The sequence below is a fragment of the Triturus cristatus genome, chromosome 1_1 (genome assembly GCF_964204655.1).
Source record: "Triturus cristatus chromosome 1_1, aTriCri1.1, whole genome shotgun sequence".
In the NCBI taxonomy this organism is placed as follows: Eukaryota; Metazoa; Chordata; class Amphibia; order Caudata; family Salamandridae; genus Triturus; species Triturus cristatus.
The window spans coordinates 127,353,298-127,641,655 of NC_140579.1; the positions used below are offsets into that span (position 1 = coordinate 127,353,298).

The window sequence follows — 288,358 nt, forward strand, 5'->3', positions numbered from 1 at the left end:
TTTTACTCCCCCTGACTTGTGTGAAACCCCAATCCTCCCAACATGGAGGGAAGAGGTGGATGTAAAGGGTGCAGAACCAGTGAAAAAGGTGAGGCTAGTTGGAAAGATAAAAGGTGAAAGGTAGTGCATGGATGGTAGAGGTAACTATAGGAGAGGCAGAATCATCAGGAGAACTTACATTGCAGGAAAAGAGAATGGTGAGAGGTGGATGTAAGAGGTTATACGGCCACTAAGAGAAGGTAGGAGGCGGGGGAGAGAGGCAGCGGAGAAGTAGTTGTTGAAGGGACAGAACCAGTGAGAGAAGATTTGAGGCTGGGCAGATATGAGAGGTAAAGTATGCAGCAGCGAAGAGAAAGATAGATTTTAGAAGAGCAGAATCAGTGAGGAAGACCAAGGGTAGGAATGGATTGAAATGTAGAGCATGGAAGGGAGAAGTGGGTTTAAGAGAAGCAGAAACAGTGAGAAGATAGGAGGCTGGGGTTGAAAGGGGAGAGGTGGATGTAAAGGGGACAGACCAGCAAAAAGTGTTACAAGGAGGAGGGAGATATGAGAGGTAAAGGGTAGCACTTGAATGGGAGCTGGTAAGAGAAACAGAACCAGCAGGGGAACTTAAATGGAGGGGAGAGAGATGGATTTGTGAGAGGTGGGTGTAAATGAAGCAGAATCAATGAAAATTGTAGGAGTTGGTTTGGGAGATGAAGTGAAGGGTAGAGCATGGAGTAGAAAGGTTTATATAAGAGGGTCAGAACCAGTAAAAGAACGGACAAACCTGAAGGTGAGGGGAGAGATGGATGTAAGAGGGCAGAACACACAAGATAGCGTAAGAGTAGAACATGGAGGAGGAGGGAGGCGTAAGAGGGCAGAATCAACAAGACAAGATCAGGTGTTTCAGGAGGATGAAAGAGGGGAGGTAGGTGTAAATGGAGTAGAACCAAGAAAGAAGTTGAGTCTGGGGGAGAGATGAAAGGTGAAGGGTTGCATATGAATTAGAGGCACGGATATGAGAGACAGAGCCAACAAAAGAACTTACGCAGAGTGGGGAGACAATCAATTGTGAGAGGTGGATGGAAGCGAGCAGGAACACCAACAGGTGATTAGAGGCTGGGGGAGGGGGACGGGAGGGGAGAGGTGGAACTTAGATGGGCAGAACCAAGAAGAGAGAGTTAAAGGCTTAGTAAGAGTTGAATAGATCAGAGAGGCAGAGGTCAATGTAAGAGGGGTAGGACCAGCAAGAAAGGTGCGAGGTTGGGTGCAAAGAACAGAAGTTAAGAGTAGAACAAGAAGTAGAAAGATGAATGTAACATTGGCAGAAACAGATAGAGAAGGTAAGAGGTTGCAATTTTACCAAACGTCCTGGGGAAAAGGTGGCGAGGAAGCCCAAACACCTTGTAAACTGATTTAGAAAGTCTAGTAGATGGAGGCCAATGCACCTGTCCCAGTGTAGCAGTGAATTGTCACTAACTGTCCTAGAAACTAGAACTATACATGCCACACTACTAGAGACACTGTCCTAAATCATGCTCTATTCTCGAAACATTTTGTGAACATCAAAATAATTAGATCCGTTTTGGAGAGATGTAGGCCTAGTTTTACCACCTAGTTTGATTTATTTAAAGTATTTGCACTTAACTGTGATTTTCAATATATCTACTTATTTTATGGCGTAGAAGCTCAGTGCGAGTCATCGGTTGTTAGGCAGACTCTACTCGCCAACCTTCGCTTCCTTCTTCCATGATTGTGCTCATGCACCAATCGCGTCGAAGTTCTGATGGCGTCATCAGTTACCAGGGAGCTGTATCTCTCTGAAGGCTCGCACTGAGACAGCCAGGGTCTTGAGAGGGAACCAATGGCGTGAGAGGACGCATTTCGCGTCACAAGTTGCCAGTCAGGCATGCTGCTGTACCTCGCCGTCTGGAGCTTTTCGTGCAGGGAAGTCAGCCAATGGCGTTTGAGTGCGTCTGACGCGTCACCAGTCCCTCGGCAGACGAACGTTCAGGCGGTGCGGTTCCGAAAAGGGAAATTACAAGCCCTAACAATACATGCATAGAGGGTGGAGGCAGATGAGAGCAGCAGATGGTATAAACACACCTCCGGCGCCCTCTGCCGGCTGCCGCTAGTACTGCACCATGACCTGTAATGCATTCGGCTCCGATAGTTTCACTTTCACTTTCGCAGCCGAGCTTCGGCAGGAGCTCATTAGGAAGTACAAGGTACGAGGAAGGAGAGACGCAGGGAGAGGAGAGCGCAGACATGGAGGGCACAGCTGACCCCTGGAGTACGTCCTGCGAGATCAAGACTGGGGTAAGAGGTCGGGGGTCCTTGTCGGTGGTCCACTTATAAAGTAACTCAAACTGTTCTCCAGTGGTAGGCGGCGAGGGCGGCACCTCTTCCAGTCCGAGACATCAGCTGCACTGCGAGCACCCATGACTTGCAAGTCTTTCAAATAAAAAACAAGCATTTGCAATGCAATAGGTCTCGCATTTACGCATGTTTGAGCTATTGGCATTGTAAATGACAATGCCTTTTTGGTTTTGGTTTTTAAAACATAAATAAAAGGCAGTGTCATTTACAATGCCAATAGCATAAATGTGCGTAAATGCGAGACCTATTGCATTGCAAATGCTTGTTTCACAGTGTCATAATTACAGAACTGTAGCATTTTCAATGTTTTATACATCGAAGCCATAGTTGTTGCCTATTTATCTTATGCAACTAAACAACCATTCACAAAGCCAATAGCCCTGGCTTGTTGTAGGTGTAATGTTACTGGTCGTATTTTATATGTGGAGGCAATGACAGAAGTAGCAAAATACCAGTCGGGCGGCACACTATGCTAAGCACAGATTTTTAGCTTATGTGTTTTTGAGCCACGCCCTAATTACATTAGCCAGCCCCTTTAGAGAGACACCCCCCTCCCCCCCGGTTTTCTCATCACACTTAAAGCCCCACCATATGTAAATATTGTTTGTGCACCTACTTCCAACTCATGCAGTGTAGATCAAATTAAATGTTTTCTCCCAGTCAAGCAACCAGGCAGAGTGCCACGGATGGCAGAGGCAAAATGCATGATGACAACATGTTAATATGCGTGTGCTAGAAGCTGTCGGGCACTGGGGTTAAAATCAACAATGACATACCTCAGTGTGCCCCTTGGGAATTCTTTGCAGTGTTCTAGATACAGTGTGAAAAGCCACGCCACACATTCTGGCAGACCCTCTCTAGTGTATACTCCGGGCGGCCCGGCCATATTGAATAGCAAGAGTGTGCGCGCCGCGGGCTCGGGGCTGGCCACGCGCTGCAGCCGGCTTCATATCTGGCATTGCAGGTCACAGCACAGGGAGCCGAGCACCAGGTGAAGGCCACGCTATTTGTCATCAGTGAAAACGGACATTAACCACAATAACAGCCATCAACTTCTTGAACGTTAATGAATCAGGCACTTGCATTGCAGTGGGGTATACGAAAGGGAGGTACAGTTAGCATGTATAATCAATGAAACACATACAGACCTGGGTCCATTTTGCTGTATTTAAAAGAACACCGGCAAAACAATGCACACGTGTATCTGCAATTTAGCATATCGTGTGCATGCAAAGACACGCAAATGTGCATGAAATCATCACAGACTGTGACCTTTCACCTACGATTTCGGCTCCGACTGTTTATAAGAGGCTGGGACCGGACTATACGGACCGATTCACGCAGTGTGGAATTGTGCGCACAGTTAGTTAGGTGCACTGAAAGGGGGCTCCTTTCTCAATAAATGTAGGTGTGTAAACAGAGCAGGATGTGTGTTGCCCAATGGAAGAGCACGCAGTGTATATAAAGCACCAATTTTTGTGAGGAAAGCAATATCTACGCTAGCAAGAACGTAAAACAGATCGAAACATACGTGTTACAAAGTATAACAGTTTGCTTTTGAAGAATTTACTACGAACAGTAAATGGTACAATAGGTTAGATACAGCAAGTTCCCCACCAGTCTAAAGAAAGTGGCATAAGCCATATGTTTACTACAGCGGAGACGATATGATATGGAAAGGAACAGAGCGCCGTAGGCTGTAAAAACAAAAGCGAAAGTGAACGCCAAGAATGCTCCCTGCAACAATGCTCCCTGAAAAGCTTGTGCGCCGAGAATGCTGTACAGCAAACTGAACACCATCAAACGCCGAGAATGCCTCATGAAAAGCCAGAGCAAGGCGAGCAAAATATGCAGTCAGGGTGGGCAGGGCCAAATGCCGACAGGGCGGACTCCAACCCCGCTTCCACAGAACACGGACACAAAAGCAATTAACAACAAGCGAAGAACCACACCTGCACGCGTCCTCTAGAGCCGGGATAAGTAAAGCGCCTATGGCTGGGCACCTGTAGCACACGATCTTTCTCTCATTAGAAGCTTTGCGCCACCAATAAGCTAGCCCCGGTCACCAACCGTCTACCAGCCCGTCGATGCTGTTGCTCTACGCGGGCATTAGTTGGGCTACCTCCTCCCTGTGTCAGCAAACTGTGCAGTTGGTTTGGCTGTGACGCAGTAGACCCCCTCTGCTTTCCCGCGGATCCGGCACTGCGGGCAGGGATTTCAACCGCTCGGGCCGGGGGTGAGTGTACAGCGGTTCCGCCCCCATCCCAGCAAGTGGCGGATTGTAGGGAGGGTGCGCGTTGTCTACCGTTCCAGCCGCTTGGACCCCAACCGCCACATCACAAGAATCGCGTGAGTCCCGGCGCGTGGCCGCTCCTCCCCGCCTCAAGCCCCGCCCACGGAATCCCTGCTGCCGGGGCGTGTGAGCGCCTGCACCCGTGGGAGCAGCTATGGAGGAAGAAGAGTTGATGGAAGAGATGATGCTGGCCATGGCAGAGATCCCTGTGAGTACCGCGGCATCTTGGGGAGGGAGGGTTGGGTGCGCCTGGTATGGGTAGGAACTCAAACGTTTTTCGTGCCATATTGTCCCTCAGCCTTCTTACAACCATTTGTCCCTCCCCCATAACTGCCTGTGATCTGCGGCATTGTGGACTGTGCCCTCAGGGAGCAGGGTCAGCCCTGCCTCCCCCCCAGTATTCCGCAGGATATTGTTTTCTTTGTGCCCCTGGGGGATGATTTTAAGCAGCGATAAGCGGTGGTAGATAAGCCTGTCAACTGTTTAGTTATCGGGTTGAAAACTGTAACGCGATGTGCATAAAATAGTTTATTTTGACGCATAGTTATTGCGCTTTGGCAAAACTTGGTATCTTCGAAATCACGGGAAATTAACTATTGGTCCCCCTTGCTGCCGGAAGTTCTTCTATCAGTCGTGGTCTCTCTGCACGTGTCCGCCTATTTAAAAAAAAAAAAAAAGTGCAAACACAGCCTTCGTGCTTTAAAAAACCAAAGGTCATTATCACAGCATGCCGACAGGCGTCCCACGCTGCAGACCTATAATTAACTCAGCAGGCACTCAACGCGCAAGCGCGTTCACAGCGAGAGCGAGACCTAAAAAATTACATGAGGCTGGTGAGGACGAAAGTGAAACTGCTTGCTGGCTTGCGAGGGAAGGGGGACAGGAGATGTGCACGCCGCGTGGCTGTAAGCGCGTACACCAACTCAAATCCGCAGAGAGCCTGCGCGTGCCCATCTCCTGTCCCCCTTCCGAGGCAAGTCAGCAACAATAGATCTCGCTGGCGACAGCGCTTCGCGCTGCGTTCGCCAGGCGAGACCTAAAAACACCCTAGACCTGCCACTCCTGTAAAGAGCCCCCCTACCTTTAGAATGAGGATCCAACTTCACCTTTTCATGAAAATGCATTGTTCTGCATGAACGGATGCCAGCGGGAAACTGATATTTTTAAACACGTCAGATAAATGGTACACATTATGTATTTGTAACTTTGTTTCTGTTCCATCTCGTTCTGTTTTATTTTCCATCTATATATTGTTATTGATCCAGCGGTAATTACCTGGTAATTTCCCTATTCAAAACCTCATTACCTATGGTTTACCGCTGTAAAGGGTGAAAATGATGGACCTTTTGATGACCGTGTTTCACCAAACAGGAGACTTTACATAAATATGAAAATTAAATGCAAACAATATTAGAGTCAATAATGAGAGTGGTGAGTTATTTTAAAGGGTTTTATTTTTAAGTCAAAAGTTAAGGTTCTCTGACTCTTTATTCATTAGTCAAATATCAATCAGGTTACAGAATTGAAAAATAGGAAAAATAGCATTAATACAGAACATATTACTGTCTGCATATAAGCATCACATATAGGAAGGGAAATGTGGCGCAAAATGTCAGTCAAAACTCTTAAAGAGTTTCTAAGAAAAAGAGTAAGTCTTACAAGGTTAATCAATAATGGCAAAAATCTCCCATAAAGATAAATAAAAGCAGTTTAGCACCTAAAATCTAAATCTGTTCTGATCCTTTCAGCTCTCTCTGCCTCGCTGTGCTAGTCTGTGTCTCAAGCTGCACCATAGCCCCCACAGAATACAGCCCCTCCTTCTCTCTCCTCCCCGTCTCTGTGTCCAGCACAGAAACTGGGCCTGGCCCTCAGAAAAAATGAAAAAAGAAAAGAGGCACTCCTCCCACTTGTAAGCCATATTTCAAGCAAAAGTTCACGTGCTCGGTCCTCATAGCTGATCCAATCAGAACTTCAAGACACATCATCTCCCCATGGGGTGACTGGATAAGTCATTAATCAGGCGTGTTTTTGTTCAAATTTCAGTCTTGTGATTTATGAAAAAAAAGTGTGCTCTTCTTTCCACGTTTAAACAGGCTACTAAAATATACAACATAGTGAAGGTCGAACGGAAACCGGAAGCAGGATTTATTAACAAAGCCCTTTCATTGAAAGTTGGTAGGGAAGAGGAGCACATTCCATTCTAATGTTCAAGGGCAAAAACTGCAGTTAGCTGAGTCCACTAAAGCAAACTGAAATCACGTGGTTTTCTACACTGTGAAACACAATTCAGCACATTTCTACTCTTGCAAAAATACATGATGCCATTTTAAAAGTACAAATACATTTTCTAAATTAATGTGCATTCTATAGTGAGATTACATATTGATTAATCACATACAAGCATGGCTGTTCAACTAATTGAGCATGTTTTCACATAAAAGTACCTCCAAACTGAAGCATTCTGATCAGGCCCATGTTTTCATCTTGCTTGCGCCACAATCTGCGTGCCATTTTAGAACTCATGTCTGCAACCTTTTGTCATACAATAATGCATACATTTTATAGGTGAAATCTAAGCTCCATCAATATCAATGAGTTCTAATCCCTCCCTCCAGCCAGTACGTAATTTGTATTAAAAAAAAAAGTGCTGGGGCCCTCGCCAGATGGCCACCGCAGTTTGCACAACACATTGCCACGGTACTTACACAACTACTAAGCCTCACACTGCTACACGCAGGGCCGGTCCTAGGATACGTGGGGCGCCGGGCAGAATAGGAACATGTGAGGCCCCTAAGCAGTGGGATCAGATCGGGCCCGCAAGGAAAGTTTTTTTAATTTTTTATATTTCAAATTAAACCAACCACCCCCGACTCATGCGGGCCGCGACTGGGTTTGGTCAATGGTTGTTAGCTGTTTAAGCTAAATGAGTAACCACAATACATTATTTTCCTTTCCCCTCGTTGTTTAGACCAGTAAGTTGCTCCTTCACACACATTTGCATAGGATCACAACTGGAATGTAGGACCATTGCTCTTTGTGCTCTGCAGAGAGGCCATATTTTGAATGATCATGTAATCTGAAGACCTTTCTGACCCACAGACAGGCACAGTGTGAAAGTTGTACTGCCTGCATCCTCAACTCCAAAGTGCTCAACTGTAGCCTGTTATAAACACCTGGAGGTGACTCAGTACAAAGGGTGCATCATCCAAGAGTAATATGCTGTGAAATGAAATACAGAAACACACATGCTGGAAATGGTAAGCACACTTGGGGAATGCAAGATTAAGTAAAGCATGTGAAATATAAACAGGAACAATATCACTACCATGGATTAACCTAACATCAGGACAACTGGGGGGGGCGTGGCTTGGCTGCCGAGCGGAATGGCTGCCTGAAACCGCAGCTCCGCCGATCGAGCACAGAAATCCTTCAATTATTAGCTGAACTGGGGTGCGAGCTCGGTCCTCCCCGCCCGAGACGGTAGTCCTGGGTGTCCGCCCTGTGCTCTGGCTTTTCTGACCCCGTCGGCGGCTTGTGGACGGAGAGCGGCCCGCGGGCGGCACGGAGTCGTGGCGGCCTACACCATTCGCTAGAGCCGGGGGCCTTGCGTGTGGAGTGCCCGAAACCTATCCGAGGGGTGAGGCAGAGGCTGTTCGCTCGCCCAAAGAAAAGCGCACCCCGGCGAAGGTCTCACCCCCTACGGCTGTCGGAGTGAAGCTGAGGAAGCGGCGGCTGGTGTGGAAGACCACCGAACGTCCGCCCCTGGATTGCACGACGGCGCACGGCGACGGGCCCGGGCGGCTGATCGCAGTGGCGGCCATTTTGCCTGAAGCAGAAGTCCCATGGTCGAAGGTTCCAGGGAGACGATCGGAGAGACGAGGCCGGCTGCCGTACATGCCCCGACAATACTGTGGTGAGGTTGGAGCGTTGACCTGTGATGTGGAAAGTGCACGGCTGTACTAGGGTTGTCCTGCTCCGGCGGCCTGCGCTGTGACTCTCCCCGCCTGCTCTGCCTAGGGTGCGCGCCCCGCTATTGGAGGCCCAGCCATTCAGCCTACCTACTGGGACTAACCGACCTGCTGCCCTCGGTGAGACGCTGAGGGTCGGCGACTGGCGGCGACTGGTCGCGACCGCCAAGGCATACTCGCGGCGCCGGGTGGCGGCTGGTGAGTGGCCATGGGCAAACCGGACACGCGGCAGCCGAAAATCACTTTCGACAAGTCCAAGCAGAAGCCGCCGGACCCAGACCCAGACCTCCGTGAGGCCGAATCTTCTCGAGCGGACCAGAGTGGTGCTCAGGAGGCGGACATTAAGGCCATGTTTCAGGAACTGAAAACAAGCTTACATGGCATCGATGGCAAAATGGATGCGCTGGCTGCCCGCATGGACGGTATCACGTCCCGCATGGACAAACAAGAGGGGAGAGTGGAATCGCTCGAAACACGTGTGGCCGACACGGAGGAAAATCAGACCGGCCTTGCCGGCCAACTTCGGGGCATGGAGAAGATTCTAACACTCATTCAGCAGAAAAATGAGGATTTGGAGGCGCGCTCGCGGCGCAACAACGTCCGCATCACGGGTGTGGCGGAAACGACGGACATAACCAGCATGGAGCTCTTTGTTGAACAAATGTGTAAGGATCTGTTTGGGTCGGGTTTGTCTCCGATGTTCCTGGTCGAGAGGGCTCACAGATCACTGGGGCCCAGGCCTAAACCCGGTGCACCGCCCCGGCCTATTATTGCACGAATCTTGAATTATAGGGACCGGGACGTGATCTTACGAATGGCAAGGGACATATCGGACTTGCAATACAGGGGCAACCGCATTGCACTATACCCGGACTATACGATGCAGGTGCAGGCCGCTCGAAGGGAATTTTTGCCGGCGAAGAAACTTTTTCAACAGGCGGGCACCAAATACTCCCTCATCTACCCTGCTAAACTCCGGGTCCAAGGTCCCGGTAAGCCATCCTTTTTTGTTGACGCTAAGGCGGCTATGAAATATGCCAAACAACTGTTAAAGGACCAAAAGGCTCAGACACCGGCAGTTGACCCGGACCAGCGGGACAGGCTAAGTGACGTTGAATGACTACTCCTGTTTGCTTCTTGTTAAATCGCTGGGTGTCGCCTGTCTACGCTGTGCTGGGCCATATTGAGAATGTTTAATTCCCTGGAGTTCCAATTTGAGATGCTATGAGGGAGCTGAGCAGGGCTGCGGGATTGGGGGGGGATGGTCCTTGAGCTGGTACACTAGTCTCGCGCTCGATCGCCCTGTCACAAGTACAGGGCCTGTAGGTGGCCAACCTGCGTACCTCAAGGGATGATTCCCATTCACTGTTCACATTTAGAGACTGTAGTTACAGTTGTTGTAGTTGGGAGGGGGTCCAGGGAGTTCATTGCACAACCTGATTGGGGGGTTGGAGCGGGAGGGTTAGGGGTTTGGCTGGGGCTGGGGGTTTTTGTTGTGTTTTATTTCAGTTTCAGAGCCGGGTCGGAGGTGGCGAAAACTGCTATTGAATCGCGCGTTGTGCGCAGCGCGCTGTCATGTCGACAGTCACCTAGCAAGAGGTGTACTGGCATTTACCGGGCAGGCTGCCCAGCTGGCCGGGTGGGATGTGTGTTGTCTGACAGGGACGGGCTGCAGGAATCGATGCAGCGAGGAACGGGTCCGTGGCCTGCTCGAGTTCTATTTCCCTGCTTGGTGCCTGGTGGAGGTTCCTTGCCCTGTTGGCGGGCGTACGGATTGCTGTGGCATTGCCGCCCTCATCTATTGGGACCCGCTGGATTGGAAATGCGTGCTTCGAGAGTTGGTGTGTCTTGGCCGGGTGACTGGGGGGTAGGTGTATGCTTGAGGCTTGCCCGAACTCTGTTGACACGTATGGTGCGGTGAATAGCATAAAGTGTATTACCTGGAATGTACGGGGCATGAATGATAGGCGGAAAGTGAGAATGATACAGGCCTTTCTGATTAGGAAGGGTGCGGACATTTGCCTTCTGCAGGAGACGCACCTGACGGACAATGCTGCGCAGCTGCTCAGACACAACCGATGGGGTGAGGTAGTTCACACTCACTACTCTAACTACTCTAGAGGGGTGGCGATACTTATCAGAAAAGGGCTTCACTGGAGGACGCATGAGGAAATCAGGGACGTGGGGGGCAGGTTTGTTCTGTTGGTAGGTTCGCTGTGCGGCGCGAGAGTGATTCTGGTGAATGTTTATGGCCCGAATGACGATAATCCAGATTTCTACGAGGGATTGTGGCATAAGGTGCGAAACTGTGGACCTGCTGCGATACTGTGGGGAGGAGACTATAATGTGGTACTGTCAGATACTGCAGATAGGCAGGGCACCACTCGGGAACATCACCCTAGGGCGTCGGAGGCGCTTGGCCATATTATGCAAGAGGCAGGGCTGGTGGACTCCTGGAGGACACTACACCCTGAGACCCGCGCCGGTACGTGTATCACAGCTCATCGTGCGGCCTGGTCCAGATTGGATTTCTGGCTGCTGTCCAGAGATCTGCACTCATCGGTGTTAGAGGTGACTCACTTGCCGCGGTCACTTTCTGACCATGCCCCGGTTTGCTTAACGATATCCACCCCGCCGCAGTACATTCAGCCGTTTAGTTGGAGATTCCCGTCCCGGGCTCTGCGCGACCAGGTCTTCCAGCACTCTTTGCGGGAAAAACTGGAGGAATACTTCGCACTAAACGAGGGCTCAGTAGATTCACCTGGCGTGCTCTGGGAGGCCTGTAAAGCTGTGACAAGAGGCCACTGCATGGCGCTAAAAACTGGGGTTTTACGCTCCATTAGAGCTACTCTCGGCAGGTTGGAATCTGAACTGGCTCGGCTTGAGGCTGCGATGATGGCAACCCCGTCTGGTGGTGCGAGTGCAGACTTCAGGACGAAACTGACCGAGTATCAAGAGGAGGCTGAGAGGGAGGTCAGGTTCTTGTCCAAAGATTCTCAGGCCAGGCGTTACGGAGAGGGTGATAGAGCTGGCCGAACACTAGCAAATCTGCTGCGCCCGCCACGCGGGTCGGAGCATATTCTTGAGATACAGGAGTCGGGGGGTGCAGTAATTCGAGATCCTCCGGCTATACTGGCGGTGATGACAGACTACTACAAGGACTTGTACACCTCTAAGGTGTCCCCTGACGACACTATTATTAGTGATTACCTGGACACCATAGCTCTTGCGTGGTTCAGTAATAGTGCCCGACAATATATGGACCTCCCCTTCACGCAGGAGGACATTCGAGCGGTTATAGCCGCTATGCCGCTCAGCAAGGCACCAGGCCCAGACGGGCTGACGGCAGCCTTCTACAAGGAATACGCAGACCTACTGGTCCCTCGCTTGCATAATGTTTTTGAGGAAGCGATGGAGGTTGGCATCCTCCCTGCCTCGATGCGTGAGGCCCTCATCATTACGCTGCTTAAACCTGGCAAGAATCCTGTTACCCCGGACTCATATCGCCCACTCTCGCTAATTAATCTTGACGCCAAAATCTACGCGAAACTACTCGCTGACCGCCTGAAACTTATGCTGCCTCAGATAGCGTTGTCCGATCAGTCGGGCTTTGTGATGGGGCGGTCCACTTCCCACAATCTTAGAGTGCTGTTTGGGCTCCTGCATTATTTGGACCCCAAGGTACAAGCCGCGGCCGCATTGCTTGACGCCACTAAGGCGTTCGACTCACTAGAGTGGAAATTCTTACGGGCGTTATTCACTCGCATGGGTTTCAGCCCCTCCTTTGCCAGGCGTATTGGAATAATCTATAATCACCCGACGGCTAGGGTACGGGTTAATGGTCAGACGTCTTCCCCGATCCCCATAACAAGAGGCACTCGGCAGGGCTGCCCCTTGTCGCCACTGCTGTTCGCTATTGCGACGGAGCCGCTGGCGGCTCGTTTGCGCCAACACCACACTCATCGCAGTATCGGCTTCACGTCGCGTGGCCTGCTGGTCTCTATGTACGCCGACGACATAACCATATATATGATGAATCCATCGGAAAACTTCGACCCACTGATGCGTGAGGTGACAAGGTACAGCGGCCTCACGGGTATCGATGTCAACTGGTCAAGGTCGGCGATGTTCCCGCTGACGGACGGTACGAGTCAATGCCACACGGAATTCCCGGTTGACTGGGTCACTGATGAGATTAAATACCTGGGCATACGGTTTAGCCGATCGATACAGGACATATGGCTGGCCAATTTTGGGGTGGCCGTGGAATGGCTGGAGTGCAAAGTGAAGCGCTGGAAAGCGCTGCCACTATCTCTGATGGGCCGCATAGCAATTGCTAAAATGGTGGTCGTTCCTAAGTTTCTTTACTTATTCGTAAACATCCCCGTGCCACTCACTAAGTCGTTCTTTCGCCGGCTCCGCTCCGCCTTGATCGAACTGGTCTGGGCGGGTAAGCAGCCCAGAGTGGCCTGGAACCTCCTCACACTTCCCTTCCGTCAGGGGGGACTCGCGGCCCCGGACATGGAGCTATATGCGTACAGTGCTCAGGCCCAATATCTGCACTACTGGCAGCACCCGATCCCTTACCAGCCGCACGTGGCCATCGAGATGGATGTTGCGGCCCCCTGCCCCCTTCGTGCAGCGGCGTACCAGAGATACAGACGCTCCAGGGACGACATTGACACTGTTGAGATGGTGCACTGGGCCTGGTCAAGCGTTGCCAAACGTGCTGGCGTAGATGACTTATATGCGCCGAGTATGCCCCTCGCGGATAATCCACTATTGGGGCCATTGACGGACGCGGCGGTGGCGCGGCGGGCGCAGGCCTGCGGACTGAAGGTGGCGGGAGACTTGTACCCGGACGATACCTTCCTCACAGTGCGGGACATGGCGGCAGCGCCGGAACCGACGGCCTCGGAGCTTCTTCTCTACTATCAACTGCGGTCCGCCTGCAAGGGCAGGTACCCTATGTTTCCAGAGGCTCCGCCGACGATTGCGGCCTTGGAGGACGTACTCTCGAACTCCTCCGCGCGCAAACTGATCACACGGATCTATAGAGCTACTCAAAGCACGGCTCCGGTTGCGCACACTGACTCCAGATCCGCGTGGGAACTTGAAGCGGGTATATCTATTACCGAGAAGCAGTGGGAGTACTGTTGCTCCCAACTTGAAAACCTATCCCCTAATTATAGGCTGCGGTTGGTACACTTCAACTATCTGCACCGGACCTACCGGACGCCCATTCAATTGTGCAGGATGGGTCTGCGGTCTGATGCGTGCTGTTGGAGATGCGGTGCGCAGGATGCCGCGTTCTATCACCTTGTCTGGGTGTGTGGCCCCATACGCGACTTCTGGATTGCAGTCTTCGATGCCGTGGGGCAGATCGTGGGGATGGTACTGGGGCCGGACCCACTTGTGGCCCTATTGGGATTCGTTAGAAATGTGCCCAAGACCTCACGTAGGCTTGTGGCCATTTTATTATTACTCGCTAAGCGTCAGGTAGCGCTACACTGGAAGAAGACAATGCCGCCAAACGTGAAGGCCTGGATAAGATCGGCGGTGTACTGTAGGGAGCAGCTGACCTCTTACTGGGACCAGCTGCCGCAGCGCTCGCGGCCTGTAGATATCTGGCAGCCACTGGTAGACTGGTTGGCTAGTACGACAGCGTTGGAAGATGACCAAGCGGGCTGATCGTGGCTTAAATGACGTGGAGAGGTTGGAGTCCGACTGTGGGGTGCTGTAAGTGGTGAACCGCCTGGCATAAGTGATCTGGGATATGGGGTTCGTTCGCTGAGAGGGGTTGTCTGTCGCTTGCTCTGTTTTGGCGGGCTGTGGGCGCAGCGTGAAGATGATTATGTCATTTCGATCATTTACTGTTTGCTTTCCTTCGACTCGGGCTCTTTATTAGTTCTGTTTTGTTTGTTCCATTGTAAAATGCTGTATTGCCGTTTGAAAGTACGATCTCAAATGCTTGGGCGGAGTTCCGCCTCGTATACTAGCTGCCTGCCTCCGGGTTGTTGGCTGAATAGCGGTGTACTCTTCGATGGAACAATAAAGGTTTTTGGAAAAAAAAAAAAAAAACAAAAAAAAAAAACATCAGGACAACTGGAATTATGCGGCAGGAGAGGGCTAAATCATGTGGCCGGGTGAGTAAATTATGTGGCAAGAAAAGGCAAATTATGCGGCATAATCCGGCACATTTTGAAATAGTATTACTTCTTTTTTTTGCCATTTTTAGGTCTCGCCTACGCAGCGCGCATGCGCTGCATAGGAGGATCTTTAGCCGTCGTTCTGCTGTTTTCGAAGCACAGACTCATGCTTGTGGCGGCATCTACCTTGCGGGAGCGCACAGGGGCGTGCCACAAGCACGTGTATGTGCTTCAAAAAAGAGCAGACTGCGCGCGCACCACTTCCGGGCTCACCTCCTGCGCCCCCTCTCTCATGCGCATTCCTGAGATAATAGGGGAATTTTAGCACAATGGTGGCCACACCTGCAGTAATTCAGTCTTTTCCGCAATGTTGCTTATTCTCGGTGTATTTTAAGCACAATAGTGCACACCTATGATGTAATGCTCGCATTGTGTTTGCCTAATTCTCGCACTGGCATTGTGTTAATTCTAAATATATTGTGAACATTCTTGAAATAATGGTGCCCAGCCTTAGTGTAATGTTTACATTGACATAATATTGATAATTATTGACATTTTAATAACATTATCACGCCTACAGCCTGAGGCCACAGTCTTTAAGGTTAATGCAACCTGTCTGCGTTTATACATGCACTCACGCTTTCATTTATCATCACATACATTCACTTCTTTATTCAGACATTCACCCATTTCACTCCCCCATTCATATCCATAGAAGGGCTCACTCAGCCATTAGGTATCTCTCGTTTATTAATCTATCCTTGCACTCACTAATGCATCCAATGGCTGACCTTTTCTCACATTCAGCTATTCAACCGGAGAGAGAGAGAGAGAGAGACAGACAGACAGACACACACACACGCACACACATGCACACAAACATACACTCACCAATGAAGAAGCAGGGTCGCTTATAAAAACAGTCCGTCCTATTGGCTTTGTCAATTGTAATTAAAATGGGAGTTCAAGCCAGAGCACGCAGCCATTGAATTGCTAGAAAGATAAAAAATGCCTTCGGAATTTGATCTGAGTCCCAGTTCTGTTTAGTCACAGAAAAAACGTGCTTCTTTTTTACAGTTTATGTTGTTGTTTCATGTGTCCCCAAACTATTTTAAACGATTCTTCAGTTTAGTTTGTTCTTCTCCCCATAGCTTATACTGTTTTTATTTAGCAAGTGCATAAAGCTGCTGTCAGAGTGCTTTTCTTAACACAGCGTTTTTGGGGCCAGTTGTGCTGCTTTTCACACCCCCTGAAATGCCTCTGCCCATGCCCACCCTTCCCTCTGGGGTGTAGCTATGGTAAGTGCAGCAGGTACAGCACCCAGGTGCGTGAGGAGCTCACTTCACCCCTATAATGGTTTGCCCTCCTTCTCCGCAGCACCATCGGCTGTCTGCCTCCTTCTACGATTGGTTTTAAAATCTGCTTTTTTAAAACTACGTAGGAAAACCTCCATCCCAAGAAAGAAGATAGCACCTTCACCAGTCCAATCATCTCTCCCTCACATCCCAATACCCCTCTCATCTCTTCCTACCAATCCCCCATCTCTCCCTCCCACTACCCCTCTTATCTAAAAAAAAAAAGTGCAAACACAGCCTTCGTGCTTTAAAAAACCAAAGGTCATTATCACAGCATGCCGACAGGCGTCCCACGCTGCAGACCTATAATTAACTCAGCAGGCACTCAACGCGCAAGCGCGTTCACAGCGAGAGCGAGACCTAAAAAATTACATGAGGCTGGTGAGGACGAAAGTGAAACTGCTTGCTGGCTTGCGAGGGAAGGGGGACAGGAGATGTGCACGCCGCGTGGCTGTAAGCGCGTACACCAACTCAAATCCGCAGAGAGCCTGCGCGTGCCCATCTCCTGTCCCCCTTCCGAGGCAAGTCAGCAACAATAGATCTCGCTGGCGACAGCGCTTCGCGCTGCGTTCGCCAGGCGAGACCTAAAAACACCCTAGACCTGCCACTCCTGTAAAGAGCCCCCCTACCTTTAGAATGAGGATCCAACTTCACCTTTTCATGAAAATGCATTGTTCTGCATGAACGGATGCCAGCGGGAAACTGATATTTTTAAACACGTCAGATAAATGGTACACATTATGTATTTGTAACTTTGTTTCTGTTCCATCTCGTTCTGTTTTATTTTCCATCTATATATTGTTATTGATCCAGCGGTAATTACCTGGTAATTTCCCTATTCAAAACCTCATTACCTATGGTTTACCGCTGTAAAGGGTGAAAATGATGGACCTTTTGATGACCGTGTTTCACCAAACAGGAGACTTTACATAAATATGAAAATTAAATGCAAACAATATTAGAGTCAATAATGAGAGTGGTGAGTTATTTTAAAGGGTTTTATTTTTAAGTCAAAAGTTAAGGTTCTCTGACTCTTTATTCATTAGTCAAATATCAATCAGGTTACAGAATTGAAAAATAGGAAAAATAGCATTAATACAGAACATATTACTGTCTGCATATAAGCATCACATATAGGAAGGGAAATGTGGCGCAAAATGTCAGTCAAAACTCTTAAAGAGTTTCTAAGAAAAAGAGTAAGTCTTACAAGGTTAATCAATAATGGCAAAAATCTCCCATAAAGATAAATAAAAGCAGTTTAGCACCTAAAATCTAAATCTGTTCTGATCCTTTCAGCTCTCTCTGCCTCGCTGTGCTAGTCTGTGTCTCAAGCTGCACCATAGCCCCCACAGAATACAGCCCCTCCTTCTCTCTCCTCCCCGTCTCTGTGTCCAGCACAGAAACTGGGCCTGGCCCTCAGAAAAAATGAAAAAAGAAAAGAGGCACTCCTCCCACTTGTAAGCCATATTTCAAGCAAAAGTTCACGTGCTCGGTCCTCATAGCTGATCCAATCAGAACTTCAAGACACATCATCTCCCCATGGGGTGACTGGATAAGTCATTAATCAGGCGTGTTTTTGTTCAAATTTCAGTCTTGTGATTTATGAAAAAAAAGTGTGCTCTTCTTTCCACGTTTAAACAGGCTACTAAAATATACAACATAGTGAAGGTCGAACGGAAACCGGAAGCAGGATTTATTAACAAAGCCCTTTCATTGAAAGTTGGTAGGGAAGAGGAGCACATTCCATTCTAATGTTCAAGGGCAAAAACTGCAGTTAGCTGAGTCCACTAAAGCAAACTGAAATCACGTGGTTTTCTACACTGTGAAACACAATTCAGCACATTTCTACTCTTGCAAAAATACATGATGCCATTTTAAAAGTACAAATACATTTTCTAAATTAATGTGCATTCTATAGTGAGATTACATATTGATTAATCACATACAAGCATGGCTGTTCAACTAATTGAGCATGTTTTCACATAAAAGTACCTCCAAACTGAAGCATTCTGATCAGGCCCATGTTTTCATCTTGCTTGCGCCACAATCTGCGTGCCATTTTAGAACTCATGTCTGCAACCTTTTGTCATACAATAATGCATACATTTTATAGGTGAAATCTAAGCTCCATCAATATCAATGAGTTCTAATCCCTCCCTCCAGCCAGTACGTAATTTGTATTAAAAAAAAAAGTGCTGGGGCCCTCGCCAGATGGCCACCGCAGTTTGCACAACACATTGCCACGGTACTTACACAACTACTAAGCCTCACACTGCTACACGCAGGGCCGGTCCTAGGATACGTGGGGCGCCGGGCAGAATAGGAACATGTGAGGCCCCTAAGCAGTGGGATCAGATCGGGCCCGCAAGGAAAGTTTTTTTAATTTTTTATATTTCAAATTAAACCAACCACCCCCGACTCATGCGGGCCGCGACTGGGTTTGGTCAATGGTTGTTAGCTGTTTAAGCTAAATGAGTAACCACAATACATTATTTTCCTTTCCCCTCGTTGTTTAGACCAGTAAGTTGCTCCTTCACACACATTTGCATAGGATCACAACTGGAATGTAGGACCATTGCTCTTTGTGCTCTGCAGAGAGGCCATATTTTGAATGATCATGTAATCTGAAGACCTTTCTGACCCACAGACAGGCACAGTGTGAAAGTTGTACTGCCTGCATCCTCAACTCCAAAGTGCTCAACTGTAGCCTGTTATAAACACCTGGAGGTGACTCAGTACAAAGGGTGCATCATCCAAGAGTAATATGCTGTGAAATGAAATACAGAAACACACATGCTGGAAATGGTAAGCACACTTGGGGAATGCAAGATTAAGTAAAGCATGTGAAATATAAACAGGAACAATATCACTACCATGGATTAACCTAACATCAGGACAACTGGGGGGGGCGTGGCTTGGCTGCCGAGCGGAATGGCTGCCTGAAACCGCAGCTCCGCCGATCGAGCACAGAAATCCTTCAATTATTAGCTGAACTGGGGTGCGAGCTCGGTCCTCCCCGCCCGAGACGGTAGTCCTGGGTGTCCGCCCTGTGCTCTGGCTTTTCTGACCCCGTCGGCGGCTTGTGGACGGAGAGCGGCCCGCGGGCGGCACGGAGTCGTGGCGGCCTACACCATTCGCTAGAGCCGGGGGCCTTGCGTGTGGAGTGCCCGAAACCTATCCGAGGGGTGAGGCAGAGGCTGTTCGCTCGCCCAAAGAAAAGCGCACCCCGGTGAAGGTCTCACCCCCTACGGCTGTCGGAGTGAAGCTGAGGAAGCGGCGGCTGGTGTGGAAGACCACCGAACGTCCGCCCCTGGATTGCACGACGGCGCACGGCGACGGGCCCGGGCGGCTGATCGCAGTGGCGGCCATTTTGCCTGAAGCAGAAGTCCCATGGTCGAAGGTTCCAGGGAGACGATCGGAGAGACGAGGCCGGCTGCCGTACATGCCCCGACAATACTGTGGTGAGGTTGGAGCGTTGACCTGTGATGTGGAAAGTGCACGGCTGTACTAGGGTTGTCCTGCTCCGGCGGCCTGCGCTGTGACTCTCCCCGCCTGCTCTGCCTAGGGTGCGCGCCCCGCTATTGGAGGCCCAGCCATTCAGCCTACCTACTGGGACTAACCGACCTGCTGCCCTCGGTGAGACGCTGAGGGTCGGCGACTGGCGGCGACTGGTCGCGACCGCCAAGGCATACTCGCGGCGCCGGGTGGCGGCTGGTGAGTGGCCATGGGCAAACCGGACACGCGGCAGCCGAAAATCACTTTCGACAAGTCCAAGCAGAAGCCGCCGGACCCAGACCCAGACCTCCGTGAGGCCGAATCTTCTCGAGCGGACCAGAGTGGTGCTCAGGAGGCGGACATTAAGGCCATGTTTCAGGAACTGAAAACAAGCTTACATGGCATCGATGGCAAAATGGATGCGCTGGCTGCCCGCATGGACGGTATCACGTCCCGCATGGACAAACAAGAGGGGAGAGTGGAATCGCTCGAAACACGTGTGGCCGACACGGAGGAAAATCAGACCGGCCTTGCCGGCCAACTTCGGGGCATGGAGAAGATTCTAACACTCATTCAGCAGAAAAATGAGGATTTGGAGGCGCGCTCGCGGCGCAACAACGTCCGCATCACGGGTGTGGCGGAAACGACGGACATAACCAGCATGGAGCTCTTTGTTGAACAAATGTGTAAGGATCTGTTTGGGTCGGGTTTGTCTCCGATGTTCCTGGTCGAGAGGGCTCACAGATCACTGGGGCCCAGGCCTAAACCCGGTGCACCGCCCCGGCCTATTATTGCACGAATCTTGAATTATAGGGACCGGGACGTGATCTTACGAATGGCAAGGGACATATCGGACTTGCAATACAGGGGCAACCGCATTGCACTATACCCGGACTATACGATGCAGGTGCAGGCCGCTCGAAGGGAATTTTTGCCGGCGAAGAAACTTTTTCAACAGGCGGGCACCAAATACTCCCTCATCTACCCTGCTAAACTCCGGGTCCAAGGTCCCGGTAAGCCATCCTTTTTTGTTGACGCTAAGGCGGCTATGAAATATGCCAAACAACTGTTAAAGGACCAAAAGGCTCAGACACCGGCAGTTGACCCGGACCAGCGGGACAGGCTAAGTGACGTTGAATGACTACTCCTGTTTGCTTCTTGTTAAATCGCTGGGTGTCGCCTGTCTACGCTGTGCTGGGCCATATTGAGAATGTTTAATTCCCTGGAGTTCCAATTTCAGATGCTATGAGGGAGCTGAGCAGGGCTGCGGGATTGGGGGGGGATGGTCCTTGAGCTGGTACACTAGTCTCGCGCTCGATCGCCCTGTCACAAGTACAGGGCCTGTAGGTGGCCAACCTGCGTACCTCAAGGGATGATTCCCATTCACTGTTCACATTTAGAGACTGTAGTTACAGTTGTTGTAGTTGGGAGGGGGTCCAGGGAGTTCATTGCACAACCTGATTGGGGGGTTGGAGCGGGAGGGTTAGGGGTTTGGCTGGGGCTGGGGGTTTTTGTTGTGTTTTATTTCAGTTTCAGAGCCGGGTCGGAGGTGGCGAAAACTGCTATTGAATCGCGCGTTGTGCGCAGCGCGCTGTCATGTCGACAGTCACCTAGCAAGAGGTGTACTGGCATTTACCGGGCAGGCTGCCCAGCTGGCCGGGTGGGATGTGTGTTGTCTGACAGGGACGGGCTGCAGGAATCGATGCAGCGAGGAACGGGTCCGTGGCCTGCTCGAGTTCTATTTCCCTGCTTGGTGCCTGGTGGAGGTTCCTTGCCCTGTTGGCGGGCGTACGGATTGCTGTGGCATTGCCGCCCTCATCTATTGGGACCCGCTGGATTGGAAATGCGTGCTTCGAGAGTTGGTGTGTCTTGGCCGGGTGACTGGGGGGTAGGTGTATGCTTGAGGCTTGCCCGAACTCTGTTGACACGTATGGTGCGGTGAATAGCATAAAGTGTATTACCTGGAATGTACGGGGCATGAATGATAGGCGGAAAGTGAGAATGATACAGGCCTTTCTGATTAGGAAGGGTGCGGACATTTGCCTTCTGCAGGAGACGCACCTGACGGACAATGCTGCGCAGCTGCTCAGACACAACCGATGGGGTGAGGTAGTTCACACTCACTACTCTAACTACTCTAGAGGGGTGGCGATACTTATCAGAAAAGGGCTTCACTGGAGGACGCATGAGGAAATCAGGGACGTGGGGGGCAGGTTTGTTCTGTTGGTAGGTTCGCTGTGCGGCGCGAGAGTGATTCTGGTGAATGTTTATGGCCCGAATGACGATAATCCAGATTTCTACGAGGGATTGTGGCATAAGGTGCGAAACTGTGGACCTGCTGCGATACTGTGGGGAGGAGACTATAATGTGGTACTGTCAGATACTGCAGATAGGCAGGGCACCACTCGGGAACATCACCCTAGGGCGTCGGAGGCGCTTGGCCATATTATGCAAGAGGCAGGGCTGGTGGACTCCTGGAGGACACTACACCCTGAGACCCGCGCCGGTACGTGTATCACAGCTCATCGTGCGGCCTGGTCCAGATTGGATTTCTGGCTGCTGTCCAGAGATCTGCACTCATCGGTGTTAGAGGTGACTCACTTGCCGCGGTCACTTTCTGACCATGCCCCGGTTTGCTTAACGATATCCACCCCGCCGCAGTACATTCAGCCGTTTAGTTGGAGATTCCCGTCCCGGGCTCTGCGCGACCAGGTCTTCCAGCACTCTTTGCGGGAAAAACTGGAGGAATACTTCGCACTAAACGAGGGCTCAGTAGATTCACCTGGCGTGCTCTGGGAGGCCTGTAAAGCTGTGACAAGAGGCCACTGCATGGCGCTAAAAACTGGGGTTTTACGCTCCATTAGAGCTACTCTCGGCAGGTTGGAATCTGAACTGGCTCGGCTTGAGGCTGCGATGATGGCAACCCCGTCTGGTGGTGCGAGTGCAGACTTCAGGACGAAACTGACCGAGTATCAAGAGGAGGCTGAGAGGGAGGTCAGGTTCTTGTCCAAAGATTCTCAGGCCAGGCGTTACGGAGAGGGTGATAGAGCTGGCCGAACACTAGCAAATCTGCTGCGCCCGCCAAGCGGGTCGGAGCATATTCTTGAGATACAGGAGTCGGGGGGTGCAGTAATTCGAGATCCTCCGGCTATACTGGCGGTGATGACAGACTACTACAAGGACTTGTACACCTCTAAGGTGTCCCCTGACGACACTATTATTAGTGATTACCTGGACACCATAGCTCTTGCGTGGTTCAGTAATAGTGCCCGACAATATATGGACCTCCCCTTCACGCAGGAGGACATTCGAGCGGTTATAGCCGCTATGCCGCTCAGCAAGGCACCAGGCCCAGACGGGCTGACGGCAGCCTTCTACAAGGAATACGCAGACCTACTGGTCCCTCGCTTGCATAATGTTTTTGAGGAAGCGATGGAGGTTGGCATCCTCCCTGCCTCGATGCGTGAGGCCCTCATCATTACGCTGCTTAAACCTGGCAAGAATCCTGTTACCCCGGACTCATATCGCCCACTCTCGCTAATTAATCTTGACGCCAAAATCTACGCGAAACTACTCGCTGACCGCCTGAAACTTATGCTGCCTCAGATAGCGTTGTCCGATCAGTCGGGCTTTGTGATGGGGCGGTCCACTTCCCACAATCTTAGAGTGCTGTTTGGGCTCCTGCATTATTTGGACCCCAAGGTACAAGCCGCGGCCGCATTGCTTGACGCCACTAAGGCGTTCGACTCACTAGAGTGGAAATTCTTACGGGCGTTATTCACTCGCATGGGTTTCAGCCCCTCCTTTGCCAGGCGTATTGGAATAATCTATAATCACCCGACGGCTAGGGTACGGGTTAATGGTCAGACGTCTTCCCCGATCCCCATAACAAGAGGCACTCGGCAGGGCTGCCCCTTGTCGCCACTGCTGTTCGCTATTGCGACGGAGCCGCTGGCGGCTCGTTTGCGCCAACACCACACTCATCGCAGTATCGGCTTCACGTCGCGTGGCCTGCTGGTCTCTATGTACGCCGACGACATAACCATATATATGATGAATCCATCGGAAAACTTCGACCCACTGATGCGTGAGGTGACAAGGTACAGCGGCCTCACGGGTATCGATGTCAACTGGTCAAGGTCGGCGATGTTCCCGCTGACGGACGGTACGAGTCAATGCCACACGGAATTCCCGGTTGACTGGGTCACTGATGAGATTAAATACCTGGGCATACGGTTTAGCCGATCGATACAGGACATATGGCTGGCCAATTTTGGGGTGGCCGTGGAATGGCTGGAGTGCAAAGTGAAGCGCTGGAAAGCGCTGCCACTATCTCTGATGGGCCGCATAGCAATTGCTAAAATGGTGGTCGTTCCTAAGTTTCTTTACTTATTCGTAAACATCCCCGTGCCACTCACTAAGTCGTTCTTTCGCCGGCTCCGCTCCGCCTTGATCGAACTGGTCTGGGCGGGTAAGCAGCCCAGAGTGGCCTGGAACCTCCTCACACTTCCCTTCCGTCAGGGGGGACTCGCGGCCCCGGACATGGAGCTATATGCGTACAGTGCTCAGGCCCAATATCTGCACTACTGGCAGCACCCGATCCCTTACCAGCCGCACGTGGCCATCGAGATGGATGTTGCGGCCCCCTGCCCCCTTCGTGCAGCGGCGTACCAGAGATACAGACGCTCCAGGGACGACATTGACACTGTTGAGATGGTGCGCTGGGCCTGGTCAAGCGTTGCCAAACGTGCTGGCGTAGATGACTTATATGCGCCGAGTATGCCCCTCGCGGATAATCCACTATTGGGGCCATTGACGGACGCGGCGGTGGCGCGGCGGGCGCAGGCCTGCGGACTGAAGGTGGCGGGAGACTTGTACCCGGACGATACCTTCCTCACAGTGCGGGACATGGCGGCAGCGCCGGAACCGACGGCCTCGGAGCTTCTTCTCTACTATCAACTGCGGTCCGCCTGCAAGGGCAGGTACCCTATGTTTCCAGAGGCTCCGCCGACGATTGCGGCCTTGGAGGACGTACTCTCGAACTCCTCCGCGCGCAAACTGATCACACGGATCTATAGAGCTACTCAAAGCACGGCTCCGGTTGCGCACACTGACTCCAGATCCGCGTGGGAACTTGAAGCGGGTATATCTATTACCGAGAAGCAGTGGGAGTACTGTTGCTCCCAACTTGAAAACCTATCCCCTAATTATAGGCTGCGGTTGGTACACTTCAACTATCTGCACCGGACCTACCGGACGCCCATTCAATTGTGCAGGATGGGTCTGCGGTCTGATGCGTGCTGTTGGAGATGCGGTGCGCAGGATGCCGCGTTCTATCACCTTGTCTGGGTGTGTGGCCCCATACGCGACTTCTGGATTGCAGTCTTCGATGCCGTGGGGCAGATCGTGGGGATGGTACTGGGGCCGGACCCACTTGTGGCCCTATTGGGATTCGTTAGAAATGTGCCCAAGACCTCACGTAGGCTTGTGGCCATTTTATTATTACTCGCTAAGCGTCAGGTAGCGCTACACTGGAAGAAGACAATGCCGCCAAACGTGAAGGCCTGGATAAGATCGGCGGTGTACTGTAGGGAGCAGCTGACCTCTTACTGGGACCAGCTGCCGCAGCGCTCGCGGCCTGTAGATATCTGGCAGCCACTGGTAGACTGGTTGGCTAGTACGACAGCGTTGGAAGATGACCAAGCGGGCTGATCGTGGCTTAAATGACGTGGAGAGGTTGGAGTCCGACTGTGGGGTGCTGTAAGTGGTGAACCGCCTGGCATAAGTGATCTGGGATATGGGGTTCGTTCGCTGAGAGGGGTTGTCTGTCGCTTGCTCTGTTTTGGCGGGCTGTGGGCGCAGCGTGAAGATGATTATGTCATTTCGATCATTTACTGTTTGCTTTCCTTCGACTCGGGCTCTTTATTAGTTCTGTTTTGTTTGTTCCATTGTAAAATGCTGTATTGCCGTTTGAAAGTACGATCTCAAATGCTTGGGCGGAGTTCCGCCTCGTATACTAGCTGCCTGCCTCCGGGTTGTTGGCTGAATAGCGGTGTACTCTTCGATGGAACAATAAAGGTTTTTGGAAAAAAAAAAAAAAAAAAAAAAAAAAAACATCAGGACAACTGGAATTATGCGGCAGGAGAGGGCTAAATCATGTGGCCGGGTGAGTAAATTATGTGGCAAGAAAAGGCAAATTATGCGGCATAATCCGGCACATTTTGAAATAGTATTACTTCTTTTTTTTGCCATTTTTAGGTCTCGCCTACGCAGCGCGCATGCGCTGCATAGGAGGATCTTTAGCCGTCGTTCTGCTGTTTTCGAAGCACAGACTCATGCTTGTGGCGGCATCTACCTTGCGGGAGCGCACAGGGGCGTGCCACAAGCACGTGTATGTGCTTCAAAAAAGAGCAGACTGCGCGCGCACCACTTCCGGGCTCACCTCCTGCGCCCCCTCTCTCATGCGCATTCCTGAGATAATAGGGGAATTTTAGCACAATGGTGGCCACACCTGCAGTAATTCAGTCTTTTCCGCAATGTTGCTTATTCTCGGTGTATTTTAAGCACAATAGTGCACACCTATGATGTAATGCTCGCATTGTGTTTGCCTAATTCTCGCACTGGCATTGTGTTAATTCTAAATATATTGTGAACATTCTTGAAATAATGGTGCCCAGCCTTAGTGTAATGTTTACATTGACATAATATTGATAATTATTGACATTTTAATAACATTATCACGCCTACAGCCTGAGGCCACAGTCTTTAAGGTTAATGCAACCTGTCTGCGTTTATACATGCACTCACGCTTTCATTTATCATCACATACATTCACTTCTTTATTCAGACATTCACCCATTTCACTCCCCCATTCATATCCATAGAAGGGCTCACTCAGCCATTAGGTATCTCTCGTTTATTAATCTATCCTTGCACTCACTAATGCATCCAATGGCTGACCTTTTCTCACATTCAGCTATTCAACCGGAGAGAGAGAGAGAGAGAGACAGACAGACAGACACACACACACGCACACACATGCACACAAACATACACTCACCAATGAAGAAGCAGGGTCGCTTATAAAAACAGTCCGTCCTATTGGCTTTGTCAATTGTAATTAAAATGGGAGTTCAAGCCAGAGCACGCAGCCATTGAATTGCTAGAAAGATAAAAAATGCCTTCGGAATTTGATCTGAGTCCCAGTTCTGTTTAGTCACAGAAAAAACGTGCTTCTTTTTTACAGTTTATGTTGTTGTTTCATGTGTCCCCAAACTATTTTAAACGATTCTTCAGTTTAGTTTGTTCTTCTCCCCATAGCTTATACTGTTTTTATTTAGCAAGTGCATAAAGCTGCTGTCAGAGTGCTTTTCTTAACACAGCGTTTTTGGGGCCAGTTGTGCTGCTTTTCACACCCCCTGAAATGCCTCTGCCCATGCCCACCCTTCCCTCTGGGGTGTAGCTATGGTAAGTGCAGCAGGTACAGCACCCAGGTGCGTGAGGAGCTCACTTCACCCCTATAATGGTTTGCCCTCCTTCTCCGCAGCACCATCGGCTGTCTGCCTCCTTCTACGATTGGTTTTAAAATCTGCTTTTTTAAAACTACGTAGGAAAACCTCCATCCCAAGAAAGAAGATAGCACCTTCACCAGTCCAATCATCTCTCCCTCACATCCCAATACCCCTCTCATCTCTTCCTACCAATCCCCCATCTCTCCCTCCCACTACCCCTCTTATCTCTGCCTCACACTCACACTACCCCTCTCCCTCCCACTTCCCTATCTCTCCCTCCCCCCTCATCTCTCCCTCCCACTACCCCTCGTATCGCTCCCTCACACTCAACACTACCCCTCTCATCTCTCCCTGCCACTCCCCCCTCATCTCTCCCTCCCACTCCCACTACCCCTCTCATCTCTCCCTCCCACTCCCCCTCATCTCTCCTTCCACTACCTGTCTTATCTCTGCCTCACACTCACACTATCCCTCTCCCTCCCACTTCCCCATCTCTCCCTCCCACTCCCCCCTCATCTCTCCCTCCCACTACCCCTCTCATCTCTCCCCCACACTCCCACTACGCCTCTCCCTCCCACTCCTCCATCTCTCCCTCCCACTCCCCCCTCATCTCTCCCTCTCACTACCCCTCTTATCTCTCCCTCTCCCTCACACTCCCACTACCCCTCTCATCTCACAACCCCACTGCCCCCTCTCATCCCTCCCTCACACTCTGTCTATACTATCTGCTTACACATACTACCTTCCTTTACCTCCTCATGCTGTGCACAGGTACAGCTCTCGACTCCCCCCTCCTTTGGGTGCCCCTCCCACTTGTCCCTCTATCTCTATCTCTATCTCTCGCTCTCATACTCTCTCACACCCCTCTCTAACTCTCTCATGCACGGTTCCCACCTCTCTCATATAATTAACTTCAGGTTTTCGAACAAATTTTCTTTCCCGTACCTTTTCAGCATTTCTGTCTCCTCCTCTTTTTGGGGTGTCTCTTGCGTACACAAGCGCATCCTCTTTATACGTCTGTCACCTGCTCTCCCCTTCTTTCTCTCTTTCTCACTCACTTCTTATGCTCCTCTGTCCAGAGTTCATTCACCACTTCCTGCACAAACTACTTATCCCTCTCTATCTTCATTTCTATCTATTCTGTGAAGCTCTCACCCCTATCTGTTCACCATGCCACATAATTCCACTACACAAATACACTGTCAAACACACAATTCCACATCACACAATTCCACAACTAACAATTCAACAACTAACAATTCCAATACTACCCACATAATTCCACTCCACACCACATGCGTCCACTCCACTCTAAACCAAAAAACATGGGTAAAGGCATTGTCATTTACAATGCCAATAGCTCTAACTCTTGCAAATGCGAGACCTATTGGGACCTTATAAGTGTTTAGTTATCCAGCACAGTATCCGTGGTGCAACAACATCATGTTGCATGGCTAAACACTTATAAGGTCCCAAAGGCGAGACCTATTGGCTATGCCAATGCTTGTTAAACTTGGTAACAGTGTTTGGGCACTGGTTGCACCCCATTAGCACCAATTTAACACCCAAATTTAGCAGTGGGAAAAAGAAAGTTGACTATTCCAGCTTTTCAAAGGGCCTTCCCACATGCAGCAAGACGTGTCGCTGCGTTTTTAGTAATTTTTGAACCATTTGAGATAGAAAGCAATTTTGTTGTTAAAATCTGTAGATTATGCAGCAGATGATGGATTATGTGTCAAATCTGTCACATGCATAATTCTGCAGAAGTCGCCGCTGCTGCACAATCGCATAATTCCAGTGGCCCTGCCAAACATGCAGCATCAGACTGGGGAAAAAAATAGGCCCAGTACCAAAATAAAAGGGACCCCCATTAGTGAGTTAGTTAGCTAGAAAAGTGTCCCATGTTTGTAACCTAGGGCAGTTTTAAACTTTTAAAGACTGTAAGTTTTTTGTGAGGTATGGAAGACTGCACTGATGTGAGTTTGGTGCAGGCAAAGTTTGCTTTAATATCATAAAAATCAATAGTAAAAACCGGATCACCTGACCATAAAGCAGCACAACAACTAGCCCAAAAGAACGGCCTACATACTGACCTGACAGCAGGGCTTTAAGTGGGATGAAAAAAACTGGGGGTGTCTTTCAAAGTGGCATTGCTGATGTAATTAAGGGTGTGGCTTAAAAACATGTAAGCTATATAAATCTGTGCTTAGCATAGTGTGCCGCCCGACTGGTATTTTGCTGCCTCTGTCATTGCCTCCAGATAAATATTGCAACAAGTAAAATTACACCTACAACAAGCCAGTACTATTGGCTTTGTCAGTGGTTATTAGTTGCATAAGATGAATAAACCACATCTACAGCTTCCTTGTATATAATATTGAAAATGCTCCAGTTCTGACATGATGAGACTGTGAAATAACTATAACGAGTCTCTTTGAAGTTTCATTGTAGGTAGCGGAGGGTGGCACTGCTGCAGAGTTAAGATTTGTTTATTCACTCTGAGGGTGAGGGCAAAAATGGAGAGCGGGCCCGTCTCTTCACCTGCTTTTCAGAACTTTCATTCATTGTGCAGACAGTGGATCAATGTTTATGCAGGCAAACTTAAGGACATGAATATCGGGCCCCTTTTCAATGTCCATTTATTATTTTTATTTTTTTGCAGTTTTATATAGCACAAACTCGACCCGAAGGTATTGGAGCGCTTTACATGAACACCAGTCACGTTACACAAGGACACATTCATTTTTGTGGGCACGGGAGATTAAGTGATTTGCCCAGAACCACAGGATATTGAACGAGGCTGAGGCTCGAACCTCTTTCCCCAGCTTCAAGGCCGTCAGCTTTGGCCCTTATGCTGTTGTTGATGTATGTTGAATTAACAAACAACTATGTTTCTGCTCATCTTTAAACTACACAAACAGCTCCACCACGTGGCAGCTGTCATAAGTGCCGGTTCAAGCAGTTAAGTGCCGGTTCTGACCACCAGCTCAAATAAAGCACTGCCTCAAGCTGAAAGCTACTGTTTCAGAATGCCATAAATTAGCTTATGTTTATTATTGTGTGACTAGCTGGTGCGTCAAATTTTTTACAGGACTCTGGGTCAAAAACTTCAAGTACGGAACTTCTATCTACAAAGGGGCACATAGGTTAAGTCCATGTTTCTAAGTTAAACAAGCAGTGGTAGAATCAATAGGTCTGGCCCTATACATACCTATTTTACTTCAGGTTATTACTAGATGTTACTCTTGAGTCAGATGCAAAGCCTAAAGTCTTTAATAAGGTTCCACTCCTTCAATAAATTAATCAGGGTTTTGTAACATGCTGTACTCACCCATGAGGGTCTCAAGGCGCTGGGGGGTGGGTGTCCGTTGGGGTCATACGAAGAGCCAGGTCTTGAGGTCCTTCCTGAATTGGTGCAGTGTCGGGCTCCATTGGAGGTGAAGGGGGAGTCCGTTCCAGGGCTTGGCTGTGAGGTGGGAGAAGGATCTTCCACCAGCCCCGGGTACTGTAGAAGCGTGGGACGGTGGCTTCAAGACTTTACTAGCTTTTCGTCTGGAGACAGAAGCAACTGCTTAACAAATCTGTCACAAAGCTACAATACCTGAAGTTGCTACTAGAAAAGGTCTCAAGTCAGCGTCAGATGGCCATGCACTGGAAAACACAGCATCCTCCTACAATTGCAGAATGGTTGAGGGCGGCAGTGTTTTGCAAAGATCAGCTTACGTGCTACTGGGAATTAATGCCCAGTAGATCGAGGCCCAAAGATATATGGGCTCCATTGGTGAACTGGTTGGCGGCCGGAGGGGCAGATCTTATGGGTAATATTGCTGTCTGAGAGTTGTTGGGGCTCCTGCGGCTGTCAATCCACAACATTCTATTGGGCGGGGTGTTGAGTCTAATACTATTGGTAACTATCCCGCATGACGAATCACAGGGGTCGTGCAGCGGAGGAACACTCTCTATTGCTAAGGGAGTCGGCGGGTGGGCAGAATGCAATGTTGATCAACTGTGGAGCAGACAGGTGGGGAGGGGGGAGCAGGGGTTCTTTTTGGTTTTTCTTTGATTTTTTTTTTTCTTTGTTAAAATGTATTTGTATAGATCGTATAGTTGTGTAGGTATTATATGACCTAAACCATTTTGTCACGTGAAGTCTAAATCGCTGCCGGACCTCTGGGTTGTCAGGGTAACAGCTGTGTCAAGATGCTTCTACTACGAACATAATTTTGGCATGCCGGCCTCAGGGATGTAGGCACAAGACCATGTATGCATAATGGTTCAGCAATAATAATACTAATAATAAAAAAAAAAAAGCTCTCAAGTCAGATCCATCTGCTTGAAATCTTCACAAAGCTGTAGTACCTTAAGTCATTACCACATATCCCTATACATTTTTGCTATGATTTCTTTCTTCATGCAGGCAAGATGGACTTGAAAAACCTCAAGTTGTTCATAGTTGCCGCTCTCAAGTCAGATGCAAAAGCCTGAAAACTCTTTCACAAATCTGTAGTTCTTCATGTGGTTACTAGACACCCCTCTCGAGTCCACTCCAACTGCTTGAAGTTTACAAGTTGCAGTATCTCAGGTCGTTACTTGATGTCCCTATCAAATCAAATGCAATTGTTTTAAGTGGCTTTCACTAAGCTGCATCATCATATGTTATGTTATCAGTGTTGTAATAGCACGCTTATCACCCCATGAGGGTATCCAGGCGCTTTGTAGCTGGTGTGTGAGGCCATCCCTGGAGAGCTTACTGTAAGAACCAGATATGTAGCTTCTTGCAGAAGTCAATAAGAGAGGAGGAGGCTCTGATGTGTTGTGGGAACTCTTTCCAGGTTTTACGAGCCAGATATAAGTAGGAACCACCTCCTCCTCCTCTGCTTTTGTGTATGTGTGCGATGTGTGCTAGTGAGAGTCTGAAAGAGAGGATGTTTCTGAAAGATTGGTGGAAATGAATGCGGCTATTCAGGTAGGCTGGGTCTGTGTTGTGGAGTGCTTTGCTGGTGTGGGTGAGGAGTTTGAAGTGTGCACGCTTGTGTACGGAAGCCAGTGAACTTCCTTAAGGTGTGATGTGAGCTCGACGCAGGAGGTTGAGAACTAGTCTGGCTGTTGCACTTTGAATGGTCTGCAGTTTATCCCTGCACACAGGGTGTTCCTGTAGTCTAGTCTGCTGGAGGAGAGGGTTTGGGTGATCATTTTCCTGGTATTGTTCAGTAGCCACTTGAAGATTTTTTTCAGTATCCTTAGGGTTTTGAAGCCGGGCGAGGCTACTGTGTTGACTTGGGCAGCCTTGTCAAGTTTGTTGTCTATCATGATTTTGAGGTATCTTGCTTGTGAGCTATGCGTTGGGGTGGGACTGAGGTCTGTGGGCAACCAGGTGGAGTCCCATGGTGAGGTGTCTTTCCCAAAGACTACCTCTTCGGTTTTCACAAGTGTTTTGACTGAGAGGGACAGTATCCTTTGCGTGTCATCGGCGTACGTGGCATGTTTATCTTGTGAGTCCGTTTGATATCAACCAGTGCAGTCACGTGTTTGTTGATGTGTTTCAGGCTGAGCGAGGAGCCCTTCGGGACTCCACAGATGATTCCCCGTGCTTCGGAAGAATGTGGGGCATGTTGACAGTCTATGTTCTTCCGGTGAGGAAGGAGCAGATCCATTTCAGAGGGAGTCCCTGGATGCCTGCTCATGAAGTCATAGTTTCAGAATGGGATTGAAGGTGGTATTGAAGGCTGCTGATAGGTATAGAAGGATGAGGACTGCAGTTGCCCCCCCCCCATCGAGGATCATCCGTATGTCGTCCTTTGCTGCTGTGAGGGCCGTTTCCATGCTGTGGTTAGGTCTAAATCTTGATCGTTTGGCATCCAGAAGCTTGTGATCGGCGACGTGGTTGGGGAGGCGTTTGTTGATGGCTTTTTCCAAGACCTTGGCTGGCTAATAGAGGAGGGATATTGGTCTGTAGTTGGCAAGTTTGGTCGGGTCTGCCGAGGGTTTGTTTAGGAGGGCGTTGACGGCAGCATGTTTCCATGGTTCCGGGAAGATGGCTGTACTGATGGAGGTGGAAAGGATGGGAGTGAGGGCATCGCTCCTTTGTTGAAGGTGTGATGGCGGCAGGATCTACAACGGCACAAGTGCTGTTCCCCAGGTGCAAAATTCTTAGGTGCGCAAAATTTTAAAAGAAAAAAACATTTGCCCGCAAGTCTTTATAAATTGAGCACACCGGCGCGAGTTCGGGGGCACAATACTTGCCTTGCGCTGGCAATCTACGCTACGCCGCTGAGTGTAGGATCTTCATGATTGCTATGGTTTTCTCTGTGCTGATTGTGTCCCAAGTGGTGATTGTGTTGTCTTTGTTCGGCACTGGGAGACTTCTGGTGAGAGTAAGGGGCTCTGGTGGTAGGCAACTTGCTGTATAGGGTTGTGATCTTGCTGCAAAAGAAATTTGAAAGGTCTTGGTTTCGGTTGATGTTGCTGCTGGCAGCTGTGGGTGTGATGAAATCCTTGTCGATTGTGAAGATTTCTTTGTTGCTGTTGGAGCTTGCACTTATTCGTTTGACTAGGGCCTTCCTCTTAGTTTCTTGGATGAACTGGTAGTACCTTTTCTGGGCGGCTTCGAAAGCATCTTTCTCTACTTTCCTTGGCTGGTTCTCCATTTCCGTTCAAGATGTTTGCAGTGTCACTTGGGCATTCTGAAGTCTTCGATGTTCCAGCTGTCTTATGTTCAAGTTTTTACTACGTGGCTTCTCTTGGGGGCCAGAGTGCTGGCGCAGTTTGTGAGACACTTGTTGACGTTTTTGATGTCTTGTGCTAGGAGTCGTGAGTTCCGGTTCGTCTCGTGGAGGGCGGATGTCCAATCTGCCTTTGGTTGTTCCAGTGTCAGTGTGCTGAGTACACTGTGGGGGTTCTTCTGCATTGATGGATGTTGAAGGTGACTGTCTGGGTGTGTTGATCGTGATGTTGAAGAATATGCCTACAGGATCAAGGATAAATCACGCGCTTTCCACCACGTGAAAGACAAGTCCTCCACACGAGTGGGTAAAGGTACGTTTTTAATTACAGCAGGTAACCCAACAGCATAGCATGACGTGTTGCGACCAAGCTGGGTCTTAATCATATGCAAAATCAAACAGTGAAGATAGAGTGCAGACATATCCTTTATACACTGTCATTCAGTAGTTAAGCCTCACAGTTCCTTACTGTTTAGGGGCACAGATGACACTCTTAATAGGCAGTACTCTATGTCAATATATTGCTAATGCACCCACTTTAGCAACATTCGAGTTGGTAGGTAGGTGATCGTAATGTCCCAGTATTGACAGGACTCCAATGTCCATAATGCCTTGCAACTGTAAATAGACCTCATTGCATCCTTACTTTTAACACACAGTCATTGAATGCCTTGTTTTATAATTATGAACAAACAATGCCCTTTTCTTGCTTCAAATGGCATAAATTCTGAACAGTGGTACCAACTCAGCCAAATCCTCTGTTGCAAATCAAATGCAGCAGGCGGGCATCCTAAATTACACTTCCCAAACGAACCTTGATGAGAAAGGACGCCCAGCCTGAGAGGTTGAGGCTCGGTATATATATTTATATGTATATGGATGTATATAGATATATTTTTTTTAAATTATTTTTTGGGGGGAGAATTTGTTTGGGAGAAATTTTTCTTAAGGGTGGCAAGACACTCACAAACCTGCAGTGCCTCAAGTCATTACTAGAGGTCCTTTTCAAATCAGATGCAAAGTCAACCAATCGGGATTTATAAAGCGCGGCAAATCACCAGTGAGTGTGTCAAGGCGCTGGAGTTGCTAGCTGCTTCACCGAGAAAGCAGTGAAAAGCGAGGTAAAAGCAGGAAGAAGCACTCAGAAAAACAGGGGGAAAGGAAGGAGAAGGAAGTAAAAAAAACGAGGCAAAAGCAGGAGGAAGCACTCCGACAAACAGGGGGAAAGGAAGGAGAAGGAAGTAAAAAAAACGAGGCAAAAGCAGGAGGAAGCACTCCGAAAAACAGGGGGAAAGGAAGGAGAAGGAAGTAAAAAAAACGAGGCAAAAGCAGAAGGAAGCACTCAGAAAAACAAGGGGAAAGGAAGGAGAAGGAAGTAAAAAAAACGAGGCAAAAGCAGGAGGAAGCACTCAGAAAAACAGGGGGAAAGGAAGGAGAAGGAAGTAAAACAAGCATTGGCATAGCCAATAGGTCTCGCTTTTGGGACCTTGTAAGTATTTAGTTTTGCAGCGCAATATCCTTGGCGCAGCAACATCACCTGTTGCATGGCTAAACCTTGTACCTTATAAGTGTTTAGCCACGCAACAGTTGATGTTGTTGCACCAAGGATATTGTGCTGAAGTTATCCAGCACAATATCCTTGGTGCAACAACATCAAGTGTTGCATGGCTAAACACTTATAAGGTCCCAAAGGCGAGACCTATTGGCTATGCCAATGCTTGTTGGAATAGAAATATGTCAGAAAAATATGGCATTTGCAGTTAAAGTGTTTCTTTCTTTTTTGGATCCATTTCACAGGGGAACAAATAAAGGAAAGAGGATAAGAGCTGTTTGTTGAAGCCATGGTTTTTAGCACGTGAGGAGGTGCGAGACAGAAAGAGAGAGAGAGAGAGAGAGAGAGAGCGCGAGCGCATGGCTGGGAGCGGCCGAGCAGAAGTGAACACTGTAGGGAGGTGGGAGATGTGTATGGTGAGGGGTTGAGTTTATCATATTTAGAAGGGGGACCCTACACTGTGGTGAGAAAGATAAATCCATGCGATCGGTTGGTTTTATTGCGATTGGACCAAAGACGAGCCACCGTAAACGTTTTCCACTGTACACATCAACAAGGTACGATGGTACTTCCCGAAATAGTGTACTTTCCCACCGGGGAAATTAATGTTGTTGAAAGAAAGACGAGAAAACCAAAGTAGCACTTCACTAGAAAAACTCTTATAAGTGGCACTAGTTTGAGTTTGTGAATAAGACCAACCTGCCCTCTTTACCACCACTCTGTCTTGCTTTATTTAGTGTTTATTTTTCGTATTTTGAACCTTTTTTTTTCTCTCCGTGCTGAGGCTGCACTTTCAAATAGAGAAATATCTGACAAAGACGACATTTGCAGCCCAAGTGTTGTTTTTTGGATACATTTCACATCGCAACAAATAAAGGAGAGGAAAGAGAGGGTAGGCGTCATTTGTTGAAGTCATAGTTTTCAACTAGTGAAGAGGAGCGAGACAGAAAGAGAGGGATAACAGAAAGAGAGAGGGGTGGAGGGGCAGCAGCAGAGCAGGAGAAGTGAACACTGTTCAAAGAAAGAAGAGAAAACGAAAGTAGCTCTTTACTGGCAAACTTTGCAAAGTAGTGCTAATGTGTTTGGTTGTGAATAAAACCAATCTGGACAATTTTCGTGCTTTGAACCATATTTTTTTCTCCTCTCTATTCTGAGGCTCCACTTTGGAATAGAAAACATCTCAGGAAAAGACAACATTTACAGCCAAAGTGTGTGTTTTCTTTTTTGGATCCATTTCACAGGGGTACAAATCGAGGAAAGAGAGGGTAAGAGCCGTTTGTTGAATTCATGTGTTCAGCAAGTGAGCCAGAGAGCAAACCTAATGCCGTCAGATGTCCTCGTTGTAAAATGTAAGCACAGCGAGTTGCCACTTCGGAACAGGAGCTCATGTAAAGAGCTCTAATACCTTCCGTTCGGGTTTGTGCTATGACTGCAAAATAAATAACAGGAAATCGGTGCCTCCGTTAGCATGCGTAGATACTGAAACGCTCCCAACTGTGCACCCCTAATTGCAAAGTAAAATTAAACACTCCTTGATATTAGTGCACAGAGCAGTCGCCCTGAATATAAAACAAATATCCTTGTTGTAAAATTTTAGCACAGTGAGCTGACATTTTTGGAACTGGTGCTTACGTAAAGTGCTCCGTTACCTTCCGGTTGCAAAGGGAGTGCCATATGAGGCAACCGGCAGGGTAAAGGGTAAAAATTAAAGGATAAATAATAAAGGACTGGAAGCCAGGTAAAATGTATTTGTTACTCAGTATAGTGCCAACAATTGAATACTGCGTTATTTCCAAGTGTTTAACAGAGGAGTGAGTAAACAAGCGGCCATGCGGCCGCGAAAGTGATCGCGCTTGCGATCAAACATCAAAGCGGCCGCAAAAGTGAAAGTAATCTCGCTCAAACTCGGCGCGCGCGCCCGCGGACATGCACTGTAGCTCTAGGCTGGCCTGGTAACACTTTTTGGAGCCCTCTCAAAAAGTCTCGCCAGTCCAGCGCATGCGCTGGGTCAGGCGAGACCTAAAAACGAGGCAAAAGCAGGAGGAAGCACTCAGAAAAACAGGGGGAAAGGAAGTAAAAAAAACAAGGCAAAAGCAGGAGGAAGCACTCAGAAAAACAGGGGTAAAGGAAGGAGAAGGAGTTAAAAATAACGAGGCAAAAGCAGGAGGAAGCACTCAGAAAAACAGGGGGAAAGGAAGGAGAAGGAAGTAAAAAAAACGAGGCAAAAGCAGGAGGAAGCACTCAGAAAAACAGGGGTAAAGGAAGGAGAAGGAAGTAAAAAAAACGAGGCAAAAGCAGGATGAAGCACTCAGAAAAACGGGGAGGAAGGCAGACGGTGCTGCATCATGGGAGAGCTAGGCGTGAAGCTTGCTCAATGGGGTCCATAGTAGTTGTGTTAAATCACCAGGACCCTCTTATGAATTGCTGGGAGACTCCTGCCCCTCAAGACTCCACCTTCCATAAGTCCTGCTGTATAGTGGGAGTCCATCTAGATGTTGGGTTTGGAATTCCTGGCAGTGATGCCCTACTTCCAGTCCTTTGGTTGTCTGTGGAGCTGCAGCCTCCAAGCAGCTTCGAACGAGGTGACTCTTCAGTGCCCCAGAGACGATGGTCCATCGCCACCTTCACTGAATCAGTCTTGCATCTTCTGTCTTGACTCTCGTCAATCACGTCTGATGATGCTGTCTGCACCGAAACCTTCTCAGACCTCAGGCACAGCAGCATCCACAAAATCACAATGGCCTTATTTAGGGCTGCTAGTGTCCAGTGAGACTGGAGCTTTCCGATCCACACTATTTACCACCCATTGTGACACTGTCATCCAAATTCAAGAGGTAATTAGACTCCAGTTGTGACAGTAATTTACTACTGGTAACCTCAGCACTGTGCTATCAGACCCCAAAATGTATTACCAGGCACTCCCCTTAAAATCTTGACTCTTGGGCCCATCGGAGGAGGCCATGAAGCTTGGAGACTCAGACTGCTGTGTAATATAGAACTGCTTAATCACAAAACAACTGAATATCCGTCCATTGTTTTACTTTTATAAACACATAAACCAAGTAGCAGTCACAATATAAGAATACACGAAGAAAGTGAGAGCTACAGCTTCTTTCTAGCCAGAATTTCGACTGCAAGCGCAGGCGCTATATTAAGCTTTGAAACACAGGAATGTCCCTCAATGATGGTGTTGTGCCTCGTCCCCGCGTTCAAGCGCATAGAACCAAGGTTGACTTTGCTAACATGAGAGTGGGCTACCAGATTGTTGACCATTTGCTTCGATGACGCGGTTTCTAGCCCGTCCTCTCAAGCACAGTGCACAATCTCATTGTCTCTCCCTCAATACAGTTCTGTCACCAGGTAGGATTACTACACTCCAAAGGTGAACTGTATCCCTTCGTTTGCTGAGATTGTTGCTGCTTCTCAGAGTTGCAATGTTTATTTGTTCCCTCTCTCTACAGACGACCATCCTTGCCGTGGAGTTTGACGGTGGTGTTGTGGTGGCCTCAGATTCCCGGGTGTCTGGGGGGTAAGTCACATTTACAACTCATATCGAAATCATCGATTTAAGCAATAGCTGCTTAGAATGTAAAGCATGGTGTGAAATGTTATAAAACAAACCTTCAGAAGCTGTCTGGAAGAAATCTTCTACTACTGCAAGTCACAGAAAGCGACACCCCTTCAAGGCTGACAGCAGAAGACACATCAAAATCAGAATGGGGTGAGATATTTTATTATACCATAATGGAACCCTACATGACACAGATGTCTAGGGAGAACTCTGGTGGTTCTAATAAGTTGGTGACATTTCAAACACCATCCCCAAAAGCCCAGTGGATGAAGTACCGCTCTGACCTCTGACAGACACCTGCTCACCAGCCCTATGTAAACGACACTGAGCTGTGACACCTTCCCCACTGATCGTTTCCCACTGTGAGCTATGACAGACTCCTTCCTTACCACTCTGTAAGGCACAGCTGAAGATCCAGTGATCTAGTCTCCATCTGAGCTGTGGCAGTCACCTACCTCGCCAGGTCTCTGTAAACCACTCTCTGAGCTGCGACAGACACCCTCCTCTCCAGCTGTCTGAAACCACTCTCTGAGGTGTGATAGACACCCTCCCCTCCAGCCGTCTGAAGCCACTCTCTGAGCTGTAATAGGCACCCTCCTCTCCAGTCCTCTGAAGCCACTCTCTGAGTTGTGATAGACACCCTCCCCTGCAGCCGTCTGAAGCCACTCTCTGAGCTGTGATAGACACCCTCCCCTCCAGCCGTCTGAAGCCACTCTCTGAGCTGTGATAGGCACCCTCCTCTCCAGCCCTCTGAAGCCACTCTCTGAGCTGTTATAAACACCCTCCCCTGCAGCCGTCTGAATCTACTCTCTGAGCTGTGATAGACACCCTCCTCTCCAGCCCTCTGACACCGCTCTCTGAGCTGTGATAAACACCCTTCCCTGCAGCCGTCTAAAGCCACTCTCTGAGCTGTAATAGACACCCTCCCCTGCAGCCGTCTGAAGCCACTCTGAGCTGTGATAGACACCCTCCCCTGCAGCCGTCTAAAGCCACTCTCTGAGCTGTGATAGACACCCTCCCCTGCAGCCGTCTGAAGCCACTCTCTGAGCTGTGATAGACACCCTCCTCTCCAGCCATCTGAATCTACTCTCTGAGCTGTGATAGACACCCTCCCCTGCAGCCGTCTAAAGCCACTCTCTGAGCTGCGATAGACACCCTCCTCTCCAACCATCTGAATCTACTCTCTGAGCTGTGATAGACACCCTCCTCTCCAGCCCTCTGACACCACTCTCTGAGCTGTGATAGACACCCTCCCCTGCAGCTGTCTGAAGCCAGTCTCTGAGCTGTGATAGACACCCTCCCCTGCAGCCCTCTGAAGACACTCTCTAAGCTGCGATAGACACACTCCTCTCCAGGCTTCTGAAGCCGCTCTCTGATCTGTGACAGTCACCCTCCTCTCCAGCCCTCTGAAGCCACTCTCTGAGCTGTGATAGACACCCTCCTCTCCAGCCGTGTGATGCCACTCTCTGAGCTGTGATAGACACCCTCCTCTCCAGCCCTCTGAACCCAATCTCTCAGCTGTGATAGACACCCTGCCCATAAGCACTATGAAGCCACTCTCTGAGCAGTGATGAGCACCCTCCTCTCCAGCCCTCTGAAGCCACTCTCTCAGCTGTGATAGACACCCTCCTCTCCAGCCCTCTGAAGCCAATCTCTCAGCTGTGATAGACACCCTGCCCATGAGCACTATGAAGCCACTCTCTGAGCAGTGATGAGCACCCTCGTCTCCAGCCCTCTAAAGCCACTCTCTGAGCTGTGATAGTCACCCTCCTCTCCAGCCCCCTGAGGCAACTTTCTGATCTGTGGTAGACACCCTGCTCTCCACCCCCCTGAAGCCACTCTCTGAGCTGTGATAGACACCCTCCCCTCCAGCCGTCTGAAGCCACTCTCTGAGCTGTGATAGACACCCTCCTCTCTAGCCGTCTGAATCCACTCTCTGAGCTGTGCTAGACACCCTCCTCTGCAGCCGTCTGAAGCCACTCTCTGAGCTGTGATAGACACTCTCCTCTCCAGCCCTTTCAAGCCACTCTCTGAGCTGCGATAGACACCCTCCTCTCCAAGCGTCTGAAGCCGTTCTCTGAGCTGTTTTAGACACCCTGCTTTCCACCCCCCTGAAGCCACTCTCTGAGCAGCTGTGATAGACACGCTTCTCTCCAGCCGTCTGAAGCCACTCTCTGAGCGGTGATGAGCACCCTCGTCTCCAGCCCTCTAAAGCCACTCTCTGAGCTGTGATAGGCACCCTCCTCTCCAGCCCTCTGAAGCCACTCTCTGAGCTGTGATAGACACCCTCCCCTCCAGCCGTCTGAAGCCACTCTCTGAGCTGTGATAGACACCCTCCTCTCTAGCCCTCTGACACCACTCTCTGAGCTGTGATAGACACCCTCCCCTGCAGCTGTCTGAAGCCAGTCTCTGAGCTGTGATAGACACCCTCCCCTGCAGCCCTCTGAAGACACTCTCTGAGCTGCGATAGACACACTCCTCTGCAGGCTTCTGAAGCCGCTCTCTGATCTGTGACAGTCACCCTCCCCTGCAGCCGTCTGAAGCCACTCTCTGAGCTGTGATAGACACTCTCCTCTCCAGCCCTTTCAAGCCACTCTCTGAGCTGCGATAGACACCCTCCTCTCCAAGCGTCTGAAGCCGCTCTCTGAGCTGTTTTAGACACCCTGCTTTCCACCCCCCTGAAGCCACTCTCTGAGCAGCTGTGATAGACACGCTCCTCTCCAGCCGTCTGAAGCCACTCTCTGAGCGGTGATGAGCACCCTCGTCTCCAGCCCTCTAAAGCCACTCTCTGTGATAGGCACCCTCCTCTCCAGCCCTCTGAAGCCACTCTCTGAGCTGTGATAGACACTCTCCTCTCCAGCTGTCTAAAGCCACTCTCTAAGCTGTGATAGACACCCTCCTCTCCAGCTGTCTGAAGCCACTCTCTGAGCTTTGATAGACACCCTCCTCTCCAGCCCTCTGAAGCCACTCTCTGAGCTGTGATAGACACCCTCCTCTCCAGCCCTCTGAAGCCACTCTCTGAGCTGCGATAGACACCCTCCTCTCCAGGCGTCTGAAGCCGCTCTCTGAGCTGTTTTAGACATTCTCCTCTCCAGCCCTCTGAAGCCACTCTCTGAGCTGTGATAGACACCCTCCTCTCCAGCCCTCTGAAGCCAATCTCTCAGCTGTGATAGACACCCTGCCCATCTTCACTATAAAGCCATTCTCTGAGCAGTGATGAGCACCCTCGTCTCCAGCCCTCTAAAGCCACTCTCTGAGCTGTGATAGTCACCCTCCTCTCCAGCCCCCTGAGGCCACTTTCTGATCTGTGGTAGACACCCTCCTCTCCAGCCCTCTGAAGCCACTCTCTGAGCTGTGATAGACACCCTCCCCTGCAGCCGTCTGAATCTACTCTCTGAGCTGTGATAGACACCCTCCTCTCCAGCCCTCTGACACCACTCTCTGAGCTGTGATAGACACCCTCCCCTGCAGCCCTCTCAAGCCACTCTCTGAGCTGTGATAGACACCCTCCTCTCCAGCCGTCTGAAGCCACTCTCTGAGCGGTGATGAGCACCCTCGTCTCCAGCCCTCTAAAGCCACTGTCTGAGCTATGATAGACACCCTCCTCTCCAGCCCCCTGAGGCCACTTTCTGATATGTGGTAGATACCCTGCTCTCCAGCCCCCTGAAACCACTCTCTGAGCTATGATAGACACGCTCCTCTCCAGCTGTCTGAAGCCACTCTCTGAGCGGTGATAGACACCCTCCTCTGCAGCCTCTGAGGCCACTTTCTGATATGTGGTAAACACCCTACTCTCCAGCCCCCTGAAACCACTCTCTTAGCTGTGATAGACACCCTCCTGTCCAGCCCTCTGAAGCCATTCTCTGAGCTGTGATAGACACCCTCCTCTCCAGCTGTGTAAAGCCACTGTCTAAAGCCACTGTCTGAGCTGTGATAGACACCCTACTCACGAGGCCCTTGGATGCCACTCTCTGAGCTGTGATGGACACCCTCCTCACCAGCCCTCTGAAGACACTCCCTGAGCTGTGAAAGACACCGTCCTCTCTAGCCCTCTGAAACCACTCTCTGAGCTGTGATAGACACCCTCCTCTCTAGCCCTCTGAAGCCGCTTCCTGAGCTGTGAGAGACACCCTCCTCTCCAGCCATCTGAAGTAACTCTCTGAGCTGTGATAGACACCCTCCTCTCCAGCCCTCTGAAGCCACTCTCTGACCTTTGAAAGACACCCTCCTCGCCAGCCCTCTGAAGCCACTCTCTGAGCTGTGATAGACACCCTAATCACGAGGCCCTTGCAAGCCACTCTCTGAGCTGTGATAGACACCCTACTCACGAGGCCCTTGGAAGCCACTCTCTGAGCTGTGATAGACACCCTCCTCTCCAGCCCAGCCCTCTGAAGACACTCTCTGAGCTGTGATAGACACCCTCCTCTCCAGCTCTCTGAAGCCACTCTCTGAGCTGTGACAGACACCCTCCTCTCCAGCCCAGCCCTCTGAAGACACTCTCTGAGCTGTGATAGACACCCTCCTCTCTAGCCCTCTGAAGCCGCTCTCTGAGCTGTGATAGACACCCTCCTCTCTAGCCCTCTGAAGCTGCTCTCTGATCTGAGATAGACACCCTCCTCTACAGTCCTCTGAAGCCGCTCTCTGAGCTGTGAGAGATACTGTTAGACCTGTCAGCCCTAGGGTGGTCTTACCCCGCATATTTTTCCCCCTTTCTGCCTCAGTTTTTACCACCATTTATTTTGTTGGACATAGGACTCTGGGTGCCTTACGGCTGCTGAGCAGTGCTGAGGTGCAGGTGCTCTCTCCTAGCAATATGGTTGCCATAGGCCCCTGCTACTGCGGAGTGGCCACTGCCCTATCTGCGCGCTAGTAGTTGGGATCAGTCTGGGACATAATGCTACTGTAACCCTGAGCGTCCCGCCTCTTGTCACCAGCGAAGCCACCACAGAGTCCCCAGAGCCTTCTAGAATCTTCCCACCCCCCAGGCTGGCGCCAGAACTTGCCGCCTTTTTGTAGGGTCACCTGACCTACGAGTATAAAGGTAAGAGAGGGAAAACCTGACAGTCAGTTGGTGCACTACTGGACCTGGGGACCCTCCGCCGGAGTATAGGCTGCTGAGCCAGGGGGAAGCTATACTACTGAGGCTGACTGAGCTTAGGCCCTGCTGTCCCCAAGATAGCTGAGTGATCCTGCCAGCCTGCTGACCTTGCCCAGTGTGAGGGTAACCCGGGGTGCCAACTCCAGTGTGCCTGCCTGAGACTACCTTCCTTCTTCCCACTACTACCAACTCCTGCAAACAAGGCCTGCCATCTACTGCCAGCGCTGAGGGAAGAAGCGCTGTGCCCCTAATACCTGAATCTGGCCCACTAGCGCAGTGACCCCTGAGTGCTGAGGAACCTACGAGCGCTGCTGCTGCTGGAGAACCACAAGGTAAAGCGCTGTGACACCCGAGTGCTATATTTCCAGAATCTGCCACTTCCTGCAAGCGCTGTGCCCACTAAACGCTGTCCTTCAAGAACTTGCCATTTTCCGTGAGCGCCGTGCTGGGGTGCTGCTGTGTTCCTAGAACCTGATTGTGCTGCCTTAACGACTAGAGCCACCCCTAGCGCGCTAACGCTGTTCCCCCATCCACGCTAGGTCAAGGAGCGCTGTCTGCCCAGGATCACCGCCGCTGCCCGGGTACCTGTTGTGAGCGCTTCGCCCTTAAGGAGCTCTGTATGCCGGAATCGTCGCTGCAGCCGAGGCGCCGTGGTGTGTGAGGACGCTGAGGCTGAAATCACCGCCGCAGCCCAGGCGCCGCTCAGTAGGAAGACCGCGTGTCCTGAACCCCGCTGCGGCCCCCGAAGCGAGGGGAGGACTGCCATGGTTGTTGCAGAGGCCGCGCTAGGCCAGAAGCGCGAAGGGAGGCATTGCCCGGCAACCGGGGCGCCGGCCGCGTCATCAGGAAGCCGCGACCGGATTCGTTGCTGAACCAGAAACTCGCTCGGAGGCCCTGGCTCACGGATCCGCGTGTGGGGTTCTGAGGAAAGGAAGGGAGCCCAGGAATTCCCCCGAAGTCACCAGCGTGCCGATCCGCCTCCCCTGGTCGAAGCCCCCACGTGAAGTTAGGAGCGGGCTGACCAGAACTCTGCAGAAGACCTATTGCCTGCATCGACCAACCGTAGAGGAGTAGTCGCCGTATTGTACCCCTACTATGACTGCTCCCTTATGTGAATAAGTACAGGAGGCTTGGGTCCTAAATTGAATATAGAGCTGCCTTTGTTACTGATTTTCCCTACCTAAATGAGCCGAAATGCCCACATTGAGTAGGAGTCTGAGGAATGTTCACCCATATCACCCAGTGGTTTAGGAGGGATTACCTGTTATGTAAACACTGCATAGAAAATGTTGCCTTTACTGAACAGGGGCGTAGGAAATATTGCCTGTTTTGACCATGTGCATGAGAAATGTTACCTTTAGTGAACCTGTGCATGAGAAGTGTTACCTGTAGCGATTAGATGTTATAGAAACCGTTTATTCTGCACCCTGTGTGAGCTTTGCCTTTCTAATCCTGACAAGAAATAGATAAAGGTACTTGTTTTTGTCAGTGAACTTGAAGTGGTGTCTATTTATTGCTTGTGCTTTACTGGGTCAGTGTGAGTGTGTGCTGCACAACTACTTCACACATAGCTTCCGGAGTGCCTTCCCACCTCGCGCCAAGCTACCGTGTCGGAGTCGGTGGTCCCTGGGACCTTCCGGGTCTAACACTGGTGTTTAGCGGTGGGATTAGGACTTGTGCAGCACCCTACAGTGACTCAGTGTGCGCCGCAATCTGATACCTGTTTTAATGCAAGCTTGAAATTCTCCCTGATTGCCTGATTGTGAATGCTCTTGTGTTAAGCCTGTTACCTACGTCCTAGTGGTTTTCCCTGAAATTGTCCGAGGCCCTACCTAGCAGGATGGAGTTTGAGCTGGCCAACGTAGAAACGTACACGGTGGCGCAGCTTAGGGAGTTCTGCCAGGGGAATGGGGTGTTCTTCAAGGGAGGCGCCAAGACAGAGGAGCTTCAGAAGAGCTTGAGAGCATGGGCATTGGCTCACCCGGGAGGGAGAGGGGACGAGGGGCAGGGAGAGTAGGATGCTCCAGGAGAGCTGGACCTACTGCACATAGATACTAGTGAGAATGTATTGCCAGGAAGACGTTCCAGGGCAGGCAGTAGTGTTTCAGTAAGGAGCTTGTCGGCGGAGGAGTTCGAGGACAGGAGGGAGGAGAGACAACTTAAGCTAGAGCTTGCTAGGCTAGAGAAGGAGCGGGAAGAGAAGAGGCTGGCTATGGAGAAAAGAAAGCTTCTCCATGAGCTTAGCCTAAAAGAGCTGGAAATTAAAGCCCTACAGATGGGGACTAACAGCAACGCAAATGGTGGCAGCGTACCTACTGAAGCTCCACAGGAGTCTAGGTTCTACATGCCCAAGGATGTGATGGCCAGTTTCAGTGTGGAGGACGACATCGATAAGTGGCTAGCGGCCTATGAGGTGTCCTTAGTAGCCCATGGGATTCCCGAGAGTTATTGGGGGGGTGGCCTGTATAGCTACATGCCTCCGGTGGGGAGGGACACGCTCTTGACCTTAGACAAGGCAGACCAGACTAACTACTCGGCTATGAAGGAAGCGCTACTTAAGAAGTTTGGCCTGACCCCTGAGAAATACCGACAGAAGTTCAGAAATAGCCACAAGCTTCCCACCCAGAACTGGGTAGATTTTCTAGACTATGCCCGCAAAGCATTGGAGGGTTGGGTGCGGGGAAGCGAGGTGACAGACTATGAAGGGCTGTACGATATGTTTTTAAGAGAGCACTGTAGGAGAGTAGGGTCTGCTTTCTATGTTCACCCCCACTTTTTGCTTTTGCTTCACTGGTTTTCGACTTAGATGTGGCTGTGGGCCTACTAATCAGACCCACAGCCCAGCTGTTCTCTCTCTAAATTCCTACTATGTACTTTAGGTGCATAACCCAATTGGTAGGGGTCACCTTATTGGCCCCTGTACAGTGTACCTTAGGTACCCAGGGCATAGGTGTACCCTAGGCCTACCAGGGACTGCAGCATGTATTATGCCACCCCTGGCCTGGCCTTCCATTATGACACAGCTGGCTGATCACTCAGCTGGGGCAAGGTCGTGTAATCACCCCTTGCTTAGGTGTAGTATTCCTATACCTACCTTATATATGGACACATGTGTACCTATCAGCCACTCCTATGGCAGGCCTTAACAATCCTGGAGGCAGAGTGCTTGGTAACATGTGAGATGGTGCTCTAGCATGAGCTGAGCCTGTCTGCAGCTTTCGGAACCATGTCCTTAAAGCTGTTCTATGATATAGCCTACCATATACCCTTAAAGTACCTTATAATCTTAAACGGTTATGGTAACTATGGTTTGGCTTTATCGAAACATGTCGTGTAAGGTGTCTAACACTGTGGGATAATACCCCCATACCATTTCTTGCAATGAGGATATTATTCCTCCCTTCTAGAGGGAGAAGACATGTTGAAACCTACTTACCCGGTTAAAGTTAACCAGAGCCCCAGCATCACAAAATGGATGCTGCTGCCAGAGACACAAGTCTGACCTCCTGCTGCTGGGAGTCCTCCCAGCGAGGGAGGCTTGGACAATAGGTTTCCTGCCTTGGGAGGTGCTAGCACCACCCCAGACAGGCCTTAGTGTATTGGGGCAGGGAGGGATGAAAGAAACTAGACACTGCCTGGGGCACACAAGGTGTCCCATGCATAGTCCAGTTCAAACCGGCGCTGGGGCACTCCAGCCCCAGCTCTGGCGCGAAACTGGACAAAGGAAAGGGGGTGTAACCACTTCCCTTCCTGGTCCTACCCATAGGAGGGACCTTGCAGGTAGCCCTGCCCACTAGCCCAGTATATCAGTAGGTAGCTGAGCCCTGCTAAATTAGATTAACCTGAATCTGCAACTTGAACAGAACCTCTGGACCTTCGACATTCGACCTCAGGAAGAAGACTGAAGAAATCTCCCTTGTGGCCAAGGAGTGACCACCCTGGGCAACCAGGCACCATCCAACGACCGCTGCTTGCTTTGCGACTGAATCCTACGAGGGACGACTGCAGAGACTGACCAGCGCCATGACTTCCAGACACCTCTGAACCAGATCCACATCTACAGCAAAGCTGAGACCCGTGGAGGCGACGAGGGACGTGGGACCGGCGACTTGGGAAAAGTGGCTAGTAACTTACTAGCGCGACTTCTGAGGCTTCCTCGAGGCTGTGCTTGGGGAATTGAGAAGCCCCAATCCCGAGCACCATCTGCAAAGAAGATCAGCTCCCCACACTTCACGTGTTCTGCGTGGGGCCCTTCTGCACCTGAGTTGCTCGACGTGTTGTCTGGTTGCTGGCCCGTTGGCTAGTAGCCTCTGCGACGACGAACCTCTGTTTTCATCTTGCTGGTCCGGCTCCTCCAGACTGGCATCCGCTCCTCTGTGAAAGAGAAGCACCCCAGACCTTCCTGGTCTGCACCAGAAGCAAGTTCTCCATTCTGCGTGGGTTCCGCTTGCCAAGGCTTGTTGGGTCCTAGCTCGACATCGACGCCGCCGACAGCAAGAGCCTTCGTGGGACAGCTCACCTCCTGGTCCTGGTCATCCTCGACGCCGCCTGGTACCCGTGGCTGCTGCAACAAGCTTCACCTCTTCACCTGCATCTTCACGACATCGCCTGGTTCCTTCCTGGTTCCTTCCTGGCTCCTGGCTGGTGACCTAGACTCTGTCCCTTCTGCTTGCAGGTATCCTTCCTTCTTGATTCCATCCATGGGATCCACCGGACACTCTTCACTGACTGCCTGTCAGCAACTTTCCTTCAGGCATCCATAGAAGTCAACGACGAAACCCGACGCAAGTTCACACCTATGCACCCGCAGCCCGTGGGCTAGGTAACTCGAGTACTCCGGTGCTCACAGGGGTATTGACTATCCTAGGGTCTAGTTTCCAAGTCTCGACTTCCTAGTTACTCCAGAAGTGCCCTAAAACTGTTAAATTCTAATAACTACTATTTCTATCGACTTTTACGCATTACGCATGAGTGTTTCCACTCTGCACCTGAATCCCGTGGGCCTCCCACTTCCTAACCTTTGGTAGTATAGTGTAGCCCCAGCGATTCCCTAGGCCTAGGCCTATCCTGTGTTAGTGACAGTGGTTCTTATACCACTTATTTAGTATATGGTTTGCGTGGCCCCTAGGGCCTAACTGTATTACTTACCTGTGTGACTTAATGTATGCTTAAATAAGACTGTGTTGTACTTACCTCGAATCTCATAAAGAGTGCTGAGGGCTTGACTAGAATAAATACATTCTATTTTTATATATATCTGTTGTGGTGTCCTTTCATTTGGTATTCAAGGGATTACAAATGGTATAACAGCTGGCTTCACATGCCATACAGAGTTTAGCCTAAGACTGCTCTTGTCCATGCTACCACTAGGATAGCTGGTCTATAAGGTTGACTTTACAACCAATCACCATAAGGGTTGTTTGGACTGATACAAGGTGTACACTAGAATTAGTGACATCATATATCAGGCCAACTTCTCACAAGCACCTTCTCGCTAAATGTTTTCCAGAGCTGCCCCAACACCTGGTGGACCGCAAGTTGACCGACCCAAGGGAGCTTGCGGAGGAGGCGGATACCTGGGTCAGTACCCGGGTGTCCAACAAGGGATCTGGGGGGAACTCCCAGAAGGGTGGACAGGGTTTTCCCCAGAAGAGAGAGGGGGGAGATTAAAAGAATGAGTTCTCTAAAGGCGCCCAAAATAGACCACAAGGGAGAGGGGTAGGTTCCCAGCCCCAATCTGGTTCTCCAAAGCCTGCTTATCCTTAACGAAGTCAGCAGCCGAAAACTGTCCGGTGCTACGAGTGCAGGGAGGTGGGACACTATAAGGGGGATCCCTGTGAGAAGGTGGCCTGATATATGCTGTCCACTAGTTCTCCAAACAAACCCTTATGGTGATATAAGTACCATGACTGAACTAGACACAAGGCCTAGAGCCTGTAGAATCACTGGGACCCCAAGGAACCACCCAAGGTAGTGACACAGGGGACGCACGGGGACTGTATGCATTGTGTAAACCCAACCACGGGTTCCCGTTATCTTCTATGGGCAATGTCGCGGTTGGAAATTTAAAGATTAGGGACACTTCTAATTGAGTCAGGACCAAAACCTTTTGGACTTAAGAAGTTATAGGGCTAGCACCCACGAGAGCACCGGAGTTCTCGAGTTACCTCACCCAGGGAAGCCGGGTGCATATGTGTCTTTTGGTGTCGGGTCGCGTCGTCGATTTCAATGGGAGCCTGCAAAGAACTGCTGCTGCCGTGAAGAGGAGAAGTGTCCGAGGAGATCCAAGCCTGGATCTAGGATGGAAGGAACCTGAAAGCAGAGGGGACAGAGTCTGGGTCACTAGCCAGTGACCGAGGGCAGGATGGACCAATGCCCACAGATGTCGGGTGCTTCAGGTGAGTTGACGGGTGTCTTGACTCTTCAGCCACGAGGTCCAGGAGGCGTCGACAAAGTCCACGAGCCGGATTCGAGCTGTCCAACGAAGTCTGTCGAGTGCTGCAGTGTTTGCGACCAGATTGGACCCAACAAGCCTTGGCAACGGCAAGTCACTGGAATTTAGAGAAAGCACTGCGGTGCAGACCAGCAAGGTCTGAGGGACTCACCCAGCGAGGATAAGTCAGGGCACGTCTGGAGCAACCAGAAAAGCCCAAGCAGAAAAGGAGTTGCCTTCGTGGGGACCTGCTAGCCAACGGGCTAGTGATCGCGAAGGAGCCTCGAGCAGTCGCACTTGAAGTTGGCCCACGGGTCACTTGTCGAGTGGAGGCCAACAATCTTCGGTGCAGGAGGTGCTCAAGGCTGGGGCTACTCGAAGCCCAAAGCACAACTTCGAGGAGGACCAGGAAGATAGTGTTGCTGCAAAAGTTCACGGTGTCCAGGGGTCACAGTCCCATGATTGCCACAGGCCTCAGCCTTTCTGTGGACTCAGGGTAGCCTCTGGGAAGTCTGGAAATCCACCTCTGGGGATGCAGAGACTTCGGCGTCCGGCGGGAGCTTCAGAATTGCAAACCGGTCAGTTTCTTCTTTGGTGCCTGCCAAGCAGAGGAGTCACTCCTTGACCCCCAAGGGAGATTTCTTCAGTCTTCTAGTCAGGATAGAAAGTAGAAGGTCCAGGATATATGTTGCAGAGTTTCGTCCACGGTAATCTAAAGTCCTAGGGACTGGATTCCTATAATTATAGTAAGTTTAGGGGATGGACTAACTCTTAGGCCCCACCTATGGGTGGGCTTGGAAAGAGGGGTGGTTACACCCATTTCCTTTGTCCAGTTTTGCGCCAGAGCAGGGGCAGGTAGCCCCTGCAACTGGTTTGAACTGGACTATGCACAGGGACACCATGTATGCCCCCAGTGCAGGACTTCAAAGCACCAGAGAGTGCTCCCGCCCAGCCCCAATACACATCTGCCTGTCACATCTGCCCCTCGACAGGAAACCTATTGTCCAGGCCTCCCCTGCCGGAGTTTCGGTCAGCAGCAAGAGGCCAGACCCGTGTCTGTGGCAGAGGCATCCATTTTGTGTTGCCAGGGCTCAGGAAAGTCCTACCGGGTTTAGTCAGTGTGAACATGTCTCTCCCTCTAGAAGGGTGGAATACTACCCCCGCCGCCAGAACTGGCGGGAGGGGTGGGGTAGTATTCCAAAGTGCTTGACACCAAACACGACATGTTTTGATGCAGTCATTCCAAAGTTTGCATTTACCGCGAGGTTATAATGCACTTAAGAGTATATGGTATGGCTGTATCACAGAACAGCCATAAGGAAGTATTTCCGAAAGCTGCAGAGGAGCTCAGCTCATGCTTGGGCACCCTCTCACATAAAACCAAGCACTCTGCCTTCAGGATTGTCAAGGCCTGCCATAGGAGTGACTTATAGGTTTATATGTGTCTGTATAAGGGTAGTGATACAGGTAGCCTATACCACTGTAAGGGGTGCAAGCACACCCTTACCCAGGCTGCAGTAGCAGACCTGTGGTGCCATTTTAGAGTGCTTCCCAGGGGTGGCATAAAACATGCAGCAGCCTCTGATAGGCCTCTGAGGTACCTATGCCCTAGGTACATATTATACCATATATTAGGGGCTTATAAGGCACTCCATAATCCAATTAGATATGTACCTAATAAACATGCAAACCATTTTAGAGAGGAAGCAGCTAGGCTGTGGTCCTGATTAGCAGGGCCACAGCCAGACTAAGGCCGAACAACTGTGAAACACCAGCAAAAAGTGGGGGTACCCATGTGAAGCAGATCCTACTCTTCTACACAACCCCCCCCCCCCCAAATGCAGGGACATTAAACTAACCTTGACCAGTTGAGTCTTCATGTTCTAAGTGGAAATACCTAGAGAGTCCATCTGCATTGGCATGGTTACTCCTAGGTCTATGTTCCACTGTAAAGTCCATCCCCTGTAGGGAAATGGAGCACCTAAGCAGTTTGGGGTTTTCACACTTCATTTGTTTTAGCCATAAGAGGGGCTTATGGTCTGTCTGAACAAGGAAGTGAGTACCAAACTAGTATGGCCTCAACTTCTTCAGAGCCCAAACCACAGCAAAGGCCTCCCTCTCAATGGCTGACCAACGTTTCTCTCTAGGGGTCAGCCTTCTGCTTATGAAAGCTACTGGCTGATCCTGACCTTCTTCATTCAATTGTGACAGTACAACCCCTACCCCCAATTCAGATGCATCTGTTTGAACAATGAACTTCTTGGAGTAGTCAGGACTCTGCAGAATGTGAGCAGTGCACATGGCCTGCTTCAGGTCATCAAATGCCTTTTGACAGCTAGCTGTCCACTGAACCTTTTTGGGCATTTTCTTAGAAGTTAAGTCATTCAAGGATGTCACTATTGATCCATACCCTTTGACAAATCTCCTATAGTACCCAGTCAGGCCTAAGAAGGCTCTCACCTGAGTCCGGGTAGTTGGGGCAACCCAGTCCATTATGGTCTGGATTTTGCTCTGTAATGGTTGAACCTGGCCTCCACCTACAAGGTGACCCAGGTACACAACCCGACTCTGCCCTATCTGGCACTTAGTAGCCTTGATAGTTAGGCCTGCTTTTTGCAGGGCCTCCAAAACATTCCTTAGGTGGACCAGGTGATCCTCCCAGGTGGAGCTAAAGACAGCAATATCATCTAGATATGCTGCACTAAAGGCTTCCAGACCTGTGAGAACTGTATTCACCAACCTTTGGAAAGTGGCAGGTGCATCTTTCAAACCAAAGGGCATTACTACAAATTGGTAGTGCCCACTAGGGGTAGAAAATGCTGTCTTTCGCTTGGCATCATCAGCTAGCCTGATTTGCCAGTAGCCAGCTGTCAAGTCAAATGTGCTAAGGTACTTGGCTGAGGCCAAAGTATCTATAAGTTCATCTGCCCTTGGTATTGGATGGGCATCAGTCCTAGTGACTGCATTGCGACCCCTGTAGTCCACACAAAACCTCATCTCTCTTTTTCCACCACTGGTGTGAGGTTTTGGCACAAGGACCACTGGACTAGCCCAAGGGCCATCTGAGGGTTCAATAAGACCTAAATCCAACATTTTCTGGACTTCTGTCCTGATACAGTCCCTGACATGGTCAGGTTGCCTATAAATCTTATTTGTAATAGGCAGGCTGCCCTCAGTGTCCACTTCATGAGTGCACCAGGTAGTCTGACTTGGAGTCAGTGGGAACATGTGTCTGAACTGATTGAGAATCTGTCTGCAATCAGCTTGTTGCTGGGCAGTGAGGCTGCCTGCCAAGGATACACCATCAACTGACCCATCATCTGGGTTCTGTGAGAGGAGGTCAGGGAGTGGGTCACTCTCTTCCTCCTGTCCCTCGTCAGTTGCCATGAGCAAGCCCATGTCAGCCCTGTCCACATATGGCTTTAGCCTGTTGACATGAAGTACCCTATGGGGACTCCTAGGGGTTCCAAGGTCTACCAAGTAGGTTACCTCCCCTTTCTGCTCACCAATAGTGTGGGGTCCACTCTACTTGTGCTGGGGAGCATCTGGGGCCACAGGCTCCAACACCCACACTTTCTGTCCTGGCTGGTAAACAGTACAGCCTTTTGGTCATGCCTGGCTTTTTGCAGGTCATGGCTAGCCTCAAGGTTTTTGTTTGCCTTTTTCATGTACTCAGCCATCCTGGAGCGGAGACCAAGTACATAGTCCACTATGTCTTGCTTTGGGGGCTTGAGAGGTAACTCCCATCCTTCCTTCACCAAACACAATGGACCCCTGACAGGGTGTCCAAACAAAAGTTCAAATGGGCTGTAACCAACCCCCTTTTGAGGCACTTCCCTGTATGCAAATAAAAGGCAGGGCAAGAGCAGGTACCATTTTCGCCTAAGCTTCTCTGGGAATCCTTTAATCATGCCCTTTAAGGTTTTGTTGAATCTCTCAACTAAACCATTGCATTGTGGGTGATAGGGTGTGGTGAATTTGTAGTTCACTCCACACTTCTTCCACATAGCAGTTAAGTAACTTGTCATAAAGTTTGTCTATCTCTGTCAGATACTACTTCCTTAGGAAAGCCTACTCTTGAGAACACACCCAAGAGAGCTCTTGCCACTACAGGTGCTGTAGTGGTCCTGAGGGGAATTGTTTCTGGATACCTGGTGGCATGATCCACTACCACCAGTATATATCTGTGCCCAGATGCTGTTTGGGGATCCATGGGACCAACAATGTCAATCCCTACCCTTTCAAAGGGCACCCCCACCACAGGTAGTGGTATCAGGGGGGCCTTTGTAGTGCCACCTGCTTTGCCACTGGCTTGGCAGGTTACACAGGAGCGACAAAACTCCTTTGTGTCTTCAGACATGTGAGGCCAGTGAGGAACAATTCTGTCCCAAGTCTTGTTCTGGCCTAGGTGTCCTGCTAGGGGAATATCATGGGCCAGGGTCAATAGGAAGCCCCTAAACTTCAGAGGTATTACCAACCTCCTGGATGCACCAGGCTTAGGGTCTCTACTCTCTGAGTATAGGAGTCCATCATCCCAATAAACTTTATGGGTGCCACTAGCATTTCCAGCAGCCTCATCAGCAGCTTGCTGTCTGAGGGTTTCAAGAGAGGGGCAGGTTTTCTGCTCCTGGCTCAGATCAGACCTGAAAGGGCCCCCTGTCCCCAAGAACTCAACCTGGTCAGGTTCAAGCTCCTCTGGGACAGTTCCTTCTTCAAGCTCAAGATCATCTCCCTGAGAAGACTGATCAGTATCCTGAGACAGGTGGGATGGCTCTGCCTTAACCCTACTGCTCCTCCTCTTGTGTGGCACCTGGTCCATTCTTCCAGAATCCAGGGCCTGTCCAGTTTTAGAGATTTTAGCCTGTGACCTGGTCACAGCAAAGACATTAGCAGGGAGATCCCTAACATTTCTGCATGTGTCCTGAGCTCCACTTCAGCCCAAGCTGAAGTTTCTAGATCATTGCCAAGCAAGCACTGTACTGGTAGGTCTGCACTTACCACAACCTTCTTAAGGCCAGTTACCCCTCCCCAGGAGAAGTTAACAACTGCCAGAGAATGGTCTGTTCTGACATTGCTAGCATTTGCCACTTGGTACAGTTCACCAGGTATAATCTGCCCAGGATCCACAAGATCTTTTGTCACCATTGTGACACTTGCTCCTGTGTCCCTGAATGCCCAAGCTTCTACTCCATTAATTAAAGGCTGCTGTCTGTATTTGCCCAAGTTACTGGGATTCACAAAGGGGGACATATCCATGCCCCCATCACAGACAAGCACAGCCTGAGTTGGTACTCTGACTAGGCCAGAGTCCATCTCAGAACCCAGGGTCAACCCTACTACACCCTTATTCTGTGTATTCCCACCACCAATTGTAACGACACTAGGGGGAGCAGGTGCCTTAGGGGCATTGGTGGGGGCTGGAGTATTTTCTTTGGCCTTGGTGCAGTCACTAGTCCAGTGAGTTTTCTGTTTATAGATTTTGCACCAAGGTTTCTTTTGGCCTTTCCCTTTTTTAGCCTGCGAATCCCCACCTGAAGAAGATTTTGGGGGCCCTTGTGAAGACTTCTGGTCTTTACCCTTGTCCCCACCCTTGTCAGAGGTTTTGGAATCTTGCTTCTTTGGGTCACCACCTTGGATCTATACCTTCTGCCTCACCCTGCCTTCTTTCCCAATTCTTGGGGAGAGGTCAGATCAGAGTCTACCAGGTACTGGTGCAACAGCTGATTTTGACAGTTATTAAGAATCTGCTCCCTCATTATCAGATTGTACAATCCTTTGAAGTCACACACTTTACTGCCCAATAACCAACCTTCCAGAGCCTTAGCAGCACAGTCAACAAAGTCAACCCAGTCTTGATTTTGTGCTTTTTGGGTATCTCTGAACTTTAACCTGTATTGTTCAGGGGTTAGGCCAAACCCATCTATCAGTGCACTTTTCAAGACCTGGTAATCATCAGCATCCTCTTCTCTTACAGTGAGGAGCTTGTCTCTACCTTTGTCTGCAAAGGAGAGCCATAAGATTGCTGCCCACTGACCTTGAGGGACCTTCTGTAATTTACAGGCCCTCTCCAAGGCAGTTATCCATTTGTGGATGTCATCCCCACTCTGGTAGGGAGGGACAATCTTACTTAGGTTTCTATGGTCATAAAACCTCTCCCTATCTCTAGGGAAATTGCTGCCACCAAGGGACTCTAGTCCCTCCTTTTTACTAGCTCTGTAGAGCTCTAGGGCTTCCCTATCTAAGGCCATCTGCTGCTTTCTGAGGTTGAACGTGTCTTGCTCATACTTCAGCAGTCTCTCTCTCCTCTCCTGGGAGGTTTCCCTCCCTCTGTGAGAAGGGACAGAGGTCCCTATAGAGGAGTTAGACTGGACAGATCCCCTTGACAGAGATCTATCCCTTCTAGCCCAATTGTCAGGCCTACCTGGGGGGATAAAGGAAGGAGCATCATTGTCATCTTCCTCATCCTCATCCAGGAGATCTGGGTTCACCAGAGTCTGGTCATTGTCACCAGTCTGGTCAGCATTAGAGGTAGGGTCAGGGGAGTTTCCACCTCTGGACCCACCCTCAGGTGCTGCCCCACCCACACGGTCTACCCCATCAGGCCCACTAGGCCCTGTGATATCATCCAGCTTAAGTATCTTTATGAGATGCTGGGTGAATGGACTTTTGCCTGTCTTCAGCTTCCTAATGGAACATAAGGCCCTAAGCTGAGCAAAGGAGAGATCCTCATATTTATAAGGAAGGAGCTCACTGGTCCTGGTAGGGACCCACTGGTTCCTAGCTGGTTAGACATTACTAATGTGGTGTGGTGTATTGCACTACCTACACTAGTCTGGCTTCCTAAACTCTCTTGAGTTGTAGAAAGGGTGTGCTATCTCTTAACACACAACTCTAAGTTCAGTAGAACTTACTGTAGCTAAATTTATTATATGTACCTCAGGTACCTTTAGTGGTTTTCAGTTGATCAATTCAATTGAGATTATCTGGTAAAACAATAGCAAGCTGGAATCCCACACGCTGCACACCAGAAGGTGGCCTGATATATGCTGTCCACTAGTTCTAGTGGGCACCTTGTATCAGTCCAAACAACCCCTTATGGTGATAGGATAAAGACAATCTTTATTGAAAGCTATCTTAGTGGTAGCTATGGAGAGCAGCCTTCAGGCTAAGTATTGAAGGAATGTAAAGCAACTTGTTTTACCAGTCTATAATCTCTTGAATGATCAAATGAAAAGGCAACCACACCAGGTATATATTTAAAATATATGTATTTAAGATAAAAAACACACCCCTATAGTCTCTTTATGAGACTGGAGTTCAATGTACTTAGGTTACAAGATAGCAATCACCAGTAATAGCACAAATACACGTTTGGGCCCTAGGGGCGTACCAAACCATATACTAAAAAAAGTGGTATAAGTACCACGACTGAACTAGACACAAGGCTTAGAGCCTGTAGAATCGCTGGGACCCCAAGGAACCACCCAAGGTAGTGACACAGGGCACCCACGGGGACTGTATGCAGTGTGTAAACACAACCGCGGGTTCCCGTTATCTTCTATGGGCAATGTCGCGGTTGGAAATTTAAAGATTAGGGACACTTCTAATAGAGTCAGGACTAAACCCTTTTGGACTTAAGAAGTTCTAGGGCTAGCACCCACGAGAGCACCGGAGTACTCGAGTTACCTCACCCAGGGAAGCCGGGTGCATAGGTGTCTTTTGGTGTCGGGTCGCGTCGTCGATTTCAATGGGAGCCTGCAAAGAACTGTTGCTGCCGTGAAGAGGAGAAGTGTCCGAGGAGATCCAAGCCTGGATCTAGGATGGAAGGAACCTGAAAGCAGAGGGGACAGAGTCTGGGTCACTAGCCAGTGACCGAGGGCAGGATGGACCAATGCCCACAGATGTCGGGTGCTTCAGGTGAGTTGACGGGTGTCTTGACTCTTCAGCCACGAGGTCCAGGAAGGGTCGACGAATTCCATGAGCCGGATTCGAGCTGTCCCACGAAGTCTGTCGAGTACTGCGGTGTCGGCGACCAGAATGGACCCAACAAGCCTTGGCAATGGCAAGTCACTGGAATTTAGAGAAAGGACTGCGGTGCAGACCAGCAAGGTCTGAGGGACTCACCCAGTGAGGGTAAGTCAGGGCACGTCTGGAGCAACCAGGAAAGCCCAAGCAGAAAAGGAGTTGCCTTCGTGGGGATCTGCTAGCCAACGGGCTAGTGATCGCGAAGGAGCCTCGAGCGGTCGCACTTGAAGCTGGCCCACGGGTCACTCGTGGAGTGGAGGCCAACAATCTTCGGTGCAGGAGTTGCTCAAGGCTGGGGCTACTCGGAGCCCAAAGCACAACTTCGAGGAGGACCAGGAAGATAGTGTTGCTGTAAAAGTTCTCGGTGTCCAGGGGTCACGGTTCCACATCACCCACGATAGCCACGGGCCTCAGCTGTGCTGTGGACTCAGAGTAGCCTCGGGGAAGTCTGGAAATCCACCTCTGGGGATGCAGAGACTTTGTCGTCCGGCGGTAGCTTCAGAATTGCAGACCGGTCAGTTACTTCTTTCGTGCCTGCCAAGCAGGGGAGTCACTCCTTGACCCCAAGGGAGATTTCTTCAGTCTTCTAGTCAGGATAGAAAGTCGAAGGTCCAGGATAAATGTTGCAGAGTTTCGTCCAGGGTAATCTAAAGTCCTAGGGACTGGATTCCTATACTTATAGTAAGTTTAGGGGATGGACTAACTCTTAGGCCCCACCTCTCGGTGGGCTTGGAAAGAGGGGTGGTTACACCCATTTCCCTTGTCCAGTTTCACACCAGAGCAGGGGCAGGTAGCCCCTGCTGCAACCGGTTTGAACTGGACTATACACAGGGACACCAAGTGTGCCCCCAGTGCAGGACTTCAAAGCACCAGAGAGGGCTCCTGCCCAGCCCCAATACACATCTGCCTGTCTGGGGAGGTGGTTACACCTCCCCTCAACAGGAAACCTATTGTCCAGGCCTCCCCTGCCAGAGTTTCGGTCAGCAGCAGGAGGCCAGACCCGTGTCTGTGGCAGAGGCATCCATTTTGTGATGCCAGGGCTCAGGAAAGTCCTACCGGGTTTAGTCAGTGTGAACATGTCTCTCCCTCTAGAAGGGTGGAATGCTACCCCCGCCGCCAGAACTGGCGGGGGGGGGGGGGGGGGGGTAGTATTCCAAAGCGTTTGACACCAAACACAACATGTTTTGATGCAACCATTCCAAAGTTAGCATTTACCGCGAGGTTATAATTAAGGCTCCCGGTTTTCCGTTTAAACGGATTTTTACATATAAATGCAGATGGAAATCTTTTTTTCTTTCGTCTGTATTTATACATTTAAACGGAAAAATACTGACAAACCAGACTAGGTGCTTCAGCTCAGGGTTGACTTTTCTGATGCATAGAGGACTGCAGCCTGCTCTCTGCACATGAAAGGCACCCTGCTAAGAGGGCGGACTCTTAGAGCAGCATTTGGCACTCTCCCTTCACAGGTCATTCATCACTCATCAGGCCCCATGGGGGGCGTGGGGTAGTCATCACCATCCGGCATGCTCTCCCCGTATCACTTCTGGGTGTGAAGCGTTTCATTGTCTGTGAGTGCTTCGCTTTATTAAGGTGAGCTCGGGCAGTGTTGAAGACTGTTGCTTCTGCCTCCGGGCGCCTTCCCCTTTTGAAATGTGCATTCCTTTACTTGGGTCCGTGCTTTCAGCGGCATCTTGTCTACAGGAACTACTCCCCTCCCAGTTCGTAAACTTGGACTACTGGGAAGCTGAAATAGGTGGCCTTAAATATGAGAGCAACAAAGAAACAACTCAATTGCTTATCGTAATCTTCATTACAACATGGTAATCTTCATTAGAGCACTGCTGAAAACGCTGCCACTGAACAGAATCAGGAGAGTGGCGAGCAGTGGTGTGGCATGCTGCATTGACCTTATGGAAAAAAGGAAAATGCCCCTGCCCCAAAAAAACATGTTTGGTACTAACTGGGGTTCAACAGGTTGTTACATCTTTATGCAAAGCCACCCCCTTTTCGTCATTCGCAATGTCCGGGAAGAATCCCCTACCCTTATTACCTGCCTCCTCCCATCTTCTTAAGGGAGAGTGCCCCTCAGCTCCAGGAATGCAGTGGCCATGCATATTGAAGATCTCACTGTACCCTGCACTGGCTGCTTCTGGGGATGAATAGACGGAAGGGGCTCTCGGGTTACATGGCACCAAAGGCTGCCCAGGAAGAAGAAGCCAATGAATATGAACAGATAAAATGTAACTGATGCTCGGGTAAAGCTCTCCAATACCTCCGGGCCCAGTTCCATTGTACTTTGTGCTCGGGTGAAGAATGCTTCCGATGTTGAAACAAAGCATTTCACACTCTCCTCCCCTCAAAAATATGTACACTCACCTTGCGTTTTAGCAAGTTATAATAGTATACTTTGGAAAATGATCTCCTCCGTTTAAAAAAAGTGGAATCAAAATCTGTCAAAATAATTCCTATGTTGGTCTAAATAATCCCAGGGAAGTTGTTCAGCAATGAGAAAAAAGAATGGGTTGCTCCCTCAAAGATACAGCTTGACATTTGACATCTGTATTTGAATGCACATCAAATGTGACAAGATAAGAACAGGATTTAAAGATCCCTAGGGTGTACAGCCCCACAGTAAAGGTTTCCTCATGCAAGTTACTCAAGGTCTGTTTAGGCTCATGTTCTCTTTAAATTATTTTGGCAATGTTTTCAGATGAATGTATTGTGTTTACTTAATTTGATGTGTATATAAATATATCTAAACCTATTGCATCTGAGTACACGTGTGCAGTGCCTATTCAAATAAATGTGGAAAAATACTAGCTGCAGCGTCTTCTTTTGCTTGCGACAAAAATAAATGTGGATAAATACAGAAAAAATTACCAAAAAATAAATATGGATAAATACAGACGGAAATGTTAAAAGAATAAATACCATAAAACCGGGAGCCCTCGTTATAATGCACTTAAGAGTATATAGTATGGCTGTATCCCAGAACAGCCATAAGGAAGTATTTCCAAAAGCTGCAAAGGGGCTCAGCTCATGCTTGGGCACCCTCTCACATAAAACCAAGCACTCAGCCTTCAGGATTGTCAAGACCTGCCATAGGAGTGGCTTATAGGTTTATATGTGTCTGTATCAATCAATCAATCAATCAATCAATCAGTTAATTTGTAAAGCGCACTACTTATCCGCAAGGGTTTCAAGGCGCTGAGGGAGGGGGTGGGGTGCAACTGCTACTGGTCAAAAAGCCAGGTCTTGAGTCGTCTCCTGAAGGTCAGCAGGTCTTCGGTTTGTCGTAGGTTGAGGGGGAGGGTGTTCGAGGTCTTGGCGGCGCGGTGGAAGAAGGACCTGCCTCCAGATGTGGTTCTACGGATGCGCGGGACCGTGGCCAGGGCGTGGTCGGCGGAGCGGAGTTTCCTGTTGGGTACGTAGAAGGAGAGTCGACTGTTGAGCTAGGCTGGGCTGGTTTTGTGGAGTGCCTTGTGTGCGTGGATCAGGAGCTTGAAGGAGATTCTTCTGTCAACGGGGAGCCAGTGCAGGTTCCTCAGGTGGGGGGTGATGTGGTCACGGCGCGGGACGTCGAGGATCAAGCGTGCAGAGGTGTTCTGGATTCTTTGCAGTCTGTTGATGAGCTTGGTCGGGGCTCTGGCGTAGAGGGCGTTTCCGTAGTCGAGTCTGCTGCTGACTAGGGCCTGGGTGACTGTTTTCCTCGTGTCTGTCGGGATCCATCTGTAGATCTTGCAGAGCATGCGGAGGGTGTTGAAGCAGGTAGAGGAGACTGCGTTGCCTTGTTTGGTCATGAGTTTCGAGTCGAGGATGACTCCCAGGTTGCGTGCGTGGTTGGTAGGAGCCGGGGGTGTCGCTAGTGATGCGGGCCACCAGGAATCATCCCATGCTGAGGGGTTGGGCCCGAAGATGAGGATCTCCGTCTTGTCTGTGTTCAGCTTAAGTCGGCTTTCCTCCATCCAGTCGGTGACAGCCTTCGTTCCCTGGTGGAGGTTGGATTTGGCGGTGAGGGGGTCCTTGGTGAGGGAGAGGATCAGCTGCGTGTCGTTGGCGTAGGAGATTATGTTGAGGTCGTGCTGTCGGGCGATCGGTGCGAGTGGTGCCTTGTAGACGTTGAACAGCGTCGGGCTGAGGGAGGATCCCTGCGGGACGCCGCAGATGATCTCGGAGGCTTCGGACCGGAACGGGGGGAGGCGGACTCTCTGGGTTCTGCCGGAGAGGAAGGAGGTGGTCCAGTCCAGGGCCTTGTCTCGGATCCCTGCGTCGTGGAGGCGCGTGCGTAGTGTGCGGTGGCAGACGGTGTCGAAGGCGGCGGAGAGGTCCAGGAGGATGAGGGCCGCCGTCTCGCCGTTGTCTAGCAGGATCCTGATGTCGTCTGTGGCGGCGATGAGGGCGGTCACGGTGCTGTGGTTGTTGCGGAATCCTCATTGGGACGGGTCCAGGATGCTGTTGTCTTCGAGGTGACTGTTGAGCTGGATGTTAACTATCTTCTCGATGACCTTTGCCGGGAACGGAAGCAGGGAGATGGGGCGGAAGTTCTTGAGGTCGCTCGGATCCACCTTGGGTTTCTTCAGTAGGGCGTTGATCTCGGCGTGCTTCCAGCTCTCAGGGAAGGTAGCGGTCTCGAAGGAGAGGTTGATGACGTTGCGCAGGTGGGGTGCGATGGAGCTGCCGGCTTTGTTGAAGATGTGGTGTGGAAGAGGGTCAGACGGGCAGCCAGAGTGGATTGTGCTCATGGTCTTGATTGTGTCCTTGATGCTCACGTTTACCCAGGTTGTCAAGGAGTCATGGTCGATGGGGTGCGGTGGATCCGGCGTGTCGAGGCCTGTAGGGGTCGTCCGGGGGTTGAAGCTGTCATGGATGTCGGTGATTTTGCGGTGAAAGAAGGCGGCAAGGGAGTCGCACAGGGCTTGCGATGGCGGAATGTCGGTGGCGCTGGAGCTGGGGTTGGAGAGTTCCTTCACGATGTTGAAGAGCTCCTTGCTGTTGTGTGCGTTCTTGTCGAGGCGGTCTTTGATGGAGGTCCTTTTGGTGGTCCTGATGAGGTGGTGGTGGTTGCGGATAGTGTCTTTGTGGACAGCACGGCTGTCCAGCGTCTTCTCGCTGTGCCATTTGTTCTCCAATTTCCGGCAGGTGCGCTTTGATGCTAGGAGTTCCGGGGTGAACCAGCAGGCTCTCTTGCTGGTGTCTCTGTTGGTTGGCTTTTTCAGCGGGGCTAAGGTGTTGGCGCAGTCGTCCATCCAGCGTCTGAGGATGCGTGTGCCATCGTCGGGGTTGGTGGGGTTGGTCGGTGGGTTGAGTGCGAGGTTTGTCTGTAGTTGTTCTTCAGTGACTTTGCCCCAGCAGTGGCAGGGGATCTGTAGGGTGCGGTGGTGTGTGAGGGGTTTTCGGAAGGTGAAGTGGATGCAGTGGTGGTCTGTCCATGTGAGTTCGGAGGCGTGGCTGAAGGCGACGTGGGGGCTTGAGGAGAAGATGGCATCGAGCGTGTGACCGGCGATGTGGGTCGGCGTCGTGACGAGCTGTTTTAGTCTGAGGTTGGCGAGGTTGTCGATCAGGGTGGAGGAGTTGCTGTCGTTGTTGTTCTCCAGATGATAGTTCAGGTCTCCGAGGAGGATGTAGTCGGTGGAGGTCAGCGCGTGCGTGCTGATGAAGTCGGGGATGGAGTCGCAGAATTTTGGTCGGGGTCCGGGCGGTCTGTGGACGAGGGTGCCTTTTAGGGTGGTCTTCGGGTCCGTGTGGATCTGGAAGTGCATGAGTTCGGCGGTGCTGAGAGTGTCGTTGGTGTTTGTTGAGACCCTGATGGTGTTCTTGTGGATGATGGCGATTCCTCCTCCGGCTCCGTTGGTGCGGTCTCTGCGGGTGATCTTGTATCCGTCGGGGATGGCTATGGTTCATCCAGGTCTCGGTCAGGAAGGCGACGTCCGGAGATGCGGTGTCGAGTAGGTCCCAGAGCTCGACGGCGTGTTTGCATGCGGAGCGGGTGTTAATCAGGATGCATCTGAGCTGGTGGGGTTCCGTCGTCGCGGGTGTCTCGGTGCCTTCGAGGCAGGAGAAGCTGCAGTTCCGGCAGGCGAAGTGACCGTGGGTGCGCTTCGGGGCAGCCTTGCAGCAGGTGTGGGTTCTTCCTGAATTGAGAGCGACGAGGGTGCTGGCGTCGTAACGGAGGCGGTCTTCATGGCTGGTGTGGGGGCCAGGGGTTCAGGCGCTGGGCGCGGTCTGGGCACGGACGGGCTTGCCTTAGGCACACCTTCGGCGCGCCAGTAGCGCGCCCACTGCGCGCGGCCGCCATATATGGGGAGGTGGGGAGGGAGGAGCAGCTGGGAGGTGGGAGGCGGGTGGCAGGGGCAGCGGATGGGCACGGAGGGGGCGGGGCCGCGGGGGATGCAACGGCGGGGACGGGAGCAGGGAAGCGAAGCGGTCGCAAGGTAGGAAAACAAGGCAAAAGGGGTACAGAAGCAGAAAAGGGGGCACAGCAGCAGCCGGACAGATGGGCAGGGGGCACAGAGCAGAAAGGTCGCAGCAGGGGCGGGAGGCAGATGAGGGACAGAGGGAGAAAACCGGGCAGTGGGGGCACAGAAGTAAAAGAGGTCACAGCGGCGAGCGGGCGGTAGAGGGGTACAGAAGAGGAACGGGTGTACAGAAGGAGGGCAGAGGAGTACAGAAGAGAGACAGGCAGACAGAATACAGGCACAACAGAGAGCAGATACAAACCTAAGGCCACCACTGGCCACCAGGGATGAGGCGCAGGTGGTAGCCTGCGGGTGGTGGAGGGCCTCGACTTTAGCGGCGGCAGCAGGCGTCGGCAGGAACGCAAGCAGAGCTGCAGCCGGGGGGGAGCAACCTACCAGGCAAGGTCAAGGGTCGCCCTCCTCACCGCGCAGCGGCCACCATATATGGGGAGGTAGGAGCAGCTGGGAGGCGGGAGGCGGGTGGCAGGGGCAGCGAATGGGCACGGAGGGGGCGGGGCCGCCGGGGATGCAGCGGCGGGGACGGGAGCAGGGAAGCGAAGCGGTTGCAAGGTAGGAAAACAAGGCAAAAAGGGGTACAGAAGCAGAAAAGGGGGCACAGCAGCAGCCGGACAGATGGGCAGGGGGCACAGAGCAGAAAGGTCGCAGCAGGGGCGGGAGGCAGACGAGGGATAGAGGGAGAAAACCGGGCAGTGGGGGCACAGAAGTAAAAGAGGTCACAGCGGCGAGCGGGGGGCAGGGGGTACAGAAGGAGGGCAGAGGAGTACAGAAGAGAGACGGGCAGACAGAATACAGGCACAGCAGAGAGCAGATACAAACCTAAGGCCACCACTGGCCACCAGGGATGAGGCGCAGGTGGTAGCCTGCAGGTGGTGAAGGGCCTCTACTTCAGCGGCGGCAGCAGGCGTCGGCAGGAACGCAGGCGGAGCTGCAGCGGGGGGTGGTGCGACCTACCAGGCAAGGGTAGTGATATAGGTAGCCTATACCACTGTAAGGGGTGCAAGCACACCCTTACCCAGGCTGCAGTAGCAGACCTGTGGTGCCATTTTGGAGTGCTTCCCAGGAGTGGCATAATACATGCTGCAGCCCCTGGTAGGCCTCTGAGGTACCTATGCCCTAGGTACATAGTATATCATATACTAGGGGCTTATAAGGCACTCCAGAATCCAATTAGATATGTACCTAATGTACATGCAAACCATTTTAGAGAGGAAGCAGCTAGGCTGTGGTCCTGATTAGCAGGGCCACAGCCAGACTAAGGTAAAAAAAACAGTGAAACACCAGCAAAAAGTGGGGGTACCCATGTGAAGCAGATCCTACTCTCCTACAATCCCCAGTGTCGAAAAAGGACCCCAGCCCCTACTGGAGGTAAGAGCCCCGGGGTGGCTAGTGTAGCGCTGGGGGAGGAGTTGTCCCTAGATAAGGGGGGGAGTGGGCAGGCTTGACCCTAGTATCCCTGGGGGACAGGGAGATGGTCCCACAAACTCAGGTACCCTCAAATACTGCCAAGTACTGGCAGAGGGTCCTTGTTAACGGGCAGGGGGTGGAGGCTCTGAGGGACACAGGTTCCAGCATGACGATGGTAAGGAGACAGCTGGTGTCCCCGGAGCAAGTGATCCCTGACGTATTCCACCCGGTTGTGATGGCTGACAACAGTATGGGTCACTACCCGGTGGCCCATGTTCCCTTTGAGTGGGGAGGGGTTTCAGGCCTATTGAGAGTCGTGGTGAGCCCTGCCATGCCAGTTGACTGTTTGTTGGGAAACGACTTGGAGCATACCGCCTGGAAGGAGGTGGAGTTCAACGCACACGCCGAGATGGTGGGACTACCAGGATGAACCTGTGCGGTCACACGGTCCATGGCTGCCCGGCAAGGGAATCAACCAGGGCTGGAGCCTGGAACAATGGCCCAGCCCACCGCTGATCAGGAAGATGCCTTGGAAGATGCACCCCGTGAGATGGATGGGGCACCCGCTGCGGTGGCCCCGGAGTCCACGGAAGATGACGTTGGTCCCGTGAGGAACTTGCCAACCCGTGCAGAGTGGCAGGTGGAGGGTGGGCCTACCTGGGAGTAATTCTGTCGGGCGCAGAGGGAGTGCCCCACCCTTGAGGGCATGCGTCGACAGGCCGAAGCCCAAGCATCCGGAAATGCTGCTGGAAACTACCATATCTACTGGGAGGATGGCCTTCTTTACAGTGAGCGTAAGGGACCAGTGCATGTGTCCTCAAGGGCCTTAGTGGTTCCCCAATGCTACTGAGCCTTCCTACTGGAGTTAGCGTACAAGATCCCCCTGGCGGGACACCTGGGCCAAGATAAAATGTTTGCTCGTTTGGTCCCACACTTTTGTTGGCCCAGGATGAGGATCGCCTCTGACACCTTCTGCAAGTCTTGCCCGGCGATTGGGAAGACCGGGACCAAGTTGAAGGTCCCCCTGGAACCACTACCGGTCATCGGAACCCCTTTTGAGCGGGTAGGCATCAACATTGTCGGGCCTCTGGATCCGCCGACCACCTCTGGACACCGGTTCATCCTAGTCCTGGTGGACTACGCCACCCGGTACCCAGAGGCCATCCCTCTGAGGACCATTACTGCACCTGCGGTGGCGCGGGCCATGATGGGGATTTTTACCTGGGTGGGTTTCCCCAAGGTCGTGGTGTCAGACAGGGGCACCAACTTCATGTCTGCCTACATGCAGGCCATGTGGAAGGAGTGTGGGGTGACTTATAAATTCTCCACTCCTTACCACCCCCAGACCAATGGGCTCGTGGAGCATTTCAATAAGACACTGAAAGGAATGATCCGGAGTTTACCTGAGGACTTAAGGAGGTAGTGGGACGTCCTCTTGCCCTGTCTGTTGTTCTCCTACAGGGAGGTGCCGCAGAAGAGGGTAGGCTTTAGCCCCTTCGAGCTTCTGTACGGACACCCTGTTAGGGGACCCCTCAGTCTCATGAAGGAGGGGTGGGAGAAGTCTCCTAGGAGGCTTCCTCAGGATGTGGTGAGCTATATGCTGGCATTCCGCAGCCAGATGGCCAAGTTGTGGAAGGAGGCATCCGAAAACCTGGAGGCCAGTCAAGCAGTCATAAAGGAGTGGTACGACCGGAGTGCCCATCCGGTGGAACTGGAAGCTGAACAGAAGGTGTGGGTCATGGAGCCAGTGGACTGGCCCGTACGAGATACTGGAGAAGGGCCCAGCCACGTACATGGTGGATCTTAAGAGCCCACGGCAACCCCACCAGGTGTTACATGTTAACCGCCTCAAGCCGCACCACGAGAGATCGGAACTTACCCTCCTGATGGTGACTGACGGGAGTGAGGAGGAAGAGAGCGAGCCTCTTCCGGACCTTATGGCGTCTCAAGAGAAAGATGGATCGGTGGAGGGGGTGGTCCTCTCCCGTCCCTGACGCCGGAGCAACAAAGGGACTGCCGCCAGGTATTGGAGCAGCTCGCCTCCTTGTTTTCCCTCACTCCTGGGATCACCCACCTGTGTACCCATGACGTGGACCCAGGAGACAGCCCCCCTGTCAAGACCAAGTCGTATCAGCTGTCAGACAAGGTGAAGACCAGCATCCAGCGCGAAGTCACTAAGATGCTGGAGCTGGGAGTGATCGAGCCACCCAGCAGCCCCTGGTCCAGTCCGGTGGTTCTGGTACTGAAAGTGGCCCCACCGGGCACCACATCTGAACTTCGGTTCTTTGTGGACTATCGAGGACTCAACTCCGTGACCAAGACGGATGCTCATCCGATCCCTAGGGCGGATGAGCTCATTGACCGGCTAGGGGCAGCCCGATACTTGAGCACTTTTGATCTTACGTCAGGATAGTGGCAGATCGCCATGGCGGACGGAGCCAAGGAGAAGACTGCGTTCTCCACCCTAGAGGGCCACTTCCAATTTCGAGTGATGCCCTTTGGGTTGAAAAATGCTCCTGCCACCGTCCAGCGGTTGGTAAACCAGGTACTTTCTGGCTTGGAGGCCTCCTCGGCTGCCTACCTGGATGACATAGATGTCTTCAGCAGCAGCTGGGAGGACCATCTGGAGCATCTCCAGGAGGTGCTGCAGGCCCTGCAGTGGGCTGGCCTAGCCATCAAGGCCAGCAAATGCCAGATTGGACAGGGATCTGTCATCTACCTGGGGCACCTGGTGGGCGGGGGTAAGGTGCAGCCCCTCCAGGCCAAAATCGAGACCATCCTGGCCTGGGAGCCCCCCAAAACCCAGATGGAGGTCAGGGCTTTCCTGGGCCTCACGGGTTATTACCGCTGTTTTGTCAAGGGCTATGGCACCATCGTGGCCCCCCTGACCGAACTCACATCTAAGAAGCAACCCCGGAAAGTAATTTGGACAGACGCTTGCCAAAAAGCCTTCGACACCCTCAAACAGGCTGTGTGCACTGCTCCGGTGCTTAGGGCTCCAGACTTCAGCAAAGAATTTATCTTTCAAACGGACGCCTCTGAGCATGGCATTGGGGCAGTGCTCTCACAACTTAACGAGGAGGGCCTAGACCAACCTGTGGCCTTCATATCTAGGAGGCTACTCCCCCGGGAACAGCGGGGGAGTACGATCTAACGGGAAGCGTTTGCTGTGGTTTGGGCCGTGAAGAAGCTGAGGCCATATCTCTTTGGCTCTCACTTCCTGATTCAGATCGACCACCGACCCCTTCGCTGGCTCATGCAGATGAGGGGCGAAAACCCTAAATTGCTAAGGTGGTCCATTTCCCTCCAGAGTATGGACTTTCGGGTGGAACACCGACCCGGAGTAGACCACGCCAATGCTGACGGTCTCTCTCGGTTCTTCCGCCTTAGTGATGAGAACTCCCTAGAGGTTCGTAGCGTTCTAGACCGGTCAGCCCTAGGGTGGTCTTACCCCGCATTTATTTTCCCTTTCTGCCTCAGTTTTTACCACCATTTTTTGTTGGACATAGGACTCTGGGCGCCTTACCGCTGCTGAGCAGTGCTGAGGCGCAGGTGCTCTCTCCTAACAATATGGTTACCATAGGCCCCTGCTACTGCGAAGTGGCCACTGTCCTATCTGCGCGCTAGTAGTTGGGATCAGACTGGGACATAATGCTACTGTAACCCTGAGCGTCCCGCCTCTTGTCACCAGCGAAGCCACCACAGAGTCCCCAGAGCCTTCTAGAATCTTCCCACCCCCCAGGCTGGCGCCAGAACTTGCCGCCTTTTTGTAGGGTCACCTGACCTACGAGTATAAAGGTAAGGGAGGGAAAACCTGACAGTCAGTTGGTGCACTACTGGACCTGGGGACCCTCCGCCGGAGTATAGGCTGCTGAGCCAGGGGGAAGCTACACTACTGAGGCTGACTGAGCTTAGGCCCTGCTGTCCCCAAGATAGCTGATTGATCCTGCCAGCCTGCTGACCTTGCCCAGTGTGAGGGGAACCCGGGGTGCCAACTCCAGTGTGCCTGCCTGAGACTAGCTTCCTTCTTCCCACTACTACCAACTCTTGCAACCAAGGCCTGCCATTTACTGCCAGCGATGAGGGAAGAAGCACTGTGCCCCTAACACCTGAATCTGGCCTACTAGCGCAGTGACCCCTGAGTGCTGAGGAACCTACGAGCACTGCTGCTGCTGGAGAACCACAAGGTAAAGCGCTGTGACACCCGAGCGCTATATTGCCAGAATCTGCCACTTCCTGCAAGCGCTGTGCCCACTAAGCGCTGTCCTTCAAGAACTTGCCATTTTCTGTAAGCGCCGTGCTGGGGCGCTGCTGTATGCCCTGAACCTGATTGTGCTGCCTTAACAACTAGAGTCATCCCTGGCGCGCTAACGCTGTGCCCCCCTCCGCGCTGGGTCAAGGAGTGCTGTATGCCCAAGATCACCGCCGCTGCCCGGGTACCTGTATGTGAGCGTTTCACCCTGAAGGAGCGCTGTATGCCGAAATCGTCGCTGCAGCCCAAGCGCCGTGGTGTGTGAGGACGCTGGGGCTGAAATCACCGCCGCAGCCCAGGCGCCGCTCAGGAAGAAGACCGCGTGTCCTGAACCCCGCCGCGGCCCCCGAAGGGAGGGGAGGGCCGCCGCGGTTGTTGCAGAGGCCGCGCTAGGCCAGAAGTGCGAATGGAGGTGTTGCCCGGCAACCGGGGCGCCGGCCGCGTCATCGGCCGCACCCCAGGAAGCCGCGACCGGATTGGTTGCTGAACCAGGAACTTGCTCGGAGGCCCCAGCTCACTCCAGGCTCCATGTGTGGGGTTCTGATGAAAGGAAGGGAGCCCCGGAATTCCCCTGAAGTCACCAGCGTGCCGATCCGCCTCCCCTGGTCAAAGCCCCTACGTGAAGTAAGGAGTGGGCTGACTGGGGAGGAGGCGTCCGGCACCTGCCAGAACAGATGCAGCTTTGGGCCTCAAACTTCCCCCGCCGAGACAGAGTGGTGAGTGAGGGGGGGAACGGGGGACTACGCACCTGGCAAGCATAGTCTACCGGCATAATCACCGCCTGGGCAACTCCCCCACCCCCTCCGCGAAAGTGGTGCTATAGAACTCTGCGGAAGACCTATTGCCTGCATCGACCAATCTAAGAGGAGTAGTCGCCGTATTGTACCCCTACTATGACTGCTCCCTTATGTGAAAGAAATAGATAAAGATACTTGTTTTTGTCAATGAGCTTGAAATAGTGTCTATTTATTGCGTGTGCTTTACTGGGTCAGTGTGAGTGTGTGCTGCACAACTACTTCACACATAGCTTCCGGAGTGCCTTCCCGCCTCGCGCCAAGCTTCCGCGTCGGAGTCGGTGGTCCCTGGGACCTTCCGGGTCTAACAGACACCCTCCTCTCCAGCCATCTGAAGCCACTCTCTGAGCTGTGATAGACACCCTCCTCTCTAGCCCTCATAAGCCGCTCTCTGAGCTGTGAGAGACACCCTGCTCCCCAGCCCTCTGAAACCGCTCTCTGAGCTGTGATAGACACCCTCCTCTCTAGCCCTCATAAGCCGCTCTCTGAGCTGTGAGAGACACCCTGCTCCCCAGCCCTCTGAAGCCACTCTCTGAGCTGTGATAGACACCCTCCTCTCTAGCCCTCATAAGCCGCTCTCTGATCTGTGATAGACACCCTCCTCTCCAGCCCTCTGAAGCCGCTCTCTGAGCTGTACGAGACACCATGCTCCCCTGCCCTCTGAAGCCGCTCTCTGAGCTGTGAGACGCCCTTCTCTCCAGCCCTCTGAAGCCGCTCTCTGATCTGTGATAGACACTCTACTCACGAGGCCCTTGGAAGCCACTCTCTGAGCTGTGATAGACACTCTCATTTCCAGCTCTCCGAAGCCACTCTCTGAGCTGGGATAGACACCCTGCCCACCAGCTCTTGGCAGCCACCCACTGAGATGTGATAAACACCCCGCTCACTGGCCGTTTGAATTCACTCTCTCTGCTGTGATAGACACCCTCCTCTCCAGCTCCCTGAAGCCACGTCTGGGCTGTGACAGACACCCTCCTCTCCAGCCCCCTGAAGAAACTCTCTGAGCTGTGATAGACACCCTGTTCTCCAGCTCTCTGAAGTCACTCTCTGAGCAGTGATGGACTCCCTCCTCTCCGGCCGTCTGAAGCCACTCTCTGAGCTGTGATAGACACCCTCCTCTCCAGCCCTCTGAAGCCTCTCTCTGAGCTGGGATAGACACCCTCCTCTCCAGCTCTCTGAAGCCACTCTCTGAGCTGGGATAGCCACCCTCCTCTCCAGCTCTCTGAAGCCACTCTCTGAGCTGGGATAGACACCCTCCTCTCCAGCTCTCTGAAGCCACTCTCTGAGCTGGGATAGAAACCCTCCTCTCCAGCTCTCTGAAGCCACTCTCTGAGCTGGGATAGACACCCTCCTCTCCAGCCCTCTGAAGCCGCTCTCTGAGCTGTGATAGACACCCTGCTCTCCAGCCCCCTTAAGCCACTCTCTGAGCTGTGATAGACACCCTCCTCTCCAGCTCTCTGAAGCCACTCTCTGAGCTGTGATAGACACCCTCCTCTCCAGCCCTCTGAAGCCACTCTCTGAGCTGCGATAGACACCCTCCTCTCCAGCTCTTGGCAGCCACTCACTGAAAGGTGATAAACACCCCGCTCACTGGCCCTTTGAATCCACTCTCTCTGCTGTGATAGACACCCTCCTCTCCAGCTCCCTGAAGCCACTCTCTGAGCTGTGATGGACTCCCTCCTCTCCAGCTCTCTGAAGCTGGTGCAGATCGGAGCTTCCGAATCCCCTCTACTTCCACGGACGGAGTGATCTCACAGTCACACGCGCACACACACATCACACGCTGGTGGGGCCCATAACACCAACATTCATCCTACCACTCTATCCGTGCCATGTATAAGGGGAAACTCTTTCCTGTACCTAACCAATCTGCATGTACCCTGAGGTCAATGGCATCAACTAGTTGCTATAGATTTGGTGAAACAACTTAACACTCTAAATATTCAATAACATGACAATAAAATAACCACCCGACACAGTAATTCAAACAGAATATTGTTTATCTAAAAATCAAATTGTAAGAAAAGCCAATTAAATGCAAGATCATATTTTCCATATTTACCTATTCTGGCTAAAAGTCGTTTTCTAAGTCAGAACTGGTCCTCAGCAAATAGTTAAAGTTTTCTAGGCGTCATGTAGAGTCACCGTCCTCACCGTCAGCATCGGGACCTCTGATCATTGGTTCGGGAAGAAGTGGCGCTAGACCTCTCTAGTCTACTAATATTTATACCAAAATTTACATTCCAAATGTTGCAAATATAACTTTCAAAATAGTCGAATGGCGGAAATTATTTCGTCTTGGTACATTAAGCTACACCGTTAGATTTTCTCATGTATTGATAGTTTCAAATTCTGAATAGAAATTAGAAGTCCATGGCTAATTCGTTACTTCTACGGATGTCTCTTTAGGATAAAATGTATCTCATCCATGGGACCATTATAAGTTCATCAGGTCGGATTAAACAGTTGTAACAAATCTTCACGTTCAGGGGCATCTGGCAACACTCCCAGATTTGTCGTCATGTTCATGGCTTTTCAGTTCAATCAGAGGACAGGGTCGCAGTCAGCGCAAGGCCTCTTTTTCATAATTTTCATCTACTCGAATGCAGGCTGCGGGTGGTGGCCATTTTACAGCAGGCCACAATGGTCAACTTAAGCGAAGAAAACACAAAATCATAATTACTACATGGAAATGATTATACAGTGTTATTCCCCTGCTAATACCCTTATGTTTATGTATTTATCTAGCCATTTGCGACATCAAAAGCCATTAGTGCATATTTATTATAAGCGCAAAACACAACAACATCACATAAGCAACATCTATACTGTCAATTTGCTCACCAACTTAGTTCACTTATTATTTTAGCCATGCAATTGCCTTCCCACGTGTAATTCTTCTGTTAATAAGGTTGGTTAGACATGACTCGACAAATCTTTAGTAATTACTAATTAATCAGTAGTACTTTTAATAATGACTAGGGCTCCCAGTTTTCCGTTTTTACTGATTTTTACAGATAAATACAGACAGAAAACTATTTTTTTCCTGTCTGTATTTATTTTTAAATACAGAAAAATACGGAAAAAATGTCTTCTTTGGATGTTTTTTTCTATTGTCAATCATGAGTGCCAGGTCAGTAAGTGTACAGATTGAGAGGTAGGGCAGATGAAAAAAAGACAATAGATTTCCTAATTAAGCTTAATTAAGTGCAGATTTATAGTTATTTATGCTATTTTGCAATGCAAGTGTTTTCAGATAATGCTATTGCACTGTATACTGCTGAAACCTTTTGGACATTCAAATGCAAATGTTCATTTATCAGTCAAATAAATGTGGAAAAATACCCATTGCAGCTTCATTTATACAGAAAACACAAAATAGAAATGGATAAATACAGACAAAATCAGCAAAAAATAAATATGGATAAATACAGACGGAAATGTAGAAAAAATAAATACCATAAAACCGGGAGCCCTAATAATGACATACGAAAATGAAACAGGTATTTGGTTTAAAAGTAAAAACCCTGCTCCAGCAATCCCCCCTTTGGTGATATATTATCACCACAAAAATCAAAACCCAAAAATCAATTTAATTTCCCCTTTTAGAAGAAATTCAAAATGTCTTCTTGTTCATTTTTAAACTCTTGTTTCTTTTTCATCTTCTCTTTTAGTTTCTATATACATACTTTCTCTCAATTCTTCTAATTCAATTTCTTGTGGATCTCTTTCGGGTTTCTTTTGTCTCTTTTTAACATTTTCTCGTGTTATTTTCTTTTTATTTCTTCTGTATCTTCAACACATACACCCTAATCTAAGAATTAATAATGCAACAACTACACACGTTAATGGAAATAATACTTTACCAAAAATGGTACTACCTATTTTAGCTATAAAATTCTTAATAGCAATCATCTTATTAGCCATTTTAGTCCAGATACTTTCAGCTTCCAGTGGTACTAATTCTTCATGCAAATCAGTAATATTTTTGATATAGACCTTCAGATCTTTGCTTTCGTCAGGAATGTAAGTGCAACAATGTTGAACTTTCAGCATTCCACAGACTCCACCCTCTTTTGCCAATAGAATATCAAGGGCAAGTCGATTTTGCATCGCCATAGCGCGTAAAGCAACCATTTTAGTATTAACCAAAAGAAAGCCTCCAGCGGTGCTTGTTGACAAGCGATCTACCACTGTTGACAGCTTCCGAATGCCATATGCATTCAATGAAATTCCCACTGCTGGTATTAAAGCTCCAAAAATATCTCCTACAATTTCTGTCCATGTTTCTCTTCTATAGCGTGTTAATGGATTAGTTTGTTCAGCATTTTCTACTCTATCCATATGGAAAATCTTTGGAAAGACCAGGCCAACATAACATGTGCCATACCAATGGTCAGGCAACCTGTAATAAGCCTTGTTCCCACAAATATAATACACTCCCGGAAAGACTGGATCTTCTCCACCTCTAAATCCCCATCCGGTTGCAATAAAGTATGTATCATGGCACTCACTAGTCCCTATGCAATAATAATCATACTGGGATTTTCTTCTGGTAATGCATAATTTGCCTTTCTGTGGTGCATCTATAGCCATAGTTGGACTGGCTCCATTTTTCAACTCTTTTTCTTTTTCAATATCCCACACTGTTTCACTCATCTTATGTCCTTCTGCTTTCTTATGCATGTTCAACCTTCTTCTCTCAACCATGTCTAGGAAAGTTTTCTCCTCTTCCTTCAAACTGCATGTTAAATTGTTTCTAAAAACATATTCTAATGTTAATTCTCTAGTTTCTATAAAAATCTCACCTAAAGTGTTAGCTTCTTTAGCAGGATTCAGTTCTTTATTCATAGGCAGTTGCCCAAGAATATTATCTACATTAGACATGTTATAATCTAATTTCCCTAATTGATAAAATATACTAATCAACACACTACATGAAATTCCATACGTAGCCGGAAGGTGATGATAAGTCACCCCTCCTGAAACAGAGGCAGGTAATTGCATACAGACGTAGCAATCCCTTACATCCATTGTCCTTACATATTCGTACAATAATTTTGAAAACACATTGCTAGAAAAATCATTAATAGACCTCTCCTTATGTACATATACATTGCTAGTTCTAGTTGGAACTATTTTCTGTGAACTCTTCCCTATGTTAGTCATGTTCTCAGTATGTCCTCCTAAAGTGTCTATTGTTACTCTAAAAGAGATCAGTAGAGCAAGCACGCTCCAAAGCAGCATTAATAATCCTGTACAGCAGCAGCACATTTTGCACCATCTTTTCATGAAGGTACATCTACTTTGATTATTCTCAGTGTTAGCCATCTTGTTAATTTGACCGTGTCTTTTGACTTATCCTCTTCTACTCCACTACCGAACTGTTTAGGGCAGCAAGTACCCACCAGATTATCACAATCTATTAGTTCTTAATTTACTTCTTCACTTTCTTCTTCAGGTGACTTCTTTGGATTTACTCAATTTGGATTTTCATCATTCTTCACTCTTTCCTCATCATCATCAAACTGTATTAGGTCCTGAACATCCGTTTCTTCTCCAATGTCGGACAAGATAACTCTCAGGATTCCAACTGCTTCTTCTTCTTCAACCACTTTCAGTAAAGCCTCCTCTGGACTTCCTTGACTGTCTGCCTCTTCACCTTGTTCAGGCAGTGCCACATACGTCCATTCTGGTGACTTATACTTCTGGTTTGGTTTTCTGATTCTTTTAATTCCTTCAGATATCTTTGTTTCCTCTCCTTTCGTTTGGTTTTGACTTGACACTTCGTTCACCTGTTCAGCTTTCGAAGAGTTAACTTGTGTCAATCGATATCTCAGTCTCTTTATCTTGTTGGGCCAAAGATCTCCTTTAGCATTTATTTTTTGTTTTCCCTCTTTACTGTTTCTCTCTCCAATCCAAGTTCTCTTTCTCAGAACTCGTCCTTCATGTATCTCATTTCCACTTTCATCAGATTCTGTCTCAGTTGCCTCTTGTTCCTCAACAATTTTCCCTTCTCCAACAACTTCCTTTTCCCCAACAGTCTCTTTTTCCACCAATTGAGATTTCCCTACTTCTGTCCCTCGTTGGGTCTCCGACACGCAATCTTCTTGCTGTCTACTTGTCCCTTCACCTAGCTTGTTGTCGATGTTCCCTACACCTCCTCGGGGCGGTGTTCCTACCTGGTTTGGAGGCAAGGGGAGATTCTGCCGGATTGTCTTCCGGACTGCTGCTGTCTGTTTCCCTCCTGCTCCCGCCATTACCAACGCGGACGCTGCACGGAGGGGGACTACCATCCCCAGCATCCTTAGCGGCGCCACGGGAAGCGGAACCCGAACACGCCCACTGCTCTTTCGCGCCGGGAGGCGCTTGAAAAACACTGCGACCCATCGACAGAGCGGGCGGTGTTCCTACCTGGTTTGGAGGCAAGGGGAGATTCTGCCGGATTGTCTTCCGGACTGCTGCTGTCTGTTTCCCTCCTGCTCCCGCCATTACCAACGCGGACGCTGCACGGAGGGGGACTACCATCCCCAGGATCCTTAGCGGCGCCACGGGAAGCGGAACCCGAACACGCCCACTGCTCTTTCGCGCCGGGAGGCGCTTGAAAAACACTGCGACCCATCGACAGAGCGGGCGGTGTTCCTACCTGGTTTGGAGGCAAGGGGAGATTCTGCCGGATTGTCTTCCGGACTGCTGCTGTCTGTTTCCCTCCTGCTCCCGCCATTACCAACGCGGACGCTGCACGGAGGGGGACTACCATCCCCAGGATCCTTAGCGGCGCCACGGGAAGCGGAACCCGAACACGCCCACTGCTCTTTCGCGCCGGGAGGCGCTTGAAAAACACTGCGACCCATCGACAGAGCGGGCGGTGTTCCTACCTGGTTTGGAGGCAAGGGGAGATTCTGCCGGATTGTCTTCCGGACTGCTGCTGTCTGTTTCCCTCCTGCTCCCGCCATTACCAACGCGGACGCTGCACGGAGGGGGACTACCATCCCCAGGATCCTTAGCGGCGCCACGGGAAGCGGAACCCGAACACGCCCACTGCTCTTTCGCGCCGGGAGGCGCTTGAAAAACACTGCGACCCATCGACAGAGCGGGCGGTGTTCCTACCTGGTTTGGAGGCAAGGGGAGATTCTGCCGGATTGTCTTCCGGACTGCTGCTGTCTGTTTCCCTCCTGCTCCCGCCATTACCAACGCGGACGCTGCACGGAGGGGGACTACCATCCCCAGGATCCTTAGCGGCGCCACGGGAAGCGGAACCCGAACACGCCCACTGCTCTTTCGCGCCGGGAGGCGCTTGAAAAACACTGCGAACCACCGCGTCGCGGGACCGCGCGCGGGCGGCGCCGGGAGAAGCCCGGGACAAGGGCGGGACCGTCTGTGGCCGTCCGGGGCCGGAGGAGGCCGGGCCGGGCCGCCCCTCTAAGCTTTCCTCCCCGGATCAGTAGTGTTTGAACTCTTTTGGCTATTTCCATTTTACTTATTATAGTCAGTCATTCTTTTTGGATTAGAGTGTCTTCCTTTTTACTGTTGGATTTTACTGATTTGTGCCATAAGTTTTTCATTGCTTAGTGTAGTGGGCACACTAGAATTATGGGGAAGCACTCCAAACCTACAGCTAGTCGTCCGATGACTAGACAGCTAGCGAACTCTACTTCTCAGATTCCTAGTCTTACAGCGATAGACAAGATGCTGCAAAAGACAATCGGGGTGGTGGCTACAGCCATTGAAAACACAGAAAAACGGCTGTCGATTACACCGGCATTCAATATGGCCCCCCCTCTAGATGGATTGTCTGATTTTTCCTCATATCAGGTGGATCCTGATGCTATGTCTTCTATGCTGCCCTCATTCACACAACTACCGTGCGCTCAGGCCCAAATAGATGAGCCAGCTCTAGTGGAAGAAGGGTTGTCAACATCCTCCTTTGTTTCTATTGTGGCCCCTATAAAGCAGGTTAAGCCAAGGAAAAAACAAAAAAAACAGAAATTGAGAAAAAGGAGACTCTTATCAGCCCCTGCTCCAGATAGCTCTCCCCTTTCGGCCCTGATCCACCATCACCCCCCTACTTCTATCCCTCCGACCTGGGCGACTACCCTATTAATTGAGCTCCAGTCACATATAGACCATTCTCTAAACCTTCTGGCTAAATCCCTGTCATCCAGAATTGACAGGTTGGTTTCCTTAGTTAACTCCAAAGGATTTGGGAAGAAGCAGTCAATCCAGGACCCTAAGGCCAACTCGGGCAGTTCGGAGGGTGCTAGTTCCCAAGTAAATCTAACTAATTCTACCCCCCAATTTCAGTCACCTTTACCCCCGATCCAGGTGCCCACGGATCTGGGCCAGCCCTCTATGGTGCATCCAACTGCCCCCTCCCTCAACGCTGGTCCTCATTTGTCCCCGACTGTGCCCCGAGTCCCTACCGTCGTTCCTACATATGAGCAGCCAACCCTCTGCAGGGACTTAGTTTCTCGGAATACAGACGGGGTCGGATCCCGCCTACCTGAGGGGGGGGACCGACCCCTCCGGAGCTTGGAGGATCCTCATCTTCTGGTCCAGCTTCCCCCGGAGGCAGCTCCTTATGTGATCGTCCTTACAGGAGTTCCTTCGGTTATGAATGGAAGGGGGGAATCCTATCTTGAACTAAAAAATAAAGTCATCCACTGGCTGTCTAAAAATAGACCTTTAAAGGGAGTAGGGAGAGGGGAGATCCTTCACGTTCGGAGGGTTAACTGGCTAGGGACCCGCTCAAAAGACATAGGGGGGGACTGCGTCCTGATTAATTTTAGGGACCCTAGAGTAGTAGATCACATTCTGATGCAGGGAGGGCACTACAGAAGGGGTGCTATTGAGGCATTGCATTTGGGGTACTTTTATTCCATCTCTAACACTCTGGTCTCAGCTGATTTACCTTACTTCCACCAGGCCCCACACAATTTGCACTTTAACATCCCGGTTGAAAACCGCTTTGGTGCACTAAATGCGGTGGATTGACCACTACATCCGAGTCCTTGTAAGGGAGAGTTTATGCCCGTGGGGGGGAGCCAGGATGAGGATGTTTATGATACATTGACGATGGTGCCCCCGGTTGCCCCGGGATCGGTGAGTGGCCCCGGGCCCCCTTATCCATCGTCTCTGCCCCCCAGCGCTCCAGTGGGCTTTCTAGGGCCGAACCCCCTTGTGCATTCAGTTTCCCTCAGCCCCCCCTCTCCCATCCCTCCGGTTGACAGCTCACCCTGTATACCTCACCGGAAACCATTAGTTGGGTCCTGGAATGTGGCCGGTTTAGAGTCCAAACTCTCTGATCCCGAGTGGGGAGAGTTAATGGACAAATACGACATCTGTATATTTCAAGAAACCTGGCTACGGTCTATACCACGGAGGGTGGGTTATGCATCTTTTGCAGCCCCAGCAGTTCAGGGGTTGCGAGGGAGACCTTCAGGGGGGCTAGTCGTTTGGGTTGCAACACACCTGGGGTGTTCAGTAAAGCCATTGGATTCAAAGTCCCCCGATATTCTATGCCTCCTACTAACCTTTCCTGCTAGCTACTCACTAGTAGTTATAAATGTGTACTTGCGCCCCCAGCCGGTCCAGTTAGGTTTGTCGATTCTGGGCGCCCTGGAAAATGTTCTACACTCTCTTCCACAGGCGTCCCATAAACTAATTGGAGCAGATCTTAATTGCCACTTCGAACCCCTTCCAGGGATCCCTTCCCCCTCCTGTGAGGAGGACGAAATCTATCTAATCCCTGATCTTATTTCCCACCTGGCCAAACGTCTCTCCCCCCTTGCCCTCGAGATTAATAGGCTTACCATTGCACACTCCTTGCGGGCCTGCAATGGTAGACTCTGCCCGGACGTCCCGGGGTCTTTCACCTTTAACAGAGCTGGGAGCTGTTCGTCCATCGATTATGTTTTGGTGAACGTAGAATTCTGGGGCCATTTGGCCTCTTTTTCTATTATCCCACGGGCCGACAGCGATCACAACCTACTGTCTCTGGAATTGATTAACAATCTAGGTGGCAGTGAATCTTCTAGGCCCCAATCTCCATTACATAGTGAGAATTTGGTCCTAGTGGCAGGTGGCAGACGGGTCAGGTGGGAAAGGGTGGCGTCTGATGATCTAAAGCTGGCTGATGTATATAGTGCCGTGACCTGCTCCTTGGAAGCAGTCTTCCATCTTTTGAGTCCTGCTGGGGATATTCCGCAGTCCCTTTTTTTCGAACTCCAGACTATCCACATGGATTTCATTGGTAGTTTGGCTAGTTTCTTCTATAACCCCACGGCCTCAAAACCAAGGCCTCCTAGGCCCGAGCGCTGGTTCAATGGTACCTGTAGGCGGGCTAAGTCTGCCCTGCTAGTAGAAGTAAAAGAGGGTACCCTGTCCAGTATCCGGGCAGCCAGGGCCACCTATAAAGACCTGATCAAGGAAGCAAAAGCCGAGTGGGAGGATCTAAGGTGGCAAAATTTACTCCAAGCACTAGCAGACCGTGACTCGAGGGCGTTCTGGAACATTGTTCGTTCGGGCTCGGTAGCCAGTACCCCAGCATTACTTCCTAATCTTAGTGAGGAGGTTTGGCTCGCCCATTTCCAACCCCTCTTCTCGGCCAGTAACCCTCCGGTTAGTAACGATACAGGCCTCACACAGATTGATACTGCAATGGACTTGCTGAGCCAGGCAGAAATTGAGTCTAGCCTCTTTTCCCTCCCAGAGATTGAATTGGCTCTCAATTCCCTCTCGGTAGGGAAAGCTCCGGGGCTCGACAAGATCCCCGGTGATCTCTACCGAAGTGATGTAAAAATTTGGGCACCTTATATATGTGTATATTTTAATGCTATTTTGCAGGGCCTTAGAATCCCGGACACCTGGTTGGGTGCAGAAATCATTCCCATCCACAAAAAATCTTCCCCATTGGACCCAGCCAACTACCGCCCCATAAGCCTGATTGATGTTCTTCAGAAGCTGTTTGCTCGAGTCCTATTATCCAGACTGCAGTTCTGGATGGAGGATCAACATGTTCTAACCTCCCTACAGGCGGGATTCCGAGCTAAGGTTTCTACTATTGATCAACTATTTAGATTACTTTTGATCTATTGGAAAACAGTCAGCATGGGTGCTGGTAATTTGTATTTGATCTTTGTGGACCTTCGGTCCGCTTTTGATATGGTGCAAAGGGAAAAACTCTGGGCCATTTTGCTGGAGATGGGTGCCCCCCCCTATCTTTGCCACCTATTCAAACGACTCCACCTAGGCACCTATGCAAGGGTGAGATATGGGAGAGGCGGGGAACTTTCTAGGCCATTTCCGGTAGAGAAGGGTGTGAGGCAGGGCTGTGTCCTGGCCCCCACCCTTTTCTCCCTCTTCATCAATGGGCTGATAGAGTATCTTCTGCGCTCCGCTAACCTGGACTCCCCTGTTTTGGCGGGTCGTAAGGTCCCGGCCCTGATGTTCGCTGATGATACGCTCTTGTTATCTCAATCTTACATGGGCATACAGCGTACATTAGAGGCCTTTTGTTCTTTTTGTAAAATCAGGGATCTGGAACTGAACCTTTCTAAGACCAAATTTATGGTGTTTGGTTCTAATTCGCATAATTGCCCCCACCCTAAATTGGGAGAGGTTGAGTTGGATAGGGTCGCCACGTTTGACTATTTGGGGGTGACCCTTAATGATAAAATGAATTGGGGTTCCCATTTGGCAAAGGCAAATCTGAGACTAGCCCAATCAGTGGGGGGTATCCTGAAGGTGTTTAATAACTCTTCGTGCAAACCTCTGGGCCCCCCGTTGGAAATCTACAAATCACAAGCCAGAGGAGGAGCACTTTATGGTGCTGAATTATGGGGATATTCCACCCCCGCCTCCCTCTCATCTATTGAGAATTCCTTCATCAGGAGATTGCTGAAACTACCTGTCAGCACCCCACTAATCCCTCTGAGATGGGATCTAGGTTTGATTCCCATAGAAGAGATTGCCCTGAATCGTCCTCTTCAGTTCTGGAGGCGTCTTTGGTCAACGCCCGAGTTGGAAAGCTATAGGCTCGATCTCGGTGACATTATGGCAAGGGGTAATTCGGATAAGATCCCCTGGCTTGCCCACATAAAGAACCTTTGCAACCTAATTGGGATGGGGAATTTATGGTCCGCCCCGGAAGTGACCTGCCGCACATTTTCTAAGAACTCACTGAGGGAGGTGCTGAAATCCTTTAGGAAGGGTATCCTACTCCATTCCTCCCTGGGTAGGCTCACTGATACCTATCTGGATATTAAGTGTAGTCCCCAATTTGAAGTCTTCTTAGACGTGATCCAACCTCCTCTGGCTAAGAAACTTTACATACAGCTTAGACACGGTTCCCTTCCACTGAGAGATTTCACCCATAGATGGTCTAATGTTGCAAACCCCGCTAGCTCTTGCCCCCTATGCTCTGATATTCGCGAAACAGAGTTGCATGTTGTTCTCTTTTGCCCCTTATACACTATTGCACGGAAAAAATGGATCATCCAGCTATGCAAGTCTAGGGGCCTTAGGGACTACAAGGAGGTGTTCAGAATCCTGAAATATGACACCACCCCTTTGGTAGTGTTTGCAATGGCCAAATTCCTCCTCTCAATGTGGTTTGCTAGGTCCAAATTTTTGTCTTCTGCTACTCAGCCCCCTGATTCAGTACTACCTATATCATCATCATAGTACTTTGAGGTATATGTGTATATCACTGGCCCTGGATCAATTTTAACTTTTTTTCCGTCTCGTGGAATAGATCTTTGTTTTTACTGTGTTTGTTCTATAGAACTGTATTAATGTTTTAATGGATTTCACTCTATACATTGTTATTTAATCATGTTTTTTAAAGTATTTATGTATTTATGTCTTTTTATGGTATTCTACCGAAATAAAAGCTTTGACTGACTGCCATCTTGTTAATTTGACCGTGTCTTTTGATTTATCCTCTTCTACTCCACTACCGAACTGTTTAGGGCAGCAAGTACCCACCAGATTATCACAATCTATTAGTTCTTAATTTACTTCTTCACTTTCTTCTTCAGGTGACTTCTTTGGATTTACTCAATTTGGATTTTCATCATTCTTCACTCTTTCCTCATCATCATCAAACTGTATTAGGTCCTGAACATCCGTTTCTTCTCCAATGTCGGACAAGATAACTCTCAGGATTCCAACTGCTTCTTCTTCTTCAACCACTTTCAGTAAAGCCTCCTCTGGACTTCCTTGACTGTCTGCCTCTTCACCTTGTTCAGGCAGTGCCACATACGTCCATTCTGGTGACTTATACTTCTGGTTTGGTTTTCTGATTCTTTTAATTCCTTCAGATATCTTTGTTTCCTCTCCTTTCGTTTGGTTTTGACTTGACACTTCGTTCACCTGTTCAGCTTTCGAAGAGTTAACTTGTGTCAATCGATATCTCAGTCTCTTTATCTTGTTGGGCCAAAGATCTCCTTTAGCATTTATTTTTTGTTTTCCCTCTTTACTGTTTCTCTCTCCAATCCAAGTTCTCTTTCTCAGAACTCGTCCTTCATGTATCTCATTTCCACTTTCATCAGATTCTGTCTCAGTTGCCTCTTGTTCCTCAACAATTTTCCCTTCTCCAACAACTTCCTTTTCCCCAACAGTCTCTTTTTCCACCAATTGAGATTTCCCTACTTCTGTCCCTCGTCGGGTCTCCGACACGCAATCTTCTTGCTGTCTACTTGTCCCTTCACCTAGCTTGTTGTCGATGTTCCCTACACCTCCTCGGGGTTTTTCCGCAATCTGTCCCTCTCTTTCTTTTTCTGTCCCTTCTTCTTCAAGAATTATCTCAGGTGGAACTTGTCCAATTTTCTCATTTGATTCAGGTGTCACCTCTGTTGGAATGTTCTTTTCTTTTCTTTCTTTCTTTCTTTCTTTTTGTGTTTGTCACTGTTAGTTGGGACTTCAGGCACTTCTTCAGAATCTGGACTCGTCTCTGAAGTTTGCAATGTTCTTTTCAGAATCTCTTCTGGTGGGACAAAAGTTGTTCTTGACTCACTTTCCCCCCTTTCAGGATTCTTTTTTCTTTTCACTACCTCACTGTCTGCATCATCACTGGAATCTGATTCTTCAAAGTATTCTTTTCCAGTGCCGTCACTTGGATTTGGAACTCTCAGAGTGTGACTTGCATGTATCCAATTTTTCACTCCAGCACACTTCACAGCAGTCGTTGTGGTCAGAACGACTTGTCTTGGCCTTCCCCACCTTGGAACCAGGCAATTTCTTCTTCTGTGGACCTTTATTCTTACCCAGTCCCTTGGGCTCAGATCATGGGCTGGTTTCTTTTCAAGTGTGGTGGCGTCTTCTCCAACCTGGTGAAACACAGAATGAACTGCGTCAGCCAGGCCTTTACAGTAATCCAAAATCATGTCATCAGTTATAGTCATCAGCTTGTTGACTGGTACAAACGCATGTCTCATAGCACGTCCCATGATGATTTCATGTGGACTCAAACCTGTTGTTCTGTCTGGAGTAGACCTAATTGTCATCAGGACTAGAGGCAAGACATCAGGCCATTTCATTCCTGTGGCTAGGCACATTTTGCCAATTCTGTTTTTTATGGTTCCATTCATTTGCTCAACCACACCAGAAGCCTCTGGTCGGTAAGCACAATGTAGCTTCTGCTGTACACTTAATGCTTCACAGATCAAACCCATGATTTCATTATAAAAGTGTCCTCCTCTGTCTGATTCAATGGTCACTGGTAACCCATACCTTGGGATGAATTCTCTTAACAGTAGCTTGGCCACTGTTATCCCATCATTTCTTCTTGTTGGAAATGCCTCCACCCACCTGGAGAACAAACAGACTACCACCAGGACATACCTTAATCTATTGACTTGGGGCATTTCGATGAAGTCTATCTGCATTCTTGTGAAGGGTCCTCCTTCCCTGCCTATTGTACCTAGGCTCACCACTGTTCTCTTTCCAGGATTGAATTGCTGACATATCAGGCATCTCTGACAGAGACTCTCTGCTATCAGCCTGAATTTTGCATTGTACCAGGTCTGCTTAAAGGCCCTTTTCATAGCATCCCTCCCCAGGTGTCCCTGGCCATGATACATCCGTGCCATTGTTGACAACATGCTATTGGGCATGACTGGTCTTCCATCCCTATAGACCCACACGTGGTCTTTTTCCCTTGATGCACAACCTGCTTTCACCCAATCTTTCATTTCCTCATCTCCTGCCTCATCCTGCAATTGCTTCACTTCCTCCCATGTTCCCACCACATTAGTAAACATTAAGGAACAAGAAGACATTTCTCTTTCCTTACTCCGGTTTATGGAGTCATTATTCCTTGCACAATACTGTGCTATGTCATTGGCAAATTTGTTCCCAAGGGTGACGAAATCATCACCTTGACCATGAGCAGCACATTTTACAACTGCTAGTTCTTTAGGCAGCTGTATCGCCTCAAGCAATTTTCCAACCACTTCAGCATTCTTTATGGGAGTTCCACTCGAGGTCAGGAAACCTCTTTGTAGCCATAACTGGCCAAAATCATGGACAACTCCGAAGCCATACTGGCTGTCAGTCATTACAGTCACTCTCACATTCCTTCCAATCTTGCAAGCCTTCGTTAGTGCCACCAATTCTGCCACTTGAGCGGATTTAACTCCTTTCAAAGGTGATGCTTCCACAACTCCTGAAACTGTACACACAGCATATGCGGCACTCAGCGTTCCTTCATCCGTTCTCAGACAAGATCCATCCACGAACAACACATGATCACTCTCAGGCAGTGGCAGATCTCTTTTGTCTGGTCTTGGTTTCGTACAGTGATCAAGCACATCCAGGCAATCATGATCAACATCATCTCTTACTCCCACACTTTCAGCATCTGCCAACAGCGTTGCTGGATTCACATTCACACATCTCTCAAGACTCACATTTGATGCACCAAGAATGACTTTTTCATATTTAGTCAGCCGACTATGAGACATGAACTGTGTCCGGCTCCTTGTTAAAAGGATTGCCACATCATGAGGTACAAATACCCGTACAGGATATCCCATTATAATCCCCTCACTTTGTTCCAGACTTCTGCATGTAGCAGCTACTGCTTTCAGGCAACCTGGTAAACCCACAGCTACTGGGTCAAGTGTTGATGAGAAGTACGCAATTGGCCTCCTCAGACGTCCATGTTTCTGGATTAACACTGAAAGTGCACATCCATTCCTCTCACTACAGTACAGCTCAAATTCTTTTTCGTAATCTGGCATTCCTAGGGCAGGAGCTTCACATAGCCTGTTTTTTAATTCTTTGAATGCTGCCATTTCTTCTGAGTTTAATTCCAATGGGTCTTTCACCTCACTTTTAGTCAATTTAATCAGTGGCTTGGCAATTAAGGAAAAGTTACTTATCCACTGACGACAATAACCAACCATTCCCATAAACATTCTCACTTCTCTTTGTGTCATTGGGGCTCTCATTCCTCTGATAATTTTGATCCTGTCAATGGTCACTTTCCTCAGGCCTTTCTCAATATTATGTCCCAGATACTGGACTTCTCTCTTGCAGAATTGCAATTTGGCTGGAGATACTTTTAATCCTCCATCTGCCAAGTGATTCAGTAAAGCAATGGTGTCTACTTCACAAGCTTCACGTGTTTTTGATGCCACAAGCAGGTCATCAATGTACTGGACCAAAACTGAATTTTCAGGCATTGTTAAACTCTCCAGAGATTTCTTTAGCAATTGATTAAATATCGAAGGGCTCTCTGTATACCCCTGTGGAATTCGGCACCATGCCAAAATTCGCTCTCCAAATCTAAATGCAAAAATTGGCTGGCTGTCATGATGCAACGGAATTGAAAAGAAAGCATGGCACAAATCAATTACTGTGTACCATTCTGCATCATGGGGAATCTGATACAAAATTACTGATGGATTTGGCACAATGGGACAGCAGGACACAACAATCTTGTTGATTTTTCTCAAATCCTGTACTATTCTGAACTTCCCATTAGGTTTCTTCAGTCCCATTATAGGTGAATTACATGGGCTGCTCAATATTTCTCTTAACACCCCCTGCTGGATCATTTTCTCAATTATAGGTGTTATTCCTTCAATTATTTCAGGTGTCAGTCTGTATTGTGGGATGTTTGGATAAACTATTCCATCTTTTACAGTAATTTTTACTGGATCTACATTTCTCATCAGGCCCACATCTTCTCCAGTAAAATCCCAAACTGCTGCTTTTACTGTCTGTTTTAATTCTGGGGGTAATTCGTCCGGATTAAATACAGCATATGTTCCAATAGCCTCACTTTCCCTGTTATCTAGGGTCATTCTGTATAGGACATCCTCATCTGGTGTCTCAAAGGCTATTCCATCTGGGGTACAGAAAATAGTGCAATTCATCTTGCACAACAAATCCCTGCCTAACAAGTTCACAGGACTGGTGTCACACACCACGAACCGGTGCATGTCTGAGAATTTCCCTATTCTAACCCTTACTGGTTCAGTAAGATGAGTTTTGATCTGTGTGTTGGACACACCAACTACTTGGATTGCTTCATCCGAGAGAGGAAGATTCTTTATATCAGCTGACCTGACAGTCGATCTCGTAGCTCCTGTGTCAACTAGGAAAGTTACACTTTCACCATTGATTTTTCCATCTACAAAAGGTCCTGCCTGGTCTATTTCTAGAGTTGCGTCAAGTACGCACTCTTCCTCCTCTCTTTGGCACCGTCAGAAGCCTCCCTCAGAATCACTTCCCTCATTCCTTAGCCAATATTGTGACACAGTGCTTGCGCGTTTTGGTTTGTTTACCTGCTCTTCATTGTAGAACCCCGAAACCTGGCTGTACTTCTGGGATCCTCTGTTTTGTGGCAAAGGCGGTTTTGGCACCTGATTCTGCTGCTTAACAGCCTTCTGCAGTTGCTGCTGCTGCTGACCACACCCCTCACTCTGCACCTGTGAATTCAATGATGGATTGTCATCGTTAGTAGATGGTGGATTCTTACACTGGGATTTCCAGTGCCTTAATATTCCACAGTTGTGGCTGGGAAACCTTTTCTTTGCTTCCTCAATATTGCCTTTCCCTTTTCCTGGGCCAAATCTGGGTTTATTTCCTGGGTTATTTGCTTGTTCAACCAACTGAGCTTCCTGTCTTTCTGCAACTTTCACCTGTGCCCACATTGCTTTCTCTTTCAGTTTTCTTTGCTTTGCCTCAATCTCATCACTGAAGTATTTTGCATGTCTCAAGATCTCATCAATCTTTTTGCTCTGCCAGTCTACTGTATGCTGCCTTATCATTTCACTGATTTCAGGTCGCAAGCCATACACAAATCTATATACAAAATGGCTCAGATCCTTGTCACCCAGATGTTCATCTCCACTGAACTGTTTGAAAGCCAGTATTAGTCTTTCATAGTAAGCATGGACTGATTCTTTCACTTCTTGATGTGTTCGATCTATTTTAACCCAGTCTGTTTCTTTGGGGGGTACCTTATTTTTCAGGAAAGCCATAACCTGCTCATACTTTTTCATGACCTCCGGGTCTGGAGCTCCTGTCTTGGGATCTCTTGGGTATTCTTTAGTGGGCCAGTCTATGACTATTTTACATTCTGCCCACAGGTCTGCTGGTACAATTATATCAAACAGACTATTCAGGTCGATCCACAGCACTTTTGACAACTTCACAAATCTGTCAACCTGTCTATACCACTCGACGGGCTTCTCTCTCAGTCGAGGGAAATCATTCGTAAATGACAAAATATCTTGTCTGGTCCATGGGACATGTACATACCCTCCTCCTGGAATCTCCCTCATGGGATAAGCTGTCACTGTTTTCTCTTTTTCTTTCATAGGGAATGTTGAGTAAGTTCTGTCTGCTGCATCTTCTCGTTTTTTATACCATCTATCTTTCCATCTCTCCACATCTCCCCATTTTCGCAGCAAAGCAATCATCTCCTTAATCTGCCCTGTTCGGCCTGCATTATCCAGATTCTCGATGTCCTTATCTGTAAAATCCACTCGGTAAGGCTTCTGTAAAGCTTTTACCTTGTCCATGTCAATTCCCATTTCACTGGCTATTCCTTTCAACCTGTCATGTATGTTCTTTGCTCTCCATGTGATGCTCTTGCACAAAAATAGTATTTCCCCATCCTGATAGTTTTTCAGCGTTTCTGTAGGAATTGTTCCTACTATTAGCTCCTCCAATTCCATACGTAGTCTAGCTACATCAATTGCCTGGGATTCTTTTTCTTTTCCCTGCAAAACTTTCAGCCAATCATTCAAATCTTCAGCAGTTATCCCCGTAGATTTCTCTGCACCCACTGGTTCTGTCACTCCATGTGGTTCTAAGATCGATCCTCCAGTCATTCTGTTCCCTTCCACACAACCGGAATTCAGAATCGAGTTAGTCTGCACATTCAACTCTCCTCCACATATGGTATGTCTCCACTGATTTTCCCCTGATCTCCACTGATTTTCTCCCGATCTCATTTCTGTCTGTTCTGGAGGAACAACCAATCTGTTGCCTACATATGGAACTGTTAAACCACCTTCACCAGTCCTCTGCTTCTCAAAAATAGGCATAACCGGACCTATTGTCACAGGCACCGTAACTGCTTCAAGATTTTTAGTCAATTCTCTGATTTTCTCTGTCAATTCAAATGTGGTTCTTGCTAGTTCTCTGGTCTTTTCATCCTCAATTTCATTTTCCCTTTCTCTCTCTCTCTCTCTCTCTCCGTAAGAGAACTACTGCTTTTCAATTCAGGGGTCATGACTTCTGTCTTTATAATCCGCAGGGTGTCTCTCATTGGGGTAACTGATGTTCCTACCTCTGGTTCTCGTCTATACGGGGGTGGTCTTTTGTAGAACATGTCATCTAAGACATCGTCATCAGACTCATTCGCCCCATACCTCCTTGTTTCTACACTATGTTCTTTCTCTGTACACTTTTTCCCTTCTGTCTGTTCTGCAGTTCTTACAGGATATAATCCCTCAGTCATACTGGCATCTCGCCATCTTCTCATCCGATCATGATGAGTTTCGCGATCGTACTTTTGTCCGAACATGTACCTGTAGTTTCCTCCACTCCTCTGCTTTTCCCGCTCATGCATTTCATCTTCCCATTCAGTCAACGCCTCAAACTGCGTCGGCCTAGGCCGAGGCTCTAGATTCATCATCCTCTCCTGTAAGTTTCTCAATATGGCCAGATTAAATGAGCCATGTTCCGGGAAAGCTAAAACTCCATCCTCTTTGGTGTACTTTGCCCAATTGTCTAACCAAATACAGGTATGATACCCATACTTTGCAACCATGAAGGATGCGGGGGTTCTTATTGGAGGAAGTAACTGTCCTTCCCTAGTCACAATATCCTTATCCTTGTCAAACCAGGTCTTAACCTTACTAAACAAGGATTTCTTTTTCTTTTCCTCAGCATGGTAATACATTTTCTTGTTTTCCGCAACCCTTTAGTCTTTTCTACAACTGTACGATCTCCTGTCCAATTGCAGCGCGACTCACACTAACGCACCAATCCTGGAGCGTCTACGTCACCCTGTATGTCTCCTAATCCTTGCGCGGTGTACACTAGCACACCAATCACCGTGCTTCCACCTTTCAAACCCACTGTCCAATCACAGCGCGGTCTCCCTGATGTCAGCAGTCGCTGCAGCAGCTCCTGCTCCTGTCTCTCGTCTACCCCTCCTTTACAAAACTACTTGGTAGACTTTGTTTCAACTTCTACGAGTCTGTTAGTTATAACATACAAACATCTCCATTGTCTGCTTCGCTAGCCACAGAACAGCAAAAGACCTTTCCCACGAGAATTCCGCCTTTCCCGAGAGCAGCGCTTACCTCTGCCCTACTACAGAATCGTTACTTCCATTGATAAAGTAGCACATACCTCTACTCTACCCTTCTAGCAAGCCCCAATTAACTGTTTTCTCCAGAATGCTCCTAAGAGTTTCACAATTAACCAGAATGCCTTCTCATTCACGCACTTTCACACCAGAACATGTAGCACATTCACACAGAATCCTGTCTTTCCCGAGAACAGCGAACAGTCTGTCCTACTACAGAATTATATCACATGTTAACAAAGCAGCGCTTACCTCTGCTCTGTCCCTCTAACGAGCTCAGAGAATACCTATTACCTTTCTAGTGATAAGCGTTATCGGAATGCCATAAGGATCCCTGGTACCTAAGACCAGAACTTCACAGGTAACCTTCGCTATCATATACACTTCTCTCACACAGAAAATACGTCTCTAATGGCAACACACGGCGATGCTACCTTATCGAACCCAGACAATGCGACGCGCAACTTCAATTGTCACACGTTTTCCCCTGTCTACATACAGGGCCAACAATCCCGCCTCTTCCGAGAGCAGCGCTTCCCTCTGCCCTACTACGGAACTGTCACCGACTTCCTACGTCCCAGAAGCCGTACACACTACATAAAACTCAATACGATTTCAACATATAGTGTTAGTACATATATCAATATCAATCAATAAGCTTATATACACGCAAATTCACCAGATCAAGACAATAGTTAACCATCATTCTGCTACCAAGAAACTGGTGCAGATCGGAGCTTCCGAATCCCCTCTACTTCCACGGACGGAGTGATCTCACAGTCACACACACATCACACGCTGGTGGGGCCCATAACACCAACATTCATCCTACCACTCTATCCGTGCCATGTATAAGGGGAAACTCTTTCCTGTACCTAACCAATCTGCATGTACCCTGAGGTCAATGGCATCAACTAGTTGCTATAGATTTGGTGAAACAACTTAACACTCTAAATATTCAATAACATGACAATAAAATAACCACCCGACACAGTAATTCAAACAGAATATTGTTTATCTAAAAATCAAATTGTAAGAAAAGCCAATTAAATGCAAGATCATATTTTCCATATTTACTTATTCTGGCTAAAAGTCGTTTTCTAAGTCAGAACTGGTCCTCAGCAAATAGTTAAAGTTTTCTAGCCGTCATGTAGAGTCACCGTCCTCTCCGTCAGCATCGGGACCTCTGATCATTGGTTCGGGAAGAAGTGGCGCTAGACCTCTCTAGTCTACTAATATTTATACAAAAATTTACATTCCAAATGTTGCAAATATAACTTTCAAAACAGTCGAATGGCGGAAATTATGTCGTCTTGGTACATTAAGCTACACCGTTAGATTTTCTCATGTATTGATAGTTTCAAATTCTGAATAGAAATTAGAAGTCCATGGCTAATTCGTTACTTCTACGGATGTCTCTTTAGGATAAAATGTATCTCATCCATGGGACCATTATAAGTTCATCAGGTCGGATTAAACAGTTGTAACAAATCTTCACGTTCAGGGGCATCTGGCAACACTCCCAGATTTGTCGTCATGTTCATGGCTTTTCAGTTCAATCACAGGACAGGGTCGCAGTCAGCGCAAAAGCCTCTTTTCATATTTTTCATCTACTCGAATGCAGGCTGCGGGTGGTGGCCATTTTACAGCAGCCCACAATGGTCAACTTAAGCGAAGAAAACACAAAATTATAATTACTACATGGAAATGATTATACAGTGTTATTCCCCTGCTAATACCCTTATGTGTATGTATTTATCTAGCCATTTGCGACATCAAAAGCCATTAGTGCATATTTATTATAAGCGCAAAACACAACAACATCACATAAGCAACATCTATACTGTCAATTTGCTCACCAACTTAGTTCACTTATTATTTTATATAAAATAAAAGAGAGAGACCCCTTGTAATACTCAAGGGAATAGGGTACTCATAAAAGTATCAACTAGCAGTCCCTTGTGTAATCTCGTTATTTGACAATTATCCTCCAACACTTTTATACAGAAATCATTGGTATTTATTATTTAAAAAACATGTTATACATCACATTTAAAAACACAGTCTAAAATGGTCCCTACTTAACAGTTACTATGAACAGTAAATTTTTCTTAGCAACACAAGAAGGAACCAATTTCAAATATATATGGAAAACTCAAATACACAAATTAGATTTTTACACAGAAATCAAACGATAACATCATCCCGTTATGAACCTGCATAACCGAGAAAACACCACATAAAAAGACAGTACACTTTGTCATATATTGCACATCCTCCTGAACAAAGCTCGAATTGTACCACTTATGAGATACTCATGCATTCATCTCTATAGGTCGGTACCCGTTCCTTGAATTGTGCCTTTTTTGCGTCGACGCGTTTCGATGGGCTCATTTGTTTGCCACTATCTTTTTCAAGACCATTGATGAGGGTTTTCTCAACTCAATGTTCAATATTTCGATCCTGTTTTAAGATAAATATAGCAATTCATCATTCTTATTTGATATTGCGACAATATATATTTTTTTTATGTGTGTCTCACTTTTCTACCCATGCCTCTTATTTATCTGACATAGACTGGGGGCTCGTATGTATACTTTAACATAGTCCTCACCTTTTTACGCTCTCAATTCTTTCTTATCTTGGGTAGATCTACTATGTGCCCACTCTTCCTTTCTGATTGTGAGAAACCGTCCAACTTTTCTATTCATGTGGCTGGAATCTGAAAAAACATGTATTTTCTTATGTTTTCTAATTTCTATTGAAACTATTAGGTATCCATCCCCATTCATTTATATGGATCCAGAGTCATTTCCTACCTTCGAATTGATCTCAGTATTGCATACGTTTTTCTTTGTTTCTAGTCTTGTTTATATTTTACTCCAGACGCAGGGGAAACAGATTCACGTATATGGTGTTTCTCCCTGTTTTCTGGACCGCCTTCTCCTAGGTTGAGAGGATCGGAAAACATTGTTTTAGTATATTCATTTTATAAGGGATTACTAACTTTCGCTATTTAAAAGCATTAGTCTCACACGGCATGCTCCCAACTATCCAATAGGAGCGCTCAGTCATCGTCAGAGGAACCAGTTTTGGATATGTGGTCCTCCTCTCTGTTCGACTCTCGCCTAGCTCGGGCAAGTCAACGGTTGTCTTTCATTGCATACGTGGAAGCTCCCATTAGCCTGCCCCCCAAATATTTATGCACTGCATACTATTCCTTTAAATTACTCGCGGTAGGCGCCATCCTGTTCCCCCATATCCTTAGTCTGGAGTTTTAAAGGTGCTATCCACACCACAGATTCATACTTTCTCTCGCTAACTAAGCCTTATTTACAGCAGCGTGCTGTCTGATAAGTTAAACGCGGTGTACGCGATTCACTGCGTTACTCCACTGTCTCATTCTTCCCTTCCCTCTTACCTGTGGCGTGCAGGTGATATTATCGTGCAGAGTCGTTTCCTCGGTATTTTCTTACACCGCGCTCTATCGCGTGCTCCTATTTGATCTCCCTAACCTCGTTTCTGATTGGTCGTATGTTGCACATGACCCAAACTGAGCCAGTGCTTGCCGTTTTGTAGCCGATCCCTATTTTTACGTTCCACTTCCCCTACTTTTTCAAACCTGTTGTTTTGTCTTTTTCGGCGAACATTAATATTAGGTCAGCTCTGTAAAGATAGATTATTATACACATTGTAAGACTTACAATAAAATCGCTTGTTCTTAACTGTTGTATTGTATTATGTTTCATTATCACCGTTCTACTTGGTTTCATTCATATTATTATGTTTCGTTAATTTCAACAAACATTTTTTTATTTTCCTGTGGATCCCACCACTATTATACTCGCCTTTAACTAATCTAAAACAAGATCTTATTTGTGGGAGCATTAATATTGAACCTACTCTATAGTGGTATCTTGTTGCACTATCTATAGAGCTTTCAACAGTTTGCTTGCTTTCGGCAGTTTTACTGTGTTATAATTTTTTTATTTATGTTTTGTTTTCTTTTATCAGCAAAACTTTATTGTAGTCATATGGGCTTCATTACAATTGTGTTCGCCTCTAGTACATCTTCAAACCTGGCATTATGTATTTATTATCTTCAAATCATTGTATACAAGATTGTTTCTTGTAATTAGAAGTTAACCTTAACTCGTCTATATATAAACTAGTTTCTCCAAGAGACCGTGTGTGTTGTTTTTATACTTAATGCAATTCCTGTCACATCATCAAATCTTCTTTGACTGGTATATTCATTATTTTGTGATGATGCTCATCCAATCTTCCTTGGAATTAAGTCCCCTATCTACTGTATTTAATTGACACATAAACCATTGTTCCCGTTGTTTCCTTTTTGCATTAAGATCTCCCCCTCTCCTGTTTATTACCACCTTTTCCAGTATGAACCATTGAAATTGTTCACAATCATGTTTCAATTGCTCATAGTGGTCAGTGAGTGGAGCATTTACTTTCTTGTTCCTGATTGCAGACTTGTGTTCCAACAGGCGAATACGGAGTTCTCTGCCTGTTTCCCCTACATATCCCAGTCCACAGGGACAGATCAGGAGATAAATTACATTTTTGCTGCGGCAGTTATTCAATGATTTAGCCCACACTTTCCTGTTGTTGTGTGTTATATGTTTGGTCTCTATACATTGTGCACACACAGAGCAGGTACCACATTTGTGGTTCCCTTTAGCTCTCTCTCCTGTTAGTGTGGTCTGTGTGTCATGTGCTTGTTTGTACGTTGTTACTAGGGAATTTCTAATTGTTTTGTTCCGTCTGAATGAGAATAAGGGTTTCTCTAGTTTTGTGTTGGCTTCGTAGTTTAGAATTTTCCAGTTTCTGTTAACTATATTTTTGATTTGGTTACTCATATTTGAAAATTGCGAGACAAATACAATTCTACCACTGGATTTATCCTTTTTCTTTTTGTTGGTCTCTAATAAACTATCTCTATTGTAGAATCTTGCTCTTTTTAGTGAGTGTTTGATGAGTTTTTTAGGATACCCTCTAGCTTTCAATTTCTTAGTTAATATTTCCGCATGATGATAAAAATCTGACAATGTGGTGCAATTTCGTCGCAGTCTCAGAAACTCCCCAAAGGGAATGTTGTCCTTCTGAGATCGTGGATGATTGCTGTTATACGTTAATAAAGTGTTTTTGTCCGTTGGTTTTGTAAAAAGCTCGACTTGTAGTACATTGGCTACACTCTTTATTTTTATGTCTAAGAATTCCACATGGGAGTTGCTAAAATGCGCTGTAAATTTTAAATTTGGATCTCCCAAGTTTATCCATTCTAAAAAATGTTTTAATTCATCACTTCCACCATCCCAGATGAAGATGATGTCGTCTATAAAACGGTGCCATCCTAGGATATTCTCAAAATAAGGGGCCATCTCGTTAAAAATGTGTCTCTGTTCAAAATTGCCTACATAGAGGCATGCCAGGCTGGGAGCACAGGTAGCCCCCATGCTGGTCCCTTTGATCTGGATAAATGCCTCATCTCTGAATAAAAATATATTATTTTTTAGGATCATTTCAATACATGACACAATAAAGTTTTTATTGGCACCCGCCAAATCCTCCCCTTCAAGAATAGCAGAGACTACCCCAATGGTGTCATTTTGGGGAATGTTAGTTTACAAGGCTTCAATGTCCAGGGTGACCAGCATTTGGGTCTCCCTGTTGAAGCCTTGTCCTTCAAATATCGAGATGGCGTGGGCAGTGTCTTTGATATAGGATCTTTGCTTCTGTACTATGGGTTTCAAGAAGTGATCCACGTATCTGCTAAGGGGCTCTAATATTGAGCCTATACTACTAACAATTGGCCTCATGGGGGGGTCTTCAACATTTTTGTGTATCTTGGGTAGACCATAAATGGCCGGTATTATAGGGTGCATGTTATAAAGATATTTGTATTCATTGTCACAAATCCACCCCTCATCTCGTCTCTGATTTAAAAGGGAAGCCACATCCATCTTTAACTTTTCTATGGCCGTGAGGCGGATAGGTCGGTAGTGTTCCCTCACATTGAGGAGATTTCTCATTCGCTTGTCATAGTCTGTGGAGTCAAAGATGACCACTCCCCCGCCTTTATCGGCGGGTTTGATGGTAATCTCTTCACATTGTTGTAATGATTTTAATGCTTTCTTCTGGTCTACCGATAAATTGTGATTATTGTATTTAGGGGTGGTATTTCTCATATTTTTGATGTCCATTTCTACTACCCTCTCAAATATCTCAATATTTTTATCTACCTGACCTAGATTTGGCGTAAAAGTAGATTTGGGTTTGAACCCCGAAACATTGGGTAGTTGTATGTAATTTTTATCTTCAAAAAACCTATTTAGTCTAATTTTCCTAAAAAACATCTTAAGATCACTTTCAAACTCATAAATATTGTGAGGGGCTGTCGGCGCAAAGCTAAAACCTTTTTTCAAAATCTCTTGTTCGTCTTTAGTTAATACCTTTTTAGACAAATTTATGATAGGTAAATCATCTATCTCCAGTATTGTCTGCTCCTGGTCGTTAAATACTCCTGCCCTGCATTTTGAGGTTGATGGTTCCTCGAGGGTTCTTGCCGGTTGTAGTTCCTGTACCCTCTCTGTCCCCGATTTTGGCGTCTCCCTAAAAAAGGCTCCCGTTCAAATGCAGGTGCTGGTCTATTATTATGCTCTGATTCCTGTTCTTCCTCGCTGCTTGAGCCTGATGTTTCGGAGAAGGTCACCCGTTTGTTACCCCCTCTTGAATATAGTGGTCTAACAAATTGGGGTTTTTCCCATCTCTGGTCTTGTCTATTTTTAAAATATTCCTTCCCCAAATATGGATATACTTATTATTTTAGCCATGCAATTGCATTCCCACGTGTAATTCTTCTGTTAATAAGGTTGGTTAGACATGACTCGACAAATCTTTAGTAATTACTAATTAATCAGTAGTACTTTTAATAATGACATACGAAAATGAAACAGGTATTTGGTTTAAAAGTAAAAACCCTGCTCCAGCAAAGCCACTCTCCGAGCTGGGATAGACACCCTCCTCTCCAGCCCTCTGAAGCCACTCTCTGAGCTGTGATAGACACCCTCCTCTCCAGCTCTCTGAAGCCGCTCTCTGAGCTGTGATAGACACCCTGCTCTCCAGCCCCCTGAAGCCACTCTCTGAGCTGGGATAGACACCCTCCTCTCCAGCTCTCTGAAGCCACTCTCTGAGCTGGGATAGACACCCTCCTCTCCAGCTCTCTGAAGCCACTCTCTGAGCTGGGATAGGCACCCTCCTCTCCAGCTCTCTGAAGCCGCTCTCTGAGCTGTGATAGACACCCTGCTCTCCAGCCCCCTGAAGCCACTCTCTGAGCTGGGATAGACACCCTCCTCTCCAGCCCTCTGAAGCCACTCTCTGAGCTGTGATAGACACCCTCCTCTCCAGCTCTCTGAAGCCACTCTCTGAGCTGGGATAGACACCCTCCTCTCCAGCTCTCTGAAGCCGCTCTCTGAGCTGTGATAGACACCCTCCTCTCCAGCTCTCTGAAGCCACTCTCTGAGCTGGGATAGACACCCTCCTCTCCAGCTCTCTGAAGCCACTCTCTGAGCTGTGATAGACACCCTCCTCTCCAGCCCTCTGAAGCCACTCTCTGAGCTGTGATAGACACCCTCCTCTCCAGCCCTCTGAAGCCACTCTCTGAGCTGTGATAGACACCCTCCTCTCCAGCTCTCTGAAGCCGCTCTCTGAGCTGTGATAGACACCCTCCTCTCCAGCTCTCTGAAGCCACTCTCTGAGCTGTGATAGACACCCTGCTCTCCAGCCCCCTGAAGCCACTCTCTGAGCTGGGATAGACACCCTCCTCTCCAGCTCTCTGAAGCCACTCTCTGAGCTGGGATAGACACCCTCCTCTCCAGCTCTCTGAAGCCACTCTCTGAGCTGGGATAGGCACCCTCCTCTCCAGCTCTCTGAAGCCGCTCTCTGAGCTGTGATAGACACCCTCCTCTCCAGCTCTCTGAAGCCACTCTCTGAGCTGGGATAGACACTCTACTCACGAGGCCCTTGGAAGCCACTCTCTGAGCTGGGATAGACACCCCGCTCACTGGCCGTTTGAATCCACTCTCTCTGCTGTGATAGACACCATCCTCTCCAGCTCCCTGAAGCCACGTCTGGGCTGTGACAGACACCCTCCTCTCCAGCTCCCTGAAGCCACGTCTGGGCTGTGACAGAGACCCTCCTCACCAGCCCTTTGTAGGATCCACTCACCAAGTTTCACTGTGAGCTGTACCAGTGGGTCACGAGCAGGTGAAGAGCTGAGCTCTAAAAAACTATAAATACTCTGAGCAATCATGCAGTCTGCTTGACTCACAACGATTGTTCAGGAATTCTTTACAAATATGCAAATCATATATTTATTTATAATGTTATTTAAATTAATTCACCTTTGTCAAAGCTAGAAGACTGTAATGTCGTTTTCAGTGTCACCCGGACGCTGAAATCAGTACACCGTTGGAGTCGTGCAGTCGAACATGTTAGGTTGCAGGTGTAAGTTCACCTGCATCCGGACCAGCCTCGCACCAGCACCCACCAAGTCGAATACCAGCAGCACCCACCTCAAGTGCATCCTGCTCAACACCCGCTCCGTCCACAGACACGCCATCGAACTCTGGAACCTTCTAGACGCCACAGCCCCTGACGTCGCCTTCCTCACGGAGACCTGGATGAACGCCTCTTCAGCTCCCGACATCGCCATCGCTATCCCAGAGGGCTACAAGGTCGTCCGGAGGGACCGAAACGCCAACCAGATGGGAGGAGGCATCGCCATCATCCACAGGAACACCATCCGTCTCACGACCAGCACCGACAACACCCTGACCAGCGCCGAACACCTGCATTTCCAGATCCACACCAACCCGAACACCACCCTCAGAGGCACCCTGATCTACCGACCCCCTGGACCACGCACACAATTCAGCGAGGACATCGCCGACTTCGTCAGCCCGCATGCCCTCCCCTCCGCCGACTACATCCTCCTGGGAGACCTCAACTTCCATCTGGAGAACAACAACGACCGCAACACCAGCACCCTGCTCGACAACCTCGCCAACCTGGGACTCAAGCAACTGGTGTCCACCCCCACCCACCTCGCCGGACACACACTCGACGCAGTCTTCTCATCCAGCACAGACATAGACTTCAGCCACGCCACAGAGCTTCAATGGACGGACCACAGCTGCGTCCACTTCACCTTCAAGAGAACGACGACCCACCAACACCAGCAACAGGCAGCCCGCAGAAGCTGGAACAAGATCACAGCAGACCAGCTCGCCACCTCCCTGAACCAGCACCCTCCTGCCAGCTCAGCGAACCCCAGCCAAGCCGCCGACAACCTCACGAAGTGGATCAGCAACTGCGCGGACGAACTCGCCCCACTGAGGACCCCGCCTAGCAGACCCGGCAGCAAGAAGGCCCCATGGTTCACCGACGAACTCAAGAGCTCCAAGAAGAACTGCCGAGCCCTCGAGAAAGTCTGGAGAAGGGAACCGACACCAGACAACAGGACCTCCTTCAAACTTGCCACCCGGAAACACCACCAGCTGATCCGCGCCGCCAAGAAAACAGCATTCAAAGACCGGTTGGACAACAACGCACACAACTGCAAGGAACTCTTCAACATCGTGAAAGAGCTTTCCAACCCCAGCGCAGGAAACAACGACATCACCCCATCGCAAGACCTCTGCAACTCCCTCGCTTCATACTTCCACAACAAGATCGCGGACATACATAACAGCTTCAACAACCAACCAACGCACACCATGACCGAACAACCACCCCCCACCACCACCCTCCACGCCTGGACCCCGATCAGCACCGAAGACACCATCCGCACGATGAACTCCATCCACTCCGGATCACCGACCGACCCCTGCCCTCACCACGTCTTCAACAAGGCCGACGCCGTCATCGCACCCCACCTGCGAGACATCATCAACACTTCCTTCGGGGGAGGAGCCTAGCGCGCAACCAAGATGGCCGCGTAGGTGCGAGGCTCCCGAGGACCTCCGCGACCTCCTGAATTAATCCTGGCGATATCCTGTCCTTGTTGAGGGGACTGTGTCGGTGAACCCGAGCTGAGGCGCCACCCGTTTTTTGGGCTCGAATCGGACCCCGAACACCGGTGGGAGCATCGATTGAAGGTTGCGGCCTTCTCCTCGCCGGCCCCCCGGATTGGAGTAGTGGGGCGATCCGGGGACGAAGTGAATAACAGCGGCGAGCGGGGCTGGGCGACTCGCGTACCCCGCACTTTCACTTTCGCTTTTGCGCCCTCCTTGCCTCAGGCGGGGTCGGGCTGCGGAGCGGGGTGCGGTGGTGTTGCCTTGTCCAGGTGCCCGGCTGACCCGCCGGCGGTGGGTTGACCCGCGGCCCGGTGGTCGCCCCCGCCCCCCCCCCTGACACCCGTGATTTGGTGTGGCGGCCCGTTTGGAGATCTTGGCACGACGGTGGAAGGGCCAGCATGTCCACCAAACAAGATGGCGACCGGGCGAAGATGAAGACAACCCGCCGTGGCACGGCGCACCAGGCCAATAGTATGGATCGCTATACGCTCCAGAAGGGTTCTCCGGAGACATCGCGGTCATCCCTGGTGGGCCCGACGGAGGCGCCTGCTCAACCGGTGGATCTGACCCTCCGGGACGTCATGGGCGCCATCGCAGAGATGAAGGCCTCAGTGGACCAGCGTTTCGATACCTTGGCGCAAAAAATTGACTCGGTCCTGGTGGATGTGGGCCTTGTGAGGGCAGACTTGTCAAAAACGAACGACCGAGTTGACTCCCTGGCCCACACCACAACGAGCCTCACTACGGACGTGGTGGCCCTCCAGAAGGAGGTGCGCCGGCTTGGCCAGGCGAGCGCCCTGATGGACCGGCGACTGGAGGATTCCGAGGGTCGGGCCCGGAGGAACAATGTTCGCATTATTGGTGTGCCGGAGGGCCGAGAGGCGGAGGCGGCAGATCTCTTCGTGGAAGAACTGATCCTGACCCATCTCCAGCCCCGGGGGCTGAGTAAGCTTTTTGCGGTGGAGCGTGCCCACCGGGTCCCTGGGGGCCGCCCTAAGACCGGTGCCCCGCCGCGGCCTATTATTGCCCGGATTTTTAATTTCCGGGACAGAGACGCCATCCTCCAGACCTCCAGGCAACAGGGACCGGTCAGGCTGGACAACATGGATGTACACTTCTACCCAGACTTTACTCCGGCGGTCCAGAAGCAGCGACAGAGCTTTCTTGGTATTAAACGTCGCCTAAGGGACCTAAACCTCAAGTACTCAATGCTCTTTCCGGCTAAGCTGAGGGTGGAGGTGGATGGCCGTACGCACTTCTTCGACCGGCCCGAGGTGGCTGGGGACTGGTTAGATACTTTGCCTGGAGATCGGGGTGGGGGGGGCGCGGCTGGCGGGGAGGGCCCGCCGGATCAGAATTGAGGGGTGACTGTATAGGCCTTGCTCTGGATATTGTTCCTTTACCATATATTGCTTTCGTATGTTCCCCTCCCATGGAGGTCGGGTGGGGTCTGCTGGGGGCTTCCCTCCTCCTCGGGGGGACTAGTTAGTACTTAGCTATGGGGCGACAGGCACACTGCACTTTGGGGGGGCTGTCTGGGCTCATGCAGGGGTGCAGGGAGGGGGGAGTTCTGTTGGGACCGGGGGGTGGGGGGGGTGTGTTGTTTGTTAGCACCGCAAGGCAAACCCGCAACTGTTTTGTTGTTTTTAAGATGCTCGGTGGGGGGCGACCGATTGTTTTGACTCATGATGGGGGGTAGGGATTTGATTGTGTTGTCATGGAATGTTAACGGCCTGGGGGATAGGATTAAGCGTGGTGTGGTCCTGCAGTATTTAAAACGTATTTCTCCAGATGTTGTCTTCCTGCAGGAGACACACCTTATAGGTAACACCTTTCATGCAATGAATCGGCGGGGATATCGTTTGGCGGCCCACTCCGGCTTCACTTCGGGCTCGCGGGGGGTGGGTATTATGGTCAAGAACTCGCTCCCGTTGGAGATTGACGAGGTGCGCCATGATGAGAGGGGACGTTACACTGTTCTGGTGGGACGAATGGAGGGTAGAGTGTTTATCTTTATATCAGTGTACGTCCCGCCTGGGTTACAAGCCACTACATTTGCGGACCTGGGGCGCCTCCTTCTGGACCTTCCGGGTGGCCTGTTGGTGGTTGGAGGGGACTTTAACGCGGTTGCCTCTGGGTCTATGGATCGCCATCTCCCTAGGGACCTCCCCCGGGCACAGGCGTGGCTGCCCGGCCTTTTAGACACGCTGGGCCTGGTGGATTGCTGGCGCTTAAAGCATCCCGTATTGCAACAGTACACCTTCCACTCGGGGGCCCATGGTAGCCTCTCGCGGCTTGATTACATCCTTGTCCCGGCGGCCCAGGCAGGGAGGGTGGGGGAGGTGCGCCATTTGGCACGGGGTATCTCAGACCACTCCCCATTGTTGTTGCATTTCGATGTCTTCCCGAGGGGGGATGGCAGAGTGGCCCCGATCAATGCATGGTATTTGCGCGACCCCACCATTCGTGCCGACTTGATCAAATCCTTACAGCGCTATTTCGATGAGAATGTGGGGTCGGTCCCGTCTGCCATCTCCCTGTGGGAGGCTTTCAAGGTGGTTCTTAGAGGGGAGGCCCTCTCCTTTATTTCCAATGCCCGGCGGCGCGAGCGGGAGGAGGTGACCCGGGTTGAGGCCGAGATTGCAGAACTGGAGGGTGACCTGGGGAGCGGGGTAACAGACGCCAAGTTGCATGTTTTGCACTTAAAGCAGGCGGCCTATCGGGCCCTCGTCGCGGAGGCGGCCAGGGGCCTCAGTAGAGAGCAGCAGGGGCGATTGTATGATGTGGGTGACAAGGCTGGCAAATTGATTGCGTGGTTGGACAAGAGGGAAAGAGCGAGCCGCGTGGTGCCTTTGATTGAGAGCGTGGATGGTGTGTGCGTCACTGAGCCGGAAGCCATTGTCTCCTGCTTCGCGGATTATTTCCGCGAAGTCTACTCCCCGGTTTCTCCCTGCTCGGAGGAAGATTCCCATGCCTTGCTTCGGGACATCGCACTGCCCTCCCTTACGGTGGAGGACAGGGATTCGCTGGATGCCCCGCCCACCTCGGACGAAATTGCCTCGGCTATTCGCTCGGTTGCATCCGGCAAGGCCATGGGCCCCAATGGTATTCCCATTGAGCTATACAAGCTACGCCCGGATGTGTTGGCGCCCCACCTGCGCGCGATGTTCCTTGCGGCCCACTCGCAGGGCTCCCTCCCGCCGGACCAGCGTCTGGCTACAATTGTGGTGATCCATAAGGAGGGGAAGCCCCGTGAGCGGGTCACATCCTATAGGCCGATTTCGCTTCTGAACGCGGAGCCCAAAATCCTCGCCAAGGTGTTGGCCAACCGGTTGGTTGGCGTGGTGGGCGATTTGGTCCACCAAGACCAATCGGGCTTTATACCACACCGCAACACGGCGCTTAATCTGCGGCGCTTACACGGGGTGCTCGCGCGTGTCCCATTTGTGCGGGAGCCGGCCATCTTGGCGTCCTTGGACGCCACCATGGCGTTTGATACGCTCGAATGGCCATATATTTGGGCGATGCTGGCGAAGTTTGGGTTCGGCCCGGGTTTCGTCAGCTGGGTCAAATTGCTATATTCGGGCCCGTTGGCGCAGGTGGTGGTGAATGGGCGAGTATCTGCCCCATTCGCGCTGGGGCGGGGCACGCGACAGGGTTGTCCCCTGTCGCCTCTCCTGTTCGCCCTGGCCATGGAGCCCCTGGCGGAGTGGTTGCGGTGGCACCCTTCTATCCGTGGTCTCCGCTGGACCCCCGAGCATGAGGACCGCGTGTCCCTCTATGCTGACGATATCCTTTTGTATCTCGCCTCCCCGCGCAAGTCACTGATCGTCCTGGTTGATGTTTTGCGCTCCTTCGGTCGCAACTCAGGCCTGGTCATCAACTGGGCGAAATCCTGTGTCTATGTGCTCTCCGGGGAGGCCCCGGTCTTGCCACGGGACTGTCCGATCCAGATTGCCTCCCAGGGTTTCCGGTACCTGGGTATATATATCACTCTTGACCCGGAGGCCCGCTATGAGCGGAACTTGCTGCCCCCCCTCCAGCGTCTGAGGGAGGACGTGGTGCGCTGGCGGCGTCTGCCGCTCTCGCCGCTCGGCCGAGCGGCCTTATTTAAAATGATGTCCCTGCCGCGCTTCCTCTACGCCCTCCAGAATACCATGGACCTGGTCCCGGCACGCTACTTTCGCGAGGTGGAGGGCCTCCAGCGGCGCCTGTTCTGGGACGGGAGGCCGCGTATTGCTCTGGCTAAATTGACGCTCCCTTGGTACGATGGAGGGGTCGCCCTCCCGGACATCAAACGGTATTACTGGGCCTCCCAACTAGCTGCAATTAATCATGGCCTTTACGGGCCCGCCTTGAACCCGGCATTTGAGATGGACAGGACGCTTCTGCCCGGTGGCGATTATAATCGAGCGCTCTACTCTGGCGCGCCCGACTCCCGTTTGACGGGACCGACGCGTGTCATGGTGCGTGTCTGGCACGCGGCTAATGCAGCTATGGGGTGGAAGGACCGTTTGACCCGAGCGTCTCCGCTGTATGCATCTGAGAGGTTGGGCTCCCTGTGGACGTCGAAGGGCTTCGAGAAGTGGGACACGATCGGAATCAGCACGGTGGGAGATCTCTGGACGAGGGGGGGATTCAAAACTTTTGAGACGCTGCAGGCGGAGTTTCAGCTGCAGGGCAGTGAGTACTTTCGGTACCTACAGGTCCGCCATGCGCTGGGCTCCGTCTTCCCGGATGTTGCATCCATTCCGGAGTCTTCCCCCCTGGAGGACAGAGTGCTAGATGGCCATGTCCCGGACAGCACGATCTCCCTCATATACAAAAAATTGATTAACGATAGATCGTGTCTGCTGACTAGTCTCCGCGAGGCTTGGGTTGCCGACGGGCTGGAGCTGGACGACGAGGATTGGATCTCCGCGGTGGCCTCTCCGAAAGAGGTGGCCATCCCGGCTCGCCTTCGTTTCGTCCAGCTCAAGATCCTTCACCGGGTCTACGTGACGGGGCCAAGGCTTTTACGTATGGGTTTTGCCGGTGATGGAATGTGTAAGCGTGGCTGTGGTGCGTTGGCGACTTTCATGCATATACTGTGGGAGTGCCCGAAGGTGGAGCGATTCTGGCGTGGTGTGCATGAGGTTCTACGAATGGTTACGCGTGTCGCGCTGCTGCCTGAAGCGAGGAGATGCTTGCTGAATGTCTGGGAACCAAATGACTACTCGGTCCCGCAGGCGCGGTGGGTGACTCTGGGATACATGATAGCCAAGCGTGATATTGCCCAATTGTGGGGATCCCAGAGGCCCCCTGCGGTGTCGGCCTGGAAAGAGCATATGGATTGGTGTATGTTTCGTGAAAAGGTGGTGTATGTGGCGAGGGGTAAGCCTGGGGCGTGGATGAAACTCTGGGGCCCCTGGAACGCCTACCGCGGGGGTATTTGTGAGCCGCCGCTGCTACCGGCGGCCTCGCCGGCTCCGTCTCCCTAGATGGCGCCCCTCCCTTGGCCGCGGGCGCGCGGTCCCCCAGTCCCTGATCTACTCCCGTCCCCCTCTCCAGAATTTTGCTGCTGGTTTGGATCCCCCACTTATGGAGCACGTGTTGTCACTTTGGATCGAGGGTTGCCTTGCGGTTGTGGTTTGTTTACGTTGTTTTGCTTTAAGAAAATGGAACCGTACTGTGGGCATGGAGCTGTGAGGCCTGCACCATTGATCACTCCTGTCTTCCTACTGTGCACCGCTGAGAAAGTTTTTTGCTGTATGTATGTAATATGCTTTTGATGCTCTAGCGGCCGGCCGTGTGGTTGTAGGCCCATACCTGTAACTTCTATAAACTGCAATAAACGGTTTAAAAAAAAAAATAAAAAAAAAAAAAACACTTCCTTCGACACCACCATCTTCCCTGAGAGCTGGAAGCACGCCGAACTCAGCGCCCTACTAAAGAAACCTACAGCGGACCCCACCGACCTCAAGAATTACCGCCCCATCTCGCTCCTCCCGTTTCCAGCCAAAGTCATCGAGAAGACCGTCAACAAGCAGATGGCCGCCTTCCTCGAGACAAACGGATCCCTCGACCCCTCACAGTCCGGCTTCCGAGCCAATCACAGCACCGAGACCGCCCTCATCGCCGCCACCGATGACATCTGAGCCCTGATGGACAATGGAGAAACAGCGGCCCTCATCCTCCTAGACCTCTCTGCGGCATTCGACACGGTCTGCCACCGCACCCTAGTACGGCGCCTCAGCAACATCGGAATCCAGGACAAGGCGCTGGACTGGATCATCTCCTTCCTCGACGGAAGAACACAGAGAGTCCGCCTACCACCGTACAAGTCAGAGGCCTCCGAAGTCACCTGCGGCGTCCCTCAAGGATCATCTCTGAGCCCCACCCTCTTCAACGTCTACATGAGCCCCCTCGCGGCCATCGTACGCAAACACAACCTCAGCATAATCTCCTACGCCGACGACACCCAACTGATCCTCTCCCTGACCAACGACTCCGCCGCCGCCAGATCCAACCTGCACGAAGGGATGAAAGAGGTAGCCGAGTGGATGACGACCAGCCGCCTGAAACTGAACTCGGACAAGACGGAGGTCCTCATCCTGGGCTCCTCACCCTCCGCCTGGGACGACTCCTGGTGGCCTCCCGCCCTGGGCACCGCACCCAAACCGACAGACCATGCACGCAACCTGGGCTTCCTCCTGGACTCCTCCCTCTCCATGACCAGGCAAGTCAACAACGTCTCCTCGGCGTGCTTCAACATCCTACGCATGCTACGGAAGATCTTCTGGTGGATCCCCACCGAGACCAGGAAGACCGTCACCCAGGCCCTCGTCACCAGCCGACTGGACTACGGCAACGCCCTCTACGCCGGTACCACCGCCAAGCTCCAGAAGAGACTCCAGCGGATCCAGAACGCCTCAGCCAGACTCATCCTCGACATCCCACGAACCAGCCACATCTCCGGACATCTGAGAGACCTTCACTGGCTCCCCGTCAACAAAAGAATCACCTTCCGCCTCCTCACCCACGCACACAAAGCCCTACACGACCAAGGCCCGAGCTACCTCAACAGCCGAGTCAACTTCCACGCTCCCAAACGCCACCTCCGATCAGCCAACCACGCCCTCGCCGCCGTCCCCCGCATCCGAAGAGCGACTACAGGAGGAAGGTCCTTCTCCTACCTGGCCGCCAAGACCTGGAACTCCCTCCCTACCGACCTGCGCCTGACCCAAGACCACCTCTCCTTCAGGAAGAAGCTGAAGACCTGGCTGTTCGAGCAGTAGCGGCACCCCCCCCCCCTCACCCCCCCCCCCCCCCCCCCAGCGCCTTGAGACCCTACGGGTATGTAGCGCGCTTTACAAGTGTCACTGATTGATTGATTGACGTGTATGTCTCTGCTCTCTTTCAGGCGTACGCAGATTTACCGTTTTTAGGGGGCGGAATCAGTTCGATTTTATTATTATGATTTGGATCTCCAGTGAAGACGGAATCCGCATTCCAGAATGTCAGGAATACATTTAAGGTCTCACCAATGCCTGAAGAAAATAACCCCATCACCCGCACCCTGACAATGGCTCCCACTGCCGGTCCGTGGAGCCTCCAAGAGAGCCGTCATGGCTGGCACCGCTGCCTGTGTGGTTGACAAGCTCTGGGGACACCACAGCCAGGGCAGTGTCAGACTAGAGGCGGAGATGTACAAAAAATAATGTTTATTCATTCAGGATCTGGAATGGGGTCCTTGTAGCCATCAAGGCTGCTCCAATGTAGAGCTTAATACGGCCCTCTTCATAGGGACACTACGTGACGACCAAGTACACTGCACCTGCACTTCCCTCCAGTTACTTGACCCTCTGTTTGCCGAGGGCTCCGCTGCCCTCTTAGCTGAGTTACAAACTCTATGGAAATGCACACATTTGGGGTGAGACGATCATGCTTCCAGCACAAATCATGGGAGGGGTCTGCTCTCTAGCGAAGCCACCAGGCCGAAGTTTTGACTCACCGGTTGCTGTGTCTGAGCTCGCAGTTTGATCTGCTGCAGGCGCGCAACACCCATTGGGCTCACCGGGCTTCAGCCCCCCCTCCCCCCCGTCGTGTGTGACAGCCCGGCTGAGACAGCCTCGCAGGTTGGCGTCCGTCTAATTGCAGCCGGACCAGAGTACTTCACGGGTCTTTAAAAGACCATTTACTCGTTAATGAGGCTTTTGTTGTGTTTTCACCCCTTCTTACAGCCATTCTGCCTATGGCTGGAAGACTTAGCCCCCCCCCCCAAATCTTTTTCAGCCCCCCCCCCCCCGAAATTTGGCTCTAGTTGCCCGCCTGATCTGCTGCAACATTTGTCTCCAAGGGGTCTCATAAAGCACAACATATGAGTGTGACTCGGGTCTCAGACACAGCTCTCCAGCACACACAGCTATGAAAGGGGCAACACGGAAGCACACAGATATCACATTAGGACAGCATGCCTATTGCCTGTCAGTTTAGAAGCACGTGGACGGAGGGGGGTGCACCTTCCCGACTCGTATGAGCAGCCCACCCTATGTAGGAGGAACACAACCTAAATATTAAACATTAGTCCCATCACCCTGCTTCCCCTGCAGCAGACGAAGCACATCCCGCGGGATACAAGTGTCAAGGATGGTGGACGCGCATTACCTTGGCTCCATCATCAGAAGCTGAGGCCCTCGCGCTCTCCCTTCTCCTGAAGAGAGCCCTCACTCCAAATTCCTGCTACCTCAGTGGCCAACTCCCTGCAAACACCCCTCCTTTCACAACGTCTCACTGTTTCAGCTCAAATCTGTTTTCTGTTTCTGTGTACACGAGCCAATGTCTCCAGTAAATTCTAAAACACACTCTCAAAATTGCTGAAAGATCACCAGAGTTTAAGGAGAAATGGGGAAAGAAAAAAAAAAAAGAAAAAAAAATATTGCGTTATTGTAAGTTGACCCATCCCTGGTTCGAACTGTGTGAATGATAAATATCATGTAATCGGTTATGGTATATTTATTCCTAAAAGATTCAAGTGGGAATGTCCCCTTCGTGGTAAGCAGGCATGTACCGCTGACTGAGAGCCCAGACATCATGTGAAAGTGAAACTGGTACCCTGGCTTGTTGTTGACCCAGCTAGCAACCTCATCGGGGATGTCCACTGAGGTCTAGGCCTGTGCATGGTCATCTCAAGGTCCAGAACGTCTTCTGTGATGTGACCTGCATAGGTGAATCTGCTATGTTGACATGGGACTCCTCTCCATGCGCCGGTGTGCTGGCATGACGCGGTGATGTCAGCACACCAATTCATGAAACTGATATTACTGAGCAGACATCTTTCTCTGTTTCAATGAGAGTGCAGCCTGCCGGCCTCACTGCTTTAATGTGACATCTTTGCACTGATATCCTGTTTGTGTGTATGGAGTGCATGTGTGTGTATGTGCGTGCGCGCACACGCTAAGGTTGGTATTAGGACTCCATGGTGTGATGCTTGGTTGGCACAGGATAGCTGAGGGGCACTGGTTTCCCAGACAGTAGGAGCCTATTGGCAGTGTTCCTGGACCTCAAGGGAGGGGCCCCAGACTCTGAGGTACATCAGAACAGAGGCATGGCCACCCTCACAAATTGTTTGAAGATCTTTTAGCTGCAGATTGCCGATTCATTTTCCTAAGCACTGAAATGTGGTGGATGGTAGGGAAGTGGGGATGTGTAATTTTCTAGGCAGGATCTGAAAGGGAAGTACCTTAAAACAATTCCAGAACTTAAGGCAGTGGATTAGAATCCCTTATCTGAAAATGAGTACAAAGGAGGGATCAAAACCACGGCGGTTTGTTCCAGTTCCAAGGTCTTCTTCAGCAAGAAGAGTTTGCACCGCAGAGCTCTGGAGGAGCTGCTGTAATCCAGCATTTTCTGGCATTGTTCGGAGGCAAATATAATAGATTTTTGAATGAAATCTGTCCTCTCTTCCCATGTCCTCAACCTATTTTGACTCTCTGCCCCACACAGGGTCTAGCTTGTGATGGGACTTGGGAAGTCAAGCGCTCGCTTTCCCCTGTCTATCAAGCGTGTCTCTTACCTCCCCTCATTGGACACTGGTTGGGCCCCAGTATCTTGGTTCTGTCTCTAAGATGCAAATAATATTAACAAAGACCAAACCAGAGCTTTCCTGTGGCTCCTGAGACGTTTGGAAAGCGATGGACTGTGGGTGGGTCCTTCAGAGGTCAGATCTCACTGAGTTTGCATCCTTTGTCCATGATATACTCTGATGCTGGGAGTTGTATTAGGTGATAATCGCTGTGTAGAGGTCATTTCTTACTGACCGTGTTTCCCAGATATATGATGTACCCCTTGGCTATGCAGATTGTTCCTTTGGGTAATGCAGGACCCTGAGATCTGGGCAGGGATGGGGGTACCACAGAGATCAGATCTCACTGAGTTTGCATCCTTTGTCCATGATATACTCTGATGCTGGGAGTTGTATTAGGTGATAATCGCTGTGTAGAGGTAATTTCTTACTGACCGTGTTTCCCAGATATATGATGTACCCCTTGGCTATGCAGATTGTTCCTTTGGGTAATGCAGGACCCTGAGAGCTGGCAGGGATGGGGGTACCACAGAGGTCAGATCTCACTGAGTTTGCATCCTTTGTCCATGATATACTCTGATGCTGGGAGTTGTATTAGGTGATAATCGCTGTGTAGAGGTCATTTCTTACTGACTGTGTTTCCCAGATATATGATGTACCCCTTGGCTATGCAGATTGTTCTGTTGGGTAATGCAGGACCCTGAGAGCTGGGCAGGGATGGGGGTACCACAGAGGTCAGATCTCAGTTCCTTTTTTTGGGGTGATGGGCACCAGAAGTCAGACCTCACTGTATCTTGGGGTGATACACCAGCCGGAGAGCTGGAGCAGGGACGGGGGTACCGCAGAGGTCAGATCTCAGTTCCTTTTTTTGGGGTGATGGGTACCAGAAGTCAGATCTCACTGTATCTTGGGGTGATACACCAGCCGGAGAGCTGGAGCAGGGACGGGGGTACCGCAGAGGTCAGATCTCAGTTCCTTTTTTTGGGGTGATGGGTACCAGAAGTCAGATCTCACTGTATCTTGGGGTGATACACCAGCCGGAGAGCTGGAGCAGGGATGCCCCAGAGGCTGGATCTCCGTTTGTATCTTGGGGTGACGTGGCCACCGAGGTCAGATCCGAGTTATACTTTGGAATGATGCGGTACCCTACGAGCCAGGGTTCAGGCCCTTTGTAGTCCACAATGCCGTCAGGTGGTCGAGTGAACTTCATGCAGACCCTTAAGTGCTAACAACTTCATTCCTTCTCTCTTCCCACCCTTCCAGGGACTCAGTGGTGAACCGAGTGTTTGATAAGCTGGCCCCCCTCCATGAGCGTATTTATTGCGCCCTCTCGGGGTCTGCGGCCGATGCACAGGCAGTGGCGGACATGGTGAACTACAGCCTGGAGCTGCACAGGTAAGATGTTAGAGGGCATTGGGGGTGCTGGAATGCTGATGTGTTTTCTCTCTGTCCAATTCTCTTGTCACTTCCTGCCCAGTGTGTGCAATTCTTGATGGTTCATTTGGGTACTGAGAGAGGAGGTAGAGCCTTACAGAGGGTAGATAATGTAGTCTGACTCTGGTGATGAACACATAACTCAGAAATAGTGCTATACAGTAGTTCTGGACCTCAACAATATCGCATCGAACCTAAACATATATCCAAAACATACACAACACACCTCTCCTACATGCAAGAACAGAATGCTCCTAAGACGATACAAAACACAACCACAAAGCTGGACTTCAAAGCCTCAAAGCAACAAAGCACAGAGACCCAAAAGAACAAAACCCACCATGTCTCTGAGCGAGTCGGCTAGAACCTCTTAGTACCATCCCTTCCTCTAGGATACAGGTTATCAAGGGTCTAAGGAGAAATCCCACACAAACAAGATCGACCAAGCCCCTAGCACACCTCATTAATATCCCCGTGACCTGCTCACCTCAAGATCTAAAGCCCTGCAGTGAAACCAAATTTATGCTCATCAACTGCAGATCTGCAACCAAGCATTCAACTGAACTAGCAGAAGCCATCCTGAACCATGACATAGATGTAGCATTCATCACAGAAACATAGCTCAACGAATACTTTCACCCAATAATGGACGCACTAGTCCCACTGGGACTCTCACTCATCAAGAAAGACAGAGAGAAGCGCCATTATGAAGACATTGCCATTATACACAAGAACATCAACGTGGAAAAAAAGACTCTCTGCCTACAACATATTTGAATATCTCAACACCACCATAAGGATGAAAGACAGTACAACTATAAACTGTCACCTACTATACCACCCACCAGGTAACATACTCTCTTTTAATGAACACCTAACAGATTTGATAACACGCTGCTCACTCTCGGACACCAAAACCATATTCCTAGGGGACTTCAACCTTCACTGTAATAATGATAGCAATGCTCAAATCCAATCCTTAAATGACATCCTAATCAATAAGAACTTCTCCCAGCATTGCAGAGGTCAAACCCACAATAAAGACTCAACACTGGCTGCCATCATAGCCCAGGAAGAAACACTATCAAAAGCATCCTCCCCTTAGATTGGTCAGACCACCACTTCATCCTGTACCACATTAATAGAGCGCCACACCTCCAAACGTGCTTGCAAAAAACCCTTCAATAAACAACAAACATAAGACAAATTCCCTTAGCAGACCTCAAAGAAAGACCACCCATTACAACTCAATGATGTTCCCCATACTGGACCAAGTAGCCCATCTAAAACTGAAAAGAATGAGAAACACCCTCAAGATCCTGGTTCAACAAAGAACTCAACACTGAAAGATGACAGCTAAGAGTTTCAGAAAGACTCTGGCGAATTAACCCATCCACAGTTCACCTTGATCAGCACAGCAGGGATCGCAGAAATTACAAAAAACACTTCACAAAAGAACAAAAACTCCTTCTCTCGCAATGCACTAGAGCAGGCCAAAACCGTCATAAAGTGCTTTTCACTATTATCAGACAACAAACCTCCAAACCACCACCAAAGAACCCTCAGATCTCTAAGAACAGTGTAACAGCTTTGCCGATTTCTTCAATGACAAAATCACCAAAATAGAGCTCTCCCTTGAAGATCACAACCAAAAAACAGAGCTCCCTCTTGAAGTTCTCAGCCAGCCATCCAACAAAAACCCTCCTCCTAGAAAGTCAGATATCAAAGTCAGATATCAACACCCCTCTCCCTCCACGTCCACCCTACCTTTGATCACTCAACAGGAAATCAAAAGATGCAATCAAAACTCCCAAAAGCTGGAGGGTATTCAACCCAGTCTCGGAGAAGGACATTTCTGATGTGTTGGCCAAATCCAAACCCTTGTCACACATTGCGGACCCCATCCTTGACAAAAAAAACTCAACCACGCCCTATCCCCATCTGGTCCAAGATCATAAACAACTCCCTGATGACTGGAGTGATGCCAGACTGTCTCAAACTCGGCCAAGTCACGCCATTCCTCAAAAAACTGGGAGCTGATTTGAACAACCTGAACAACTTCCGACCGGTCTCCAACCTCTGCTTCCTTGCCAAAACCCTAGAAAGATATGTTCTCTCACAACTAAACCAACACATTAACAACCACAATCTCCTTGACCCTCATCCGTCGGGCTTCAGAAAGGGCTGCAGCACAGAAACTGCTATTCTGAACACAGTGGATGACCTTCAAAAATCCCTGGACACAGATCGATACTGCCTGCTCATACTCCTAGATCTATCATCGGCCTTTGACACTGTCGGCCACAAGCTTCTCTTGGATACCCTCCAAAAAAGGATCAGAGTGGAAGGGGTGCTCCTTCACTGATTTACATCTTCTCTTCAAAACGCAACAAATAAAAATAGGAATCAGACCTCAGACACAATTCCAATCACTCGGGGTGTCCCCCTTGGCTCTGTCCTCTCGCCTACACCGTTCCAGATCTCCATGGAGCCACTCACTCTCATTCTCAACCAAGCAAACATCCCCTTTCACCTATATACAGATGACACCCAGCTCTATTTGGAAATCTCCTCACTAGACGACGTACACAGACTAAACGCCACCATCAAAGAAGTACAACATTGGCTATCCGGCAACCACCTAAAACTTTCAAGATAAGACAGAAATTCTACTCATATCAAAGTCAAAGCAGTCCCCTAAATACGGGAATGGCTAAACTCCATGGACTCCCTTAACTACAACATTACCCTAGCCAACTCCGTCAAATCTCTAGGAATCACATTAGACCCCAAACTGAACATGAAAAACCATGTAAAGAACAGCGTGAAGAGCGCCTTTCACAACCTCAAACTTCGAAACAAAACAAAACCCTACCTACTGCCCAATGACCTCAAAACTGCCACACAAGCAAAGTGCTGTCAAGTCTGGAGTACGGTAATGCCATCCTCACAGGCACTGCGAAATCCCACCTTGCACAACTTAGAACCACTCTCAGTGCAGCAGCCAGAAAGGTCACAGGAACAAAATAAATAATCGTACCTCTCCCGCAGTGAGAGAACTGAATTGGCTCCCTATTGAAGCTCGCTGCAGCTTCAGCACTGCCTGTCTCATGCACACAGCCCTCCACACCGGGAAACCAGCTTACCTCCCCCTCAAAACTTAAAATGGCAGGCCAGTCAAGAAATCTAAGAAGTTCTAAAACCCTACTCCTTATCCCACCCAAACTCTACAAACAAAAACCCTGGCCCGCTCCTTCTAGAGCAATGCCCCTAAACTCTGGAACTCCATCCCAGTTCATATCAGGACGAACCATTCCTTGAGCTTCAAGAGACAGTTAGAGGTTCTCCTCCTCAACAGAAACCTTAACTAGCAGGACGGCTAGCGACTGCCAAGACATGACCGCAGCCACTAAGTCTCCTTGTACGCCTCCCCTGCAACCCCTCCTCCCCCTCGCTCAAACTTTGTCTAATTTTGATTTTATCACTAATGTGTGATTTTACTCGCTATTTGTAGTAAACATGCTCTGATGTAAAGCGTCCTGCGCTAAATAAAACTATGTAAATGTAATAAATAAATAATATGTTGTTTGACCTGGTATCTTTTGTCGTGTTTCTCCTGTCTTTTTGCTTTCTGGCCTCCTATTTTTATGGTATGTTGGACTTCATTTTGCTGGTTTAGTGCCTCTGCGCACTTTCTCACTGCTGTTCGGTGTTAAAGTGCAAATGCTCCTGCTGTAAATTGTGTTTATGGATTGGTGTTTCCATGATTGGCTATTTGATTTACGAGTACATCCCTCATACTGTGCATTGTGTGTGCTCAGGACTGGTAGATTAAATGCTGCTAGCAGGCTGCAGCACTGAGTATGCTGCCCAAACAAGCAGTCTTTTCAAGGTGTCTCGGACTTGCTACTGCAGTGTCTGTGCGCTGTTTTTCCTGCCATGTCGACTGGGCAACTGCACCCACTTGCCAGGCAATGACATTCCCTTTTCTTGCATGTAAGGCACCCCTCAGGTATGCCCAAGGTACCCTCACAGGTAGGGTGCAGTGTATATGAAAGGTAGGCCATGCACTGGTGTGTGTGACATGTCCTAATAGTGAAATACTGCCAGTTTTGTTTTTCACGGTTGAAAGGCTATCTGTCTCCATAGGCTAACTTGGAAATTGCTTTGAAACAGCTCACAAATATAACTCTCCATTGAGACACGACAGAGGAATGAAGTTTTGGCTCTCTGAACTCAATAACACAACTTTTAGTAAAGATGGTTTTTAAATTGTGTGTTTGAAAATGCCACTTTTAGAAAATGGGCTTTTTCTTACTTAACCATCCTATGTGCCTCTGCCTGTTTGTGTATTTACCTTCTGGTTTTGGAGTTCCAGGAGGTAAGGATGTGCATTCGCTCTAGACAGTCACAAGGGGGGTGAGGTGTGTCCTGCCTTTCCTGGGTGACTCAGAGTTGGGCTGAATAGGCCTGGTCTGCATTTAGAGTGGTAGGAGATTTCACAGGCACCTAAATAGGCTGTGTCTGCTCTGCACGAAGCTGTCTCCACCTCCTCTAGTGTCTGATTGACAGACCCCATCTCTCTCTCTCTCTTAGCCTGGACATGGATGAAGCCCCCTTGGTGGTGGCCGCCGCCAGCCTTGTGAGGGGCGTCTGCTACAAGTACAAGGAGGAGCTGCTGGCACACCTGATAGTGGCGGGCTGGGACCGGCGGCTCGGAGGGCAGGTGAGTGGCGCCTACTGCAAGCCCGCTCTGTTGGTTGGGGCAATGAGCCTCTGTTTCTCAGTTTCTAGATCTTTCACTGCTGCATCTATCTATCTGTCTGTCTGTCTGTCTATCTATCTATCTATCTCTCACTTTTTCTTCCCGACTGCAGCTGTTTCGATACATAGGGCGTCTATATAAGTCTATTTTCAGAACTGTATTGTGATTTAGCTGCCAAAACGTCACCTTCTGACAGCATTTTGAGGCTGAATGTTAAATTAAAGTCCAACAAACTAAATCAGGACTCAGTGAGCAGTGACTTTGTGTATAAAGGTAATGCATAAATCATGATACCAAGATTATAAAACAGAGCAGAAAGTGTAAAGCCAGGTCATGGTGGATCTGTTCATGTTTAATGAATGGAGGAATATTTTTGGAAATTAATAGCACAAAGGTTTAGCCTCTAGTTTTGTTATTTTGCGCCTGCTGAACTTAGCATCAACTTTGCTGTAATTCATGTAGAGACATGTTTTGGGGTAGGAGCTGTACCGTGTCATAGCAAGTCTTTTTTTGACTGAAATCCACAGCAGTAAAAAGAAGGAAAAAGAAATTCGTAATATCATTGCAAACAATAGCATAGTCTAACTGTTGTTTAACTGACATGTACCTTAATAATTCACAGGCAGGTCAGCAGTGTGGCGGAAGGAGAGTCCTACGTTTAAACAGTTCCTAAGACATTAAAAAGAGGAGGGGCTCCCAGTTGTCCCTGGGTTTGCATGAAAATCATAAAGTCACCTCTGGCACCTTGTGATCCCCCCCCCCCCCCACTCCACCTTCACTTCTGTCTAACCCAAAACACAAAGGACCTTCCCGGTCTGACGCTCTTGGTGGTCATTCATCCGATTAGGCTCCATCTTTTCCATAAAACCACCCCACCTCCTAAATTATCTGCCTTTCCTGCATCCCGGCTTCCCTCCTCCTCTGCTTCCCTCTTTCCCTGCTTCCCTCCTTTCACGCTTCCTTGCATCCCTCCTTCCCTGCTTTGCTCCATCCTTGCTTACCTCCTTCCCCACTTCCCTATTTCCCTGCTTCTCTCCTTCTCTGCTTCCCTCCTTCCATGCTTCCCTCCTTCCCTCGTGCCCAACTTCCTAGCATCCCTCCTTCCCTGCTTCACTCCATCCTTGCTTCCCTCCTTCCCTGCTTCTCTCCTTCTCTGCTTCCCTCTTTCCCCGCTGCTTTGCATCCCTCCTTCCCTGCTTCGCTCCATCCTTGCTTCCCTCCTTCCCTCATTATCTCTTTCCCTGCTTCCCTCCTCCTCTGTTCCCCTCCTTCCCTGCTTCCCTCTTTCCCTGCTTCCCTCCTTCCCTGCTTCCTTCCATCCCTCCTTCCCTGCTTCACTCCATCCTTGCTTCCCTCCTTCCCCGCTTCCCTATTTCCCTGCTTCTCTCCTTCTCTGCTTTCCTGCTTCCCTCGTTCCCCGCTTTTTTGCATCCCTCCTTCCCTGCTTTGCTCCATCCTTACTTCCCTCCTTCCCTTATCTCCTTCCCTGCTTCCCTCTTTCACTGCTTCCCTCCTTCCCCGTTTCCCTGCATCCCTCCTTCCCCCTTCCTGCCTGATAGCAGTTTTTAGGTCTTGGCTGGCGATAGCAGCGCGCATGCGCTGCTCTCGGCATTCGAGAGCTTCTTGAAATAATTACGGTTTTGGAAGGGGACTTGAATCCCCGCCCATCTTTTTAATTGGGAAGCGTCATCTTCCATGCAAATTGCTGGCTTCTGATTGTAAAGGAGGCTTCTTAGTCCCTCCTTGTTGCCGACTTGTCTCCTTTTGGCCCCGCCCACCGGGATTGGATCGTTTACTGGCGTCGTGTTACTATCTCCTTTAATTACAGGGTGAGGACTTTTTTTGTCATTCCGGCTGGAGCTAGGTGAACGCTGTGTACTTATTGCCATTCCAGCTTGTTTTTATATGTTTCCGTTGCGCCGGTCTGGAGGTGCACTCACTGTTCCTGTTGCACACAGTGCAAAGAGGCTCGCTTAGTTTGCTTGTTTTGTTATAATGCGTAACTAGCCCGAGAGCGCTAGCAGCGACCTCCTGTTCAATTAAGGTTTTAAAGGGTCACAAAAGATATGTCGTCATTTTGAGAGGCCGTGTCGTTTCTTACCTCGCTTACATTTTGATTTTGCGCCTTTGCAGCCGTTAGACTCCTCTTTCTATCGGAGTGGCACCTCCCTCCCCCCACCCGCCCTCCGTGGATTTTCGCACCCTCCCTTCCCCCGCCCTGTCCACACGCGCACGCTGGCCGGAGGTGCACTTGCGGTTCCCGTTGCACACTGTACAAACAGGCGCGCTTACTTTACATTAAGACCCGCTTCGTGGAGCAGACCCTGGTACCGTTTGTTTTTAAGTCTCGCCTACGCAGCACACATGCATTGCATAGAAGGAGACCTTTAGCCATCGGTTCACTTTTTCGCCCAAAACGTGCACGCGTTCCATTGCCTTCAATGGCAACGCGTGCACGTGTGGCGATTCCCTTGCGGGAGCGAGCGGCAGCGCCATATGGTATCAATTACCGCGCCTTTCCGCTCGCTCCCACAAGGGAATCGCGCAGGCCCCCTCCTCTCTCCCCTCCCCCTGCTACTGCGCGAGGCGTGCGCATGCTTTTGCTTGTTCTAATGTGGTGCAGCATTTAAGTCAGCAGTGTCTAGAGATCCTTCTGATTAATTATTGTAAATATTAACATGGCTTGGACAGTGTAATCATTAATATTACAAGTGTGTAATACAATGCTTTAAGTTTATCAGTCAGTCAGGAGTTTGGAGGTTCCAGGAGTTCAGAGTTAGTCTTATTTTCCCTATGGAAACTGCTAGATTTAGGAAATTTAGGACTGGGTTTCAAGCTTTCACTGGCTGGATGTCAATGACAATGAATGACATTTCAGCGGAGCTACATCTTTAATCTACTGTGGTTTTGATAACAATTTTATGTCCACTAATGTTGAGTAGCATTGGCTGTAGAGAACATTGTTCTTTCGTTAACACGTGTTTCAGCGGGAAACATGGCAGCGGGTTAATCCGGCCGTAAACTGCCCCCTTACTCCTCTGGACTACATGCTTCTACGTGCAGTGTTTGACGTCCCTGGGCCGGTGGAATAATTATTTTTGTTGAGGAGGTTTCACCTACCTGGTCCACTATTGTCCTGGAGCCTTCTGTTGGGGGTTTGTCATTGTTTCATGAGGTGCCGTCTCTGGTGAGCGCTCCGGGCTGTCTCCTCCCCGGCCCGATTGAACTGGACTGGGTGAGGATTAGCTGCCGGCGAGCTGGTGTTCTGGCAGGGAGTGTTGCCTCCCTGCCTCCTGGGTGCCTTCCGGGTGTTTGCCTTGCTTTCTTTCGGGTTCCCCTGGGGGTGCCTGGTGTTCCGGCCCTGAGAGGGGGGTGCCAAGAGTGTATGCCGGTGTGGAGGCGCCCTGCCAGAATTTCTGGTGAGGTTTTCTTTCTTCTCGTTTCGACCCTGCCTCTGCCTGTCTTTTTTTTTATGCCCTGCCTTGGACTTTATTCTGCGGTGGTTTTAGTGGGGGGTCTTGTCCTCCCGTTTGCCTGCTTGCTGCCTCTGTTGTGCCTCAAGTGGCAAAAAGTTTTGAAGCCCCCCAGTAAATTTGTCTTGTTAATAAATTGCCAGCTTTTTTCCTAGTTTTGGTCCTAAATAAAACAAGCATTGGCATAGCCAATAGGTCTCACCTTTGGAACCTTATAAGGATATTGTGCTGCATAACCAAATACTTATAAGGTCCCAAAAGCGAGACCTATTGGCTATGCCAATGCTTTTCATAGAGCCAATATAAGCAAACCTTTGTTTGAATAAGATTCTGGACAAACACTGACAGCATTCAGCACCCGCTTATCAAAGCAGGCATTCTTCCCTGCAGCGACCATCTGGCTCGCCTCTCTGCTCCTCCGCATCTTTATTTATTACCTCTCAGTAAACAAGCCTCAAAGGGTCAGCTATCATTATTCACACCTCCCATGCTTAGCAGGCAGAACGGTGCCCATTTGCCTTGCATACCACGCTCCGTCTGGCCAGCGACCACAAAGCTGAAGAAGCCATTAATCCAACAGTCTAACAAGGTCCTGGGTTTCGTTAGAATGGTGCAAATATCTGCACACAATTTAACGAAATACGCAGGAGCACTTTTTATATTTTTAAATACATTTACCGGATAGGAGCAGAATAAAATTAGGGCTCACTATCCAGGTAATTTTTATTGAATTAATTTCACTTTTCACTCCACACAGCACTGCACAACACATCACTACACATAGTTGAAAAAATATAAAAAGTGCTCCTGCGTATTTCGTTAAGTTGTAGCACGCCCCAGACAGTAGATGTCTGGGAGGACCCCTATGATGAAGCATGTCACCCTGGGGCAACCCTAGGTGAGTGAGGGGACTCTAGAAAAATAAGTGTTTTTTCTAGTGTAGTACTCTATCAATTCATAGAGCACTCATACATATATTTTTCTAGGTAGGCTCTAAGATAGTAAACTGATGCTAATGTGGGGGGACATATTTGACACATGAGGATGTTCCACCTGCGCCTACGTCATGTGGTGAAACTCCAAAGAAGTTAACTGCCCATGAACGCAATGTGTTTCCAGCTCCTTTCACAGAGTACATCGGTGAGCTGCTCTCACTCTGGCGACTCTAGGCTCTACAATGTTTCACTTTACTATCGAAGTCTTTTTTGGGGTGCGTTTGCAGTTTTGTGTAGCGCAACTATGACCCGAAGTTATAGCAGCGCTTTACATGAGCACCAGTTATATTACACATGGACAAACCCTTCTCTTTTAGGTCTCGCCTACGCAGCGCGCATGCGCTGCTTAGGAGAAAGACTTTTAGCCATCGATGCGCCTTTTCAGCCAGAAACGTGCACGCATTGCATTGCTTTTAATGGCGTGCACGTCTGGCTATTCCCTTGTGGGAGCGAGCTTTGACACCATATGTTTGTAATTAACTTGCAAACATATGGTGCCCCTGCTCGTTCCCGGAAGGGAAACAGGCGCAGGCCCCCTCCTGTCTTCCCTTCCCCTGCTGCCTCCTTCATTAGCACGAGTCACGCGTGCCTGTCTGTTTTCTTACTGTAACACCCCGCTCAGAGGGTGACAGTCATCGGCTTCCCTGAAATTTATTCGGTCTCTTTGGCTGCAGCCCGAGCTCCGTTTGCCACAACGTGCACTCGCAGTCCACACATGCGAGGCGGGAGAGGCGCTCTTCGCGGGCCTGTAATAGGTTGAGGGACGCCTCGCCTGGGATTTTAGCAAGTCAATGCATGAGTGGTATTTTATTTTTAATAATATTTCCTTCTCCGCTCAGTCCAGCTGAAAGAGCTCGAGTGTCAGCATCGACTGCCCAGTGTTCGGCTGCTATTCGCCCACCCCGATGGATGCCCGCTTTCGGAGCTGGCATATCTGTTAAATACGAGCAAAGTGGTGTTCATAGTAAAAGGGGATGGGACGAAAAGGCATGTCCACGTTTTCTAACCGATAAGAGACTCTCTGAAAAGTCCCGCTACCCTGTTTTTGGCAGCGAGAAAATATGTGAGAGAGTAGATCGGTGCAAATTGCCTAAATGAAGCACGCTCACTTACACAAGTGAGTGTGCACGGAGGGCTCACATGTTGTGGCTCTGACACAAGAACGTGGCTCTCAAAAAGAGTGTTTGTGCTAGAGTCTTACGCGTGTGCACGTGTGGCTATGTGTACATGTATACGTGGGTTTATGTCAGAGTGTGTCTGTGCTTGGAGTATGTGTATTTGGGTGAATATATTTGCCAATGTTTATGATTGCCTGTGTCTGTGTGGGTGGGGCCAGTGTCTGTGACGTGGTTACGTGCCTGTCCCAACATGTTTGGATGTATGTGTGTTTGCGTGTGTTTGTAGGTGAATGCCACTGTCTGCGACGTGAGTGTGTAACTGTGCCAACGTGTTTGGATGTGTGTGTGTAGGTGGATGTCACTGTCGGTGAAGTGTGTGTGTGCCTGTGTGTTTATAGGTGTGGATGCCTGCGTGGGTGGTGTCAGTAAAGTGGGTGCTTGTGTGTAGTGTCTGAGTGTACGCGCCTGTGGGTTGCAGGGGTGCCCACCATGCCCACAACCGGGGATGCCACAGTGCAGAAGTTTGGTTTCTCCAGTTGAAGATGCCCAGCTGGGTGTATTCCGAGTCCCTCACTCTGTGTTTCTCACCTCACACACTGCAGGGGCACCTATCGCTCCCCAAGCCCCCATCAAGGGATCCAAATGCACGCAGACCTGGGCAGCTGAGTTCGGGGTGCCCCAGTACCTCTCACTGCAGGGTGCAGGGCACCTATCCCGGGTTGGATACCGAGATACTGACCGCAGGGTGATAACGCTGCCTGCTTCACAGGGTGATGCGCGGATTTACGAGCAGGCGGAGTCCACCCTTCGGGGGGGATGTCTCTCGCGAGCCCCGTTTGGGAGCTCGCCCTTTCTTCCTGTGTTCCGAGCTGCTGCAGCTTCACCGACTGGCCCTACAGGGAATGGGATCTAAACACTCTCTGAGCCCCTCTTACCCTGCTGCTAGGACCTTTTAGAACCCCTCCCACCCACACCCAGAAGCTACCACATTCAGCCCTGCAGAGTGTCTATGGTGGCTGCTCCACTCTGCACCGGAGGGGAGGGAGGGGGCAGGCTCGGGCTGGCCCATAGGGCAACCAGGCAGCGCCGGGTGAGCTGACCTGACAGCTCTGAGTGTGGGCCCGTGTTCTGGCTGTTTGTGGACCTGTTAATGGTCTGCTGGGGTCAGCTCACTGTTTATTGATCTAATATTAAAACAAACATTTCCTGCAGCAAATTCTCGTTCATACCTTACTAAACACTTCTACAGTGTCTTTAAATGCTCAAAACTGACCAGTGTGTAAACATGGGCCGCATTTCAGATATCTAAATCACTAATGGAGCCACTTGTATTCTGGTGCCTGGGCCTACTTTCTATCCCAGTCCGACCCTGGCAGGGAAGGGATGTCTTTAGTAGCTACCCCAGTATGTGCTGCCGATGGTCTGGGGTGGGAGGCATGTCTGTATCTACTGCATTCTGCCCTGCAGAGACTCTGGGGTGAGAGGTGGTGCCTGCATGTGCCCCACTCTGTCCTGCTGAGGATCCGGGGTGGAAGAGAGTGTCTTTATCTGCCAGTTTGCCCTGCAGAGGGTCTAGAGTGGGAAGCAGTGCCTATATGTATATACAAATACCTCATTCTGCCCAGCTGCGGGCCCTGGGAGCAGGAACTCTACTCTACTCCCCTCTGCCATGAATCTAGGGTGGCAGAAAGTATTTACAGTTACTCCGCTCTACCCTGCCGAGAATTGGGTGGGAGAATAAGCCTACTCTACCACATTCTGCCCTGCCGAGGATCAGAGTGGGTGAGGGTGCCTATGCCTACTCCACTCTGCCCTGTTGAGGGTCTCGGTGGCAAAAGGTGCCAATATATACCCCATTCTGTCCCGCTGAGTGACTTGCATGACATGAGGCACCTCTATCACCTCATCTTGTCCCGCTGGGGGTCCGGGTTAGGACACTGCCGATATTTAAATTCTGCCCTGCCAATGGTCTGGGGGTGAAGGGGGCCTATAGCCAGGTCACAGCGTCCTGCCGACGTCCGGGGTGAGAAGGGGTGTTCAGCGGCCGCTTCCACCCTCTCCTGCGTTTGCGAGCGGTGTACGCATCTCGTCGCGACCCCCACAGTGGCGACCACTTCCGCCGTGAGCCCGCAGAGGAGCAGCCATCGCTGCTGTCTAGGTGCTTTTCATTCATTTTGATGTAACTGAAATGACGCCGAACTACCTGATGTATAGGAGACCAAACACATGTGCACAACACACGACCAAACAGCTTAAAAAGCGCAGCGAGGAGTCATTCAAAAATAAACTAATGCGAACACACACCCGCCTCTCCCAGGTCAAGAGCTCCGTCCCTCAGGTCTGGGTTGTGACTTGTGAGTGAGAAATAGTGTCTCATGTGTGTGTCGATGTGTGCCCGCACATGCATGTCTCTGTGTGTGAGTATCTCCTGCTCCGTGGGAATGTATATGTATTTGGGTGTGTCATTGTTTGCGGTTGATTATCCCTTTCAATGTGTTTATGGGCGTGTTTGTGAGAGTGCGTCTTTGCGTTAATGTGTGTGATTCTGTGCACAATCTGTTCTGTGTGTTAGTATTTGCACGTAAGTCTGTGTTCACGTGTGATTGTATTAAGACGCATTTGTGTGTTTGCGGGTTAATGGAGTCCGCCCCACCCCTTCCGGCATTGATTGCAGCGGAGAGCTGAGAACCCCGGTGCCCGGGCGTAACAGCTGGGCCTGGACAGACCCCCGTCCCCGAACACCACACACCCGCCGTGGGTGATGAATCGGCCCCACTGAAGGATCAATGGCTGTTCAGCGCTGGCTCCACTCGCTCCCACACACCACAGGGCAATTAATTGCGGCCTGTCCCCTCATCCGCTGCTGGCACATATCCATGCAGATTACTGCTGAGTGTAGTATCCGGCTGGATACATTCTAGTGTTTCTGAGGCTGTAACCCACACTAAACACCCACCCACCACAGGCGTCACCAGTCAGGTGACCCTGATAATAAAAGGGTCCGAGCGCACGTGCTCGTGGCCAGTTATTTACCCTTAATCTGGTGTCTGTGTGCTCCTTTTTAAAGTATGTGGGCCTAGCGCCCCCACCACTTTACAATGGCGACGAGGGGGCTGTGCCCGTGCGTGCAGCAGCCCAGCTGAGAAGGTTGAGGGGGAGAGAGCTGCCCCGTGGAATCAGCACCCACCCCCTGCGAGGAAGACGCCAGCCGCCTGAAGGCCCGTGGGGCATGTGACGAGCCCCGGGGCTGCATGAAGAGGACGAGGTGACCGGGAGCCCACCCCGCACCTCATGAGCCTGCTGCGTGGAAGTGCCGTGGGGAGAAAGGCGGACCGATCGGAGCCCACCTGCATCGGCTGCGACGACCCAGTGAGTGATCGAGGGGCTGTGGCGCAAAAAGAGACTTTCAGCCGAAGATCCGCGGGAACCTACCCCGCATTGTGTGGGTTGAAGGTGAGCGACTGCGGGGCGTTAAAGAAAGCCAAGGAGCCCCGGCAGGCATCTGCCACTGACCCGCCGAGGCCCCCAGTGAAGTGTAGCCTACCAGAATTAAATGGGGACAGTGTCCCATAACCACGCCACGCACAGTGTCCGTAGACAGCTGCTGCACCCCCCCCACCCCGCGCAGCATATGAACAGTAGGAGGCTGCTGCGGCGGAAGTGAGCGAGGGGAAAGAAAGACAGGCTGAGCCCGCAGTCTCCGGAGGCCAGCCCCGCACAGCCCGTGCGGAGAGAGGGCCTGCGGCCAGGAGCGGAGTGGAAGTAATGGCGGTATGAAGCCAGCGCTGCCGAGAATAAGTGAGAAGTGGGCTGGAGTATGATGCACGAGTCGGTGAGACGCGATAGTACTGCGGTGTTCCCAGGGGCCGCACGAGTTGATGCAAGGATTGCGCGTAGCCCCTGCAGCAAAAGTAACTGCCAATAGCCCTCAGCCCCTACTGCCGGTACCAACGCGTGTGCAGGCGCCGCTCAACAGCAAGAGAAAGCAGGAGAAGACTCACCGTAGGGCGTGAGCATCTCCGGAGGCGGGTGTGTCCTGCCTGGAAATCAAGGAGACAGCAAAGCGCGGACGGCAGCGTGGGGAGAAGCTGCTATGGCCGACTGAAGCATTGCAAGGCCTGTCTGCATGAGTGAAGAGCCCCGATCATGTGATCACAAATGCACACAGAGAAAGGAAAACGAAGTATGCCAGACACTCACCACACACATAGAGAGAGGAACTGTACCGCAGCCTGGAGAGGTCCTGTTGAGGGTGTGTAAGCAGCAGCCATCCGGTGCTCCTCCACGAGCGCAGGGAGCACGAAGCCTGCAATGTTGTGGAAAGCTGCTGAGAACAGTAAAGGTGAGCCAGAATAAGGCAGCACCGCCATCTAGTGGCCGATCTCAGGTACTGCCTCAGGGAGCAAAAGACAATACCAAGCATAGGCAGGTCTAAAGAGAACAGACTGAGCGCTGCAGCCTGCCTGAGAAAAATGCCAGGACTGCATAAGTGAAGAAACGAGAAGGCAGAAAGTGCAGCAGAACAGGGACAGAGTGGCAGGAGAGCACAGGTGCATTCAGCAAAATACCCATGTGCCAGGAGAGAGAGGCATGCGGTGGCCAAGAGGAGCTTGCCAAAGGCACGAGGTGAAGACAGCGCAAAAGATGTCAAAGGACAGATAGCTCCACAACGTGGCTGGGCTATCGCAAGAGTGCAGTACGCAAGTACCCCGCAGTTAACTTGATACAGCGACAGGAACTCCGAGAAGGGAAGAGGAACGCGGTCACTAGCGCACAAAAGGGAGTGACCAGGAGCAGGTCGACAGAGCTGTGGCGCAGCCCTCCAGAAGCACTGAAGCCATGTTGGGAGAGAGTGCAGCGATGCCTGGTGGCCACAGGCTGTCGCTGCAGCAGTAAGGTAGAGACAGGAGCACCACCACACGAACAAACGGTGGTTTGTATTTTGTATTTGTATTTTGTGGGGGTATTTGTAAAGCGCGGCGTTCGCTCCGGAGGGAGCATCTTGGCGCTAAGTGTTCTTGATGGCCGGTCTGGGAACAGAGCGGGATTAGATGGCTGCTTTAGTGAGATCGTCGGGAAGGCTGAAGATCCAGGTCTTCAGAGCCTTTCTAAATGGTCTTTCTTGTGTTATTTGCCTGAGGTGTTTGGGCAAATTGTTCCATGCCTTGGTGGCTAGGTGGCTAACGGTTTTTCCTCCTTTCGTCTTCAGATTGTATTTTGCAGGCAGGATGAGGTTGTCCTGTGCCGAGCGGAGAGATCGCCTGGGGATGTAGTGGGGAAAACGTTTGTGGAGGTATTTTGGCCCGGATTTGTTGAAGGATCTGAAGGCGATGATTAGAATCTTAAATAGAATTCTCTTGTGGAGAGGTAGCCAGTGTAAGGAAAGAAGGGCTGCGGAGGTGGAAGCTCTCCGGGGCAGTTTGAGTACAAGTCGAGCAGCTGTATTTAGCACGCTCTGGAGTTTAGCAAGAGTGCTCTTTTTTGTCCCTGCCAGTAGGCCGTTGCAATAATCTAATCGGGAGATTATAAGGGCCACTGTTACGCTCTTTCTGGCGTCGAGAGGGAGGAAGTTAAAGAACTTTCTTAGGGATCTTATTGTCCCGAAGCATTTGCCGGCTACAGTCTTAGCATGGTGGTCGAATGAGAGATCTGAGTCAAAGATGACGCCTAAATTTCTGGCAGTAGTTACAGTTTGGGGGGGGGCGATTGAGTCGTCAGGCCACCAGAGGGCTGGGCAGAAGGGGGTACTCTTGCCGATTGGGAGAATCTCCGTTTTATTTGAGTTACACTTCAAATGATTTGCATTCATCCAATGGAAGACTTTCGTTAGGCAGTTCTTAAGGTTGAGTTCTGCGCTGGTAGAACTACCATCCAGAGGCACGATGAGCTGGGTGTCATCGGCGTAGGAGGTTACAGGAATTCCAAAGGATTCAATCAGGGACAGAAGGGGAATGAGGTAGATGTTGAAAAGGAGAGGGCTTAGGATCGAGCCCTGCGGGACACCTGAGAAAATCGTTTTCTCTTTTGAGTGAAGAACTCATCACCAGGCAAGTGCGAAGACGCGCAAGAACAGCAGACACTGCTCCAGGAACATAGGAAGTAAAGGAACGCGCAGTGAGTGCACCTAGTGAGGTAAAGGAAGAGCGCCATCAGAAGTGCGCTGCAGCAACGTGAGTGCGTAGAAGAAGAAGTGGTTGCACGGACCACCAGAAGCACGAAGACCCAGAGAAGAGAAGAAGCCGACCAGCCAGATGGTCGCCAGAGAAGAAAAGAAGCCGACCAGCCAGATGGTCGCCAGAGAAGAGAAGAAGCCGACCAGCCAGATGGTCGCCAGAGAGAAGAAGAAGCTGACCAACCAGATGGTCGCCAGCGAAAAGAAGAAGCCGACCAGCCAGATGGTCGCCAGAGAAAAGAAGCGGACCAGCCAGATGGTCATCAGAGAGAAGAGACCTGACAAGAGGTCTGATCAGAAGAATGGAGAAGAAGTCTGTGAAGTGAGTGTCCGAGGGGATGTCCGCGAAGAGGACCCCAGGAAAGGTCAGCGAAGAGGACCAGAAAGAGACGGACAAGAAGTTCAACATCAGTAACTAGAAGTTGGAAGGAATCAAAGGAAGAAGGTTGCGACGACCGGTCCAATCACAGAGTGAAAAGAAGACAGTGTCCTATTTCTGGGACAAGACCAGAGGGAAACGTGTAGAGTGCACGCTACACGGAGAAGCCTGGTTAGGATAAGAAAGAATGCGGGAAGACCAGACCGCGTCGCAAAGGAAGGAAAGAAAAGAAAGAGCGTGAGTGGCAAGACGCCATGAAGAAAGAAGAGGATGACAGGATGTCAGCCTACAAAGGAGGAAGGTACAGTGGCACCGTGCCACAGAGCAGACAACCAACACAGGCGTGCAAGGGACAATGAGGCGAAGTGACCGGGCAGAGTACTCGCATCATCACAAAAGAGAATACCCCGAGACATCGGACCGCCGCCTACTGCCCCATTCAAAGAATAATGGTGAAGTCATCAACACCACCAAGGAGCAGCACAACACCTAAGGGAATCCACACACTCCAGGCAACCGGAGTCCAAGAAGGCAGGCCGCCCAGGAACCGTCTGTGCACCCCTGTCAGCCTGCAGCATACGGAAGTTGATCACAACCGGACATTAGAAGATCCGCCCCTTGGGATAAAGCAAGACTACGCCTTGGCCCTGTTGGGAGTTCTGAAGCGACTCCTACGCGCAGCCTACACGAAGGCCCGCACAGCCCACGCGGTCAAGTGGAAATCCAGGGGCAAGGGGCCTCGGCGGAATTCCAGTGAAATTGGTGTCCGAATGGGAGAGATGTTCGGCAGCAGCTCCTCGACATGCACAGGATGCACGGAGGCCACAGCCGGAGACTTGGTTGCCCTGCGACCCTGAGAGGAAGACACAGAACCAGATTCCTGATGGCGAAGACACCGAGATGGAAACACCACCCTTGGCGGACACATGAGCGACTAGGCTGTGAGTCCTGTTGGCAGTTCGGAAGCGACGCCTTAGCGATGCCCACACGGAGCCCGCACGGTCCACACGGTCCCATGACCGCCCAGCAGGAAAGCCCACCCGGAGGCGCCGTTGAGAGAGGTGCCCAAGTGAGAGAGGCAAGTCGAAAGCATCTTGGCCGTCAAGATACTGGAACAACAGCTAGCACGTCACCTCCAGGCAGAAACCTCATGACAAGAAATATCACAGCTCCCAGTATCCTGATGAAGGATTCTTGTACATAGACATTGTTACTGATGGACCAGGTCGGTCTCAGGTAGTTTGCCAAGACGAACCCGAACGTCACGAACAATGGTGGTCAAAGAAATCCAACACCGCCGGGCCTGCAGCCTGAAGATAATGCCACTTGTGATTTATTTTGGGGTGTCTGTTTTTCTTTACAGGTTGGACTTCGTACATTTTCTTTTATCCAAAGTTGGGAGGGATGTAGTATCCGGCTGGATACATTCTAGTGTTTCTGAGGTTGTAACCCACAATAAACACCCACCCACCACAGGTGTCACCAGTCAGGTGACCATGATAATAAAAGGGTCCGAGCGCACGTTCTCGTGGCCAGTTCTCTACCCTTAATCTGGTGTCTGTGTGCTCCTTTATAAAGTATGTGGGCCTAGCGCCCCCACCACTTTACTCTGAGGGCCGCTTTATCACCTCAAATAAACAGCCCGCACCCCTGCTCACCTAATATACGGCCGGGCGTGTGCGCACTGGCACGGGCGGGCGGGGGACAGGGACCCGCCACAAGCCGCAGGGCGCCCGCACGGACCCGCAAACCCGTGGAGGGGAAAGGGAGAAAGATGGAGGGAGGGAGGCTGTGTGGGATAGTGTCACTCTGTCCCATTCTCTTCCTTCGGTTCACTATATGTTAGTAACAAAGATGAGAGAGTTAGTTCAAAGTAGCCCGCCCTCGGAAAGCCGAGGCCCCGGCTTCATAGCAGGGCCAGGTGCAGGAAGCAAGGCAGACGGAGTACTTCAGAGATGCTGAGGTCTTGCCTGACTGCCCCCTTCAGAGCACTGTAACAAGGAGCTGCTCTCTGCCGGACACCCCTCCCATTCATTGACTGCTCCGACCCGATCCTATCTGTCCCTTCTACGGTTCCTGGCAAGGTTAAGTACTTAAATATTCTCGTGGGTCCGTCTGGGCCACCCCGGGTCCGCCCAGCGTGTAAGCAGCACCGCCAGCAGGGGCAGGGGTCTCAGCCCCAGCAGGGGGCGCAGGGGTGGGGACAGGGGTCCCATCCCCCCCGTCGCGGGCCACAAGCCGGCAGCCGGCCCGAGCCGGCACTTAGACCCCAATCACAGCTTCCACCTGTAGAGCGCGCACCAGAGGTCCCAGCGACTCTAGGCGCTTCTATAACAGCTTCGGAATGAAGAAAGGCAGGGTCGGTACGAACATTGCAAACTGCGGGAGTCTCAGTAGGCGCTCAGCCCAATGCGTTACATTATCCAGTCTGTCCGCAATTACTTCACAGTACGCTATTTCACATTAACACACCCAAGAACTGGATCATGTGAACACACGTGGTGTGATGCATGTGATGTTACCAACTCACAACTATAAGCAGGTATACATATGTTCGAGGCATATGAGCTGCAGATTACACACTTGTGCATAGATCGCCATCTGGTGTTGGGCCCGGATGTTTGCAGTTTGTTTTTCCTCTTGGAAAGTCTTTGGAAGTCACGAGGTCGGTGACTCCTCCTTTGGATCGTATTGCGCATGGGCTTTGGCTCCATTCTCAGATTGTTTTTTTCCGCCATCGGGCTCGGATGTAATCTTCGCGCTCCGGTTCCGAACAGCTTCCAGTTCGACGATCGACGCGCAATCCTCACCCCAATTCACGGTATTGTTTCAATCGCGATCTCCCCACTCGACGCGCCTCTCATCGGCAAGACCTTCGGTTCCAGTCATCGACGGCGGCCTTCAGCCCTACCCAAGCTCCGGTCCTGGCTAATGGAAAGGACTCCATTTAAAAAGTGCCCTCGATGTGGGTCCAAATTCTCCCACACCGATCTCCACGAGGTGTGCAACCTCTGCCTCTCCCCTGAACACGAGGCTCGAGACTGTCCGGCGTGCAAATCCTTCCGGTCCAAGAAAACGATTCGGGACCGAAGAGCCAGAAGAACCATGGCACACTCTTCGGCACACTCTTCGACGGTGATCCCGGACGACATCTTCGGGGAAGGCGTCGACACTCCAGAACAACACACCGACGAGGGACTCGTCAGCGCCTCCGAAGCCGACGACTCAGATGTGGAGGACATCACTCCGGCGCAGAGGGTCGTGAGTACTACTCTACCCCCCCACACTCTCCCCGGCACCGAAAAAGGCTTCGGTCATGCCTTCGGGCCTAAGCAAGACCAAAGACACTGCTTCTCACACCGCACCTTCAGGACCGGTAAAGAAGCTAATTAAGCCTTCAGGCGGCTCGGGCTCGAGCCAGCCCACCGTCGGAGCCGATAAACACTCTTCGGCACCGAAAAAGAAACCGTCCTCCATCTCGACACCGAGCCCCGCACCGAAACACTCGGGGTTGAGACCCAGCTCCTCGGCACTGACCCCATCTTCGGTACCGACAAAAGCACACATGGCCACCGGCACTGACACTTCGAAGCCGAAATCCATCTCGGCGCCTACAAAACAATCGGAGCTTTCCAAGCATGGTTCCAAACAACGAACCAGCACCGACAAACCTAAGAAACCAACGACCCGACGCCTTCGGCGCAGACGGACGACCCAACCTCTCCAGAACTATTCACACCGGATCCTTTACAAAAAACATTAACTAAGGATCCCAAAACTGGACATTTGATGCTCTCTATCAAAAAGAGACAGTTAGAGAAACCTGCTCCGCCTCCACTTCCAAAAATGAAAAACAGACTCTGCTACCTCCCCTTTCAGAATACCTTCCCCACCTCCACCACCTCCTCCACCTCCTCCACCTTCTCCACCCCCACCTCATCATTCCCCGACCCCATCCCCGGATGATGATGATGAAGGGGATCCATACGATGACATAGGGGATGTGCCCCAAGATATACCTGCAGGGGACCCCACCCCCACAGGATCCCCAGACTCATGGGACGATTATAATGTCCCTGATATCCCTAACGTCCCACAAGACGATCTTTACCCTTCCAGACCTTCTCCACCAGAAGTCTCCTTGGGGTTTAACCATTTACTGCAAAGGGCGGCACACTACCATGGGGTAGATTTACATATCGACCCAGTGGAGGAGGATTTCCTTCTAGATACATTTGACACCACACATAGGACCACCTTCATATTACCTATGCTAAAAGGTGTTATAAAACATGCGCCGGAGATCTTTAAGGACCCAGTTAGGGCCAGGGTCATTAACCCGCGCATTGAAAAGAAGTATAAAGCCGCCCCAACAGATCCCTCCTACATCAGAGGGCCAGCGCCACTAGATTCCCTAGTAGTATCCACAGCACGAAAAAGGGCCAACTCCCAGGTGTCAGGTGACGCACCACCACCGGACAAAGAGTCTAAACTCTTGGACGCATCAGGCAAGCGTACTGCATCTCAAGCGGCCAATATATGGCGTATCGCCAATACACAAGCACTACTAGCGAGGTATGACAGGGCCCATTATGACGAGCTAGAAGCCATAATGCACCATCTCCCTGATAAATACTAAGCTAGGGCCAATGAGCTAATTCAGGAGGGCAAAACAATTACTAACACCACCATACGTTGTGCCTTAGATGCAGCAGACACAGCCTCTAGGGCCATCAATACTAGTGTCCTCCTCCGTCGCCATGCCTGGCTAAGGATATCAGGTTTTAAACCGGAGGTACAAGCCTCCATCCTCAACCATCCCTTTGACCAGGAACATTTGTTTGGCCCCAAAGTGGATGACGCCCTAGAGAAAATGAAAAAGGACACTGACACGGCAAAATCCATGGGAGCGGGGGCATGGCCGGGCAAGATGGCCGAGCGGACGTGATCCGTCTCGGCTCCCGGTCCGCACACTGGTTTACCCGACTGCAAGGCTGCCAACGATCGTCGGATGTAGAATCCCGGTCTCCGAAGCTGAGAGGAGCTGTTTGGGTCCCGCGAATGCCTCTCTGAAGAGCGGACAGAGTCGGCAATCTGCCGGGATCCGGCGAGGCCGGGCTCCGATCGGGAGCCGACAAAATGGGGGCGCCCAGGTTGCGCCTCCGTTGAGAGAGGGGAGCGATCCCGAGCCGACTCTACCTCAAAGATCCCTCCGGCGGGAGTCTGTCCGGATCGCAGCTGGGCGAGGCGCTCGCCGGCGCTGGAAAACGCAAGACGGCAACCCCTGGTCCAGCGGTTCTACCGCGAAGTACGCGGTGAGCTTGTCCGACCCGGCTGGGTCACGGCGGCGCCATTCGGGAGCTGTGTGAAGGAGACGGAGAGGTCCTACGGCGTCCATGCGGCCGGGGGGGGGATCATCCCCCCCAAGCAATGTAGCCGGAGGAGGGAGACGGTCCGATTAGAGGGCCAACCGCGGAGAGGAGAGCAGACCGGCATGCCTGACCTAAACATGGCGGCCAGGGCCTAACGCGTCCAGCAGAGCGCTGATTATCAGACACAAGCGGGGGACTACCTCTCCAGAGGCACGAGTGTGTGGGTCCCGGAGGAGGCGGGGGCTGAACGGGGACTGCCCACCTTGGCAGGTGAGGAGCTGGTGTGGGTCGGGCTGTTCATAACGGCGGGAGCGCCCCCCCACAGAGCTACACCACCTTCCCTGGCCTGGGGGAGCCACGGCAACCAAAAAGTCACCGAGTGGTCCCCCCCGCCCCTTGGGCCCTCTGTCCTGCCCGGTGCCCGCCAACCAGCAGCAACGGGCGGTCCCGACACTGATCTTGGCACCTCGGGAAAACGCACCCGGCCTTTATTGATACCACGGACTCGACGATCACCCACAACTTGAGATGTCTTGCCCCAGTAGCGGTGTGACTTTATGTCTCCCAAAAGGGTCGTCCCAAAGGTTTCCTCCTTCTTTGGGACGACAGACAAGGCTCCAGCCGTGGTGAAAGACAAACTCACCGACGACATGGCGCTAACCAAGGAGGACCTACTAGCTTCCCTTCAGGTATTTAAGACCGACCTTCGGAAGGAACTGGGCCAGGACATCCAAGAGGCCATCGGCCAGCTCCGTACGGACTTGCAGGGGCAACTGGCGGGGATCCAACGGGACGTCGATTCTGTGGGCACTAGAGTGCTTGACCTAGAGACTCAATCCCAGGTCTTAGAACACAAAGCATCGGACTGCTCCCGCCAACTGATCGAATTGCAAGATCAGCTTCACCAGACCCAACTGAAGGCCGAGGATTTAGAGAACAGGGCCCGGCGGGACAACATCCGCATCCGCATCCTGGAGAAAAAGGCAGAGGGTCCAGACTTGGAGGCTTTTCTGGAGGGTCTCTTTGCGGAGGTTCTGAAGCCCCAGGTGCTGAAAATCAAACTGGATCGGGCCCACCGGGTTGGGCACCTCCAGGTCGGCGAGAAGAAGCGCCCTCGTGATATACTAGCGAAATTTTACTCACATAAAGCTAAGGAGGCGGTCCTGTCGGCCGCTAGGGCCATGTCTGAGGTCTCTTTCCAAGGTTATTCCTGTGCTCTCTACCAGGACCTGGCCCCTGCCACTCTCGCCAGGAGACAGCAGTTTCTTCCCGTAACAGCGCACCTGAGGGATGAGAAGATCCGTTATCGATGGACCTTCCCTTTTGGTCTCTCCTTTGAATATAAGAACAAACCGCGACATGTTACGGAACTTCAGGCTGGACTTGCCCTGTTGGGGCTTTCGACGGCTGGGGCGGGCACAGCGCCCCCCAATAGCTCTGCGGAGGCCTGGGCGGGAGGGGCCTCCTCTTCTTGGGTCACGGTGGGTCGCTCGCCATGCTGATGATGATTCCACTAGGATGGCCTTGCGAATGGTTCTACAGCGACGAACCTACTCTTGGGCCCGGGCCTGACTGGGTTGGAAGGGGACCGCATGGGGTGCCCGGATCCGGGGGGAGTCCCCCCCCTGAAACGAAATTTACTGACACTTAGAGCTCTTTGTTGTTTTGAAGCACTGTTGGCAGTCTCGAGTGCATTTTTTTTTCCTGTTAGTAAATCGGGTTGGGATGGGACGGGTTTCCCACGCTCTGCCCGACATCAATGTTACCACATGGAGAGTTTTTGGCTCTCTGGGTATTGTATTTCTATTCTTTCTTCTCTTTCCTCTCCTTTTCTTCTTTTCCAGGGGTTGGGTCGGGGGGTCACCACCACGAAAATGGGGGCGGTGGGGATGGAGTGCTGGGAGGGGCGGTGCAGCGCACGAGGGCCTGGAGCGGGCGGCAGGGCTAAATTGATGTAATGGTTATCACAATTGGAACATGGAATGTTAAGGACCTTAACTCCCCCCATAAACGCCAAAAGGTGTGGAAATACCTGACGGACCACCACCTAGACATTATTGCCCTACAGGAGACCCACCTACGGTGAGTGGATGAACTGCGGCTCAAACATAGACAGTTCCCACTCATTTATCGCTCCTCGGCGACGACCAAACATCGGGGAGTGGCCCTCCTTTTCCACTCCAGAGTGAAATTCCAACCTCTAGACGTAGCCTCAGATAAGGATGGGCGGTGGGTAATGGTTAAAGGCTCCCTACAGGGCAGGTTGTGCACCTTTGTCTCGATTTACGCCCCCAACACAGGACAGGCAGGTTTCCTCTCTCCCCTTTTGTCCAAGTTGGGTACTTTTGCAGAGGGGTCGGTTCTAGCTCTGGGGGACTTTAATCTAGTGTGGCAGGTAGACCTGGACAGCTCGCATCCACAGCGCTCTGGGGCTGGTATCTTCCCCGAAAGCTGCAAACAACGATTGGCTAACTTGGGCCTTCGTGAGGCATGGCGTTTGATGCACCCCGCTACGCGGGACTACACGTTTTATTCACATATGCACCACTCCTACTCTCGCCTGGATCACATTTTTATTAGTCAAAAGTTAACAGGCGAATTCCAGGACGCCCGCATCCTACCCCTCGCCGTCTTTGAACAAAGTATGGTAACTCTTAGCCTGCACTGGGGGGGCGTGAGATCACACAATCCAAAATGGTACTTCTCAGCCTCCCTCACCAGAGACATAGTCTATAGAGCAGCTCTCCGAGAGGCCATAGGGGAATTCTTCACCCTTAATAATACGAAGGATACCTCGGAGGCGGTGAGGTGGGACGCTTTCAAGGCGGTCTTCAGGGGCAAATGTATTGCACTGACCACTTCCCTGAACCGTCAGAGAGCTCTAGAACGCGAGCTGCTTGAGAAGGAACTAGAACTGGCTGAACAAATCCACAAGGCGCATCCCACGCGTCTTACCCTTCGCCCCCTCACGGCGTTACGAGGTAAACTTAAAGCAATCTACAACAACAGGGCGGAGCTTACCCTTTTAAAATTACGCCACACGTCCTTTGCTCAAGGGAACAAAATAGGGAGCCACTTGGCCCGCCAGTTACGGGACAAGAGGGAGAGAGAATATATTGGCAACATTAGAGATTCCAACCAGACCTTTACCCACCTTGATAAGAACAAGGCAGATATTTTTGGAGCCTTTTACAGCTCACTTTACTCCGCGGATTCTTTGGATGCCGAGAGGCAGGACAGGTATTTGCAACAGCTCCCCCTACCCACAATCTCACAAAGGGCTAACGAGGACTTGGCAGCCCCCTTCTCCATAGAGGAGGTTACGCGGGCTATTATGGCCCTGAAAATCAACAAGGCCCCGGGACCCGACGGATTAACGGCGCATTTTTACCGCACGTTCGCATCGGACCTGGCCCCCCATCTCACCTCACTTTTTAATCACCTGGCTGAGACAGGAGAGGTCTCCCACTCTATGGCAGAAGCCACCATCTCTACTATCCCTAAACCAGGGGAAAACAAAGAACTTTGCTCCTCATACAGGCCCATAGCCCTCTTGAACCTCGATGCTAAGCTTTATTCTGCCATTCTAGCAGCGAGACTTAACCCGTTGATGGCGACCCTCATCCACCCGGATCAATCCGGATTCATTCCAAGTAGACAAACCCATGACAACACCTGACGTATCATACACCTCATCGAAAAGGCTTCTAAAAAACATATCCCTGCAGTGCTGGTGGGCTTGGACGCAGAAAAGGCATTTGACCGGGTGGATTGGGGCTTCCTCTTCGGGACTCTTCGACGGATGGGCTTTGCGGAGGAGTTTATCAGAATGATCAAGGCTAACTACTCTCTCCCTTACTTCAGAGTGCAGGTCAATGGGGTCCTCTCCTCCCCCTTTAAATTGTCCAGGGGTACTCGGCAGGGCTGCCCTCTCTCTCCTCTACTTTTTGCTCTGAGTATCGAGCCCTTCGCGATGGCCATTAGGCGTAATCCACTTATATCGGGTATCCCCTTCACAGGAGAAGAGCACAAAATATCGCTGTTTGCGGATGATGTCCTCATGTCGCTCACCCAGCCCGCCAGTTCTCTCCCCGCCCTTCATGACGAGCTAACTCAGTTTGAAAGGGTAGCAGGGTTCAAAATTAACGTAGACAAATCCTATATCCTTAATTTGACGGTACCAGCAAAGGACCTACCGAATCTTAAGGCCTGCACGCCGCTGCAATGGGCTGACCGCTCTTTACAGTATTTGGGGATACACCTTACCCCCACTGTGGAGGGGCTATATAAGGCCAACTTCCCCCCCATTATAGGACAAATAAAGGCGGACTTGGCACGCTGGAAACCCCTGTTTATTTCCTGGTTGGGGAGGATCCATGCGTTGAAGATGACGTTACTCCCCAAACTTCTATATCTCTTCCAGGCCCTTCCAATAGAACTCCCCACATCCTTTTTCTCCACTTTGCGGTCTTTTTTTACCCGTTTCATATGGCAGGATAAAAGTGCCCGATTTGCATACTCGCTACTTCGCAAGCCTAGACGGGGAGGAGGAGTGGGTCTTCCAGACCCTCGCCTCTATTACAAGGCGGCTCAACTTCGCGTGATCGTCGAGTGGTCCAAAAGGGAGTCGGATAAACACTGGCTCCACATGGACCGTTCGGTAACAGGGGAGACCATATGGGACTTGATTTGGCGCCCAAAGAAGGACAGACCGGCGAATGTATATGTTAGCACACCCACGAGAACGACTCTGAAAGTCTGGGACTCGGTCTCTCACGATGAGCGCTGGACCAGCTTTCCTTCTCTCCAAACCCCGATCCATCGTAACCCCGCTTTTCCACCAGCTCATCGTGGGAGCGCCTACACCTCCTGGGAGAACGGCGGGTGCCTGATGCTCGGACACTTATTCCTCAACCACAAGATGCTTTCATTCCAGGAGTGTAGGAATGACTTTGATCTCCCCCAGGCGGAACTCTTCCACTACATACAGCTGAAACATTGGCTGCAATCCCCTGGGGTCCAATTGGCGATCTCCAGGCCCCTCTCGCGTTTTGAACGCTTCATACGCTCCACAGTCAACATGCGGGGGGGTTATCTCATTCCTCTACAGTTACCTCTTAGACACCACAGTTACCCCACGTCCACGCTACACTGCTATGTGGGAAGGGATCATTAATCGGGATATTTCTGAGGGAGAATGGGCAGCTTTATGGTCAGACTTAGCTAAACACAACCACTCGATGGAACTTCGGGAAGCCCACACGAAAACTATGATGGACTGATACCTTTACCCCTCTAAACTCAAACGCATTTTCCCCGCAACTTCTGACCATTGCTGGAGGGGGTGTGGGCTGCTAGGAGACTTTCGCCACATCTGGTGGGACTGCCAGACTATTAGACCATTCTGGGAGGAAATTTTATCTCACATTAAGGATATCCTGGGGTACCCCATCCCGACCACAATTGAGTCCACGCTGCTTGGCCTAAGGGATCCCTCTCTGCGCTACCAAACTAGGGCGGACAAGGCCATAATGTGGACATGCCTGGGGGCAGCCAAGGTGGCCATCGCAGCAGCCTGGAAGAAGCAGCGTGCTCCCACTAGCTCGATATGGCATTCCTGCCTGTGGCGCCTCCTCAGCCTGGAACGTATGGCTGACATATTTCGTGATGACTATGCAAGTTTTTAATTGAAGTGGGGCCCCCTGGTCTCGTTCCTCTCACGGGGTCTTCCTTCGGCGGTTTGTCCACCTTACATTAGGGGTCTCCACCTCTTTCAAATATAGACCTGAGCGCTAGCGTAGGTACTCCAAGCTACAGGTTCTCTCCCTAGGCTTACCCTGGACTTCTCTTTCTCTCGTCTTTCTTTTCAACTTTCTCTCACTGTCTGTGGGTTGTGGTGGGCGGGGAGGGGGTCTCTTGTTCGGGGTTTTTTGTATAAAATGTTTAGTTCTTAATTACACCCAGTCCGAGTCTCGCTTGCCAGAATGAGAGCATGTTGGTTGACTGCTGCCTGACTATCGGCGCGCACGTCACCAGGGGACACAGAGCCTGCTACCTGGTAAAGCTCTTGACTTACAGCATAACTGTTCCACTTCATATGCTTCTGTTTCGCTTCCTAGAGCAAACCGGCCCACACGTTGCTGGCAGGTCTTTTCCTTTGGGGTCCATGCGAGAGCTGGTCGGCTGACGTGTTGTCATTTGTTGATGCTCAAAGCACAGTAGATGTTGTACTTGGATGTCGAGTATAAATTTCAATAAATAAATGTTTGAAAAAAACAAACAAAAAAAAATCCATGGGAGCCTTACAATCTCATCCTCCCAGACGCTCCTTTCGCCGCTCTTCCTTTCGGAGCACATCCAGAGGCTTCTCCTCAGACACCGCTTCCACTTCATACAAATCCCCTACTCAGTCCACCTTCACAAGGGGTTACCAAAGGGGCGGCTATAGGGGCAACAATAACAAAGGCAGAGGCAAAACAAACACCTCCCGCTCTGGCACCGCACCTACCCAATGACTTCCCTCCGCTTCCCCCAGACCATCCCACTCTGGTCGGGGGCAGACTCCAACATTTCCTTCCGGTCTGGACTACCATCACCTCGGACAAATGGGTAACACAAATAATTCGGTCAGGCTACTGCCTAGAACTAATATCTACCCCCCCAAACATTCCACCCAGACAACGCCTAATGTCACCAGAACATCTACTGCTACTCAAGCAGGAGGTAATCTCCCTCCTATACAAAAAGGCAATAGAATACGTTCCTACCAACCAACAAAATATGGGGGTCTACTCCCTATATTTTCTCATACCAAAAAGGGACGAGACTCTACGGCCCATCCTAGACCTTCGGCCCCTAAACAAATACATACACTCAGACCATTTTCATATGGTGATGCTTCAGCAGGTACTTCCGCTACTTTCCGAAAACGACTTCCTCACAACTTTAGACCTCAAAGACGCTTATTTCCACATCCCAGTGCACAACGCTCACAGGAAGTACCTCAGATTTGTAGTGGACGGCCAACACTACCAATTCAAAGTACTCCCATTCGGAGTCATAACCGCACCACGAGTATTCACCAAGTGCCTCGCAGTGGTGGCAGCACATCTGCGAAGACAGCACATTCATGTCTTCCCATACCTAGACGACTGGCTGATAAAAGCCAGTTCATACAATCAGTGTGTACAACACACACACACCACGATCCAGCTACTTCACCAGCTAGGCTTCACGGTAAACCACGAAAAGTCCCATCTACAACCATCCCACATAAAACACTATCTAGGTACCACTATAGACACCTCAAAAGCGCTCGCCTACCCCAATCCTGCCAGGATTGCAAGCATTCAGGCTCTACGCACAAAATTCATAGCACAACACTCCCTTCCAGCTCGGGTGTTTATGCAACTAATAGTGATGATGGCCTCTTGCATCTTCATAGTACCTCACGCAAGACTCCAGATGCGTCCTCTCCAAGAGTGCTTAGCGCGCCAATGGAACCAGGCCCAGGGTCAATTAACAGATCTGGTGTTGGTAGACGGTCGCACCCATCGCTCTCTGCAGTGGTGGACCACAACAAACCTTTCCACAGGTCGACCGTTCCTGGACCCGGTTCCCCAGATAGTACAAACCACAGACGCACCGCTCTCCGGCTGGAGAGCTCATCTAATACATCTTACCATGCAGGGCACATAGACACCTCAACAAAAGTTACTCCACATCAACCATCTGGAGTTACTAGCAATCTTCTTAGCCCTAAAATCTTTTCAAACACAGATTTCAGGCAAGGCAGTCCTGATCCGCACAGACAACATGACAGCCATTTACTATATTCAAAAACAAGGCGGCACACACTCTCCACAGCTCTCTCAGCTAGCACAGAGCATATGGAGATGGGCCATACCCCAGAAAATCTTTCTCCTAGCTAAGCATGTCTCAGGAGTCCAAAACACTATGGCAGATCTGCTCAGCAGACAAACGCAACAAATCCACAAGTGGGAACTCCACCCACAAGTTCTACACCCGTACTTTCAGATGTGGGGGCATCCAGAGATAGACCTCTTCGCCACCCACGAAAACACCAAATGCCCAAGCTTCGCCGCCAGATATCCACACCCATTGTCCAAAGGGAATGCGATATGGATGAACTGGTCAGGCAGATTTGCATATGCTTTACCGCCTCTCCCACTCATTCCACTAGTGGTGCACAAACTACAGCAACACTCCCTCACATTAATCCTAGTAGCTCCAACTTGGGCCAGACAACCGTGGTACACCACACTGCTGGAACTATCTGTAGTACCGCACCAAAACTTACGCCTCTCTCCACGCCTCTTAACCCAGAACCATGGAGAGATCAGACACCCGGACCCAGTCAGCTCAACCTTGCGATCTGGCTCCTGAAGTCCTAGAATTCGGTTATCTGAATCTTCCCCCTGACTGTATGAACTTCATCAAGGAAGCTAGACGACCCGCCACTAGAGCGTGCTACGCCGCCAAGTGGAAACGTTTTGTTGTCTATTGTCACAACAACACCATCAATCCCCTAGACGTCTCCATCCAACACATCATAGGCTATTTACTACACCTGCAAAGGTGTAATCTAGCCTATACGTCCATTCGTCTACACCTCGCAGCTATAGCAGCTTATCTACAAAACAGGCAACATCTATCACTCTTTAGAGTACCTGCCTTTAAAGCCTTCATGGAAGGCCTTAAAAGAATAATTCCCCCAGAGTGCCACCCTCACCTGTGTGGAACCTAAATATCGTTCTCACCAGACTAATGGGGCCTCCCTTCGAACCTCTGCACAAATGTGAACTTCAATTCTTAACCTGGAAAACCGCCTTTCTCGTAGCCATCACTTCCCTCAGAAGGGTCAGTGAGATACAAGCACTTACCATTCAAGAACCGTTTCTGCAAATGCACCATAACAAAGTTGTTCCCCATACCAACCAAAAATTCCTCCCTAAAGTCATTTCTCCTTTTCACCTAAACCAATCTGTAGAACTACCAGTATTCTTCTCGCAACCACAAACTGTTGCAGAAAGAGCTCTTCACACACTAGATATCAAACGAGCCTTACTCTACTACATCGAGAGAACACAATCTTTCCGTAAGACCAAACAACTGTTTGTCTCTTTCTCTCCACCACACAAGGGCAACCCCATCTCCAAATCAGGGATAGCTAGGTGGATTGTAAACATTACTGGTAGGTTTCCTTTTCATGACGTGGAAAGTATTTCTAACGTTAAATGAAATCATATATAATGTACTGTGTGTTTTGTTGTGTTCTGTGCCTGTGTGTATTGTCTTGTGTCAGTGTATAGTTTTGTGTCTGCTCCTGAGGGTATAGCTGTGATTTCACAGTTGCGTGTATATTATTTCGCTTTTGGTTTTCTCTGTGAGGTGCTTGTGGTGTTAAATTCAGAGCTGGGCCCCTCTCTGCGGACTGTCTTCGGGTGCGTGAACCAGAAATGTGCTTGTGGGTGCAGGGGCCGTCCGAACCCCCCGGGGGGCCGAGGGCCCGAATCCCTCCTGCCTCCACCCAACTGAGGCACACAGGCTTCGTGAATGAGCAACAGCTTAACTGCACGAGGACAGAGGCGTTTTAAGGCGCGGGCAAAGTGGGCAATAGCCTGGGCCCCCCATATTTAAAGCCCCCCACCTCCAGGGAAAGTGAGTTGTTCTCCACATCAGCTGTATTTTTCTATCTGGCCAGGACTCTCTTTTACCCAGATCCATTTTATGGCATCTGGGGCCCCAGTCAAGGCAAAGCATGGCTGCTTTTGTGTGACCCCCCGTTTCTGATAATTTGTCATATACACTTCAATATTGTTTGGTTTCCTGCAGGCTTTAATTTGCAGAAAATAGATGATAAAAGTAAAGGCTTCCCAAACAGGTACCCTAAAATATGCCTTACCAGGGCCGCAAAATCCTTAAACTGGCACTGTCGGGGGTAGGGCAGTGAAAATACAAGAGCGAGAGAAGGGTGATCAACCCTCCTGTGTGGGCAGGGGCCATTGGGGAAGGAAGGAGACACCACCCATCCCAGACCAGCACCCACCGAGCTACCCTGCGCCGTTTACAAACAAACCCGTATCACTGCCAGAGACGTCAGGACAGAGCGCCCACCCGCCGACCCCCAACCAGGAAACACATGCTGCCTCTTTAGCTGACAGCCTGAGGAACGGGGGCTCCATTCAATATCTTTATTATTACAGATTACCCCGTTCTGGCGGACCTTGAGCCTGGGGCCGAGCCGCTGTAAAACTTACGCAAAGGAAAGTTTAGATTCAAAGCTACTCATAGTAGCCTTATTTTGAACAGCCACTTAAACATACAATGAATGATATTTCCAGCTGAAAACACCACTGACCCCTCAAAAAGGAAAGAGCCTCCCCACCGGTGCCGCGGCTGCTCCCACACTGGGGCCGGCGCTCGCGAGCACTGCCCTGCGCGTGGAACACATTCACAGGGACCGGCGCGAGCTGTCAAAGCACCGTCACTCCTTTCAGCAAGCTCCAACCATGGGCTCAGCTCGAGAAGACTTAACAACAAGCATTTGCAATGCAACAGGTCTCGCATTTACACGAGTTTGTGTTATTGGCACTGTAAATGACAATGCCTTTTATTTATGTCTTGGTTTTCAAAACATAAATAAAAGGCCTTATGATTTATAACGCCAGTAGCTTAAACTCACGTAAATGCGAGACCTATTGCATTGCAAATGCTTGTTTATTATAGTATATGCAAGTGATTAACTGGCTTGCGTGTTAGTGTAACTAATGAGGGATTTATATCACACGTATGAACAATTTATGAGTTGACAGTGCAAGGTTGCCGAAATTGTGGATTGTAATTGCATCCCTGCACCGTGCAATGAGGGATTTCCGGGTCCAGATCGGTAATAGCCATGTCCACCTGTAATTACCAGTTCCCTTGCCTGATTTCAGGGACATTTCTGCTACATTTTACCACATGCTTTGTGCAAATAGTAACAGGGTGGGGGGTGTGTAGGGAAGGGGAAGGGGGCAACGTGAGTCACAGGGTGGTGGTGAGGAAGCGGAGGTGAAAATGCCGGGCAGGCTCAGGGGCTGCTGAGGTGGAACCTTGGATGGTCCCTGGTGCCACAGGAGGTGGTCGGGGGTGGGGTGGGGCAGGCCGCTCCTGTGACCACAACTCCTACCCAACCTGCATTTAATTTTACTGGGTGCAAGGTGCTGGAAATAGAAAATATTTGCTCCTGGCACCCATAAATTGGTCAATGGGTGGTAGAGGAATGGGGGTGGAGGCGTAAAAGGGCGGAGCCTTGAAATGCTGTTTGACAGTCAACTTTACATTAATGTTTTTAAGCTCTGCTGCCTAGAAGCTGGCAGCAAGGACGAATGTCACAGCAAGACTGTTCCGGCTTACCCAATTGGCCACCCAGTGGCTGCATCTTAAAATATATTATGGAGCTAAGGCACTGGCCGCTGAGATCTTTGTGTGCCTAGTACTTTCAGACCTTTGCGTGTCTAGTACTGTCATTGGATAATAATGGTAAGATAATTCTGGTAGTTCCAGGATTGACCTGTGCTTTATCTAATGAAAGTTTTTGACTCATAAAGTAGCATAAAGTGTTTCGGTATCTGCTTAAACGCACATTGCATAAGACGGAGATCACAGATTTGTGTTCTAGGTAGATAAGTAAGTTGGTCATTGCCTTTGACAGAGAGAGAGAGAAGTGCCATTAACACGCTGCATGCACGCTGCTAGCTACGGTGGGGTTAGAACCTTATTGTTTTTTTTAATCAAGCTATCATTTGTCTTAGGTTACTACAAAGGGTTCCTTTTTGGAGTGATACTGCCTTATTGGTGCACATAACCTCAAGCACTTTTATATTCTAACTTTGTATTTCTCCCGACCATGCACTCTTTAATATAAAGCCTAGCAGTATGGGCAATACATAGTAACCCTCTTTGCTTTATATAAAATTTCCTCCACTTTGATTTACACACTTGTATGATTTATTGTCTAAGATATAAGTATATATATGTGAGATGGAAAACACTCTGACACCCTACAATGGGATGAGTAGGTATATACAAAGAGAATAAATTAGTGCGTTCTATTTAAATCATTATTTATGTAATTACTAACACAGATGCTTCTGACATTCTTACAGGGAATGCATCTCTTACTTACAGGGGTTGAACAAAGTCAAAGCCCTGGCTCCAGGTCATAGGTCATAGTTTCTGTTAAATATTTCTGACATTATAACAACCTGAGCGCCTTTGTTTCCCTCCATTGCATATAGGTTTTAGGCTACAGATAGTTCCTACCCTGGATTAAACTAAAACGAAAGAAGCGCTGATGGGCCTTTAAATCAGGCCTTTGTTTTTGGCCCAGAAGGAAGTGAAAAAAGTCATCTTCTTCACCGTCTTCAGGCTATTGCTTCAAACAGAAAAAAGACAGCATATGGGCGTTGTCGAATAACAAATGCAGCATATTTCACTGAGTCAGCCAGATCCCGTATCCAGCTCAATAATAGCTACCAGATCCTGGATTCACCTAAATCTGCTTCATTTCCTGCAGTCAGTCCGTCATATGCTTTACAATGCCAACAAAACACACACGCTATGAAATATGACAATAACATCACGGACCGCAAGGTCTCAGGTTAAAAGCAAACAACATAAAAGACAAAAGTCCATTTGGACTGAAAGCAAATGAAAACAATGCACCACAAGGGGTTTAAAACACAGCAGGAATAGGAATTTTAAAAACAGGCGTAGTGATCATATTGCAAGGTGCCAAATTGTCAAGGCTTATCAAATGTCTCAAGGCAGAGCCTGACAAAGAACAGCATCATGAGTAACAAAGGTGCAAATTCACTAAAGTGCCACGTGCCAATCCAATAGGTCTTGCCTTTCATTAAGTTAAAGCCATATGCTTTGCTATACAATACCATTAGCAAAGCAAATGACTTTAACTTAATCAAAGGCGAGACCTATTGCATTTTCAATGCTTGTTTCCACTTGAGACCATTGTAACCAATCACAGATCCAAGCTGACAGCAGTGGGCAGCAGCGGTTTCCAGGCCATGGCAGTGTGCCTATCCGCTAAGACTATTCGCAAGCTAACAAACTGTGTAAGTGTGTTTGTCCTTTTTGGTGAAGGGTCCCATGTTTAGCGATCACTCTCTGGGATCCTGGGAAAGACGGCCATCAGCCAGTTCCCCCACATATCTGAGTAGGGCTTCCCGAAGCTGCGTTATCACCGGTCACTGCCACACCGTGTGGTAAAAGTCTGACCCTGGTTCCCTGCAGCAGGGGCGTGTAGTAGAAGCGCCCAGATATATATGTCCCAAACGCTCTGGGTTGGGTATGTGTGGGGAGCCAGCTTGAATCATAGTCTGCCATTCATGGAGACCCTTTTATAGAGGTCAGACGCCCTTCTCATGGGGGTTCGATATTAGGAAATGCTTTCCCATTAATTTCTATGGGCCTAGAGGCTCATAGGAATGAATGGGAAACCATTAGCAATTTGTGATTACCAAAGAGGTAATTGCAAATTGAGAATACAATTTTAAGGGTGATAGGGGGCCAAAATGCCACCCCGATTCACCCCCAAAACTGGCATGTGGGCACATGTGGGGCACACACATGCCCCAAGGGTATGTGTGTGTGTCAGATGGCACTTGGAAAAATTCAATTTTTAGCATTTTTCTAAGGAATTGCAACTTACCACCAACTTGAAGTTGGTGGTAATTTGCGATTCCTTAATGCAAAGTCGCAATCCCAGATTGCTTATTGCATTGCATTTAAGGAATCACAAATTACAGTTTCCTAAATGCATTCGTAAAATCAGTAATCGAAAATTTTGCGATAACCTATTTTGCGATTGGGTTTTGGCTTGATGCATCCCAAAAGGCAAAATACCAGTCGCAAAGGGGCCTGTTCTGCTAATCGGCCCGTTTGCGACTGGTATTTTGTTTGATACATGTACCCGTAAGTCCCTAGTATATGGTACTGAGGTACCCAGGGCATAGGTACACCAGGGGTCTCCTATGAGCTACAGCATGTATTGTGCCACACATGGGAGCCCCTGCAAACTGTGTTAGCAGTTCTGCCATTGCAGTCTGCATGAAGTGCTGCTTGCACCTTTCACCTTAGATATAAGGTTTCCCTTATGTCCCGGTCACTGCACTTTTAACCTATAAGTTACCCCTAAGGTACATTTGGTGCCCTCCTTGCATAAACCAGTTTTGCCCAGTTCCTTCCCCTTTTTAGGGTTACTTAAGGGCTCCCCTGAGGGTGGGATCATAGATTTCTCCGGACAACATCTTCAAGGTGTGGAAATATGGATTTTTCTGGTCAGTTATGTCCCCTATCTTGGACCCCAACGGTTCTATGTGCATGTTACAAGTACATGTATGTTTCCTCCAGTTCCAGTTATGAAGACGCAAATACATGTGCGTCCACCGTCAACATGTCCTCTGTCAGATCCGCCATGAATAGGCCGGATATTCCATTCCTAAATATGAAAGGCCACCGGCTTTATATGGCTCAGTTACTCCATTTTACAGTCCAGGCAAGTAGGCCCTGATTCTGTCATCAAACTCTTCTTGCCTTCTGCCTCTGAAAGCTCCAGTCTGAGCCTGCATCTGTGACCATGAACTTTGTCTCATTCTCTGCGCGGCTCACGAAGCCTGACATCAGCCTATTCTCTGCCAAGAACTGTATTTCACCTTCGAATTATCTGCTTCCCCCTCAGCCGATGCATTCCTGCCTAGTAGTTTAAGTAAACATTCTTCCAGTTACCAAGCAAAAGGCCCGGCTTCTCTGTCCTCATGCAAGTAATTCATAGCCCTGTTACCATGGAATATTCCTATCCCCCCGCATTTAGTGTAGACACTTAGACGCTTGTACACGCACGCACAGTCAGTATAGAATAGATCCTGTCCGAGAGTCCTTCTTTTATGGATAACATAGTTCTTTAAACATAGGATGTTAGATATGATTTGGGATTAGGTTGACTTGACCCCCCAGACTTCTTGTCTCCACATGTAGAGCTAAATGTCAAGTCCCCTTCACCCCCTAGTTACACGTCAATTGTACGTCATACTGCTGCGCGTGCATCTATGCCAAGTATTATCTTATAGATCCACCTATATGTGACATCATAACCAAATACGTTCCTTTTTACTCCTTATTACACCCATTTTTGGTTACGCAGATAAATCTTCATTTTCCTTATCAATTGTTACGCCTACTGCATTCGCTTCATTGTAATGTATGATCTATAAAAGTCATTTCATGTCAATAATGTATGTACTTCACTTCCTGAACCTCCGTGGTGATGGAACTTGGAGCAACCGATTATAATCGATTATTGGAATAAAGCCCATTCCGAACCTCTAATACCACGGATTCTGCCTCTCATTTTATTGAGCTATTTTATTATGTTTCTGTATCAAATTAAGTCCAGGTAAAGGAATTTTATTTACCACATGAATGGCGCCCGAACAGGGACACTTTCTCATCTCACGCGCCGGCGGTGCGTTGCAGGCCCGGTCTCCTGCCACAGCTGGACGGACAATAACGCGTACCAGCAGGATTTCCTGTATCTCCCTCCGGTCAAGCGGGGGCAACTGAGGCTGCGATCAACACCCAGACGAGGCGGTGAGAAGTGCGAAGTATCCCGACCAGAGCCTAGCTGAGAGAGCAAGATCCGAGGTATACAGAGGCCCACCAGTTCGAAGTCGAGTCCAGTTTCCGACGAGTCGAGTCGAGTCCAGTCCGGTTAAAGTTCAAGTTACCGAGGCCTTCCGTTTCCGAAGCTACCCGGTGAGTACCATTACTGGGGAGGCATTTCTGACGTGCACATAGGTTGTGCCGGTCAAGACGGGTTTGGGTACACAAATCCGGTCTGCACTGTTTTAGCAGTGTATCTGTACTGTTTAGCAGTATATCAAGTATTTCCGAAGTATCTAGTTATTGTCAAGAATTAAGCTTGGTGATTAGTTATGCAGACGATCATCATTGTTGTTTCAGTTAAAGGTTTAATGTTTAATGTTTAATGTGTTTAAAAAACGTCCTGCATATTGTGGTATGAATGACTGTTCATTATCGTGTTTATTGTATTAAGTCTGTTCAAAATCAAGTATAAGGTCAGTTCTCAATATGCCGTTCTTTTCGAAACTAAGACAGATCACTACAAGAAAAGGGGTACTCGAAGAAGCCGTTCCTATTCCTCCTAGGGACACTCCAGGGCACTTCATGTATCACAAACATGGCTTAGACGCTATATTATTTCTTGATTTATGGGTAGATTACACCAAGGGATTACCAGAAAGTCAGAGGTGGCCCGCAGCGGGAACCTGGGATGCGGAGTGCATCATGAAAGTCGAGGAAGAGTTATGGAAAAGGAAGGTCAGACAGTCACAGAAAGACGCCGTTGAGTTATGGCGTAAAGAATCTCATAGACGCACAGAAAAAGCACGTAGGCAGGAAGAAAAGAATAAAGAGAGTTCAAATAAAGTTCGAGAAAATCTATTAATTGAGGAAGGTATCCGAGTGAAATCAGAACAAGTAGATAGGCAAAGAAATGCCCTTATGAATGGTATGTATCCCCTTCTGGCCGAAGGATTACCTAAGGCTACTCCAGAAATACCGAAAGACTTGCCACCTCCATTGTTCCCAATAAAGGTACATCCTAAGGGGCATCCTAGAACCGCAGAAGATGTTTTTCTTTCCTCATATTTAGATGACGCAGCTCCCGAGTATGCTAATTCCGCCCCGCATAGACCGCATACCAGGGAGGTCCAACGCCAAGATCCAGTACCCGTATCCCTACAGCAACAGATCGAGTCACAAGTTCCGGCAAGCACATCTGTTTCTGCATCCGCTCCTACAGCTACTTCTATAGCTGTGTCCACACCTGTAGTTGCTGTGTCACGTTCGACGAATCCTTTCACACCCGACACCCCAGATGGGGCCACGGGAGGTGCTACCAATATTTTTTCTACGCCACCCAGAATGAATAAACTTACTTTTCAAGAGTCGGCACATTCACGTACCCCCAAACTCATAAGTGCCCGTACGCTTAAGGAACTTCTTATAGATTGCAGATATGACCCTGTGCCCGGCAAAGAGGACGAAATGACCCTGGCATCATTGCGTATCAGACGAGCCGCAGTGTATTTAGGGAAGTTACCAGGAATGACTGCGCATCTAGATAAAATATATCATTTTGTCCAAACAGGGCGAGATCCAGAATGTATTAACAGAGCTATGGAATACCAGAAAGTAGAGATACAGGGGGAACTGTTACTTTTCCTCATAAATTGTGTGATCAGAAATCAAGACCGACCGGGGGTAGACCCGGAAGCAATGCAAATTCTTACCAGATGGAGCCAGAATATATCAGAAGGTAGACATGATAAGCAAAATTGTATAATAGCCATGTGCCGAAAGATCCGTAAAGAAATAGAACGCCTACACGAAGAGAGATTAGAGGTAAACGAGTTCGAACAAAGCGAGGAAGAAGGGTCAGGACTGCCCGCGAGACAGTCGGACACCATAGCCTATGTAGGTAGAGGAAGATCTTGTAATAGTAATAGATGTCTTACTGACTCGATACGTCCGATATGTCCAGATAATAACAGGAATTTCCAAATACCTATAATTAATATAAGGTCTAACGAGTATTCGTTCCAAACCGCCGACAAACTACTCCGAGAACGAAGGGGTTATCATTTTCTCGATTCTATAGATGAACAAGATTTAGCCAGGGCAGCTGTCCATTGGGTGGACAGTCCCGGAAAATATAGTGATGATACAGTAGCACGCACATTTTTGAATCTCACCCCAGATGAACAGAGGTTAGTTGGGATTTATATGATTCAACAACTCATTATACTATATCGGAGTCAGCATTCGGACCCTGGTCCCTTACCTGACATATTGACTGAATTGCTTATGAATAAATGGAGAGGTTCAGGTACTAAATTAATTAAAGAAATTCTAGAATCAAGAAAGCAGTATATTCTTTTTGTATGTTCAGACCGTGTCTCATTACCCGTCAAGGAAAGAACCACGTATTACATGGATAGACAGAATCCCTTACGAGAAGTGCACCCAATAAAAGGCGAGGACAACGAGTTTAAGCGCGTATTTGTATATACGCCCATATCAAAAATAGAATTGTTACAAATGAAGAAAGTGGTACCCAGTCATGACAAAGATCCAGCGGGTTTTCACCGAGAAATTAAAGACATGTTACTCATGGGAGAGTATACCTATCCCGACATTATGACAATATTAAAGGTATTGATGCCTGCTGGTATTTATGAGAAACTCAAGGAAAAAGAGTGGGAGGTAGGAGACCAAAAGATAGAATGGTCAGTGTTAGAAGCGGAAGAAAAGGCCCGAACTGCAGGAGCAGGACTTGGGGATAAAACTAAAGCACTACCAGGTTTATTAGTACATGTACTGCCACGTTTATTAACTACGAAAAAGGAAGATTGGGGTACAATTTCAGCCTGTAAACAAAAGCAAGATGAAGACACTAGTGATTACTATGCCCGATTTGAAAAATGTTTTGGTATAAATAGTGGCATAAAAGCAAGTAGCGAATCATACCCACATCTGTTTGTAACAAAATTAGTAGAAAATGCCCTGCCCCAAGTAAAGAATAGAGTATTAAAAATTCGAGAGTACCTGGCAAGGTAACACTCCATCACAAATGTTACAAATGTTACAGTACCATCACAATAGAATTAGAGAGGAACAAGAACATGAACACAGACGCATGAAAGACACGAAAATGAAAATGCTAGTTTCCCAGACAGTTCCAGCTGAAGGACATAAAAAGGGTATGACACATTCCGATTCAGCAGGACCTGTAAAAGGGACATGTAATTATTGTAAAAAGCCAGGTCATTACGTACACGATTGTCCAGTTTTAAAACATAATATCGCCATAGGTAAAACACAAGAAAGACCACGGCCATTTAGACAAGAGCAGAATGAACAAGGAGCTCCGCAGCATGCACAGGCCATGCCAGCCGCACAACAGCCAATACAGTTTGTGCCAGCTGCACCACCGTTGCCTGTTGCTGCCACACAGACAACAACACGACAAATGTATCAGACCGCACAGTATGAATATCCTGAGTATCAGCGTTACGCATGAACTAGCCTAGAGAGGGAAGTTGACTTACCCCTTATTGAAATACCTGTAGATCAAGAAGGACCTTATGTACATAGTGAATTATTAGGCCAAGATAGAAAATTTTTACTCGATACAGGGGCAAGTCGAACAACTATAAAACGTAGTGAAGTTCCAGGGGCACCCCTCTCAGGCTCACAGAATATTTCCCTTGGTTTTTCAGGAAAACCTATTGTTAATGAAGTATCACAGCCTCTTCCACTTACGATAGGACCTCTGACCCGAACTACAGATTTATTGCTTACTAAATCATGTCCAGAAAACTTGCTAGGAATAAAAACATTGAAAGCTCTAGGAGCCATAATATGTTGTTCTCCGGAAGGAGTGAGGTTGTTTTTACGTGATTTTAAAGGTCACTATGTGTCCAGAGACATGGATCCCCGACTGCAGACTGTACCTACACATCTATGGGCACAAGGCCCTACTGATGTTGGATGTATGAATATTACACCATATCGAGTCACATTAAAGGCAGGAGTGGTGCTACCACGAATGCGACAATACAAGTTACCACCAGATGCTGTAGTGGCTTTACTACAAATCATTGACGAGCTCATTGCCCAAGGAGTAGTTGTGGAAACAGACTCCAATGTATGTAATTCACCAATAATTCCGATTCTTAAACGAACAGATCCAAAGGCCCCGCCAGTATATCGATTGGTTATTGATCTGCGCGAATTAAACAAGTGCATTGTGCCACAATTCCCTGTGGTCCCAGATATCTCGTCATTACTGACAGCCATTGATTCCGAAGCAACATTCTTTACTGTAATTGATCTCAAGAATGCTTTTTTCAGCGTCCCAATAGATCCGGAGAGCCAATATTTGTTCGGATTTAGTTTAAATGGACGTAGCTTTAAATTCTCACGCGCACCTCAAGGATTTACAGAAAGCCCCAGCATCTATAGCCAAGCACTGAAACGAGAACTAGATAGTATCCACATGCCAGTTAACACTGCTCTGCTCCAATATGTCGATGATCTGCTGATCACCGCGAGAAGCGAACCGGAATGTGAAAAAGCATCACTGACAGTTTTACAATTTCTAGCCGAAAAGGGGCACAAGGTGTCCCCTTCTAAGCTGCAATTCTGTGTCCAGCGAGTTATTTATCTTGGACACTCGCTGTCCAAGGAGGGAAGGCAGCTAACACCAGACCGCATTCAGTTAATAGCTAACATGCCAACACCCAAGACACAAAAGGAGGTGCGGGCTTTCATAGGCCTCACTTCATATTGTAGGCAGTGGATCCCTCAGTATGCATTTCTAGCAAAACCACTCATTCAGTTGACAACACAGGAGGCAGCCACATCGACTGTTCTCCCTTGGACTCAGGAACATACACAAGCTTTTGAAAGCCTAAAGAAAGCTTTATGTCAAGCACCTGTTTTAGCAACACCATGTTACAGAAAACAGTTTACACTTTTTGTTACAGAACGCGAAGGTACTGCCTTGTCAGTACTCACACAGGAACAAGCAGGAGCACACAAACCATGTGCTTATTTTTCTAGTACATTAGATCCCGTAGCTCAGGCTTTGCCTGCATGCCTAAAATCAGTGGCAGCGACAGCTTTAGCAATCAGACAAAGCGATGCCATAGTGTTAGGACATCCATTGACAGTTCAAGTGCCACACGCAGTAGAGGTTCTTGTAAACAGAACGCAAACACAACACTTGACTATAGCGCGACTTACAGGATACGAGCTTACATTGTTTCAGGCACACATAGAAATCAGACGCTGTAACACATTAAATCCTGCCACACTTTTGCCAGTAACCGGAACAGACCCACTAGCCCATGACTGTATTGAAGTTATTACTATAACGACAAAACCCAGACAAGACTTAACCGATGTCCCATTGTCAGATCCAGACCTGACATTGTATGTAGATGGTTCATGTATGAGAACAAGTACAGGAGAGTTAGTGGCTGCTTACGCAGTCACAACAGATACTGAAGTCATTGAAACTAATCGTATAAATACTTTGTCAGCTCAAGCCGCAGAGCTCATCGCTCTGACACAAGCCTGTATTCAAGCCACGAATAAAAAAGTCAACATATACACTGATTCACGTTATGCATTCGGAGTTGTACATGACTTCGGCGTGCTGTGGCGAGAGAGAGGTTATTTAACTTCCCACGGTGCCCACATTCAGCACGGACCCCTCATTCATGCCTTATTAGATGCAATACATCGACCCACTGCAATATCAATTATGAAATGTAAGGCTCATACGAAGGTTACTGATATCATTTCCCAAGGCAATGATCTAGCCGACAGAACAGCTAAACAGACTGCTCAAACTCAAACATCCGACATGACAAAGACAATAGTCCCGATGCCGACACATTGTATGACAGTTAAAGATCCTACTCTTGACGTAATTGACATACAGACACATGCTACACCAGACGAAATAAAGAAATGGACTGAATTAGGAGGGATCCAAACGGACCAAGGATGGATGATGAAGGAAAAGTCTGTGTGGTTCCTTCCTGATTCAATGGTCCAAGTTATAATTAACACTACACATAGTCCAGCACATCTCGGAGAAAAAGCTATGCTAGACAGCATTCAACACATTTGGTTCAATAAACATTTGCGAGCAGCAGCCAAACAAAAGGTCCGTACCTGTATGATCTGTTGTCAGTTTAACCCAGGAAAAAGCGTTCCCGTAGAACAGGGTGGATTTCATCCTCCTGATCACCCTTTTGAAGTGCTCCAGATGGATTATATCCATATGGAACGATGTCGAGGATTCAAATATGTTCTCGTAGTTGTCTGCGCTCTGTCCCGTTGGACGGAGGCATACCCGGTTTCATATTACACTGCCCCGACTACTGCCAAACAGTTGGTTCGAGAATTCTTCCCACGATACGGTTTACCACGTGTTGTCTACTCAGATAACGGCCAGCCGTTCTCATCCGAATTAATGAAACATGTTTCACTTCTGTTAGGATATCAGTGGAAATTCCACTGTGTCCGACACCCCGAGGCAGCAGGTCTCGTAGAAAGACATAATCAGATACTGAAAATCAGATTGTCCAAAATATGCAGAGAGAAAGGTGTCGACTGGATAGTAGCGTTACCAGTTGCACTCTTTTACATGAGAATGGTAGCACACTCTCGAACAGGGCTATCCCCGTATGAGGTGATCTTTGGTAGACCACCAAATATGTGGGGGACGCCTGTACCACGCAAAATAACTGATGTTGACTGTAATATGCTGACAGATTACTTGGCTTCCTTGATGTCTGCACTACAATCTTGTCGTTCACAGGTAGCTGCAGCCTTTCCCGACAACACTGAGGTGAAACCCCATGACGTAGTTCCGGGTGATCTCGTATTTGTGAGAAATTTCGACCGAAAGACTCAGCTGGAGCCCAGGTGGAAGACACCCAAGTTGGTTCTGCTCACCACAAGGACAGCCGTGAAGATCGAGGGCCGCAAGGGCTGGATTCATTCAAGTCATATCAAGAAATTTCATGGACTATCCTCGGATATAGACATTGTGCCCTGCACTCCCTCACAGACTGATTCAAAACTTCCTTTGGTTGAAAAGACTGAAACCGAACTCTATAAAGTAAAATTGAGGCCTAGAACGTCAGACAATTTGATTGTTTAAGTCCTCTCCAAGGTGAAGCGGTTGAATTTGTCTCTGACATGTATCCTCTAGACCTGAATCATGGACAGTCGCGGAAAATGTTGAAACGACAGGCGTATTGTAAATCACTGCGTAGCCATTGCATAGTGACATTATTAATCTTGTTTTCCTTAAGTCTTTTAATAATTACTGCAAGTATATTGTTGCACATATATTACCCTATTGCCAGAAACGTTTACAATGTTACCGCAGAACATTCTTTTAGTGACTTACCTCCGCATGAATTGTCTTATAGACTTGCGCTGCGCAATAACACTTTCATTAGTATGTTACATCATTCCCATCAGACTAGTAATGCTACTAATTGTTGGGTGTGTGGTCGGCTCCCTCCCTATCAGAATTATGAAGGAGTCCTGCCATTCTTTCCACACCCCTTTACACATAATGGCTCCTGTGGAGCATGGTTTAGTTTAATCAATTCCATAGACTCAGACACAGCAGTTTACCAAGATCATTGGGTATGGGGAAACCTGAACCTAGTTTTACTCAAGGTCTGCTACCCTGACAAGGAGGGTCGCCCCAAAAGAACAGGAACTGATCTAGAAAATGAAGTATATGGATTAGGTAATTTTACACCTAATCTCATGATTCTAAATGTCGTATCCGAAGTTGAACTAGTCTTACCCACCATGTCAGTATTCCCAGCGAAGGGTGAATTGTGTGTAAGAAAGGTTGGTTCCATACATATGGGCCATAGTAAATGTACTACTATAGTAGAATTCAGTGATCAAGGCAAATCTTCATTTAGAGCTTATCGCCACTCCTACTTTATATGTGGTCAGACCGCATATATGCGTCTACCTCTAGATTGGGATGGTACCTGCTACATTGCATTCCTTTTGCCACCTGTTTTCCTAGCTCCTCCTGATTATTACAGAAATATTCATTTAGTACACAACAGAGAGCGGAGAGATCTCCCAATTGTCGATTACACTGAAACAGCATGGGAAAAATACACAGATTTCAATAAAGGCATCTTTCCCTATATAGGTACTGTTACTAATAGTAAACTGATACGTAGATTAACTAGAACCCTTGAAGCAGTAGTGAATGAGACTATTTCCGCCTTAGGCAATTTAACAGAAGAGCAGTCTGCTATGCGGATTGTTGTGCTTCAAAATCGTCTTGTCCTTGACGTCATCCTGGCTGATAGGGGCGGAGCTTGTAGGGTCATCGGATCAAGCTGCTGCGTATTCATACCAGAAAATTCGCCATCAGTATATAAAGCCATAACTCGCCTTCATAAGATTGTAAACCAGATACACCAGAACCCAGGCACTTGGACTTGGTCCAGTTGGTTTTGGAGTGTGATATCAGCCTGGGGATGGAGAGTTCTATCCTTCCTAGGTATTGGCCTTCTCATACTATTCAGTTGCTGTCTATGTCTACAATGTGGACCAGCGATCTGTGGTCTGTGTGCCACATCGTGTATTCCACCACCAAGATTTCATTCGTCACGGAAGAAGAAAGAAGAACAAATGATGCTATATGAACAGATCAATGGATTAATGAAGATTGATATCTCTTAACGGGCAAGTAGGGGACAAGGAGGGAATGTGGAAATATGGATTTTTCTGGTCAGTTATGTCCCCTATCTTGGACCCCAACGGTTCTATGTGCATGTTACAAGTACATGTATGTTTCCTCCAGTTCCAGTTATGAAGACGCAAATACATGTGCGTCCACCGTCAACATGTCCTCTGTCAGATCCGCCATGAATAGGCCGGATATTCCATTCCTAAATATGAAAGGCCACCGGCTTTATATGGCTCAGTTACTCCATTTTACAGTCCAGGCAAGTAGGCCCTGATTCTGTCATCAAACTCTTCTTGCCTTCTGCCTCTGAAAGCTCCAGTCTGAGCCTGCATCTGTGACCATGAACTTTGTCTCATTCTCTGCGCGGCTCACGAAGCCTGACATCAGCCTATTCTCTGCCAAGAACTGTATTTCACCTTCGAATTATCTGCTTCCCCCTCAGCCGATGCATTCCTGCCTAGTAGTTTAAGTAAACATTCTTCCAGTTACCAAGCAAAAGGCCCGGCTTCTCTGTCCTCATGCAAGTAATTCATAGCCCTGTTACCATGGAATATTCCTATCCCCCCGCATTTAGTGTAGACACTTAGACGCTTGTACACGCACGCACAGTCAGTATAGAATAGATCCTGTCCGAGAGTCCTTCTTTTATGGATAACATAGTTCTTTAAACATAGGATGTTAGATATGATTTGGGATTAGGTTGACTTGACCCCCCAGACTTCTTGTCTCCACATGTAGAGCTAAATGTCAAGTCCCCTTCACCCCCTAGTTACACGTCAATTGTACGTCATACTGCTGCGCGCGCATCTATGCCAAGTATTATCTTATAGATCCACCTATATGTGACATCATAACCAATTACGTTCCTTTTTACTCCTTATTACACCCATTTTTGGTTACGCAGATAAATCGTCATTTTCCTTATCAATTGTTACGCCTACTGCATTCGCTTCATTGTAATGTATGATCTATAAAAGTCATTTCATGTCAATAATGTATGTACTTCACTTCCTGAACCTCCGTGGTGATGGAACTTGGAGCAACCGATTATAATCGATTATTGGAATAAAGCCCATTCCGAACCTCTAATACCACGGATTCTGCCTCTCATTTTATTGAGCTATTTTATTATGTTTCTGTATCAAATTAAGTCCAGGTAAAGGAATTTTATTTACCACAAAGGGCTGATTGTCTTCCTAAGATCGTATAAGGACTCTTCTACAGGTAGGCACTGGAACTCTGCTGTTTCTCCAAGCCAGGACTAAAGACAAGACTGCTCTCGTGGGAAGACTCCTGCTGCAGCTTTGTCTCCATGCTCTTCAAGTTTCTGCAAACTCCATGACCGATGCAAGCAAGGACTTTGCTTGCATCCAAGCCAGAAGGAATCTCCCTTGGAGTGAAGGAGTCACTCCCCTGCATCCGCAGGCACCTCTACCTTGACAACAGTTCTGTTGATCCTGTTTCCCACGGACATCACCCGGCTCTGCAACACAGGTGGTGGGTTGTTGGCTCTCCAGAGGCGTGACCAGTCTTTGGGCAATTGTAATCCCTCTCCAGCCAACGGGAACCGCATCTGTTTGCCATTGCCAAGGCTTGTTGGCTGTCTTCACAGAAGATCTTCAAGCTCCATGAGGCCCCAGTCTCCAGCATTGCACAGCTCCAAGAACGACATCCTGCCTGCATCATCTGCACTGTGGTCCTCCATCTTCTATGTGCTGGTGCAGCTCCCCTGCGACTTCCTGTACCTGCTGCCAGAGGCTCTTCAAGGGGGTGCCAATGATTCCATCTGGCTCTCTTGCGTGCTGGGGGCCGACCCTGACTTATCCTTGCTGGGTTAGTCCCACAGACCATGCCAATCTGCATCCAAGCATCTATTTCTTCACCCCGAATGTTGTAGCTACCAAGGCTTTTTGGTGGCCCCCCTTGCTACTGACCTTCCTGCATTCCTCATCCGTCATGGGACAGCTCGTGGACGGCTCCTGTGCTCCTGCATCATCACCTGGGGTCCACAGCTGCTTCATAAAGACCATCATGCTACAGCAAGTACCCCTGACAAGGAGTGGCATCGTGCCCCTGCTCCTCCTGGACACCTCAGGGTGGTTAAGGCTCTGTCCCCTCTGCTTTCAGGTGCCTCTCGCCCAGAATTCACATTTGGGTTCCACCGTTCTGGTCCATGTGTCACTGCAGCCGGTGGACTTCTGAGATCCTCTAATAGTTCCTGCGGGTGGTTCTGATACCACTTCGCCCCTATGCCCCTGGGCTCCCTGGTGTAGGCATCCTGGTTCCCTGGGTGTCCACCGGTGGGGTGGCTCTCCAACCTCCCTTGATCCAATTGGTGTCCTCGGAGTCCTGTGGGAAGGGTCCGGAAACAAGAAAATACCAACCACGACTTACCCTGTGTTATCCAATGGATGTTTGACTTTGTGTCACCACCCTGCACCCAGGAGCCTTGGGGTCTCCAGCTACTCACCTTTGTGGGTTCCTTGCTTCCCCATCCTTGGGTAGCAGTCCTATTTTGGTATTTACCTCACATACTACTTTCTTAGTGTATAACTTGGCCACCCTATTGGGCCCCATGTGATTTTCTAGGCAACTTACCAGTTTCTAAAGTATTTCTTGTGTGTATTTGTTATCACCAGGTATGAGATATACCAAGTTAGGTATTAGTGTTGTTTTAATAAATAATACTGTATTTTTGTAAACACTTGTGTAGTTCTTTCTTGTGTGAAAGCTTGCTGACTTTGTGGTAAATGTACCCGCTTTACATTTTCCTTTATAAGCCTTAGCTGCTCTCCACAGCTATCCCTTGAGAGCTTTGGTTTTCAGGGACCTAAACCCTATCACTAAGGGTTGCCTGCACAGTGCTTCGCCATAGGTGGACACTATATACTGAGCCCGCTTCCGACACTGTAGTCCAGCTTTCTTACGACTAGGCCGTGTGTGACTGTTTTCCAGATGCTGATTGGGAGCCATTTTCAAATCTTCCTCAGCAGCTTCAGGGTATGAAAGCATGTGGCAGTGACAGAGATGACTTGAGCGGTCATATCGAGTTTCCTGTTGATGACAATCCCACAGTGTTGGGAGTGAGTGTCAGTCTAAGCTCTGGCCACCAGGTAGAGTCTCACGGTGAAGTGCTCTTCCCGCAGATCATGATTTCGGTCTTCTCAGTGTTCAGCTTTAGAGAGTTTGCCTTGACCCAGTGGGCGATTTCAGTAATGCGGGCATTCAAATTGATCTGGGTTCTAGGCGTTTTTGTCCATGAGAGAGAGAAGAAGAGTTGGGTGTTATCAGGGTAGGAGAGGACGTTTATGTCATGAGAACAGATGATGCTGGCAAAAGGACTAATGTATGCATTGAAGAGGGTCGGGCTCAGAGATTATCCTTGTAAAACTCCACACATGAGGGTGTGGGTGTCCGAGGTGTACGATACCAGGCTGACTGACTGGGTTCATTGGAGTGTGTCTCTATGGATTCTGATGTCATGTGTGTGAGAAGTTGGCCTGATATATGCTGTCCACTAGTTCTAGTGGGCACCTTGTATCAGTCCAAACAACCCCTTATGGTGAATGGTTAAAGACAACCTTATGTGAAAGCTATCATAGTGGTAGCTATGGAGAGCAGCCTTCAGGCTAAGTCTTGAAGGAATGTAAAGCAGCTTGTTTTACCAGTCTATAATCTCTTGAATGATCAAATAAAAGGACAACCACACCAGGTATATATTCAAAATATATGTATTTAAGATAACACACACCCCTCTAGTCCCTTTATGAGGCTAGAGTTCGAAGTATTAAAGTTACAAGTGTATACGCATCAGTAAAAGCACAAATACACATTTGAGCCCTATGGGCGTACAAAACCATATACTAAAAAAGTGGTATAAGAACCACGACTGTAATAGGCACTAGGCCTATTGCCTCTAGAATTGCTGGGACACCAAGGAACCACCCAAGGTAGGAACACAGGGAACCCACGGGAACTGTATGCAGTGTGGAAACACAACCGCGGGTTCCTATTACTTTCTATGGGGAATGTCGCGGTTGGAATTTTAAAGATTAGGGACACTTCAAATCGAACTAGGACCAAACACTCTTGGACTTAGGAAGTTCTAGGGCTAGCACCCACGAGAGTACGGGAGTACTCGAGTTACCTCACCCAGGGAAGCCGGGTGCATAGGTGTCTTTTGTTTTCAGGTCGCGTCGTCAATTTCAATGGAAGCCTGCAAAGAACTGCTGCTGCCGTGAAGAGGAGAAGTGTCCTAAGAGATCCAAGCCTGGATCTAGGATGTAAGGAACCTGAAAGCAGAAGGGGACAGAGTCTGGGTCACTTGCCAGTGACCTAGGGCAGGATGGGCCAATGCCCACAGATGCCGGGTGCTTCAGGTGAGTTGATAGGTGTCTTGACTCTTCAGCCACGAGGTCCAGGAGGTGTCGACGAAGTCCACGAGCCGGATTCGAGCTGTCCCACGAAGTCTGTCGAGGGCTGCGGTGTCGGCGACCAGAAAGGACCCAACAAGCCTTGGCAACGGCAAGTCTCAGGAAATCAGAGAAAGGACTGCGGTGCAGACCAGCAAGGTCTGATGGACTCACCCAGCGAGGGTAAGTCAGGGCACGTCTGGAGCAACCAGGAAAGCTCAAGAAGAAGAGGAGTTGCCTTCGTGGGGACCTGCTAGCCAATGGGCTAGTGATCGCGAAGGAGCCTCGAGCGGTCGCACTTGAAACGGGCCCACGGGTCACTCGTGGAGTGGAGGCCCACAATCTTCGTGCAGGTGGTGCTCAAGGCTGGGGCTACTCGGAGCCCAAAGCACAACTTCGAGGATGACCAGGAAGGTGTTGTTGCTGCAACAGTTCACGGTGTCCAGGGGTCATGGTTTCACGTTACCCACAATAGCCACGGGCCTCAGCTTTGCTTTGGACTCAGGGTAGCCTCGGGGAAGTCTGGAAATCCACCTCTGGGGATGTAGAGACTTCGGCATCCGGCGGGAGCTTCAGTAATGTAGACTGGTCAGCTGCTTCTTTGGAGTCACTCCTTGACCCCAAGGGAGATTTCTTCCGTCTTCTAGTCGTGATAGAAAGTCGAAGGTCCAGGATATATGTTTCAGAGGTTCGTCCAGGGTAATCTAAAGTCCTAGGGACTGGATTCCTATACTTATAGTAAGTTTAGGGGATGGACTAACTCTAAGGCCCCACCTATGGGTGGGCCAGGAATGAGGGGTGGTTACACCCATTTCCTTTGTCCAGTTTCGCGCCAGAGCAGGGGCAGGTAGCCTCTACAACTGGTTTGAACTGGAGTATGCACAGGGACACCAAATGTGCCCCCAGTGCAGGACTTCAAGCACTAGAGAGTGCTCCCGCCCAGCCCAAAATACACATCAGCCTGTCTGGGGAGGTGGGGACACCTCCCCTCGACAGGAAACCTATTGTCCAGGCCTCCCCTGCCGGAGTTTCGGTCAGCAGCAGGAGGCCAGACCCGTGTCTGTGGCAGAGGCATCCATTTTGTGATGCCAGGGCTCGGGAAAGTCCTACCGGGTTTAGCCAGTGTGAACATGTCTCTCCCTCTAGAAGGGTGGAATGCTACCCCCGCCGCCAGGACTGGCGGGGGGATAGGATTCCAAGATGTTTGACACCAAACACGACATGTTTTGATGCAGCCATTCCAAAGTTAGCATTTACCACGAGGTTATAATGTACTTAAGAGTATATGGTATGGTTGTATCACAGAACAGCCATAAGGAAGTATTTCCGAATGCTGCAGAGGGGCTCAGCTCATGCTTGGGCACCCTCTCACATAAAACCAAGCACTCTGCCTTCAGGATTGTCAAGGCCTGCCATAGGAGTGGCTTATAGGTTTATATGTGTCTGTATAAGGTAGTGATATAGGTAGCCTATACCACAGTAAGGGGTGCAAGCACACCCTTACCCAGGCTGCAGTAACAGACCTGTGGTGTCATTTTGGAGTGCTTCCCAGGGGTGGCATAATACATGATGCAGTCCCTGGTAGGCCTCTGAGGTACCTATGCCCTAGGTACATAGTATACCATATACTGGGGGCTTATAAGGCACTCCAGAATCCAATTCGATATGTACCTAATGTACATGGAAACGATTTTAGAGAGGAAGCAGCTAGGCTGTGGTCCTGATTAGCAGGGCCACAGCCAGACTAAGGTCAAAAAACAGTGAAACACCAACAAAAAGTGGGGGTACCCATGGGAAGCAGATCCTACTCTCCTACACAACCCCCCCCCCCCCCCCCCAAACGCAGGGACATTAAACTTACCCTGACCAGTTGAGTCTTCATGTTCTAAGTGGAAATACCTAGAGAGTCCATCTGCATTGGCATGTTTACTCCCAGGTCTATGTTCCACTGTAAAGTCCATCCCCTGTAGGGGAATGGACCACCTAAGCAGTTTGGGGTTTTCACCCTTCATTTGTTTTAGCCATAAGAGGGGCTTATGGTCTGTATGAACAATGAAGTGAGTACCAAACAAGTATGGCCTCAACTTCTTCAGAGCCCAAACCACAGCAAAGGCCTCCCTCTCAATGGCTGACCAACGTTTCTCTCTAGGGGTCAGCCTTCTGCTTATGAAAGCTACTGGCTGATCCTGACCTTCTTCATTCAATTGTGACAGTACAGCCCCAACCCCCAATTCAGATGCATCAGTTTGAACAATGAACATTTTGCAGTAGTCAGGACTCTGCAGAAAGGGAGCAGTACACATGGCCTGCTTCAGGTCTTCAAATGACTTTTGACAGCTAGCTGTCCACTGACCCTTTTTGGGCATTTTCTTAGAAGTTAAGTCATTCAAGGGTGTCACTATTGATCCATACCCTTTGACAAATCTCCTATAGTACCCAGTCAGGCCTAAGAAGGCTCTCACCAGAGTCTGGGTAGATGGAGCAGTCTATTCGATTATGGTCTGGATCTTGCTCTGCAATGGTTGAACCTGGCCTCCACCTACAAGGTGGCCCAGGTACACAACCTGACTCTGCCCTATCTGGCACTTGCTAGCCTTGATAGTTAGGCCTGCTTTTTACAGGGACTCCAAAACATTCCTTAGGTGGACCAGGTGATCCTCCCAGGTGGAGCTAAAGACAGCAATATCATCTAGATGTGCTGTACTAAAGGCTTCCAGGCCTGTGAGAACTGTATTCACCAACCTTTGGAAAGTGGCAGGTGCATTCTTCAAACCAAAGGGCATTACCACAAATTGATAGTGCCGACTAGGGGTAGAAAATGCTGTCTTTGGCTTGATATCATCAGCTAGTCTGATCTGCCAGTAGCCAGCTGTCAAGTCAAATGTGCTAAGATACTTGGCTGAGGCCAAAGTATCTATAAGCTCATCTGCCCTTGGTATTGGATGGGCATCAGTCCTAGTGACTGCATTGAGGCCTCTGTAGTCCACACAAAACCTCATCTCTCTTTTTCCACCACTGGTGTGATGTTTTGGCACAAGGACCACTGGACTAGCCCAAGGGCTATCTGAGGGCTCAATCACACCCATGTCCAACATTTTCTGGACTTCTGTCCTGATATAGTCCCTGACATGGTCAGGTTGCCTATAAATCTTATTTTTAATAGGCAGACTGTTCCCAGTGTCCACTTCATGAGTGCACCAGGTAGTCTGACTTGGAGTCAGTGAGAACATGTGTCTGAACCGATTGAGAACCTGTCTGCAATCAGTTTGCTGCTGGGCAGTGAGGCTGCCTGCCAAGGCTACACCATCTACTGACCCATCATCAGGGTTCTGTGAGAGAAGGTCAGGGAGTGGGTCACTCTCTTCCTCCTGTCCCTTATCAGTTGCCATGAGCAAGCTCATGTCAGCCCTGTCCAAATATGGCTTCAGCCTGTTGACATGGAGAACCCTTGAGGGACTCCTAGGGGTTCCAAGGTCTACCAAGTAGGTAACCTCCCCTTTCTGTTCAACAATAGTGTGGGGTCCACTCCACTTGTCCTGGAGAGCTGCTGGGGACACAGGCTCCAACACCCACACTTTCTGTCCTGGCTGATAAACAGTCAGTACAGCCTTTTGGTCAAGCCAGGCTTTTTGCAGCTCCTGGCTAGCCTCAAGGTTTTTGTTTGCCTTGGTCATGTACTCAACCATCCGGGAGCGGAGACCAAGTACATAGTCCACTATGTCCTGCTTTGGGGGCTTGAGAGGTAACTCCCATCCTTCCTTCACCAAACACAATGGACCCCTGACAGGGTAACCAAACAGAAGTTCAAATGGGCTGTAGCCAACCCCCTTCTGAGGCATCTCCCTGTATGCAAATAAAAGGCAGGGCAAGAGAAGGTCCCATTTTCGCCTGAGCTTCTCTGGGAGTCCTTTAATCATGCCTAGGCTGTCCGGAATTCGGTTTAAACCGAATCTAAACGACAGTACCCTACCGGATGAAAATCAGCGCACTCGGTTTAAACCGAGTGTCACTGATTTTCATTGCTGTTGCACCACTTGGCCACTTGATGGAGCCAAAGCTACACCACGGCTGCAGTGAGAATCCTGGGCCTGCGTTCGTAATGGAGGGGCCGCACTGAGCATCTGCCTTGACCGCACCGGAGCTGGTGAGTCCTCTGCCCCCCTGCCGCCCCAACTACGAACATCCAGCCTGTTACTATGCCCCAGCGGCTGCCCGTGAATTCACCAGCAGTCTGTCTTACTGCGGCCCCACCCGAGTACTTCACAGGTTTTTCAAACTACCATTTACTTAACGAGGCTTTGTTGTTAATAAAGGAGTGGGCGGCGGGGAAAGAGGCTGCATGCTCAAGTTTTATCAGGCAGGAAAAAAGGAGCGTCACCTTCCTCAGCCTTTCAGACTCGGTCCGCCTTTTAAGATGCAAGGCTGGTGTTTTAAATGCATTTGTATTTTATTGAACAATACAGAGTTCTTGGCGAATTCACTTTGTAGCAGGCGCGCAACACCCATTGATTTCAAAGGGCTTCAGCCCTCCCCCCTCCCCCCCCTCGTGTGTGGCAGCCCGGGATGAGACCGCTTCCAAAGCCGCGCCCGAGCACTTCACAGGTCTTTAAAAAGACCATTTGCATGTTAATGAGGCCTCGCCGTTGTTTCACCCCTTCTAAGAGCCCCTGCAGCTCGACTCTGCCTAGATTCAGCCCCCCCACCCCCGAAATCAGCGCCACTCTGCCTACTGTTTAAAGATTCAGCCCCCCCCCAAATGTTTGCTTAGCCCCCGCCCCCGAAATTTGGCTCTAGTTGCGCCTCTGCTTTGTAGGGTTGTGTTTCTGAGATATCAAGAGATCCCGAATGTATAGCGGAGAGGAAACAGGCGCCTGAAAGACTCAGTCATCGGGGTCACTGCCACTTCTGTCCCCGGGGGTTGGAGCCCAGATGCTTAGGCAGCCAGGACATCCGGCACGTTAGTGTTTAACTCGCTGTGTTATCCAATTTCACCCTGTCAGAGTGAGTTAAATGTAGGCGGATTCGGGAAACATTCAGCACGCACCAAACACAGAACTAAAGCGGCTCCGGGCTTCCGCCGTCGGACTTTCAACTTGATAAATCTTGAGTACGAAAAGCAGAGCAGGAGAAAAGGGCTCTCTGGCGAGTGTGTTCCTTGTACTCGCTGCATCCCTTCAGAAAATGTGCGCAGAGAAGCCCCAAAGGCGCTCTAGCCTGCTCCTGTGGAAGGCCTTCCCTGTAAAGGCAGAAAGGAATTTTGGGTTCGGGACATTTTCATTTATAATAATCAACATCACTCTGTCAAAATTAATCACATTAAAAATAACTTGTATTGTGATGGAGGATTGGACTGCTTTGTCTCTGACTGCGGTCTAAGCATTTCACCTGAACTACTTTAAGGCCCCTACTGATTTTTCCAGTCCCTCCTGCCCCCTCCTTACTCGCCTGTAATGTTCAGCATTACTGCGGTACATCAGTCTAGCTGATAAATGTTGTCCCGCTGTCTCTACGAGGAGGGTTATTGCTGTTGCGGTTCTTTATGGCACAGAGGTGTGAACCAACTCACATCTTTAAAAAAAAAACACTTAGTTCCTGTGAGATCAGTGAGAGTTCCTGACTCAGCCTTGCCCACGGTATAAAACTGTCTCTAGACTCTGTTAGCGTGTTCAGAGATGTGATTATTATCCAAGGATCCTCTTAGCCATACTCGTCAAATATATTCATAAAATAGCAAAGATATTAATTCAAAAAATTAGCACTCTTTGCCCTGCCTGGTTTGGGCCTGCATTTATCATTTGCACTATTCGCCCTTAATGGAGAATGGGGGAGTTCTGTTGTGTTCTTAATACTGAGACTGCTACAGTTTTAATGACTAACATTAGCAGAGTCCTGGTCATGTATAACTTTAGGAATCGGGAAAACGTTAGTTATGACAATTGAACGTATATTTAGCTCTAGAGGGAACATCTCTGCAAGACGGAAGAATGCAACATCCTCTTCTGATATTTGGACATTGGCTAAAAATAATATTTTTATTTTATTTATAATCGTAATAAAGCTTTAAGAAGTAAGAAAATGGGTAGATCAAATTATATACAATCAACAGCATTTAAATAGCTCCATATTAAAGGAACCAATTTGGTTTATAATATTTGCGCTTTAGACCTAAGGAGTGAAATGAGTGATAATATTTTAAAAACCTGATTTTTAAGGTTCAGAATCCGTTGCATTTACTCATAAGCGTAGTGCTTTGTAAAGTGCTAGCATGTTGCCTCACATGCCCTGTAAGGTTCCACCGTGTTAATTAACAATGCTCGATTACAGCACCATTTCAATCAATTAAAACCTGTGCCAACTAGAGGCTTTACATGATTGAATACACCGTTAGGGCTAGGTGCTGTTCCTCAGAGCAATAGAGAGCCATGATAGTTTCTAATCTAGTTCTTATGCTCTAAAGGCGACCACACCAGCCTTCAATCACCAGGTCAATATGGGCAGAGGTAATATCTTGAAAGTGAATGGGAAACTGCGGGCTGTAGGGAATGGGAACGTAAGTGCCCGACCGAGTGGCAGAAGAAATATTAATGTGACCCAAGCCACACTGGTGGAACGAAAATTGAGGGGGCCTCCCTGCACGGTACGAAGAGGGGCCCCCTCCAGGCTCGATCAGGAGCTCTCTGGCCAGAGTGCAGCGCGGAGGGCGCCCCCTGGAGCTTGGGGCCACCCGCATCGCGGGGGCCTGTGTTACGCCCCTGCCAAGCCATAATAATAACTCATTGACATGTATACTGCACGACCACGTACGGATGGTAGATTTAGAAAAGCGAGATTCGATAATAAAACATTGTCCGGTTTTATGCCGGAGGTCACACATGGCAGCGCCTGCTGAAAACATGTGCAAGAGGCACGTCACCGGTGTTCAAGGAAGGTTCTACTTCCATGCAGGTCTGACTTTCATGTTTACTTCCTCTGTTTTCAAAGTATAGAAAGTCCGATCTTATACGCACAACACAGTCAAGTCTCATACAAACAGCACATCCATTCCCGGGGTGGGATCTTTCTGGGGGACTAGCGCCTACGCACACTGGGCTCATGAGCGGAACTGTCTCTTCTTCAGAGGGTGTGAGTAAAGTGAACCTCTCTTCCAAGTGTCAATTCACTTTAATACCAATACAAATTGTAGCTTGTTTTATGTGGCACGTCATACCACACTTCTGCCGTTGCTAAGTGCTGTACAGAACAGGGCTTTAATTGAAGTACACTTTTTATTTCAGACACCTCGCAGTCGCAATAGACCTCAAGCTCCATTCACTTCAGCAGCCACGGAAGTATTATATAGCGGGAACTCGACCCGAAGGTATTGGAGCTATATGTGAGCTGTGGGAGGGACACCATTTTTAGATATTGGCACCTATGGCACAGGAGGCCAATGGCACCCACACGTAAACAACGCAGAAAATGCAATATATGCGCAGTCAGCCATTCCTTTGAAAGACACCAAATGAAGTGCCAAACAGCGCTTCTCGTACACAACACGTGTGAGGGCGCTATATCGATGATACAATGCAATGCAACACTCTCTGAGAAGGAGAGCGGTAGCGACTCCGGAACACAGACTGTAATTTCCAACTTGCAGATTGATCAATTCACGCTTTAATTTAAAACAAGCATTTGCAATGCAATAGGTCTCGCATTTACGCAAGTTTGAGGTATTGACATTGCAAATAACAATGCCTTTTATTTTTGTTTTCGTTTTTAAAACATAAATAAAAGGCTTTGTCATTTACAATGCCAATAGCTTAAACTCGCAAAAATGCGAGACCTATTGCATTGCAAATGCTTGTTAAATCTGAGCTGCAGAATCAAAGGACAATGGAAAGAATTTCATGACTGTATTAAGCTTATGAAATGTAGAGCAGTATACAATTTCTGAAGAAAAATGGAAAAAGCAATATTAAAAGCAAAGCGTTCCATAAACACCGGTAAAACACTGTTTCAGTTGTTTTAAATGGCGCGAAAATGAGTAACCACTGAAAAGCACTGTTTTTTTGAGGTATTGAAATCACTGGAAAACACTGAAAAAACACCACCAGAATTTCCCAAAACTAGAAACTGAAAACAGGAAAGCCTAATCATGCCCTTTAAGGTTTTGTTGAACCTTTCAACTAAACCATTGCATTGTGGGTGATAGGGTGTGGTGAATTTGTAATTCACTCCACACTCCTTCCACATTGCAGTTAAGTAACTTGACATAAAGTTTGCATCTCTGTCAGATACTACCTCCTTTGGAAAGCCTACTCTTGAGAACACACTCAGGAGAGCTCTTGCCATTACAGGAGCTGTAGTGGTCCTTAGGGGAATAGCTTCTGGATACCTGGTGGCATGATCCACTACCACCAGTATAAATCTGTGCCCAGATGCTGTTTGAGGATCCATGGGACCAACATTGTCAATCCCAACAGTCTCAAAAGGAAGCCACCACCACAGGTAGTGGTATCAGGGGGGCCTTTGTAGTGCCACCTGCTTTGCCACTGGCTTGGCAGGTTACACAGGAGCGACAAAACTCCTTTGCGTCTTCAGACGTGGGGACAGGGAAAGTGAGGAACAATTCTGTCCCAAGTCTTGTTCTGGCCCAGATGTCCTGCTAGGGGAATATCATGGGCTAGTGTCAATAGGAAACCCCTAAACTTCAGAGGTATAACCAACCTCCTGGATGCACCAGGCCTGGGGTCTCTACTCTCTGAATATAGGAGTCCATCATCCCAATAAACTTTATGGGTGCCACTAGCATTCCCAGCAGCCTCATCAGCAGCTTGCTGTCTGAGTGTTTCAAGAGAGGGGCAGGTTTTCTGCTCCTGGCTCAGATCAGACCTGGAAGGGCCCCCTGTCCCCAAGAACTCAACCTGGTCAGGTTCAAGCTCCTCTGGGACAGTTCCTTCTTCAGGCTCAAGATCATCTCCCTGAGGATACTGATCAGCATTCTGAGTCAGGTGGGAAGGCTCTGCCTTAACCCTACTGCTCCTCCTCTTGTGAGGCACCTGGTCTATTATTACAGAATCCAGGGCCTGTCCAGCTTTTGACATTTTAGCCTGAGACCTAGTCACAGCAAAGACATGAGCAGGGATCCCTAACATTTCTGCATGTGTCCTGAGCTCCACTTCAGCCCAAGCTGAAGTTTCCAGATCATTGCCAAGCAAGCATTGTACTGATAGGTTTGCACTTACCACAACCTTCTTAAGGCCAGTTACCCCTCCCCATGGGGAAGTTAACAACTGCCAGAGAATGGTCTGTTCTGACGTTGCTAGCATTGGTCACTTGGTATATTTCACCAAGTATAATCTGCCCAGGTTCCACAAGATCTTTTGTCACCATTGTGACACTTGCTCCTGTGTCCCTGAATGCCCAAGCTTCTACTCCATTAATCAAAGGCTGCTGTCTGTATTTGCCCAGGTTACTGGGGCTCACAAAGGGGGACATATCCATGCCCCCATCACTGACAAGCACAGCCTGAGTTGGTACTCAGACTAGGCCAGAGTCCATCTCAGAACCCATGGTCAACCCTACTACACCCTTATTCTGTGTACTCCCACCACCAATTGTAACTGCACTAGGGGGAGCAGGTGCCTTAGGGGCATTGGTGGGGGCTGGAGTATTCTCTTTAGCCTTGGTGCAGTCACTAGTCCAGTGAGTTTTTTGCTTACAGATTTTGCACCAGGGCTCCTTTTGGCCTTTTTCCTTTCCTGACTGGGAATCCCCCCCTGAAGTAGATTTTTGGGGCCCTTGTGAAGACTTCTGGTCTTTACCCTTGTCCCCACCCTTATCAGAGTTTTTAGACTCTTGCTTCTTAGGGTCACCACCTTGGTTCTGTACTTTCTGCCTCACCCTGGTTCTAACCCATTTGTCTGCCTTCTTTCCCAATTCTTGGGTAAAGGTCAGATCAGAGTCTACCAGGTACTGGTGCAACAGCTGATTTTGACATTTATTTAGAATCTGCTCCCTCATTATCAGATTATACAATCCTTTGAAGTCAACAAAGTGAACCCAGTCCAGATTCTGTGCCTTTTGGGTATCGCTGAACTTTAACCTGTATTGTTCAGTGGTTAGGCCAAACCCATCTATTAGAGCACTTTTCAAGACTTTGTAATCATCAGCATCCTCTTCTCTTACAGTGAAGAGCTTGTCTCTACCTTTGTCTGCAAAGGAGAGCCATAATATTGCTGCCCACTGACCTTGAGGGACCTTCTGTACTTTACAGGCCCTCTCCAAGGCAGTTATCCATTTGTGGATGTCATCCCCACTCTGGTAGTGAGGGAATTGCTGCCACCAAGGGACTCTAGTCCCTCCTTTTTACTAGCGCTGTAGAGCTCCAGGGCTTTCTTATCTAAGGCCATCTGCTGCTTTCTGAGATTAAACATTTCTTGCTCATACTTCAGCAGTCTCTCTCTCCTCTCCTGGGAGGTTTCCCACCCTCTATGAGAAGAAACAGAGGTTCCAATAGAGGAGTTAGACTGGATAGATCACCTTGACAGAGATCTATCCCTTCTAGCCCTGTATTCAGGCCTACAAGGAGGAATGAAGGAAGTGGCATTATTGCCCTCCTCCTCATCCTCATCCTGATGGTCTGTGGTCACCAGAGTCTGGTCATTGTCTCCAGTCTGGTCAGCATTAGAGTTAGGGTCAGGGGAGTTTCCACCTCTGGACCCACCCTCAGGTGCTGCCCCACCCACACGGTCTGCATCATCAGGCCCACTAGGACTTGTGATGTCATCTAGCTTCAGAATCTGTATGAGATGCTGAGTGGATGGACTTTTGCCTGTCTTCAGCTTCCTAATGGTGCATAAGGCCCTAAGTCTAGCAAAGGAGAGATCCTCATACTTGTAGGGAAGGAGCTCACTGGTTCCAGGTAGGTGGTTCCTGGCTGGTTAGACATTACTAATGTGGTGTCGTGTATTGCACTACCTACACTAGTGTGGCCTACTAAACTCTCTTGAGTTGTAGAGAGGGTGTGCTATCTCTTAACACACAACTCTAAGTTCAGTAGAACCTACTTTAGCTAAACATGATATTATATGTACCTCAGGTATCTTTAGTGGTTTTCAGTTGATCAATTCAATTGAGATTAGCTGGTAAAACAATAGCAAGCTGGAATCCCACACGCTGCACACCAATGTGAGAAGTTGGCCTGATATATGCTGTCCACTAGTTCTAGTGGGCACCTTGTATCAGTCCAAACAACCCCTTATGGTGATTGGTTAAAGACAACCTTATGTGAAAGCTATCCTAGTGGTAGCTATGGAGTGCAGCCTTCAGGCTAAGTCTTGAAGGAATGTAAAGCAGCTTGTTTTACCAGTCTATAATCTCTTGAATGATCAAATGAAAGGACAACCACACCAGGTATATATTCAAAATATATGTATTTAAGATAACACACACCCCTCTAGTCCCTTTATGAGGCTAGAGTTCGAAGTACTAAAGTTACAAGTGTTTAAGCATCAGTAAAAGCACAAATACACGTTTGAGCCCTAGGGGCGTACCAAACCATATACTAAAAAAGTGGTATAAGAACCTCAGCCTCATCTGCTACAGTACAGACACCGCTCGTGTGTGTGCCTAAGCCTGATCTGCTACAGTACAGACACCGCTCGTGTATGTGCCTCCGTCGGTTGGAATTTTAAAGATTAGGGACACTTCAAATCGAACTAGGACCTAACCCTCTTGGACTTAGGAAGTTCTAGGGCTAGCACCCACGAGACTACCGGAGTACTCGAGTTACCTCACCCAGGGAATCCGGGTGCATAGGTGTCTTTTGGTGTCGGGTCGCGTCGTCGATTTCAATGGAAGCCTGCAAAGAACTGCTGCTGCCGTGAAGAGGAGAAGTGTCCGAAGAGATCGAAGCCTGGATCTAGGATGTAAGGAACCTGGAAGCAGCAGGGGAGAGAGTCTGGGTCACTTACCAGTGACCTAGGGGAGGATGGGCCAATGCCCACAGATGTCGGGTGCTTCAGGTTAGGTGATAGGTGTCTTGACTCTTCAGCCACGAGGTCCAGGAGGCGTCGACGAAGTCCACGAGCCGGATTCGAGCTGTCCCACGAAGTTTGTCGAGGGCTGCGGTGTCGGCGACCAGCAAGGACCCAACAAGCCTTGGCAACGGCAACTCTCAGGAAATCAGAGAAAGGACTGCGGTGCAGACCAGCAAGGTCTGATAGACTCACCCAGCGAGGGTAATTCAGGGCACGTCTGGAGCAACCAGGAAAGCTCAAGAAGAAGAGGAGTTGCTTTCGTGGAGACCTGCTAGCCAACGGGCTAGTGATCGCGAAGGAGCCTCGAGCGGTCGCACTTGAAACGGGCCCACGGGTCACATGTGGAGTGGAGGCCCACAATCTTAGGTGCAGGAGTTGCTCAAGGCTGGGGCTACTCGGAGACCAAAGCACAACTTCGAGAATGACCAGGAAGGTGTTGTTGCTGCAAAATTTCACGGTGTCCAGGGGTCACGGTTCCACGTTACCCACAATAGCCACGGGCCTCAGCTTTACTGTGGACTCAGGGTAGCCTCGGGAAAGTCTGGAAATCCACCTCTGGGGATGCAGAGACTTCGGCGTCTGGCGGGAGCTTCAGTAATGCAGACCGGTCAGTTGCTTCTTTGGTGCCTGCCAAGCAGGGAAGTCACTCCTTGACCCCAAGGGAGATTTCTTCCATCTTCTAGTCGTGATAGAAAGTCGAAGGTCCAGGATATATGTTTCAGAGGTTCGTCCAGGGTAATCTAAAGTCCTAGGGACTGGATTCCTATACTTATAGTAAGTTTAGGGGATGGACTAACTCTAAGGCCCCACCTTTGGGTGGGCCAGGAAAGAGGGGTGGTTACACCCATTTCTTTTGTCCAGTTTCGCGCCAGAGCAGGGGCAGGTAGCCCCTGCAACCGGTTTGAACTGGAGTATGCACAGGGACACCAAATGTGCCCCCAGTGCAGGACTTCAAGCACTAGAGAGTGCTCCCGCCCAGCCCCAATACACATCAGCCTGTCTGGGGAGGTGGGGACACCTCCTCTCGACAGGAAACCTATTGTCCAGGCCTCCCCTGCCGGAGTTTCGGTCAGCAGCAGGAGGCCAGACCCGTGTCTGTGGCAGAGGCATCCATTTTGTGATGCCAGGGCTCAGGAAAGTCCTACCGGGTTTAGCCAGTGTGAACATGTCTTTCCCTCTAGAAGGGTGGAATGCTACCCCCGCCGCCAGGACTGGCGGGGGGATAGGATTCCAAGATGTTTGACACCAAACACAACATGTTTTGATGCAGCCATTCCAAAGTTAGCATTTACTGCGAGGTTATAATGCACTTAAGAGTATTTGGTATGGCTGTATCACAAAACAGCCATAAGGAAGTATTTCCGAATGCTGCAGAGGGGCTCAGCTCATGCTTGGGCACCCTCTCACATAAAACCAAGCACTCTGCCTTCAGGATAGTCAAGGCCTGCCATCGGAGTGGCTTATAGGTTTATATGTGTCTGTATAAGGTAGTGATATAGGTAGCCTATACCACAGTAAGGGGTGAAAGCACAACCTTACCCAGGCTGCAGTAGCAGACCTCTGGTGTCATTTTGGAGTGCTTCCCAGGGGTGGCATAATACATGCTGCAGCCCCTGGTAGGCCTCGGAGGTACCTATGCCCTAGGTACATAGTATACCATATAGTAGGGGCTTATAAGGCACTCCAGAATCCAATTAGATATGTACCTAATGTACATGGAAACCATTTTAGAGAGGAAGCAGCTATGCTGTGGTCCTGATTAGCAGGGCCACAGCCAGACTAAGGTCGAAAAACAGTGAAACACCAGCAAAAAGTGGGTGTACCCATGTGAAGCAGATCCTACTCTCCTACAATGTGGGCGTTGAATGAGGATGGGGTGGGAGACTGTATCAAACATTACAGAGAGGTCCAGGAGGATGAGGGCCGCTGTGTCTCCTCTGTCCAGAGTCATGCAGATGTCATTTGTGGCAGTGATGAGGGTAGTTTGCGTGCTGCGCTTTGGTCTGTTGTCAGATAGTAGGTGGTCGTTCAGGTATTTGGTGAGTCATCCATTGATGATTTTCTCTGATACCTTGAGCAGGAATGGTATAAGGGAGATCGGCCTGTAGTTGGCAAGCATTGAAGGGTCTGCGGATGGTTTCTTCTTCAGTGGAAGGACATTTGAATGTTTCCAAGCATCTGGGAAGGTCACGGAAGAGATAGAGGCATTCAGATGGGGCCCCTGAGTTGATGGACTTCATGGTGGCAGCGGTTTCCTCCGGGGGATGACGAGCCATGTGGTTAGCATTAGTTCTCTGGGTAAGATTGGCTAGGTCTGTCGGTTACAGTAGCAGGTTGAAGTTGCTGTAAATGATAGTGATGTTATCAATGAAGAATTGAGAGTGATTGTTGATGAGATCTTGGGATGGGGTGATTGGGTTGGAGGCAGCTGCTGGTGAGTTGAAATCCTTAACAATGGTGGAGATTTCTTTGTTTTTGTTAGTGCTGGCACTGAATGGTCACCAATGTGGTGGGTGTTGTGCTCCAGATCATTTGGTGGTAGTGTCTCAGGGTGGATTTGAATATGCTTCTGTCTACATTGTCTCGGCTCATTCTCCGTTTGTACTCCAGTTGTTTGCAGGGGCGTTTCATCACTCTGAGTTCCTCCTTGTACCTCCTGGCCTGGGGTCTAGGTATTGCGGTGTTTGACGGGGGCCTGGGAGTCGGTGTAGAAGGCGATTCAAATGTTGAAATTCTTGATGGCTTTGGGGAGGCTGTTGCTGTGTTCAGGTTGGTGGGTGTTGAGAGCAGTGTTTCAGTCCTTGTCAGTGATTCTGTTCCAGTTTTAGTGGGCTGATTTGGCGGTGGCGCATGTGGCTTTGACCAGGACAGGGATGCTGCACTTGATGGAGGTGCAGTCTGTCTAGGAGACTGTTGGGGAGCACCTCAACTCTGATGTTGTCAAAGGTGGTGAAGATAAGGTCCAGGAGGTGTCCGGTGACATGGGTACGTCCCTTTCCTCGCTGGATGATCCCAGGCTTCCAAGGTCTTCAGTGAGTGCTTTTGAGTTGGAGTCAGGTGGTCTTCCGGATGGACGTCCAAGTCTCTGAGTAGGATGTAATTGCTGGCGTTGAGGGGGTAAGGTGCAAAGATGTCAATGATGGAGTCAGTGAAGTTGGTGTGCAGGCACGAAGGCCCGCAGGTGAGTATGAGCTTAGTGTGAAGTTGGCTGTGACTTGGCGCTTGATCGCCAGGTTTTTCATGATGGAGGGACGTGTGAGGAATTTCTATCTGCATACTGACCTGAGTGCCAGTCTGTGTACATATTGCACCACCAGCTCTGCGTCCCCCACACCACAGGACCACGACCACTGCACCCCGCCACGCCACAGGACCAACATCGCTGCTGCACCCCTCACTCCACAAGACCACCACCACTGCAACCCCCACGCCACAGGACCACCACTGCTGCACCCATCCCACCACAGGACTACCACCCTGCACCTTCCATGCCGCAGGACCACCACCGCTGCTGCACCCCTCACTCCACAGCACCACCACCGCTGCGTCCACCACTCCACAGGACCACTGCCAATGCACCCCGCCACACCACAGGACCACCACCACTGCACCCCGCCACGCCACAGGACCACCACCACTGCTGCACCCCTCACCACAGGACCACCACCGCTGCCCCTCCCACGCCACAGGACCACCACCCTGCACCTTCCACGCCACAGGACCACCACCGCTGCACCGGCCACACAACAGGACCCCCACCGCTGCACCCTGACACGTCACAGGATCACCACCGCTGCACCTTCCACGCCACAGGACCACCACCACTCTGCCACACCACAAGACATGCACCCGCCAAGCCACAGGACCACCACTGCTTCACACAGCACACCACAGGACCACCAAATCTGCTCCGGCCACGCCATAGTGCCTCCACTGCTCCACCCGACCACGCCACTGGATCACCACCCCTGCACCCTGCCATGCCACAGGACCACCACCTCTGCACCCTGCCATGCCACAGGATCACCACCGCTGCACCCACCATGCTACAGGACCACCACCGCTTTGCATTCCATGCCCCAGGACCACCACTGCTGTGTTTGCCACGCCACAGGACCACTACCACTGCACCCCCCATGCCACAGGACCACCACCACTGCACCCCGCCACGCCACAGGACAACCACCGTTGCTGCACCCCTCACTCCATAGGACTACCACCGCTGCGTCTGCCACGCCACAGGACCACTACCACTGCACCCGCTACACCAAAGGACCACCACCGCTGCACCCGCCACACCACAGGACCACCACCGCTGCACCCACCACACAACAGGACTACCACCACTGCAGCCACCATGCCACAGGACCAGCACCACTGCACCCTGCCACGCCACAGGACCACCACCACTGCACCCCGCCACGCCACAGGACTACCACCACTGCAGCCACCATGCCAAAAGACCACCACCACTGCACCCTCCCATGCCACAGGACCACCACCACTGCACCCCGCAACACCATAGGACCACCGCCGCTGCTGCACCCTTCACTCCACAGGACCACTGCCGATGCACCCTCCACGCCACAGGACCACCACCACTGCACCCGCCACACCACAGGACCACCACCGCTGCACCCGCCACACCACAGGACCACCACCGCTGCACCCACCACACAACAGGACCACTACAGCTGCTGCACCCCTCACTCCACAGCACCACCACCGCTGCGTCCGCCACGCCACAGGACCACTATCACTGCACCCCGCCACACCACTGGACCACCACCACTGCACCCCGCCACGCCACAGGACTACCACCGCTGCTGCACCCCTCACCACAGGACCACCACCGCTGCACCCCCCACGCCACAGGACCACCACTGCTGCACCCACCACACCACAGGACTACCACCCTGCACCTCCATGCCACAGGACCTCCACCACTGCACCTGGCACACAACAGGACCACCACCACTGCATCCGCCATGCCAGAGGACCACTACTACTGCACCCGCCACACCAAAGGACTACCACCCTACACCTTCCATGCCACAGGACCAGCACCACTGCACCCTGCCACGCCACAGGACCACCACCACTGCACCCCGCCACGCCACAGGACCACCACCACTGCACCCCCCCAGGCCAAAAGACCACCACCACTGCACCCTGCCATGCCACAGGTCCACCACCACTGCACCCCGCCATGCCACAGGACCACCGCCGCTGCTGCACCCCTCACTCCACAGGACCACCACCGATGCACCCCGCACGCCACAGGACCACCACCGCTGCACCCGCCACACCACAGGACCACCACCGCTGCACCCGCCACACCACAGGACCACCACCGCTGCACCCGCCACACAACAGGACCACTACAGCTGCTGCACCCCTCACTCCACTGCACCACCACCGCTGCGTCCACCACACCACAGGACCACTACCACTGCACCCCGCCACACCACAGGACCATCACCACTGCACCCCGCCACACTACAGGACTACCACCGCTGCTGCACCCCTCACCACAGGACCACCACCGCTGCACCCCCCACGCTACAGGACCACCACTGCTGCACCCGCCACACCACAGGACTACCACCCTGCATCTCCATGCCACAGGACCTCCACCGCTGCACCTGGCACACAACAGGACCACCACCACTGCATCCACCATGCCACAGGACCACCACTCGCTGCGTCTGCCACGCCACAGTACCACCAGCACTGCATCCCGCCACACCAGAGGACCACCACCGCTGCTGCACCCCTCACTTCACAGGACCACCACCGCTGCACCCACCACACTACAGAACCACCACTGCTTCACCCTCTACGGGACCACCACTCCTGCACCCGCCACTACACAGGATCACCACCGCTCCACCCGCAAAGCCACAGGATCACCACTGCTGCACCTCCCATGCCACAGGATCACCAGCGCTGCACCCGCCCCGTCACAGGACTACCTGCGCCTACAGCAAGGGAGACCACAGCCTGGGCAGCACCCTCATTCAGGGCACATAGACAGAGCTCGCAACTAACATCCTAGCCACGCCCCCAGGACTCCAAGTCTTAATGCACTTTACAGATACAGAGGCCAGGTGAAATGACTCAGTAAACTCTATGAAACTACATAGATCCAGCTGTCTTTGGTTTTGCTGTCCTCAGTTTGCAGTAGAAGCTGAAGCGTAGTGTTGGACTCTGTGTCCGTAATCGAACTTTGGAGTATTGTTGGTAATACTTCCTTTTAGGTAGCTATCAAAGTTCAACATACTTCTGTCTCACTCGCTCCCTAACTCATTCTTTCAAAAATAAATATATAAAAGAGAGAGTGGGAGAGCCAGAGAGCGGACAGTAGCCAGCATTAAAAGTATGTTGACAAGGTGCATTATAAGAAAGAGGGTGGGCTCCTACCTAGCGCCTTAGACCCAGGCAAGGCAGAGGCTCCGCTAGCAGCGAGGTACATGGGCTCTTCTGCCCCATGAGTAGAGGGTGCGTTTCACTCAGGGCGGGGAAGTGAGGCACATCAGATGTCTCTTTAAGCCCCCCCCATACTCCTAGCTTCTGGTGAGATTCATATCTGCTGATTAGACCCATTCAGCATGTGACAGCCTCTGTCACTCCTGACTCTATAGCCAGTGACCCACAAATGCGGGTGCTTTCACCCCATACTTCTAATGCCAAGGGCACACCTACATCTCCCAGGAAGTGAGGTGCGGCTGCATTTAGTACCAGGACTGGCTAAAGTTATCACATGTTACACAGAGACACCTGGGAGGATATATAGAATTATAGATGGGTAGCTGACAAGTATTCTTTCTCACTTAGGTCTTCCGGTGACTTCTCAGACAACCAGAGTAAAGCTTGCCCTCTCTAGATGGTACTTAAGGCCAGAAGTTCCAGTCTCTCTGTTGTTTTCTCCTGCAAGGAGTTCCTATGGTTTGGTGTTTGCTTTGGTGTCCTCAGGTTGCCATCTGCACTCACCGTGGAGGCTTCACCCAGGCAGTTACCAAGGGGACAAGGCTTTGTAGCAAAACCCTTGTTATGATGTCCACTGGTTGGTTCTGGGGAGGGCAATCTAGAAAGAGAAATGTTTAAAATTGTATGATGTTTCCTGCCTTGTTGTAAAATGTGATTTTATCTGCAGGAGTTAGGCAACCCCTATCAGTGCACAGGTGCAGTGTGATGGCAATAATGTCCTGTAAAGAGCAGATACACATATGGCCTCATTGGCCGCCCTTGGAGTGAAGGAGGCACCTGCAGAATGTTTAAGGGCGGTGAAGTAGTGCGTAGATCGGCTCTGTGGTGCATAGCCTTCGCTTGCTTTACCAGCGCTGACATATCTCTGTTTCCTTGCCCAGGTGTACGGGACGCTGGGGGGGATGCTCATCCGCCAGCCCTTCTCCATTGGAGGATCCGGGAGCTCGTACATTTATGGCTATGTAGACTCCGCCTTCAAGCCGGGGATGTCCAGAGAGGAGTGTGTTCAGTTTGCAACTAACGGTAAGTTTTATGCATTGCTGGAGTTTATTAAATGTAATCTACGGAGCACAGAGCCCCGTTCAGAGGGTCATGGAGCAACAGGGGTTACTGAGCCCAATCGTGGCGGTTGAGATGTTTTACCCTGATGTCCTGAGGCCCCACCTACTACCGGGCCAAATACCCCTTCAGCACTTGGTTCTCAGTGGGTGCAGGTGTCGAGCAGTCCAAGGCTCCTCGGGGGAGGTAGACACATGGCAGTGAACCCAGACTCACAACTCAAAATGCAGCAGCAGTAAAGATTATTGATTGTCCAGTCAAATATTTGTTTTTATGTAAAGAAAGGAGTATTTATATACAAACACAAAGGAAAATACCACATTCACAAACAATACACACAATGCCATAAGGTCAGAGCTCCAGTGTCTCATAGACGAGTCCCTGAGTCAAACTGCCCTAAAGCTAGCTGTAGTGGTTACTCCCTATTCACTGTAGGTGACATTCACTATAGGTGACATTTAGGTCAGCCTCACTAATAGGCATAGTGTCAGGAGTCCCACTCTGATTCTTAATTAAAGTCAAGAGCGAGTGCGGAAGTGCTATCTGGCAAGCAAGTTTCCTTAGGCCCGTCTTGCCTTAAAATCAGTTTTACCCATACCAGCAGGATCGGAGCGACCAGAGTCTCTGCGTGTGCCCTCTTCACAGGTGCTGAAGCGGCAGCGGCTGCCTCCAGTATGTATTTCACGTGTAGCCCAGGAGGGTGGCAGTTGGGTGTCCTTGAGTTCCTCACCCACAGTTCTCAAAGCTCCTCTGAGGCTTGGCAACTTTCTGGGGCTCTTCCACAGAGGTGGGGGGTGTGTGATGGTCCCTAATCACAGCTTGGGTCCACTCTGGTCAGCACGGCGGCTTCCGACTTCCGTCGACGGTCTCAACCAGACCACGCTTCTTGCTTAGTTCTGGTGCCCCCTCTGGCATATGGGATCACTGTTCCTCCTCTGCGCATGGGCAATGGCCTCATCGGCACAACGGTATTCTTCACGTGGCTCCACCTGGCATATGGTGTCGCCGCCATGACACTGTACATGAGTGATGACCCGTTTGATGCAGCACCGGTCACTACTCATTTCACAGCATCCTTCCTCTGGCATATGGGGGTCGCCAACTTTTCCCTGCACACAGGCAATGACCTGATTTCTCACCACGCTACGGGGATCCCCCACTGGACCTCGCTCCATCCAGTGTTCTCCTCTTTCTCACAGGGCCCCCTGGTCTTGGCAAGTAGGCTGGCACTGATGCTCCAGGCTCGAGGGGCAGGTGGTCCTGAAATCCCCGGGTGATGTCCCCTCAACAAGCTGGGAGACTAACAGACCGTGACCCCCACTCCTGGTCACAGGCAGACGTCTTGCTGTTCACACAGCCCAACTGGCTGTTTGACAGTTTGCACATTTTGGGGCCATCAAGCTCCTCTTCTTACTGTCAATTTTCAGACACCAAATGTGATTTAGAGTCGGAGTCTTTGAAGTGCCCTCTCCTCTGTTGCCTCTTCCCAAGCAGAACAAGCATTGGCATAGCCAATAGGTCTCGCTTTTGGGGCCTTATAAGTATTTAGTTATGCAGTACAATATCCTTGGTGCAACAACAACTGTTGCATGGCAAAACACTTATAAGGTCCCAAAGGCGAGACCTATTGGCTATGCCAATGCTTGTTCTGAGGCTTGCACTATAGTAAGGCCACTCTACAAGTGCCTATATCAAAGTGACAATTGTGAGCAGCAGTCTTCCAAAACGTGCTCACGCTGCAATTGGAAAAAGAGATCGGTGACCCATGAACTCTCTGCTTTGTTTTGGATGAGTATACAAAGGAGAGAGATCGAATTTCTGCCAACACTACGATGTGTTTCTTGTCCATGGTGATTTGTTTGCTTTTTGTAAACATTATGGAGGAAGAAAAAGCAAGTTAAGTAATTATTTTCTCCTACAGTCTCTTAGAGATCCCATTGGGCCCCACTGTAGAAGGATGTGCCTCTCTGTGACTGCGATACACTCATAGCCAGGCACGCAACACCCATTGGGCTCACCGGGCTTCAGCCCCCCGTCATGTGTGTCAGCCCGGCTGAGACAGCTTCGCGGACTGGCGTCCGTCTAATTGCAGCCGCACCCGAGTACTTCACAGGTCTTTAAAAGACCATTTACTCGTTAATGAGGCTTTTGTTGTGTTTTCACCCCTTCTTACAGCCACTCTGCCTATGGCTGGAAGACTTAGCCCCCCCCCCGAAATCTTTTTCAGCCCCCCCCAAAATGTGGCTCTAGTTGCCCGCCTGCTCATAGCACATAATAGAAAGCTGGGCATCTGGTGGAGGTCTATGATAGCACACTGTACTTCAATGGCCTCTGGTAGAGAGGGGGGTGAGGAGGATGTAGCCTTACGGCTAGACAGGTCGACCTCGAAGCTGAAGAACAGTGTTCGAGTCTCTGCAACGACGCTCAACATCCTGTGATCCTGGGCAAATCACTTGATCTCCCCGTGCCTCACAAAAATGAATGTGTCCATCTGTAACAGAACTGGTGCTCATGTAAAGCACCCGTCGGGTCTAGTTTGCACTATATAAAACTCTAAAAAAAATAAAACACACTTTAGAAGACGAACCGCAGAGGGAGGTGCAATAGCACAAAACAGTGCAAAGCAGCGCCTACGAAACAGGCCTGCTGGTACACACTGTAGGGACTGGGCCTCTGATGGAGTCTGCCAGTATCACACTCTATAGCCTTGGTCTCTGATGGAGGTCCCTTGGTACCATAATGTTGTAACTGCACCTGTGATGAAAACCCCTTGGCACTACAGTATGTAGAGGGTCTATGGCAGAGGTCCACTCAGGGGTAACCCACTGTAAGGGCTGAGTCTCTAACTGGGGTCCTCAGGTACCAAACTGCCAAGGATGGGTGGCTGGCATTGTTTAGGTTGTCAACTTCACAAATTCAGGATCAATTTGGCCTGAAGTCACCTGTATGCACAGCGGTTGTGTTTAAAATACACAATTAAATGATTTAACACACCAATATTAACAATATGAACCGGAGTTTTTTTTTAAATTACATATAGAGCCATATGTGTGAAAAACGCGTTTTGCGATTCTCAAATTGCGATTTTTAGGGAATCGCAATTAGAGAATCGCAAAATGCAATGTATGTAGGATATGCTAAATATTTTGCGAATCCTACATCTTCCCTATTCGCTAATCACAAATTGAGATTTGCAAATAAGGAATACCTTCCCATTAATTAGAGAATCGCAAATTAAGAATGCAATTTCAAGGTTGCAAGGGTGTCAATAGGACACCCTGTTGCACCCCTGAAATAAGCATGTGTGCACATGTGGCACACAACATGCACCACATGGCACTTTGAAAAATCCAAAAAAGTAAATTTTTCAAAGAAATCACAAATTACCACCAACCTGAAGTTGATGGTAATTTGCGATTCCTTAAGCCAAAATCGCACAACTTGAGTGCTTCCTACATTGCATTTAAGGAATCGCAATTTGGGATTCCTTAAATGCATTCGCAAAATAGGGAATCGCAAATTTTGCGATTCCTTATTTTGTGAGTGGGTTTTTGTGTGCTACATTGCACACTGCCTAAATTGCGATCACAAACGCTGAAATTCTGCGAATTTCAGCGTTTGCGATGGCAATTTGGCTTCATACACATGGCCCATAGTCTTGTATTATTCTGGATGCAACATCATTACATTTCAACAAACACACTCCAGTGAAGAATACAACTTCAAATCATTAATGTGTGACATAAACATTATTTCTCAATGTGCTCTTGCTCATTATCCATTCGGTTTCTTGTGTTCCCCTATGCATTTCGGGACCAAATGTCCCTTCTTCAGGGGCCAGCCGAAAAAACGGGATATTCAAAACCGACTTCTTTCATTGTTCCGGCCGAACTTCTTCAAACGCTGTCTGCAAGCACATCACCTGTGAACTCACTATGTTGCTGATGTAAAGTCCAATCCTGAAGTTACACTGGGACGACCGATTACCCAACCGCAGCTTGACTGTGTCTTTCAGTTCGCCATATAGTTTGGGGCCTCATTTGGCGTTCTAGCCTCTCTCCCCTTGGGTATGCTCGGTGTAGCTGTCGCCACGCAGCCCTGGGTCTCACAAACAGAAACAACACAGAGTCTTCCATCTATTGTACCATTTGCAAGTACCCAGTTCATGCATATAGCATGTACGTACTGCCCAGTTCTACATCCTTCATGTATTATACCCTTGCTCACTTTTCCACTGGAGTCAAGCTATCCTGGCTGAAGACGGCTGAAATGCCAGAAACCGGTCCTAGGAAGCTTGTTTCCGGTCCAGGGAAGACATGGCTTGGCAGTTCGGGCTGGACTGTTCCATGAGGCACAGGGTCAGACTGATTTGCATATGGCCATGTCTGAACTGGGGTGGCAGAGTGGGCTAAAGAACGGTGGTGGATTAAACCCAGATCAGTTGACTGGGGGTGAGTGCTTGCAATGTTCAACACTCCGTCCATCATTTCCTTTGGTTTTGCTTTGTTCGCCATAAGTTGGCAGGGTATGCTCAGACGTGAGTCCCTTGCTCACTTTGCCACTGGATTCAAGCAAGCCTGGCTGAAGATGGCTGAAATGCCAGAAACCGGTCCTAGGAAGCTTGTTTCCGGTCCAGGGAAGACATGGCTTGGCAGTTCGGGCTGGACTGTTCCCATGAGGCACAGGGTCAGACTGATTTGCATATGGCCATGTCTGAACTGGGGTGGCAGAGTGGGCTAAAGAACGTGATGGATTACACCCAGATCAGTTGACTGGGGGTGAGTGCTTGCAATGTTCAACACTCCGTCCGTCATTTCCTTTGGTTTTGCTTTGTACCCTTCATATTATATGGCTACAATGGTTCTGTCGGGGAAATACAATTGCTTTGGGATGTTCACAATATAAATACATTACATGTAACATGTATCCATGATTCGGAAGAGAAAAGAACAACACCCAAGCGAAAGTTTCAATCAATATTTTAAGAAGTAACAAATAAATTGGGCTACAATGGTACAATTGAAAGAATTTGTGAAAGAGGGGTGACATGTAGAAGTAAATACAGACAATACACTTAATACACTTAGTATAACAAGTAAAGGAATAGTTGGGAAAGTGTGACTTTTGGTAAAGTCCATATGATTGATCGCATACGCCTCCTGTTCATATGTGAATAGGCTTTTGAACTCAGACGTTGCGTAGACTCTTAGTATGCGTCGACGTTTCGACCCTATGTAAGGCGCAAAATTTTTAATAAGCGTCACGGCGTGTCTTCTTCGGGACGGAGGAGTGTATGTAGCCTGCGGAGTAAAAGAACTTCTTTAAGGGTGTGTGCTAATGCGAACAAGTAATTAAATCAGTGTTCAGAAAGGTAATGATGCTTACCCTGCGCAAGAGTCATTAATCACTGCGCGTGTATTATGCTTCTATTTCCAAAAAACGGGGTCGATATATGTTTGACCTGTGGGGTAATAATATCAAATATCAATGAAGTGATAGCTATTTACAAGGACCGGACAAACTATGGGCTTTAACCAAGCTCAGACAAATAAATCAGGCTTTGTGCAAGTGCATATGTGGCTCAGTATACAAATAAAGAAACGCCCCAGGAAAAGTTGCTCCGAACATGAGGATAACATAGAGGTACTAGCACGTTTCTAAACAATTAATTCCTTCATGCCAGTGGGGTGATTTAGCTGAAGCAGAGAAGAGAGGGATTTGAAGCCGAGCCTGTTAGGAAAGAAGGTCAAAAGCCAGGTGGTTGTCTATTTCAAAGCGAAAGTGAAGGATTTAGAGAGGAGCCTGTTTAAAAGGAAGTCAAATGACAGCTTAATAATTGCTGTTTGTCTATTCTTGCCAGTCGGGTGATTTAAAAGTACCTCACAAGAGACACGAGTCAAAGAGGTTTGGCAAAAGTCCAAGTGGTTAATTCTTTCAGTGAGTCGGGTGATTTACTGCAAAGAAAGTGAGGCATTTAAAAGACGAGTCTATTTTAGATTTACAGAAAGTCAAGGGCCAGGGGGTTAAGACACTTACCACGATCTGCTGAAAATGACATCTCTCCAGCTCTCAGTGCGAAGCGATACTGAGGCGGGAGATTGGAACCTGTTTATGTATGCAGATGAGCGTGCCTGTGACGTGCACGTTCACACATGACAGAGGGAGCAGGGATTTCACTAGTAACACCTGTGTAGAAGCAAGGGAAGTGATGTAAAGAGAGCAACTAGCTCGCTAACTCTGTTGTGGCCATGAGTCAAGGGGGGGGGGTGTCAAAATTGACATTAGACACAGACTAAGAAATGAATTACCACATATTGAAAGTGTTCCAACTGTCAGATAACTAATTCAAATAACGTTTAAGCACTGGGTAAATAATGAAAGAGGTGACATTTAGCTCGATGCCCACATTGTAACATATTTAAATATTAACACAAATGGAATACAGTTTATTTAAACAGCAGGGTTGTCAGCAGAATAATGCTAATTAGTTAGTCATATGTAGTCACAAGGAAGCATATTCCGGGTATGTATAAACAAAAATCGTCACTGACTTTTTTCATAAAAAATTGGAATTGTGCATTCATGAATTAAAGTAACGTAGTACAAGTTAAATATGATCATAGAAGGGTTTACTGAGCATGCTCATACAAAATCATATGCAAGTGAAAGATTCTAAAGTCTTATCATTTGCTTATATGTCTCCTCCTGTTCGTTTAACCCATTTTTAAGTGAGTCTAGCAGGTGAATCCATCTGCATTCTTTCAAGTTGAGTGTTTGGAGTATGCTCCCACCCCTGGGATGGAGTGTCGCCTTTTCAATTACCCACCATTGTAGGTCATCAGCTGTGTGGTTGTTTGTGATGAAGTGGTCAACCAGGGGGGCTCCCTGCACATTACAACGGATTCTACTTTGATGTTGTAGAATCCTAGTTTTTACTTTCTGGGTAGTCTGTCCTACGTAGATTTTTTCAAAGGGGCATTTTATGGCATAGATCACATTGTGGCTGTTGCAGTTACTGTGATGTCGTAGGTGATATGTTCTGCTAAGGTGTTGAAAAGTCGTACCAGTTAGTGTAGATTCACAAGCCTTACATGTGCTACACTTGAAATGTCCCATTAATGGTGGTAAGTTAAGTTGTTGTCTCAGGTCTTGTGGTTTCTCCGTTCCGAGGAAGGAACTTACTACATAGTCTTTGATGTTTTTGGCTCGTTTAAAAGCAAACATGGGTTTCTCCTGTATTCCAATTTCAGTGCTTATTAGATTCCAATATCTAAGTACGACTTTCTTTATTTCATGACTGCGTGTGTTGAAGGTGAACACACACACCAGTTTCTGAATGTCTTCCGTGTGTGGTTGGATTTCCAGCAGAGTTTCTCTGGGTCGGTACCAAGCTCTTTTACGTGAGCGATTTAGCAGGCCCTTCGGGTAGCCACGATCCCTGAGTTTTTTTATGAGAATGTCTGTTTCTTTGTAAAAGTCACTTCTTTTGGAGCAGTTCCGCCGTAGTCTTAAGAATTGGCCGTAAGGCAAATTATCCCTGAGGCATCTTGGATGATGGGAATCATATTTCAAGGTGGTGTTTCATGCCGTTGGTTTGGTGTAGAGTGTGGTGAAAAGTCTTCCCTCCTCATTTTGTATTGTTATATCCAAGAAGTCAATGGTCTGATTATTATAGGACATGGTGAATTGTGGTACGTCCATTAAGCCATGTCTTGAACTCCATTAGGCTTTGTTCACTGCCTGTCCATACCATAAGCACGTCATCGATATAACGCTTCCAGATTGAGATGTTATTTAGGTAAGGGTTGGTTAGGTCATATAGGTAAGTATCCTCATAGTCATCCATATACAGATTGGCCAAGCTAGGAGCGAATCCAGCTCCCATGGTTACGCCTTTGCATTGTATATAGTAAGTATTTTGGAAAATGAAATCGTTCTTTTTCATTGCGATTTCCAGTAAATCTACCAGGAATTCGGTTGGGATCCAGACGGGTGTTGGTCGTTTGTCCAGTATCTTTTTCATGACCTGAATGGCATGCTCTTGGGGGATGCTGGTGTACAATGAAGACACATCAAGGGTAGCCAGGAATTGGGTTTCTTTATCATAGGACTGATTTTCCATTATTTGTATAGTGTGCATGGTATCTCGGAGAAAGGAGCGTGTTTCCCATACAAATGGTTGGAGGAAACTATCCAAGAACTGGTTTAAAGGCTCAAGGATAGATCCGCAGCCTGACACAATAGGTCGACCAGGTGGGTTATGTAGATCCTTGTGAATTTTTGGCAGAGTGTATATGGTAGGTATTCTAGGGTCAGTTTTGTTCAAGAAATCGTATTAGTTTTTGGACAAAAAGCCTTCTGTCAGTCCTTGTTGGGTGAGTGTTTTGATGAGAGCACTAATTTCCATGGTTGGATTTTTCGTTATTCTTTGATAACTTTCAGTGCAGCTCAATTGTTTGTTGATTTCTGTAATATAGGCCTGAGTGTTTTGTATTACTACAGCTCCACCCTTGTCTGCTGCTTTGATAACGATTGAGGTATTTTTATTCAGCGAATGCAGTGCCTCTCTCTCATCTTTGGATATATTGTGTTTGATGTATTTCTTCTTGTTGAGGAGATCCATTATTTCTTCCATTACGATTTTTTCATATGCAAGGATCTTTTCACTCATTTGATACGTGGCGGGCAGAATGTCGAAGCTGGCCTGAACTCCGTAGCTGATGTATGTCTGGTCCAATTTTCATTATTCCTGAAGTAGTATTTTAAGCGTATTTTTCGGAAGAATTGCTGGAGTTCAAGCTTGATATTAAAATTGTTTGGAGCGGTGGTTGGAATGAATGATAAACCTTTGCAAAGTATGTTGTATTCGCTTTGTGTCAATATATGGTTTGAGATGTTGATTATGGGATCGCTTGAGTTAGTTGATGATCCGTGTCCAGTTATTTCAGATGTCACTTCTGTTGTGTTAATATTTCCTGGCATGGGGGAGTCTTCCTGATCATCAATGGAATATCCAAGATATTCAAAATTGGCGTCATCCTCTTCTTCTTTAATCTGTTGCATGTCCTGCAGTTCTGTCTCATCCACACTTATATCTAATGTGGAGTCTTCTTTTCCTTCAATGACGTAGTTCGTTGTGTGTTCCTCTGGTGGGGTGAGGAAGTTCATGACGTGTTCATCTGGTATGGTGATGACTAAGGTATTCATCTCAAGCGATGTAGGTACGGACTCTTGTGTAGCTCCGGTGGTGATTGTAATACCGTTACATTCAAGGATATCAAAATTGTGATTATTTACAACAGTTACTGGTGACTTATGTGGCACCTCATCTTCATTGGGTGTTATTTCCTGTTCCACGTTGTTTTCTTCTTCTATCACCACTTGTAGGTCTGTCGTCTGGTGTTGATCTCTCCATGATTGTCGTTCCTCTGGAATCTTACTCTTGTGTTCCCGCGTGGTCTGTTTTGTCCTCGGTTCCATCTTGACGGTCTCTCCCAACTGGTGTCCCTGTTCATCCATGTGTGCTCTCTTAAAAAAGCACTGCTTTGTGGGTCGTGGATGCGTTGTCCCTGTTGGTCTTGAAAACGTGTTTCTTGTTGATAGGGTCTACTGTTTGTACTTGTGTTTGGTCTTTCACTTCCACTATCCGATCCACTGCCAAATGATGAATTGGATAGATTTGCGTATCTGCGATATCCTTGTCTTCCACGAGTGGTGTAGAAGCCTTGTTAATCCTGCTCGTAGTGGTCCTCACTCAAGTATGGATAAGTCAATTTTTTATCATATGCTCTAATGTCTTTGCTAAGTTTTTCAAGTGTTTTGTTCAGAGTGATGGTGTTAAATTCTATCAATGTTTTTTCGGCGCGTTCCAAGGCTTCTTTAGCGTTTGTGATCGTTCTATCTTCCAAAATCTCTCTTTTTAGTTCTGCAATTTCCTGTGTAAGTTTTTTGGCATATTCAAGAGCCGTCTCAACACCTAACACCATCCAGTGTCGGGAGCAGTTGTTCGCAACGAATGAGAAGCCCTCTCAAAACTTGGGAATTTCTATGAAGATTGCAGGTTCATTTCTGACTTGTAACCCTTTTGGAATAATGTTTGCCTGTAAATACTTGGTTAGAAGATGACCATGTAAGCGAGTACGTATTAGTTTTTTCTCCAACCTCTCTAATTTGGAGATTTTTTCATTAAGTGTTATGTCAAGTGGCCCAGTTCCTAATCCCAAAGGATTGAGCTCACTCTGTTCTTGGATTAGTTTTGCTATATAATCTTCACTGTATGTAAGCGTATCCCTGTCTGACATATTATGACAATTTTGAACAGGGTGCAATGAAACAAATCTCTAGAACAACCCTCGCAGGTAAAAACCTGCACTGGTACAATTATCAAAAATAATGGGGTGACCCTATGTCCCTCAGAACCTGGGCATTTGTATTATATTGCTACAACGGTTCTGTCGGGGAAATACAATTGCTTTGGGATGTTCACAATATAAATACATTGTTCGAGGCATATGAGCTGCAGATCACACACTTAGGATAAGATCGCCATCTGGTGTTGGGCTCGGATGATTGCAGGTTGTTGTTGTCTTCGGAAGAAGCCTTTGGTCACGAGATAGGTGACTCCTCCTCTGGACAACAGTGCGGATGGGCATCCACTCCATCCTCAGATTGTTTTTTTCCGCCATTGGGTTCGGATGAACTTTTTTCCGCTCCAGCAGAAAACTTCTAACAATCAAACAACCTTCGAAAATGTTACTACTCGACGTCGAAATACACTCGGACCGGTTCCGGACGCGGCTCATGGAAAGGACACCATTTAAAAAATGCCCCCAATGTGGAGCAAAGTTCCCCCACAGTGATCACCACGAGGTCTGTAACCTGTGCCTTTCGCCGGATCACAACGAATCCAGCTGTCCAGCCTGCGCCGCGTTCCGTTCGAAGAAAACCATCCGGGACCGAAGGGCTCGACGCCATATCATGGCCAAGCCGGCTCCGGAACCAGACGACATCTTTGCCCAGGATGTCCCTGACGACGACTCCAAAGACCTCCAAATCGTATCCGAGGCGGACGATTCTGATAACCTCATCACTCCGGGGCAGCGTGTGAGTACCAGTGCCCCTACCCCAACCCCACCAAAAAAGACATTGGTCAAGACTCTGCCAGCTGGCCCCAGTCGCGACCGAAAATCATCTTCAGAGGCCCCGCCCTCGGGCCCGGCTCCGAAGAAATATAAGCCTGCAGGTGGCTCGGGCTCGAGAACACCTCATATTATTGTGCCCACAAGACCCTCGGCACCGAAGACTTCCCTGTCGGCACCGAAGCAGGCTCCGAGGCCGAAATCTCCATCAGCATCAAAACGTCCTTCGGCACCGAAATCTCCACCGGCACCGAAACGTTCTTCGGCACCGAAGTTACCATCGGCACCGAAAGGTCCCTCTGCGCCTAAATCTCCTCCGGCACCGAAAAGTTCTTCGGCACCAAAATCATCCTCGGTACCGGAAAAAGTCCACAAAGACGCTACCGATCTACCAAAACACAGATCGGAGCCGAAAAAGTCGGCGCCAAAGCCACTTTCGGACAATGAGGAACTTTTTCGCCCGGATCCCACGCAAAGAAAACTTTACATCAATCCCAAAACCGAACATGTCACAGCTGTGCCGTACAGGAAAAGGAAGCTGGACACAACACCTCCTCCAGCTCCTGTACAGAAGAAGGACTTTGCCACCTCACCTATTCGTCCTTCCTCTCCTATACTCTCTTCTACTATCTCCTTCACATACACCACCTGCACAGGATGATGATGATGATTTAGGGGGAGGGGGTGACCCAGATGATCCTACTGATCCTCATGATCCTTTTACACTCCCGGACACTGCACCTTTAGATGACTGGGCTTTCCCTTTACCTGACCTTCCTGATCCCACTCCATACCCTTCCAAACCCTCCCCTCCTGATGACCATTTAGGGTTTGGACAACTCATAAACAGGGCGGCACTGTTCCATGGCGTTACCATGCACACAGATACACCTGAAGAGGACTTTCTCCTCGACACATTTGAGCAGTCGCAAAAATCTGTTCAAATCTTGCCCATGATTAAGGGAGTGATAAAGCACGCCACTGAGGTTTTTAAGGACCCTGTTAGAGCTAGGGTTCTTAACACCCGGATAGAAAAAAAATATAGACCGGCCCCACAGGATCCCGCTTACATCAAAGCGCAGCTTCCCCTAGACTCTTTAGTCGTGCCAAATGCAAGGAAGCGGGCTAACTCCCAAACAACAGGAGACACACCGCCCCCAGACAAAGAGTCTACGCTTTTAGAGGCCTCGGGAAAAAGGGTTGCCGCACAAGCTGCTAACCACTGGCGTATCGCCAACACACAAGCCCTATTGGCTCGATATGATAGGGCTCATTATGACCAGCTTGAGGATCTTTTGCAACACCTGCCTGATCAGTACAAATCCCAGGCCAATGACCTCATTCAAGAGGGAAAGCTAATATCAAATGCCTCAATCAAATGTGCACTAGACGCAGCGGACACCGCCTCTAGGGCAGTCAACACAAGCGTATTACTTAGACGCCACGCATGGCTACGTATTTCCGGCTTTAAGCCGGAAGTACAATCAACCATTCTTGCTCAACCCTTTAATCAGGAGCAACTATTTGGACCTGCAGTCGACACTGCACTAGAAAAGATGAAGAAAGATAATGAGACTGCCAAATCAATGGGAGCGTTACAGTCTACACAACCCCGAGGCTCCTTTCGATGCTCCTTTTACAGGGGAGCCTCCAAAAATGTGGGAACAGACACCTCTTCCACTTTCAAAACCTCCGGTCAAACATCCCCTAATAGAGGATATTTTAGAGGAGGATATCGGGGAAACAATACCAAAGGCCGAGGACGGGGCAACACCAACACCCGCACCTCTCCAGCCACTAAACAGTGACTTGCCTCCACTCCCCCCAGACCATTCCACTCCGGTCGGGGGAAGACTCCAACAGTTCCTACCTGTCTGGGATTCCATCACAACAGACAAGTGGGTAAGACAAATTATCCAGTCTGGCTACTGCCTCGAACTCACAAACACCCCCCCAAACATACCACCCAAACATCGTCCAATGTCACCACACCATCTCACGCTCCTCAAACAGGAAATTCGATCTTTGCTTCAAAAACACGCAATAGAACCAGTTCCACTCCAACATCAGGGTACAGGAGTATATTATCTATATTTCCTCATTCCCAAAAAGGACGAGACCTTAAGACCCATACTGGACCTCAGGCTCCTAAACCAATACATACAATCAGATCACTTCCATATGATCACTCTCCAACAAGTCCTCCCACTACTTCAACAAGGCGACTTCCTTGCCACATTGGATCTCAAGGACGCATACTTTCACATCCCTATGCATCCCGCTCACAGGAAATATCTCCGATTTGTGGTAGACGGGCAACACTATCAGTTCACAGTTCTCCCATTCGGAGTGACAACCGCACCCAGGGTGTTCACCAAATGCTTAGCAGTTGTGGCAGCGCATCTCAGGAGACAACAAATCCATGTCTTCCCCTATCTCGACGATTGGCTCATAAAAGCCAATACTCTCGACAAATGCGTTCTCTACACTCACCTCACTATTCAAACCCTACACAACTTGGGATTTACCATCAACTATCCCAAATCTCACCTGCAACCCTCCCACATACATCAATATCTAGGAGCCACCATAAATACATCCAAGGCCATAGCTTATCCCAGCACAGCCAGGATAGCCAACATACAAAAGCTCATCAAAAAATTTCATACGCAACACTCTCTTCTAGCAAGAGTGTTTATGCAACTGTTAGGCATCATGGCGTCATGCATCTCCATCGTACCCCACGCACGACTTCAAATGCGGCCCTTGCAAGAATGTCTAGCACAACAGTGGAACCAGGCTCACGGACAACTTACCGATCTGGTGTTGGTGGACAGTCGCTCACTTCGTTCACTAAAATGGTGGAACACCATCAACCTGTCCAAAGGGCGGCCGTTCTTAGAGTCTCTTCCACAAGTAGTGCTGACCACCGACGCATCTCTCACGGGGTGGGGAGCCCACCTCCTTCAATACACCACTCAGGGCACATGGACCACTCAACACAAACTGCTCCATATCAATCACCTCGAACTTCTAGCGGTGTTCCTAGCACTGAAATCCTTTCAACTACATCTAAAGAACAAAACTGTCCTCATCCGCACAGACAATATGACGACAATGTATTACATACAGAAACAGGGGGGAAACATTCTCTCCAACTGTCCTGACTTGCGCAGCAAATCTGGAGATGGGCAATTTCCCAAAACATCTACCTGCTAGCGCAACACCTTCCAGGCGTTCACAACCAGGTTGCCGATCTTCTAAGTCACCAGACACAGCAAATCCATGAATGGGAATTACACCCCAGAGTCCTATTCCCATTCTTCCAAAAATGGGGCCAACCAGACATAGATCTGTTCGCCACTCACGAAAACACAAAATGCCCCACCTTCCACACCCACAGTCGAAGGGCAATGCAATATGGATGAACTGGTCAGGCAGATTTGCATACGCTTTTCCGCCTCTCCCACTCATTCCATTTGTGGTACGCAAGCTGAAACAACAATCGCTAAAACTGATCCTAGTAGCTCCCACTTGGGCACGTCAACCCTGGTTCACCACACTTCTAGAACTATCGCTAGTTCCACATCAAAAATTGCGCCTCTCCCCGGCTCTATTAACCCAGAACCATGGAGAAATCAGACACCCAGATCCTCAGACACTGAACTTGGCAATCTGGCTCCTGAAGTCTTAGAGTTCGGTTACCTCAACCTCCCACCGGACTGTATGAATATCATAAAAGAAGCTAGAAGACCTACTACTAGGGCGTGTTATGCAGCAAAATGGAAAAGATTCGCCATTTACTGCGCAAACAATCACATACGTCCACTAGATGCTTCCATCCAAAACATTATTTGCTATTTACTACACTTGCAAAGATGAAATTTAGCGTATTCCTCCATACGTCTACACCTAGCGGCCTTAGCAGCCTACTTGCAAAATAGACAACACCTGTCCCTCTTTAAGGTACCAGCCATCAAAGCATTTATGGAGGGTCTTAAAAGAATTATTCCTCCAAGATTACCACCTTCCCCAGTGTGGAATCTCAATATTGTTCTCACAAGGCTCATGGGTCCTCCATTTGAACCTATGCATAAATGCGAACTGCAGTTCCTAACATGGAAAGTGGCTTTCCTTATCGCAATCACATCCCTACGGAGAGTAAGTGAGATACAAGCCTTAACTCTTGAAGAACCATTCTTACATCTACATCGTAACAAAGTGGTTCTTAGGACAAACCCCAAATTCCTCCCTAAAGCATTTCCCCTTTCCATCTTAACCAATCGGTCGAGCTACCAGTCTTCTTCCCTAATCCAGACTCAGTAGCTGAGAGAGCTCTTCATACCTTAGATGTTAAAAGAGCCTTGCTTTATTACATCGACAGAACCAAACCTTTTCGCAAAACAAAACAGCTGTTTGTGGCTTTCGCTCCACCACATAAAGGCAACCCCATTTCCAAATCAGGTATAGCCAGGTGGATAGTTAAATGTATCCAAATATGTTACCAAAAAGCTAAACGCACTCTTACAGTTCCCCCTAGAGCGCACTCCACGCGTAAAATAGGGGCTTGCATGGCATTCTTAGGGAACATTCCCTTAGAAGATATTTGCAAAGCAGCCACATGGTCTACCACACACACCTTCACTAAACATTACTGTGTTGATGTGCAATCCAAACAACAAGCTTCAGTAGGCCAAGCTGTCCTAAAAACTCTATTCCAAACTGCTGCAACAGATACAGGGGACCACCGCTAGGGGAGACACTGCTATATAGTCTATCCTAAGTGTGTGATCTGCAGCTCATATGCCTCGAACGGAATATGCTACTTACCAGTATGCATCTGTTCTTGGCATGTAGAGCTGCAGAGCCACACACGCCCACCCGCCTCCCCGGGACCTGTATCTGTTCCAGCATTGTCTTAATTAGACACTACACATGGACATCCTTTCTCTTTATTTCTTATACACTCCATCATTTCCCATCATGGCGAAAAACAATCTGAGGATGGAGTGGATGCCCATGCGCACTGTTGTCCAGAGGAGGAGTCACCTATCTTGTGACCTAAGGCTTCTTCCGAAGACAACAACAACCTGCAATCATCCGAGCCCAACACCAGATGGCGATCTTATCCTCAGTGTGTGGCTCTGCAGCTCTACATGCCAAGAACAGATGCATACTGGTAAGTAGCATATTCCACATGTAACATGTATCCATGATTCAGGAAGAGAAAAGAACAACACCCAAGCAAAAGTTTCAATCAATATTTTAAGAAGTAACAAATAAATTGGGCTACAATGGTACAATTGAAAGAATTGTGAAAGAGGGGTGACATGTAGAAGTAAATACAGACAATACACTTAATACACTTAATACACTTAGTATAACAAATAAAGGAATAGTTGGGAAAGTGCGATTTTTGGTAAAGTCCATATGATTGATCGCATACGCCTCCTGTTCATATGTGAATAGGCTTTTGAACTGAGACGTTGCGTAGACTCTTAGTATGCGTCGACGTTTCGACCCTATGTAAGGCGCAAAATTTTTAATAAGCGTCACGGCGCCACATATGCACTTGCACAAAACCTGATTTATTTGTCTGAGCTTGGTTAAAGCCCATAGTTTGTCCGGTCCTTGTAAATAGCTATCACTTCATTGATATTTGATATTATTACCCCACAGGTCAAACATATATCGACCCCGTTTTTTGGAAATAGAAGCATAATACACGCGCAGTGATTAATGACTCTTGCGCAGGGTAAGCATCATTACCTTTCTGAACACTGATTTAATTACTTGTTCGCATTAGCACACACACTTAAAGAAGTTCTTTTACTCCGCAGGCTACATACACTCCTCCGTCCCGAAGAAGACACGCCGTGACGCTTATTAAAAATTTTGCGCCTTACATAGGGTCGAAACGTCGACGCATACTAAGAGTCTACGCAACGTCTCAGTTCAAAAGCCTATTCACATATGAACAGGAGGCGTATGCGATCAATCATATGGACTTTACCAAAAATCGCACCAAAATCGACCTTGCTGGTCTGCACCATCGTCAATCTTCAGTTTACACGAGACTTGCAGTTGCCAAGGCTTGTTGGCTCCAATCCGGTTGCCGACACCGTCATCGGCTGCAGACGTTGTGGGACACTCCGAATCCAGCTGCTGGTCATCGTCGATTCCTCCTGGACCCTGTGAGCAAAGAGACAAATCACCATCGACGACCTGAAACAACGCGACATCTGTGGTCATCCATCCTGCTGACTTTGAACACTGTCCCCTCAATTTTCAGGTTCTCTGCATCTTCAATCCACCTTCGGATTCCAGCGGACACCTCTTCAGTCGTCGCAAGCAGCAAGTCTTCAGTGATCTGCATTGAAAACAGCATCTCGACCCGACACCAAAAGACACCTATGCACCCGGCTTCCCTGGGTGAGGTAACTCGTGCACTCCGGTGCCCAAGTGTGTGTTGGCCCTCGAAATACTTACCCTGTAAGTGGCTTGCTTGTTGACTTCTTTGAAGTGCGCTAAAACTTTAAAATACAAACCGCGACTTGCTCCATTGTAACCTATAGGAAACCCGCGGCTGTGTTTAGACACTGCACGCGTCTCCCGTGGGCTTGTTACTTACCTGCTAACACTGCAGTAGTGAAGCCCCAGCGATTCCCAAGGCCCTAGGCTTTGTCATTTTGCAAGTCGACTTTGTTAAACCATTTTTTTAGTATATGGTCTGGTACGCCCCTAGGGCTACAGCCATATTTGTGCTTAATTTATTGAGAACTGTTGACATTTGAATGTGTATCTGGGTTCTAATCTCATAAAGAGATTAGTAGAGTGTATCTAGAAATAAATACATATATATTTGATATATATACCTGTGTGGTGTCCTTTTCATTTGGTAATTCAAGAGATTATAAGGTAAAACATGCTGCTTTACATTCCTCAGAGACTTAGCCTGAAGGCTGCACTCCACAGCTACCACTAGGATAGCTTTCTTTAAAAGGTTGTCTTAAACCTATCTACCATAAGAGTCGAATTGGACTGGTGCAAGGTGGCCACTATAACTAGTGACCAGCATATGCCAGGCCAACTTCTCACATGGTGTATACATGTTTTCATCTGAAACTCATCTTTGGGCTGGTGATGGCCCTCCAACTGCTTCTCTGCCTGTTGCTTGCTAAGGTTGAAACAAAGATTTGGACTTTTGGACACAACCCTGGCACAGGGTCTGTCCCTTAGGATCCCCCACCTTTTAACCCACAGATGTTGGGATCGCCATCTGACCAGAAGCACCTTCCATATGATAAGTTCTTGGTTTCTGGAGGTGTAAAGAAGTACGTGTTCCATGTAAGTGAACACTTAGTGGCTTCCAAAACAAAAGTGAGACAATGTGAGGCCAGAATGTCCTATCTGGCTCCTGTGAAGGATGGAGGCCCTACCACTGTCTAAGAACCAAGCTGTAGGTGCTCGGCCTTGAAGAGACAGAGGGATTATGTTGCCAGCCTCACAGATGACAGTAACAAAGGACCAGAAGTGCTTGAATCTCACTGAGCCAACATCACTGACCAGATGGAGGTGCGCTGTGCCACCCTCTGTTTAGCTGAAGTAAAGTTTGATGGTTGAAACTGTACAGATCTCCCTTCAGCAGCTCCAGGGGAACATTGGTGAGGGTGGCCAGGACCTCCGTCAGGGCTTGCAATTGTGTTCTGCTGAGTTTGATGATATAAATCACGGTGGACACATTGTCCATGAAAAGAGCACATAGTGGTGACCTTCCTAGCTAGCCACACCCCGGGTGGTAGAGGTGCCAGATACAACTCCAAGAAACCAGTGTGGAGTCAGCAGTCTGCCAGCCCCTACTCCTGGCAGTACAGACACTGCTCGTGTATGTGCCTCCGCCTGATCTGCTACAGTACAGACACCACTCGTGTATGTGCCTCAGCCTCATCTGCTACAGTACAGACACCGCTCGTGTGTGTGCCTCAGCCTGATCTGCTACAGTACAGACACCGCTCGTGTATGTGCCTCCGCCTCATCTGCTACAGTACAGACACCGCTCGTGTGTGTGCCTCAGCCTGATCTGCTACAGTACAGACACCACTCGTGTATGTGCCGCCGCCTGATCTGCTACAGTACAGACACCGCTCGTGTATGTGCCTCAGCCTCATCTGCTACAGTACAGACACCGCTCGTGTGTGTGCCTCAGCCTGATCTGCTACAGTAAAGACGCCACTCGTGTATGTGCCTCCGCCTGATCTGCTGCAGTACAGACACTGCTCGTGTATGTGCCTCAGCCTGATCTGGTACAGTACAGACACCGCTCATGTATGTGCCTCCGACAGATCTGCTACAGTACAGACACCGCTCATGTGTGTGCCTCAGCCTGATCTGCTACAGTACAGACACCGCTCGTGTGTGTGCCTCCGCCTGACCTGCTACAGTACAGACATCACTCGTGTGTGTGCCTCCGTCTCATCTGCTACAGTACAGACACCGCTCATGTATGTGCCTCAGCCTGCTCTGCTACAGTACAGACACTGCTCGTGTGTGTGCCTCCGCCTGATCTGCTACAGTACAGACACCGCTCATGTATGTGCCTCAGCCTGATCTGCTACAGTACAGACACCGCTCATGTGTGTGCCTCAGCCTCATCTGCTACAGTACAGACACCGCTCATGTATGTGCTTCGCCGGCCCCTGCTCCTGGCAGTACAGAGACCGCTCATGTATGTGCCTCAGCTTGATCTGCTACAGTACAGACACCGCTCGTGTGTGTGCCTCCGCCTGATCTGCTACAGTACAGACACCGCTCGTGTGTGTGCCTCCGCCTGATCTGCTACAGTACAGACACCACTCATGTGTGCGCCTCAGCCTCATCTGCTATAGCACAGACACCGCTCATGTATGTGCCTCAGCCTGATCTGCTACAGTACAGACACCGCTCCTGTATGTGCCTCCGCCTGATCTACTACAGTACAGACACTGCTCATGTGTGTGCCTCAGCCTCATCTGCTACAGTACAGACACCGCTCATGTATGTGCCTCCACCTGATCTGCTACAGTACAGACACCACTCCTGTATGTGCCTCCGCCTGATCTGCTACAATACAGACACGGCTCATGCGTGTGCCTCAGCCTTATCTATTACAGTACAGACACTGCCCATGTATGTGCCTCCGCCGGCCCCTGCTCCTGGCAGTACAGAGACCGCTCATGAAAGTGCCTCAGCCTGATCTACTACAGTAGAGACACCGCTCCTGTGTGTGCCTCCCCCTGATCTGCTACAATACAGACACCGCTCCTGCATGTGCCCCCGCCTGATCTCCTACAGTACAGACACCGCTCATGTGTGTGCCTCAGCCTGATCTGCTACAGTACAGACACTGCTCATGTATGTGCCTCCGCCTGATCTGCTACAGTACAGACACCACTCATGTGTGTGCCTCAGCCTGATCTGCTACAATACAGACACCGCTTGTGTGTGTGCCTCAGCCTGATCTGCTACAGTACAGACACCGCTCGTGTATGTGCCTCTGCCTGATCTGCTACAGTACAGACACCGCTCGTTTATGTGCCTCAGCCTCATCTGCTACAGTACAGACACTGCTCGTGTGTGTACCTCTGCCTGATCTGCTACAGTACAGACACCACTCGTGTGTGTGCCTCAGCCTCATCTGCTACAGTACAGACACTGCTCGTGTGTGTGCCTCAGCCTGATCTGCTACAGTACAGACACCGCTCGTGTATGTGCCTCAGCCTCATCTGCTACAGTACAGACACTGCTCGTGTGTGTGCCTCAGCCTGATCTGCTACAGTACAGACACCGCTCGTGTATGTGCCTCCGCCTGATCTGCTACAGTACAGACACCGCTCGTGTATGTGCCTCAGCCTCATCTGCTACAGTACAGACACCACTCGTGTGTGTGCCTCAGCCTCATCTGCTACAGTACAGACACTGCTCGTGTGTGTGCCTCAGCCAGATCTGCTACAGTACAGACACCTATCGTGTATGTGCCTCCGCCTGCTCTGCTGCAGTACAGACACCGCTCCTGTATGTGCCTCCGCCTGATCTGCTACAGTACAGACACCGCTCATGTGTGTGCCTCCGCCTGATGTGCTACAGTACAGACACCGCTCGTGTGTGTGCCTCCGCCTGATCTGCTACAGTACAGACATCGCTCGTGTGTGTGCCTCCGCCTCATCTGCTTCAGTACAGACACCGCTCATGTATGTGCCTTAGCCTGCTCTGCTACAGTACAGACTTCTCGTGTGTGTGCCTCCGCCTGATCTGCTGCAGTACCGACACCGCTCCTGTATGTGCCTCAGCCTGATCTGCTACAGTACAGACACCGCTCATGTGTGTGCCTCAGCCTGATCTGCTACAGTACAGACACCGCTCATGTATGTGCTTCCGCCGGCCCCTGCTCCTGGCAGGACAGAGACTGCTCATGTATGTGCCTCAGCCTGATCTGCTACAGTACAGACACCGCTTGTGTGTGTGCCTCCGCGTGATCTGCTACAGTACAGACACCGCTTGTGTGTGTGCCTCCGCCTTATCTGCTACAGTACAGACACCACTCATGTGTGTGCCTCAGCCTCATCTGCTATAACACAGACACCGCTCCTGCATGTGTCTCCGCCTGATCTGCTACAGTACAGACACCGCTCATGTGTGTGCCTCAGCCTCATCTGCTACAGTACAGACACCGCTCATGTATGTGCCTCCACCTGATCTGCTACAGTACAGACACCGCTCCTGTATGTGCCTCCGCCTGATCTGCTACAGTACAGACACGGCTCATGCGTGTGCCTCAGCCTCATCTGCTACAGTACAGACACTGCCCATGTATGTGCCTCCGCCGTCCCCTGCTCCTGGCAGTACAGAGACTGCTCATGAAAGTGCCTCAGCCTGATCTGCTACAGTACAGACACGGCTCATGCGTGTGCCTCAGCCTCATCTGCTACAGTACAGACACTGCTCATGTATGTGCCTACGCCGGCCCCTGTTCCTGGCAGTACAGAGACCGCTCATGAAAGTGCCTCAGCCTGATCTACTACAGTACAGACACCGCTGCTGTGTGTGCCTTCCCCTGATCTGCTACAATACAGACACCGTTCCTGCATGTGCCTCCGCCTGATCTGCTACAGTACAGACACTGCTCATGTGTGTGCCTCCGCCTGATCTGCTACAGTACAGACACCGCTCGTGTATGTGCCTCCGCCTGATCTGCTACAGTACAGACACCGCTCGTGTATGTGCCTCAGCCTCATCTGCTACAGTACAGACACCGCTCGTGTGTGTGCCTCAGCCTCATCTGCTACAGTACAGACACTGCTCGTGTATGTGACTCAGCCTCATCTGCTAGAGTACAGACACCGCTCATGTGTGTGCCTCAGCCTGATCTGCTACAGTACAGACACCTATCATGTATGTGCCTCCGCCTGCTCTGCTGCAGTACAGACACCGCTCGTGTATGTGCCTCTGCCTGATCTACTACAGTACAGACACCGCTCATGTATGTGCCTCAGCCTCATCTGCTACAGTACAGACACCGCTCGTGTGTGTGCCTCAGCCTCATCTGCTACAGTACAGACACTGCTCGTGTATGTGACTCAGCCTCATCTGCTACAGTACAGACACCGCTCGTGTGTGTGCCTCAGCCTGATCTGCTACAGTACAGACACCTATCGTGTATATGCCTCCGCCTGCTCTGCTGCAGTACAGACACTGCTCGTGTGTGTGCCTCCGCCTGATCTACTACAGTACAGAGACCGCTCATGTATGTGCCTCAGCTTGATCTGCTACAGTACAGACACTGCTCATGTATGTGCCTCCGCCTGATCTGCTACAGTACAGACACCGCTCGTGTATGTGCCTCAGCCTCATCTGCTACAGTACAGACACCGCTCGTGTGTGTGCCTCAGCCTCATCTGCTACAGTACAGACACTGCTCGTGTATGTGACTCAGCCTCATCTGCTACAGTACAGACACCGCTCATGTGTGTGCCTCAGCCTGATCTGCTACAGTACAGACACCTATCATGTATGTGCCTCCGCCTGCTCTGCTGCAGTACAGACACCGCTCGTGTATGTGCCTCCGCCTGATCTACTACAGTACAGACACCGCTCATGTATGTGCCTCAGCCTCATCTGCTACAGTACAGACACCGCTCGTGTGTGTGCCTCAGCCTCATCTGCTACAGTACAGACACTGCTCGTGTATGTGACTCAGCCTCATCTGCTACAGTACAGACACCGCTCGTGTGTGTGCCTCAGCCTGATCTGCTACAGTACAGACACCTATCGTGTATATGCCTCCGCCTGCTCTGCTGCAGTACAGACACTGCTCGTGTGTGTGCCTCCGCCTGATCTACTACAGTACAGAGACCGCTCATGTATGTGCCTCAGCTTGATCTGCTACAGTACAGACACCGCTCGTGTGTGTGCCTTCGCCTGATCTGCTACAGTACAGACACCGCTTGTGTATGTGCCTCTGCCTGATCTCCTACAGTACAGACATCGCTCATGTATGTGCCTCAGCCTCATCTGCTACAGTACAGACACCGCTCATGTATGTGCCTCCGCCAGATCTGCTACAGTACAGACACCGCTCGTGTGTGTGCCTCAGTCTCATCTGCTACAGTTCAGACACTGCTCGTGTGTGTGCCTCCGCCTGATCTGCTACAGTACGGACACCGCTCATGTATGTGCCTCAGCTTGATCTGCTACAGTACAGACACCGCTCGTGTGTGTGCCTCCGCTTGATCTGCTACAGTACAGACACCGCTTGTGTATGTGCCTCTGCCTGATCTCCTACAGTACAGACATCGCTCATGTATGTGCCTCAGCCTGATCTGCTGCAGTACCGACACCGCTCCTGTATGTGCCTCAGCCTGATCTGCTACAGTACAGACACCGCTCATGTGTGTGCCTCAGCCTCATCTGCTACAGTACAGACACCGCTCATGTATGTGCTTCCGCCGGCCCCTGCTCCTGGCAGGACAGAGACTGCTCATGTATGTGCCTCAGCCTGATCTGCTACAGTACAGACACCGCTTGTGTGTGTGCCTCCGCCTTATCTGCTACAGTACAGACACCACTCATGTGTGTGCCTCAGCCTCATCTGCTATAACACAGACACCGCTCCTGTATGTGCCTCCGCCTGATCTGCTACAGTACAGACACCGCTCATGTGTGTGCCTCAGCCTCATCTGCTACAGTACAGACACCTATCATGTATGTGCCTCCGCCTGATCTGCTACAGTACAGACACCGCTCCTGTATGTGCCTCCGCCTGATCTGCTACAGTACAGACACGGCTCATGCGTGTGCCTCAGCCTCATCTGCTACAGTACAGACACTGCCCATGTATGTGCCTCTGCCGTCCCCTGCTCCTGGCAGTACAGAGACTGCTCATGAAAGTGCCTCAGCCTGATCTGCTACAGTACAGACACGGCTCATGCGTGTGCCTCAGCCTCATCTGCTACAGTACAGACACTGCTCATGTATGTGCCTCCGCCGGCCCCTGTTCCTGGCAGTACAGAGACCGCTCATGAAAGTGCCTCAGCCTGATTTACTACAGTACAGACACCGCTGCTGTGTGTGCCTTCCCCTGATCTGCTACAATACAGACACCGTTCCTGCATGTGCCTCCGCCTGATCTGCCACAGTACAGACACTGCTCATGTGTGTGCCTCCTCCTGATCTGCTACAGTACAGACACTGCTCATGTATGTGCCTGAGCCTGATCTGCTACAGTACAGACACCGCTCATGTATGTGCCTCAGCCTCATCTGCTACAGTACAGACACCGCTCATGTATGTGCCTCCGCCTGATCTGCTACAGTACAGACACCGCTCGTGTATGTGCCTCCGCCTGATCTGCTACAGTACAGACACCGCTCGTGTATGTGCCTCAGCCTCATCTGCTACGGTACAGACACCGCTCGTGTGTGTGCCTCAGCCTCATCTGCTACAGTACAGACACTGCTCGTGTATGTGACTCAGCCTCATCTGCTACAGTACAGACACCGCTCGTGTGTGTGCCTCAGCCTGATCTGCTACAGTACAGACACCTATCATGTATGTGCCTCCGCCTGCTCTGCTGCAGTACAGACACCGCTCGTGTATGTGCCTCCGCCTGATCTGCTACAGTACAGACACCGCTCGTGTATGTGCCTCAGCCTCATCTGCTACAGTACAGACACCGCTCGTGTGTGTGCCTCAGCCTCATCTGCTACAGTACAGACACTGCTCGTGTATGTGACTCAGCCTCATCTGCTACAGTACAGACACCGCTCGTGTGTGTGCCTCAGCCTGATCTGCTACAGTACAGACACCTATCGTGTATATGTCTCCGCCTGCTCTGCTGCAGTACAGACACTGCTCGTGTGTGTGCCTCCGCCTGATCTACTACAGTACAGAGACCGCTCATGTATGTGCCTCAGCTTGATCTGCTACAGTACAGACACCGCTCGTGTGTGTGCCTCCGCTTGATCTGCTACAGTACAGACACCGCTTGTGTATGTGCCTCTGCCTGATCTCCTACAGTACAGACATCGCTCATGTATGTGCCTCAGCCTCATCTGCTACAGTACAGACACCGCTCATGTATGTGCCTCCGCCTGATCTGCTACAGTACAGACACCGCTCGTGTGTGTGCCTCAGTCTCATCTGCTACAGTACAGACACTGCTCGTGTGTGTGCCTCCGCCTGATCTGCTACAGTACAGACACCGCTCATGTATGTGCCTCTACCTGATCTGCTGCAGTGTGAGAAGGTGGCCTGAAATATGCTGTCCACTAGTTCTAGTGGGCACCTTGTATCAGTCCAAACAACCCCTTATGGTGATAGGTTAAAGACAACCTTATATGAAAGCTATCCTAGTGGTAGCTATGGTGAGCATCCTTCAGGCTAAGTCTTGAAGGAATGTAAAACAACTTATTTTACCAGTCTATAATCTCTTGAATGATCAAATGAAAAGACAACCACACCAGGTATATATTCAAAATATATGTATTTAAGATCAATCACACCCCTCTAGTCTCTTTATGTGACTGGAGTTCAAAGTACGTTAGTTACAAGTTAGTACAAGCACAAATACACGTTTGGGCCCTAGGGGCGTACCAAACCATATACCAAAAAAGTGGTATAAGAACCATGACTGTAATAGGCAGTGGGCCTATTGCCTCTATAATCGCTGGGACCCCAAGGAACCACCCAAGGTAGTGACACAGGGGACCCACGGGAACTGTATGCAGTGTGAAAATTACTTCCTATAGGGAATGTCGCGGTTGGAATTTTAAAGATTAGGGACATTTCAAATCGAACTAGGACCAAACCCTTTTCGACTTAGACAGTTCTAGGGCTAGCACCCTCGAAAGTACAAGAGTACTTGAGTTACCTCACCCAGGGAAGCCGGGTGCATAGGTGTCTTTTGGTGTCAGGTCGCGTCGTCGATTCCAATGGAAACCTGCAAAGAACTGCTGCTGCCGAGAAGAGGAGAAGTGTCCGGAGAGATCCAAGCCTGGATCTAGGATGTAAGGAACCTGAAAGCAGAGGGGACAGAGTCTGGGTCACTAGCCAGTGACCTAGGGCAGGATGGACCAATGCCCACAGATGTCGGGTGCTTCAGGTGAGTTGACGGGTGTCTTGACTCTTCAGCCACAAGGTCCAGGAGGCGTCTACGAAGTCCACGAGCCGGATTCGAGCTGTCCCATGAAGTCTGTCGAGTGCTGCGGTGTCGGCGACCAGAAAGGACCCAACAAGGCTTGGCAATGGCAAGTCTCAGGAAAGCAGAGAAAGGATTGCGGTGCAGACCAGCAAGGTCTGATGGACTCACGCAGCAAGGGTAAGTAAGCACAAGTCTGGAGCAACCAGAAAAGCACAAGTTGAAGTGGAGTTGCCTTCGTGGGGACCTGCTAGCCAACGGACTAGTGATCGTGAAAGGGCCTCGAGTGGTCACACTTGGAGCTGGCCCACGGGTCACTCGCGGAGTGGAGGCCAACAATCTTTGGTGCAGGAGGTGCTCAAGGCTGGGGCTACTCGGAGCCCAAAGCACAACTTCGAGGATGACCAGGAAGGTATTGGTTCTGCAAGAGATCACGGTGTCCAGGGGTCACGGTTCCACGTTACCCACGATAGCCACGGGCCTCAGCTTTGCTGTGGACTCAGGGTACCCTCGGGGAAGTCTGGAAATCCAGCTCTGGTGATGCAAAGACTTTGGCGTACGGCGGGAGCTTCAGAAATGCAGACCGGTCAGTTGCTTCTTTGGTGCCTGCCAAGCAGGGGAGTCACTCCTTGACGCCAAGGGAGATTTCTTCCGTCTTCTAGTCAAAATAGAAAGTCGAAGGTCCAGGATATATGTTTCAGAGGTTCGTCCAGGGTAATCCAAAGTCCTAAGGACTGGGGTCCTATACTTATACTAAGTTTAGGGGATGGACTAGCTCTAAGGCCCCACCTATGGGTGGGCCGGGGGGGGGGGTGGTTACACCCCTTCCCCTTTGTCCAGTTTCGCGCCAGAGCAGGGACTGAGTGCCGCTGCAACCGGTTCTTAGCTGGAGTATGCACAGGGACACCAAGTGTGCCCCCGTGCAGGACTTCAAAGCACCAGTGAGTGCTCCCGCCCAGCCCAAATACACATCCGCCTGTCTGGGGAGGTGGTAACACCTCCCTGTGACAGGAAACCTGTTGTCCAGGCTTCCCCTGCCGGAGTTTCGGTCAGCAGCAGGAGGCCAGACCCGTGTCTGTGGCAGAGGCATCCATTTTGTGATGCCAGGGCTCAGGAAAGTCCTACCGGATTTAGTCAGTGTGAACATGTCTCTCCCTCTAGAAGGGTGGAATGCTACCCCCGCCGCCAGGACTGGCAGGGCGGTAGGATTCCAAGATGTTTGACACCAAACACGACATGTTTTGATGCAGCCACTTCAAAGTTAGCATTCAACCGCAAGGTGATAATGCACTTAAGAGTATATGGTATGGCTGTATCACAGAACAGCCATAAGGAAGTATTTCCGAATGCTGCAGAGGGGCTCAGCTCATGTTTGGGCACCCTCTCACATAAAACCAAGCACTCTGCCTTCAGGATTGTCAAGGCCTGCCATAGGAGTGGCTTATAGGTTTATATGTGTCTGTATAAGGTATTGATATAGGTAACCTATATCACAGTAAGGGGTGCCAGCACACCCTTACCCAGGTTGCAGTAGCAGACCTGTGGTGTCATTTTGGAGTGCTTCCCAGGGGTGGCATAAAACATGCTGCAGCCCCTGGTAGGCCTCTGAGGTACCTATGCCCTAGGTACATAGTATACCATACACTAGGGGCTTATAAGGCACTCCAGAATCCAATTAGATATGTACCTAATGTACATGGAAACCATTTAGAGAGGAAGCAGCTAGGCTGGGGTTCTGATTAGCAGGGCCACAGCCAGACTAAAGTCGAAAAACAGTGAAACACCTGCAAAAAGTGGGGGTACCCATGTGAAGCAGATCCTACTCTCCTACACAACCCCCCCCCCCAACGAAGGGACATTAAACTAACCTTGACCAGTTGAGTCTTCATGTTCTAAGTGGAAATACCTAGAGAGTCCATCTGCATTGGCATGGTTACTCCCAGGTCTATGTTCCACTGTAAAGTCCATCCCCTGTAGGGAAATGGACCACCTAAGCAGTTTGGGATTTTCACCCTTCATCTGTTTTAGCCATAAGAGGGGCTTATGGTCTGTCTGAACAAGGAAGTGAGTACCAAACAAGTATGGCCTCAACTTCTTCAGAGCCCAAACCACAGCAAAGGCCTCCCTCTCAATGGCTGACCAACGTTTCTCTCTAGGGGTCAGCCTTATGCTTATGAAAGCTACTGGCTGATCCTGACCTTCTTCATTCAATTGTGACAGTACAGCCCCAACCTCCAATTCAGATGCATCAGTTTGAACAATGGACTTTTTGGAGTAGTCAGGACTCTGCAGAATGGGAGCAGTACACATGGCCTGCTTCAGGTCATCAAATGCCCTTTGACAGCTAGCTGTCCACTGAAACTTTTTGGGCATTTTCTTAGAAGTTAAGTCATTCAACGGTGTCACTATTGATCCATACCCTTTGAGAAATCTCCTATAGTACCCAGTCAGGCCTAAGAAGGCTCTCACCTGAGTCTGGGTAGTTGGAGCAGTCCATTCTATTATGGTCTGGATTTTGCTCTGCAATGGTTGAACCTGGCCTCCACCTACAAGGTGGCCCAGGTACACAACCTGACTCTGCCCTATCTGGCACTTAGTAGCCTTGATAGTTAGGCCTGCTTTTTGCAGGGCCTCCAGAACGTTCCTTAGGTGGACCAGGTGATCCTCCCAGGTGGAGCTAAAGACAGCAATATCATCTAGATATGCTGCACTAAAGCCTTCCAGGCCTGTGAGAAATGTATTCACCAACCTTTGGAAAGTGGCAGGTGCATTTTTCAAACCAAAGGGCATCACCACAAATTGGTAGTGCCCACTAGGGGTAGAAAATGATGTTTTTGGCTTTGCATCATCAGCTAGCCTGATCTGCCAGTAGCCACCTGTCAGGTCAAATGTGCTATGGTACTTGGCTGAGGCCAAAGTATCTATAAGCTCATCTGCCCTTGGTATTGGATGGGCATCAGTCCTAGTGACTGCATTGAGGCCTCTGTAGTCCACACAAAACCTCATCTCTCTTTTTCCACCACTGGTGTGAGGTTTTGGCACAAGGACCACTGGACTAGCCCAAGGGCTATCTGAGGGCTCAATCACACCCAGATCCAACATTTTCTGGACTTCTGTCCTGATACAGTCCCTGACATGGTCAGGTTGCCTATACATCTTATTTTTAATTGGCAGACTGTCCCCAGTGTCCACTTCATGAGTGCACCAGGTAGTCTGACTTGGACTCAGTGAGAACATGTGTCTGAACTGATTGAGAACCTGTCTGCAATCAGTTTGCTGCTGGGCCGTGAGGCTGCCTGCCAAGGCTACACCATCAACTGACCCATCATCAGGGTTCTGTGAGAGGAGGTCAGGGAGTGGGTCACTCTCTTCCTCCTGTCCCTCATCAGTTGCCCTGAGCAAGCCCATGTCAGCCCTGTCCACATATGGCTTCAGCCTGTTGACATGGAGAACCTTATTGGGACTCCTAGGGGTTCCAAGGTCTACCAAGTAGGTAACCTCCCCTTTCTGTTCAACAATAGTGTGGGGTCCACTCCACTTGTCCTGGAGAGCTGCTGGGGCCACAGGCTCCAACACCCACACTTTCTGGCCTGGCTGGTAAACAGTCAGCACAGCCTTTTGGTGATGCCAGGCTTTTTGCAGTTCCTGGCTAGCCTCAAGAGTTTTTGTTTGCCTTTTTCATGTACTCAGCCATCCTGGAGCGGAGACCAAGTACATAGTCCACTATGTTTTGCTTTGGGGGCTTGAGAGATAACTCCCATCCTTCCTTCACCAAACACAATGGACCCCTGACAGGGTGACCAAACAGAAGTTCAAATGGGCTGTAGCCAACCCCCTTCTGAGGCACCTCCCTGAATGCAAATAAAATGCAGGGCAAAAGAAGGTCCCATTTTCGCCTAAGCTTCTCTGGGAGTCCTTTAATCATGCCCTTTAAGGCATTGTCGAACCTTTCAACTAAACCATTGCATTGTGGGTGATAGGGTGTGGTGAATTTGTAATTCACTCCACACTCCTTCCACATAGCAGTTAAGTAACTTGACATAAAGTTTGCATCTCTGTCAGATACCACCTCCTTTGGAAAACCTACTCTTGAGAACACACTCAAGAGGGCTCTAGCCACTACAGGTGCTGTAGTGGTCCTTAGGGGTATAGCTTTTGCATACCTGGTGGCATGATCCACTACCACCAGTATAAACCTGTGCCCAGATGCTGTTTGAGGATCCATGGGACCAACAATGTCAATTCCCACCCTCTCAAAGGGAACCCCCACCACAGGTAGTGGTATCAGGGGGGCCTTTGTAGTGCCACCTGCTTTGCCACTGGCTTGGCAGATTACACAGGAGCGACAAAACTCCTTTGTGTCTTCAGACATGTGTGGCCAGTGAAAGTGAGGAACAATTCTGTTCCAATTCTTGTTCTGGCCTAAATGTCCTGCTAGGGGAATATCATGGGCTAGTGTCAATAGGAAACCCCTAAACTTGAGAGGTATAACCAACCTCCTGGATGCACCAGGCTTGGGGTCTCTACTCTCTGAGTATAGGAGTCCATCATCCCAATAAACTTTATGGGCGCCACTAGCATTCGCAGCAGCCTCATCAGCAGCTTGCTGTCTGAGGGTTCCAAGAGGGGGGCAGGTTTTCTGCTCCTGGCTCAGATCAGACCTGGAAGCGCCCCCTGTCCCCAAGAACTCAACCTGGTCAGGTTCAAGCTCCTCTGGTACAGATCCTTCTTCAGGCTCAAGATCATCTCCCTGAGGAGACTGATCAGTTTCCTGAGGTAGGTGGGAAGGCTCTGCCTTAACCCTACTGCTCCTTCTCTTGGGAGGCACCTGGTCCATTATTCCAGAATCCAGGGCCTGTCCAGCTTTTGACATTTTAGCCTGTGACCTAGTCACAGGAAAGACATGTACAGGGATCCCTAACATTTCTGCATGAGTCCTGAGTTCCACTTCAGCCCAAGCTGAAGTTTCCAGATAATTTCCAAGCAAGCACTGTGCTGGTAGGTCCGCACTTACCACAACCTTCTTAAGGCCAGTTACCCCTCCCCAGGAGGAGTTAACAACTGCAAGAGAGAATGGTCTGTTCTGACATTGCTAGCATTGGTCACTTGGTACATTTCACCAAGTATAATCTGCCCAGGATCCACACGATCTTTTGTCTCCATTGTGACACTTGCTCCTGTGTCCCTGAATGCCCAAGCTTGTACTCCATTAATTAAAGGCTGCTGTCTGTATTTGCCCAGGTTACTGGAGCTCACAAAGGGGGACATATCCATGCCCTCATCACTGACAAGCACAACCTGAGTTGGTACTCAGACTAGGCCAGAGTCCATCTCAGAAACCAGGGTCAACCCTACTACACCCTTATTCTGTGTATTCCCACCACCAATTGTAACTGTACTAGGGGGAACAGGTGCCTTAGGGGCATTGGTGGTGTTTGGAGTATTTTCTTCAGCCTTGGTGCAGTCACTAGTCCAGTGAGTTTTCTGCTTACAGATTTTGCACCAGGGCTTCTTTTGGCCTTTTCCCTTTCCTGACTGGGAATCACCCCCTGAAGAAGATTTTTGGGGCCCTTGTGAAGACTTCTGGTCTTTACCCTTGTCCCCACCCTTATCAGAGTTTTTGGAATCTTGCTTCTTAGGGTCACCACCTTGGTTCTGTACTTTCTGCCTCACCCTGGTTCTGACACATTTGTCTGCCTTCTTTCACAATTCTTGGGGATAGTTCAGATTAGAGTCTACCATGTGCTGGTGCAGCAGCTGATTTTGACAGTTATTAAGAATCTGCTCCCTCATTATCAGATTGTACAATCCTTTGAAGTCACACACTTTACTGCCCAATAACCAACCTTCCAGAGCCTTAGCAGCACAGTCAACAAAGTCAACCCAGTCCTGATTCTGTGCCTTTTGGGTATCTCTGAACTTTAACCTGTATTGTTCAGTGGTTAGCCCAAACCCATCTATAAGTGCACTTTTCAAGACTTTGTAATCATCAGCATCCTCTTCTCTTACAGTGAGGAGCTTGTCTCTACCTTTGTCTGCAAAGGAGAGCCATAAGATTGCTGCCCACTGACCTTGAGGGACCTTCTGTACTTCACAGGCCCTCTCCAAGGCAGTTATCCATTTGTGGATGTCATCCCCACTCTGGTAGGGAGGGACAATCTTTACTTAGGTGTCTGTGGTCATAAGACCTCTCCCTATCTCTAGAGAAATTGCTGCCACAAGGGACTCTAGTCCCTCCTTTTTAGTAGCTCTGTAGAGCTCCAGGGCTTCCCTATCTAAGGCCATCTGCTGCTTTCTGAGGTTGAACTTGTCTTGCTCATACTTCAGCAGTCTCTCTCTCCTCTCCTGGGAGGTTTCCCTCCCTCTATGAGAAGAAATAGAGGTTCCAATAGAGGGGTTAGACTAAAGAGATCCCCCTTGACAGAGATCTATCCCTTCTAGCCCTGTGTTCAGGCCTACCAGGAGGAATGAAGGAAGGAGCATTATTGTCCTCATCATCATCCTCATTCTGATGGTCTGTGTCCACCAGAGTCTGGTCATTGTCACCAGTCTGGTTAGCATCAGAGTTAGGGTCAGGGGAATTTCCACCCATGGACCCAGTCTCAAGTGCTGCCCCACCCACACTGTCTCCATCTACAGGCCCCCTAGGACTTGTGATGTTATCCAATTTCAGTATCTGTATAAGAGGCTGTGTGGGTGGACTTTTGCCTGTCTTCAGCTTCCTAATGGTGCATAAGGCCCTAAGTCTAGCAAATGAGAGATCCTCATACTTGTATGGAAGGAGCTCACTGGTCCCGGGTAGGGAATCAGTGGTTCCTGGCTGGTTAGACATTACTAATGTGGTGTGGTGTATTGCCCTACTTACACTAGTGTGGCCTACTAAACTCTCTTGAGTTGTAGAAAGGGTGTGCTATCCCTTAACACACAACTCTAAGTTCAGTAGAACTTACTTTAGCTAAACTTGATATTATATGTACCTCAGGTACCTTTAGTGGTTTTCAGTTGATCAATTCAATTGAGATTATCTGGTAAAACAATAGCAAGCTGGAATCCCACCCGCTGCACACCAATGTGAGAAGGTGGCCTGATATATACTGTCCACTAGTTCTAGTGGGCACCTTGTATCAGTCCATACAACCCCTTATGGTGCTAGGTTAAAGACAACCTTATATGAAAGCTATCCTAGTGGTAGCTATGGAGAGCAGCCTTCAGGCTAAGTCTTGAAGGAATATAAAGCAGCTTGTTTTACCAGTCTATAACCTCTTGAATGATCAAATGAAAAGACAACCACACCAGGTATATATTCAAAATATATGTATTTAAGATAAATCACACCCCTCTAGTCTCTTTATGAGACTGGAGTTCGAAGTACTTTAGTCACAAGTGTTTAAGCATCAGTAAAAGCACAAATACACGTTTTGGCCCTAGGGGCGTACCAAACCATATACCAAAAAAGTGGTATAAGAACCCCGACTGCAATAGGCAGTGTGCCTATTGCCTCTAGAATCGCTGGGACCCCAAGAAACCACCCAAGGTAGTGACACAGGGGACCCACGGGAACTGTATGCAGTGTGGAAACACAACCGCGGGTTCCTATTACTTTCTATGGGGAATGTCGCGGTTGGAATTTTAAAGATTAGGGACACTTCAAATCGAACTAGGACCAAACCCTTTTGAACTTAGACAGTTCTAGGGCTAGTACCCTCGAGAGTACTGGAGTTCTTGAGTTACCTCACCCAGAGAAGCCGGGTGCATAGGTGTCTTTTGGTGTCGGGTCACGTCATCGATTCCAATGGAAGCCTGCAAAGAACTGCTGCTGCTGTGAAGAGGAGAAGTGTCCGGAGAGATCCAAGCCTGGATCTAGGATGTAAGGAACCTGAAAGCAGAGGGGACAGAGTCTGGGTCACTTGCCAGTGACCTAGGGCAGGATGGACCAATGCCCACAGATGTCGGGTGCTTCAGGTGAGTTGATGGGTGTCTTGACTCTTCAGCCACGAGGTCCCGGAGACGTCGACGAAGTCCACGAGCCGGATTCGAGCTGACCCACGAAGTCTGTCGAGTGCTGCGGTGTCGGCGACCAGAAAGGACCCAACAAGCCTTGGCAACGGCAAGTCTCAGGAAATCAGAGAAAGGACTGCGGTGCAGACCAGCAAGGTCTGATGGACTCACGCAGCAAAGGTAAGTAGGAGCAAGTCTGGAGCAACCAGAAAAGCACAAATAGAAGTGAAGTTGCCTTCGTGGGGACCTGGTAGCCAACGGGCTAGTGATCGCGAAGGAGCCTCGAGCGGTCGCACTTGGAGCTGGCCCACGGGTCACTCATGGAGTGGAGGCCAACAATCTTGCAGGAGGAGGTGCTCAAGGCTAGGGCTACTCGGAGCCCAGAGCACAACTTCGAGGATGACCCGGAAGGTGTAGCTGCTGCAAAAGTTCCCGGTGGCCAGGGGTCACGGTTCCAAGTTACCCACGATAGCCACGGGCCTCAGCTTTGCTGTGGACTCAGGGTAGCCACGGGGAAGCAGCAGGAGGCCAGACCCGTGTCTGTGGCAGTGGTATCCATTTTGTGATGCCAGGGCTTTGAAAGGATTTAGCCGGGTTTGGCCAGTGTAAACATGTCTCTCCCTCTAGAAGGGTGGAATGCTACCCCCGCCGCCAGGACTGGCGGGGGGGTAGGATTCCAAGATGTTTGACACCAAACACAACATGTTTTGATGCAGCCACTCCAAAGTTAGCATTTACCGCGAGGTTATAATGCAGTTAAGAGTATATGGTATGGCTGTATCACAGAACAGCCATAAGGAAGTATTTCCGAATGCTGCAGAGGGGCTCAGCTCATGCTTGGGCACCCTCTCACACAAAACCAAGCACTCTGCCTTCAGGATTGTCAAGGCCTGCCATAGGAGTGGCTTATAGGTTTATATGTGTCTGTTTAAGGTAGTGATATAGGTAGCCTATTTCACAGTAAGGGGTGCAAGCACACCCTTACCCAGGTTGCAGTAGCAGACCTGTGGTGTCATTTTGGAGTGCTTCCCAGGGGTGGCATAATACATGCTGCAGCCCCTGGTAGGCCTCTGAGGTACCTATGCCCTAGGTACATAGCATACCCTATACTAGGGGCTTTTAAGGCACTCCAGAATCCAATTAGATATGTACCTAATGTACATGGAAACCATTTTAGAGAGGAAGCAGCTAGGCTGTGGTCCTTCTTAGCAGGGCCACAGCCAGACTAAAGTCGAAAAACAGTGAAACACCAGCAAAAAGTGGGGGTACCCATGTGAAGCAGATCCTACTCTCCTACACTCTCCGACAGGAAATTAGGCAAAGCAGTGTGGCCAGCTTGATAGAGAGGTTTTTCATATTAAGGTGAATGTTAACGGTCCAGCTAGAAAAGAGATCAAGGATTAGATTAACGTCCCAGAGAGACTGGTATCTGGGTTTAGGAGGTTTCCTGAGTCTGATGCTTTTGAGGACTCTACACATGATGGCGTTCTTACCAACTGTCTTACCATTGACGAGAGAATGACCTGCGGAGAAAGCGGACCTGTAACAGTTAATAGATCTATAGCTGAGGTCTCTATCGAGAAAGTTAACTATGTCAACGATAGGTGCTTCCACGGGATCCAGGTTGCATTCCATGCACCAACGTGACCATGATTTCCAAATGCTGTTATATCTGTAATGTTTACCTGGGGCCCTAGATTCTCCGAGGAGAGTTGCAGCAGATGACGAAAGTTTTGAGAGTAGGTTAGATCTCCTGACACTCTCCAGGCAAGAAGGCTCAAAGTCCCTGTCTGAACCAGTGGGTGAATTAGACCGTCTGAGTCTGTAAGACGGTCCGGTAGGGAAGGAATTAGGAAGGGGAGGTCGTAAGGAACCATGCTTGAGACGCCCAGAAGGGGGTAATTATGACAATGGAGCATTGTTGATGTCTCACCTTCTGAAGAACTCTCTGGATCATTGAGAAGGGGGGAAAGGCGTATGCGTTGCTCCCCTTCCACCACTGAAGGAAGGCGTTCACCACTAGAGCACCCGGGTCGAGCATCCAGCTGAAGTAGTTCTTCAATTGGAAAGTTAGCCTGCTCGCAAAGAGATCTATATGAAAAGGACCCCAAATATTGTTGAGGGAATTGAATACGGAGACATTTAGTTTCCAGTCGCTGCAGTCTAAGAGGAACCTCGAATTCCAATCTGCACAAATATTGGTTTTCCCTGAAAGATATTCGGCTTTGAGGGTGATCTTGTGTTCCAGGCTGAACATCCAAACCTTTTTGGCTAAATTTGAGAGATCCACAGATTTCTTGCCTCCCAGAGGATTTATATAAGCGACCGCGGACATATTGTCCATCTTCAAAATGACTGATCTGCCCTGAAGAGAATGTTTGAAGCTCATCAGACCATAGAGACCGGCAGTGAGTTCTAGGTAATTTATATGGTGAAAGGATTCTTCTTGAGACGAAACTCCGCCAGTGTTCTGGTCTAGGAGACATGCTCCCCAACCATGAAGGCTCGTGTCTGATTCCAGAATAAATTCTGGTGCGGAACCAAAGATTGCCCTGCCATTCCAGGCGTCCAGGTTTTCTAGCCACCAGGTGAGTTCCAATCTGGCTTCCCGGTCGAGAGAAATGAGATCTCTGTACCAAAGCCCTGATCTTAAGGCTTTCGCTTTTACTCTTTGTAGGGCATGGTAATTCAGAGGGCCCGGAAAGATAGCTTGAATAGAAGAGGAAAGGAGACCGAGAAGTCTGGCGAGCTCTCTTAAGGATAGGCTGTCTTGTTTCAGGACGTGTCTTATCTCTTTCCTGATCTTGGAAATTGTGGTATCTATGGTGAAGCCTAGGAGCTCCAGGGATCTTGAGGGAGATAAAATCGATTTCTCTCTGTTTATAATGAAGCCTAGGTTCTCGAGAAGGTCTATTACAAATTTCAAGTCCCGAATGAGTTGAGAATGGTCCTGGGAAAGGATGAGGATGTCGTCCAGATATATGATTAAACAAATGCCCTTTTCTCTTATGGAGGAAGCGATTGATCTCATTACCTTGGTGAAGCACCATGGGGCTGAGGAGACACTGAAAGGGAGTGCTTGGAACTGGAAAAGATGGTTCTTCCACATAAATTGGAGAAAAGGTTGGTGATCTTTGGCCATAGGGATGGGGAAGTAAGCGTCTTTTAGGTCTAACTTGACTAGCCAGTCGTCTTTCAGAAGAAGGTCTCTCAGAAGATGGATGCCTTCCATCTTGAAATGTCTGTAGACAAGGAACTTGTTAAGTTCCCTTAAATTTATAATAGGTCTCCAACCCTTGTCTTTTTTCTTGACGAGGAACAGAGTCCTTAAAAAGGTTAGCATTTCCATAGGAACTTCTAAAATTGCGCCCTTCTGAAGCATCAAGTGTATCTCTTCTTCTATTATTTTCTCCCGCTCTAGGGAGAGGGGAATGTCTCTGGGGAAAGAAGATTGAATTGGGGTCTGAATAAAATCTATTGTAAACCCTTTCACAGTATTTAGGACCCAAGGGTCTCGAGTAATCAGTTCCCAGTTCTGATAGAAAAATTTTAGTCTGCCCCCGACCTTCGGGGAAAGGGAGGGCGGGGGGGAAGTAAAGTTGTACTCACTCTGGGAGTTGTTGTCGGAGATTCCTCCTGCTCTGAATCCTCTGGAGCGTGCGCTTCTTCCTCTTTGAGGGTAGAATTGAGGGGTATTGGAGGGTTGGTAGCCTCTGCCAAATCCTCTAGATCTTGGATCGGGCCTACGGTTGAAGTGGCCGGAAGAGAGGCCCCTTCTTCCGGCCCTGCCAAAAAGGTTATTGTTGAAGACCCTTCTCATGTTTTGGTGTGCCTTGTCCAAGGCTGTAAAGGTCATGACGTACTTGCCAAGTGTCTTGATGAGATCCTCTCCGAAAAGCAACCCTTTGGGATTGACGGAGGGTTCTTTGTCAGCGAGGTCGCCCAATTTAGGACTGATTTTTGTGAGCACGACTCTTCTTCTCTCCGAGTTCCGGCTGGGGATAGGTGCGCTGGCGTCGTCAGAGTCTATGTCAGACATATCTGAGCTTTAACTAAAGGAATAAGAAACAACGTCACCTTTTTTTTTTTAAGGTAAGTAAAAGAATGTACCCAATCTTATCTCTTTTTTTTTATTCTTGAAGTGATGGTTCAAAATTTCCCCCTTTTTTTTTTGGTTGAGAGAGAACATTCAGTAAGTGAATTTTTTTATTATTATCATTTTATAAAAGTGGTGCCTCAAAATCTTTTTTTAAATTTTTTATATAATTTGTGGGGAGAGATAAACAAATTGCCAGGAATATAATTTGTGGAGAGAGATAAACAAATTGCCGGTAATTCGGGTGTTCCTGTAAGCTTTCCGAAGAGTTACCAGCTGATTGAAGGATGCGAGCAACCGACAGAGGGCTCGAGCGTCGGATCAGCTGGTTATAGGGGAAGTGGAACAGAATTTGAGGAAAGATCCCTGGCAACACGTCTGCGTGATGCTCGCATTGCCAGGGTATCTTCCTCTAATGCCGGTGAGCTGTCTCCGAGGAAAGAGATACGCGTGCGGGAGATAAGGGGGGGGGGGGGGGTTCAGCGCCGGTCTCCGTAAATTGGAGAGTGGGGAACAGAGGTGAAGGGGAAAGCGGAACGCTGAGCGCCGCGAGGAATAGAGGGCGAAGGTCCGGCATCAATGAAGGTAGGAAACTTAATAAAAAGGCATGATAAACCATATCAGTAAATCGGCAAATAAACAACAATATCAGCGAATAAGCAGTGAATAATCAAAATGTACAAATAACTATTCTCACTAGTAAACATTAACAAATGAGATATAGAATCAAGGAGAAGTAAGGCAATGAACTTATCTGCTTGGAGACGCATTCAAAAGAGGCTCTTTCTTATGAGCTCATGCCTTTTATTTGTTTTGAATATTCTATTCTGGAATACTTATCTTTATGATGTATGCGGCTGCTTGGAGACGCATTAAAAGTTATATGCATAATGGTAGCCTCCGATCTTGTAATGAAATTTACACGGCCTCTCTCTCTCTTGATAGAGAGAGATGGATAGATAGATAGATAGAGTCACAAGGATGTGTAAATTAAACGTACATAATACGCAGTATGTATGTACGTACGTGTGTGTATGGATTTATATAGCGCGTCACTAGCTGTGCAGGCTGGTTTAGGAAGGAGGTTCTCTTGAAGCGAGACCAAGTGGGAAGGTTCCTAAAACACATGCATTTACAGCACCTTACTTAAAAGGGCAGGCCTCTCGCTTACGCTGAATTAAAAACACAGAATCATCTCTCTTTTGGAGGCAAAAGCCACTGTCCCTCTGTTTTCTCCATTCTACTTCCTCTTGACTCAGCTTTGATTCCTGTTTATCATAAACATGGTCCTCGCTTTGGTATTGTGGAACAGTAGTAAAAGGATTTATCTAAAATCTAAAGTAATAATACCAGGTTGTGAGGATTAACAACAGATCTTGCGCCCTGTAAGAGTTTCGTTTGGAAACCCGAACACATCTTGTTTAAACTGTATTTGACCAATTATGGGATTTCTTAAACATAAATTCATGTGCCTGCTGTTCTGTCTATGCGCTGGTGTATATTAAAACCGTTCAAAGCTTATACATTACCTATATTAAGGAGACTGCACACCTAAAATACAGACATGGTGTCCTCTTGACAGCTCTAGCTGAATCACGATAAAGAGTTTTAGTCATTGGCACAACCCAAGCAGTAACATTGCTAAGCACTAGCAAACAAAACTAGTTCAATCTGGCCTGAGCATCAGAACAGTTCACAGTGCAAAATCACTGGGATGTACATGCATGATGAACGTGGTAAAAAGTGCATACTACCCAATACTTATTCTCCCCACTCGACATGTACTCGGTTTAATTTTCCCAGGCACACGTAGTACTTATTGTGTACACTCAATGCATAGTCTCTTTAATCTCTTCAGTAGCACGCAGAACTCATTCTGTCACTCAACACATACTCTCTTTAATCTCCTCAGGCACACGTTGTAGTCATTCTGTACACTCAACTTGCACACTCTTTAATCTCCCAAGGCACACTCAGTACTCATCTGTACACTCTTTAATCTCCCAAGGCACACTCAGTACTCATCTGTACACTCAACGGGCACACTCTTTAATCTCCCAAGGCACACTCGGGACTCATCTGTACACTCGACGCGCACACTGTAATGTCCTCAGGCACACTCGGGACTCATCTATACACTCAACGTGCACACTCTGTAATGTCCTCGGGCACACTCAGTACTCATCTGTACACTCAACACACACAATATGTAATGTCTTTGGGCACACTCACTACTCATCTGTACACTCGACGCGCACACTCTGTAATGTCTTCGGGCACACTCAGAACTCATTTGTACACTCGACACGCACACTCTGTAATGTCCTCGGGCACACTCAGTACTCATCTGTACACTTGACGCGCCCACTCTTTAATTTCCCCAGCCACACGCAGTACTCATCTGTACACTTGATGCGCACACTGTTTAATTTCCCCAGGCACATGCAGTACTCATCTGTACACTCGACGCGCACACAATGTAATGTCTTCGAGCACACGCAGTACTCCTCTGTACACTCGACGCGCACACTCTGTAATGTCATCGGGCACACTCAGTACTCATCTGTACACTCGACACGCATACTCTGTAATGTCTTCGGGCACACTCAGTACTCATCTGTACACTCGATGCGCACACTCTGTAATGTCCTCGGGGACACTAAGTACTTATTTGTACACTCGATGCACACACTCTTTAATTTCCGCAGCCACACTCGGGACTCATCTGTACACTCGACGTTCACACTCTGTAATGTCCTCGGGCACACTCAGTACTCATCTGTACACTCGACGCGCACACTGTAATGTTCTCAGGCACACTCAGGACTCATCTATACACTCGACGCGCACACTCTGTAATGTCCTCGGGCACACTGAGAACTCATCTGTACACTCGACTCACACACTCTGTAATGTCTTCGGGCACACTCAGTATTCATCTGTACACTCGACGCGCACACTCTGTAATGTCCTCGGGCACACTCAGTACTCATCTGTACACTCGACGCGCACACTCTTTAATTTCCCCAGCCACACTCGGGACTCATCTGTACACTCGACGTGCACACTCTGTAATGTCTTCGGGCACACTCAGTACTCATCTGTACACTCGACGCGCACACTGTAATGTTCTCAGGCACACTCAGGACTCATCTATACACTCGACGCGCACACTCTGTAATGTCCTCGGGCACACTGAGTACTCATCTGTACACTCGACGCACACACTCTGTAATGTCTTTGGGCACACTCAGTATTCATCTGTACACTCGATGCGCACACTCTGTAATGTCCTCGGGCACACTCAGTACTCATCTGTACACTCGACGCGCACACTCTTTAATTTCCCCAGCCACACTCAGGACTCATCTATACACTCGAACGTGCACACTCTGTAATGTCCACGGGCACACTCAGGACTCATTTGTATACTCGACGCGCACACTCTGTAATGTCCTCGGGCACACTCAGTACTCATCTGTACACTCGACGCGCACACTCTTTAATTTCCCCAGCCACACTCAGGACTCTTCTGTACACTTGACGTGCACACTCTGTAATGTCCACGGGCACACTCAGGACTCATCTGTACACTTGACGCGCTCACTCTTTAATCTACCCAGGCACACTCAGTACTCATCTGTACACTTGATGCGGCCACTCTTTAATCTCCCCAGGCACACGCAGTACTCATCTGTACACTCAACGCGCACACTCTGTAATGTCTTCGGGCACACTCAGTACTCATCTGTACACTAGACACGCACACTCTGTAATGTCCTCAGGCACACTCAGTACTCATCTGTACACTCGACGTGCACACTCTGTATTGTCCTCAGGCACACTCAGTACTCAATTGTACACTCAACGCGCCCACTCGTTAATCTCCCCAGGCACACGCAGTACTGATCTGTACACTCTATGTGCACACTCGTTAATCTCCACATACACACGCAGTACTAATTCAGTACACCCAATGTGTACCCTTTTTTTTATCTCCCCAGGCACACGCAATTCTGATTGTGTACACGTCACATACTCTGTTTTATCTCCCCAGGCACACACAGTAACTCAGCCTGTACACTCGAATCCTACTCTCTTAAATTTCCTCAGAAAAACTCAGTACTCATTCAATACACTTGCCGCATACTATCTTTAATCTGCCCAGGCACATGCGCAGTACTTGTTTTCTCTACTCCATGCTGACTCTCTTTAATCTCTGCAGGCACAGACTCAGTACTCCATACTTACATTAAAGACTAACTCTAGTTTTTAGATCTGCGACAGACAGTTCAATGGCACATCTCTCTCATATAGTCACCCAATGCATCCAAACACAAAACTTACACTTGGTCCTAGGTACTTCCAAACACCTGTGTGCTGAGCTCCGAGTTTTCTCTTTTAACCTCCTTGTAAGACCCCATTGGAAGACACTCTCCTTTATATTGATCGCTGCCCCACACTCAAGATGGTTCTCAAGGCATACATCAAGAAATTGAGACCTAGCATGGCAGACAACTGCTGCCTCCAGCAACCAACTGTCCCCTGCAAGTTGATAGCTGTGAACAGTATTTCTATTGTAATGCTCCTGCTGCTCACTAAATATATAAAAGTAAGAAAAACATGACAGAACTCCTTCATCTGTCCTTTGTTACCTCCGTATTGGTTTATTTGACAAACATATGTGGATGCTCACATGCGCGCACACACCCTTCACACTCACCACCCCCTCTGTTGCAATGTCTTGCTCTATCTCGCCCTTTTTCTTCCTCTAGCTTCCTGTTTTTAGGTATTGCCTGAGAGAGTGCATGTGTTGTTGCTTGCAAATATTATGTTTTCTTACATGGGTCTTAGAGACCGCCCATTGCTTACCATTGGTTGGCTTCATCATCACTCTCATTTCCTTACTTCTCTTTGGTCGATGCATGCCGGGTTCACTTCCTCTTTGTGTTTTTCCCACTCCCCTGGAGCATGGCCCAAGTGCCTCTTCCTTGCTCATTGTCCTTCCACTGCATGTTTTTCTTTTAGTTGCAGCACTCCATAAGAGTATATGTCTGCAGTATTGTTGCTTCCATCTGCCCTTTCCTGCATTTTTGCTGTACCTGGTCATTATTGCACGAATATTCTGCGTTAATAATTGCTCCATCATTCCTTTCCCCATCCGTGTGGGCCCTCCTATCCACTTTCCATATTGTGTTGCTTGCCCTGTCCCTCCTCTTGGTGTTGCTTCCTTCTCCCTTGTTGTATTACTTGCCCCATCCCTCCTGCCCCCTTATGTGTTGTGTTGCCTGCCCCCTGCCTCATTGTGTTGCTTGCCCATACTTCCGACGCTGTGTTGCTTGCCCCGCTTCTAATGCCTCCGCCTGTGTTATATTGCTCCTGTCCCCCCAAAAAACCACCATGTCAGTGGCTGTGCTGCACAGCCGGGCTGCTGTACAACATGGCTAAAAGACATTGAAAAGTCACTAGCCCTTGAATAGGCCTATTAGCTTAGCCTATTGTGGAAATATGGATTTTTCTGGTCAGTTATGTCCCCTATCTTGGACCCCAACAGTTCTATGTGCATATCACAAGTACATGTATGTTCCCTCCAGTTCCAGTTATGAAGACGCAAATACATGTGCGTCCAACGTCAACATGTCCTCTGTCAGATCCGCCATGAATAGGCCGGATATTCCATTCCTAAATATGAAAGGCCACCAGCTTTATATGGTTCACTTATGCCATTTTACAGTCCAGGCAAGTAGGCCCTGATTCTGTCATCAAAACTCTTCTTGCTTTCTGCCTCTGAAAGCTCCAGTCTGAGCCTGCATCTGTGACCATGAACTTTGTCTCATTCTCTGCGCGGCTCACGAAGCCTGACATCAGCCTATTCTCTGCCAAGAACTGTATTTCACCTTCGAATTATCTGCTTCCCCCTCAGCCGATGCATTCCTGCCTAGTAGTTTAAGTAAACATTCTTCCAGTTACCAAGCAAAAGGCCCGGCTTCTCTGCCCTTATGCAAGTAATTCATAGCCCTGTCACCATGGAATATTCCTACCCCCTCGCATTTAGTGTAGACACTTAGACGCTTGTACACGCACACACAGTCAGTATAGAATAGATTCTGTCCGAGAGTCCTTCTTTCTTGGATAACATAGTTCTTTAAACATAGGATGTTAGATATGATTTGGGATTAGGTTGACTTGACCCCCCAGACTTTTTGTCTCCACATGTAGAGCTAAATGTCAAGTCCCCTTCACCCCCTAGTTACACGTCAATTACACGTCATACTGCTGCGCGCGCATCTATGCCAAGTATTATCTTATAGATCCACCTATAGGTGACATCATAACCAATTATGTTCCTTTTTACTCCTTGTTCCACCCATCTTTTGGTTACGCAGACAACTCGTCATTTTCCTTATCAATTGTTACGCCTATTGCATTCGCTTCATTGTAATGTATGTACTATAAAAGTCATTTCATGTCAATAATGTATGTACTTCACTTCCTGAACCCCCGTGGTGATGGAACTTGGAGCAACCGATTATAATCGATCACTGGAATAAAGCCCATTCCGAAACTCCAATATCACGGATTCTGCCTCTCATTTTACTGAGCTATTTTATAATGTTTCTGTATCAAATTCAGTCCCGGTAAAGGAATTTTATTTACCACATGATGGCGCCCGAACAGGGACACTTTCTCATCTCACGCGCCGGCGGTGAGTTGCAGGCCCGGTCTCCTGCCACAGCTGGACGGACAATAACGCGTACCAGCAGGATTTCCTGTATCTCCCTCCGGTCAAGCGGGGGCGACTGAGACTGCGATCAACACCCAGACGAGGCGGTGAGAAGTGCGAAGTATCCCGACCAGAGCCTAGCTGAGAGAGCAAGATCCGAGGTATACAGAGACCCACCAGTTCGAAGTCAAGCCCAGTGTCCGACGAGTCAAGTCGAGTCCAGTCCGGTTCAAGTTCAAGTTACCGAGGCCTTCCGTTTCCGAAGCTACCCGGTGAGTACCATTACTGGGGAGGCATTTCTGACGTGCACATAGGTTGTGCCGGTCAAGACGGGTTTGGGTACACAAATCCGGTCTGCACTGTTTTAGCAGTGTATCTGTACTGTTTAGCAGTATATCAAGTATTCCGAAGTATCTAGTTAGTGTCAAGAGTTATGCTTGGTGATTAGTTATGCAGACGATCATCATTGTTGTTTATTTTAAAGGTAAAAAATGTTTAATGTTTAATGTTTAATGTGTTAAACGTCCGGCATATTGTGGTATGAATGGTTGTTCATTATTGTGCTTTTGTATTAAGTGTGTTCAAGATTAAGTATCGGATCAGTTGTCAATATGCCGCTCTTTTCGAAATTAAGACAGATCACGACTAGAAAAGGGGTTCTCGAAGAAGCCGTCCCTATTCCTCCCAGGGACACTCCAGGGCACTTCATGTATCACAAACATGGCTTAGACGCTATATTATTTCTTGATTTATGGGTAGACTATACCAAGGGATTACCAGAAAGTCAGAGGTGGCCCGCAGCGGGGACCTGGGATGCAGAGTGCATCATGAAAGTCGAGGAAGAGTTATGGAAAAGGAAAGTCAGACAGTCACAAAAAGACGCCGTTGAGTTATGGCGTAAAGAATCTCATAGACGTACAGAAAAAGCACGTAGACAGGAAGAAAGGAATAAAGAAAGTTCAAATAAAGTTCAAGGAAATCTATTAATTGAGGAAGGTATCCGAGTGAAATCAGAACAAGTAGACAGACAAAGAAATGCCCTTATGAATGGTATGTATCCCCTTCTGGCCGAAGGATTACCTAAGGCTACTCCAGAGATACCGAAAGACTTGCCACCCCCATTATTCCCAATCAAGGTACATCCTAAGGGGCATCCTAGAACCGCAGAAGATGTTTTTCTTTCCTCATATTTAGATGACGCAGCTCCCGAGTATGCTAATTCCGCCCCACATAGACCGCATATCAGGGAGGTCCTACGCCAAGATCCAGTACCCGTATCCCTACAGCAACAAATCGAGTCACAAGTTCCGGCAAGCACATCTGTTTCTGTATCTGTTCCTACAGCTACTTCTATAGCTGTGTCCACACCTATAGTTGCTGTGTCACGTTCAACGAATCCTTTCACACCCGACGCCCCAGATGGGGCCACGGGAGGTGCTACCAATATCTTTTCTACGCCACCTAGAATAAATAAACTTACTTTTCAAGAGTCAGCGCATTCACGTACACCCAAATTCGTAAGTGCTCGTGCACTTAAAGAACTTCTCGTAGATTGTAGATATGACCCGGTGCCCGGTATAGAGGACGAAATGACCCTGGCCTCATTGCGTATCAGACGAGCCGCAGTGTATTTAGCGAAGTTACCAGGAATGACTGCGCATCTAGACGAAATATATCATTTTGTCCAAACAGGACGAGATCCAGAATGTATTAACAGAGCTATGGAGTACCAGAAAGTAGAGATACAGGGGGAACTGTTACGTTTCCTCATAAACTGTGTGATCAGAAATGTAGACCGACCGGGGGTAGACCCGGAAGCAATGCAAATTCTTACCAGATGGAGTCAGAATATATCAGAAGGGAGACATGACAAGCAAAATTGTATAATAGCCATGTGCCGAAAGATCCGTAAAGAAATAGAACGCCTACACAAAGAGAGATTAGAGGCAGACGAGTTCGAACAAAGCGAGGAAGAAGGGTCAGGACTGCCCGCAGGACAGTCGGACACCATAGCCTATGTAGGTAGAGGAAGATCTTGTAATAGGAATCAGACTAGATGTCATACTGACTCAATACATCCGATATGTCCAGATAATAACAGGAATTTTCAAATACCTATAATTAATATAAGGTCTAACGAGCGTTCGTTCCAAACCGCCGACAAACTACTACGAGAACGAAGGGGTTATCATTTTCTCGACTCCATGGATGAACAAGATTTAGCCAGGGCAGCTGTCCATTGGGTGGACAGTCCCGGAAAATATAGTGATGATACAGTAGTACGCACATTTTTGAATCTCACCCCAGATGAACAGAGGTTAGCTGGGATTTATATGATTCAACAACTCATTATACTATATCGGAGTCAGCATTCGGACCCTGGTCCCTTACCTGACATACTGACTGAATTGCTTATGAATAAATGGAGAGGTCCAGGTACTAAATTAATTAAAGAAATTCTAGAATCAAGAAAGCAGTATATTCTTTTTGTATGCTCAGAGCAGGTCTCAGTGCCCGTCAAGGAAAGAACCACGTATCACATGGATAGACAGAATCCGTTACGAGAAGTGCACCCAATAAAAGGCGAGGACAACGAGTTTAAGCGCGTATTTGTATATACGCCCATATCAAAAATAGAATTGTTACAAATGAAGAAAGTGGTACCCAGTCATGACAAAGATCCAGCGGGTTTTCACCGAGAAATTAAAGACATGTTACTCATGGGAGAGTATACCTATCCCGACATTATGACAATATTAAAGGTATTGATGCCTGCTGGCATTTATGAAAAACTCAAGGAAAAAGAGTGGGAGGTAGGTGACCAAAAGATAGAATGGTCAGTGTTAGAAGCGGAAGAAAAGGCCCGAACTGCAGGAGCAGGACTTGGGGATAAAACTAAAGCATTACCAGGTTTACTAGTACAGGTACTGCCACGTTTATTAACTACGAAAAAGGAAGATTGGGGAACGATTTCAGCCTGTAAGCAGAAGCAAGATGAAGACACTAGTGATTACTATGCCCGATTTGAAAAATGTTTTGGTATAAATAGTGGCATAAAAGCCAGTAGCGAATCATACCCGCATCTGTTTGTAACAAAATTAGTAGAAAATGCCCTGCCCCCAGTAAAGAATAGAGTATTAAAATTCGAGAGTACCTGGCAAGGTAACACTCCATCACAAATGTTACAAATGCTACAGTACCACCACAATAGAATTAGAGAGGAACAAGAACATGAACACAGACGCATGAAAGACACGAAAATGAAAATGCTAGTTTCCCAGACAGTTCCAGCGGAAGGACATAAAAAGGGTATGACACATTCCGATTCAGCAGGACCTGTAAAAGGGACATGCAATTATTGTAAAAAGCCAGGTCATTACGTACACGATTGTCCAGTTTTAAAACATAATATCGCCATAGGTAAAACACAAGAAAGATCACGGCCACTCAAACAAGATCAGAATGAACAAGGAGCTATGCAGCATGCCCAGGCCATGCCAGCCGCACAACAGCCAATACAGTTTGTGCCAGCTGCACCACCGTTGCCTGTTACTGCCACACAGACAACAACACGACAAATGTATCAGACCGCACAGTATGAATATCCCGAGTATCAGCGTTACGCATGAACAAGCCTAGAGAGGGAAGTTGATTTACCCCTTATCGAGATTCCTGTAGATCAAGAAGGACCTTATGTACATAGTGAATTATTAGGCCAAGATAGGAAGTTTTTACTCGATACAGGGGCAAGTCGAACAACTATAAAACGTAGTGAAGTTCCAGGGGCGCCCCTCTCAGGCTCTCAGAATATTTCCCTTGGTTTTTCAGGAAAACCTATTGTTAATGAAGTGTCACAACCACTGCCACTTACGATAGGACCTCTGACCCGAACTACAGATTTATTGCTTACTAAATCATGTCCAGAAAATCTGTTAGGAATTAAAACCCTGAAAGCTCTAGGAGCCATAATATGTTGTTCTCCGGAAGGTGTAAGGTTGTTTTTGCGTGATTTTAAAGGTCACTATGTGTCTAGAGACATGGATCCCCGACTGCAGATTTTACCTACACATCTATGGGCACAAGGCCCTACTGATGTTGGTTGCATGAATATTACACCATATCGAGTCACATTAAAGGCAGGAGTGGTGCTACCACGAATGCGACAATACAAGTTACCACCAGATGCTGTAGTGGCTTTACTACAAATCATTGACGAGCTCATTGCCCAAGGAGTAGTTGTGGAAACAGACTCCAATGTATGTAATTCACCGATAATTCCGATTCTTAAACGAACGGATCCAAAGGCCCCGCCAGTATATCGATTGGTTATTGATCTGCGCGAATTAAACAAGTGCATTGTGCCACAATTTCCTGTGGTCCCAGATATCTCGTCATTACTGACAGCCATTGATTCCGAAGCAACATTCTTTACTGTAATTGATCTCAAGAATGCCTTTTTCAGTGTCCCAATAGATCCGGAAAGCCAATATTTGTTCGGATTTAGTTTAAATGGACGTAGCTTTAAATTCTCACGCGCACCTCAAGGATTTACAGAAAGCCCCAGCATCTATAGCCAAGCACTGAAACGAGAACTCGATAGTATCCACATGCCAGTTAACACTGTTCTGCTTCAATACGTCGATGATCTGCTGATCACCGCAAGAAGCGAACCGGAATGTGAAAAAGCATCACTGACAGTTTTACAATTTCTAGCCGAAAAGGGGCACAAGGTGTCCCCTTCTAAGCTGCAATTCTGTGTCCAGCGAGTTGTTTATCTTGGACACTCGCTGTCCAAGGAGGGAAGGCAGCTTACACCCGACCGCATTCAGTTAATAGCTAACATGCCTATACCTAAGACACAAAAGGAGGTACGAGCTTTCATAGGCCTCACTTCATATTGTAGGCAGTGGATCCCTCAGTATGCATTTCTAGCAAAACCACTCATTCAGTTAACCACACAGGAGGCAGCCACATCGACTGTTCTCCCTTGGACTCAGGAACATACACAAGCTTTTGAAAGCCTAAAGAAAGCTTTATGTCAAGCACCTGTTTTAGCAACACCATGTTACAGAAAACAGTTTACACTCTTTGTTACAGAACGCGAAGGTACTGCCTTGTCAGTACTCACACAGGATCAAGCAGGAGCACACAAACCATGTGCTTATTTTTCTAGTACATTAGATCCCGTAGCTCAGGCTTTGCCTGCATGCCTGAAATCAGTGGCAGCGACAGCTTTAGCAATCAGACAAAGCGATGCCATAGTGTTAGGACACCCATTGACAGTTCAAGTACCACACGCAGTAGAGGTTCTTGTAAATAGAACACAAACACAACACTTGACTATAGCGCGACTTACAGGGTACGAACTTACATTGTTTCAGCCACATATAGAAATCAGACGCTGTAACACATTGAATCCTGCCACACTTTTGCCAGTAACCGGAACAGACCCACTAGCTCATGACTGTATTGAAGTTATTACTATAACGACAAAACCCAGACAAGACCTGACAGATGTTCCATTGTCCGATCCAGACCTGACGTTGTATGTAGATGGTTCATGTATGAGAACAAGTACAGGAGAGTTAGTGGCTGCTTACGCAGTCACCACAGATACTGAAGTCATTGAAACTAATCGTATAAATACTTTGCCAGCTCAAGCCGCAGAGCTCATCGCTCTGACACAAGCCTGTATTCAAGCCACGAGTAAAAAAGTCAACATATACACTGATTCACGTTATGCATTCGGAGTTGTACATGACTTCGGCGTGCTGTGGCGAGAAAGAGGTTATTTAACTTCCCACGGTGCCCACATTCAGAACGGACCCCTCATTCATGCCTTATTAGATGCGATACATCTACCCACTGCAATATCAATTATGAAATGTAAGGCTCATACGAAGGTTACTGATATCATTTCCCAAGGCAATGATCTAGCCGACAGAACAGCTAAACAGACTGCTCAAACTCAAACCCCCGACATGACAAAGACAACAGTCCCGATGCCGACACATTGTATGACAGTTAAAGATCCTACTCTTGACGTAATTGACATACAGACACATGCTACACAAGACGAAATAAAGAAATGGACTGAATTAGGAGGGATCCAAACGGACCAGGGATGGATGATGAAGGAAAAGTCTGTATGGTTCCTTCCTGATTCAATGGTCCAAGTTATAATTAACACTATACATAGTCCAGCACATCTAGGAGAAAAAGCTATGCTAGACAGCATTCAACACATTTGGTTCAATAAACATTTACGAGCAGCAGCCAAACAAAAGGTCCGTACCTGTATGATCTGTTGCCAGTTCAACCCAGGAAAAAGCGTTCCCGTAGAACAGGGTGGATTTCATCCTCCTAATAATCCTTTTGAAGTACTCCAGATGGACTATATCCAGATGGAACGATGTCGAGGATTCAAATATGTTCTCGTAGTTGTCTGCGCTCTGTCCCGTTGGACGGAGGCGTACCCGGTTTCAGATTACACTGCCCCGACTACTGCCAAACAGTTGGTTCGAGAATTCTTCCCACGATACGGTTTACCACGTGTTGTTCACTCAGATAACGGCCAGCCGTTCTCATCCGAATTAATGAAACACGTTTCACTTCTGTTAGGTTATCAGTGGAAATTCCACTGTGTCCGACACCCCGAGGCAGCAGGTCTCGTAGAAAGACATAATCAGATACTGAAAATCAGATTGTCCAAAATATGCAGAGAGAAAGGTGTCGACTGGATAGTAGCGTTACCAGTTGCACTCTTTTACATGAGAATGGTAGCACACTCTCGAACAGGGCTATCCCCGTATGAGGTGATCTTCGGTAGACCACCAAATATGTGGGGGACGCCCGTACCACGCAAAATAACTGATGTTGACTGTAATATGCTGACAGATTACTTGGCTTCCTTGATGTCTGCACTACAATCTTGTCGTTCACAGGTAGCTGCAGCCTTTCCCGACAACACCGAGGTGAAACCCCATGACGTGGTTCCGGGGGACCTGGTCTTTGTGAGGAATTTCGACCGAAAGACTCAGCTGGAGCCCAGGTGGAAAGCACCCAAGTTGGTCCTGCTGACCACAAGGACAGCCGTGAAGATCGAGGGCCGCAAGGGCTGGATTCATTCAAGTCATATCAAGAAATTTCATGGACTATCCTCGGATATAGACATTGTGCCCTGCACTCCCTCACAGACTGATTCAAAACTTCCTTTGGTTGAAAAGACTGAAACCGAACTTTACAAACTAAAGCTTAGGCCCAACAAGTCGAGCAATTTGATTGTTTAAGTCCTCTCCAAGGTGAAGCGGTTGAATTGTCTCTGACATGTATCCCTTGGACCTGAGTAGAGAAAATACCCGGAAAATGTTGAAACGACAGGCGTATTGTAAATCACTGCGTAGCCACTGCATAGTGACATTATTAATTCTGCTTTTATTAAGTCTTTTAATAATTATTACAAGTATGTTGTTGCACATATATTACCCTATTTCTAGACATGTTTATAATGTTGCTGCTGAACATTCTTTTAGTGACTTACCTCCACATGAATTGTCTTATAGACTTGCGCTGCGCAATAACACTTTCATTAGTATGTTACATCATTCCCATCAGACTAGTAATGCTACTAATTGTTGGGTGTGTGGTCGGCTCCCTCCCTATCAGAATTATGAAGGAGTCCTGCCATTCTTTCCACACCCATTTACACACAATGGCTCCTGTGGAGCATGGTTTAGTTTAATCAATTCCATAGACTCAGACACAGCAGTTTACCAAGATCATTGGGTATGGGGAAACCTGAACCTAGTTTTACTCAAGGTCTGTTACCGCGACAAGGAGGGTCGCCCCAAAAGAACAGGAACTGATCTAGAAAATGAAGTATATGGATTAGGTAATTTTACACCTAATCTCATGATTCTAAATGTCGTATCCGAAATTGAACTAGTCTTGCCCACCATGTCAGTATTCCCAGCGAAGGGTGAATTATGTGTAAGAAAAGTTGGTTCCATACATATGGGCCATAGTAAATGCACCACTACAGTAGAATTCAGTGATCAAGGCAAATCTTTATTTAGAGCTTCTCGCCATTCCTACTTTGTATGTGGTCAGACTGCATATATGCGTTTACCTCTAGATTGGGATGGTACCTGCTACATTGCATTCCTTTTGCCACCTGTTTTCCTAGCTCCTCCTGATTATTACAGAAATATTCATTTAGTACACAACAGAGAGCGGAGAGATCTCCCCATTGTCGATTACACTGAGACGGCATGGGACAAGTATGTAGATTTTAATAAAGGCATCTTTCCCTACATAGGTACCGTTACTAATAGTAAGCTGATACGTAGATTAACTAGAACCCTTGAAGCAGTAGTGAATGAGACTATTTCCGCCTTAGGCAATTTAACAGAAGAGCAGTCTGCTATGCGGATTGTTGTGCTTCAAAATCGTCTTGTCCTTGACGTCATCCTGGCTGATAGGGGCGGAGCTTGTAGGGTCATCGGATCAAGCTGCTGCGTATTCATACCAGAAAATTCGCCATCTGTATATAAAGCCATCACTCGCCTTCATAAGATTGTAAGCCAGATACACCAGAACCCAGGGACTTGGACTTGGTCCAGTTGGTTTTGGAGTGTGATATCAGCCTGGGGATGGAGAGTTTTATCCTTCCTAGGTATTGGCCTTCTCATACTATTCAGTTGCTGTCTATGTCTACAATGTGGACCAGCGATCTGTGGTCTGTGTGCCACATCGTGTATTCCACCACCAAGATTTCATTCGTCACGGAAGAAGAAAGAAGAACAAATGATGCTATATGAACAGATCAATGGATTAATGAAGATTGATATCTCTTGAAGGGCAAGTAGGGGACAAGGAGGGAATGTGGAAATATGGATTTTTCTGGTCAGTTATGTCCCCTATCTTGGACCCCAACAGTTCTATGTGCATATCACAAGTACATGTATGTTCCCTCCAGTTCCAGTTATGAAGACGCAAATACATGTGCGTCCAACGTCAACATGTCCTCTGTCAGATCCGCCATGAATAGGCCGGATATTCCATTCCTAAATATGAAAGGCCACCAGCTTTATATGGTTCACTTATGCCATTTTACAGTCCAGGCAAGTAGGCCCTGATTCTGTCATCAAAACTCTTCTTGCTTTCTGCCTCTGAAAGCTCCAGTCTGAGCCTGCATCTGTGACCATGAACTTTGTCTCATTCTCTGCGCGGCTCACGAAGCCTGACATCAGCCTATTCTCTGCCAAGAACTGTATTTCACCTTCGAATTATCTGCTTCCCCCTCAGCCGATGCATTCCTGCCTAGTAGTTTAAGTAAACATTCTTCCAGTTACCAAGCAAAAGGCCCGGCTTCTCTGCCCTTATGCAAGTAATTCATAGCCCTGTCACCATGGAATATTCCTACCCCCTCGCATTTAGTGTAGACACTTAGACGCTTGTACACGCACACACAGTCAGTATAGAATAGATTCTGTCCGAGAGTCCTTCTTTCTTGGATAACATAGTTCTTTAAACATAGGATGTTAGATATGATTTGGGATTAGGTTGACTTGACCCCCCAGACTTTTTGTCTCCACATGTAGAGCTAAATGTCAAGTCCCCTTCACCCCCTAGTTACACGTCAATTACACGTCATACTGCTGCGCGCGCATCTATGCCAAGTATTATCTTGTAGATCCACCTATAGGTGACATCATAACCAATTATGTTCCTTTTTACTCCTTGTTCCACCCATCTTTTGGTTACGCAGACAACTCGTCATTTTCCTTATCAATTGTTACGCCTATTGCATTCGCTTCATTGTAATGTATGTACTATAAAAGTCATTTCATGTCAATAATGTATGTACTTCACTTCCTGAACCCCCGTGGTGATGGAACTTGGAGCAACCGATTATAATCGATCACTGGAATAAAGCCCATTCCGAAACTCCAATATCACGGATTCTGCCTCTCATTTTACTGAGCTATTTTATAATGTTTCTGTATCAAATTCAGTCCCGGTAAAGGAATTTTATTTACCACACTATGGTTGTTATCTCTATTACTCTCTCCCATCTCCTCCTTACCTCCTGTCTTCTCATTTCTCTCATTCTCTTCTATGTTGCTCAATCTCTGTTGCTGTTTGTCTCTCTCCGCCTCCATCTCACTTCCCTTCCATGGTAGATGAATTAGTTTGCTCTGGTCTGTGGGGTGCACTGCAGAGGCTACTGAACCCCCACAGCTGATTTACAGATCCTCAGGTCATCAGTCACGTCATGAATGTCTCTTCCTAAACACTCTTTACCAGTAGTTTGCAATCTGTAGCAGCATAAGTTTAGAGGACTGTCTGTTGCGGTCACTGTTGCTGTCAAGCCAGCAGATATGTCTTAAAATTCCAACCATAGACGTGTTTAAGTCAACAGCCACAAGTGTCTCTGAATTGCTGAATGGCCTCTCTGGGAAGTACTAGCACGTGTCCTCTCTGGTTTTTCCACAGCTGTAGCGTTGGCGATGGCACGTGATGGCTCCAGCGGAGGCGTGATCTACATGGTGACTATTACCAAGGCAGGAAGTGAACACAAGGTCATTGCTGGTGCTGACCTGCCACAGTTCTATGATGAGTGATATTCATCCTGGAAGTAGATGCAGTTTACCCAGAAGCATTTCAGAAGCATTTTAATAAAAACATTCCATTGAATAGAGCACATGAGGAGTCTTTGTATTGTATACATTTTTATTGTATTAATAATTAGCAGTACAGTACATAAAGCATAACTATAGTGGCTATCCAATAAAAGACAAGCATCATAATAACCGGAACATTTATGGAATTTTATCCCTCCTATTTCTTTAGGTAATTTTTATTTATACAGAGAAATTCTAGGCTTTCTATTTTGCCGTAAAAATGTAGACAACAAAATAACAATCTAACGGATAGACTTTAGGAAATTACAGGTAACATCGAAAGAAGATATAAAATTATTTGTGAAATCATAATTTTATTAGAATCCATTCTACCCCACCAAGATAGGTATAAGACCAATTGTTATCTAAAGACTCATGTTTTTCCAAGACATTTTGTAAATTATATTTTAAAGTCTGATTAACTGACCTAGAGAACCAGGCTCCTAAATATTAAATTTTTTCCTTACACCAAATAAATCATAATTGTTAAAGGTCTTTGAAACAAAATTTGTTTAAAAGCAGAAACTCCAAATTTGTTTGAATTAAGTTTATAACCAGAAACATAAGGAAGGTTTTCAACTTCCTCATAAAAAGCTATTAAAGAATGCTCATGATTGTTTATATAAAGCAGGTCATCGTCCGCGTAAGCAGAGTATTTAACTTCCATAGAGCCAGATCAAAACCCTTCAATATATGAATTTTGTCAGATTTTAGCTAGAAAAGGTTCAACAGATAAAATATAGAGAAGAGGAACCAGAGGACAGCCTTGCCCAATGCCCCTTTCAGTGTGGAATATGGATGAAATAACCTCGAGCAAAATTAGAGGCACAGGGAGCTTCACATAATGATGAAACCATATTTAAAAATGTATGGCCTAAACCATACCAATACAAGGCATTTAACATAAAATACCGGTGGAGGCGGTCAAACGCTTTCTCAGCATCCAAAGACAATGCTGCAAAAGGAGTCTTCAGCAGATTTGCAGATAATACTAAAGAAAACTCTTGCATTGTCCGAGGCGATCCTTCCATTAACAAACCCAACCTGTTCTGGTTTATCAGGAACAAAACTTTTAGCAAATAAATTTTAGCAAATATTTTGCAATCATTATTAACTAATGATATTAGATGTAGTTTTTACAGTCGGAAGTATATTTTACTTGTTTGTAAACGAGGCATGTCGTAGCTTGCAAAAAAGTGCCTTGAGTAGTATTTGTAAAACAAAAATGCTCATAAAGACACAATAATTTAGGGGGCCAACATGTCAGAAAAATTTGAATAAAAGTTTAGGGGTAAACCATCCGGCCCAGAAGATTTCCCTTTTTCACATAATTATTTTGCATTCAGTACTGCGTCTAGTATCAAATTATTCTCTAAAGGCGAGAGATCTAAATTAGGTTATTTATATCTTGCTAGGTCAGATAAATATTTATTAATTGCATTTAAAGAAGGAACGGAATCAGGAGTATACAAGTTGGAGTAAATATTAATAAAAATATCTGCAGTGTTCCTATGAGCTGTCCTAATACTGCCAGTATTTTCCTCAATGATTGAAACAATAATAGATCTCTCTTTTTTAACTTTTAGATATTTAGCTGATAATTTACCCATCTTGTTTATGGTTCCATAATACCTAGCTTTGATTCTGAATAAATTATCACATGCTTGTTCTGTAGTGAACCTAATAAAGTCTATCTTGGCTATAATCAGGTTTTATAGGACATCTTTAAATTTAGAGGATTAGTATGAATGTTCCAAATTCTTAATGTTGTTTTAGATTTAATGTGTCTTGCTTTCTGTTGACCATTTTGTTCTATATATATTTGATTCTATATCTCAAGGCTTACTCATCTGGGTCCCACAGTTTGAGCGATTGGTCCAGCTAATCGGCTGTCACCCCCAGTGGCACCAGGCAGTCAGCAGTCATGTTGTGAGTCATGGGGGGGTGGACAGGGATAGCGTCAAGGAGGAAGAAGGGTCCACTAGTGCATTCTAGATAGGGAGGGGTGAAGGTGGTAGCATTTTCTGTGTTCCCTCTTCCCTTAAGGAAAGGGCACGTACATTGAATTAGGGCCCTAAGGCCCCAGGAGCACGGATGTCCTCTACAGCAGGCGGCAGCCAGCACCAATGCACCTCTGGATCCTGGCTCTGTTTGAGGGGTTCTGCAGGTGCAGGTGATGTTAGGACCTTCCAGCATCATGCAGCAACAGGCAGCTGCAAATCTCCAAGGCATGGGCTCCGGTGCATGCCCGCGACATGGCCCGACACAAGGGAGCCACTGGCCTAAGGCTGAAACACACGCAGCCCCAGGCACCCTATAGGAGTCCTCGTAGAGTTCATAGAGGACTACAGCAGCAAGCAGGGGAAGAAATCAGCCCTGTGGTCCCACCAGCCAATAGCCGGGCCAGAACACAGAGGGGCAGATTTACAAGAAAGTGACGCATCTGTAAAAATGCGTCACTTTCCCTGCGCCACCCTGAGAAACCCTTGCGCCACTATGGATGCGCCGTATTTACAACACGGCGCACCATGGCGCAAGAATTGACAGATGCGTCAGAAATTCTGACGCATCTGTTGACGTAAAAGTCACGCATTGCTGGAGTCGTGTCGCAAGCACGACGCAACTCCAGCCATGCAGGAAGAGGCCTATCCTCGTGCTGCGTCACTCCTTACACCTGCTTCAAGCAGGCGTAAGAATTTGACGCAGTGACGTCCTAGAAGTGGCGCAGTGAAATCTTGTAGACGCAGTTATAATGTGACGCAGGGCTTTACAACGTGATGCATCTCCCTAGATGCGTCACGTAAATGGGCCGCATTTTTACGCTGCTGCTGCGTCACACAAAGTGACGCAATGGCTGCGCAAAAATTACGCATGGGGCTTGTAAATCTGCCCCAGAGCCTTTGCGGGGTAAGACAGCGCTGGGCCGCAGACGAGCAAAAGGCTGGGCCTGCAACAGAGGGGCGTAGCCTCTATGTTTCTCCAGGCCGTGGCTGCGACATTGAGGAATCAAACCCTTTATTCCAGCTGAAGACTTCAAAGTAATTACCCAATCTCTTGTCCTATCCAAAATCGACTAGGGAAATACCCTTCTCTCTGGTACTCCCAAAATCCACCTTGCCCCCATCAAATCCGTCCTCAACCTTGCAGCCAGACTTACAACAAACTGTAAACATTGTGACCGCATCTCACCTGCCCTCAAGGCCCTCAAATGGCTCCCCATCGAAGGTAGATCCTCCTATAAAATTGCCTGTATTACACAAAGCCCTCTATCAGTAGACTCCAACCTACCTATCAACTAAACTCAAAAAAGCTGGCTGCTCCCGAAAGCTGAGAAGCACCAACACTCTTCTTCTCATACCCCCTCTACTCAAACAAAAGCGCCTCACAATCCCGCTCTTTCTCTGGCAAGGCCCCAACCATCTGAAACGCCCTCCCCAAAGACCTTTGATGCAACCCCTCCTATGCCAACTTCAAAAGAAACCTTAAAATACACCTCCTCACTAAATATTGGGGAAATTAACTCCCTGTTCTCCTTTTTGACTATTTTCCCTCCTCCTGCCTTAGGCAACCCCACCACCTACCCCTCACACCCACTCACCCACCTCCTCATACCCTCCTCACCACCCTCCCCTTCATTATATTCCCCCACACCCTACGATGTCCCCTGAGCCCTCCTTGGCATACTGTAAAAGTGCAATCTATAACGACATTCTTGTTCTTTCAATTGGTGTTTTGTTTATCTTATATGCACTCTTCTCACTATGTACTCTAAATGGTTCCTTTTTATTTTTGTCTGATCATCTGTAGAATTTGTTTCGTGCATTGCTATTGCTGCTTCCTTGTTTATTACCATTGCTGATGTAACGCGCTCTGATATCCTTGGGTGGAGCTAGCGCTATATAAAACCTTAAAAATAAATAAAATAAAAAAATGTCAGACCCATGAGTAAGTGGTAGCAAGAACAGGCAGCCCACGTGGGCCAGGAAAGGCCCAGGACACATTCTACATCAGGCATTGGTTTAGGATGCTCTCCAGAATGCACTGTGCAGTGTGGTTCAGCGGAGCTTATAACAGTACGACTACACCGGCTGCCACCTTGACCAAGATTTTTGTCCAAAGTTTTTTGCATTTTTCTAAGAGTTAGTTGATGTGTCCTATTTTTTGGTGTCTATCCACTTTGGAAACAGGTGCGAAACCCGTGGGCGATATTAGAAAGCTTTACATTTCTGAAAAGTAGACAAAATTCAGAAGTGAGCAAGGGATCATCTGTTACGCCCTCATGGTTTCCTCAAATAAATTAGTTGTTGAAATCACAAAAGAATTTAAGTACACATTTTTGCCCCAATGGTAATTTACAAAAGTAATAAACCACTACATCCATCAGGCCCTCTGGTCACAGGGACATAGTGTTTGTTGGTTTTGAGGTACAGCCTAGCTAATAAAAAATGGGAATGAAGAAAACCTGTGGCTGTTTTGACTGTGCCCAGATTACTGAGGTTAGACATTGTAGGTATTCGTACAACATGAGATTACCCATTTTATTGTGTAATTCAGAGGGCATTTCGCAAAATGAGTTTTTCCTTGCATACTGCCTTACATTTGAAAGACAAAAACAGAGAGCTATTACATTTATAATAACAAATGTTATACTATTCTGTGCCACATTTCTACATCTTCACGGAATTCTGCTGGGGGAGATTACAGTCTACAGACTTTGTGACGGCTGGGCGGGACTGCGAGGACCAGCCTGCCTAGCGCATTGCTGATCCCGAGCGCAGCTGGTGCCTCTTCCCTCCCACCACTTCCAGCACTGCAATTACGTCTCGCGGCCCCCGCTTTGCGGGGGCCGCTCGCCACACTTAAAAACCGGACCAAGGCAGGAACACTGGTGCCACATTTCTACATCTTCACGGAATTCTGCTGGGGGAGATTACAGTCTACAGACCTTGTGACGGCTGGGCGGGACTGCGAGGACCAGCCTGCCTAGCGCATTGCTGATCCCGAGCGCAGCTGGTGCCTCTTCGCTCCCACCACTTCCAGCACTGCAATTACGTCTCGTGGCCCCCGCTTTGCGGGAGCCGCTCGCCGCACTTAAAAACCGGACCAAGGCAGGAACACTGGTGCCACATTTCTACATCTTCACGGAATTCTGCTGGGGGAGATTACAGTCTACAGACCTTGTGACGGCTGGGCGGGACTGCGAGGACCAGCCTGCCTAGCGCATTGCTGATCCCGAGCGCAGCTGGTGCCTCTTCCCTCCCACCACTTCCAGCACTGCAATTACGTCTCGCGGCCCCCGCTTTGCGGGAGCCGCTCGCCGCACTTAAAAACCGGACCAAGGCAGGAACACTGGTGCCACATTTCTACATCTTCACGGAATTCTGCTGGGGGAGATTACAGTCTACAGACCTTGTGACGGCTGGGCGGGACTGCGAGGACCAGCCTGCCTAGCGCATTGCTGATCCCGAGCGCAGCTGGTGCCTCTTCCCTCCCACTCACTTGTATTTAAGGGACGCACGCTCCTTCCGCGCTAGCGGAACGCAAGCGGGACGGAAACCCGGGGCGAAGACCGGGCAAAGAGCGGGCCCTCTGTGGCCCTCAGAGGCACGAGGAGACCGGACCGGGGCAATCCATTAACTTTACCAATCATTGGAGGCCACCGTGAGTACTGATACATTCTACTGCTTTGTTAATTATGTCCGAGACTTTGTTTAAAAATCCACCCGCAACTGTAGGAGGTTTAAACAAGGGTACATTGGATGACTACTTCTCCAGGGCTGCTTTGGCTAATGGGAAGGAGACTGTACTAGCTGAACGTAGGGCTGAGCGACGTCGCTCCATAGAATGTATGAAAAATAGATTGCCTACGGACATTTTGCTCTATACTACTCCTTCCGAGCCAAGTCCTCTCACTATTATTCAGGAGTCATTAGCTATTGATAATGTTCCCATATTGCTTCGAGACACCCCCTCTTCACCTGATAAACCTAATAATTCGCATGTCTCCATCAATTTATCTTCCTCTAGTACTTCTATCAAGGAAACTGATATGATCATGGTTTCCTTTCAACCAGAGGTTAAGGCTACTAAAAAGAAGGTTGGGAGGGCAATTGTGTCCAAAGGCCAAAGACCCCCTCCCACTAAAAGAAGAAAGAGGGTAGGTGACCTTCAAAGGAATAAGATTAACCATTCTGACTTTGGTAAGGGACCACGGTCTACTCTAGATATTGTATCTATGCCAAAGTCTAGTGTACCACTTATTTCATCTACAGCGGCCCCCATGGACACAAGCTCTAACACTACAATGGCATCCCCCTCCCCTGACCCAACTAGCTCCTCATATTGCTCGACAAATGAAGGTTTGCATGTTGCCCCTCTTGAGAGTATCGAACGACTATTAAGGTCATTCGTTTTACCTGTAATGGAAAGATTAAAAAAGATGGAGCAACGCCTGGGGGACCTAGAATTGGCTATCACTGAACACGTGGGGGCATCTAAAGATCTTGCACATTTAGTGTTGCCTCCCCCTGTTGTACCAGTGTCATCCTCCATTCCCATTAGGAAAAATGGTAAGGTCATCCCCGGCAGTCAACCTACGGTTATATCTCCCAATACAGCCCAACACCAACCAGTACAAAATTATCTGGGTGAAGCGACATGGGGAGTGTTAGAATCTACTTCAGGAAATATCCAAAATGTGAGGGGAGGTACTCTTTTAGCCAAGGCAGTGGACCACTTAAGGTATCAAGTTGATTTACCCCCAGAAGCGGTCCCTTACGTGGTAGTGCTTACGAGAGTTCCGTTACTGGAAAAGGGCAAAAAGGAAGGGTTTTTTGAGCCAAAAAATAAAACTATGCATTGGCTTACACTAAATAGGCCTCTTCCCTTTAATGTTAATGGGGAGATATTGCACGTTCGGCGACTCCCCTGGTTGGGACGTAGAGCTAAGGATATTGAGGGGGATCTAATCATTATTAACTTTAGAGATCCCAGAGCTGTTACTCATATCCTTAACTATACTTTGGGCAAAAGTAGCGGGTCCATTATGCCTCGCGAATTGACATATTTCTATCCAAGATCCGCAGTCTCCCATAGGACGTACCCCAGGGCTTCGGCTCGAATGCAGACACATCAATCAGTATTATCCATACCCTCTGATAATCAGCACTTTATTCATGCACCCATTCCTGTGGCTTGTGAAAGTGTATCCGACTGGGCCACTGTGCCTTTTGGGAGCCACCGAAATGGTTTTAGGAGGATAGACTATTGGCCACCATTTACCCCGCTGGAAGCCGCAAATAGATTCGATGCCCACTCAGGCTTCGATGATTGCGATTGACAGGGGGGATCTCTAATTAGTAGGCCTATTAATATGGAGCAACAGGCTGAGAATATCGAGCCAACTTCCCTACCGCAGACTTTCTCCCTGCAACAACCTGCTCTCTCTGGAACAGTTTCACCTTCTTCCGACCAATATGCATTGTCTTATGAGCATGTCTCTGCACCAGAAGAGGGATCTGATATGATTAATGACTTTTGTGGTTCTCTGTCCCATGACCAAGTTAACCAAGATCTACTGACTGGCCATGTAAAAATTCTTTCTTGGAACGTGGCGGGCCTTAAGAGCAAACTGCCCATTCCTGAATGGGGCTCTTTTATGGCCCTCCACGATATTTGTATGTTACAAGAAACCTGGGCATTAAAAAGTAGTTCAGCTCAGGGATTTGCTACATTTGATATCATGGCCAGCAAGGGTGAGAGGGGTAGACCTGCAGGGGGTTTGTCTATATGGGTTGGTACGCACCTGGGAGTAACTGCATCACAAATAAGTACTAATTCGCAGGACGTTCAGTGTGTATTGTTGACCACACTAAATGGGCCAAATATCGCCCTGTTCAATGTATACTCAAGGCCAGTTAGGCGGGGTCTTGTATCAGAGGCCATTGATATTCTGTTGACCCTTACCCAGACAATGGACTCCTCTACTGTGTTAATCGTGGGCGGTGATTTCAACTGTCACTTTGAGCCACTCATGGACTCGACCATGGGTGGCCCAGATGACGTTGATTCACTGTGGGCGATTCCCCATCCATTGACCCCTTGGGTCAAGGTTTGGACCCCGCTAGTTCTACAACTGCAGTCATTTGTGCTTACAACCTCACTACGAGCCTGCAATGGGAGGGTGGAACCTGACAGACCGGGGAATGCAACATTTAATCGGCATAACCAGTCCTCGATAATTGACTACATCTTTTTAGAGGCTAGGCACTGGGACAAGGCGCATGAGTTTAGAGTTATTGAAAGAACTGATAGTGACCATAATGCCCTGGTACTCTCACTCAGGGTAGGGAGCTTTGGGCTCAAATGCCAAACTCTGGCTGAACACTCTGCCACTGTGCCTTTAATTATATCAAACTGTAGACGAAGAGTTAAATGGCTAGATTTCCAGATTTCCGATTCTAAGCTAGCTGCCTTATATAAGATCATGATCCCTTTTTTTGAAGAAATGGGGAAAGTTGGTCATCTAGGCAGGGCATCAGAAATCCATGTCAACTTGGTAGCAGCAATTAAGGATATTCTTTGCCCTGAGAGAAGGGCTAATTGCCCACGGACTTCGTCCCCTCAGTGGTACAATGCTTTCTGTCGGGCCACCAGGAAGGCTCTCTTTAGAGCCTTAAAAACTAGTAATAGGGAAGCCATTAAACTACATCGTTCTGCGTATAAGAAGGCGCTTAGTGACGCTAAAAAGGATTGGGAAGTTGCTAAGTGGGAGAATCTGGGCTCTGCACTTGGTAACAATAATTCTAAACTATTTTGGACTATAGTAGCTTCTGGACTTAGTGGCCATAGTTTGGCCCCTGCCACCAACATTGCCCCCTCCGTTTGGGAAAGCCATTTCTGTGCCCTTTATGGCACTTCTGAGTGTGTTGATATGTAAATGTAAATGTAAATGTTGTAGACTTGTAAAGCGCACAGCTACCCCAGCAACGGGGCGTCCCGGCGCTGTAGACCGCTGGGGAACCCGTCCTGGCTATCCCTGTGAGATGGTCCCTTTCTGGGTATCTCCAAGGTGAAACCAGGCATCCCCGGCGTCTGTGGGGGGCCGTTGTAGAGATGAGACAAGCTTAATGCCCAGAGTTGCCGAGTGTGTTCCTGGTTAGAGTAGGTACCGAGGCGAGAATTATCGAGTCCGTTTTGACCCTGGTCCACGACCCTGCCGCGTCGGGAATTGAACCCTGGTCCCTGGCCGATTCTCTGCTTAGGGGTCTGCCGCCTCTAACTAGTGAGCCACACCTCTCCACTAATATGATATGATATGGTTATCAATGCCACTGAACCTCAGCAACCCCATAGTGCTAATGGACTTGAAGAATCTGCCCGGTCCACTGTTGTTAGCCAATGCCCCTTATTAGATGAATTGATCACTTTGCGTGAGGTTGAGATCGCTTTAGGAAATCTGCTTCCAGGAAAAGCTCCCGGTCTGGATAAACTGCCTGGGGACCTGTTTGGGACACAACCAAAAATCTGGGCTCCTTATCTAGTCACTCTATTTAACGGCATTTTGCTGGGCGACGATCTGCCACCTACTTGGCTAGGAGCCGAAATTGTGCCGATCCTTAAAAAGGGTTGCCCTTTAACCCCCTCAAATTACAGACCCATCAGCCTAATTGATACATCACAAAAACTGATGGGGAGGGTTATTTTGGATAGGATCCTCGGGTGGATCGAAGAAAAGGGGATACTATCTACGCTCCAGGCAGGATTTAGGTCTGGTATTTCTACCCTAGACCAGATATTCCGCCTGCAGGTCCTGTATTGGAAAACAGCTAAGGTGGAGGGTGGCAGCCTCTACCTTGTATTTGTGGACCTGCGGGCGGCTTTTGACCTGGTCCCACGTGGTAAACTCTGGAAAGTCCTTGCGGAGATGGGTCTCCCGTCCTATTTGTTAGCCATTCTCTCGAGGCTACACCTAAACAATTTTGCACAGGTTAGGTCCGGAAGGAACGGAGAACTCACAGATCAATTTCCAGTTTTGAAAGGAGTTCGCCAAGGGTGCGTCTTGGCACCAACCCTTTTTAGCCTTTATATTAACGGCCTTATCGAATATTTGAATGGTGTGCCTAATATTGATGCCCCTAGATTGGCCACAGGTAGAGTGCCCGCTCTGATGTTCGCGGACGACACACTCTTGTTGTCTAGAACATCATCGGGCATTCAAAAAACCCTTGATGGTTTTGTAGAGTTTTGCCATCTCCGGGGGTTGGAAATCAATATAGGAAAAACAAAGTTTATGATTTTCAACCCCCCAAAACGTACTCGCCCTAACCCTGTACTTTTTGGTAGCCCCTTGGAAAGGGTCAAAACGTTCATATATTTGGGTGTTACCCTCACAGAGAAATTTGATTGGCATAAACAGATTGTTAGATCTACGCTTAGGCTCACCCAGTTAGCAGGGCGACTAACTAAAGTTTTTAAGGAATCTACCTTTAGGCCGGTTTCTCCTGCACTTACAATATACTGTCATCAAGCAAGAATGTCAGCAATCTATGGGGCTGAACTCTGGGGGCATATGCAGACCCAGACTCTTGATCTTAAAAGGGTGGAGCAGTCTTTTGTCAGAAACTTAATTGGTCTACCGCCTAGTACACCGTTGATCCCTCTTAGATTCGACCTTGAGTTAACCTCAATAGAGGAGATAATAGGCGCTAGACCAATTATGTACTGGAAGAGGCCGTGGTCTGTCCCTGAATTGGCCGACTATAGAGCTGAATTCTTTGAGATCTGGCCTATCCTTAGATCTAAAGTGATCCCTTGGTTTAGGCATATTAGTGCAGTTTGTAGTCGGCTTGGTTTCCCTGGATTATGGGACACGCCGGAGACCAATTGTGCTGGGATATCTAGGAATATACTCCTCTCTCACATCCATACGTTAAACCATCAGACGTTAATGAGTTCATCTTCCTTGGGTAGGTTATCATCTGAGTTCCTTCTAATAAAAACAGAGCCTAGGGCCGAGGATTTCATGGATTTAATTGAACCCCCAGCTGCTCGTAAGCTGTATATTCAGCTGCGCCATGTTACTCTTCCCATAAGATCTTTCACTTCTAAGTGGACTAAATCAAACACTCCAGTTTGCCCTGCATGCACCTACCATACTGAGAATATTTCTCATGTTTTGTTTTTTTGTCCTGCCTATTCTGTATCCAGAAAACGCTGGTTGATTCCTATTTGCAGGAATCTGGGATTTTTGCACTATACACAGGCTTGCAGGATATTGATTTATGATACCCATCCTCCCATTGTGTTTGCAGTCTCTCGCTATTTGTTGTATATGTGGCGTATTAGGCAGAACTTTTTAAGTTAATTGTTTTAAATGTTTTTTTTGTTGTTTCTTTTTATGCTTCTGTATTTTTTATGGTCTGTTGACCGAAAATAAAGTTACTACTACTATTCTGTGTTGGCACACATTTCCTGATAGAAATGGTACTCTACTTGCGTGGCTGGGTCTGTTGGCGGTGACAGAATGGGTTTAAAAATGTAACACGGAGACATCAAGATTTTGCCTCACAAATTGCTTCATTCTGGCAATGTTGATGGCTGCCATATTTGGGCCTGGGATTGACCACCAGCTATCAAAACCTACCCACCCTAGACATTTTTTGACAACTAAACACACAAGAGAATCTAGGGAGACTTGCATGGATCCCAATACTTTTTCTTAGCCAGAATGCTGTACAAACATCAAACATTGGCTAAAATTACACATTTTTCTCATGATTGTGTGAGAGAAAGTTCCAGAATCTGTTGGATCCACAAAATTCCAATCACTCAGCATTCCCACACTTGTCCCGATAAAAAATGTACACCAGTTGTGTGGATGGGCCTATCACCCTTTCGAGGAAAGGCCCAAAAATGGAATGTGGAGACATCAAGATTTTGCCCCGCAAATAGATCCATATTGGTGATGTGGGTAGCTGCGATTTTTGGCCCGGGCTCGGCCACCTTTGAGAAAAAGCTACAAACCCCAGACATTTCTGAATACTAGATATGCAGGGGAGTGTCTTGCATGATTGCGTTAGGTTTCTTTTACCCAGAATGCCTGTTAAATGTCAACCATTATCTAAAAATACACATGTTCGAGGCAGGTGTGGCTGTAGATGCACATGTTTTGCATACTTCCGCCATCTAGTGTTTGGATCCGGATGCGTACAAGTTGTTTTTTAGGTCGAGCTTAAAGTCAGCGCGCATGCGCTGCTCTGAGAGACTTGTAGTGGCGTATGTAATAGAAGCCCTGCCCACTCCGCTCATATTTGTCATTGGCTTGTGTCAGTGTCCTACGTAAATGCTGGCGTCTGATTAATAAAGAGGCTTGTTAGTCTCTCCTTAGTACTGCAGTACTGCCTTGTCTTCATCTGTAACCTCCCATGGCTACTGGCCCTTTTACTTCGGATGTCACACGGTGCATCTTTTTAGGTCGAGCCTAGCGCAGCGCACATGCGTTGCTCTAGGAGAAGGCCTTTAGGAATCACTTCAAACTTTCTGCAAACTTGTGCGTGTGGTGTTTGATTTTCCACACATGCTATTGGCCTTTCCGTGTGGCTTTCAAAAATGAAAGCATGCATTGGCCAAAGGCGGGTGCATGTCCCACCTTCTCTGATAATGTTTACTCCCACAGCGTTTAGCTGTCTGGAGCGTGCACCGGCGTGCAGCGGGCCATCTGTTGTGTGTCATGTTTCATTTCAAGACCTTGCAGCTTTCCTTACAAGGCGCGTCCCCTCCACCCCAGCCAAGGGACAGACCCCACCGCCACAAGAGTGCGTGCTACTTTCCCAGCACTTGCATTCATGACAATAAGATACTAATAAGGCGTGTCCCCTCCACCCCGGCCAAGGGACAGACCCCACCGCCACAAGAGTGCGCATTTCTTTTTCCAGCACTCGCATTTCATCTATGTTAGCACTCTCTTCCTGCACCGCTATCTTTGTATTAGTATGTTATTGTCAAGACATTTGCTGTACTCTGTAGTTGGCCTCTATAGTCGCCTCTTTTTCGTTACCATCTTAAAAATGGATCGCACCTTTTAACATTAGCATTTTTTCATCACTGGTGTGTGCGCTTCCTTTCACACCTATGCGCAGCTGTGGTGCGTACTACCTTTGATGTCTCTCCATAATACACAGCTGTGGTGCGTGTTTCCTTTCCTCACATTGCTTTTGGTGCTCGCTCGATCCAGGGGTGTAACGCAGACCCTTGCTGGGGACTTAATTTAAGCCGGTGTCTGCTGGTGCGCACATGGGCACTTAATTATTAGCACTTGCTTTTTGTGCGTGTTTACTGGCACAGGCTGCTAAATAATGCCTCTGCTTAGCTGTGGTGTGTGCTACCTTCCACATCTCTGCACAGTGTACAGCATTGGTGCGTGCTTCCTTTCCCCCCATTGCACAGTACACAGCTTAAGAATTGACCACACCTTTTAACATTCATGTTTTTTCAGCACCATGGTGCGCGCTTCCTTTCACACCTCTGCGCGGCTGTGATGCGTGCTACCTTTGACAACTCTGCACAGTGCACGGCTGTGGTGTGTGCTTCCTTTCCCCCCATTGCACAGTACACAGCTGTGGAGAGTGCTTCCTTTCACCCTACTGCACAGTAGTGGCGCGTGCTTCCTTACACAACACTGCACAGTGCAGATATGTGGTGTGTGTCTCCTTTCACCCCAGTGCACAGCTGTGGTGCGTGCTTCCTTTCACCTTATTGCACATTGCACAGCTGTGGTGCGTGCTTCCTTTCACCCCACTCTACAATGCACAGCTGTGGTGCGTGTATCCTTCACCCCACTGCACGTGCCCCCTCCATCACTCCCACGTGGTTCTCTTGTTTTCTGTTTAATAAACAAATTTCACACACAGATGCCCAGGTTTCTGATGTTAGCATTTGTGAACTCACTGGACCTCGCAGCTTTTCTTACAAGGCCCTCCACACCGGCCGAGGGACAGACCTCACCGCCATAAGCTGGATTATAAAGCGCCCTGACAGAAGCACCAAGGCACTGGACCTTGCAGCTTTTCTTACAAGGCGCGTCCTCTCCACCCCGGCCGAGGGACAAACTCCTCCGCCACAAGATGATAGTAGGATAATATTATTAATTTGTATTATTCCTAGCAACTTTGGCATTGACATTATTGCCCTTTATTACACTATTTGTTCGTTTTTAAATCATCAGCAGCGACATGTGTGCCCCTGTGCTGCCCAGACAGGAAGCACAGCAGTACCGCCAATGTAACGGGAGGCAGACCCACCACCCCTACCACACTTCCAACAAACGGCTCTGCAGTAAACAGTCTGTGTATTGTTTCTTATCGCTGAAAGATATCTCCCTTCACTGGCTCCTCACCCGCCCCTTTCACTCTTCCCCTCTCTCCCTCCCACTGTCTCTTCCCCGAGATTGGTGCAACAGATGTAAGTGTTTAGGCTCTGTTAATCTGCAGGAACATTAACACCCTTAACAGGCCCACGCTGCAACCGTTATTTTATTTTTCAGCTACACTGATTAAATGGATATGCCAAAACCATCCAAACATCCAACAAGGTGCCTGTCATACAAAATAAAGGACACGAATATTGGGAATATTGTTAAATAAAGAGTTTTCCCTGGGAGGCCTGCACACGGGGACAGTTCAGAAAGCCAGCACATTTCACTCTACAGGAGGCCTGCAGATCAGCCGCTGCGTACCAGGCATCCCTTGTATTACAGCTCCTTTGAATGTGTTTGTGTGTGTAGTAGTCCAGGCTCTTGGGGCTCGCTCGATCCAGGGGCGTAACTCAGGCCCCTGCTGGGGGCTTAATTTGAGCCGGTGTCTGCCGGTGGGCACTTAATTATTAGCACTTGCTTTTTGTGCGTGCTTGCTGGCTCCGGCTGCTAAATAATGCCTCTGCGCAGCTGTGGTGCGTGCTACCTTTCACATCTCTGCACAGTGCACAGCTGTGGTGCGTGCTTCCTTTCCCCCATTGCACAGTTTAAAAATTGACCGCACCTTTTAACATTCGTGTTTTTTGAGCACCGTGGTGCGCGCTTCCTTTCACACCTCTACGCAGCTGTGGTGCGTGCTATCTTTGACATCTCTGCACAGTACACAGCTGTGGTGCGTGCTTCCTTTCCCCCATTTTACAGTACACAGCTTCTAAATGGACCGCACCTTCTAACATTCGCATTTTTTCATCATCGTGTTGCGTGCTTCCTTTCACATCTCTGCGCAGCTGTGGTGCGTGCTACCTTTGACGTCTCTGCACAATGCACAGCTGTGGTGCGTGCTTACTTTCCCCCATTGCACAGCTGAGAGGGACACCGAAACTCTTCCAATTAGAGCAGACACTTCAGGGTGCTGCCACTTACAACTGAATTCACTGACAACGGAGTAAGTCGTGCCCGAAAGCGCCGGGGCACTGCCCCAGTATGAATGCAATGTACAGATTCCAAGCAGCTGTCCATGTAGGACAAATTCAATGCCGAGGTCGCAGACACAAACCTGCAAAGGGACACCTGATAACACTAAAGCAACTTCTATGATATTCCCAGTTTCCAAGCGCTATTTGGGAATTCATCCCTGTGTCCAATCTGTGCCACAGCATAGCACTCCAGGGGACACCCCCTTCATGCAAGCCTGCCCGACAGAACCTCTGAACAGGTACGGTAAAGTGAACCAGGATTCAAGCAGTCAGCAGTGGGAACACTCCTGAACAAAACTGAAGCACTTTTTCCTGCAGTTTGAACTGTATCCCCACCTGTAGCCAGTGGAACAAGCATTTACAATGCAATGGTCTCGGCATTGGTAAAGTTTGAGCTATTGGCATTGCTCATGACATTATTTTTGTTTATGTTTTTGTTTTTAAAACATTTAAAGAAACGGCATTGTCATGAGCAATGCCAATAGCTCTAACTTTAACAATGCCGAGACCGTTGCATTGTAAATGCTTGTTTATTTAATACAAGTTGACAGCTGGGGTGGACAGATAGACAACCAGAATATATCCTGCTGGCTGGATCCCTTTGAACCCACGGGGGTGGGGGGGCTCTAGGCGACAACATTATCTCACAGGCCGTGCCCCTGCATTCATATTACACTATCACTGTATTCTCTGAGCCCTGTCTTGTCATGTCTGCATGCTTGCAGTGTCTCAAAGCGCTTTGAAACAGCAGACAGGCAGCATACCAGCGCTACATCACAATTTGTAAACAAACAAAACAGTTCAGACACTCTTTGTCACTCCTGTTCTTTACAATGATGCCCTTATCTGTTCTAACCCAGACCCCTAACACCCAACCACACACATAGCGCCCAGAGGAGCTCAGACCACCAGTCCGGTAATAGCGCCAGAGGTGCCAGACAGCCTCCAACACTGGGGGGGTCTGAGGGTGAAGAGAAACAAAGTCACACTTTACACCATCGCAGACCGCCCATGACAATTCTACTGAAAGTTGCATCGTTCTCTTCTCTGACAACAAGGAAGTTGTGGATTCATTATGAGGATTCATTTTAGAATTCTCATTAATAGTGATGGTAATCAGAAACATTCATTATGGTCCCAGCGTAAAAGCATCCTTAGATAGGTTTTTTAATATAACAAATAACCTATCTATCTCGCTTATAATATCGCCACGTCAATACGTTTCAAAGGTTTAAACACAGAGAATTATACAATTAAATAAAAAAGATTAGCTTGAATGCCTACAATGGACTGAAATGTGCTTTTCTTGTCATTGATGGACAGTAGGTCCGTGGGACGTGTGCCGCCTGGGGGAGATTAATACTGCTTCTGCATTTAGTCTCAGACAGCTTCTGGCCACCTCCATGAAAAATTTCTGAATTTCGGGGGGGGGGGGGGGGCAATTCAAGCAATAGGCACAGTGTAGCTGCAGGGGCTCTAAGAAGGGGTGAAAAACAACAAAGCCTCGTTAGCAAGTAAATGGTCTTTTAAAGAGCTTTGAAGTGCTCGGGTGCGGCTGTGTGGGTGCCCGGGAAGCTGTCTCAGCCGGGCTGACACACACGACGGGGGGGGGGGGGAGCGCGGGGTTGCTGAAGCCCTTTCAACCCAATGGGCGTTGCGCCCCTGAGCACGCTTATGTGATCTTCACAGCTGGGATAATTTGAGGTGGTTTAGACTTTAAGGGGTCAACTATAGTACTTGTTTTTATCAAATTAAAAGTGAAATCATGCTGGCATTCCGTAAATGCTATATACAATAAATGTTAACTCATTAGGTTCAGAAATTGAACTCCATGACTGAAAAGAGTTTCTTGCTTTGTGTAACACTTTTGTGTTCATTCTTCAATTACACGAGTTACACTGATGGAAATGAGGAGGATAGAAAACTTGGACACAGATTGGATTGCATGGGTGTTTTATGGCTTTTCACCAGTCAGTTTACTAAAATGGTCATTTTAGTTCTAAGGGGAAAAAATACCTTGTTCGGAGCGATTGCTTTTTTGTATTCAACTTGTCACTAGACATGCCTTCCGAGGACCCTTATCGAACACATCTAGGCTTCTTCAAGTGCTGTGTCCTCCCAAGTGCAGTGAGACTCATTGTGATGGCCCCGAGCTGTGTGACCCGGAGAGAGGCGGCCGGCCCCTGTAACTCGAGCTCGCGGCTTTGGAAGCTGAACTGTGCCGAGCTGTGTGACCCGGAGAGAGGCGGCCGGCCGCGGTGGCGGAGCTGAACGCTGCGGGCGGCTCCTGTAACTCGAGCTCGCGGCTTCACACGTGGTGCAGGCCCCGGCCACGAGTGCAGGGGGAGAGACTCGCACTTTGGTGACCCTCGGAGCGGCTGTGGTGAGAAGTATGCCGCGTTGAAATGAGGCCGAAGATCAGGAAAGCAGGAGTTCAATCCTCCAAGGAACGAACAACACGGAAGCCGACAGCAGGGTGAGAGGACGCCATTGACACCACCGCCTTTCTCCGAGGCACAGCAGAAAATGCCTCGGAGAAAGGGAGCGTCCTTTTCGGATTTGGGGGCGTGTTTTGCTGTTGTCTCCTCCCTGAGACTTCTCGCAAAAAACACGCCCCCCGATCCGAAAAGGACGGGGCATAATCGGAGTGACTGGACCTCTTCTCCAGTGGCTGGCCAGCATTTAAGAGGCCAGCCAATGGAGAACAGGAGAGAAGAGGGGCGGGTGCAAGCCCCTCTTCTTAAAGTCATTAAATCTCGCGAGCGAGACTGCGCAAGCGCAGCCATCGCTAGCTGAGACCTAATAAATGGGGTGAAAACTGGGGTCACTCAAAAAGGAGGGGGGGATGGGCGATGTAATGAAGGGCGTGGATTAACACATTTAAGCTGAAAATCTTTGCTTAGCATAGTGTGCCTCATAGTTCTGCCTCTTCTGTCAATGTATTTAGATATATAATCACACGTGACATTACTCCTACAGCAAGCAAGGACTATTGATTTTGCCAATGGTTGTTAGTTGCCTGAGGTAAGTAAGCAACACCATGGATTTGTTGTAAGAATATTGACCAGATATATACTACAAAATTAACACTACACCTACAAGCTGGGACTACTGGCTTTGTCAATGCTTGTTAGTTGCTTAAGATAACTAAGCCCCATTATGGCTTCGTTGAATAGCATACTGAAAGTGCTACCATTCTGAAATGGTGGGACTGTGAAAGAACTATAGTGACTCACCCCCAACGGGCCCCGAACTCAACATGAGGAAAATATCGATGCTGCCTGCAGGCACCGGAGTTCGACTCGGCAGGGCGCACAGAGTATACAACAACAGGGCACCCCAACACCTGCCACTCAGACTCACACCAGAAAGGGAACAAATATAATTTAATGTGTGACGATTGTTCCGTGGACTTGATGCTGAGTCCCTCTCATCCAAACGCAAGAAAACAGCCGACACGCTTTTTTTTAATGTATTTTTTAGCAGCTGTATTCAGCTTTGTTCTGACTGCATTTAAAACATAACCATTCTGATTACATTATCAGCTCAACAGGATTTACTACTCAGATAAGGAGAAATGGAAATCCCCGTAGTGGCTGGAGACTAAACAAGCATTTGCAATGCAAATTGGTCTCGCATTTGTGAGAGTTAGAGGTATTGGCGTTGTAAATGATAGTGTCTTTTACCTACCAAAGGAATGAAAGAGGAAATAATACAGAAACAGAAAGGATGCTAGAGAAAAGAGGAAAATGAAACGGAGATGGAACAAATCTGGGGAAGGGAACAACTGGGGGAAAAGAAAATAAAGCGGAAAATGGAAATGACACAATAAAGATAGAATGATGAAATAAAGACGTAAAAACAGCAAAAAATGTCCAAAGATTAACGAAGTAAAAAAAGCAGGAACTAGAGACGAACTAATAGAAACAGGAAAAGAAAATAATAAACAAAAGCAGAGCGAAACAGAAAAAAAGCAAAGCGGATGAAATGGAGCAGAAAGGCACGGATTGCCAATCCATGTTTCTAGTTCCTATGAAATCCCCCCTCACAGATCAAAGAAACTTTTCATGTGTTAAGATTGTGTATGCTATAGGGAAAGCAGCCAATGCATACAATCAGCATAATAGAACATTTTTTGAAACCAGACACAGGCATTCAACACTGACCCCACAGTGCACACAGATGCCTGGAGCGCAGCTTGCTGTTAACGTTCATTTACAAACAGAGGCAACGCCTACAAGCTGACGAAGTACCCTAACTGTATGTTACGTCGGTGCTGTCTTTTTTCACATATGCACGTTAACATTAATAGCATGGAAATATTGGTCGCTCGCTTATGCAAATGTTAAAGAACCACAAATCCTTTTGAATATAATGCCATGTCATTTTGAATAAAACATTTTTTTGCTCCCTTCACTCACTCTCTGTTTAGTGTATTTGCATTCCAACAGTGTGGGCGTATTGATTGCAGGAGTTAAGTGGCGCACAGAAAACAAGTAACGAGTCACAAGAAAAAAAGTTAAGCAAAGAGTGGCGAAAGGCGTAGTCGTCATATTTTTTTTTTTGATAACCAAATTTATTGATTTTGTGAGAGACCAACAAAAATAACAATACCAGCTGTACACACATTTAGACGTGCAAGGCAAATATAAGCGGACATTACACCAGCGTAAGTGAAGTGATGGACAAAGCAAAAGCAAAAACAGAGAGAGTCGCACCCATTCCAGTCCTCGGGCATGCTCTGAGAGTATCAGTCTTCCACCACCCCGACCCATTTGCCCCACATTCTGCGAAATTTCTTCGGCCAACCTCTTGCCTCATACAGGGGCCGCTCCTGGGCGGTGTACCAATCCACCCCTCTGCGCCAGCCCGTCATGGGGGGGGGCGAGTTCAGCCAGTTGGCTGCAATGTCTCTTTTGGCCACCATCAGCGCTGTATTCAGAAAGAGCTTTTCGGCCTGGACCCATCCATCCCCTCAGTGGGCTGGATGGACATTCATGGGGTTAAGGGGGACCTCCCAACCCAGAACCTCAGTGAGTTCTCCAGTTACGGACTCCCAGTAGCGCGTGATCTCAGAGCAAAGCCATACCATGTGATAGAAATCAGCTTGTGGGTGGCTGCAGCGGGGACAGGATGCATCAGGTGGGAGCCCAGGATAGTGGAGACGCAGCGGCGTGAGATAGGAAGTGTGGAGGTAGTATACTTGGTCTAGGCCTTGCTGAGGCTGTTACTGTTTTGGGGGCCAACAATGCGTCTCTCCAATCAGCTTCATCCAAAGGCCCGAGCCAGCCTTCCCATCTGTCCGTGTAGCCGTCATAATTACAGATAAAGTGTTGCTTGACACAAAAATGAAGCAAACGAGTGCAAAAATGGTCCGGGAGTTTAGCGAGGTGGGAGGGAACCAAGCTGTGTTAGGCTGCAATGCCATTAGAGGAGGAGGGAGGAGAGGCCATCACATGCTGTACAGTGTGATGGCCAAACAAGAGGCTCTATTAGTGGAATCGCCAGCAAGGGAGCTAAGCCCACAAAGGAAGGACATTTAAACAAATGCACCCATTACAAGCCGGCATTTGTAAATGACACAGATAACAGCCAATGGCAATTGGTGGGTTTGCCAGAGCCCATAGAAGAGGATGCAACAGGTCGATTGAGGCTCGACCGAAAAATGGGATGGATTGCTGCCAGCGTAATTACCACTGGTTAAGGCATCACTTTTTTTTTTTGCTGTCAGAGTACATTTTCATGTACGGCTCATATTCCAAGCCTTACCTCTGCCAGATATGTAGTGGAAAGTGCAGAATCGATTCCTGTACACACTATCTAAATTTATTTCACTCTCCTAAACTTCAGCATGCAAAGCCTGATACTGCATTTGACCATTTGATTGACAGCTTGACTAAAGTCTACCTCAATATCCACAGTGGACTCCTTTGCAATACACCCAACTGAAATATGTCCATAGGACGGTGTGTCTTATTACAGAAATAGCACATCTGGAATGTCTGACAGAAGTACCCGACCAGAGAGGTACTTCATTTAATCTGAACAACACATTAAGAGCGTCGGGCATTGGGAGCCTTGGCCAAGGGCCGTCACAGGAAGAACACTGGACACACTGCCACACAATTACCAGCTGCCAAACCCCAAAAGTTGCAATGTGCCAGCCCTAGCACAGCACTGGGATGTGAAAATGTGCAATGGTGGACTCCAGCACTTAAGCTTGTCCTCCTCTAATCCATGGCTCCGTCGGGGGACGCTGAGGGGAGGTCACACGCCTCAACCGCCATGTCCTCCTCTAATCCATGGCTCGGTCGGGGGACGCTGAGGGGAGGTCACATGCCTCAAACGCCATATCCTCCTCTAATCCATGGCTCCGTCGGGGGACGCTGAGGGGAGGTCACACGCCTCAAACGCCATGTCCTCCTCTAATCCATGGCTCCGTCGGGGGACGCTGAGGGGAGGTCAAACGCCATGTCCTTCTCTAATCCATGGCTCCCTCGGGGGATGCTGAGGGGAGGTCACACGCCTCAAACGCCATGTCCTCCTCTAATCCATAGCTCCGTCGGGGATGCTGAGGGGAGGTCACACGCCTCAAACGCCATGTCCTTCTCTAATCCATGGCTCCATCGGGGGACGCTGAGGGGAGGTCACACGCCTCGAACGCCATGTCCTCCTCTAATCCATGGCTCCGTCGGGGGACGCTGAGGGGAGGTCACACGCCTCAGACGCCATGTCCTCCTCTAATCCATGGCTCCGTCGGGGGATGCTGAGGGGAGGTCACACGCCTAAAACGCCATATCCTCCTCTAATCCATGGCTCCGTAGGGGGACGCTGAGGGGAGGTCACACGCCTCAAACGCCATGTCCTCCTCTAATCCATGGCTCCGTCGGGGGACGCTGAGGGGAGGTCAAACGCCATGTCCTCCTCTAATCCATGGCTCCCTCAGGGGATGCTGAGGGGAGGTCACACGCCTCAAACGCCATGTCCTTCTCTAATCCATGGCTCCGTCGGGGGACGCTGAGGGGAGGTCACACGCCTCGAACGCCATGTCCTCCTCTAATCCATGGCTCCATCGGGGGACGCTGAGGGGAGGTCACACGCCTCGAACGCCATGTCCTCCTCTAATCCATGGCTCCGTCGGGGGACGCTGAGGGGAGGTCACACGCCTCGGACGCCATGTCCTCCTCTAATCCATGGCTCCATCGGGGGACGCTGAGGGGAGGTCACACGCCTCGAACGCCATGTCCTCCTCTAATCCATGGCTCCGTCGGGGGACGCTGAGGGGAGGTCACACGCCTCGGACGCCATGTCCTCCTCTAATCCATGGCTCCGTCGGGGGACGCTGAGGGGAGGTCACACGCCTCGAACGCCATGTCCTCCTCTAATCCATGGCTCCGTCGGGGGACGCTGAGGGGAGGTCACACGCCTCAAACACCATGTCCTCCTCTAATCCATGACTCCGTCGGGGGATGCTGAGGGGAGGTCACACGCCTCAAACGCCATGTCCTCCTCTAATCCATGACTCCGTCGGGGGACGCTGAGGGGAGGTCACACGCCTCAAACGCCATGTCCTCCTCTAATCCATGGCTCCGTCGGGGGACGCTGAGGGGAGGTCAAACGCCATGTCCTCCTCTAATCCATTGCTCCCTCGGGGGACGCTGAGGGGAGGTCACACGCCTCAAATGCCATGTCCTCCTCTAATCCATGGCTCCGTCGGGGGACGCGGAGGAGAGTTCACACGCCTCGAACGCCATGTCCTCCTCTAATCCATGGCTCCATCGGGGGACGCTGAGGGGAGTTCACATGCCTCAAACGCCATGTCCTCCTCTAATCCATAGCTCCGTCGGGGACGCTGAGGGGAGGTCACACGCCTCAAACGCCATGTCCTCCTCTAGTCCATGGCTCCCTCAGGGGACGCTGAGGGGAGGTCGCACACCTCAAACGCCATGTCCTCCTCTAATCCATGGCTCCATCGGGGGACGCTGAGGGGAGGTCACACGCCTCGAACGCCATGTCCTCCTCTGATCCATGGCTCCATCGGGGGACGCTGAGGGGAGGTCACACGCCTCGAACGCCATATCCTCCTCTAATCCATGGCTCCATCGGGGGACGCTGAGGGGAGGTCACACGCCTCGAACGCCATGTCCTCCTTGTAGGAAGGTGGATATCTGACTATGGTTACCCCCAACTTTTTGCCTAGTGTGTAGCTGGTTTTTCGACTTAGTTGGCCTGAGATCCTGCCATTCAGGATCTCAGCCTGTCTGCTCTCTCTTTAAAATGGACTCCATGTACCCTAGGTACATACACAATTGGTAAGGATCACCCTATTGGACCCTGTACAGTGTACCCTAGGTACCCAGGGCATAGGTGTACCCTAGGCCTCCCAGGGGCTGCAGCATGTATTATGCCACCCCTGGTCTGGCCTTCCAATTTGACACAACTGGCTGATCACTCAGCTGGGGTAAGTTGGTGTATCCACCTCTTACTTAGGTGTAGTATGCCTATACCTAACCTTAAATGGGACACATGTTAACCTATAAGTCACTCCTATGGCAGGCCTTAACTATCCTGAAGGCAGAGTGCTTGGTTTCATGTGAGATGGTGCTCTGGCATGAGCTGAGCCTGTCTGCAGTGGTCGGAACAACTTCCTTCTACCGTTTCCAGATATCGCCATACCATATACTCTTAAGTGCATTATGAACCTCGCGGTTAAATGCTATCTTTGGTTTGGCTTTATCAAAACATGTCGAGTAAGGTGTCATACGAATTGGAATACTAACCCCTCGCCAATTCTGGCGACGGGGTTAGCATTCCACCCTTCTAGAGGGACACGACATGTACAGATCCTGAAACCCGGGTAAAATCAGACATAGCCTCAGCTCCACAAAATGGATGCTGCCACCACAGACACAAGTCTGCCCTCCTGCTGCTGGGAGTCCTTCCAGCTTGGGAGACGTGGACAAAGGGTTTCCTGCCAGGGGAAGGGGCGAGCACCACCCCAGACAGGATTTTGTGTATTGGTCAGGTAGGGCTTGAAAGGAAACAGACATGCCTGAGGCTCACAAGGAGCCTCGGTGCATATGCCAGTTCAAACCGGTCCTGGGGCACACCATCCCCCGACCTGGGGCGAGCTGGACAAAGGATTGGGGGTGTAACCACCCCCCTTCCTGGTCCCACCCTAAGGGAGGGACCTAGCAGGTAGTCCGGCCCCTAGAATCCGCTTAAAGGTAGGAGCTGTGTCCTAAGACTCCAGACATCCTGGAATCAACTTGAAACTAAGAAGAAGACGGGAACTTCGACGTTCTGCTGCACAGAAGACTGAAGGAAATCTCCCCTATGGTCAGGGAGTGACCATCTTGCTAACGCAAGCACCATCCAGCGAATCGACGTCTGCTTTGCCACCGCCTCCCGCCGAAGCCCGAGCCCAGAGACCGACAAGAACTGGACCTCCAGACCTCTCACCGCCCGATTTACAGTCCCTGCAAAGAAGGAACCCGTGGAGACACCGAGACCCGTGGAGCCAGCCATCTTGGAAGACACTCGACTAAGCTGAAAGCGCGACAACAGAGGCTCCCTCCAAGTTGTGCTTTGGGTCCTGAGAAGCCCAACATCTGAACAGCATCTGCACCAAAGGTGAGCCCCCCAGCATCTCCACGATCTGCGTGGGGCCCCTCTGCACTTCGCGACTCGACGCGCCTAACCGGTTACTGGTCCGTGGACTAGTGGCCATCTTGGCGACCATCTTGAAAAACTACGATGCTGGTCTGGTTGCTCCAGACTGGCCCCTGCTTCCCTCCAAAGGAGCAGCCCCTCTGACCTTGCTGGTCAGAGCTAAGAGCTTTCTTAACTTCCTACGACTCCTGCTTTTGCCAAGGCTTGTTTGCTTCTTTTGAGTCGCCGACACTGCCGACAGCGAGAGCCTGCGTGGGACAGCTCGTGAACCGACTCCTGGACGTCGTCGACCTTCAGGGACCACGTGGCTGTAGAGACAAGCTATACCTCTTCACCTGTTTGCACCCGACATCGCCTGGTACCTACCTGGTGCCACGCTGGTCACTGGCTAGTGACTGTGAACACTGTCCCCTCTGCTTACAGGTCTTCTACACTTCCGATCCATCCTTGGATCCACCGCATCTCTTCTGGACCGACCGCCTGCAGCATCTTTGTCATCAGGCTCCATTGAACAGATAGACGAAACCCGACGCACTTTGAGCCCTATGCACCCGCTTCCTGTGGGTGAGGTAAAGCTGGCACTCCAGTGCACAAGTGTAGAGTAACATCTCTAATGTCTAGGTTTTAAGTCTTGACTTCGTAGTCTAAACAGAAGACCCTTCTAGCAGTAACTTTTGAATTATTACGCACCCATTGAAAACCTATGGGCGCCCGCGTGTAACTTTACTCACTGCACACGCGACCCGTGGACCTCCTGGTCACTAACTAAAGTTAGCTCCTTGTAGGCCCAGCGATTCTAGAGGCCCTAGGCCTTCTCCCTTTCCTGTTCGTGGTACTTATACCACTATTTTAATATATGGTTTGAGCGTTCACCAGGGCCTATCCATATAAAGTGCAACTTGTGTATATTGTAATACTTTCTTGTTTAACGATTTGTGCTCCTGTGCTCATAAAGAGTCTAGGGGATACTTTGAGTAATAAATACATATATATTTTGAATATATATCTGTGTGGTGTCCTTTCATTGGTATAAAAGGGGGTTACATATGGTAAAACAGCTTGCTTCACATGCCTAAACGAGTTTAGCCTCAAAGACTGCTTAGCCTACGCTACCACTAGGGCAGCTGGTCCGAAAGGGTTGACTTACAACCACACCATAAGGGTTGCTTGGCATGGTACAAGGTGGTCACTTTAACTAGTGAACATCATATACCAGGCCAACTTCTCACACTCCTCTAATCCATGGCTCCCTCGGGGGACGCTGAGGGGAGTTCACATGCCTCAAACGCCATGTCCTCCTCTGATCCATGGCTCCGTCGGGGGACGCTGAGGGGAGGTCATACGCCTCGAACGCCATGTCCTCCTCTAATCCATGGCTCCGTCGGGGGACGCTGAGGGGAGGTCACACGCCTCGAACGCCATGTCCTCCTCTAATCCATAAACGCTTTCCCTGTACCTCTTTATTTTTAAGATTCAAAGCACACAGTGTTCAAGAAACGATTGTCAATGTTCAGTGCATGCTTTCTTCAGTCTTGCCACATTAATTTGACTTTATAATGTCTGGAGAATTTTGATGCTCAGCGTGTATTTCAATTTGAAGGCATTTCTCAATCAGTCAAGGACTGACCGTGATCCCAGGGCAGCCATTACACGCATCCCTTGCTCGGCGAGCCCTGAGAGTAGACTCAAGCCACTGAGGCGGTCCTGCAGTCTGGTAGAGTGGACTCCTGTCCTGATCCCACTCATCTCCAAGTCCGCCCCATCAAACTCAACACCACCCTGTCTGGTCAGATATGTACAGACCTGGTCCCCACAGAGGAAGAGGCATTTCCAAGCCACTGATTGTGCAACACCCCAGTCAACACTTACAAGCTGACAGGGAACAGCTTTTTGAGCCTTGCAATGGCAACAGATGTTAAAGATAAGCTTCATTGAGTAATAGATCTTCTACACCTAAGTCTTGTACATTAATACATGGAGACGCAGCGCCGAACGCAGAGCTCTTCAACAGAAGCAACCCACTCTCCATATTTTACCCCAACCATCCGCAATGTCACCCAAGATGCCAACCGTTGGAGTTCCAAGGCCAGCTTCTCTCTTTACTCAGTCTTTTTATTCAAATATTCGAAAGTTTCTGCGGTGACCCCCTGCAATATCCACCTGGTTCAATATTTGTTAATGGAGAGATAGGGCTTAACAACATTTTGAAGTATAGTGACATTGACTGCTATCAGACACGTTAGAAACAAGGGTTGGTTGTAGTTTTATGTTGATACATACACAGACCTGGCCAAAGACTGCTTGCCAGGGTGGAGACTGAACACAACAAAGATGTGCCAGCAACTGGCCAGTGATGTCTTCTATTTCCCAAACACAAAGCTGCGCCCAGGTAGTGTGCAGCGGTCACACATCCAGTGCAAAGTGGTAGACAAGACTTTAGCGCATACACTGCAATTACAGTGCAAGGCGATACCATTAGCACCTCCAGAAACACAGCAATACATACATGTGCTTTACTGGCACTTGCCACCCTGCTATGGACTAAAGAGTCATATCCAGGGCCACTGGAATTATGTAGCAGAGCAATACCAAATTATGCGGCAAGGTTGACTAAATTATGCCACACAAAAAGACAAATTATGCGACATGACGTGGCAAATATTTTGATATTACTTCTTTTTTTTTTTTTTTTTTGCAAATGTTAATGCTGTCTGGGGCTACTTTAATCTGACTGGAGAAAATAAATGACTCTATGAGTCTATATTTGACAACAGATGGGAGCATTACAGGGTTTTAAAAATAAATATTTCCGAATGCAAGAGCAGTGTAGCAGCCCTCTTTTGACTAAAATAGGCTTAATATTTGGGTCGGGCCTGTGAGAAGGTGGCCTGATATATGCTGTCCACTAGTTCTAACCTTGTATCAGTCCAAACAACCCTTTATGGTGTCGTACTTTAATACTCGGGACCGCGTAGGGGACGGGGCTCTACCCCTGTCTATCTTGGTATTAGCAAACCGCAAATGGTAAATGCGGCATGTACGAGTGCTTTATATACCGTTCTAGCTATGAATGCACTGTGTACACGTTATTCTGCTACACTACGCGGGTTCCATTTTGGAAGTAGTGGCCATCTTGTCATTGCCCTCACATAGGCTATAATGGAGTAAATACGGGCCTCACAGTACATGGGCTTTCCCTCTGACTTCTCTGTGACCTGGGCAGCTGGCTCTGCTGCCCTGGGTCAAACCAGTCTCACGAGCTCCCCTTCCTCCGTCCACCTGTGATTAGCATCAGGGCTTGACCCGTCATAAAACCCTTTCATTCTACACAATCCCCCGGCTAATCTCTTCTACACCTGCTTGTTCCTGCTTTATGACTTGTTTCCCAAAACAGGAGATGCTCATGTTTATTGGGGGGTCTGTTTACATCAAACGTGGGATCTGAACCTTACTGTATAAATCATTGTGGGCTGGCCGAACTGGAATGTGGGATGGTCATCATGACTCTGCCTTTTCTTTGTAATGTACACTTGTATATTGCCGTATCATAAAACCTAGGAATGTATGCTTGAGGCAAGGAAAAGCGTATTTAAGATGAAGTCCGTTCCTATGATTTTCAGCAGTCTCCTGAGAACATACACGCTGTTGTACTTCTAGGATACCTGTCATTGGTCTGCAGCCAATAAACGATTCTTTGACTTCACCCAGAAGACTCTGTGTTTCTGTAGGTCCGGAACAGGGTGAACCCAGAAGTCATAGGGTGTGTGCCCCTGCACCGCTGGGTCTAAAATACCCAGTACTTCAGTTTGGCGCCCAACTCGGGACGATTTCAGCGGTACCAGTCCAAGCCAGAGGTTCGTGAGGAGCTTCGTGTGGAAATTCCGGAGGAAGGCCGCCACTTCATCGACCCCTGCATGTCGACGTGGTCCGAAAGTCTTTTCTGCGAGGTTCTCCGCGTCCCGACGGCTACGAAGGACTGCTGCCCTGATTAATCGACCTGTTTTGGACCCTTGACGAGTTTGAGAGAGCGAAACAATCGAGAGAGTCTTCTGGTGACGCCATCGATCAGCAATATTCAGTTAAGTATAAGTGGAGCGTCTCCCATTTGTTTTGGTATCCTTCAGGATCATTTGAATTAGTACTTTGGAGTTTGCAAACGCCAAAACCAGAGGACTCGTGTATTCACGAGAATATCGTATTCGATAATCCTTTGACGTTTGGATCTAGACTAGTGAGCGAAGATGCCTGGCTCTGGACTATTTGGTAGATTATTCTGTTTGGGTGGTGGAAAAGATTTCCAGCTAGAGGAATCATGTCCGGTTCCTCCGGTTGGAACTCCAACTTATGAGCTTTATGTGAAACATGGCGTAGGCCCCATTGCATATAACGAAGTGTGGATCCACTACACCAGGAAAGATGGTGTTTTAAAATGGCCCCAAAATGGTAGTTTTGATACCGATATTTTAGATAATCTGGAAATTAAATTGTTTAAGAAGAAAGCCCGGCCGGCGATGTTTGACTCTTTCCGCTTATGGCGAAAGGAAGCCAAACAAAAGGAAATTAAGTTAGCAAAAAAGAATAAGAGAGAGAAAGGTATGACAGTAATGCAAGCAGCTGTACAATTTAAAGACAATGAGGAGGAGCAGATGAGTGAGCAATTGCACAGGCAGCGCAAGTTAGGGATTGACAAATGTTACCCGGCTTTACCACACTCTAAGCAGAATGAGTTAGAAGAAAAGGAGAAAGATCCCCTGATGTCACATTTGTTGAGTTCGCCACCCCCGTATGCTCAAACTGCCACGGCGCCTCCCCAGCTTGTAAATATGCCACCTCCAGTGAATATACTGCAAGCCTGGCCGCAACCGCCAGTTGCTTTGCAGCCGGCTCTTATCCCTGTAGCGCAACCCTCTCAAGGGCCGCCAGTTGTGCTTCCAACTGCCCCCGCACTTCTTGCGACTTTGCCTAATTCAGCAGCCGCCTCCCCTGACACTCTTCCTGGCACCACTCCAGTACCTGTTTCTACATCCTCTTTTCTTCCCTCTGTTTTTCCCCCTGTTTTCGCCTCCGCTTCTCCTTCAGCGCGACAGCGCTTAGCTAATGTGGTTACTACATTAATGTCGCCCCTCTTTGAGTCATCTGGTGCGACTCCTGGTTTGCAGCGTAAGCAATTGCGTAGTCAGTTGCCTAACCCTGATGAGAAAAAGGTAATAGATAGCATGGCGCGTAGATGGATTGTTTTCCCTTCACTGTATGATGTGGAATCAGTTGTCAACGTTTTCCATCAGTGGGATGACCCAAAGCAGAGATATGTGTTTGAGAAAATGTGCGAAATTCTCTGTGAAGAATTGGAGGATAGTGGTAAAAATCCGAGCCCGCAGGAATTGTGTAGAGTGAGGTTCGATTTTGGAACTGGTATAATTGTGGACCGCGATATAGATAAAGCAGTTGCAGTTGTATTGTCCTTCAGGAATGATGATTGTCAACAGTCATTGTTTGAACGGGATGTCCTTGTGGGGAAAAAGGTAAAAGCGCGACAATACCCCATGAGAGAAGTTCCCCCGGTATGGAAGGAAGCAGTTGCGGCTGATGCCGCTCGAGGTATTGCTGCTGCTCCAGCACATTTCCAGCGTGTTTGGGTGCATGTTCCATGGAAGCGCTCTGAGGTGTTAGCACTTAAGCAGTCCTTACCTGATCCCCGTAAAAACCCAGCAGGTTATTATAAGGAGTTGTCACAGACGGCAGGGTCATGCGTTATGAATCTGGCCGACATAGACATGTTGTTTGGTAATGTTGTTCCACAGCCACTATGGGGGTCAATTCGTAATGTAGATCACAATGCAGAACTAGGGGATACATGGGCTAACATTGTTGCTGCTGATGCTAGACAAACTGGTGGCGCGAAACCAGAACCTTTAGTAGCTGAACTCCCTGGTAGAATCATCACGTATATGAAGACACTAATGCCTGCAATGCGCGTAAATTGGGACAAGTTATCTGCATGCAAGCAGAAGAAAGATGAGACAGTGTCAGACTTCTTTACTAGGTTTGAAGAAACATTTATTGACCACAGTGGGCAGGATATGAGTACTGAGGGTGGCCAACGGCTGTTTGTGGATAAGTTTGTGCAGAATTTACTTCCTGACCTGTGTAAGAAGTTGAAAGATTCAGAAAGTTCTTGGGCTGTTTCTTCTTCAGCGCAAATACTGGCTACTGCACAGTATTATGAAAATAGAGATAAAGACGAGAAAGATAGAACAGAAAAGAAAACGAAGGAATTAAAGACAAAGGTCCTTTTACAGCAGGCTTACCCACCACGTGGAGGTCAGAATAATTATAGGCAACCCCAAGGTGTCTATCACCAACCCCAACAGTTTCAGAACAACCAGCAAATGAACGGGTATTATCAACCACGTGTCCCTGTAGGTCCCAACCAATGTTCATACTGTAAAGAGGAAGGTCATTTTAAATACAGTTGCCCTAAATTAATGCAGCGGAACGGTAATATGTATGGCGCAAGAGGTAGGGGTGGTCAGCAAGCTCCTAGAGGCAGAGGGCGTGGAAATGCTCCCCAGAACGCGCGTCCTCTGCCGCCTCAAAATACCATCAATAGCTTTGATCAGCAAGCTAACGCGATCAGTAATACGGCCCAGTATTATAATAATGATTATTATGCAGAGGACGGTGATGCAGACAGTAATGATTACTAGGACAGCCATAGACAGAGAGAGGGAGTTGTTTCAGTGCCAGTGGATCAGAGTGGACCGTATGTTGAGGTGACTACAGCAAATGTAACGGAGCCTTTTCTGCTAGACACTGGTGCTGCAAAGAGTTCAATCATGCATTCAAAACTCCCTGGCGCACCTTTGTCTGGCGAGATAAATGTTTCAGTAGGTTTTTCTGGCGCCCCAGTAAGGAACCCGATTTCTAGTCCCATGTCACTTTCTGTTGGACCTTGTGAGCTGAAAGCACCCCTGATCCTAACAACGGGTTGTGGTGAGAATTTGCTGGGATTAGATTTGTTGAAAAGATTGCACGCTACACTGTATTGTTCTCCTTCAGGAGTACAACTTACATTAGGCAAGAAAGTGATTTCCCCGATGTACTTGTCTAAAAATACAATGCCGCCTGAATTGTCATCCCTTCCGGATGCCCTTTGGGCTACTGGTCCCAATGATGTGGGCATCTTGGAGATACCGCCATATGTGGTGACTTTAAAGGCTAATATTAGACTGCCACGTATTCCCCAGTACAAAATCTCTAATGAAGGCCAGAAAGCATTGTTAGACATTGTCAGCGACCTGATTAATAAAGGTGTGATTGAAGAGACAAGAGGCAACGTTTGCAATAGTCCGATTTTACCTGTCTTAAAACGAACGGATCCTTCACAGCCACCTGTTTACAGATTTGTGATTGATCTTAGAGAGGTTAATAAGATTGTTGTGCCACAGTTTCCAGTTGTCCCTGATATAACTGCCTTGTTAACGATGATTCCAGCCTCTGCTGTATGGTTTTCAGTGATCGATTTAAAGAATGCTTTCTTTAGCATCCCAATTGCAGAAGAGAGCAGAGACATTTTTGGCTTTAGTCTGGGAGGCCGAAGCTTCCGCTTCAAACGCGCTCCCCAGGGCTACTGTGAGAGTCCATCCATATACAGTCAAGCTTTGAAAGCGCAGCTTGATGCACTTGTTCTACCCAGTGGCGCTATCCTGATTCAGTACGTGGACGATTTACTAATCGCCGCGGATACTGAGAAGATCTGTAAAGAAGCCACATTGTCACTGTTGCGCCATTTATCCGCTTACCATCACAAAGTGTCTCTCTCTAAGCTGCAATATTGTCGACAAGAAGTGACCTACTTAGGTCATCTCTTATCGAAGGAGGGAAGGAAACTGACCCCAGAAAGAATTCAAGCCATTGCACAGTTGAGTGTGCCAAAGACACAGAGAGAAGTGCGTGCTTTCTTGGGCATCACTTCATACTGTAGGCATTGGATCCCCAGTTTTTCTTTATTGGCAAAACCTTTGTTAGCCTTAACATGCAAAGACACACCGAATCCTATCCCATGGTCTGAAGAGTGCCAGAAAAGTTTTGTGGAATTGCGTAATGCATTATGTTCAGCACCTGTGTTGGGCACTCCTGACTATAGCAAGCCTTTTACATTGTATGTTCACGAGAAAGATGGATGTGCGTTGTCCGTGTTAACACAGCCTTTTGGCGACAGACCGCGCCCATGCCCATATTTTTCATCAACCTTGGACCCTGTAGCGAGGGCATTGCCAAGCTGTCTGAGAGCGACAGCTGCTGCAGCGATGTCTATCCGACAATCTGCTGGTTTGGTAATGGACAATACATTGATTGTTATGGTTCCACATGCTGTAGACACATTATTAAATAGGACCAAGACACAACACTTGACTAGTGCACGATTATCGGGCTACGAACTTACACTGTTAGCTAATCACATACACATAAAAAGATGCAATACGCTGAATCCAGCTACATTGTTGCCAATTCCAGCAGACTCAGATGAGATTGAGCAACATGACTGTCTGTTCAGAACAGAAGAAGAGACGAAAGGGAGAGTAGATCTGAAAGATACTCCCCTGACTGAGTGTGATGGCACTTTATGGGTAGATGGGTCATGTTTTAAGCTCCCTAATGGTGACACGACTGCTGCATATGCTATCACGACTCTACACACGGTTGTGGAAACTGCACGAGTGCCACATAATTCGGCCCAAGCAGCAGAATTAATCGCCCTCACGAGAGCATGTGTGTTGTCTGAAGGAATGAGAGTGAATATATACACAGATAGCCAGTACGCCTTTGGCGTGGCTCATAATTTTGGGCGTTTGTGGAAGGAGCGTGGGTTCCTGACGTCGCATGGAGCTAAAATTCAGAATGGCAAGTTGGTGAATGATCTCCTTGAGTCACTGACCCTACCGTTGCAAGTTGCGATCATGAAATGCAGTGCGCACAGGAAAGTCACAGATGATGTTGGACGTGGGAATGCGTTTGCTGATGAGACCGCGAAAGAAACAGCACAGAATGTAAAGACTAGAATGTATGTTGCAGGCCCCGCAAGATGGGTTAATGATGTTGGGATGTGTGAGAACACAATAGAGAGTGTGAAGTCGCTTCAAGCTGAAGCCACAGAGGAAGAGTTAAGCAAGTGGAGAGAAAGTATGGGTAAGTTGGATGAGAATGGTTGTTGGATTGATCTGACAGAACATAGGCGATGGTTGTTGCCTGATGCATATGTGCTTCCAGTGGTTACTATGGCACATGGAATGGCACATATCAGTACGAAAGGTATATGCAAGTTGTTGGCTCCAGTATGGCAGAATGCTGGGATTCCCAAGTGTGCAGAGAATGTGGTCAAGAATTGCATAGTATGCTTGAAGTACAACCCTGGTAGGGGAACCCCAACTCCAGCTGGTCACTTTGCACCCCCATCATGTCCATTCGAAGTTTTGCAGCTGGACTTTATTCACATGGAAAGATGCAACAACCTGAAATATGTACTGGTGGTTGTTTGTGCTTTCTCAAAATGGATAGAGGCTTATCCTCTGAAAGATAACACTGCCCTATCCACAGCCAAAGCCCTTGTGAAGGAGTTTTTCCCTAGGTTTGGGATGCCAAGAATGGTGTGGTGTGATAACGGAAGTGAGTTTGTAGGCAAAGTGATGAAGAATGTATGTGAAGGGCTAGGGATAAAGCAGAAGTTCCACGCTGCAAATCACCCCCAATCAGCTAGACTAGTAGAACGCTACAATGGAGCCTTAAAGCTCAAGCTGGCCAAAATTCAGGCGAGCACCGGTCTTAAATGGCCTGACGCTCTGCCCTTAGCACTCCTGTCCACTAGAATGACCATACACTCACGAGTGGGACTTAGTCCTTACGAGGTCGTTTTTGGCCGTCCCGCCAACGTATGGGGTGTACCGAGGCCTACGAAGTTCAGTGAGATAGAGCATCCAGTACTGCTCGATTACTTGTATGATTTGACTGTTAAACTGCATGTTTTGCACCAACAGGTACATGATACTCTTCCCCAAGCCTCTGAACCTCCTGGACACCCTATCAACCCTGGCTCGTGGGTCCTGGTCCGGAATTTCCAGCGTAAGGGCAACGACGAGCCTCGCTGGATCGGCCCTCATCTTGTTCTTCTTTCGACAAGATCAGCAGTGCGAGTGAAAGGGAAGAAGCACTGGATTCATGGTACCCACTGCAAAGTAGTCCCCTTGCCTCTGCCATATGACCAGTGGGTCAAGGAGGGTATCGCCGACTCAGAGACAGACATTGTACCTCGCTTTGTACCATTCAGTGACGCACGCTTAAGAGGCACAGTTTCAGACCAAGAGAGTGACAATATTCTGCAGGAAGCTGTGCCACCATCAAATCAACTGGACACCACTGAGCCTGAACTTTTGTTTCAAGACCAAACAGCACCTGGCCGTCTCCGCTATAATTTGAGACCTAGGCCCATGGACAAATAAAGATTTCCTCATTATTTCCCTTTTGACATTTTTGCTCTCCCATCTGAAGGACTTTCTTGATTTTTGTTTTTCGAACCACCATCCGGGTTCTGTCGCAGGGTCGCGGTGCCAAGACTTTGGGGTACAGGCCGAAGACGCTAGGTCGACGGTTCTGGTTGGTCTAGGGCGTTTCCCTGGACTGACAGGCGTACTCTTTAGCAGAAGAAACTCATCCACCGCGAGCGGCCCGAGTAGAGGATGGAGTTTTTTAAGATGGAGAGACCGATTGAGGAAATGAACTCTAACGCAAGGATGTGTAGAATTGGGAAAAGTAAATGTTTTGTCTTTTTGTGCCTTTTTACACTGTGTAGTATCATAATGTTTATTGTAGGATTTGTGTTTTTCTCCGCTCAAAAGCCCATTGCACCCACTCAACAGCCTATATCTCTTTCTACTGCCTCCTCTCACTCTTTTCACCCTTTGCCTGAACACGAACAGACCAGACGATCGGAGTTCGTAAATAACTCGTTTATCCAACTCTTGCACCAGCACCAACTAGTAATGAATACAACCAATTGCTGGGTGTGTGGGTTAATGCCACATACCATTAACAAAGGTATTCCCTACCTAGTGCTACCGTACAGTTACAATGGATCGTCATGGGCATTCCAAACCATGTTTCTCTATGCTCTAGATACATACTCCCCTCGCCAACCGCGTTCCATCAGACCTATCACCAATAATAAGGCTTTGATGAAAGGAGTTGCCGATATGAGTAGGGATATCAATACATACTCATCTATTCCCAAAGAAGAGTTGAGACCTTATGTAGGATGGAACGCAACGGGGTATAGTATTAGTCTGGGTGAAAGGCAGCGAAAAATCTCATCTCCAATCTGGGTCGTACCCCACATGGGTCGGTTCTGCTTACAGGGTAATGGTCAGAATCCTAGAGCTCAACTGGGAAGAAGTGACTGTACCGAAACGTACACCTTCCCGTCACAGTTTTCCCCTGCGTTTCTAGCTGCTAAGGGCACATATTTCATCTGTCATGACCGAGCATATACATGGCTGCCCCCTGATTTCTCGGGCACATGTTATATTGCGAACTTGCTACCGCCGACATTTACTGCTGCCTCTGACTATCACAAGACCAGAGTTGTGAGAGGTGTGATTAGTAAGGAAGATACTGCCGGTCAGGAAGCAGGAGACTTCTTCTTGGGTTTCCTGCCGTTTTGGGGACCTATGGTCAATAGTAGGAACCTGAGACAGCTGACGCGTGTGGTTGAATCCACTGTCAATGTAACGGCTGGTGCCCTTAGTAATCTGACAGCTGAGCTCCAAGCGGATCGCCTTATGACTCTGCAGAACCGCATGGTTCTAGACGTTATTCTTGCAGACCGCGGTGGGGTATGCAAGGTCATCCAATCCAGTTGCTGCATTTTCATACCAGATAATGCTCCAACAGTGTATCAAGCCATCTCCAAACTCCATAAAATATCTGAAGCCATACACGTGGATAAGGGAGATTGGTCACTGGTGGGGTGGTTCTGGGAATTGATATCTGCCTGGGGTTGGAAAGTTCTGATGGTCATTGGAATGATCTTAGCCATTCTTTTCCTGTTCTGTCTGTGCATACAGTGTGCTCCTACGATATGTGGCCTCTGTGCTACCTTATGTGTAAGGAAACCTGTATCGCGAGACGAGCTAAGTAATAGGATGATGCTACAGCAACATCTCCATGACTTCGTGAACATTGACCTAGACTCGGATTAAGATGAGTATAGTGATTGCCTATGTAAGGGCAAAAGGAGGGTCTGTCGTACTTTAATACTCGGGACCGCGTAGGGGACGGGGCTCTACCCCTGTCTATCTTGGTATTAGCAAACCGCAAATGGTAAATGCGGCATGTACGAGTGCTTTATATACCGTTCTAGCTATGAATGCACTGTGTACACGTTATTCTGCTACACTACGCGGGTTCCATTTTGGAAGCAGTGGCCATCTTGTCATTGCCCTCACATAGGCTATAATGGAGTAAATACGGGCCTCACAGTACATGGGCTTTCCCTCTGACTTCTCTGTGACCTGGGCAGCTGGCTCTGCTGCCCTGGGTCAAACCAGTCTCACGAGCTCCCCTTCCTCCGTCCACCTGTGATTAGCATCAGGGCTTGACCCGTCATAAAACCCTTTCATTCTACACAATCCCCCGGCTAATCTCTTCTACACCTGCTTGTTCCTGCTTTATGACTTGTTTCCCAAAACAGGAGATGCTCATGTTTATTGGGGGGTCTGTTTACATCAAACGTGGGATCTGAACCTTACTGTATAAATCATTGTGGGCTGGCCGAACTGGAATGTGGGATGGTCATCATGACTCTGCCTTTTCTTTGTAATGTACACTTGTATATTGCCGTATCATAAAACCTAGGAATGTATGCTTGAGGCAAGGAAAAGCGTATTTAAGATGAAGTCCGTTCCTATGATTTTCAGCAGTCTCCTGAGAACATACACGCTGTTGTACTTCTAGGATACCTGTCATTGGTCTGCAGCCAATAAACGATTCTTTGACTTCACCCAGAAGACTCTGTGTTTCTGTAGGTCCGGAACAGGGTGAACCCAGAAGTCATAGGGTGTGTGCCCCTGCACCGCTGGGTCTAAAATACCCAGTACTTCAATGGTGATAGGTTAAAGACAACCTTATGTGAAAGCTATCCTAGTGGTAGCTATGGAGAGCAGCCTTCAGGCTAAGTCTTGAAGGAATGTAAAGCAGCTTATTTTACCAGTCTATAATCTCTTGAATTATCAAATGAAAAGACAACCACACCAGGTATATATTCAAAATATATGTATTTTAGATAAATCACACCCCTCTAGTCTCTTTATGAGACTGGAGTTCGAAGTACTTTACTTACAAGTGTTTAAGCATCAGTAAAATCACAAATACACGTTTGGGCCCTAGGGGCGTACCAAACCATATACAAAAAAGTGGTATAAGAACCACGACTGTAATAGGCAGTGTGCCTATTGCCTCTAGAATCGCTGGGACCCCAAGGAACCACCGAAGGTAGTGACACAGGGGGACCACGGGAACTGTATGCAGTGTGGAAACACAACCGCGGGTTCCTATTACTTTCTATGGGGAATGTCGCTGTTGGAATTTTAAAGATTAGGGACACTTCAAATCGAACTAGGACCAAACCCTTTTGGACATAGACAGTTCTAGGACTAGCACCCTCGAGAGTACCGGAGTGCTTGAGTTACCTCACCCAGGGAAGCCGGGTGCATAGGTGTCTTTTGGTGTCGGGTCAGGTCGCGTCGTAGATTCCAATGGAAGCCTGCAAAGAACTGCTGCTGCCGTGAAGAGGAGAAGTGTCCGGAGAGATCCACGCCTGGATCTAGGATGTAAGGAACCTGAAAGAGGGGACAGAGTCTGGGTCACTAGCCAGTGACCTAGGGCAGGATGGACCAATGCCCACAGATATCGGGTGCTTCAGGTGAGTTGACGGGTGTCTTGACTCTTCAGCCACAAGGTCCCGGAGGCGTCGACGAAGTCCACGAGCCGGATTCGAGCTGTCCCACGGAGTCTGTCGAGTGCTGCGGTGTCGGCAACCAGAAAGGACCCAACAAGCCTTGGTCTCAGGAAAGCAGAGAAAGGACTGCGGTGCAGACTAGCAAGGTCTGATGGACTCACCCAGCAAGGGTAAGTAAGGGCAAGTCTGGAGCAACCAGAAAAGCACAAGTAGAAGTAGAGTTGCCTTCGTGGGGACCTGCTAGCCAACGGGCTAGTGATCGCGAAGGAGCCTCGAGCAGTTGCACTTGGAGCTGGCCCACGGGTCACTCGTGGAGTGGAGGCCAACAATCTTTGGTGCAGAAGGTGCTCAAGGCTGGTGCTACTCGGAGCCCAAAGTACAACTTCGAGGATGACCAGGAAGGTGTTGCTGCTGCAAAAGTTCACGGTGTCCAGGGGTCATGGTTCCACTTCATCCACGATAGTCACGGGCCTCAGCTTTGCTGTGGACTCAGGGTAACCTCGGGAAAGTCTGGAAATCCACCTCTGGTGATGCAAAGACTTTGGCGTCCGGTGGGGGCTGCAGAAATGCAGACCGGTCAGTTGCTTTTTTGGTGCCTGCCAAGCAGGGGAGTCACTCCTTGACCCCAAGGGAGATTTCTTCCATCTTCTAGTCGAGATAGAAAGTCGAAGTTCCAGGATATATGTTTCAGAGTTTCGTCCAGGGTAATCTAAAGTCCTAGGGACTGGATTCCTATACTTATACTAAGTTTAGGGGATGGACTAACTCTAAGGCCCCACCTATGGGTGTGCCTGGGGTTGAGGTGGTTACACCCCTTCCCCTTTGTCCAGTTTCGCGCCAGAGCAGGGGCTGAGTGCCCCTGCAACCGGTTTGAACTGAGCTATGCACAGGGACACCTTGTGTGCCCCAGGCAGTGTCTCAAAAGCATTCTCTGAATGGACCCACCCTGCCCCAATACACATAAGCCTGTCTGGGGAGGTGGTTACACCTCCCTGTGACAGGAAACCTATTGTCCAGGCCTCCCCTACCGGAGTTTCGGTCAGCAGCAGGAGGCCAAAACTGTGTCTGTGGCAGTGGCATCCATTTTGTGATGCCAGGGCTTTGAAAGGATTTAACCGGGTTTAGCCGGTGTGAACATGTCTCTCCCTCTAGAAGGGTGGAATGCTACCCCCACCACCAGGACTGGGGGGGGGGGGGGGTAGGATTCCAAGATGTTTGACACCAAACACGACATGTTTTGATGCAGCCATTTCAAAGTTAGCATTCAACCGCGAGGTTATAATGCACTGAAGAGTATATGGTATGGCTGTATCACAGAACAGCCATAAGGAAGTATTTCCGAATGCTGCAGAGGGGCTCAGCTCATGCTTGGGCACCCTCTCACACAAAACCAAGCACTCTGCCTTCAGGATTGTCAAGGCCTGCCATAGGAGTGGCTTATAGGTTTATATGTGTCTGTATAAGGTTGTGATATAGGTAGACTATATCACAGTAAGTGGTGCAAGCACACCCTTGCCCAGGTTGCAGTAGCAGACCAATGGTGTCATTTTGGAGTGCTTCCCAGGGGTGGCATAATACATGCTGCAGCCCCTGGTAGGCCTCTGAGGTACCTATGCCCTAGGTACATAGTATACCATATACTAGGGGCTTATAAGGCACTCCAGAATCCAATTAGATATGTACCTAATGTACATGGAAACCATTTTAGAGAGGAAGCAGCTAGGCTGTGGTCCTGATTAGCAGGGCCACAGCCAGACTAAAGTCGAAAAACAGTGAAACACCAGCAAAAAGTGGGGGTACCCATGTGAAGCAGATCCTACTCTCCTACAGGGCCCTCGAACTAAGTCCTGCCATTAAACGTGGAGTCTCATGGCGCTGCTGAAAGACACACCCCAAGACAGGGCAAATACGGAATAAATGCCAAGCCGCTGGCCGGCTACAGGGAACTTTTCCCTGTACTCAAGTTTCACTTCCTGCCGTGAAGCTCGTCTAGAGTGGCGGCATCTCTGGTGACAGAATCAAAGAACAGGTCACAACCCCTAACACACGAGACAAGCTGTCCCCTGCGCAGTACAATGCGCCAGTGGCACGAGCTCTACCTCCCTGAGCATAGGACGCGCTCTCCCTCCCTGAGCATCGGACGCGCTCTACCTCCCTGAGCATAGGACGCGCTTTACCTCCCTGAGCATCGAAAGCGCTCTACCTCCCTTAGCATAGGACGCGCACTACGTCCCTGAGCATACGACGCACTCTACCTCCCTGAGCATAGGACGCGCTCTACTTCGCTGAGCATAGGACGCGCTCCACCTCCCTGAGCATAGGACGCGCTCTACGTCCCTGAGCATAAGACGCGCTCTACTTCCCTGAGCATACGACGCGCTCTACCTCCCTGAGCATACAACGCGCTCTACGCGCTCTACCTCCCTGAGCATAGAACGTGCTCTACGTCCCTGAGCATACAACGCGCTCTACCTCCCTGAGCATAGGACGCGCTCTACCTCCCTGAGCATATGACGCGCTCTACGCGTTCTACCTCCCTCAGCATAGGACGCGCTCTACCTCCCTGAGCATATGACGTGCTCTACCTCCCTGAGCCTAGGACGCGCTCTAAGTCCCCGAGCATAGGACGCGCTCTAAGTTCCTGAGCATACGACGCGCTCCACCTCCCTGAGCATACGACGCGCTCTACCTCCCTGAGCATACGGCGCGCTCTATGCACTCTACCTCATTGACCATCGGACGTGCTCTACCTCCCTGATCATACGACGCGCACTACCTCCCTGAGCATAGGACGCGCTCTACCTCCCTGAGCATAGGAAGTGCTCTACCTCCCTGAGCATAGGACGCGCTCTACCTCCCTGAGCATAGGATGAGCTCTACCTCCCTGAGCATACAATGCGCTCTAATTCCCTGAGCATACGACACGATCTACCTCCCTGAGCATAGGATGCGCTCTTATTCCCTGAGCACAGGACGCGCTCTACCTCCCTGAGCATACGACGCGCTCTACCTCTCTGAGCATATGACGCGCTCTACCTCCCTGAGCATAGGACGTGCTGTACACGCTCTACCTCCCTGAGCATAGGACGCTCTCTACCTCCCTGAGCATAGGACACGCTCTACCTCCCTGAGCATACGACGCGCTCTACCTCCCTGAGCATACGACACGCTCTACCTCCCTGAGCATATGACGCGCTCTACCTCCCTGAGCAAACGACACGCTCCACCTCCCTGAGCATAGGACGCGCTCTACCTCCCTGAGCATAGGAAGTGCTCTACCTCCCTGAGCATAGGACGCGCTCTACCTCCCTGAGCATAGGATGCGCACTACCTCCCTGAGCATACAATGCGCTCTAACTCCCTGAGCATACGACACGCTCTACCTCCCTGAGCATAGGACGCGCTGTACGTCCCTGAGCATAGGACGCGCTCTACCTCCCTGAGCATACGACGCGCTCTACCTCCCTGAGCATACGCGCGCACTACCTCCCTGAGCATAGGACGTGCTGTACACGCTCTACCTCCCTGAGCATAGGACGCGCTCTACGTCCCTGAGCATGGGACGCGCTCTACGTCCCTGAGCATAGGACGCGCTCTACGTCCCTGAGCATAGGACGCGCTCTACATCCCTGAGCATAGGACGCGCTCTACCTCCCTGAGCATACGACGCGCTCTACCTCCCTGAGCATACGACGTGCTCTACCTCCCTGAGCATACGATGCGCTCTACCTCCCTGAGCATACTACACGCTCCACCTCCCTCAGCATACGACGCACTCTACCTCCCTGAGCATAGGACGCGCTCTACCTCCCTGAGCATAGGACACGCTCCCTGAGCATAGGACACGCTCTACTACCTCCCTGAGCATACAACACGCTCTACCTCCCTGAGCATAGGATGCGCTCTATGTCCCTAAGCATAGGACGCGCTCTATGTCCCAGAGCACACAACGCGCTCTACCTCCCTGAGCATATGATGCGCTCTACCTCCCTGAGCATACGACGCGCTCTACGTGCTCTACCTCCCTGAGCATAGGACGCACTCTACCTCCCTGAGCATAGGACGCGCTCTACCTCCCTGAGCATAGGACGCGCTCTACCTCCCTGAGCATAGGACGTGCTGTACACGCTCTACCTCCCTGAGCATAGGACGCTCTCTACCTCCCTGAGCATAGGACACGCTCTACCTCCCTGAGCATACGACGTGCTCTACGCACTCTACCTCCCTGAGCATAGGACGCACTCTACCTCCCTGAGCATAGGACACGCTCTACCTCCCTGAGCATAGGACGTGTTCTACCTCCCTGAGCATAGGACGCGCTCCCTGAGCATAGGACGCGCTCTACTACCACCCTGCAAAAACCAAAGGAAATGATGGACGGAGTGTTGAACATTGCAAGCACTCACCCCCAGTCAACTGATCTGGGTTTAATCCATCACCGTTCTTTAGCCCACTCTGCCACCCCAGTTCAGACATGGCCATATGCAAATCAGTCTGACCCTGTGCCTCATGGGAACAGTCCAGCCCGAACTGCCAAGCCATGTCTTCCCTAGACCGGAAACAAGCTTCCTAGGACCGGTTTCTGGCATTTCAGCCGTCTTCAGCCAGGCTTGTTGAATCCAGTGGCAAAGTGAGCAAGGGACTCACGTCTGAGCATACCCTGCCAACTTATGGCGAACAAAGCAAAAACCAAAGGAAATGATGGACGGAGTGTTGAACATTGCAAGCACTCACCCCCAGACAACTGATCTGGGTTTAATCCATCACCGTTCTTTAGCCCACTCTGCCACCCCAGTTCAGACATGGCCATATGCAAATCAGTCTGACCCTGTGCCTCATGGGAACAGTCCAGCCCGAACTGCCAAGCCATGTCTTCCCTGGACCGGAAACAAGCTTCCTAGGACCGGTTTCTGGCATTTCAGCCGTCTTCAGCCAGGCTTGCTTGAATCCAGTGGCAAAGTGAGCAAGGGACTCACGTCTGAGCATACCCTGCCAACTTATGGCAAACAAAGCAAAAACCAAAGGAAATGATGGACGGAGTGTTGAACATTGCAAGCACTCACCCCCAGTCAACTGATCTGGGTTTAATCCATCACCGTTCTTTAGCCCACTCTGCCACCCTAGTTCAGACATGGCCATATGCAAATCAGTCTGACCCTGTGCCTCATGGGAACAGTCCAGCCCGAACTGCCAAGCCCTGTCTTCCCTGGACCGGAAACAAGCTTCCTAGGACCGGTTTCTGGCATTTCAGCCGTCTTCAGCCAGGCTTGCTTGAATCCAGTGGCAAAGTGAGCAAGGGACTCACATCTGAGCCTACCCTGCCAACTTCTGGCGAACAAAGCAAAAACCAAAGGAAATGATGGACGGAGTGTTGAACCTTGCAAGCACTCACCCCCAGTCAACTGATCTGGGTTTAATCCATCACCGTTCTTTAGCCCACTCTGCCACCCCAGTTCAGACATGGCCATATGCAAATCAGTCTGACCCTGTGCCTCGTGGGAACAGTCCAGCCCGAACTGCCAAGCCATGTCTTCCCTGGACCGGAAACAAGCTTCCTAGGACCGTTTTTTGGCATTTCAGCCGTCTTCAGCCAGGCTTGCTTGAATCCAGTGGCAAAGTGAGCAAGGGACTCACGTCTGAGCATACCCTGCCAACTTATGGCGAACAAAGCAAAACCAAAGGAAATGATGGACGGAGTGTTGAACATTGCAAGCACTCACCCCCAGTCAACTGATCTGGGTTTAATCCATCACCGTTCTTTATCCCACTCTGCCATGAGGCACTGGGTCAAGACTGATATGCATATGGCCATGTCTGAACTGGGGTGGCGTGGTGAGCAAAATAACGATGGATTTAGGCCCAGATCTCTGTACTAGGGTGAATGTATGACATTGTTCTGCATTCTGTCCATCAACTGTTGTTCTTGCATTTGTCACCCCGAGTGGGACGGGTATGCTCAGACGTGAGTCCCGTGCTCTCCATGCCACTAGAATCAAGCTATCCTGGCTGAAGAGGGGTGAAACCCCGAAACCGGTCCTAGGATGCTTGATTCCGGTCCAGGGAAGACATGACTTGGCAGTTCGGGCTGGACTGTTCCCATGAGGCACAGGGTCAAGACTGATTTGCATATGACCATGTTTGAACTGGAGTGGCGTGGTGAGCAAAATAACGATGGATTTAGGCCCAGATCTCTGTACTGGGGTGAATGTATGACATTGTTCTGCATTCTGTCCATCAACTGTTGTTTTTGCACTTGCCCCAACAACCTACATATTTCTCTTCTACGCTGACAGGCACAGTGGTATGATTTACGGTGTGTCAACTGCGTTTGCTATTCCTTAGCAACGCGTATCTCCAGTTTTCATCGCTGACACACACAGCTTCATTAATTAATTTACACTTCCACAGCTTTTCTAAAAGTCTTCGACTGTTTGGTCAACGCGTGATAGACAACAACCTGGAATTCTTCATATTCCTTTTCTGCGCTGACACACACAGCTTCCTCTCATTTTGTGTGTCTTTAGAATTTTAGGTTACATTATTTTCTACTGAGCTGGCACACACTATTCGCCTACTGAGTTTAACTAGACCTCTGCAGTGATCTTTCCACTACCTCGTTTTGCATTCAAGTGTGTAACTATTCCTGCGCTGACACACACAGCTACCTCTACTTATTGTGTGTCTTTTATACTATGGGTTACATTATTATCTACTACGCTGACACACACAGCTACAACTACCTACACACTCACTGAGTTCGACACCATTGCTACGGTGACTCCATCACGATTTTGTTTACGATCAAGTGCATCAGCTGCACAGTGCTGATACACAACTTATTTCACATTGGTTTTTTTTCTCTTTCCTCTTGTTTGTATTATCTTGTGCAAGACTAATACATATCTAGGCCATGCAGAACGTAACTGCAGCTTCAGTTTGTCTACAATCCCCAGGGTGATCCGCCTATCAAATGGTCAAAATGGAAAAAAGTGTTTGAGCGTTATGCTCGTGTTTGTGGCACCTCCCTCAGCGTTGAAAGGAAGACTGCTTTACTTATACACTGCCTTGGATCAGCAGAGGGACAAGATGTTTTCGACCATCTTCCAGATGTTCCAGACAGTGCTGCAGGAAGTATGAATGAATTTGAGTTATGTATTTATAAACTAGATGCACATTACCTGCCTAAAGTTAGTACTATTTTAGAACGCTATCATTTTGGTAGACGCATTCAAAAAGAAGGTGAAAGTATTGAGAATTATGTCACTGATCTAAGGCGTTTAGCTTCAACTTGTACATTTAATACACTTATTGATGAGAGAATACGAGATCAGTTCATGCTTGGGTGTGCATCTGAGAAGATACGTGATGAATGGCTCAAGGATGAACGCTCTCTGGATGAAGTCCTAGTTATAGCCAAAAGAATTGAACATTCTTTAGAGTGTGTTAAAGAGATTAAAAAAGATTTGAATAAAGATGTTGTTGTGGTTAACACAAATTCAACGTCAAATCCTAAAGATTCTCTAGTAAAACCCCAAACTAAAGACAAAGCTACTAACAGACCTCATGCTAAATTTAGTAAGGAGAATAAGTGTTATAGGTGTAACAGCGCTGGACACTGGGCAAATGATAAATCTTGCCCAGCTTTGAATGCAATATGTACTTATTGTAAAAAAAAAGGGGTCATTTAGTCTCTGCTTGTAGAGTTAAAGCTTCTAAGCGAAGTGTAAATGAGATTTCTCGTGAGGTTTTGGACGATAAACATGATTTTGAATGTGATCAGATTGTAGTTCAGGTTGGCAACGATGGAACTTTGGATACTATATTGGTAGAAGGTCAAAAACCAGGGTTTTGTTCGACTCCGGTGCTAAGATTACTATAATTTCTAACAAATTTTTCAGTGATGATTTGAGTTCTAAGGTCAATCTCTTAAAAGCGGACATCCGTCCCACTGCTTATGGTGGAGATCCCATTGAATTAAAAGGATATTTCGTGGGTCTGATTGAGTATCAAGGGTGTTTTACCTCCGGTAATATTTATGTCTCCAAGAAAGGAGACAGCATAATTAGTTGGTGGCATCAAAAGGATCTTGGTGTTATGTTAGACCCCAATAGCTCTCCTCTCATCATTATTAAGGAGAGAAGCTCTATTAAGTCTGTTGATCACTCTTCCTTGCAGACCCAACTTATGGAAGAATATCCACAAGTATTTGGGGATAAGTTAGGGTGCTTAAAGGGATATTGTCATAAGATAAGATTGGCTCCAGGATCTATCCCAATATCCAGTAAAGTACGTAACGTACCTTTCACGGTTAAAGATGAAATGCTGAAAGAATTGGAAAAACTTAAGTCTCAAGGCATCA

The 288,358-nt window shown here is 48.9% G+C and overlaps 1 protein-coding gene and 2 long non-coding RNA genes across 3 annotated transcripts; 1 reads left to right on the forward strand and 2 right to left on the reverse strand.

Moving 5' to 3' along the window:
* Positions 1–2,050: 2,050 nt before the first annotated feature.
* PSMB9 (proteasome 20S subunit beta 9) lies at positions 2,051–242,577 on the forward strand. The gene is made up of 6 exons (XM_085614621.1): positions 2,051–2,301; positions 38,868–38,935; positions 113,719–113,850; positions 118,486–118,615; positions 184,384–184,525; positions 240,685–242,577. Exons 1-6 carry the CDS (start codon positions 2,137–2,139, stop codon positions 240,810–240,812), a joined length of 765 nt encoding a protein of 254 aa, XP_085470747.1. The 5' UTR covers positions 2,051–2,136; the 3' UTR covers positions 240,813–242,577.
* On the reverse strand, positions 73,445–89,396 carry LOC146869765 (uncharacterized). The gene is made up of 2 exons (XR_014966035.1): positions 89,258–89,396; positions 73,445–74,113 (listed from the first exon to the last, which is right to left on the reverse strand). It is a non-coding gene; the product is annotated as an uncharacterized LOC146869765 (long non-coding RNA).
* On the reverse strand, positions 93,296–128,567 carry LOC146869766 (uncharacterized). The gene is made up of 2 exons (XR_014966014.1): positions 128,441–128,567; positions 93,296–93,964 (listed from the first exon to the last, which is right to left on the reverse strand). It is a non-coding gene; the product is annotated as an uncharacterized LOC146869766 (long non-coding RNA).
* Positions 242,578–288,358: the final 45,781 nt, after the last annotated feature.

What these genes read in the sequence shown, in the direction of transcription:
- PSMB9 (XM_085614621.1), top strand. Translation starts at nt 2,137, where the DNA reads ATGCATTCGGCTCCGATAGTTTCACTTTCACTTTCGCAGCCGAGCTTC. An exon ending in CCTGCGAGATCAAGACTGGG is followed by an intron (nt 2,302 to 38,867) that starts GTAAGAGGTCGG and finishes CTCTCTCTACAG; the next exon opens with ACGACCATCCTTGCCGTGGA. An exon ending in GATTCCCGGGTGTCTGGGGG is followed by an intron (nt 38,936 to 113,718) that starts GTAAGTCACATT and finishes CCACCCTTCCAG; the next exon opens with GGACTCAGTGGTGAACCGAG.